This window comes from Sus scrofa, chromosome 14 (assembly GCF_000003025.6).
Source record: "Sus scrofa isolate TJ Tabasco breed Duroc chromosome 14, Sscrofa11.1, whole genome shotgun sequence".
Classification (NCBI taxonomy): domain Eukaryota; kingdom Metazoa; phylum Chordata; class Mammalia; order Artiodactyla; family Suidae; genus Sus; species Sus scrofa.
Window position 1 is genome coordinate 107,507,908 of NC_010456.5, and position 214,805 is coordinate 107,722,712.

A 214,805-nucleotide genomic window follows, 5' to 3' on the forward strand; every position below is an offset into this window, starting at 1 on the left:
CATATTATTCTAAAGCATGGGCAGGACGACTACAAGCATTTAAGCAGTTTGGTGCCGCACAACTCATAATATATGTGCAAGGACCCCTGGAGTTGTATAGTATGTAACAGCCCTAGTTCTGAGTATTATTTATTACCATTTATTCAACCATTCTCCTACCAATGAGAGTGTCTTTTGATGCACTTGGTCAAAGTGTTGTTTAGTTTTTCATACCCTTGCTGTTTTCCTAGGATTAATGCTATCACTTAGAGAGGACTATTGCAGTTTCACCTATAATTATGGGTTTGTCTGTTTCTTCTTTTAGTTCTGTCAGGTTTTGCTTCATGTGTTTTGAAACGCTGCTGTTAGATACACACAGATTTAGAACTTAGGTCTTCTTAATGAATTAACCCTTTTATCATTGTGCAGTGTTCCTCTTTATCCTTAGCAGTTTCCTTTGCTCTGAAGTCTATTTTTGTCTGATGTTTATATAGCCACTCCAGCTTTCTTTAGATTAGTGTTCACCTGTATATTTATATATGCAGGTAATTTATAATGTATTTGTATATACCAAGTAATGTATATTTTCATCTTTTTATTTTTAACGTATCTATATAATGATGCTTAAAGAGAGTTTCTTAGCATGCAGTTGGGTTATGTTTTCTTTTTTTAATGCCCTCCAACAATGTCTTTTTTAAATGGTATATTTATACTATTTATACCTAATATAATTACTTATGTTTGCAATTAGGTATACCATTTTATTATTTGTCTTCCATTTGTTCCCTCTGTTTTTGTTCCCCTGTTTTCTCTTTCCTATACTGTTAGGTTATATGAATACTTCTTAGTATTTCATTTTAATATATCTATCATATTTTTTACTATATTTTCCATATGTACTTTTAACGGTTTCTTTGGGGATTATACTATATATACTTAACCTTTCATAGTCTAATCAGAATCTATTTTTTACCACTTTAAGTGATTGTAGAACTGTTACCACCATTTATATTTCTTTCCCCTTCTGCCTTTATGCCATACGTATATTTAGTACAAAGAACTATCTCGTGCAATAATAAAGGCTGAGAGATCCCAAGATCTGCAGTCGGCAAGCTGGAGACCCGGAGAGCCGATGGTATAAGATCCAGTCTGAAAGCCACTGGACTCAAGACCCACAAAGTGCCAGTGTTTCTGTTTGAACCTGAAGGCTGAAAAAGATCTATGTCCCAGCTCATAAGCAGTAAGGCAGGAGAAGTTTCCTCTCATTCACAGGAGGGTCAGCTTTTTTATTGTATTCAAGCCTTCACCTGATTGAATGAGGGCCACCCACAAAGGCAGGTGTGATATTCTGATACAATAAGTATATATTTGATCTTTGTCCCAGTTCTTGACATAAGAGCTTCTAAAACCCATGGAATTTCCTGAGCGATAGGAGTGAGAGGAGTATCTTTTGATATTCATAAGCCCCTTTCAAGCATATACCTGAGTTTATGCCAATAAAGTAACTTTTGGTGGGCCCCTAGATAGCATCAGGATGGGGGCTGGAATCAACTGTGTATTTAGAGGGTTGAAACTCTCAGCCCTATTCCCTGACCTCTGTCAGGGAGGGGAGAGGTTGGGGCTTACATGGTCAATGACTCAATCAGCCATGCCATAAAACCCCCAAACAATAAAGTTCAGAGAGTTTCCAGGTTGGTGAACACATCAAGATGTAGAAGAGTGAGAAAGCGTGGAAGGCATGCCTGAGAGGGCAGGGTAGCTTCATGCCCTTCCCTGTACCTTGCTCTGTGCACCTTTTTCACCTGGCTTTATAATAAGCCAGTAATGATAAGTAAAGAGTTTTCCTGAGTTCTGTGAGCACATTATCAAACCTGAGGTGAGGGTCGTGGGAAACCTTGATTTTGAGCTGGTCAATCAGAAAGTAGTACAGGAGATTCGTGTCTCAAGTCCAGGTAGTCTTGCGGGACCGAGCCCTTAACTTTTGGAATCTGATATTAATTGCAGGTAAATTGTGTCAGAATTGAATTGAATTGTAGGACACTCAGTAGGTAGAGAGTTAGTAAATTGGTCAGTGTGAGGAAAAACTCCCACAATTTAGTGTCAGAAATGTTGCAAATAAAAACAGATTCTAGTAGGAGAGAGCAATATGCTTTAATCAGTCTGCAGATTCAAATGTTTATCTCATCCAAAAACACCCTTACAGTTACACTCAGAATAATGTTTGACCAAATGTCTAAGCACCTGATGCACCAGTCAGCTGACACATAGAATTAACCATCACAATCATCTTACTCAGAAGTAGAACGTTATCATACAGCATTTTATTTTATTTTGTCCTTTTTTTTTTTTTTGTCGTTTCTGGAGCCTCACCCACAGCACATGGAGGTTCCCAGGCTAGGGGTCTAATCAGAGCTGTAGCTGCCGGCCTACACCAGAGCCACAGCAATGCCAGATCCTACACCACAGCTCATGGCAACGCCAGATCCTTAACCCACTTAGCAAGGCCAGGGATCGAAGCTGCAACCTCATGGTTCCTAGTCGGATTCATTAACCACTGAGCCATGATGGGAACTCCTATACAGCATTATAAAATTTGAATACTTTCTTGTAGATCACGGATTATAAATGTCTACGTATACTGGCTTTAAAAAAAAATAGCTTTAACATCCTGCATTATTTTCAAGTGGTTTTGAAATGTGATGTAGGAATTCTTCCATATCAAGCTCATAACAGGTGTGATTTACCTTCTTAGGACCACTCCAACTACTAGGTGGTGAATATTTTGGAGAAGGATAGGAGTGGTGGTAATAAAACAAGAAATTATTGTACCAGTCCAAGTAATAGATAATGGTGACTTGGGCCAGGATGTTGAGAATGGACATGAATAGCAGTTGTAGTGAGCCGAATAGTGCCCCCCACAACATGTGTGTCTACACAAAACCTGAGAATGTGATCTTATTTGGAAACAGGGTCTTTGCAGATATAGTTATTTAAGATGAGGTTATACTGGTAGCGTAGGCCCTAAACCCAATGAGTGGTGTCCTTATAATAAGAGGAGAGGACACAGACAGAGAGGAAGGCCATGTGAGAAGGGAGGCAGAGAGGTTGGAGTGATGCAGCTACAAGCCAAGGATTGCTTGGAGCCACCAAGAGATGACAGGGAAAGGAAAGGAAGGATTCTTCAGAGGAGCTTACTGACTGCCGGATTTCAAACTTCTTACCTCCAGATCTGCGAGAGAATAAATTTCTGTTGTTTTGAGTCACTCGGTTTGTGGGAAAATAATACAGTAGTAGACCAACATATATTTGTTAGGAAGAAATGCCAGATTTTCATTGGAAATGATTAATTTAACTTCAATTGGGTGAAATATGGAAGACTGAACACAGAATGTACCCCTACTCCCTCTCAAGTGGACCACAGCAGTAAATAAAGGCTTGGAAACTGGAAAGTAGAGAAATGCATGGTAACCAATTCACCAGACCAAAGAAAGCTGAAAATAAAGTGACTTCCGATTCAGGGATGTTGGTACTGCTGGAAATCAACAAGAGCCTCAGAAAGACTCAGGACCTGGACACTTCAAAGATGGTAGAGGTAGAAATGTGATGTGACTTGAAAATAGGAGGAGTAGGGGAATTCCCATTGTGGCTCAGGGGGTTAAGAACCTGACTAGGATCCATGAGGATTCGGGTTCGATCCCTGGCCTTGATCAGTGGTGTAAAGGATCCGGCATTGCCGTGAGCTGTGGTGTAGGTTGCAGATGAGGCTTGGATCCCATGTAGCCATGGCTGTGGTGTAGGCTGTCAGCTGCAGCTCTGATTCGACCTCTAGCCTGGGAACTTCCATATACCATAGGTGAGGCCCTAAACAAAATAAAAATAAATTGAAATAAATTTTCAAAAAAAAAAAAAGGAAATAGGATTAGTTAACAGCTTTTCAAAGGAATAGCTTAACCATAATACTGCTTCCTCATCCTTTGTAACCAGGCAACCAATACCTACCAATACCACAAAACTGGAATTTTATCTTTTAAAGAGGTTTAACTATGGAGAAGGGCGTTATCCACTGAGATCAGAGAGATTATGTGAAAGTCTGTATGCTGTACTATATGGTGAAGACAGCCTTTTAAGCTGCTCCTCCATGTAGCCTCCAAACATTATCGGCCAGTTTTATATCACTTCTCTGTGCCCTCGGCAGAAAATTAGAGGGTTCTGCTTTAAGGAAATGACCTATCCAGGAGAAAAAATTTAGGGTGGGGGATCCCAATCTAGAGACTATTGGGAACCCCTAGATGCTTACTGTAAGCCTGCCATTCAATAAGCTCTATTCATGTACATACATGCTAATAACCTTTTAAAAACTTCACTTGTAAATTTGAACTGACAGCCAAAGATCACCACATATCTGAAAAAACTCACTAATATGTGAATCAAAGATTAAAATAAGTAAAAGAAGCCATGATGAAACAGAGACAGTGAATATAGAGAGAAGAACAATTTATTTAAAAGAAAATATTAACATCCTTAGAATAATAAGAGAAAATATTGTATCTACAATCCAAGAACAGGATGCTATGTTTTTGTTTTTGTTTTTTTTTTAAATCTAGAACATGAAAGAGCTGTTGGGAAATTGTTAAAAAATTTAAAATCCAACCAAAAAAATCCAAAAGAAGAATTTGGATTGAAAATTGTGGGACTTTCCAAAAAGAACAAAAGGACAAAGAAAGGGATAATAGGCAAGCAAAAATAAGAAATTTAGATCAGCTTAGGGGAGCCAAGATCTGACTGAGTTCCAGAAAGTGAGAAATGAGAAAATGGAAGAGAGCAAACTATTTTAAAAAACTCCAGGAAATCTCCAGAATTGAAGTTTCTAAGTCTCAGAATAAAACACCCCACTGAATGTCCAGAACAATGAATGAAAAATTACCCACACCAAAGTAAACTGTAAAGTCACTGTAAAGTCAGAGCACTGAGGACATAGAGGAATCCAGATAGAATAGGTTTTAGGTTTCATGTAGCGTAACAAGAAGCAGAACAGCTTCAGATTTCCCAATAACAATGCTGGAAGTTAGAAGACATTGCAGCATGACTTGAAAAATTATGAAAGGAAATGGTTTCCAGGTTAGAATTTCATACTTAACCAAACATCCATGTGCGAGAGTAGATTAAAGATATTTTCAGTTAGGGAGTTCCCTTGTGGCAGGGTGGATTAAGGATCTGGTGTTATGGAGTTCCCGTCATGGTGCAGTGGTTAGCGAATCCGACTAGGAACCATGAGGTTGCGGGTTCGGTCCCTGCCCTTGCTCAGTGGGTTAACGATCCGGCATTGCCGTGAGCTGTGGTGTAGGTTGCAGACGCGGCTCGGATCCCGCGTTGCTGTGGCTCTGGCGTAGGCCAGTGGCTACAGCTGCGATTCGACCCCTAGCCTGGGAACCTCCATATGCTGCGGGAGCGGCCCAAAGAAATAGCAAAAAGACAAAAAAAAAAAAAAAAAATCTGGTGTTGTCATTGCAGTGACTTGGGTAGCTGCTGTGGCGAGTGTTTGATTCCTGGCCCAGAAACTTCCACAAGCTGCAGGCACAGCCAAAAAAAAAAAAAAAAGATATTTTTATATATAAAAGTTCTTGAAGATTTGCCTCCCAGGCACCCTTTCTCAGAAAGCTATAGAAGTATATAGTCCAAGGATAAGAAGAACATAGAATCCTAACCCTAACCCTAACCCCAACCCTAACCCTAACCCTAGAAAGGGATCTAACCCAAGATAGGCAGAACCCATCACCACTGGAGCTGAAGGGTCAGGGCAGATGAGTCCAGGAGAATAAATTATCTGGGAGGCTTGACTTTTTTGAATGTTGAATGGATCCATTTTACAGAGCTATTGAACAATGTAGGAAACCTAGATATAGACTTGAAGAAAGCTAAGCAAAAAAAAAAAAATCAGGTAAATAAAAAAGGAAAATAATAATTATAGCACACTATATTCATGTACTCCTAAGAATGAAAACAACTGAAAATGGATATAATCAAAATGTGTTAAAATTATATATTAGGGAGATGGAAGAAGGAGGAAATGTGTGTGTGAAAGGTAATGTAAAGCACCTAAATCTTTATTTTCCAGGAAAATAAATAAATCTACCTAAAATGACAAATCAAAATCATAATATACACATGTTTTGAAAGATAGCAGACACTGAGAAATAGCTGAAAGGAACTCAAAGTTCACATCTTTGAAATGGGATTTGGAAATGGGAATGGAGTGGAACCAAGAGACTGTTGTTTTTTGTTATATGCTTTTTAGCAATATTTGACTACTTAATGGGTACATGCAAATTTCCTTGATATGCTTTATTTGTTCTTACTGAAGTATAGCTGATTTACAACAGTATATTAATTTCAAATATAAAACATATTGATTCAATATCTTATAGGTTATACTCCATTTAAAGTTACTATGAAATATTGACTATATTCCCTGTACTGTACAATATGTCAATGTAGGTTATTTATTTTATGTATATTAGTTTGTACCTCTTAATCTTCTACCTCTGTTTTGCTCCTCCCCCTTCCCTCTCCCTATGGGTAACCAGTTTTTATCTGTATCTGTGAGAGTGTTTCTGTTTTCTTATATTCCTTTGTGCTTTGACTTTTAGATTCCACGTGTAAGTAATAAGTATTTGTCTTTCTCTGTCTGACTTATTTCACAAAGCATAATACCATCCAGGTTCACCCATGTTGTAACAAGTTTTCATTCTTTTTTATGGTTGAATAGTGTTCCATTGTATAGATACATTGCATTTTCTTTATCCATTCATTTGTTGATGGACACTTAGGTTGCTTCCATATCTTGGCAGTCGTAAATAATGGTGGTATGAACATTGAGGTGCATGTATCTTCTCAAATTAGTGTTTTCATTTTCTTTGGATATATACCCAGGATAAGAACTGTTGGATCATACAGGCCTACCTCAAGAACCAAGAAAAGTCTCAACCATAGTTTCCATTGTGGCACAGTGGTAATGAACCCAACTAGTATCCTTTAGGACATGGGTTTGATCCCTGGTCCTGCTCAGTGGGTTAAGTACCCGGTGTTGCTGTGAGCCTCGGTGTAGGTCACAGATGCAGCTTGGATCTGACGTTGCTATGGCTGTGGCATAAGCCAGCAGCTGCAGCTCCAATTCATTCCCTAGCCTGAGAATTCCATATGCCATAGTTGCAGCCCTAAAAATAAAAAACAAAAGAAAAAGAAAAGAAAAAGAAAAATCTCAACCTAATCTACCATCTAAAGGATTAGAAAAAGAAGAACGAACAAAGCCAAAGTCAGCAGAAGGAAGGAAATAAGAAAGATAATGAGGAAATAAATAAAATAGAGACCAAAAAAAGATTAATGAAAACAAAAACTTAAAAAAAAAAGATAAAATTGATCAGCTTTAGCCCCAGTTAGCAAGGATAAAAAAAGATTGGACTGAAATAAATAAAAAATGAAAGAGGAGAAATTACAAATTGTATCACAGAGATAAAAAAATCAAAACAGAATACTATGAATAGTTATATGCCAATAAATTGGAGTAACCTGGAAGAAATGGATAAAGTTCAAGAAATACTCTTCCAAGACTGAATCAGAACGAAATAGACAATCTGAACACTACTAGTGAAATAAAGTTAGTAATAAAAAAAAAAAAACAAAACAAAACTTCCAGCAAACAGGAGTTCCCATCGTGTCTCAGTGGAAATGAATCTGACTAGCATCCATGACGACACAGGTTTGATCCCTGGCCTTGTTAAGCGGGTTAAGGATCCGTCGTTACCCTGAGCTGTGGTGCTAAGTCGCAGATGTGGCTGAGATCCTGAGTTGCTGTGGCTGCGGTGTAGGCCAGTAGCTGAACCTCAGATTCTACCCCTAGCCTGAGAAACTTCATATGCCACAGAACCTTCATATGGTCCTAAAAAGACAAAACAAAACAAAAAACAACTTCCAGCAAACAAAAGTCCAGTACCAGATCGCTTCATAGGGAGGATTCTACTGAACATATATTGAAGAACTAACACCCTTCCTAAACTATTCCAAAAATTGAAGAGGGAAACTCCCAAATTCATTCTATGAGGCCACCATTATCCTGATACCAAAATCAAGGATACCAGAAGCAAAGAAAATTACAGGCAAATATCTCTGATGATTATAAATGCAAAAATCCTCAACAAAATATTAGCAAACCAAAATCAATAAGAATATATATATTTAAAATGATTATAAATATGTACTTGTTGCCATTTTGCTGCTTGGATTTGGTTTCTGGTGGTTTTTTTAGTTCTTCTCTGTCCTTCTTCTTTTAGTTTATTCCTGTGTAGTTTCTCCAGTGGTATGTTTGTATTCTTTTCTCTCCAGTTTTTGTAGATTTGTTGTAGGTTTTGGATTTGTAGTTATCATGGAGTTCATATATGCTGACCTATATATCTACTTACTTTAAAATGATATTCATTTAAGTTCAGACATAAAGATCTACTTTTTTTTACTGCCCTCCCCCCATTTTGTATTTTTAATGTCATATTTTATACTTTCCTATTTATCCCTTATCTATTTATTGTGATTATAACTGATTTTACAATTTGTGTTTTTAATCTTTATACTAGCTTATTTAAGTGGCTGATCCACTGTCTTTAGTGTACATTTGCCTTTACGAGTGGGATTTTTTTCCTTTCCTATTAACTTCTTCTTGTAGCTTTTTCTTTTCTTTAGAGAAGCTCCTTATATTTCTTCTAGGATTGGTTTAGTATTGATGAACTCTTAGTTTTGGTTGTCTGAGAAGTGCTTTCTCTCCCCTTTAATTCTGAATGATAATCTTGCTGGGTAGATTATTGTGAGCTGTGGGTTTTTTCCTTTCAGTATTTTAAGTATATCATGCCACACCCTTCTGGTTTGCAGAGTTTCTGCAGAAAATCAGTTTATAGACTTATGGGGATTCCCTTGTATATGACTCTTTGTTTTTCTCTTTCTGCCTTTAGAATTTTTTTTTTATTTTTAACTCTTGCCATTTTAATTATTATATGTCTTTGTGTGAGTCTCTGGGTTCATCTTGTGTGGGGACTCCCTGTGCTTCCTGGACCTAGATATATGTTTCCCTCTTTGGGTTCAGGAATTTTTCAGCCATAATTATATCAAATAATTTTTCTACCCTTTTCTCTCCCTTCTCCTTCTGCGAGCCCTATTATAATGCAAGTGTTAGTACACTTGTTATTGTCCTTAGAGGCCCCTTAAACTGCTCACATCTTTTTAAAATTTGTTTTCTTTTTCCTGTTCTGATTGGGTGATTTTACCTTCACTTGTCTTCAGGGTTACTTATTGTTCTTCTGTATCACCTAGTCTGCTCTTAATTCCTTTTAGTGTGTTTTTTCATTTCAGCTATTTTATTTCTCAGTTCTGATTTGTTCTTTTTATATTTGTAGTTTCTTGTTAAAATTCTGTGTTCCTTTATTCTTTTCCCTAGTTCAGTTAGCATTTTTATTACTAATGCTTTGAACTCTTTATCTGGTAAGTAATTTATCTCTGTTTCATTAATTGTTTTCTCAGATTTTCTTCTTGTTCTCTCATTTGGAACAAATTCCTCTGTCTTCTCATTTTTGCTTAGCTTTCTCTGTCTTGATGAAATTAGGAATAGTTGCCTATTCCAGTTTGAAAGTTGTCCCTGTATGGGAGCATTCCTCTGCACTCTACATGTGTCAATGCATGTGTTGATTTGGTGGGAGAGCTGGATCTAAAGTGAGCATGGGTCATGTCCTTCCCCAGAGTATGCTGGCAGCTATCACTTGGTGGGAGGTGGAGCCGGAGATGGAGGGGATAGAGCCTGAGCCATGTGGGTGTAAGTCAGGGCACCTATCCTCAGTGGCTGTCAGAGCCCTATTGGGGCAATGGTGCTCCCAAGGTGCTAGAACAGAAGCCTTGAGTGTTGGTTTGGAGCTGGTTCTGTTCCCTCTAAGTGTGCACTCTCCCCCATTCCAACAACTGCATCTTCACCCCAAAGAAGAGGAGCACTGGAGCAAGGGGGCAGGGCTAGAGTGGGCACCCAGTGCAGGCTGGGCTATGCACTGGGGTGATCCCAGCACACCAGTTGTAGCTCAAGACAGCTCCCACTGCCACTTCTACAAGAGCCAATAATGGCCACACTTGCCCAGTTCAGATGCAGCGTGGAGTCCAAGCTGACTCTGTGCCCTACAACTGCCCACTTTCTTTGGCACAGCAGGCTTCACTCTTGTGGGGAGCTGCACTGGGGGTGGAGGTGTGCTGGAACGGTGCTTGGTACAGGCTAGGGTCCCTGCTGGGGTGGTCATGGGGTGGTAATGGGGCAGTTTCAGTATGCTTCCTCCACGTTTTGCAGGAGTAAACAAACATGTACATACTTTTCAGGAGCAGAATCTAGGTTTCTTACACCAGGTTTCTTACCAGTGTTAATCTCAGTGGTTTTCAAACCAGCTAAGGGGACTGCGAGGCTAGGGAGCTCAATATGTGGTTCAAACTGTTTACTCCCCAGGGAGGATTGCTGAGCCCTCCTCTTCTGTGTCCCCTCCTAAGGGCTCAGATCCTGACCTGATCACTTCTCTTCCCTTCCTACCTGACTCTTTGTGGCTCTTTCTTTACAGCCTTGTTTGTACAAGAGTCTGCCAGTCTCCAGTTGTTTTCAGTGAGAATTGCTCCCCATGTAGATGTATTTTTGATGTTCTCATGGGGGAGGTATGCTCCACCATCTTAATCTCGAGCCACGTTGATATGCTTTAAATTAAAAACTTTTACAACTGGATAATAATCAGAGCTTTATGGGGAATGTTGGGCCTCTTTCCCTACAGAGTACTTTGTAAAATGTGAATGGCAAGAGTAAAGAAGCTAAAATGTTGCAGTCAGAAGCAATCTCAGTCATCATTCAGTTCACTTTATATGTGAGGTAAGAGGTGACCTACCTAAGGCCACTCCACTAAGAAGGAACAAATCAAGAACCAAGAACCAGAGCTTCTGGCTTCAATTCAAGTCCTTTGCATCCAGCAGAATATGATATAGCCATTGAAAGGAATTCTGGATGTTCTGTTATGGAATGTTCACCAGAATATATTGTATGACAAATCTAGGAACACAAGAGTGTAATGTGTTGCCATTTATGACAAAGTAGGGCAAGGAGATTATCTACAAATGCTTATAAATATCTGGATTTCCCTGGAAGGGTACAAAGGCAAATAGTAATAATGCTGCCTCTAGGTAAAACTGGGATCAAGGGAGGGACGGAGACTTGCTAGTCACGGTATATGGTCTTCTACTGTTTGACTGTTCTACCTTTTGCATGCATTCATTTGAATAATGAGTGGATTGTTTAAACAGTTTAAAATCATAGCTTTTCACCGCCTAAAATTCAGTGAGTTACAAAAACTCTGCAGACTCTGGTCCCACTCTCATCTGTTGCCAAACCCATCTTGTGCCTTATGCTGCAGGCACACCGGGGTCCCTACAGTTTCCTTACTCTGTTCATGATGTAGAAGTTCTGCCTTTTTAACTTCTATCCTCTCATTCTTTTACTGATCACTGCCTTCAGACTTCCTATCTCCTCTTCACTCCGGGCATATGCTGTCCTCCATGTTCATTCCAAACATGGCTTCTCCTTAGGGCTTTTGCATTTACAGTTCCCTCTACCTGGAACACTCAGCTTCAAGATATCTGCAGGCTTCCTAACCTCCCTTAGGACTTTGCATACCCTACCTTATCATAAAACAGTGTCCACTCACTGTCACTTTCTATTCTTTTTTGTTTATTTTTCTTCACAGCACTTGTCACCATGTGGCTTTGTTGTTGTTGCTGTTCACTTATTGTATTCCTCTCAGCATTAGAATATAAATTCTGTATGTTCTACATAGAGAGCAGACTTTATCTAGGAATTAAGAAAATACCTAATTGTGTCCAGCTTACCCTAATGAAGTTGATGAAGAAATACAACAGACCTGAATTTTGCATTTTAGGTACTTTATGGTCTAAGACACATTGGGAACTTACATCTGTTCTCTCTCATGCATATGCACGCACGTGCATGCACACACACACACACACACACACACATACTCAAATGAATAAACATTCCAGCCCTTTCATCATAAGAGGCAAGTCCAGAAAATAGAATGATTTCTGAACAAGTATGTCCCAGTGAATAACATCTTCAAAGGAGAAACCGTGAGACAGCCTACTTATTAAACTGATGATTACAGTCTGTAACTCATTTATGTGAAAGGTTCTTTAAACAAGCCCTGGACATGTAACTTATTGGGAAGCCAAATTATTGTCATAAAGTTGCTTAGTGCACATGAATTGGAACCTGAGGAGGTAGGTACTATTTAAATGACATTATAAATGACATGGAGATTTAGCCTGTTGTGGCCATCTCCTCTCTAGGGGACTAAGATAGGCCAAGGCAGCCTCTCCCCAGATGATGCTGGGCTAGACTGGGTTCTGCCAACTTCTGCTTCGGAGTTTTCCTTGTCTTGCCATTGGTTCCTGTAGCCCTGCTCTCCTGAGCATAAGCATTGTGTCACAGAGCTCACATACATATTTGTAGCTATTCTTCAAGTATGCAAAGATGTCATTGCGATAACTAAAACCCAGATTCATGCAACATACATTCATCACTTAATAGTAGATCATTATCATGCATCTTTTGGGACAAAGATTCTAGGTAAAAGGGTTAGGGTTCCATGATTTATTTTTCGGTATTTAAAGCGGTTGATCTACCTTCTCAGAAGTGATCACTGTCCCAGGATGATCATCTACTTCTGTTGTGATATTCCACTAAACAGGTTAAGATACAATTGATTAGATTTCTGTTAATCACATTTCAGGTCTTACACCACCTTAATTGATGTTGGAGTGTTTCCAGTTTGTTGTTTCCTGATTTAAGACCACAGATGGTTAATTACATCTACTACACATTTGACAGGTTACTAAAGGTAATCTTAACTCCCTTCATTTGAAGCTCTTGGGAATCTTTAAAGCAAAGGAAATGAGATTAATTAGGTTTCTAGAAGAAGGAACAGGTTTGAGGTGGAACTTAGGTTTCTAGAAGAAGGAACAGGTTTTGAGGTGGAACTTAGGTTTCTAGAAGAAGGAATAGGTTTTGAGGTGGAACTTAGGTTTCTAGAAGAAGGAACAGGTTTGAGGTGGAACTTAGGTTTCTAGAAGAAGGAACAGGTTTGAGGTGGAACTTAGGTTTCTGGAAGAAGGAATAGGTTTTGAGGTGGAACTTAGCAGAATTTCACAGAGAAAGTGCTTTAGGAGAGGAAGAAACGGGTAAAGCCCTTATGTCGGGAATGATAACCTCACAGAGTAGCCCCTCGGATGTATGAGGCTAAGATGAGGCCAATTCAATCCATGCTGAGAAGGATTTTAAATGCCAAACTGAGGCATTGGAACTTTCCTTCTTGGGCATCAGGGAGCCATCGAAGGTTCTCAGCAGGTGAGAAGCATGACCAGATTGGCCAACGGAAGGATGATCAGCATTATAATTTCTCCGGCGCTCTCTTCCGACCTCTGCCCGCACCTCAGGTCGGCTTCAAGGTAGGTGGTGTTGGTGCTCTGAGGCAAAGCGAAGCGCCGGGCGGCGCACGGCCGGCGGGGGATGCGACCCCGGCGGGTTGGGGCCCTCACGCCGCCGCCGGGCGCTGCACCTGGGCCCGGCCCGGCCGCCGATTGGACGGCTCCAGATGACCCGGCTGTATCGCGAGACGAGATTGGCAGCGGCGGGGCCTCATGTGCCCCCGAGCTGGCTTTGTACGCGGAGCCGCCTGCCGGTCCTTTAACAATGGGCGGCGCGAGCGCCCCGGCGCTAGGCCGGAGCTGAGGCCGGCGCATTGCGGCTGACTGTCCGCAGCATGAGCGGGGCCGGCGTCCCCCGCACGCCGGCGGGGCTGGGCCTGTGAGGGCCGCGGTTCCAGGTAAGAGAGGCCGCCGTGGGAACTGGCAGACCTGGGCTGGCGACGGGGCAGCGGACCCACCCGGCCCGGCCTTTTGTTCGTCTTTCTGGGGCCGTGCGATCCCGTGCGCAGCTCCGGATGAGGCGGCGGCGGCGGCCTGGATGCGCTCTGGGCCCGGCCGGGCCGCGGGAAGCTGCAGCGGGCACCCGGAGCCGGGCGGTCGTTCGTCTCCGGGCTTCTCGGCGGGAGGTTTTCACCTCGGAGGGTCTGTGACTGGTGTCGAGTCTCCACTTCTCTGGGCCCGCCCGAGAATTCGAACCCCGGACGCTGGGAGCCCGAAGCCCGGCCTCCCGTCCAGTTTTCACGAGCATGCGCCCGGGCCCGCGCCTTGGGAACTCCGGCTCAAGGGGGTCCGCTTTTACCCGGCACCCGGTCCGGCAGTTCTCAGAACCAGCCAGCTCTGTGACCGGGTAGCTCGGCCTTCCGTGAGGCGTCAGGGCATTGGTTTGGATCTGTGCTCCTTTCAGAACGAGTCAGGTGAAGATGAACAGGCGCCCAGGGTGGCCTGAGGTCACACCCCACAGGGAGGGGGCGCGGAGGGTCGAGTGAAGGGAGCTGGCCGTGACCGTGTCTGGGGTGTGCCTTACAGACTGAAGTTGCCGCGTCCGGCCAGGCGCCGCCGGGGTCCCATGGAGCTGGAGGGGCAGTGGTGGCGGGGACAGCTGGCTGCCGATATCCATCAAGCTCTTCGGTACAAGGTAACCCCTATGCCTCGACCTTTGCATGCGATGTCTTAGGCCAGTTAGTATGAATCTCAGCCCCACAGTCAGGGTCTGCAACCACTAGTTTCCAGACGAGAAAAGGCGAGTTTGCTTATTTACTCAAGGTTAATGAACTTCTTGGCTTCTTCCCTCGGTTGTATCAGAAGAACCTGCAACTTAAATGGGGAGGGGGGTGGGGCGTGATCGTTAGAAGAGGGAAAGTGTGAAGGGACAGTCTGCTCGTCTTGTTTCCAGGTGGAACAAGGATTTGATACTGTATTTTAAGAGGTGTGTGTTGTGTTTTTATTGGGCAGAGCAGCCCTCCTTTATTCTGTAGTTGCTGTTGCATGCAACTGTCTGTTATGTCACATTTGTACAAAAATAAATTCCCCAGCCTTTCCACTAACTTGCTGTGAGACTTTGGACAAGTTAATTTTCTGTTTCAGTTTACTCATCTGTAAAATGATTAATAATAGAACGTGCTTTATGGACGATTAAATGAGGCTGAATGAGGTAATACTGTACATGTGCTCAAAACAGTGCTTGGCATATAGTAAACACTTTAAAGTGATAACTTGTTATTCTGTGCCTCTTAAATCACAAGATTTGGGGGTGTTCAAAAACTTAAGATAGGAGTTAGCTGCTCCTTCAGCTAATATCAAAGTCACAGGGTAGACCTAGTGTATATAAAAGATATTGGAGAGAAAATACAGTTTTCTGGCACAAGGCAAAGTCTGTTTATTGTTACTCCTAAGAAAGTTTTACTCTATGTCACATCTCAGTGTAATGTGTCAGCTCTAAATCTTTGATAACCAGAAGAAAGACCAGATCCAAAAGTAACTCTAGCTTAACTAAATTCCACCATGGATAGAAGAGCCATTCATTACATATAGAAAATGGGAAAGAAGCAAAACAGCTGACCCTTTAATAAAAAGTCTGCTACTTGGAGTTGAGAAATCCTGGGGTGATAATGAACTTGTGTCTTGACTTTTTTTAAAAACCAGGTTAAGTAGATTAGAAAACCTAATTTTGACTTACATTGTTACAGTTGTTACCCTTTTCTAAAGCTTGAGATTTCTAAGTGCTGCTAATTGATTCTGAAATTCAGTCCCTTAGACACACAAAACACACCTCAACCCTTAGACTCTTAGGTTGTTTGTACCACAGAAAAGTCTCAACCATTGAATGGTTCTCTGGAACGTTAAGAAGAGAGTTGCAGAGGTTTTCCTCTTTGAAAATTGTCCAAATACTTTTGTGGGGTTTTTTGTTTCTTTGTTTTTTGGGGTTTTTTTTCAGATGTGGTCTTTCAGTTTTAAATATTCTCATATTCTAAGTGTCAGCTCTTTATGCCTCTGGTATGTGGTGAAATTAACATTTGATATTAATGATGCGTATGTTTTTTAATGACATGAAACTTAAGATTTTTCTTGGTGATTTCCACTTTTTTTGATTCTTAAATTTTGTTTAGTTTTCATCCTGAATTAATTCAGTTTGATTACCTGTATCAGTTGAGGTTGGAAGTGGTTTTTTTTTCCAGCAGATTTGTTGAATGTTTTTGTGTATTGGACTTTGGGAATGGGTCCAAGGAATAAGACACAAACTGTACTAACGTTACATGCAAACTGTCAGAGGATGAGATAGCTCAGGGTCTGAAAGAATGCAACTGGAAGTTGTCTTGGATCACATACAGGATGCTACCATGGGTTGTCTTTATTTTAAGTATTGTGTAAGCCACATTCGTGTGGTTTAACACAATGTCCACACTTTATAAAGGATTTGTTAGTCAGTAAAACTTGAACCTGTGGAACTGGAGAGACCACTGTTTATAGTACACTGAAATCACAGAAAGTTAAAATAAACTTTTCTCATTGAGAATACATATTGATTCCAGGCTATAGATTAGGTGATTTAGTTGGGTAGTCACATGCTTATTTATTTATCCAATAGAGTTGCATGCCTACAATTTGCAAGGTGCTATGTGAAGTGTTAAGAGTGGTAACAGTAAATGAGATAGACATGATCTCTGCCTTTATGGAGTCTAATCTCATATAATTCAGAGCACCTGAATTTTGGGTAGTTGCCATTCGGGCACAATGGAAAGTGTTCTATGTTTAGACTCAAGGTTTGTGAAGGAATAATTGGTGACCAGCATTGCATCTAGTAGGGAAGAGTAAAAATTACAACAAATGAAAATCCTCTTCAACCCCAAATGCCAGCTGTACTATTTTTTGTAAAATACAGTTACCTCCCACCCCCCACCAAAACAACAAAAACAAAACAAAAACTCAGCCCTACAAAGCAGCTGTCCGCTTATACCCTGTGTCTTCTTCTCTTTCCTCTCATTGTTTTGCTATATATACTGGTGTCTTAGGATGCTTGGGGAAGTATTTTCAGGAGCCTTTATGACAGATGGGAACAATGCTAACTTTGTGAGAAACCTCAAGAAAATATATCACAGAGTTGTGAGTATTCCTTTTATGTCTTTATTTCCATCCTGTCTGGACAGTTAACCCATCCTGGAAAGGAGATGCATTGGGGTGATGAGCTAATAAGGACCTGAGACTGGAATAGAGATGGCATGTTTGGGTCCTTCTGTGCTTTGGTCCTGTGGGATCCTCGAAGCAGATGGGAATGAGTGGTTAATTCTAGGCAATCAGGAATAGACATTAGAAAAAAATTCATAAGTTTAGAGAAACATAGGTAATTTTCTCATGTGTATAACTGCAGTACCTGGACCAAGAGAGCTAAATCTGACAACCATATGATAAGCCGTTGTGCTTTATCATTTAAAATAATATGAATAGAATGTATTGGACACTTCGTTATAACAAAAATCTCCTAGTGATGGCCCTTGGAGTTCTTTCCTTTGTTTTGTCTTCATTTAGCAAAGTTAACATAATTAAAAATACAGCCCATCAGTGTTTTCCAGCTATGTTTCCCAGTGAGTCTTTGAGCCCTCCTTCAGGCCTCTTACAGAAAGCCTACCCTGACTGTTTTTTTCCCAACATCTCAGCACCTGAGCTGGTTAGATCTCCCTCCCTCTATTACTATATTATATTCTAACAAGCTCTATATTTTGGTTCACCTGCTAGAGAGAGGCTTAAAACTATTTTCCAGCTTTTACCTCTGCAGTTAGCACAGTGTCTACTACAAGGGAGATGCTCAATAAATGTCACACGATGACAGCAAAGAAAGGTGAAGTTTGGAATGGTAACTCATTCACACCGTTGTAGAGTTCCATGGAGATGGTAAAGGAGAAAAGAAAAATTGTAGGGGCAGCACAAGAAATCAACATGTTCCCTTTATTTGGAGAAATCAGTATTTCTTTCCAAAGAGTTGGGCAAGCCAGAGCTAATTTTTTTTTTCTTCAGTAACATTTGTTGATGCTTTTCTCATTTATGCAAAAATTAGAAACATTGCAAAGACAACATAAAATGACCCATTAGCCTATCTCTCAAGTAACTCATGTTAATATATTTTTAATTGATAAATTGTATTTAATTGATAAATTTCTTAAATTAAGTGATACATAATATGGTTTTTAAAATTTCTGGATAGTATCAAGTTTAAAATGACCTTTCTCCAACCCTCACTATTCCCCAATTCCCTAAGATTACTAGCATTATTGGTTTTTTTTTTTTTTTCTGGAAAAGATACCCAATAAGTATATCTACAAAATAATTTTTTTTGTTGATACAAGAGATCACAATATATATTTACTGTTCTGTACCTTCTTCCCACCCCAAGCTTACTCAGTTTATCAAAATTTTCCGTATCAACACATATAGTTCTAGTGCCCTTTATTTTAAAATCCACATTGAACTGATGTCTCATAAATTTAGTCAATCATTCAGTTTCCTCTTGATAGACATCAAGGTTTTTTGGGGTTTTTTCTTTTTTGTAAATTACACCTTTTGAGATAATGGTAGGTTTGCATGCAATTATAAGAAATGATAGTTTGAGATCCTGTATACCCTCTACCGAGTTCCCCTCCGTGGTAACATTTTGCAAAACTATAGTACAATTATCATAACCAGGATAGTATTGACATTGCTACAGTCAAGATGTAGAACATCTTCTGTACATTAATCACAAGGATTACCCTTGTAATTAATCTCATGTTACCCTTTTATAGGCACATCACCTTTCCTCTCATCCTCATGCTTCCTTGACCTCTGGCAAATACTAATCTGTTCTTTATAATTTTATCACTTCAATAATGTTACATAAACAATTATATATTATGTGGTCTTTTGGGATTGGCTTTATCCACTCAAAGTAACTCTCTGGAGACCCATTCAGATTTTTGACATTAAGCTTTTTTGTTCCACCATTGTGCTATGACAAATTGTGCTGCAAAGGACCTCCTTATATGTAAGATAAATTCCTTGGCTTAGTGTCGCTAGGTTAAAAGGTATCTGCAATCTGCATTTTCAATAATTTGTATTACCTAATTGCCCTCCAAAAGTTTATATCAATTGTCACCCTGACCAATAATATATGAGAGTTCCTATATCCACTCTTGATAGCATAAGCAAAAATTAATAAAATATAATCTGGTAGGTGAAAAACTAGATAGCCATTCCTCAGTATCCATGGGGAATTTTGTTCCAGGATCCCTATGGATATCGAAATCTGAGTATGCTCAAGTCCCTTATATAAAAGGGAGTAGCATTTGCATATATCCTACACACATCTTCCCATATACTTTAAGTCATCTCTAGATGATTTCATCACCCACGTTTTAGCATGTATTAGAATTTCATTCGTTTTTAAGGGTGAATAATATTCTATTGTATTATATACTGTATTTTGTTTATCCATTCATTTGTTAATGGACATGGGTTATTTCCACTTTTTGTTTATTGTGGATAATGCTGCTGTGAACATGGGTGTACAAATATCTGTTTGAGTACCTGTGTTAACTTCTTTTGGATATATACCTAAAAGTGGAACTGCTAGGTCATATAGTAATTCTACACTTAATTTTTTGGGGGAATTGAAATACTGTAGTTCCAAGTAGCTCCACAATTTAATATTCCTACCAGTACATAAGGGTTCCAATTTCTCTATAGCCTTGTTAACACTTGTTAGTTTCTGTTTTCAGGTGTGTGGTTTTGTTTGTTGGTTTACTTTTTTGGGGCTGCACTTGGGGCATATGGAAGTTCGCAGGCTAAGGCTCGAATTGGAGCTGCAGCTGCTGACCTGTGCCACAGCAACACAGGATCTGAGCCATGTCTTTGACCTACACCACAAGTCAGGGTGATGCCAGATCCTTCACCCATTGAGAAGGCCAGGAATCGAACCTGCATCCTCATGGATACTAGTTGGATTTGTTTCCGCTGTGCCACAGTGCGAACTCCCTTCAGGTGTTTGTTTTTGAAGGTTTTTTTTTTTTTGGCAATAGCAGTCCTAATTGGTATGAAATGGTATCTCATAAAGGTTTTGATTTGCATTTCCCTAATGATTAGTGATATTGAGCATCTTTATATGTGCTTGTTGGCCATTTGTATATCTAAGTCCTTTACCCATTTTTTAATCTAGTTTGTTTTTTGTTGTTGAGTTATATTTATATAATCTGAAAATTAATACTTTTCCAGATAGATGATTTGCAAATATTTTCTCCCATTCTATGGGTTGCCTTTTTACCGTTTTGATACTGTCTTTTTTTTTTTTTTCCCCCACCTGTGCTTTTGGGGTCATATCCTTGTTACTTCCTTCCATTGTGTGATACCTGTTGGGTTTAGTGTGGTATTATGCTGAGCTCATAAAACGAATTTAGAACCCTTCTATTTTCTCTGTGTTCTAGAAATAATAGGATAGAAATTTTCTTTTTGCGTATGTGTGTCTTTTTTTTTAGGGCTGCACCTGTGGCATATGGAAGTTCCCAGGATAGGGGTTTAATCGGAGCTGTGGCCGCTGGCCTATACCACAGCTCACAGTAATTTGGGACCTTTAACCCACTGAGCGAGGCCAAGGATCAAACTCACCTCCTTAGAGATACTAGCCAATTTCGTTACCGCTGAGACACAATAAGAATGCCCTAGAAATTTTCTAATTAAAAAAAAAAAAAAGTGAGTTGGAGTTCCTGTTGTGGCTCAGCAGTTATCGAGCTGAGGACCATGAGGACTAGCATCCATGAGGACTCAGGTTTGATCCCTGGCCTCTCTCAGTGGGTTAAGGATCTGGTGTTGTGGCAAGCTGTGGTGTAGGTTGGTAGCTACAGCTTTGATTCAGCCCCTAGCCTGGGAACATCCATATGCCATGGGTGTGGCCCTAAAAAGACAAAAAGACCAAAACCAAAACAAAAAACACCCAAAAGTGAGTTCAGTAATTTCGAGATTGAATAGTGATGACAGGAAAAATATTAGGTACATGAAAGGATGACGGCAAAGGGAGAGATTATAACACTGCTAAAAGAAACATGATTAGAAGATACTAGTGGATGAATACTAGTCTCTACCTTCCATATACCTTCAAGAATAATACAGTATACATTATACAAGGAGCATATCCATTATGTGTTACCTTCTAATCAAAAGCTTTGAGTTTCTTGTAGAGCGTGTGTACGTATGGTATGGTTGGTATTTTGGTAATAACGTTTTCCTGAAAGCACCTAGTAGGGAAAATAGGATTCTTATGTTTAAAATATTAATAGAATACATCTATTCCATAATGCAAGAAACACCTATAACTGGTTTTGTCAGATGTGGTTAAAAATAAGGGAAAAAGTTCAGTTTTAAATTTTAAATGCCATTCATTATATCCTTCCACTAACTTTTTCATTTTTGTATTTCACTCTAGAAAAAAGTGTGTCTTAGGCACTTGTAACATTAATACATTGGGGAAAAGCATTGTCTTTGCATTGTGGGGATAATTCTTCTGCAGGCTTTGTTAGACTTAATATTATTCCTCTTGATTTAGGAGCTGAAGTTGCCTTCCTACAAAGGCCAGTCCCCTCAACTAAGTCTCAGAAGGTATTTTGCTGACCTGATTGCCATTGTGAGCAATCGTTTCACACTATGCCCTTCTGCCCGACATCTTGCCGTCTATTTGCTGGACCTGTTTATGGATCGGTATGACATCTCTATCCAGCAGCTGCATTTAGTTGCACTTTCCTGTCTGCTTCTAGCAAGTAAGTAGGAATCTGATCTACATGACTGGAAAATTCCATTGTTTATAATAAAATAAGTTAATGTAGGACTCAGTGAAATATAACCAATTTCCCTTTATTCCAGTTTACTAGTATCAGAAAGTTTATGTTGAAAGTGCTTCTGGAGTTCCCGTCGTGGCTCAGTGGTTAACGAATCCGACTAGGAACCATGAGGTTGCAGGTTCGATCCCTGGCCTTGCTTAGTGGGTTAAGGATCTGGTGTTGCAGTTGCCGTGAGCTGTGGTGTAGGTCTCAGACGCGGCTCAGATCCCGTGTTGCTGTGGCTCTGGCGTAGTCTGGCGGCTACAGCTCCGATTGGACCCCTGACCTGGGAACCTCCATGTGCCACGGGAGCGGCCCTAGAAAAGGCAAAAAGACCAAAAAAAAAGAAGTGCTTCTTGGCATGGTAATTCTTAACCAGACATTAAAAAGTGGTTCTGGAGTCTTTTAAAAACATGTATACCTGAGCCCTATATTCTGAAGATTGTGATACAGATGTCTAGACCACTCCAGATCTACTGATTGAGTATACACATCATGGGGCCTGGGTATTTTTTAACTTTTTTAAAGTTCCAGAGGTGATTCTAATGTACCTTTCTAATTGAGAACCATTGCTTTAAAGCAGTGGTTCTCAACCAAGAGCAGTTGTGCCCCACGGGGGATACTTGGCAATGTATGGAGACAGTTTTGGTTGTTGTCACAACCTGGAAACTCAACAAGTGCAATGCACAGGGCAGCCCTGCACAACAAAGAATTATCTAGCTCATGGGGTTCCTGCTGTGGTGCAGGGAGTTAAGGATCCAGTGTTGTCTCTGCAGTGGCTCACGTCGCTGCTGAGGCACCAGTTTGCTCCCTGGCCCAGTGCAGCAGGTTAAGGATCCAGCATTGCTGCAGCTATGGCATAAGTCACAGTGGCAGCTTGGATTCAGTCCCTGGCCCAGGAACTTCAGTATGCTGAGGGTATGGACCAAAAAAAAAAAAAAGAGTTATCTAGCACAAATTGTCAGTGGAGTTTAGGCTGAGAAACTCTGCCTAAAAGGTGCCATACTCTTGTGTTGTTAGAATTCCTTCTACTAACTATGTAATGAGTTGGCTTAATGAACTGAAGTTCACATGCAACTGCTACAAATGGGAAAAAGTTTGGTTTTGCAATAGGCACAACTCCATAGTAAGCTGTAAGGTGGAATCTAATAATGGGTCTTTTGGTGCCTCTTTCTCTTAACATCTTCCTATAATGCATTTCATTGTTTGTACCCTGACTAAAGAGAAAGAGGGTGAGTAAAGGCATTGAAACAGAAATTTTTCTGCTTTTAGTAATGTGAAAAGATGGTATTGAAGTTGAATGCATTATGTAGTTTTTAATTATTCATGTCATTATGATAGAAATTTAAGTCCCACTTAAAGTAGCATGTAGAAATATTGACTGCCTTCACCTCTAACCCCCACTTGAGAGTTTGGAATTCAATGTGGCTGCTGCTTAAGGAACATTCCCCCTCTACCCTGCCACCAGGGTTCTTTCTAAAACAGCTTTAAGCTTTGACTGCAAGTAAACCTAAAACCAAATGCAGGCCTTTGTGGTATCATTTATGATGTTAATCTCTTCCCAGATTTTCTTTCCTGTCCTTCTTTTTCCTTTGATTTGATGACCTCCACTCCTTATTTTATCTCTTTTAAAGTCTTTTTTGTAAGTTATTTCAAATCCTTTGTTGGACTAGACCAACTATAAACACAGACCCAGTGACAACTTTCCGCTGCCTGTGGGTTGAAGTGGAAACTCCTTAATGTAACAGTTAGAACCTTTCATCTGGACCCAGCCACCTTTATAGTCATGTCTTCCAACTTTGTCCTCATGTATCTTGAGCCAAATTGTTATGGAATACTCTCTTTCCTGAATATCTATATTCCTCCTTTAATCTATTGTCCTCTAAGATCCGGATACCTGCTCCTCTCCCCACCACCCTGTGGCATTCCTAAAGCCCAGTACCATTGTTGTCGCAGTTGGGGAGGTTTATGTGTCTGTATTGCTACAGGATGTTCTCCCTGCGCACAGAATCTGTTTCCATATCCTTGCAGCCAGCCCAGCATTATATTTTACACACACTAACAATAATATCGTAATAAATGTTCTATCAAATAAGTATAAGTGAATTCACTTTTTACTTTTATTTAATTCCAGTAGCAAGTTTTCAGAATGTGCCAGTTACGTATTATAATTATTCTCAATTGACAGTTATTTGATTTGGCAAACACTGATACAGCAGTAAGTGTGCCCAGGTAGTGTTCTAAGTGCTTTAGACACTATCAACTCATTTAATCCTATTGGATAAGTACATTTATAATTAACCTTTAACCTTTAATTAAGGTTTCATCCTCATAAGCAATCATGTGTACAATTCTGGATATGTTTCATCACTAGCTGTGAAGCCCTTTGTAGTTTAATAGTTTGTGTAGGATTGGAGAAACCCATGCTTGACATATCAGATGTGAAAACCCACATAGAATGGCTTCCTATAGAATGTTAGTTTATTATAGTTCAGTCTATAGTAGAGAGATACTGGAAATCAGACATGCAGGTTAGGGTATTTTACAAATTTGAGATCATTAATGAAAAATCATTTTTTGCCTGATGTGGCCATCACTGTCCTTTTACCAAGTCCCACCTGGTCTATGCCTGTGGACTGTGAAATTATGAATGATGTATATAATAAGTTCATAGACTGACTTACATTTTGACTAAAATTTACTTACTAGTAATTTACTAGATGACTTGGGGGTTTAAAAACTAGATACTCATAAACTACATGTCACTACCAGAGTTCACTGAGGTCTCTAGTTGAATAATCTCATAACTCTGGCTACCCATGCACTGGTGTCAGGTGTCTGCAATTTCCACAGTTTGGAGAAAGGATACTTTATCTGTGCACCATCTTAGGTTGGTTGAAATCGAGTTTTCAGTTGTTCTTATTTTAAAATTATCTATTACTGTTAGTTGAAGGTCATGATCAGTTTATTGAAGATTATTTGATTTAATCTACTTTTGGCTCATTTTCTAGGAACTAGGTTTCAGGATTTGTATTTGCCCAGTTCAAATGTGAATTGCTTTATCACCTATTACTGAAAGAGTCAGATACCTCCTCCCTTTGTTCTACTGATCCCACCCCTTTTTCCCTGAGAGAGAATTGCTTATACATTGTTCAGTACACTGGAGAGTGGGAAAGTGTGAGATAGGTATCCTCCAGCATCCCATTCCTCCCAACTAGGCGGTGGTCAAAAGAGCTGAAGCTTTCAGCCCTACACTAGGGTCAGGAATCAAAAAGGTTGGCCCGGGGTAGTCCACTGTGGTCTCTCCTCCATGCAGTCTCACTTTACTACAACAGAAGGGCTTAGGTGGCACCTAGTTTGGTGGCCTGTTTTCAGTATCTAATGTCTGTCTTAAATTTGTGGAGTTCACTGTAGTGTTTCTTACATTCTTACACTCTTATCTTCCTACATTGGGATTCCAATGTCAGCTCTCCAATTAGTTATCATAAACCTTCTTCTAATAATGCTTCTCTCCTCACAGAATGATTGAACTCTGGATATCCCCCTCCCAGCTGCTCCCTGCTTTAGGGTAGGCAGCCTGTTGTATAAAAGTGAAGAACAGCTTACAGCTGACAGGGCTGGGTGACAGCTGTATTTCAGTTATTAAATAGGTTGGAAGACTGTTAGTAGTTTGGCTAAAAATGGAGCACAGCTTACAAGTTCCAGGTACTGATGCATATTCAGCTGCCTGAGTGTGTACAGTGTTAGAGGTAGGAAGAAAAAGTCTACAAATTTGGGAGAGGTATGTAGTGTTTTAGAGTGGGAATTACAGGAAATCTATATAAATGTAGATGAATTCAACAGTGTGAATTTCAGCACTTCTTCGGTCTGAGATTACTTCTATAAAATAAGAGACACCTTTCAAAGTTGTAAAAATAAAAGACACCTTTCAAAGTTGTTGTTGATCAGGTGGGGTCAACATTTAAAACAACATATGGGAGTTCCCATCGTGGTGCAGCAGAAACGAATCTGACCAGGAACCATGAGGTTGCGGGTTCAATCCCTGGCCTCCTTTGCTCAGTGGGTTAAGGATCCAGCGTTGCCTGGTGTAGCTCGCAGCCATGGCTCAGATCTGGCGTGGCTGTGGCTGTGGCATAACACACTGTTAACCGTGTGGCAGAAATAGCTCTGATTAGACCCCTAGCCTGGGAACCTCCATATGCCTCAGGTGCGGCCCTGAAAAGACGAAAAAACACATGTGAAATTGAAATATAAAAGTTAGCATCGTAATGATTAATTCCTCCATAAGTGTTTTGTAATCTTTAGTCTGGCTCCCTAGCCCTAAATGTTTTTGCTCATTCCAGAAAAGACTCTGATTTATCCTGGGAAATTCTCAAATTTCAACACTTTATGACATGTATATCCTGGCTTCCTCTGGCTTCTGTGATCAGCATTGAATTTATAGAGAGCATAGAAACAGAACATGAGGTTTTTGATAATTTGCTCAAGGTATTGTGTAACCTAAGAAAAGACCTTTGAGTCAAGATGAAGCCAAAAGTGAGATAACAGGCTTTTAATAGTAAAAGTCTGTGACAAGTGCTTGTTTCTCCTTGCTCACCAAAGCTTTTTACTGTTTGATGGGTGAAAAATTATATTTCAAAGATGGTTTTACTTACATCTCACTTTTTTAGTGAGATTAGAACCTTTTTTTTCCTATGAATTCTCTCTTTTGGTTCCTTACCAATTTTTCTATTAAATTGATATTCTTATAAATTTGTGAGAGTTCTTAGTAAATATTAAGGATGACTTTTTTTCCTATTCAGTAATAAAAGACTAGGATGTGGGTTGGCAGAGCTCAAAGCGACATCTGATCCATGCCCTACAACCACATACCATTCACTGCTGCCTTTGAAAATGTGCTGGTTTCTGTGGCTGATCTGAGTATTTCCTATAAAGGAAAGACAACCTGATGTTTTGTTTCTGTCGCCCCTAATTCTTTATTTACTGGGAAGCAGATGTGGATTTCCTGTGCCCTTATTTTCCTGTTTGGGGCCTTTATCAATATAATCACATGGCTTCTGGTATTTCCTTTCAATTGAAGAAACTGATCTTTGTGATGTGTGTGTGGTATTACGGATAAGTAGATTTAAAATAGTCATGCACATAGCATTCAACACAATAAAAACTAGATATGAATGCAGGTACTCATTCACACTGTCACACATTTTGGAATTCTTTAATATGCTTGTGTCTGAATATTTGCGTCACTATATATAATGCAAAGTTTCAGAAAAACTTAAACCTGAATTAAAATCCCAAATTATGTTATTTATGCAGTATACAGGTTATTTTTAACTTTGCAAACCAAGATGCAAAGGCTTTCACACTTGTAATAGCCAGGCACTTTATAAATATAGAAACCCCATGGATGCTTAATAATATAGAAGTCTATCTATTCTGGTATTTGTTGACCGCATATTAACTGGTTCAGTACTTAGGTCTAGAAGCACACATTTGGGAATTTAAACATAAATCTTCCTTTTGGCTTCCACTTTTTGTTTGGCTCAACCTAACTGACCTTAAATGAATTGGCCCGCTTTGCTACCTTGGTTTCTTGAGCTGTGAAATTAGTCATATACAATTTTGTTTTCTGTGTTGAGAGTTTCAAGGAGATAATATGAAATATTCTTGATCCTTGTATTAAATAGTGAATTGTGGTATATTAATTTCTTCAAAGGAACCTCAAGTATGATATAAATAAACCCATTAATTTTTAAATATTCCTTTGAAGTATACTGTCAGTATTGCTGCTGCTACACAAATAGCAGAGTGCTTTGAAAGCTTTAATGAGTCATCCAGAGGGACCAAACTACAATTCCTAGGTCATTCTCCTGAAAAATTCCATTTGTTATACTGAGAACATTGAGTTCTCCTATATCTGTATGAAGTGGTGATGCTGGATGACTCATTAAAACAACTTTAATGCTTTCAGCTGTGCTAATAAATACCATTGCAAACCTTGTGAAATTCATTTTATGTGATTCCAATTGGGAAGGACCTTCTAGACAAATCTGGATTATGTGAGTTTTTTGGGTCGACGCATACATGCAACAATATTTAGTTAAGAGTGGTTTAAATCCACAGAAGTTCAAATTTCTGGAGCAGGAGTGAAATTCTAAACTCCTCTGGGCCTAGGCTCTTCTTAAAGTCATGAGCTTAGGGTCTCTTAGCCTAGGAGACAAAACCTTCTTCCCTAGTTCCCTAAGCAAAGACCAGGGTGGTTAGCAGTGCTTTTTCCCCAGCTCCTAAGGCAGGCTGATTGGAACAAGCCTCCCTGGCTTCAATACACCAAACATCTGGGCTGTGATTCTGGCCACTACTGTGTGTTGTTGTAACTTCGGTGTGTGGGGTAAACCCATTCCTCCTGGAAGAGAAACTTCACAGGGAAACTTGTTTGGTTTCCTCTGACTTAGGAGTCTTTAAAGCTCTTCTACAAAAAAAGGTTTTTAAATGGATAAAATAAAGTGTTAACTATTTCAATATATGTAGTTTCTTTGGAAATCTTATCAAAGTAGCATAACAAATTTTTACATAGTAATATATAACATATTCTAACAACTGTAATTTTGAACAAGTATAAATGTAAAAGCTATTATATAAAATCTACAATAATTACAACATAACATGACTACTTTATACCATAATATAAAGTAGAACAAAATGCTTGGAGGTAGAAAGCTTCAATTTCCTTCTTCTGTGGACTAATATGGAACAAAGACCCAAAGACACTTGAAGACAACTCTGGTTCTATTGCTACACTTGGAAAATCATAATGATACTTGATTTTTAATTTTCTCCAGCCAGAAATTTTAGAAATACCTAAAATGAATGATTTATATATAGGAAAATGCTTGCTTGGAAATTAAAATATGGAGATGTACATATTCTATAGAAAAAGCATTTGGGGGCTAGAGAGGGAGGGCATTTTATTCCTCAGCTATACATATGGATGAGTATTTCCTGAAAAGAAATTAATGCCTTCAAACAATGAATTTGAGCCAGCAGGTCTTACTCCTGTTCTGCTTTAAGGGAATATAAAAGTAGTTATAAAATATCCTCCCCCTTTTTTTCTTTTTTAATGATTTTTATTTTTTCCATTATAGCTGGTTTACAGTGTTCTGTCAGTTTTCTCCTATACAGCAGGGTGATCCAGTCACACATACACTATACATTCCTTGTTCTCACGTTATCATTCTCCATCCTAAGTGACTAGATATAATTCCTAGTACTATACAGCAGGCTCTCATTGCTTATCCATTCCAAAGGCAAAAGTTTGCATCTGTTAACCCCAAATTCCCAGTCTATCCCACTCCCCGCCCCCCCGCCACCCTTGGCAACCACAAGTCTGTTCTCCATGTCCATGATTTTCTTTTCTGTGGAAAGGTTCATTTGTGCCATATTTTAGATTCCAGATATAAGTGATGTCATATGGTATTTTTCTCTTTCTGACTGACTTCACTTAGTATGAGAGTCTCTAGTTCCATCCATGTTGCTGCAAATGGCATTATTTTGTTCTTTTTTATGGCTTAGTAGTGTTCCATTGTGTAGATATACCACATCTTCTTAATCCATTCATCTGTCAGTGGACATTTAGGTTGTTTCCATGTCTTGGCTATTGTGAACAGTGCTGCAGTGAACATGTGGGTGCATGTGTCTTTTTCAAGGAAAGCTTTGTCCAAATATATGCCCAAGAGTGGGATTGCTGGATCATATGGTAGTTCTATATTTAGTTTCCTAAGGTACATACTGTTTTCCACAGTGGTTGTACCAATTTACACTCCCACCAACAGAGCAGGAGGGTTCCCTTTTCTCCACACCCTTTCCAGCATTTGTTATTTGTGGACTTATTAATGATGGCCATTCTGACTGGTGTGAGGTGGTACTTCATAGTTTTGATTTGCATTTCTCTAATAATCAGTGATGTTGAGCATTTTTTCATGTGCTTGTTGGCCATCTGTATATCTTCTTTGGAGAAATGTCTATTCAAGTCTTTTGCCCATTTTTCAGTTGGGTTGTTGGCTTTTTTGCTGTTGAATTGTATAAGTTGTTGGTATATTTTAGAGTCCTCCCCCTTTTTTTCATAACAGACTTGGATGGGTTTTTGCTTTGAATTTAGAAGAGGAGTAATAGAGATTTTTGTATAATAAGAACGCTCATGTTAGATATTCACTCTTTTTTTTTTTCGTCTAATCTGTATCTCTCTGGAATTGTGATTATGCTGAAAATACGCTGAAACACTTGAAGCTTAGCTATTTTTTGATTTCAGATAACTCTGACATTAAACTCTTTAAACTTTCTTCTGTTCTAAAATAACTTTATTCTACCAATTAGCACTTGCCCCCCCAAAAGAAATTTCCTGAAAAGATACAGCTGGTGAAATATGAGGGAATTAGTTTTCACTGGCACACAGGACCATTTTCATTACAAAATAGGACATAGATCAAAATGTTTACATGTTCCATTTTTTTTAGAGGATGGTGAAGGGTGGGGGAACAGAGGCACTGGGAAAGGAAACATGAAAATATGAAAACCACAGAGTTCTGGTACAATTGTATCTGCCCAAAGTAGAGGAAAGAATGTTTTGGGGTCTAAATCTTTGCATTAAAACAACAGATCCCAGTTAAGTGACTAGACTTATAATGATCACCTGCTTAACATTTTTCTCTTTCTTGCTCTTATTTCCCCTTTGCTTATAAGGTAAATTTGAAGAAAAAGAAGATAGTGTGCCTAAGCTGGAGCAGCTCAACAGCCTGGGCTGTATGACTAATATGAATCTAGTATTAACAAAACAAAATTTGCTGCATATGGAACTATTATTACTAGAAACCTTTCAGTGGAACCTCTGCCTTCCAACAGCTGCCCATTTCATTGAGTATTATCTCTCCGAAGCAGTACATGAAACAGATCTCCATGATGGCTGGCCAATGATTTGCTTGGAAAAAACTAAACTCTACATGGCCAAGTATGCAGATTACTTCCTGGAAGTATCTTTGCAAGGTGAGTCGTTGTGGATGCCAGTAAGTGCCTTGTAGGCTTGTGACTCATGTATTCTGTTGCTTAGGTTCATTTTTGATGTCTCCACAGATTATGCCTTTCTAAATTATGCACCTTCTTTAGTAGCTGCAGCTTGTGTGGCTTCTTCAAGGATTATACTTCGTCTTTCTCCAACATGGCCTACAAGACTGCATCGTCTTACTGCTTACTCCTGGGATTTCTTAGTGCAGTGCATTGAACGGCTATTGATGTAAGCAACTTTGTTTTTGGGTTTGTAATTTCTTATTAACATTCTTCATGTATAAGGGGCCCTGGGAACAATTTCTCCAAGTCCCAGCACTTTTAGGATACTTGCTCTGACAGCTTCCTGCTACCATGAGCAGGCCCCTGTATGAGCAGTATTCAGTGAAAGGGGACTTCCTTTTGGCTGTTACCCAGGTAGAGGTTGTCATTGCTAGTATGAATCTGGTACATAATAAAGAAAGGAGCTGTTCTTGTGTGGGCCTATAATAAGTCTGAGATCATCCAGGCAAATCTAGGCCCCATTCCCCATTTCCCCATCTTTGAATTGTGGGGCCAACCAGGATGTCACCAAAGTCACAGTCATATTTAAGTGCTTATTGTGAACAGTAGCTCCCAACCTGAAAATAGTCCTCAGAGTCACCAGCAGTCAGTTCCCAAGGTTTGTATCAAGGGAAGGCGTTCTTAGAAGGGGAAGAGAGAGATTTTTCTGTTGTTGAGATTATAGTTGCAGTGAGTGCTACCCAGGCAATCCAAGGAATCAGCTGTTAAGGATTTGGGGGTGATGCACGACTTTCTTGTTTCTCAAGTAACATTATTGACAGTTTCCTTTCTCTCCATGGTGTAGCGCTCATGATAATGATGTGAAAGAAGCAAACAAACAGAGAGGACAGGCAGGACCTCAGCCAGCACAACTAAGTGTATTCCAGACAGCCTCCCAGCCCTCTCGGGCAGTTCACTTTCAGCAACCTCAGTATCTCCATCAGACTCATCAGACCTCACTGCAGTATCGCCATCCTGTATCAGAACAACCAAGCTGTCAGCAGATTGTATCTACCACACACACCTCATCTTACACACTACAGACATGTCCTGCTGGCTTTCAAACTAGTGTTCAGGGCCTTGGGCACGTGCAGACTGGTGTTGGGATGTCACTGGCAATACCAGTAGAAGTTAAGCCCTGTCTGAATGTTTCTTATAACCGGAGTTATCAGATAAATGAACATTACCCTTGCATTACTCCATGCTTTGAAAGGTGATTTTGTCTATGGCCATACCACCCTGAATACGCCTGATCTCGTCTGAAAGGTAATTTTATGAGAAGGTAAGACCTGACCGAGACTGTTTGTGACTTCAAATTCCGGGGCAAACTTTTTGTAAACTTCTCTTCAAAAGGAAAGGGATCCAAATTGCATCAGAACTCTTCAGATACCAGCACCAGGAAGACTGTCCCTTCCAACACACCATGAATATCTAGGAGGACTAAGCTAACACTGCAAACACTTCAACAGTGTGTATGTCAAATCCTGTTAAATCCCTATCTGACACAAATTTTAAAGCCTCAACTGACGGTCCAAATATTTCAGAAATATTCAATGCAACAGAAAATTTGGACAGACTCCAATTTGCTGTTTCAAGATTTGATCTGTGGTAGACTCTGGGCCTAATGCTGGCTTATATGTCAGAGACTAGTGTTTATCTGTGGACTTGCCAAACAGTCTTTTTATGAAGGAAAGTTACAGTATTAATTTTTGAAGAGATCCTCTTTTTTTATTCTGCAGTTTTGAGTTATATTTTTGATCTACAAATGAATTTTTGATTAAGTTTAAAGTCATGAATTGTGCTATACCAGTCTGTGCAGTTAAAAAAAAATTTTTTTTTAGATATTCTCTATAATGTACTATAACAGTTAGTATAGGTATCTGGATTTATGTATTAAAATTAAGGGTGGAGTAGATCTCTTAAAATCATGGTCATAAATATTTGTTGTTTTTTCCCTAAGCAGTCAACCTCAAATCTTTAGAATTAAAACACATTTAACTCAGGGAATTTGTACTACTTGGAAACACAACTGTAATGCAACATGCTTTGGGAATGTTATAGTCTGAACTACCTTAACAACAGGTTAAAATACTCCTGCTAGAATGTGTTTTCAAAGGAGAACATAATTGTAGCCTAAAATGAATGAAGTGGTGGTTCCTATCATTCATAATACATACATAGATTTTGCATTTCTCAGTGCAATCAGTGGCTTATACTCAGACTTGATATTACTCTAAAGTTTTTTTCAAGGGAAGACATAACCATAAAATGTCAGTACTAGAATAAAGTCCTGTAAGTTTATTTTGAAGTGGAACGTGGCCAGGGTAGTTCTCAGGTTGTGCTAGAGCAGCACTTTGTTACATGGAAGATAGGTTTTAGAGGCAACCTTTGAATCCAACTAGTCGTTGTAAGCAGGCAAAGGTGACTTCATTAGATTGGCCCCAGAACTACCCTGGGATACTTCACTGTACTGGTAATGAGTGAAAAAAGCAATAAGTTGTTACAGCAAGGGCAATTTTGGGGTAAAGAGTTTGGAGGGAATAAACTGAAAAAGTAAAAAACAAAAAAAAATCATTGTAATAACTGAAACTGTATACATTGTGCTCTTATCTGTGGGAGAAGAGAGGTTTTGGTGGAGGGAAGCTTTCTGATTTAAAAAATTAGTAAGGTGTGTCTTTTTGTTTGTGTTTTTTTAAAGATAGCACTTGAATAGAAGGGAAACTGCCTGGCAGGTATGTGACTGCCACAATATGCATTGAAGACAAACTTCTTATAAAGATGTTGTGGGTATGCAGCAGGAGTGTCAGTTATCAAGCCAATGGCTTTTATTAGGAAGGGAAGGGATTCAGTGTAGTGATGGATGGATCCAGATGGCTCCAGTAGACGGATGTGGGTGGGTGGCTTCTGCCAGCATGAATTCTTAGAGGATCTCCTTTCCTTAAAAGAAAGGTTACTTTTATAATTAGAGTACATAGGGCATGATGTGGATTTATTAGCCTGGTAGATAAAATGCAAAACCACTCAGGTAAGAACACTCACAGTAGTTTTCAAGCATGAAAAATGTTTTCTGCAAGTATCATCACTTTCTCTATAGAAGGCTGCTAATTAGATTTTGGTAGTTCTTACCTCAAGAGAACTTGAATTATTTGGGGGAAAGTGGGTTCAAAAGAGAATATATCTTTCACATTCACATTCAGAACTTAGCAACCTGGAGTCAAATTTTCAGTATTTTAACTACCTCAATAATACTATGAATGTAAGATATTGGGATAGAGATCCCAACTTGAAACAACAACTGGTGCCTATGGTAATTTAATGTCTTGTCAAATGCTTTTACTGACTGGTTTAAATGTCATTCTTGTTATAGAAGAATATGCCTTTTAAAAAGCTTATAATAACACTTTCCCAGTTTATATTTAAAAAAGCTAAAGAACACTGGATTAATTTTTTTTGGGGGGGTAGAATAAAATAAATAATTGGTTCCTATTGCTGCATACCCAGAGTGGGATGGGATGGGGTGGTTGGAGAACCAGAACTATTTTTAAAACATTAGGTTTCAATATAAACACAACTCACAACTGCTAGCTTTGGGGGAAGGGTGGGGGGAGTTGTGTGGGTTTTGTTTTGTTTAATTTATTGATTAGTCTTTAAGGTAGGTTTTTGTTTTTGTTTTTTGAGATTACCGGACCATCATTAAATGTGTACTGTGAAGAAATTAATGGTATGTGTAACGGGCTTTACCAAAGTCCATTAAACACTACTCAAGTACAGACTGCAAACCAAAATGTATCTGTGTTAAGACATTAATTGCAAATAGCGAGTATGGTGCTAAAGTCTACACCAATGGAGTTAGATGAGTGCTATGCACTTAATTTTAAAATAAAACTAGTTTTCAGTAAAATGGTATTGGTGTTTTGTTTTAAATATAAGTTTGATGTACATTTGCAGCTTCATTAAGCCATGTCATCATGTGAGTTAGACTTTGAATCATTTACACCAACTAAGTAAAAGCCATCTGGGTGGAGAATATAACCATAGTGGTGGGAAACATTTGTCCATTCATTACGTCTTCCACACTGAGCACCAAAGCTCACAAAAGTATATTCGACATTGCCTTCTTGGCCTCTTGAGCTTAAAGTCAATTGTTAGTATGTTAGCAATTGCAGCTTATAATTTATTAAACAATAATGCAAGCTGCAGAAAATGTGAAGTCTAATCTCAAAAGTAGGGACACAAAATAGTCAAGGGTGTCAGAGGGAACAGGGTCAGCAATGAGTGACAATGGTCTGTTCACTTAAGTATAAATATCATTTGCTACTTAAAATTTAGCAGATAAAATTTGAAGAGTAAAAATTTTAAAGGTTTGTATACAAGGGTTAGGAATACCCCTTAAAATTAGTATTTTTAAATTAGTTTTATATATTGCCACATGCCAGAGTTTAGCAACAGCCCTCAGGAGAATTGGTTAATATATATGTCATTCTTTAAGGTTGAATTTAAGAAAGAGGCATTCCAAACTTTACATTGAGGTGATTCTGAGCTCCATGTGATATGTTTATATTTATCAATAACTAGCGTTTTTAATAAGCACATAGTGATAGACTTACCTCCCTGGCCTCAAGTAGCATACATTTAGCTTGACAGGACTGGCACATCTGAAACAGAATGGTTACATTCCAGAACTGAGTTTAAAATTATATGAAGGGATCACTCAACTTTGATTTTATTTTCTGATTTTTTTATTTTTTTCTTTTTGCCTGTGCCATGGCATGTGGATGTTCCCAGGCCAGAGATCAAACCTTTGTGACAGCAGACCTGAGCCTCAGCAGTGACAACGCCACATCCTTAACCTGCTGAGCCATAAGAGGAACTCAACCTTCATTTGAAAATCTTTTATATTAAAACAAAAAAATTGACAAGTAGTCAGTTGAAAGCATCAAGACTAGGCTCCTACTTCCTATGAGAAGGATACCTGCTACCCTACCCCTAACCCCACTGCCCCTTTTTTTTCCAATTAAAATTCTTCATAGCTTTTTTTTTTTTTAGAGCAGTTTTGGGTTCACAGCAAAACTGAGAGGAAGGTACAGAGATTTCTCCCTGCCCCTACACATGTACAACCTTCCCCATTATTAACATACCCCACCAGAGTGATACATTTGTTACAAGTGATGAACTTACACTGAGACATAGTCACCATAGTCTACATATGGTTCACTCTCGGTGGTGTGCATTCTCTACCACCATTATAAATGTATAAAGATGTAATGGCATACTACTGTAAATGTATAACGGCATCTATCCATTATGTATTTTCAGAGTTAAAAGTCCTCTGTGCTCTACCTATTCATCCTTCTCCACTCCCACCCCTACCTGCCGGCAACCACTGATCTTTTATAGGCCATTTATTAATCAGGTTGGTTGTGGAATATTCTGGAGAATGAATAGTCCTTTATTAGATGTATTTTGCAAATATTTTTCCCCAGTCTGTGACTTGTCTTCTCAGTCTCTTGACATTGTCTTTTGCAGAGCAGAAATTTTTAATTTTAATGAAGTCTAGCTTATCAATCTAACATTACTTAGAGACAAGAATGACAGATATTGGAAGTCTAGCTAAATTAATAGAGAATTGAGGGTACTGTACAATCAAGGCATTACAAATGTAAATAACTGGGAACAAAAATATGAACCTTCCCAATTTCAAAAGAAATGCAGAAAACAAAGCAAGCAGTCTATATAGTAAAATATTTTTAAAAGGTATAAGTACGTATGACAAAATAATATGAGACAACTAAGACCAAATACATCAAATTAATAAATGAACTAGAGAAAAAGAATATCTGTGGACCAAATAACCTTGCAACAATATTAGGTAAAAACTACAGAATGTACAAGAAAAAATAAAAGCACAGGTAGTATGAAACTAATTCACCTTAGTCCATGAGAGACCAGTAATTTAAAAAATAAGATACAGAAAATCTTAATAACATATTACAGTAGATTTAATTGACATCTAAGAAGAAACTCAGAGGGGAAAGGGTATAGACCTGGCATAACTAAGATGGATGGATAACAAAGGACACTAGCAAGGATCAAAAGAAGAGAAGGTTTTAGGAGTTCTCTCATGGCTCAGTGGTTAACGAACCTGACTAGCATCCATGAGGATGCAGGTTCGATCCCTGGCCTTGCTCAGCGGGTTAGGATCCAGCATTGCTGTGAGCTGTGTAGGTCGCAGACATGCCTTGGATCGGTGTTGCTGTGGCATAGGCCAGCAGCTACAGCTCCAATTGGACCCCTAGCCTGGGAACTTCTATATGCTTTGTGTGAGGCCCTAAAAAGACAAAAAAAAAAAAAAAAAAAAAAAAAAAAAAAAGACACGAACAGCAAAATCTCACAGTCTTCCACAGAGGCCTTAGACAATTGAGACTGCTTTCTTTTTTTTGACTCATCTAGGTGCCTAAGATCATAATACCTTGACTGGCCTCTTTGCTGTGTGCCAGTTAATCTGCAGCTCACCCCCCCCAAAAACAAAATCCATGGTCTGCAAAGTGCAAAAAAAAAATTCCCATTTTTGCCTTCACTAGATGAAATTAATCCTTTACTGGGTTTTCCTTGTGCACAAGTAAATAGTGTACTAATAATTAACTACATCTAAGTTTTCATTGATAATATTAAGCTCTAATGTGAACTTGCACAAAGAAATTATCAATCCACAAAGAAAATCAATTGCAAAAAGAATTATTGTAGAAAACATATTCTCTTGAAAGTGCAATGCACAAAAAATACATAATAAGACCCCTTCCAAAACAATCTCAAAGAATTCTTGGATTAAATAAGAAATCCAAGCCGAAGCATCAGAGTATCTAGAAAATCACTGTCATGAAAATACATACCAGGAACTCCAGAAAAAAGCTAAAACAGTACACAGAGGAAAATTAACATCCAATTGAAAAACTATGAGAAATAACAAACCAAACAAAAACAGAAGAAATAAGATAAAAGCATAAATTAATGAATTATAAAAGAAAAAGAAACTGATAACATACATGCATGCAATACAGCCAGACAAAAGAAAGAGTTTAAAAATTAGGAGGTAAAATCAGCACTATTTGCAAATACGATTGTACACCTAAAAACGCCAAGATGATCAACTGAAAAACTATTACAGAGAACAAGCGAATTGAGTCTGGATACATAATTAAAATAGTTTTCGAAGTTCCTGTCGTGGCGCAGAGGAAATGAATCTGAGTAGGAATCCTGAAGTTCCAGGTTCGATCCCTGGCCTTGATCAGTGGGTTAAGGATCCAGCGTTGTTCTGAGCTGTGATGTAGGTTGAAGATGCAGCTTGGATCTGGCATGGCTGTGCCTGTGAGGTAGGCCAGCAGCTGTAGCTCCGATTAGACCTCTAGCCTGGGAACCTCCATATGCCGCAGGCATGGCCCTAAAGAGACAAAAAGACAAAACAAAAAAAGAATTACCAGGAGAATTCTTAAAAAGGATAATGAAAGAGCTCTCTGACATATTAAAATACATAATAAACTGCAATAAATAAAACATGATACTGGCAGACGACTTGACAGATAATTCAATGAAACAGAATAGAAATCCTCAAAATAAGCCAAAATATATATGGAATTTAATATGTGATAAAGGTGGCACCTCAAGTCAGTAGAGGAAAACATGGATTATTCAATAAACTGAGTTGCATCAATGCGTAGCCTCCTGGAAGAAAAAATTGATCCCCATCTCAAAAATAAAAATAAGTAATCATGGCAATAACATTTAATTATACAAATTTATTATTTATTTTAGGGCTGCACCCATGGCATATGGAGGTTCCCAGGCTAGGGGTCAAATCGGGGCTACAACTGCTGCCCTACACCACAGCCACAGTAACCACAGATCCGAGGCACGTCTTCAACCTACACCACAGCTCAGCTCGCGGCAACGGCAGATCCTTAACCCACTGAGCAAGGGGTCAGATTCGTTTCCGCTGAGCCACAATGGGAACTTTAACTATATAAATTTAAATGTTTTTCTGCATGGCAAAAATCAACATAATCAAAGTTGAAAGACAAATAATCTCATGGGTTTAAGTATCTGCAACTAACCTCTAGGCAAAGGCTAATTTTCTTAACATACAAAGAGGTAAAGATATGAATAGGTAGATTCCAGAAAGAGTAATACAAATATCTCTAAAGAAAAGATGTTTTAACCTAATTTGTAAATTTGATGACAGTGTTGGGGGGTAGGCATTATCCTATATCATTTACAGAAGTGTCTGATTAAATCAAATTCCATGAAAGGCAATTTGGCAATTTGTATCAAAACTACAAATACAAAAATATTTTAATCCAGTAAAATTCCACTTCTAAGAATTTATCCTACCAGTAGTTACATGTGAAATGCTCTAGGCACAAATTACTTATTTTACTATTGTCGATAAGAGCAAAAGACTAAAACAACCTAAATATTCATCAAAGACAATTTTGCTATTACAATGGCACTTAAAAGAATAAAGTACTTCTCTATATAAACTGATGTGGACAATCTCTAAGATATATCAAAGAGTGTAGAGTATGCTACCATTATAATGTATGCTAGCATTACAATGCTTACAAGATCACATGACGTGTCTGTTTATTAATTTTTTTTTCTGATTGGTTAACATAGAAAATTTAGAGAACGCAAAATATAAAAAGCAAAATGGCAAAAAAATAATCTCCTTTTGGTATCCTTCCTGTATACACATAATTCTGGCTGCATAATGGATATGTAATTTTGTATTCTACTTTTTGTATTTCACAATATATCAGCAATGATTTTTATAAGATTAAAATACAGTATATCCAAACGGATTTTAGGAGGATTGTTGGTACTAAATGATGTGAACACAATATATTTCAATCATTTCCCAATGTTCTGAATCAAAAAATGTTCTAAGAATTCCTTTGTAGTGCAATGGGTTAAGGGGTCTGGCATTGTCACTGCAGCAGCTCGGGTGACTGCTGTGGCACGGGTTCAATACCTGACCCGGGAACTTCCATGTGTCGCAGGTGTGGCCAAAAATAAAAATGTTCTAATGAACGTGTATTTTACCATTCCCAACAATGGTTATAATTATCGAGTTTTTTCATCTTTGTAAATATAACAGATGAAAATATCTCATTTTTGTTTTTATTAGCAGTTCCTTTTTGGCCACACCTGTGGCACACGGAAATTCCTGGATCCGTAAAGATCAAATCCACACCACAGCAATAACCTGAGCCACAGCAGTGACAGTGGCAGATCTTAACCTACTAGGCACCAGGAAAATCCTGTATTGGCATTTCTTAAGTTCTGAGTGTAGCTGACCATCTTTGAATAAGTTTAGTGGCCACTTCGATGAAATGCCCATTGATCCCTTTGCCAGTATCTCTTTGCTTGTAGTCTTGTTTAAAAAAGCATTTCCTATAGCCAGGAATAAGTTTGTTAGCTATATTACCTGTCCCAAATATGTTTACCGGTTAAAATTTTCTTTTAACCTTGGTTATAGTGCTAGGGGCACATCTTCCTATCCAAGAGTAAGATATACCTATGTATTAAAATCTTCATTGATGGTTCTCAGTACAATTTTGAAGTTTTCTACATACAAATCCTACACATTTCTTGTTATATTTACTTCTGTGTATCTTACCTTTAAAAAAAATTATCAGTTATGAATGGGAATCAAGAACCTACATTTTTAAAAGACAATGTCGAGGATTCTAGTGTTGATAGTCTTGAGACTGTAGTTTGAGAAACTATGCCTCATATAATGCAGAAACAAGGCACTTTTGCTGTACATCCATTTTCTTTCCTAGAGGTTCCCAAGACAGCAGGTGACATCTTTTGTCACAGAAGGCTACCTCAGGGTAGAAGGGCATGGCTAGGTGGCATGTGCTGCAGATTGCAGCTGTGTCCTTGTACCGTCTGCTGATTATTCCTGTACCTACCTCCTCTCCTAGATATTAGGTTACGGGACTAGTATCATGACCAGGAAGGGTGATAACCACGGCTAATGAGCACCCATGTTTCTAAGACTTTGGAAAAGTTTCCCTTGTATCTGGATGAGTACCCTGACAACAGACACTAAGTCAAAGACCTTGAATAAGGTTCAGCCTATCACGAAATTCTTTGGAGACAAGTAACCAAAGCTCCATTTACTCAAATTGTTACCACTGTTAATTAAAAAAAAACAAAAAAACAAAAAAACAAAAAAAAACAAAAACAACCCTCAGGTGCTGTGAAGACAAGCATTTAGGGGAGGAATACCTAAAGCAAAGTATTTAAAATAATCATACCTATTTATTTTGAATTTTTATTCACCAGCAGGGTAGGAAAAGTCTATGCTGACACTGTATTCACCAAAGCATTGTTATCACCAGAAAAGGAATTAACCTCAGAATCTGATGCAGAACTTTGGAAGCTTAAGGAAAACAGAACATCACAAAAGAAGTCTGAAATGGCAATAGTCTAAAGATTTTGGGGGAGTTCCCATTGTGGTGCAGTGAAAACAAATCCAACTAGTACCCATGAGGTTGCGGGTTCAATCCCTGGCCTCGATCAGTGGGTTAAGGATCCGGTGTTGCCATGAGCTGTGGTGTAGGTCTCAGATGGCTTGGATCCCACATTGCTGTGGCTCTGGCGTAGGCCAGCGGCCACAGCTCCGACTGGACCCCTAGCCTGGGTACCCCTATAAAGCCAAAATGAAGAAAGAAAGAAAGGGAGAGAAAGAAAGAGAGAAAGAAAGATTTTTCAAATGTTGCTTTTTGTCAATACTAACAATTTTGATAGACAGTACTGAAGATGCCTTGGATTTAAAATCTGGTTTCTCTCACTGTAACTTAACAATCCATGAGACACCTTCTCAAGCAGGTAGATGTGACTAAGCTCAGTGCCTAGTTTAATTCAGGAGCCTATTCTAGGATGCAGAGAATATCTGGACGGGGTGTAGATTAAAAGTATATTCCAGAGTTCCTGTTGTGGCTCAGTGGGTTAAGAACCTGACTATTATTCAAGAAGATGAGGGTTCAATCCCTGGCCTCGTTCAGTGGGTTAAGGATCCAGTGTTGCTGCAAGCTGCAGAGTAGGTTGTAGATGTGGCTGGGATCCCGTGTTGCTGTGGCATAGGCTGGCTGCTGCAGCTCCGATTTGACCCCAGCCTGGGAACTTCCATATGTTGAAGGTTCAGCCCTAAAAAAAAAAAAAAAAAGTGTAGAGAGTTCCCATTGTGGTTCAGTGGAAATGAATCTGACTAGAATCCATGAGGATGCAGGCTGATCCCTGGTCTCACCCAGCAGGTAGGGGATCCAGCATTGCCATGAGCCACGTCTCAGATTCTGCATTGCTGTGGCTGTGGCTGGCAGCTATAGCTCTAAAAAGCAAAAAAAAAAAGGGGGGGGATATTACACAGAATGTATTACCTACCCCAACACCCATGCTCTCATTCAACAACAAAACAACAGTTTTTTCTTTCTTTTTCTTTTTAGGGCTACACCCATGGCATATGGAAGTTACAAGGCTAGGGGTAGAATCAGAGCTGCAGCTGCTGGCCATAGCCATAGCCACAGCCACAGCCACAGCCACAGCTGTGGGATCTGAGCCGTGTCTTCAATCCACACCACAGCTCGTGGCAACACCGGATCCTTGACCCACTGAGCGAGTCCAGGGCTTGAACCCACATCTTTATGGATACTAGTAAGGTTCATTACTGCTGAGCCACAAGGGCAACTCTGCAAACCCCAATTTTCAACTGGGCACAAATGGTCACTTAGTCTAACTTGCTAGCCTCCATTTCAGTTAGGTATAGCTCAGCAACTAAGTTTCAGCCAACTAAATATAAGTGGCAGCACTCTTTGAGACTTCCAGAAAGTCTCCTTTAAAAGAGAAGGGGGAGATGCCCAAGGCCACCTAATCAGTAAGCGGTGGAGCTGGAACTCAGATTCCTATGTGACTCCACTGCACCCTAAGGGTATAGCAAAATCTCGTGAACCATCTAGAGCAGAGATGGGCAAGCTTAGGCCTGCAAGCTAGGAAGAGTTTTTACTTTTTTAAATGGTTGAAAAGAAAATCTAAAGAAGAATATTATATGGCACTATTAGGGCCCATAAGAAAAGTTTCATTGGAACACAGCCACATATCTTCATTTACATACTGTCTATGGCTGCTTCCACAGTGAGCAAGCCGAATGGTTGTGACAAAATTTCTATTATCTGGCCCTTTACAAAAACAAGTTTACTGATCCCTGACCTAGAGAAAGGGAAGTGGTACAGTGCAAGCAGGGTGTGTGGCTGAGAAGGGACAGTGCAACTCTGGTGGCCATTCTAGAAGTCCAAGTGGGCTAGCAGATGAAGTATCAAGCAAGCCTAGCAAGTCTCAGTTGCTCACAAATATTTGTTCACAAAAAAGATGTAAGTATGGCCAAGAAGTACATAAGAATATCCTTCAGCATCCTCAGTATCAAAGAAATGCAAATTAAAACCACAGTGAGATGCTACTACACATCCACTAAAATGGCCATAATTAAAATGACCAAGTACTGGTGAGAATGTGAAGCAAAAGGATCTCTCAGACATTGCTGGTGGAAACGTAAAAGGATACAACCACTCTGGGAAACAGTCTTATAAATTCAAGCATCCATTTACCATGTGACCCAGCCATTCCACCCCTAGGTATTTACCCAAGAGAAATGAAAAACATATGTCCAAACAAAGGATAACCAAAAACTGGAAACAACCCAAATGTCCATCGATAGGTGAAGGCAGGCAAATTGTGCTGTATCCATACAACAGAATAATACCCAGCAATAAAAACAAACTACAGATACATAAACAATATGGATGAATCTTAAAGATGTGATGCTGAATGAAAGAAGCCAGACCCCAAAGAGAACATACTGATAATTCTGTTTGTTTAAAACTCTAAGAAAGACAAATTTATTTCACACTGATAGAGAGCCTCATCTCATGAGTGTTACTCTCAGTAGTTGCCTGGGCAGGTACTTGGGTGCAGAGTGGACTGAGTGGGAAGGGACACAACAAAACATTTTAGGGTAAAATTAATGTCCTACACTTGACTGTGGTGGTGGTTACACATGTGTATATAGTTATCTAAACTTACTGAATGTGGGCATTTTATCATATGTAAATTATACTTTAATAAATCTGATTTTTTAAAAAGGGCGCCCACTTCTTTGGAACTCAATAATGGGGAGGCACTACTACTATATATGGCTGTGAATCCATGCAGCCAGAAGACATCCAAAAAAGATGGGAGAACAAAGACAAAAAGGTCATCTGACGGATGGAGATTTTTCTGAGCCTACAACTTTTCTGACAAAGTCATCCTCATAGGCTCCTTGCCATGGGGCTTGTCTATTTGACCAGGGAAGACCCAGATTTTGTCCTAAATCAAAAGTTACATAGCTCCTAGAAGTGAGGCCTTTAATACTTGAACCGCTGGATTTCTTTTTTTCTCTTTTTTAGGGCCACATATGTGGTACATGGAACTCCCTAGGCTGGGTTGAATTGGAGCTGCAGCTGCAGGCCTATGCCACAGTCACAGCAACTCAGGATCCAAGGCACATCTGCAACCTACACCACAGCTCACGACAACACCGGATACCTAACCCACTGAGCAAGGCCAAGGATCAAACCTGCAACCTCATGGATACTAGTCGGGTTCATTACCACTGAGCCACCAGGGCAACTTCTGGATTTCTTTAAACTAAATAAAAATTACTAATACCCTCTTATTCAGTTCCTCTAAAGGCACCACCAATCAGCAGGTTGCCCACTTGGATTCTTTATCTGGCATAACTAACACTCCCTTTAAATGTTTCTATTGAATATAAAATGGCAGATATCATAAAAGAAGTATATTTCCTAACACTAAAAATGAAGTCAGTTGGAGAGTTCCTGTCATGGCTCAGTGGTTAACGAACCCAACTAGTACCTATGAGGATGTGGGTTCGATCCCTGGCATTGTTCAGTGGGTTAAGGATCCAGCTTTGCTGTGAGCTGTGGTGTAGGTCTCAGACACGGCTCAGATCTTGTGTTGCTGTGGCTGTGGCGTAGACCAGCAGCTGCAGCTCTGATTCAACCCCTAGCCTGGGAACTTCCATGTGCCACAGATGCGGCCCTAAAAAAGGACAAAAAAAAAAAAAAAATGAAGTCAGTTCATTTGATCTAAGTCCCTGTGGGAAACTTGGTGCACTAAGGTAACTGGACATAATTAGTTGGAAGTTCACGATGTAGTTGCTGGTAATTAAGTTTGGTTTAGTCTCAGCTAAATTACAGTGGTCCTCCTTCCTTATAAGAAACACACTAGCTGCTCAAAAGGAAAAGAGGAACTAACGTTCTAGCCAATCTGAGACTTAGGGACAAATTTCAATAAAATCAGCACCTGAATTTCCCTTATGGATAAAATTTGGACAATGATGGCCATCAAAGTTATACAGAGGTGGGAGTTCCCGTCGTGGCGCAGTGGTTAACAAATCCAACTAGGAACCATGAGGTTGCGGGTTCGATCCTTGGCCTTGCTCAGTGGGTTAAGGATCTGGCGTTGCTGTGAGCTGTGGTGTAGGTCACAGATGTGGCTCAGATCCCGCGTTGCCATGGTTCTGGCGTAGGCCGGCAGCAAAAAAAGCTCCGATTAGACCTCTAGCCTGGGAACCTCCATATGCCGAGGGAGCGGCCCTAGAAAAGGCAAAAAGACAAAAAAAAAAAGTTATACGGGGATGGAATCAGAATGGTCTATACTGGGCATGGCTAGATTTGGAACAGACAATGCATTCAGAATAACAGGAAGCTTGGAGCAATACCCAAGAGATTAGCAGTGTCAAAGGAGCCAGGCAGGCATTTAGGTAACAAAATTATCTGTATTTGCAAACCTTTCCAGAGCAGGGAGAGGAAAGGCCACTTTATTTTGCCTCTCAATTGTGTTAGAATTTAAAAAAATTAAAAACAGTTTCAAATACAATTAAGATTAATATCTGAGAGAAATTACAATAGAATATGATGACTCTAGTCCTAAGACAATGAGACAGGCAAGGAAAACATCTTCAAAGAAGGTACTTCGGATAATGAGAACAATAAAGAAATTCATATCTGACCTGGGTTCTTTGAGCTAATTGTGCAATTCCAGGATAAAGGTTGGGACTCTGATTAGTGATCTGTGGTGGGAGATAGGAAAGAGGCCCAATGTAAGACCTTTCAGAAGACTCACACAATTGCAGAGGAGAATGGAACTTAAAATGCTACAGGTTGAATATATTTAGCCAAGATTACAACTGAATGAGAGTTTTAGCTCCTGAGACAAGTCCTCAAAACAAGTCAAAAAATGAAGAATTAGTTGATAAACAAAAGAGGTTATGGCAACAGACACTGTCAGAGCAGAAACCTCAACAGTAGTGTCAGAGATCACTTCAAAGGAGCAAATGCAAAACTTGAAAGAAGTCAAATAAATTTGTACAATGTTACGAATTATGGGAGAAACAGTTCTGTAGCAATTAAAAGCACAGGCTTTAAAGTGAATCAAAACTTAGGTTCTAACCCAAATTCCATTATTTATCAGATGTCTAACTTCAGACAAATTACTTACTATCTTTGAGCCTGGATTTTGGAACAAAAATAAAATTTCAGCTAATTATACCAACTCACTTGGTACTACAATTTATGAATGTCCTAAACCAATTAACATGAAATAATTGCACACTTTAAAGACTCAGTCAGATGTAAAAATAGTAAATGTCCTGTTATTCAAAGCTTTCTGGTGGCACTCAAACATAACAAACAGAAAATGTGCTGAGGAAGACAAAGAGCCTTGCCCTGCAATTTTATCATAGGTATCTTCTTTTAGGAATCATCTAAATTTGCATTTGGATTAGAGATGAGTACAGTTACAGAAGGGATGGAGGTAAAGGAATCACAAATAATAATAAATGAATGTTCCATTACCCCATCTAAACAAGCTAAATAATCTCGAGCTTGATTATAAAAATTAGTTTTACTCTTTTTTTTTTTTTTTTTTTTTGGTCTTTTTGCTATTTCTTGGGCCGCTCCTGCAGCATATGGAGGTTCCCAGGCTAGGGGTCGAATTGGAGCTGTAGCTGCCAGCCTACGCCAGAACCACAGCAACTCGGGACCCGAGCCACGTCTGCAACCTACACCACAGCTCACGGCAACGCCGGATCGTTAACCCACTGAGCAAGGGCAGGGACCGAACCCGCAACCTCATGGTTCCTAGTCGGATTCGTTAACCACTGCGCCATGACGGGAACTCCTAGTTTTACTCTTAAAATCAGAAATAGTTTTCAATTTGGAGGATGATTCTTTTTTTTTTTTTTTTCCTTGTCTTTTCTAGGGCTGGCAGCATACGGAGGTTCCCAGGCTAGGAGTCGAATCAGAGCTATAGCTGCCAGTCACACCACAGCCACAGCCACTCGGGATCTGAGCCATGTCTGTGACCTACACCACAGCCAGATCTTTAACCCACTGAGCGAAGCCAGGGATCAAACCCGCTATCTCATGGTTCCTAGTCGGATTCCTTCAGATTCTCTTCCACTGAGCCACGACAGGAACTCCATGGAGGCTTATTCTTAAAGATCCAAGACTCAATTTTCTCAAACATGAGGCTTTAGTTCAATGTATCTAACAGACTTCAAGGAGGAACTGACCTATGTCCCAGGGCACAGTCTTCCATAACTTTTAAAAAGCATATATAAGTGTGTACATATATTTGACCTCTCATCAATAAATTTTATTGATAAACTGCCCTAACTCAGAGATAGGTAGGTATGTGGGGTTTTTTAAGTTTTATTGAAGTATATAGTTGACTTACAAGGTTGTGACAACAAAGTTATTCAGCTATACATATATACACATCTATTCTCCTTCAGATTCTCTTCCTACATAGATTATCACAGGACACTGGGTAGAGTTCTCTGTGCTATATTTTTTAACCTGTAAGTATTTCACTGCCAAAAGGAATAATCTAAATTCAGTTTCTTCTAAACTATTAGCAAAACTTACATCCAGTCTAATTCAGTATCTACATTCAAAACCAATTGCCAAGTACAATCAATATCTCTTAAATTTCCATCAACACTCGCCTGGTCTGAGCTACCATCACTTCATGCTTGGAAGACAGGGGTTCTCGTCTGCATTGTGCCCCACTCTACTCCTTTCTTCAATCATACCTAAGATCTCAAAACTCAAATCTGACCTCATGCCTTATCTCCTCCTCACTCTTCCCTACAGCCACCCAATCTTTCTTCTAGTACCTCTTCTTGGCACGTTCTCTCCTATAACAAATCCTTTACACATTTGAGCCCTTTTGTCTGGGAACACTTTCCTTTCCTCCTCACCTAGTTAACATTAGTCACTCTTCATGTTTCAGCTTGAGCATCATTTTAAGAAGAGTTCTCTAACATAGTCAAATTCTATTTTTACAGACTCTCATAGAACCTTATACATTTCTTCCTAGTACCTGTTAAACTGCATTTTTATATGTTTGTGATTGTCTGGTTACTGGTGATCTATTATACTAAACCATAAGCTTTATGAGCAGGGGTTTCATCTTTTTTTTTTTTTTTTTTTGTCTTTTGTCTTTTTGTTGTTGTTGTTGTTGTTGCTATTTCTTGGGCCGCTCCTGCGGCATATGGAGGTTCCCAGGCTAGGGGTTGAATCGGAGCTGTAGCCACCGGCCTACGCCAGAGCCACAGCAACGCGGGATCCGAGCCGCGTCTGCAACCTACACCATAGCTCACGGCAACACCGGATCGTTAACCCACTGAGCAAGGGCAGGGACCGAACCTGCAACCTCATGGTTCCTAGTCGGATTCGTTAACCACTGCGCCACGACGGGAACTCCGGTTTCATCTATTTTTACTCATCATTAATTATATGCCCAGCATTGAACACAACAGAGGATGCTTGATATATATATTTGTTGGATGAAAAAAAAAATTGGCAAACATTTTATTTCATACAATAGCTCCAAAAGAAACATGAATTTTACCATTTCCCCCTGTTTTCAGCGATCAAAACAAAACAAAACTCAATATGCAATCTTTGGCTAAAAGATTCTTTTTAAAAACATGTAAGGAGAAGATAGAGCTGGATCTTCTCAGCACCACCCACTTTGGAGGGTGGTGGCAGAGTCTGGATGGCATAAAGAGATAGTGCCCAGAATGCATATATTCTATTACTTGTGGCCACAAGATATCAACACCAGGACCATTTCCTTCTCTTGTCACTACAATTAACATAATCGAGTGAGGAATTACTCAGCCTACTCTCTGACCCCCTTTTCTGAAGCTGAGATCTTATTCATCATCTGAACCCTACTAAAAGCTAGAATCCTATACAACCTAACCTCAAAGTAGTGATACCAGTTCTATTACTTCAGTTTATCCTTTTTAAAGGATGGGTTAAGTCTCTTTCTGAATTCCATTCTTATAACACCAGTCAAGGTATATGGGAGTTGGGGTTGAGGAAGAGGGAGACAGGAGCTTGTCCACAGAGGTTAGGATGGAAGAACTGGTTTAATCATGTCACCTTAGGAAAAGTTTCCCACAATGGCAAAATCTCTCTTCTGGGAAAAACTGTCTTCATTTTTACTCTCCACAGGGCTTTTTTTTTTTTTTTTTTTTTTTTTTTTTTGTATTTAAGCTTCTTAAGTAAGGTTTTTAAAAACATGTTTTTGTAAAAGCTCCTACGAATGTATTCTGGAGGCTCTGAGGCAAGGTCTCAATCTAGAATGATAAACAGGCACTAGCAGACATGAAACCCTTGAAAATGTATGCTAAAATTTGAGTGTATGTCTATGAGTTTATATTTCTGGAGAAAGGTTATGTCAGATTCTCAGTTTCCAGTGTCTAACACAGTGCCTGGCATATAATAGATGCTTAATAAATATATGAATGAGAGAATGAATGAATGAGATTCCCTGAAAGACACTGAGAAAGAATGTCCAGATAAATAAGTTATCTAATACCAGGAAACAGTGGTGTCAGAGAAGCCAAGGAAGAAGAGTGGTTAAACTGTCGTATATTAAAGAGAGGTCAAGTCAGACAATGTCTGAAAAGTACCCAGTGGATTTAGAAACAAAGTGGTGGTTGGAGACCTTTAAAACTGGTGGTTTCAGTTGAGGTAAAATACTGTGGTTAATTGAAGAATAAATAGGAGTACAAAGTAAGGAACAACACGTAGAGGCAACTTCTTCATGAACCGTGTCTGAGAAGGGGAAGCAAGAAAAGGGACTGGAGAAGGATGAGTTTCTAGAAGTTTTTATTTTTTTGTCTGATAGAAGAGACTTGAGACTACCTAAATGCCAACGGAAGGAGCCACAGATAAGCAAAGAGGCAAAGACTCTAAGGAGCAGAACTGGGAAGGGATCCAGAGCCATGGACCAGAAGAGGGTCATCTTTTCCATTGTGAAAGGAAAAACAAAGAATGGGTATCAATGAAGTAAATTTGAAGGTTTGGTGGCACTACTTTGAGAAATAGTCCATCTCATGCTTTCTATCTTCTCTGAGAAAATGGGAGGTAAAATAGTACATTGAGAATGATGGAGTGCAAGGGTTTTCAGACACAAGGGGGAAGGAAGATCTTAAGTGAGCAGAAGTAAAATAACTCCTATGAGAGTTCTCCCGTGGCACAGCAGGGGCTTGGGTTGCTGCTGTGGCATGGGTTCAATCTCTAGCCCGGGATTCAATCCACATGTCACAGGTGTAGCCAAAAAATAATATTAAATTAAAAAATAAAAGAAATCTTATGGAGAATGGGAAATAGGGAAGAATTACCAGGCAAAGTCATGAACATAAAAGTAAGGCTACTAGTTTTCTAAAATGTGTGATTTTTCTCTAGGAAGTCTTTTAAGCAGAAAGGGGTTTCTAAGAAAAATCCCAACTCACTAGAGGCTACCTTCTCTCTTGAGGTTGAGTGACTTAAATTCAGGTTCAAAATCATTATAGAAATATCACTGATGTGAGTACTATATACAGAAAGTATGGTGGATCTGAGATTGAAGGTAAGAAGTTATTGGTAGTATTTTAAATATGTAGAAAATAAAAGTTTGCCTTTTGATGCACCTAAGGATGACAATGGGAAAGGATTTTTGTACAAGGAAACAAAAAACATTGTCAGAAAAAAGCCCTAGAGGAGTTCTCATCATGGCTCAGTGGTAATAAACCCAACTAGTATCCATGAGGATGCAGGTTCAATCCCTGGCCTCACTCAGTGGGTTAAGGATCCAGCATTCCTGTGAGCTGTGGTGCAGGTCTCAGACATGGCTCCAATCGAGCATTGCTGTAGTTGTGTAGGCTGGCAACTACAGTTCTGATTTGACCCCTAGCCTGGGAACTTCCATATACCACAGGTGAGGCCCTAAAAAGCAAAAAACAAAACAAAACAAAATAAAACAAAAAGTCAAAGTCTTTGCTGAATGAATGAAAATGACATGAACACAAAGGGTCAGAAAGTCATAGTATGCGCATGTATAAAGATCACAACTGGGGAGTAAGGAAGCCAATGACACATACTGACCCCAGCTGAAGCTATTGGTGGGAAAAGATCACAGATAAAAGCCTGCTCAATATCTTGCAATGCTTAGGAGCGTCTATTATAGTGACGAACTGTCCTATCCTATGTTAACACTGTCCCCATCGAGAAACACAGCCACCGAGTTGTTTAGAGTCCTTCCTCAATGAGCCTTGCTCTTCAAGGTATCACAGCTCTATGAAGCCCCTTCTCCTCTTTTAATATGCTCTCCAGGTTTGGGGAAGAATCACTGGTGTCTCTCTCTACCCTGTGCATATTTTCATCACAGTATGGATTATCCTTATGTGTTTAAACATCATTCTCACATAGGTAGTGCCAGGGCTGTGGCAAGGTGTAGTCATCTTTTCATGTCTATCTCTTAACCCTGTGTAAGCACTTCAAATATTATTTGTTAAACATGAGACTTCTCACAGTCACCACATTAGAAGGCAGAGAATAAAAAGAATATTCTTCCAATTAATGGGGCATCAAGCATTTAAGCAATTGACTATAAAGAATGATTTTCTAGGAACTCCCACTGCGGCTCAGGAGGTTAAGAACCTCACAAAATCTCCATGAGAATGTGATTTTGCTCCCTGGCCTTGCTCAATGGGTTAAGGATCTGGTGTTGCTATCAACTGCAGCTAAGGCTGCAGATGCAGCTCAGATTTTGCTTTGCTATGGCTGCGGCACAGGCCTGCAGCTACAGCTCTGATTCGACCCCTAGCCTGGGAACGTCCATATGCCAAAGGTGCAGCCATAAAAAGAAAAAAAAAAGAAGATTTTCTAATAAAGATTAGAAAGGAAATGCAATATTTCTTCACCAAATTGTAGCATAACATTTATGAATACTCCATATTGAAAGAAGTCATGGCTGAGATCTCAAAGGAAAAAAAGTAGGATCTGAGGAATAAAGTTGTTAGAGAATTTGTAAAATCCTTTACCTTCAATACACCAAAAACAATGATGTCTTAAGTTAGCAATATTCCATCTCTAAAAACTTTTAAAGAATTTACTTGCCCTAGAGATGAAGTGCAATGCTTATTAATTCACAATTGCTGAAGGTAAATAATATGAGAGGGTTTTAAATTCTTGTTTCTAGTCCTCCTTTCAAGTGTCCCATGCCTTTTTGATTTTATTATTTTGAGTTACTGAGAGTCTCTCCAAATGTCAACATTTCTAAATTATCTATATTTACTATAAATTCTTAAACATATGAAAAAAACCACACAAAACAAAGTGAACATTTCCTAGGATTTCGGCCTAGATGAAATTCACAGTTGGCAGGGTAAGGGGAGAAGCTTACTGTGATTTACTTATAGGGAATCAGAAAGGTGGAGAAAAAAGATGTGGAAATAATAGACATTTTAAAGAAAAAATTTTTGAAATGGGTACAAAGCAATCATTAGTTATTTAAGAAATTAGTTAGTGAAGTCAAAAAACATATTTGCTCCAAATTTAATGATAAAGATCACTCCTCCTTGGAGAAATCATCAAACTGTTAGAGGAATAAGCCTTTAATCAATAAGCATAAAGTTTTTTGAAACACCTCAAAAAATGAATTATTTTATTTGGACTCATAAAATAACTTCCTGTGGGCCCCTGAGCTTATTTGTCTTTGGACCTGGGTATTCAGGAAAAGTATACATTGATACAGTCTGTGCAAGAAATTAAGTACTAAGAGATGTAAACACTATTCCCTCTTCATTATTACATAGGCAAGCAACTTATAAAGGAATAAAAACTTTGCACTTTCTGTGAAAAAAAGGTCCTGAGAAAAGCAAACTGATGGTAGAAATTCAAAGAGTTACTGGTTAACGTTTATTCAGTTATAACATGCTATAATGTGGTAGAGTTTTAGTGACAGAAATTTTGGGAGCTAAGTAAATGACTTAACCTCTACTTAGAAGCACTAGTATTTAGTCTTTAAAAGTTAGGCATACATGGAGTTCCCGTCGTAGCGCAGTGGTTAACGAATCCGACTAGGAACCATGAGGTTGCGGGTTCGGTCCCTGCCCTTGCTCAGTGGGTTAACGATCCGGCGTTGCTGTGAGCTGTGGTGTAGGTTGCAGACGCGGCTCGGATCCAGCGTTGCTGTGGCTCTGGCGTAGGCCGGTGGCTGCAGCTCCGATTCAACCCCTAGCCTGGGAACCTCCATATGCCGTGGGAGCGGCCCAAGAAATAGCAAAAAAAAAAAGACAAAAATAAAATAAAATAAAAGTTAGGCATACAAGCACATAGGCTTTCCAGAATTCTGTGAGGAAAATTATAACTACAGTCATATTTAAGAATTGAAAAGATTTTGAACATTCTGGATCTACCCTTCATGAGTGTAAAATAATTGCATCTCATGTTTAGAAAGACCATTGTGTTGCTTGAGGGTAAGATACTGTTTGCTGATTTTCCCACATCCCTTTCACGATACCTCACATCTTGTTGGCTTTTCTGGCTACAGCATAACACTTAGCTGATCACCTCCAGAGAAATGTCTCTATAACTCTATAGTAATTCCTGTGTCCTCTTCCTGGTTCTAACTGAAAGTACAGACCTCATAAGACACACCATAAATATGGTTGGGATAATTTCTTTAGTTTCATTATTTTACACTTGCCTACCCCAAAACTTAAAACACTTTTTCTGCCCATTTGCATAGTTTCAAAATATCTTGCAATTATAGTTATTTTCATCATTCATAACTCAGACACACTTGTACATTTGGAAAATACTATGCTTAATCACCTCCAGAACACTCATAAAAATGTAATGAGATTTCAAAATAACATTTTCCAACTTTTATTAAAATGATTCCTCTATGATATCTTGTTAAAAAGTCTCTATGTCCACATTTCAATTTTCAACATCCTCTTCAAGGAATAAAATGTACTCCACATTTGATGACAATCAACAACAGTGAGCAGGAAAGATGTTTGGAAAGAATCACCACTGTTTTTTAACAGTGCATTTATGCATTCAAAAAAATGCTAGCAAAATATTTTTGCACTGTTGATACTATTATATGTTATATTCAAGTCAAATACAATTTTTAAAAAAGTTGTGTTTGTAATATGAAGTGAAGATTTGCTTAATTCATTCAGCAAACACTTATTGAACATTTACTACAGGCAAGGTACTGGGGATTCAGAGGTGAAAAAACCAGGCATGGTTATTACTTTTCCATTATCAAGAAGTTTAAGCTTTACCTTGAATCATTTACATTAAAAATACATAGATTAGCAGTAAAGTGTTATAAAGTCACAGATGTCATAGGGTTGTTGTTGAAAAGTAGCTCAGAGATCACCTACTGCCTGTCATCTATTCCAAGACACATATTATTTTACATTTTGACATCTCTCAAATTGGTCACAGCTTACAGTGTGGTCAGACCAGGCGGCAGTAGCATTATCGCTGCCTGCATATGTGCACCGAAACTTATGGAATGAGTGTCGGGGGCATGGAAGAAAATCTGGCAGATAATGGTGAAGGCGCTCTTTTAAGGATTTTTTGACGATTCATGATTCAATAAAATGTAATAGTTCAAAGTGTTCATCTGTGGCAGCAGAGGAAAATGAAATGCAGAGAGGTTAAATGACTTGCCCTAATTCACAAAACAGGGTAGGTAGGACTTGTGTCCAGATCTGAGTCCATTCTCATTCTTCTACCTAAGCCTGCAGTTAATGGAAGGAAAGGCTCTAGAATACAGCTCTAATTTTGGGACCAGGGGCAAGGATCTTAATCCCTCTTTGCCTTGTTCATACGTCTGTGAAAGAGCAAGTTTAAGCAACCTAATTCATGATATTACTGTAAGTATTAAGTGAGATAATGTACATACAGGACTTAACACAGTGCTCCAAAAAAGTTAACTATTTGAGATGTAACTTTACATTTGGTAGGAAATAATTTAAAGTGATCATAAATTATCCCACAAATATTGCTCGCTATATGAACCCTGCATTTAGTTATTTGAATAAAATACCGGAAAACTAGACTGCTCAAATGTTTGAAATGATTAGCATAATAAAAATTTCCACCTTAAAAATGCTTTGTCCAGGTCCATATGGTACTGTGCCAAGAACCCAGTAGACCTACCTGCAAGAAACCATATGACAGGTAAGAATCTACCCTCTATCCATCAGTATCAAATTACTAAGTACTCCAATGTGTAAAAAGGCAGTTATAAACACAAACTCAAATAACACATAAACAAGGGAAAATATTTAAACTGTATAAATATATAATTCCTTTTTGGCTTCTTTAAAATTACAACTGTATATATTAATACATTTGGAGACATGATTCGTCTAGAAGAGTGCAAGTAATAACCGTTCATGATTTACATATTACTTTATACATTATAAAGCACTTCCTCAGCCATTATCAACTACTGCTTTGCACATATAATTATAAAAGCAAATCCCAGGTGCTTTCTAATGTCATTTTATTTTCTGTTCAAACAATTGGAATATTCTGAGAAGAGGGTAAATATCTACATTTTTTAAAGACTTTCTAGGTCAGCTCTTCCAATTTTGGGAGCTTATGTGAAAATCCAAATTATAACACATTATGTAGAATCGACCTGCTTTAAATATTAGTTTCCATATGTTTGTTTCTATAAAAATAGTAATATTCCATATGGGTATTACACATCATCAGATCATTACATATTTCAGTCAAATAAAAATGATTTCATCTGAGTTTTCTTGCTTTTGTCTTTGCCAGAGCTTGCGGCAGGTGGAAGTTCTTCAGCCAGGGGGCCACAGTAGTGACCCAAGCCACTGCAGTGACAACGCCACATTCTTAGCCAATTCCCCGTGCCACAAGAGAACTCAAGTGAGATTTTTTTAATCCAACATATATACAGTTAAGCACTTAAGAAGTAATTTTAACTACTAGGAAATGTTAATAAACTCACATTTGTTCTGTTCCACCCGATGGCAAAACCTATAGGACACCCTGAAAGAGAACTAACTCAAATTAATATATCTGTAACTAGAATCAGTGTATTTTCATAAGCTTCTGACAATTAAAACATCATCGTGAGGTATAACTCTGGCGTTTTCGTGTTTCATGACAACTGCTCAGCAGCAAGGCTCAACAATTTTCTGAGTATTGGATATATTGGCCCATTTCCTCATATCAGTTATTTTAAAAGAATGCTTTGGTAAAATCTCACAAGCTGTAGCAGTTTATCCAAGTTTAAGTCTTAAAAGAAAACCACCACACGACTCAACATGAGAACTTTCCCTATTAATTCTGAAACTTAAAACCATTAGTTTGCTTGCATTTGGGATTAAAAAAAAAAATCACATACTGCAATATGCATATCCTAGATTTGTCAAGGATCAAAGTCTACTGTGGGGTGAAGTTGGGTCGGCAGTGAAGAGGCCAACAGCCTACTCTGAGCGCCCCCTCGGTGAAGAGCATCGCGGCCTCTAGGGACCGGACTTGAGTGGGGGCGGTAGCCGGGACTACATTCAGTCTGGCTCCCCCAGTCTGGACGCCTCGGAGTCCCCAGCGCGGCTCCGCATCTCTCGGTTCTAGCCTCCGGTCAACCTTTTCTTCCCGGACCAGCCATCGCACTGACCACTGGACTCCTGGGCAGCGCAGAGTGACCGGAACAAAAACCCGGCACGTAAGGGACGCCCCACCCTGCCAAGAGGAGCGTCTCCTCTGGAAAAACTTGGCGGCAAGTTAACAGGAATCGCGGAGGCGCAGATTCTAAAACCACGTGGGACACCCTGCCGCCCAGTTCTCTCATCCTTTGTCTTTTGACAGATCTCCCTGAAGCCCCAAAGTCTGAGAGCTGCCTGAGCAACTCTAGCCTCGATCTCCACTGCGGAGGCTCACTGATAGCAGCCATGATAACTGCATCCGGGTATTTCGAGGAGCCGCGCGCAGGTTTTCCCGGAAGTGGCGCAAGCGCTGAGGGATCGCGTTAGGCTGGGAGGGACTAAAGTGAAGAGACGGCCGGAAGCGGGTGCGGTAGGGAAGCAGCCAGTGGCGGGGAAAGGCTTGGGGACTTTGAGACAGCCAACTCTTTACCGTATATTTTACGTGTCTGGCATTGTGCTTAACACCAGTATTGCCATACCGCTTAATCCCTTCTTCAACAGCAGTCCCAGGAGAAAGAAATACTATCATTTCTACTTTATATTGGGGGAAACAGAGGCTTGGAGAAAGCAAGTGATTTAAGTTCACAGAGCTAGTATTTGGTGGAGCTGCTCTAACCCTGTCAGTTTGGCTGCAGAACCTGTGCTTTAAACCTCCCCCGTGGTGCTTCCGTTTAGAAAAGTTCAAACCCCTGGTGCTTGTCATCCTGGTAAGCCACTTCTGCAAGGGCTGTTCGCCTTCAGTGAAGCATCCTGTTGCCCTAGAAGTGGGGCCAAGTCACAGCCATTGTGCACTTCACCGTGGACACAAGGCTGAACGTGTGCCCTGGTCACCATAACTAAACTGCAGGCCTGGGATTTCTCTTGGTCTCTTATCCCTTAACCCTTAGCTTGCAGGGTTCTTTCTCCCTGTCCTCATAGTGCAGGTTAGCTGAGGAAACTGGTCCTGGCTATTCAGCTCCAGAGATATTTTGACTCCTGTCAGGCACCTGTAAATTCAGGACAGCTGGAGGTTACCATCATCGGATAAAGTCTGGCCTTAATACAGGGCTGACAATGGTTATCTTGGACTTCCCGCCAAATCAACAGTGTTTCTTCTGGTTTCCATTTCTTTAAAATATGACTGAGAATCAACCCTTTGATCTTATGTCTACATTAAATAACAGAGTGTGAATAGTCACTAAGGAAATATTTTTGTAAAAAACAAATTATGCATAGAAAAAAGCACTACAAGGAGTTCCCGTTGTGGCTCAGCAAAAACAAATCCGACTAGTATCCATGAGGATGCAGGTTTGATCCCTGGTCTTGCTCAGTGGGTTAAGGATTTGGCATTGTCTTGAGCTGTGGTGTGTGTCACAGACGCAGCTTGGATCTGGCCTTGCTGTGGAATAGGCTGGCAGCTGTAGCTCTGATTAGACCCCTAGATTGGGAACTTCCATATGCCACAGGTGTGGCCCTAAAAAAGGCAAAGAAAAAAAAAAAAAAAAAAGAAAAAGCACTGCAGATACATCAGATTTAACAGTGATAATATTTGAGGAGTGGCCATTGAATCCTTTCATTCATATTCTTCTATTTTCTATACCTGCTATAATATCTTTTTAATATAGACAAATGAATTGACTATGTTAAAACCTTTTAATTGCCTATTATAATAAGATTAAAATATGTTGTCATGTTTTGACAAGTCATTGTCTTTGGTGCAAGTCATATAGGGGTAACCTGTTTACTTGGAAGAGCATTGAGGTTTTGGTAGGGTATTGTTAAAATGCAGTTTAGGTCAACAATCCTCACAGGAAAAATGAAGCAAATGAGTAAAAATTAATGTTTTTCATTTTTTTTTTCTTTTTAGGGACGCATCTGCTGCATATGGAAGTCCCCAGGCTAGTGGTTGAATTAGAGCTGCAGCTACTGGCCTACACCGCAATCAGGGCAACACAAGATGCTTAACTCAGTGAGGCCAGGGATTGAACCTGTATCCTCATGGATTCTAGTCAGGTTCGTTACTGCTGAGCCACAGTGGGAACTCCCTGTTTTCCATGAACTTTTGTATAAAAATATGCTACAATCAGAAGTTTTTCTTCTAAAGAATAAAGAGGGGAGGAGCATTTGAGATATTTGAATTCTGGAGAACGAGTATAGAAAGCTATTTTTATTTTGCCTCCTTTGAGATAAACTTTAATCAGTTTATCTTTTTCAGACTGTGCAAGATAAAGATTTCATTCTCTCTCTCTCCCTATATTCCACTTCCCACTATTGCCTTTTAGTGACTTTTCAAGCAGTGGTTAAACAAGAAATATGGTGAAAAGATATAAGAGAAAAATGAGAAGGGATCAGGGGAAGAAGAAAAGATAGAGGAATAGAGGGAGATGCTGATATTGGCATTGAGGTTACTTTGGAATTCCAAGATGGCATGTAGCGACGATTCATCCAAGTCCTGGCACAAGCCCAACTGCCCAGCTAAAGGTAGAGTCACATATACAGTATCCCCTCTCACATACTCAGTATCCACAATAATAACCCTGGCCCAAACTTTACCTTTATACTCGCACAAACTAAACATATATTTTAAGAAAACTTGGAGTCAGTAAACAACAAAGAAATGTAAAGTAAAATCTCTTTGTTTTTCCTGGTGGTTCCTCTTACCATATCATTCATTCATCCCATGATTAATAGCCTAACTAAATATTGAGCTAGAAGTTTTGCCTGCAGCATTACAATGCAACAATTGTCAAACACCAAGGTGAGGTGCTGACGAGATGCATGTTTTTGAAGGAAATATCTTTATATTAGTCTGTGAAGATGGAATTAAATGTGCAAGAATTTTATTAGAGGAAACACTTGTGAGAATGAGGAGGAAACCAGAGGAGGCTGGGAGAGCCATCAGACTGTGGTGCAAGTGTGAAACTGAGTGAAGGAGAGAGGGAGGGAAGGTTGGTGGAAGTGTCCTAGACATCTACACAGTCTAAGGAAGATTTAGCAAGGCTGTTGGGAATCCTTAATCCAAAATCACTATCAGAGCAGTCCTCCTAGGAAGAGCCTGCCTTCTTCTCTGTGCTACACTCAGTCATGGAGTAGCCCATGAGAAACTTGGATCTTGGTGCAAATGTGGCAGAAGCTGGGGGTTTTGGTCAGTTTTGCTCCCTGTATTTGGCAACCAGAACCCAAGAACTGGTTTTTCAATTACTGAAACTTTTCACCAGTTTCAGGCTTGCAAGAAGATTTTGAAAGAGATGAGTTCATGAGGAGGAGTTTTGAAGAGAGCCTTTATTTTGCTTTCCCACACCCCTTCAAGTCTGGTGAGTGAGGCTTCATTGGCACTACTTAGAGAATGTGATGTATGTCCCCTGGGTTTTGAGAAGTACAATAGTGTCTGATACATATCTGGAAAATACTAAGGGAAGGAGAAATGGGTCAGTGAGAAGTTTTGGCAGGGGAGTAAAGGAGAGTTGCTGTATTGGGATCACTCCCATCGGGGCAAATGATGTTTGAGTGTTTCTCATGCACCAGATGTGAGTCACATGTGAGAAGGAGAGAGCTGGCTTGGAGCCTTTTTGACTCTTTCCCAAGGGTATTGCCTGGGAGAGAGATGGGACTCCAAAAGAGAGAATCTGTGTGGTTATATTATTAGAAAATCTCGAGTTGTAAGTGGAAAAGTAACTGGAACAGTAACTGGGGTAATAGAATGCATCAGCTGTCTAGGGTGACCAGCTTGTCCAGGTTTGTCTGGAACTCTCTCTGCTTTAGTATCCAAAATCTTGAGTCCCAGGAACCCCTCAATCCCAGGCAATTCAGGATGATTTGTTGTTGTACATGTCACAGGAGTTGCAGTCAAGGACACCCCAGCAGGGAGCCTCTGAGAACCCACAAAATCACCCATGAGAGTGAGAGTCAAGCTGAAATATCAAGCAGATCCAGACTATGTGAAGCCAGTTTATGACCATGTCAGTGTTAAAGTAGATTTTATCAGAGGACAATTGGAAAATGATACCAAAGCAGATTCTCCACACTATGATTTTGGAGTGTGTATTAGTTTTCTGAGGCTTCCGTAACAAAATGCCACAGACTAGCTTAAACCACAGGTGCCTTGAACCACAAAAAATTTTCTCCTCGTTCTAGAGACCGGAAGTTCAGGAACAAGGTTCTGGCTAATCCCTTTCTGGTGAGAACTCTCTTCCTGGCTTGCAGGTAGTTGCCTTCCTGCTGTGTCCTCACATGGGCTTTCCTTGATATGTGTGTGTGTCTGTGTAGAAAGAGAGGTATGTCTCTGATAAGGACACTAATCCTATAGGATCAGGACCTTACCCTTATTACCTTATTTTACTTTAATGACTTCCTCATGGTGAGAGGCCTCATCTTCAGGTACAACTATACTGGAGGTTAGAGATTCAACCTAAAAATTTTAGGGGAACACAAACATGTAATTCATAGCAGTATGGCTTGAAACATAGAGATACCTTTTTTTAGTGGAGAACATAAAAATGTCAGGTCTGTTCTATGCCTCACATCCTTATGGAGAAGATATGCTTTAGTGTGTCTTTATCTTTTTCTGAACAAAAGTAAACATTTTATTGTATTTGGAGGTCATTTGTGACACTTTTAGAGCTCTTCAGACATTATTTTAATCTTGTCAAGGTAAAGCTGGACCCACCCAGAGGACAGTTTTCTTCTGTCTTGCAGAGCAGACAAAGTCACAAACCAATGCTAACACTACCACCCATGGAGAAACCCACAAGAGACTGTATGTACAATGATCAGGACTTGGGCCACACAAGGATTTAGCAAACATTAGGACTGTTCTGTGTCATGCTGCTTATATTTATGAAATTTGACATTTTAAAAAAGTTACATAGGATTGGTTAATCAGAGAGTATATCTGAACTGAAGTAGTTGTAAGACACTAGGTCCAAAGGCCAGTACATTAAGAATGAAATGCTGTAGTCACTTCTTGGCCTTTTGACTAAAATCAAGTCCAATATGAGATGTGCCAGAGAGAGAAAAGGCTGTCTTTGTCCATAGATGGATGTGGGATATCCATAACATTCATTTTGAACCCCTCTAGGAGGCCTAGCTGTTTTATTTTTAAGTCCTTGAGGGTTTTAGTAGTTGGAACTAGTTCAGCTGTGAACACAGTGTAGCAGAAGGCTCTAAAATAAAAGTTATTTAAACATGACATACATTTTTTTTTCTTTCATGAAATCAGTTTGGGATTAGTATGGTGATTCATGGGGTGAAGATTCCAGGCTTCTGCTCTCTTGTTGCCCACATTGTGTGGCTTTAATTTTCCAAAGTCATCTCATTGTCCAAGATGCCTGCTAGAGCTCTGGCCATTCCAGTGAACAGGAGGGACAGAGGAATTAGAAGAAAACACACTTCTTCCACTTAAGGACAATTGCCAAAAGTTGTACACAAGTTTCTGCAAGAGAGGCTGGGAAAGGTAATGCTTTTTTAAAAAAGTAAGCCAGTGACTAGCTAGAAAATTGGGGATTCTGTTACTCTAGAACAGAGGTCAACAAACTATGCCCCACAGGTCAGCACCTGTTGTTTATAAATACAATTTTATTGGAATATAGACCTGCCCACTTTATCTGTTGTCTATGGCCATGTTTTTAAAGAGCTTTATTAACATGTAATTCATATACCAGACAGTTCATTCATTTAAAGTGTACAATTCAGTGGCTTTTAGTATATTCACAGAATCTTGCATCTAGCACCACAATCAATTTATAACATTTGCATTACCATGAAGTGAAACTCCACACCCCTTACCCATTTTCTCTAAATCTCCCATCTTCCATTTCTCCCAAGACCTAGACCACAACTCATCTACTTTCTGTCTCTTTAGATTTGTCTATTCTAGACTTTTCATATAAATGGAATCATAAATATGTAGTCCTTTGTGACTGGCTTCTTCCATTTAGCATAATGTTTTCAAGGTTCATCGCAATTGTAGCATGTATTAGTACTTCATTTTTTGTGTGCGGCCAAATAATATTCCATTGTATGAATATACTACATATTGTTTGTCCATTCATCAGTTGAGAAAAGTTAGGTTGTATCCACATTTTGGCTATTGTGAATAAACCATCTATAAACATTCATCTATAAGTTTTTGTGCTGACATATGTTTTCATTTCTCTTGGGTAAATATCTAAGAGTGAAATTGCTGAGTGGTATGGTAACCCTGTGTTTATTTGAGGAACAGCTGGATTATTTTCCAAAGTGGCTATACCATCTTACATTCCCATCCATCAGCAGTATATGAAAGTTTTGGTTTCTCCACAGCCTCATTATGTTTATTATCTTTTTTATTATACTCGTCCTAGTAGTTGTGAAATTATATCTCATTGTGGCTTTGGTTTGCATTTCTCTAACAATGAAAGATGTTAAGCATCTTTTCTTGAGCTTATTGGTGATTTGTATATTTTCTTTGGAGAAATGTCCATACAGATCCTTTCTCCATTTTTCAATTGGGTTATATGTAATTTTTAAATTGAATTTTAATAATTCTTTATATATTATAATTTTCTTATCAGAAATGTAATTTTCAAATATTTTCTTCCATTCTGCTGGTTTTTTTAAAGTTTCTTTTTGGTGCCCTTTTAATCATAAAGGTTTGTAATCTTGAAAGTTCCCTGTGGCTCAGAGTTAATGAGCCCAACTAGTATCCATGAGGATGCAGGTTCGACCCCTGGCCTCGCTCAGTGGGTTAAGGATCTGGCGTTGCTGTGAGCTGTGGTGTAGGTTGCAGACATGGTTTGGATCCCACAAGGCCGTGACTGTGGTGTAGGCTGGCAACTGAAGCTCCAATTCAACCCCTAGCCAGGGAACTTCATATGCCACAGTTGCGGCTCTTTAAAAAAAAAGAAGTTTGTAATTTTGATGATGATCAGTTTAACTGTTTTTCCTTTTGTTGCCTGTGCTTTTGATATTGTCTGTGACTACTTTTGTGCTACAATAGCAGAGTTGAGGGTACTTGTGACAGAGATCGATATAGTCCTATGACCATATAGCAAACCTAAAATATTCATTCTCTGGCTCTTTTAGAAAAAAATTGCCAACTCTTGCTCTAGAAATAGAGGGAACTGCAAGCAGTCTGTTGTGAGGAGTATATCTTAACTGTGTGAAATCTTTTCTAAAGCATCCAAGTAGAGTAAATAATATGCTAAATATCAAGTATCTCTTTTCACTTTCTAATAAAAATTCCTGTTTTGCTTCATAGCTGTTGAAAGGATGCCAAACACTGCAAAGATTGTAGGTCTTCTCTAGTGTCTTCTGCCAGAACTTTTAATCTTCTTTAGTTTTGATAGAATCATTGTCTTTACCACGATAACTATACAGAGAGATGAATGAACTAATTAGTATCAGAGTAGCATATTATCATTTCTGCTTACATAAGCACAACATCTGAAGAGCCCAAGGTCAAGGTTAAAAGGATCACACTGAATATTGGGAATGACTCTTGGGCTTATTGAACTAGAGCTGATTAGAGAGATGTTTGGATTTGAGTAAATGTCTCCTAACACATGGACATATAGTTTTAAATAAGCAAGCCAGTAAACAAAGAAAAACAGATATCAGCAGCAAAGGGAGAAAACCCTATTGTTATTCCAGTTGTCCTTAAGGTTGTCTCTATGCCTCTACCATCTGAGATTTGCTGATGTGAGCAAATAAATCCTTTTTATTTACTAGTTTGCTTTGGATTTCTGATATTTGCAACTATAGGAGCTCCAATTAATACAGAATTGAACCTGCTAAAACAGTTGTGCAGTCATGGTATTTTTTTCATGCTATCAAGAGATGGCTTCATTCAGAAATAAGTATCTGAAAAGTACAATAAGCTGTTTAATAGCAACTGTTATAGAAATAAATAGCAGCTACCAATATCTATTTTCTCCTGTTCCTCCTGAGCATGCAGCCAATTTTTCCCAACTCCTTTTGTTTCTAGATAGGGTCATCAGTCACCAGTTAAATGTGGGAAGAAGTAATGTGTGTCATTTTTAGGTTCTAATGATTAAGAGTAGGTGTTGGCCTCTTTATTTCCTCCTACTTGTCTTTTTCTGAAGTCCAGATGTGGAGAACTTGGAGGACTCTGAGCCGCTTGGGGGAGGTGTAGTCCCTAGATACAAGAAACCTGGGTCCCTGGGTGTCTGCCTGGAATGGAACCCCTCCCCTTGTCTGTTAACCCACATTGAACTGGCACATGAGAAAGCAATACTTCTTTATTCCGTTAAGGCGCTGAAATAATACAAACAAACCAGCAGTCAGTCTACTCTAATACCTTAGCAGCTTTTTTTTTTTTTTTTTTTTTTTTTTGTCTTTTCTGGGCCGCACTAGTGGCATATGGAGGTTCCCAGGCTAGGGGTTCAGTTGGAGCTACAGCTGCCAGCCTGCGCCAGAGCCACAGCAGTGCCAGATCCAAGCCAAGTCTGCTCATGCCAACCACTGATCCTCAACCCTCTGAGCGAGGCCAGGAATCAAACCAGCAACTCCATGGTTCCTAGTCGGATTTGTTTCTGCTGCGCCATGACAGGAATTCCTAATACCTCAGCAGCTTTAAAACACTCCCTTTTGGGGTTTTTTAATTAAAGTATAATTGATTTACAATGTTTCTTTAATTTCCATTGTACAGAAAAGTGACCCAGTCATATACAGTTCCCTGTGCTGTAAAGTAGGACTCCATTGCCCATCCATTCCCAGTGTACCAGTTTGCATCCACCAACCCCAAACTCTCTGTCCGTTCTACTCCCTCCCTGCTAGAAACTGCAAGTCTGCTTCCCTGATCATGAACTGTCTCTGTTTTGTAGATAGGGTCATTTTTGCCATATTTTAGGTTCCACATATAAGTGATATTGTATGGTATTTGTCTTTCTCTTTCTGACTTCCTTCACTTAGTATGAGACACTCTAGTTCCAGCCATGTTGCTGCAAATGGCACTATTTTGTCCTTTTTTTATGGCTGAACGGTATTCCATTGTATATATGTACCACATCTTCTTAGTCCATTCATCTGTCAATGGACATAGAGGTTGTTTCCATGTCTTAGCTTTTTTGAATAGTTCTGCAATGAACATAAGGATGCATGTATCTTTTTGAATTGTAGTTTTGTCCAGATACATGCCCAGGGGTGGGATTGCTGGATCATATGGTAGTTCTATATTTAGTTTTCTGAGGTACCTCTAAAGTTTTTCCAATACTGGTTGTACTCCCTTAAGGGTTTTGATGGAACTGATTTATTTGGGCAAAAATATTATGTAAAGATATCAACCATCTAAATAAATGTGAATAAGATTTAACCAAGGTTTATGAGAAACAATATAGTACTATAGGTGTTGGCAGTTCCTATTCAGAGTTACATACCAGTTCCCAATTTGTAGAGGGGTTCTACAAATTGGGAACTGATATATTCCCAAGCAATGTTAAAGGTGAAACTGCATGAACTTAGAGACATAGATGATCTAGGAGACAGTTACCCTGATGACAATGTGAAAGTTTTCACTGTGGATGTCCATCACTGGAATCTTGCATTGTTTACATTGTTCTAAATGTATTCTGGGGAATTCCCTGGTGGCTCAGTGGGTTAAAGATCCAGCATTGTCACTGCTGTGGCTGGGGTCACTGCTGTAGCATGTTCAGTTCTTCATGTTGTGGATGTGACCAAACAAACAAACATATTCTGTTGAGGCAAGAGAACTCAAGAGCACCAATCTGAATGCCACATATGTGCTTCTTTGCAAACCATTCCCCTCTAATTCCTCCTCTACCTAGGATGAGCAGAGACGTGTATAGGCTTTATGGCTAGTTCTGTGAAGTCTTGGTTGAAGCTGAAGGGGCAGCTTTTTTTATCTAGTGCTTAGCCACCATCACCAGCTCTAGACTCAGTAGCAGAAGCATCACAGTGAGACAGAGTGAAATTGACATGCAAAGAGAAATCCAAAATAAAAGATTGGTGGAAAAAGATCTGAGAATATTTATATCTCTGATTCTGGGAGTTTCTAAGACCCAGTAATATTCTCGTCCTTTCAATAGTTGTGTGTTTAATAATAATCCTTCCTTTCATTACAAAGGCTATCATACCTTAGTATTTTTCAAATAAATTTATCTTTTTCAAACTAGTTTGTTTGTTTAAAACTAGAAGAAAGGCTCAATGCAAACACAGTTGTTGCAAAACCAAACCAAAAAACTGTTATGCAAGAAGTGGAGGATTTCTCTTTCCACCTTAGTATTCTCATTATACTAAGTTAACTACTCTTAACGTATTTGCTTAGTATCTCCCCACATTTTTTCTGGACATATTGCACATGTGAAATCAAATCACCTTATAACTTGCTTATATTTACATTTCACTCTTTTACTTAGCAATCTATTGTGGAATTGTTTTCTACATTAAGATACATATATTTCATCTTTTTAATAGGTATGTAATATTCTATTGTATGGTTGTGCCTCCCATTTATTTAATTTCCTATTGATGGATAGTCAAAGGATGTTCATGATTTCATAGTATTGCAAAGCAAAGATATAAAATTCATTCATTTATTAATTCAGCGAAAATTTATTGTGCCTGTACTGAATGCCAGGCACTTTTCTAGATAAGGTAATTTCTGGAATTTCTATTCATGGGAGGGGAATAAATAAATAAGAGAACAGGTAAATATGAGCTAAATTATTTCACCTAGTGATAAGTTTGGTGAAGACAATGCAACATGGAGATCTGAAAGAGAGTGAAGAGTGTGAATATAGAACTTCTGAGATTGAAGATCTGGGCCATTTTTTCCACAGTTGACATTTGACCTTAATCCTGAGTGATACAAAGCAAGCAGCCCTGTGAGATCACTGCAGAGGGAACAGCAAAAGCAAAGATCCTCAGGCAGTAACAACTTGGGAGTTCAGAGGAAAAGAAATGAGGCCAGTGTATCAGTTAATGTTCTCAGTAATAAAGTAGAGATCAATGTAACAGTTTAAGGAGAAAAGGAATCTATTGGAAAATACTTGGCAGCTCATAGAATCTTTGGGATTACCAGAGAACCCATCTTGGAGATAGACTCACCAAGACAAATCCCCCAAATCCCACCGCAGAACTGCTTTAGTGGGGATGTCACTGCTGTGACCTCTGGTTATAGACAGTGGCTTGCACTAATGACATTACTGCTTCTACTGATTCTGAAATTTCCATGTGCCTGCCACCATTTCCGTCCCCCACTGCCATGATTTGCAACACCAATTTCTTTTTTTCTTTCTTTTTTTTGGTCTTTTTTTGCCATTTCTTGGGCCATTCCCGTGGCATTTGGAGGTTCCCAGGCTAGGGGCCATATTGGAGCTGTAGCCACCAGCCTACACCAGAGCCACAGCAACGCGGGATCTGAGCCGCATCTGCAACCTTCACCACAGTTCACGGCAACGCCGGATCCCTAACCCACTGAGCAAGGCCAGGGATCGAACCTGCAACCTCATGGCTCCTAGTCGGATTCGTTAACCACTGAGCCACGACAGGAACTCCAGCAACACCAATTTCTAATTTAAAACCTGTAGAAGTTACTCACTCATGTAGATCCTAAATGTGTATCTTTGCACATTTGTGCTGCTATTTCTGTAGACTAAATTCTTTGAAGAACTGCTGGTTTAAAGGGAAGCACATCTAAATTTTTGATAGGTACTGCTAAATTACCCATCCCTAAAATGTTGTAGTGATTTATACTCCTACGAACTGTTTATGAGTATGCTAGTTTCCTCAGAGCCTTTTAAATTCTATATTTTAGAGTAATTTTGTAAATCTGGACCCACCTGGACTAATCCTGGCTCCATGACTTAGTAATTGTGTGTCATTGGTCAAATTAGTTCATTCTCTGGTTTTCATTTACCTTGCAGATATGACGAAATAATGACCATGTTGCTGAGACTTTTAGTTGTCCCTTGATATCCATTTTCTCCTTCTACATTTGTAGAATCCCAATTTTTAGTTCTATCCATAGCTGTACAGGTTCAATACTAATTTACTAGTTTCCTTAAGTTATAGCCAGCATCAACACCTATAGAATGGGTATCAGCTGTTTGTAGCAATATCCTGGAGGTAATAGGGACTCACTTTTAAAAGAAATGCATCACATTCTTTATGGTACAGGAGATGACACTGGTTAGAAAAACTCAGATGTTTATGCCTTGAGTTTAAGTGATTGAGAACAGACTCTGGATGTGAAGAAAAGTTTAAAATACCTTGAATGATTTATTTTGCTGACAAATTCCTTTTTATATATGCTCAGAAGTTATATAAATTTCATGTTTAAGTATATCAGAAAGTTATATTTTAGGACATAAAAAAATTCTAAGTGAAAGCATTGTCACAATTAGGTGTGTTTTTTATATTCTTAGAGTCAATAAGAAATAAAGATTAATGTTCTCAAATATCCATTCTTGCCTTCTTCTATAGTAATAGGACTCTCAAATTTAGTGGGGCACAGGGCTGCCAAAAATATTCATACTCCTAACAATTAGGTCATGTGACTTAGTTCTGGCCAATGAAACATGAGCAGAAATGTATGTGAACCTCAAGTCATGCTCTTAAAAGGAAAAGATGTGCCAGTTCCTTCTTCTCCCTTCCTTGCTAATGGGAATCAAGATACAGTAGTGAGTCACCTTGGGCCATAAACCAAGTGCTTTTATTTGAGTAAAAGTCCTTTATCAGATAGGTGTTTTGCAAAAAGTTTCTCCCAGACCGTGGCTTGTCATTTCATTCTCTTGACAGTGTATTTCACAAAGCAAAAGTTTAACTTTAATGAAGTCCAACTTATCAATCTTTTTCTTTCATAGGTCATGCCTTTGGTGTTGAATCTAAAAAGTCATTGCTAAACCCAATGCCACCTACATTTCTTCCTGTGTTATCTTCCGTAATTATTACAGTTTTGCACTTTACATTTAGATCTGTGATCCATTTTCAGTTATAAGCTATGAAAGGGGCAAATCTAAGTCTAGATTTTTCTTCCTCTCTTCCTTCTCTCTCTTTTCTTTCCTTCCTTCCCTCCTTCCTTCCTTTTTCTTTCTTTCCCTCCTTCCATGTGAATGTCCAGTATTCCAGCATCATTTGTTGAAAGACTGCCTTTCTCTGTTGAAGTGCCTTGGCTCTCTTATCAATAATCACTTCAGTATATCTGTGTGTATTTACTTCTGGGCTCTGTGTTCTGTTACACTTATCCATTTGTCTGTTTTAAACCAGTATTACACTGTCTTTATTACTGTACCTTTACAGTAAGTCTTGAAGTCAGGTCATGTCAGTCTTTCTGCTTTGTTTTTCCTCTTCAGTATTTTAACTATTTTGGGTCTTTTGACTTTCCAGGAAAATTTGAGTTTGTTGATATTCTCAAAATAACTGGCTGGGGTTTTTATTTCAATTACATTGAATCTGTATATTAGGCTGGGAATGTTTGGTTGAGAAGATGTTTATTTATTTGGCTGAGAAGACCAAATATCTCAATAATATCATCTTCTTATCCATTAAGTGGACTATCTCTGCATTTACTTAGATCTTATATTTATTTCATTAGGTTTTTTAAGTTTTCCTCATATAGATCTTATATACGTGTTGTTCAGTATATTTCTAGGTACTTCATTTTGGGTGCTAAAGTAAATAGTATTTTGTTTTTAATTTCAAATTTAATTGTTCATTGTTAAAATACAAAAAGAAATTTACTTTTGTATTATTAATGTTGTATCCTGAAACCTTGCTATAATCACTTATCAGTTCTAGGTTTTTTTAATCAATTATTTGGGATTTTCTACTTAGATAACTTTGTCATTTCAGCTGAATTGTTGCTCTTTTTTTCTAGCAGCATTTAAGGGTTTTTTTTTTATCCTCCTTCTCTTCCACCTTTTCCTCCTCCTCCTCCCCTCCACTCCCTCTTCTCCTTCCTCTTCCCCTTCCTCTCTTCTTCTTCCTCTCCTCCTGCTCCTTCTTCGTGTGTGTGTGTGTGTGTGTGTGTGTGTGTGTGTGTGTGTGTGTGTGTGTGTATTCCTCAGTTTAGTCATACTGTCTCTAGGTATAGCTGTTTTTTAATTTTATTTTACTTCGTTGGATTTCCTGAATCTGAAGATTTGTGTCTTTTCATCAATTATAGACATTTTTAGTAGATATTTCTTCAGATATTGCCTTTCCTACATTTTTTCTCATTCTTTTCTTCTGAAACTCTGATTAGACCTTTGCTGAAGTTCTCTCTTCCTTATATCTTGGGTTTGTTTCATTGTTCTTATCTCTCTGACAGGGCTGCATTCAGAAAATATCTTCAGATTTATCTTCCATTTCACCACTCATTTCTTCATGAGTTTCCAATACATAGTTTAATACAATTCTTGAGCTTTAATTTTTAATTGATATATTTTCATTTTCTGGAAATTCCACCTGGTACTTTATAAATATCTCTGGTCAGTTTTGAAAAGCTCTTAGCTATTTTTCCTGAGGGAATTTGTCAGTTTTTAGCATAGATAAATATCTTCATAACAGAAAGAATCAGTTCCACTAGGCTGAAGAGACAAACAACTAGAACTTGAGGGACAAATTCCACAGCAGAGAGAATCAAAATTTGCAGGCCATCTCCCTTCAAGATAGTTGCCAATTACAAAACTTTATATGTACAGGATGACATTCCAAGAAATCCGGTACAAGTAAGCATATTTGAGGCTAAAGAGCTTAACAGAAATCTAGTAGTTTTAGGGTGCTAGGGAGACAGAGGATAGACCTAAACATTTGCAAAAGTAGAGAACTGTAAATTCTGTGAACTTTTAGGAGAGATCACAGAAAAGCATAACCTAGGAATAAGAGAAAAATGTAAATCACTTTTAACAAAGCCTAAACCAAGTCTAGATAGGATTAAGATGATCTATTATATCCTCCTTATCTGCCAGAAGAAAACGTAACTGGATCAGGAAAGAGATAACATTATTCAAAACCTTTACATTTTTAATACGCTATGTCTGGCATCCAGTAAAAATTATGAAGCATGCTATAAAAAGTTCCAAATTACCAAAATTCAGATTTAGAACAGATGGTAGAAATACCCCTACTGGTAATTCACATATTGTCATTATCAGACAGAGAATTAAAAATAACAATGATTAAAATAGTCAAGCAAATGGAAGAAAATATGGAGAAATTTAATGACACTTGGATGACACTGATGTAGGACTGAAAAAAAATGATAACTAAAGTTAAGAATAAGTTGGTGGGTTTAATAGGAGATTTAACAAATCAAGACAGGATAAATTACTTAGCAAACATGCATAGAAAGCATCAAGATTAAAGCACAGAGAGAAAAGAATGAAAAATATGTAACACAGATATCAATGTATATAGCATATGGTGAAGTGTTCTAACGCATGTATAAATCTCAGAAAAGGAAGAGAGGAAAGAATACTAACAATATTTGAGGACATATTGGCTGAGATTTTTTTTTTTCCAAAACTGACAAAAGGTATCAAAATACAGATTTGAGAAGCTCTAAGAATCCTAACTAGGATAATTACAAAGAATATCATACCTAGGATTACCATAGCCAAAGACCCTCCTCCACACACCCTAAAAGATATCATAAAAGCAAGCTAAGAAAAATGAAATTTTGCTTTCAGAGGAGTATCAATATTACCAACACATGACTTTTCAATAGAATTTTTGGAAGCCAGAAGCCAGATCAACATCTTTAAACTGTAGAAAAAACTTCATAAAGCTAGAATTCTATAACCAGCAAAAATATCCTTCAAAAATAAAGCAAACTAAGAACATTCTCAGACAGAAAGAAAAAATTAAAGAGCTGAGAGAATGTATTTCCAGTAGACTTTCACTAGAAGAAATACAAAAAGGAGTTGTTTAGAGAGAAGAAAAATGATCCCAGATGGAAGTACAAAAATGCATAAAGGAATAAATAGTGCTGGGAAGGGTAAATATATGGCTATATAGAAGTGAGTATTGACTTTATAACACTAATTCCTTGGAGATAAAATATATACATAGAACCAAATATATGACAACAATAGGACAGATTGGGAGAGCAAATAATATTATATGTGTCAAGTTCTTTCATAGTTTGTGAAGAGAGAAATATGCTAATTTCAGAGACTCCAGGATGTCAAAATGCATAAAGTAATCTCTGTGGCAAACACCAAATGACTAAAATCTGTGTAATCAAGAAATAATAAAGGGAAAATAAAATAGTAAAAATACATAAGTCATCTAAAAAAAGTATTAGTAAATGAATTAGTAAATGTAAGGTAAGTCGGAAAAAAATATCAAGAAGGAGCTACAGAGAGGCAAAAGAGTGCAAATGTATAGACTAGTGTAAAAAACATAGCGAATAAAGTGAAAAGATGTCAAGTATCATCTAATATATTTGTAATTGGAATACCAAGAGAGGGAAGAGAGAGAATGGGACAGAACCAATGTTTAGCGAGATAACGGCTAAGACTTTTCCCAAACTGAAAAGTGATCCCCAGCCTCCATGATAGTAGCCTCAGTGATTTTTACCTCCTGGTATTCTCCTCCCAAATGTAGTTTCCATGCACATTCTATAGAGCTAATCTATATAACCAATAAGAGATTGTGGAACTTCCAAGGTTATGTCATAAAAGACATTGCACCTTCTCTCTTGTTCTCTCAGATTACTTTATCGGGGAAGCTAACTGCCATCTCATAAGGACATTTAAGGAGCCCTATGGAGAGATCCATTGGCAAGGAATAGAGGTTCACTAACTTGGCAGATGTAAGCTCGCTGAGAAACAGACCTTCTAGGCCCAGTTAAACTTTCAGATAACTACATTCCTGACTGACATGTATATTCAACCTCATGAAAGACCCTGAGTCAGAACCACCAACCCTAACCACTTCCAGATTCCTCACCCACATATGAACTGTATGGGCTAATGCATGTTGATTGTCTTATGCCACTAAGTTTGAGGTAATTTGCTATGTAGCAACAAACAACAAATATTGGTTTTTGAGGCCTGGCTTCAGAACTAGGCAGCCAGTGGATTAGAAGTTCCAGTCACCCAATCCTTGTGTTAAATTGATTGTCTAGAGTTGTCTCGCAGAACTCAGGGAAACATTTATGTTTACCAGTTTCTCAAAGGATACGATAAGGGATACAGATAAGCAGTCAAATGAAGAGATACATAGAGTGAGGTCTGAGAGAGGCCCATAATGCTGCAGCTTCTGTCCCCATGGAGTTGGGTTAGTGTCACAATACTGGTGTGGATTTGTTTGCCAACCTTGGAGCTCCCCAAACCCTGTATTAGGATTTTATAGAGCATTCCTCATGTAGGCTTGATCAATTATTAACCCCATTTCTAGCTCCTCCCCCCTCTCTGGAGGATGAAGGGTGGGATTGAAAACTCCAAACTTCCAATCATAATTTGGTCTTTCTGGTTACCAATCCTAATCTAGAAGCCCACTCACAGTCACCTCAGTAGAAAAAGATGTTTCTAGTGTTCTTATCGCTTAGGAATTCACAAGGGCTTTAGGAGCCCTGTGTCAGGGACAGGGTCAAAGACAAATATTAGAACAAGAGATGCTCCTAGTGTTCTTATCACTTAGGAAATTACAAGAGTTCCAGGAGCTCTGTGCCAGAAACTGAAAGCAGACACCAATATGTATTTTCTATTATCTCACAGTAACTCAAGGGGAAAAGATCCCAGATGGTGGAGCCAAGAAATATGGAGAATCATTCTTGTGCAAGAGTAAGAATGAATTCCTATCAAGGAACTTCTAAACTTTGTCCAGTCAGGCTTCAGAATTGCTGCGAACCATGTATTTTGCCTGTTTCTTCCCTTTTGAACAAGAACATCTATAGCAGTTACCCTGTACTTTTACAAACCATTCTGTGTTTGGTGTGAAAGGGGCAGATAACTTGTCTCTTTAGTTCACATGCCTTTAGATTAAGAGAAACAATACTCAAGGAGCAAGAAGACTCATGGATACCTAGCCCTGACATGGTTATAAAATTTTGAAATTTGAACTCATGCTTTTGTAAAAGGATCAAGATGGCAAAGGGACAAGAGGTCCTGCTCAGCTTCTCCCATGAACACATCCAAAACACACATCTATATGTAGAACAATTTGAACAGAACATCTACTGAACACTGGCAGAAGAACTTAAACCTCCAAAAAGGGCAAGAAATTCTCTACACAAGTGGGTAGAACAAAAGAAAAAAATGAACTCATGCTGTAATGGAATGACTCTTTGAGGGTGAGTGTGTTTTGCATATGAAAGGGAGAGAGGGTAGAATGGGGTAGTCAACCACCAAGATGGCCTCTGGTCATTCTAGTCTCTCAGTGTAGTGTTAACATATTTGTGCAGCCCATTCCTGTACTGAATACAGTTGGCCTCTTTAACTAACAGGATTTTGTGGAATTGAGGGAGTGTGACTTCCGACACTGTCATAAAAGACAATGTGGCTGTCATCTTATGTTCTCTTGCATCATTTACTAAATAGAAAAATGGGAAGAAACTTAGGCACTACACAGAGGAGAATCCAACTAGCCATATATAGGAAGATGCTTAACCTCATTATTAGGTAGTAGAATACAAATCTAACCACAGTGTCAAGTATATTGTGTACATGTAGAACCATTACTATCTTCATATATTGCTAGTGAGAATACAAATCAATGTAATCACTTTAGAGATGATTTGACCATATATGCTAAAAATAAATATACACAATCATATGATCTACCAGGGCCACTTCTAGATAAATACCCATAGAGCTAGTGGATGATTTTGTTTTGCTTTTGGCACTTTCTTTTACTATTTAATTAGAGTTACTGGAGTTTTCTCATTTTTTCTTCTGACATAATCTCCTTTGTTCTGGTTTCCATGTCTCCCTCTTTCTTGGTTTACCTCCTTAGTTTAGTGAAGTATTTATTATCTTTAGGGGAAAGAGTGTAAGAGATGTGAATTTTGGAGAATTCCCTTTCTGAGAATGTCTTGATTCTACTCTCATGTTCAATTGAAAGTTTGACTGGTTGTAGAATCTTATGTTGTAAAAAAATTGGCAGATATTTAGAATTTGGAAGTATTCAGTTTTTTCTAGCCATGTCATTTGTGTTGTTGAGAAACCTAACATTTATTTACAATCTTTTGAATGTGATCTACTTTATCTTTTTTAAAGATTTTAGGCTTTTTTTTTTTTTTTTTTTTTTTTAGCCACCCTGTGGCATATGGAGTTCCGGGGCCAGGGATCAGATCTGAGCCTCAGTCGTGACCTAAGCCACAGCTGTAGCAGTGCTGGATCCTTAACCCACTGTACTTAGGCCAGGGATGGAGCCTTCGTCCCAGTTCTCCCAAGACGCTGCCTATCCCATTGTGCCACAGTGGGAATCCGATTTTAGGCTTTTTATATCTTGACTTTAAAAAAAATTTTATGATGATATATCTTGGTGTAGTCATTTTGGTGGGTGTTTGATGAATAATTTCAATGTAGAAATTCATGTCCTTCAGTTCTGGGATATTTTCTCATAATTTTTACTTAGTGATTTCTTCTCATTTCTCTTTTCTCATTTTTTGGAACTCCTATTAACTGGATGTTAAATTTTAACTTTGTAATATTTTTCATTTTATAATTCTGAATTTTTTTTTCTATTTTGAGGAGACAGTTTTTTTAGTTTTATCTTCAAAACTATTTATTAAATATTTAAGAGCGTACTTTAAATTTTCAAGAGTGCTTTCGTGGCCTCAGGATATTCCTTTCTCATAGTATATTCTGCCCTTCTTCCACAGATACCTATCTTATCTTGGGATTTTGTAGTGCTTTTGTTTTGTTTTGCTTTCTTCTACTTGCTGCATCAACTCTCTTTCTTCAGTTACTTTTTCTGTTTTTAATTTTTTTTGAAAAAAGTAGTCTATATTTATGGAGCCTTTTCTTAAATTCTGCCATTCTTTGGTTTCCTGAAGTTTATATTTAAAGATGAGGCACCTCACATTGATTGGATTGCTTATCGACTAGTGGGCTTTATTGTGGAGTCTTGGAGTTTTATATTGAAAGACCCTAAGTGTCAATCTCTATGAATATTTTTCTTTATTTCTCATTTCACTGTATGGGGAAAAGGCAGGGTGTAATTTCAGTCTACATATGAGCATTTTTTTTCATTTAAATCAGTTGAATCTCCACCCTTTGTTGTAAGGACCAGTTCCTTTTGCATATCTCTGGTTTCTTCCTTTTGAGGTACATTGGCCATGTTGGTAATAGGATCAATTAAAGTGAAGACCTATGGGCTATGAAGATATTTCTCACTTTCAGTTGATTAAGTCAGTAAATGCAAAACTGACTCTCAGGATAATATCTCTGTTTTATGCTGTGGTTTCTCCCACTGTTATGAAATCAATGAAATGAGTATCCTGGTGGCTCAGTGGATTAAGGATCTGGTCACTGCTGCATTATGTATATGTACCACATCTTCTAAATCCAGTCATCTGTTGATGAACATTTAAGTTGTTTTCATGTAACAGGACAGTTCTTTTTTATTTTTTATTTATTTTTCGTCTTTCTGTCTTTTATAGGGCTGCACTTGTGGCACATGGAGGTTCCCAGGCTAGGGTCTAATCGGAGCTGCTGAGCCTTCACCTCAGCAATGTGAGATCTGAGCCAAATATGCAACCTACACTACAGCTCACGGCAATGCTGGATCCTTAACCCACTGAGCAATGCCAGGGATTGAATCCACATCCTCATGGATCCTAGTTGGGTTTGTTAACTGCTGAGCCACGACAGGAACTCCAAGACAGTTCTTAATATCATCAAACATTCTCAATCTTCAAATTTCCAATTGTCTCAGACATGTCTTAAATGTGTTTTGTCTTTTTGTTTGAATCAGGATCTAAATAACTAACTTCCACATGTAGCAGTTGAATGACATGCATTTTAGATCTCTTTTAATCTATGTGTTTCCCTTCCACCTCTTTTTTTCCTGCGATTTTTTTGTTTTGTTGAGAAAACAAGTCATTTGTCCTGTGCAGTTTCCTAAAGCTGATAGCTGATTTTATCCCACAGTGTAGTTTAATATGTTCTTCTATATTTCCTGTGAATTGCTAAGATTATTTAGTACTCTTCTGTTCTTCCATAATTTCTGGTTTTCTCTCTCCCTTCTTTTGAAATTAGCAAATGCCCAACATCTTTAATTGCAACCCAAAAGTTATTCATCCTTCCTCCTTGCTAGTTAACTACTATTTTTTTTTTTTTCAGGTGGCAGTTTGCCCATTCCTGGGATGTAAGTCTCATGATTGATTTAAATCAACCACAACAATCCTGTTTTCCCTTTCCATTTCCTTTGTTCTAGGGGAAAGTAGTAAGGAGAAGTTTATTGGAATAGGTTTTTATCCCTGATAAAATAAGATAGGAAAGTTTGCTTCCGTCTTTTAATATTGCTACACTTTTTTTCTTAATGATTTTTTGGTTTTGCTTTATATACTCTCTTTCCTTATCATTTTATTCTTAGCATGTTTATTTTAAATTATTAGTTTTTCTGTTAAAATTATTCTTCTTAGATAGTATATATTGTTTGGTTTGATATCTTTCTGTTAATTTGTCTTTCCACTTGTCTTGGGAGCTTGTACTCCCCTTTCAGGTAATGTAGATGTGGGTCAGGTTGAAAACCAGGCCCTATTTAGCATGTGCCCATTAGTGTGTGTCCCTTGGTGTGAGAGTTTAAGGAGAGAGGAATAAAAGAACCCCAGAGCCAAGAAACCAAGTACCACAAAGGCACTGCTGATCATTCTTGCCAGTCTCCTTATCCCATCACATCATGAGCAACTATTTCCTTTTTTGTTGATTATCCCCAATTCCCAATAATAACTCTTCCTTCTGGAAGTTCCCTCTGGTGCAGCAGATTAAAGATCTGGAGTTGTCACTGCAGTGGCTTGGGTTGCTGTGGTGTAGGTTTGATCTGTGGCCCAGGAACTTCCACATGCCATAGGCTTGGCTAAAAAAAAAAAAAGAAAAAGAAAAAGTTACTGTTTCTACATTCTTTCTTCCCATTAAAGAACTGCTTAGTTTCTCTGAGCAAGAGCAAGATAGGTCAAACATTTCTGAGATTATTTGCTCTTAACAGGTAAGATTTCCAGCACTTTACCATCATCATTAGTGATCATACAATTAGAGTTCAAACTGGGACACTTTTGACTGAAAGAGTGAAAACTAGAGGAAGTAGGTATTAATCAGGTCTTTCTAGGGCAGACTGCGTTGTATGGTCCGTCTATTCAACATTTTTAAGCTTTGGCTCTGAGGGCGAGGGCAGGTCTTTGTATCCCCTGGCCCCTAGTAGGCATTCCAAAATGATTAATGAACTCTGGGTCATTCTTGTAATTTATACTGTAATAATAAGATTTATCTCCTCCATCTCTCTGAGGCCTTCTGAATCTATTCTCATACCAATTCTAGCTGTGATTTTGTGTACCTTCATATTCATCTACATGTTTTCCTCTGTTTTGAACTTCCAATTGAAATCTTTCCATAAATATCTATAAGGTTTTAGAATAAATCTTTTCCTCCTTCTTTGCACTTAATTCTTTCTTCTTGGACAAATTATGCTCTTCCTATTTCTGTATTATACTCTGAAATCCTTTTCCATCTTAGCTCTCCAGGTTTGCCTCACCACCTTGAAGTTTTCTAATATCATCAGGAACAAAGCATGTAAAGCTAAATGAAATGAGTTATTGGTTCTTTTAAATTTCATAATTGTTTCTGATTTATTCCATCAGACATTCCAGGACATACTTTAAGGACCTGTTCTCTAACACTCCCTACTTCAAATGACATGAACATCAGTATTAACACAATTTCAAGACTTCTGGGGCATCATATATAGCAGTATGAAGGCATATGCTTATTTAAAAGAAGTAAAAAATCTGGGCTTGGGGTTTTATTTTTTTTGGAGGAAGGAGTTAGAGAAATTTGCAGGTGCATGTAACTTGGAAATTTTAGCATAATGAGCCAAATAATCTTATCTTACAAGTTCTTAATGTAATTTAGTGATATTAACATGGTACACTGTCACTGGTCTCACAGAAGTTAGGTTTACTCTTAAAAAAAAAACTTTTTACAAAACGTCAGATTAATTTAGGGTAGTATTTAATCTCCAGCAACAACAGAAAGCAAGCAAGAAAGAGGAAAACACTATACTTGAATTCTTTTAAAACTTTAAATAATGAAATGTATTCATATAAGAGTATACAAACTTCCTGTGTGTATATATAAACACACACAAGATTTGGTCTTAAAATAAATATATTTAACTAGCATTCCATTCCTTATTATTTTTCTAAGGCCTTGAGTTAACTATGCCATCTGTTCTCTTGCCTTCAGAATACAGAGATTCTTAGAATTTGATATAACTGGGGATGGGGAGAGGAGTCCTAAAATATTTATGTAAGGCCAATATAATTTATACTAGTTTAACATTTTTTCATGGTTGAATATACTATCCACGGAAAGATTTAAGGAAGAGGGACTATATCTTTAATAAAAACTAAATAAAAATAGCAGCACATCCAAAATCTTGGTCATCTAGGAAGTCTGAGATGTAAGGAAACTGGCAAGGATGCTTACCCTAAAAAATTCCTTATCACCTGTCATAGTGTCTGAAATCCCACCTCTAATTATTCTACTGAATCTTAAAATCTTTCAGATATTCAGGAATATCCCATGGCACTGGTTACTCCACGAGGGATGGATGATGTCTTATCACTAGCACAGTTTCTGGCTCTTAATAAGTGTTCAAGAAAATATCTGCTGAATAAATATTAAATAACAAACATTGCAGAGGACATTGGGAAGGATGATAACTTGAAGCTCACGTTCAACTAACATTTGTTTGACAGGTTGAAAGAGTAACCAACCTATAATTTCTAAACCAAGACATGTGACCACTTAAGCTAGATCACCCAGACTTTTGGTATCTCTATTTTTCCTATTCTAGTTGCACTTGATTATATTTTGGAGGTGGATCTGGACTTGAGAGATCAGCAAAAGGAGAGAATTATTTTAAAGAGGATTATTTTCCAAATTAATATCATTTAATTATTTAATTATGATCATAGCAGTTTTTTTATAATGTTGATATATCCAAATATGACTAAAAAGCATGCTTACATTTTTATAAATGCATATATAAGCTAGTTCTAACTTTATTATGGTATGGTGTTATTTATGAATCAAAGGTGTGAATCCCTAGAGTGAAATGTAATTTCCACTTATATATTAACTATCTTTGTGGGATACAAAATACTCTAGAAACCTTTCTTAAGTTATGTTTCGATATTCTCTTCTTTGTATGCTTTCTCTTTAACTACCCTCTTTCATTCCCTTTTTCTATGCTAACCTTAATGTCCTAAAAAAGGGTAAGAGAATGGCTGGAGGTTGTGTGATACAGATGGAAAAACAAGGTTTGGATTGCTATAAACACCCTCTAATTCTTTCATAACACATATGCAGGTTTGCAAGATTTTGTAGGTGAGTGTGGAGTGTTAAGAATGAAGCTGTAATGTGTGTAGTGCAGAGGAGAGGGATGAAATTTCTTAATGTGAAAAACAAGAATTACATTAAAACACAAAGCAGCTCTGTCCATGTTCCCAGTTATCTTGGCTATTAAAAATAATTCTATCCTCTGCCCTCTGTGGTGAGTCCATTGTCTCACATGCATGGAAACGAAGACTGGAGAGAGAACGATCATGTTTAATGCAAAATAAAATCCATTTTGTAAACACATTCCTATTCTATACTGAAATAACTTTTGGTATTTGTGGAAGATTTCTCCTTGTACGTTTTATACAGGCATACAAGTACAAGCTATATGAGCATATCTAGTGCGTACTACTGCTCATTTGCTTTTTCCAGGAGGAATTGTGTAGAGCAGGAGACAGTGATAAGAAAATTCTATAAAGGCAAAAATGAGGATTCCTCAGTGAACTTTTAATTAAAGGATGGAGAAAATCTTGTGTATGGTTATATGCTGACATTTTCAAAAGCATACTCTAAGACAAAAAATTTTATGATAAACATCTTTAAGGTTTTTTTTTTCAATCACAAACGGCATATATACTTCCTAAGAACAAATGGAACATTAAAAAAATATAAAACAAAAAATCGATCATAGTCCCACTTTTAATAGTTTGGCACCTCCCTCCACTCGTTTTTTTTTGTTGTTTTTTGGCTTTAGTTTCCACCGTAACAACCCCCAACCCCTCACAAGGAAAGTAATTTATGTAGAAGAGTGAGGTCAGTTAATAGGTTTAATCTCAGAAATCCTCTAAAAGCTAGAAGAGCCATACTGGCCCCTGGGGGAAACCTAATCATAGTAATTGACCTCTTTGTCCAGCCCTGTATATGATGTGGGGAAGGATTCTTTTTGATGCGGATGAGAGCCTCCTTTGTTGGAACGATAGTTTTTAGATCAATTATTAAATATGTACATGTTTGTAGTTCAATATGTCTTCCAGAGCTGCAAGTGGCAGCTTCCTTCCTTGACATGGGCTGTAATGGCTGCTAAACCCTGCGTGTAAAGGGCGAGGGGTGGGGGAGACGCCATTTGCAAAGCCGGAAATGATTAAAATCTCAGGGTTGAGACCATTCCCAGTCAGCAAGGGTTTGCCAAGAGCACAGTTCCTGCTTCTGGTGTCTTCTCTGAAGAGCATAGAGTGGAAGTGTGTCTCCCATTCCATTGGCAGTACGCTCCCTCCAGCTGCCGGTGAGCCAAGGGGGAGAGCGAGTCACTGGCGTGGCGGGCACCAGAGAAGCGCGCTAATGTGAGAGGTCAGCGGCAAGCCCAGTTTAGTGGCCTAGTCTCACCAGGGTGAGGCGCGGACCCTGCCGGCCTCCGTCCTCTTCCGCTCGCCTCAGGTGCGGCACGGATCACTCCGCCGCAGCGAGCGCTCCCGGTAGCGCTGCGATCGGCTTTTCGGCAATACCCGGATGGAAGCGTAATGGCCGCCATCAGGGACTCGCGGGCAATGGGGACCACGACAGGTATTCCCCGTGAGCGGGGCCGCCCAGACCTGATAGGAATGTCGGGACGTCTACAAAGCCAGTCAGGGGGCAAAAGGCGAGTTTGTGGGGGCGGCCGGGTGCCCTGAACTCGCTCAGGGCTCCGCCTCTTGTGATAGGAAGCGCCTGTTAAATAGTCCCGGCCATTCAGCGCTTCCGCCTAACTTGTCGCAAAGTTTTTCTAGAGAAGTCGGTCCTTTTACTCGGCGCTCTTGCAGGCTGCTAGAGCTAACCTTCTGCTTATTAGCCCGGGCTTGCATTACGTCGGGGGTTTTCGAGCTCCGCACTCTTCCACAGTCTTGGTGCGGGAGCGGGAGCGCGGCGCAGTGTGCCTCCGCGCGTCCGAGGGGCAGCCGAAGCCCAGAGGAAGGGGCGGATCGGGCGCGGTGTTTGGGACGGAGCGGGGCGCGCGGCGCTCGAAGCACCCACTCGGCGTTCCGGGGCTGGTGGAGACTGCTTGCGCACCCCTCAGACCGCACCCCTCAAGCTGTAGGTTCGCAGGCCCACGGCAGCCCGACTCGACGGCGTCCCCATTGTGGGTCCAGTCTGTGGTCTTTGGAGGTCTTTTTTTTTTTTTTGCAGATATGTTCAGCTCTCTGGCGCGCGCTCTCTTCCCCAGAGTTGGCCGAGGGCGCTCTTCCGTGCAGACCCCAACCACACCCAGTGGCAGATGGGTTTCTTTTTAACTGGCTTTCTTACTTGTAGGGTCCATTTTAAGTCTGTTCTTAACATGATGTCCTCATTGTCAAGTAGACAGTCTATTTCTAGATGGCTGTGGTAATTGAAAATATATAGGGTGAATATATATGAGGTAAAATGTTATAACTCTTTAAGTAGACCAATGAAATAGATATGGTAGCATTAAGGTTCCGAATGCAAAAGTTAAGGTTCAGTTTTCTTTTTAGGTTTAAATTTGGGGGCATGTAGTGTCTGTGAGCTATTTTAGCGAAAACATTTGTTGAGAATGTTTGGATATCAAAACTTAACCCTAGAAAAATAAAATTAAGTCAATGTTTAAAGAATCCATGATAATGTTGAACTTTGTACGGCTGTCACAATGATGAAACATGCCACCAAACTGTACATCTGGATAGGAATTTCATTAACTTTGAGCGTCTATGTTGGTCCTAGTTTACTGATACGGTTGAATTGGTTTTTTTTATGCAGGAAGGAATCTGATTTGAGTGTACTCTAAAGTATTGTCCTCAAGTTGAAGAGATAGAAACCACTTAAATTGATGGAGTGAAATATCCTAACATTTTTCAGAGTTTAACTGCAAATCAAATGAGTTCATTATCTTTTAGCAAAACTGTGTTTTCCTGAAATTCATGAAGACATTGCATTGTATTAACATTTTCAAGGTGTTATCGTTTCATGACAACGATGAACATAGGAGACCATGTTGATTTTTGTTAAAATTGTCATAAATGAGTCCCAGATCTAGAAAATTAACGAAAGGTTGGGAGGGATAAAATGTAGGTATCTAATAACCTGTTTGGTACACCGAAATTTTTCCTTATTGTTGCTGCAAAAGTGAGTATAAATACCAATTTAAAACGTTTCGTCTTTTTTTGAAGGGTGAAAGGACAGCAACACGATGAACATCTACTGTGCACATTGATAATGTATGAGCTTTTAAATGCTTGAGATTTTTATCATCACACTTCAAATCCTCTCCTATTCTCTCTGATAATAGTATAGTATATAGTGATCCCCAAAGTTTTTATATCTTGAAACATTCCATAGGGGATTTGTTTTAACTTAAGTATAAAGGTTGGCTTTAAAATATACTTTAAAAATTCCCTTTTAATGTACTTTTATCATTTGCTTTTCTGTTTGTAATTGTTCTTGTTGAAGCATTGCGTGCTCTAGATCATGTAATACAACTTTTTTTTTTTTTTTTTTTTAACGATAAGAGACTTGCATCTTGCCCAGTTTCCTTCAGTTACTTTATTAAAAGTGTTTTGGCAGAGTGCTATAAGCAAAAGAAAAGAGTTGAAGTTGAAATTTTTCTTAATTATCTTATCCCAGGTGTAGGCTATGAATGTTTCAGTTCTGTATGGGATATTTGCTTCACGTGGTAAGCAGTTTTCATGGAATGTTAGCTATTAAGAGGTAGCATTGTCATGGTGGGATATCTGGGTTGGAATCAGATCTAGATTCTAGCTCTGGCTTTGTGAGTTTGGACAAGACTCAGTCTATCTTGTAATAAGTGAAGAAATTGAATTAGGTTGATTCTAACCTCTCTTCTAAGTTTTTAGTTTTGCACCCTTTGTAAATTTATGACATCACTGGGTGTCAAGGATAGGTTGTCGAAGTGGAGAGAGGTTTTTTTTTCTTCAAAAGTTATACAAATACATTGACTATGAAGCATAATTGAATCAAAAGTTTAAAAAATGTTTTACTGACAGTTTTTGCAGTTAAAGTTTTAAAATCTTGGTCTTCATTTCCAGATGTCATCTCTTCTTTTGATCTCTGTTCCTGATTGTGGCTTTGTCCAAGCGTTAAATTGTGTGCCTTTTGTTCCTTGAAGAAAGAGGTATGGTGAAGATCAAAGTGCTTTAGTATATAGTCTATTAAGTAGTGATCTGTTTCAATATTAGACTTAATGTATACATGAATTTTCCTAAGTTATAGTTTTATCTCTGGCCTGAGTAAAATAAAATATATGAGTTTTCATTTTAATGTAAGCAAAAGATAGTTTTTTTGTTTCATAGTTTATGTTTTCCTTCTAAATATAAAGATGGCACAGTTTATATTTCATAATTTTTTTTGTTTGTTTGTCTTTTATCTTTTCAGGGCTGTACGTGAGGCATATGGAGGTTCCCAGGCTAGGGATCTAATTGGAGCTACAACTGCCAGCCTATGCCAGAGCCACAGCAACACCAGATCCAAGCCTCATCTGTAACCTACATACACCACAGCTCATGGCAACGCCAGATCCTTAACCCACTGAGTGAGGCCAGGGATCAAACCCGCAACTTCATGGTTCCTAGTCGGATTTGTTTCTGCTGCACCACGATGGGAACTTCTGTGTTTCATAATTTATGTTATCATTCTTCTAAATATAAAGATGGCATTAAGGGTACCTGAGTAATGAATGATGGAGGTAAATATGGTAGGAAGATGTTCTGAAGCTGTGTAAGTGGTCAGAAAGTGTTTCTCTTTTGCTCTAGTAAGCTCATGTAGTGTACCTAAAGAAAAATTATCTAACGTATATTCGTATTGCGATTAATAATATCTAATTCTGAGTCAGAAATGGGACTTAGGAATCACTATAGAGTTATGACTGGTTTCCTGCAAACGGTCATCTGAATATCGTGGTGTGGACAAAAAGAAGGAAAAGTACCTGCCAACAAGTCTGTGGTATAATGAGGAAGGTTTTGTACTCAGTGGAAAATATTGTACCTTTGTGCAAAAACATGACTTTTCTACCTTTGAAAGACATGCTTGTGTTGGATAATTTCTGGAATAGCACAGTATCATATAATTCCCCTCACCAAATGTATACCCCTAAATATAACCCAAAATTAGGAATAAGATTATGTATGTAACTACTAACATAACCAAGTTAGACTGTATCACCAGCTTATATTATTTAATAATCATAACTATGTTCTATGAACTTTACTAGCAAATGGATTTTTTTTTAGGCCATTTTTCACAGACATAATTTTTAAAATTTTAAAGTAGAGGGCAACAAAGCTGAGTTGAGGTACCAGGTTGACATTTATTTCATTTACCAGCATCATTTCTTCCTATATAATATTTGTTTGCTCTCTTACCGTAAGAGATTCACATGGGTACTGTGTTGCTCCTGAATAAAGTAAATTCTGAGTGTTGAGAGTTTTCCTATGTTTGAGCCAAACTACTCAGAAAAAGTAATGTGATAAACAGTGAAATCTTCAAATATAATGAAGTAAATTAGAGGCTGCTATATGGTGATTGACCAGAATGATTTGGTTATTCCAGCTTAAAAATTGTGGGAAAAATCTGAGTAAAATTGTAGAATCATGATTGGTGTGATTGCATGAAACAAGTATCAGAATATTGGAATGACTTGAAGCTTAGGAAAATTCATTTGGTTTCACATGGGTCTTACTTCAAGAAATGGTGATAGCTGAAAACAAATACTTTATAGGATTTCAGTTTATTTCAAAATATGTTAAAATCTTTACCAATTCCTAATTAAAATTGAGATGTTGGAAGTTGGCTCTTTCTTGTTACTTAGCTAGATCCATTGACCTTTACAGTAAAACCCTAAGGACAGCTCTCTCTCCACAATGTGAATTAGGTCAAATGATACAAACAAATAGAACAAAGACAAGAAGGAAACCCATCGACCTGTTGTAAGTGGTTATTTTGTGGAGAAGGAGATAGTAGGGAGAGATTATGGCTGCTTTTGTGCTCTGCGTTTTACAGATTTTTTTATAGCGATATATTTTAAAAACATAATGGAAGTTGTTTTGTTTGTTGGTGGGTTTTTTTGCTTTTTAGGGCCACACCCACTGCACATGTAGGTTCCCAGGCTAGGGGTCGAATTGGAGCTATAGCGTCAGGCCTATGCCACAGCTACAGCAATGCCAGATCCTTAACCCACTGATCGAGGCTAGAGATCGAACCTGCATCCTCATGGATGCTAATAGGGTTGGTTAACCACTGAACCATAATGGGAACTCCTTACTTCTCCATTTTTAAGTGATCTCTTAGTATGGTGCAAAACCATGTCTCCTCCCTAGAGATAAAGCCAGTTCAAAACTGAGGTAGCAATAGTTACAAAAACATTTAAAAAGAGATAGGAGTGAAATCAGAGTAATAAATTTATTACTCATAGAATATTTGTATTTGTTTCTGTTTTTTCTCTTTTGGTTGCACCCACACTATGTGCAAGTTCCTTGGCCAGGGATTGAATCCAAGTTGGCAGTTGCTATCTATGCCACAACTGTGGTAATGCTGGCCCTTAACCCACTGTGTGAGCCGGGGATCAAACCCACACTGCCACAGAGACAATGTCAGATCATTAACCCATTACCATAGCGGGAACTCCCTAGAATATTTGTTTTGAACTCTTGATATTAGGAATGATGTGGATTAGGTTAATGTGACCTTCTCTCATTAAATGGTGCGGTTTCCTAGGTCTTTCTTTATGGCCAGTTATCTGGTCCTCAACTCAAAATGTTACCAGGGTTGGCAAACATTTGCTGAAAATGACCAGGTAGTATATATTTTAGGCTTTGTGGGCCATATCGTTTCTGTTGCACCTACCAGCTGCTCTGCAACATCAGAGTAGCCATAGACAATGTGTAAATGAATGAATGTGGCTGTGTTCCAATGAAAATTTACAAAAACAAGCAGCAGGCCAGAATTGGCCCACAGGCTATTGGCTATAGTTTGCCAACCCCTATCGTAGACTTAATGAGGCTTTTCATTGCATAACCTCTCACAGTAACATCTGCCCACCTGCTGACATCTTTTCCCTCTGGTCTAGTAACTATAGGTGAATTATCTTTGTTAGCTCTTCCACTTGTTCAGTAGATTGCATTCCTTCTCACCTACTGAAGGACATTGCTACTGCATTTCCTTCTCTACTTCAACATTAATTTTAGTATTTTTGTTGAATCATTTTTATAAGCATGCAATCATACTGTAATTTATCCTACCTTAAACAAACAAAACAAAAATAATTCACTTCAGCTCCTCTATCTGTTGGTCCTTTGTAGTAAAACTCCTTAAAAGACTTGTCTGTACTACATTTCTGCTTCTCTTTCCATTTTCTCTTAAGTTCATGCTTGTGAGCCTTTCTCCTCTATAACTTCACTGAAACCATTCTAACCAGTGTCACCAGCACTTGACAACTCCAGTGGTCAATTCTCAGTCCATACCTGACTTGACAGAGTTGATCATTCCGATTCTGGGACCACTTTGTGCTTTGAGGATCCCACTCTCCTAATTTACCTTCATTCTCACTGGTCACTCCTTTCAGTCACACCAGCTCTTCCCTTCTTTTTCCTTTAAATGTTACAGTATCTCAAGGCTCAGGCCTTGGACCTTTCTCTCTTTTTTTCTTGCCCCTTGATGATTTCCATTCATTTCTGTATACAAAATACATACACACATGTATATACACACAAATTGTATCTTATACCTAAACCTCTGCATTCTGTATTCAGTTACACATTCTATATTTCTACTTGGATTTATGTCAACTAGACATCTCAGATTTTACAGGCCAAAAGTGAACTCTTGATATGTTTTCCAAACATACTGCTCCCACATCATCTTTTCTTAGTAAACAACAACTCATTTCTTTAGTTGGTGAGATCAAAACTTCCACAGTTATCTTTGACATGTTTCTTTCTCTCATAGACCAGGTTTAGTCTCTCAGCAAATCTTATAGGCTGTGCAAAGGATATTCAGAGTCTCACCATGCATCATTGTCTCTACCAAGCCATCTTCTCTTACCTGCATATTTGTGGTAAATAAATCTCTAAAGCAGGTGTTCTTCTTGCTTCCACTTCTCCTTCCCTGTCAAATACTGTATACTTAACATAGCAGCCAAAGTGATCTATTTTTATTTTATTTTTTTGTCTTTTTGCCATTTCTTGGGCCGCTCCCGTGGAGATTCCCAGGCTAGGGGTTGAATTGGAGCTGTAGCCGCTGGCCTACACCACAGCCACAGCAATGCAGAATCCGAGCCACGTCTCCAACCTACACCACAGCTCACGGCAATGCCGGATCCTTAACCCACTGAGCAAGGCCAGGGATCGAACCTGCAACATCATGGTTCCTAGTCGGATTTGTTAACCACTGAGCCACGACAGGAACTCCCAAAGTGATCTTTTTAAAAAACAATTCAGCTCATGTTCTCTTCCCTACCCAAAATGCTGTAGCAGCTCTCCTCATTACGTCCTGTTGCTCTCCCTCTGGTGCTTTCTGTTCCCGTCATACTGACTGTCCTCTCGCTAGTCCCTGGACATGTTAGGCATACTCCCCACTCAGGGTGTTGGCACTTACTGTTTCTTTTCTTGAGGCTCTCTGCCTCCACTCAACGTCTTAGCTCAAATAAGACCTTTTCCAGTTAGATGTCCCTGGCTTTTTTTAAAATTGGAACTCTGGTTCTGCCTATTCTTCACTACTTTATATTTCCCCATAGCACTTGTCACCTTTGACTATATTATATAATTTACTTACTTGGTTATCTAAAAACCAGTATAGTGGAGTTCCCGTCGTGGCGCAGTGGTTAACGAATCCGACTAGGAACCATGAGGTTGCGGGTTCGGTCCCTGCCCTTGCTCAGTGGGTTAAGGATCTGGCGTTGCCGTGAGCTGTGGTGTAGGTTGCAGATGCGGCTTGGATCCCGCGTTGCTGTGGCTCTGGTGTAGGCCTGTGACTACAGCTGGGACTCGACCCCTAGCCTGGGAACCTCCATATGCCGCGGGAGTGGCCCAAAGAAATAGCAAAAAGACAAAAAAATAAAAATAAAAATAAAAACCAGTATAGTGTTAGCTCCATGAGGGGAGGGATTTTTGTCTTTTGTGTTCATTGTTGTATTCCCATTATTTAGAACAAAGACTGACATGTATTTGGTTCAGAGGAAAAAAGTGTTATAAGAAAGAAATACAGGGGGCTAAAATGGAGAACATTTTTCTTTTTCTTTCTTTTTTTTTTTTAAATGTCTGCACCCATGGCATCTGGAAGTTTCCAGGCCAGGGACTGTATCCTAGCCACAGCTGTAACCTATGCCATGGCAACACTGGATCCTTTAACCCACTGTGCCAGCACAGGGATCGAACCTATGCCTCTGCAACGACCTGAGCTGTTGAAGTCAGATCCTTTTTTTTTTTTTTTTGTCTTTTGTCTTTTTAGGGCCGCATCCGTGCCATATGGAGGTTCCCAGGCTAGGGGTCCAATCAGAGCTATAGCCACCAGCTTATGCCACAGCCACAGCAACGCCAGATCTGAGCCGCCTCTGTGACCTACACCACAGCTCACTGCCACGCCGGATCCTTAACCCACTGAGCAAGGCCAGAGATCGAACCTACAACCTCATGGTTCCTAGTCTGACTCGTTTCCACTGTGCCACGACGGGAATTCATAAAGTCAGATGCTTAACCCACTGTATCACAGCAGGATCTTTGAGAACATTTTTTTTTTGTGGGTTTGGGATACCCTCTCTGAGATGGTGACATTTGAGCTGCCTTGAAGATAAGAAGGGTTTAGCCATGTGAGGAATGGGAGAAAGAACACTTCAAGAAGGGAGTAGCAGGGGCAAGACCTGAGCTAGGAAAGGGGTATTTGAGGAACTGAGAGACTATATATGGTAGCTTGTTGAAGTATATTTACAGATGGGGAGAATGTCACAAGATGAAGTGAAGAGAGAGGTCCAGGACCAGATGTCACTGTTCCTTGCAAGCCTTGGCCAAGAGATTTTAAGGAGTTAATGTAATCTATCTTATATTAAGATCATTTTTGCTCCTGTGTGTAGAATGGCTTCAGAGAACGGTGATGGGCAAGGAGGAAGCATGAATACCAGTTAGGAAGCCTTTTTTTAAAAACAGCCACACCTGTGGCATGTAGCAGTCCCCAGACTAGGGCTCAAATCAGACCTGCAGCTGCTGGCCTTCGCCACAGCCATAGCAATGACGGATCTGAGCTGCATCTGTGACCTACGCCACAGCTCACGGCAACCCTGGTTTCTTAACCCACTGAGCAAGGTCAGGGATCGAACCGGCATCCTCATGGGTCCTATTTGGGTTCATGCGCTGAGCCACAGTGGGAACTCCCAACACCATTATTTTAATTAAAATCAAGATGATCGTGGACTGTCACTGGGGATGAAGAGAAGAATTTGAGATGTATTTTGGAGATAGAAGTAACAAGATTTGCCATTGATTAATATAGGGAGTAAGAGGAAGGACTGGAGAATGATGCCGTGACTTCTGGATTGAATAACTGGGTGGACTGTGGTGTCCACCAAGTACAGATTTCCCCCGCTATTTGAAAGTAGAGTGTTCTCATGAAATCTTTTGTAAGCTGAAATGGTATAAAGAAGTAATTGCCTTAGGATGCATCCTGCTAACGGATACACGGGTGCTCACAGACATATTTCGAAGGTATGGCAGCTTGACACTTTGATGAGGAGAAGCTGGGAAAGAAGCTTGGTAGAGCCACTCCCTGCTTGGGGTGCACACTGCTTCTAGTGGTTAGCTAGGAAACGCTAAGTGCTGTTTTTGCTTTTTGTGTATTTTCATAAAAGTGAGGATCCTCTTTGGATTTCGTTTGGTTAGTAAAAACAGATACAAATATAGGACTTTCATAAAAGTGAAATGGTATAAAGTGAACTTTCAAAAAGTGGGATAGGTTGGAGTTCCCTGGTGGCTCAGTAGGTTAAGGATCTGGCAATATCGCTACTGTGGTGCTGGTTTGATCCCTGGCCCTGGAATTTTTGCATGTTGACATAGGCCAAAAAAAGGATACTTTTTTGATAGGGAATGAATTTTTTTTTTTAACTTTTTTTTGGGTCTTTTTAGGGCTGCACCCTCAGCATATGGAGGTTCCCAGGCTAGGGGTCAAATTGGAGCTATAGCCACTGGCCTATGCCACAGCCACAGCCACGCCAGATCCAAGCCATATCTGTGACTTACAACCATAGCCCATGGCAATGCCAGATCCTTAACCCACTGAGCAAGGCCAGGGATAGAACCTCTGTCCTCATGGTTACTTGTCAGATTCGTTTCTGCTGAGCCGTGACGAACTCCAGAATTTTTTTTCTGTCCCTAGAGACAAGTGTTTTATAGAGCCAGAGAAAAATTGAGCAGTGTATATTATGTTGGGAAGCTGAAGGGAAATGGACTACATGTTGATACATCTTCTCCCAGTCAAGTAGCATTAAATTTTTGATTCTCCCTGCATCCATGAGTGCCTATATGTGTGTGTGAGTGTGTGTGTGTATTTTTTTTTTTTTTTTTTTTGGCTTTTTAGGGCTGCACCTGTGGCACATAGAAGTTCCTGGGCTAGGGGTTGAATTGGAGCTGAAGCTGCCAGCCACAGCAACGTGGGATCTGAGGCACACCTGTAACCTACACCACAGCTCAGGGCAATGCCAGATCCTTAACCCACTGAGCAAGGCCAGGGGTCAAACCTGCATCGTTATGGATACTGGCTGGGTTTGTTAACCTCTGAGCCACGACAGGAACTCCAGGTTCCAAGATTTTAAGTAAAATTTACTTATTTTTTCTTAAATCACTGCCACAGCAAAATGACAGAAGATGAACAAGAGATAAACATAATTTTTCTCCTTCTCATACTAAATTCAGTGGTCTTTATTTCACTTTGGACAGGTTAGTTCTGGTTTTTCTCTTTAATTCCTCTATATTAAAGATTGGGCTAAGTTCCTGTGTGGCACATCAGGTAAAGGATTCAGCATTGCTGCAGCTGTGGCACAGATTGCAGCCGTGGCACGGTTTGATCCTTGGCCCTGGAGCTTCCACATGCTGAGAGTGCAGCCAAAAAAAAAAAAAAAGTGATGTGTGTGTGTATGTGTGTTTTAAATCAGATACTTTGCAGCAAAAACATTTATGTGATCTGTACCATTTGCTGTAAAATGATTTAATCTGAAATCATAGGAAGTCAGATATTTGAGTAGAAAATAAAAGAATAAATGAATTAAGAATGTGTAAATTCCTTGTGTACCCAGTCTTGGATTCATGAGGGATAAGTGAGAAATATGAAATAGTACTTGTCTTTAAGAAGCTTTTAAGTTATCTCAGCAGGTAAAACTTAAAAGTGAAATAATACTAACTATAAAATAGTTTGTAATAAAGTGATGAGCAGTGGCTGTCCTTTAACTGAGTATTCAGAGAAGGGAGAGATTAGTGTGTGTTGCAGAAGATTTTATGTCCCTAAAGAAGATAGAATTAGAAGAGAAGCTTGACCGGAATAAGAGAGAGAAGGGGATGACAAGCCTTGTGAAAGGAAACATGATGAGCAAAGGTAAATAAAGGTGTATGTGTAGGGAAGCAGAAAACATCTTAACTGTTAGGCACTGTGGATGTATGCAGTGAGCAGTCAGAGTTTCATAGAATAATAAAAAATAAAATTTGTCGGAGCCAGGAATTGATTGTATGTTTACATTTTAATTTTAAACTTCTTCATAATTGTATACCAGTGTCACCAACCTATCTGAATGGTATGTGGCTCACATGTATGCTAGCATTTTGAACATTTCTAAATCCATACTTGAACACATTTTCATACTTAACTTTTTAGTTCTTTTTTCTGTGTTTAAGTTGGTTATTAGGCCACAATGATTTGAAGGGATCTGGCTTTCAATATAGATTTCTACAAAATGTATTTTGTGCTTGTTTAATGATAGACATTAGTTCCTGGGGTAAACTTTAAAAATTTTAAACAACTACCAAAAAATTAATCTCAGAATGTTCCAAGTCGTGAAAAGACAATAGTTGTTATTTTGAAGGCAATAAAATAGGTTCTGCTTTCAAAATTAGAGTTTTCGTATTTTTGTGTTTGTTCTTGGTTTCTTTTAGGCAGAACCTTATGTTTTTTAGTAAGCTTTTCCTGCTGCCTGCTGCTCTGTTCTATCTCCAGTTGTATGTTCATATGACTATTTTGCATTCAGTTATCTGCAGGAAAAAATTGGATGACTCAAGGAATACAATAGTTATAAAAAATAATGACTAATTATATTAGTTTTCCTCACTGTAATGTGACAAATTACAGAGCTACATGCTGAGTCACAAAGAAGGCTAAACTCAACTCAGAGTTTTTTAGTTTTTTGCTTAATGTTTAAGCAACTAGACTGCTGTGAGTAGCACATAGATTCTTCCTTTTTATACCTTTTCACCAAAGCCAAAGGCTGTAGAATGTTTTTACTTTTTAATCTGGTGTAGAAAGCAAACAAAACTCTCTAGGCATGGCACCTTTTGATTCACTCTAAGTCTTTATCCTTGACATTTTACTTGCAAATCAACCTTAAAAAAAATTTGTACCTACCATGATTCTTAATGAATGCTAATACTGCCAGTTCTCTGGTTCCTCACTTTTTATTTGGATTGTTACTTAGTCCTTATAGTTTTCTCACTTATATTTTTGCTCTCTTTCTCCAGTATATCTTGCTTTCTAGTAGCATAAATAGTTTTGAAAATACGGCTTTTGTAATTCTCTCTGCTCATGAACTAACAAGAATGGCTCCTTGTTAACCTTTCAAGTTCAAATTTGTCCTCTAGTCTTCTTACTTAACCTTCAAATTATACATTCTCTCTGTGATCTAGATCCTACAGTTCTTCCAGTGTTTCTTTTTTGTTTTTCTGGTCTAAATAACCTTTGTTTCTTTCCTACATGTATAAGTCCCAATACTCTTTTAAAGGATCATCACAAAACCTACTTTTCTGTGAAGTAAGCAACTGATCTATTAACTTAATGTTTTAAGAGCCTTTGCTTATAAGTTATAAAATTAGTTTAAGCTATGCAAGCAGCTGCCTATATAGGCAGGCCTCAGTAAAGCCTTGTATAGTGACATTGTCCTCTTGGTTTCAATCAAGGTTCTTAGGCGCTCTGATGATTCTTTTCCTGTTGTTGCTTTGGTTTGGTGGTGGTATTTTTTTCTTTTTTGTTTATTTGTTTTGCTGTGCCACACTGTCGTTCCTTAAAAAAAATTAACCTGTTATCCATAGTTTGGAGGGTATCTTTTTATAGATTTGTGTACAAACATGTATTTATAGGATCTTTCCTACTGACATAAAAATTAGAATCTTTCCTACTAATTAAAAAGTATATTACATGCCTTAATCTGCAGCTTCCTTTTTTGAAAACTAAAAAGAAATTCACAATAACATTTTTCTAAGTCAATTCAGTACATACACCTCTTTGTTTATAATGTTTTCATGTGGATATTCTTTAATTTACTTAATCATTTTCCTATTCATTGTCATTTAGGTTCTGATATATATCTATATGTTGTACTTTTATTTCTGTAGGGTAGATTGTTAAAAGTAAGGTTTATGGGAGCATACTTAGAAAATGTGATTTTTTTCCTAAGAAAACATAAATTGAGGAATTCCTGTTGTGGCACAGTGGTTAACAAATCCGACTAGGAACCATGAGGTTGCGGGTTCGATCCCTGGCCTCGCTCAGTGGATTAAGGATCTGGTGTTGCCGTGAGCTGTGGTGCAGGTTGCAGACGCGGCTCAGATCCCACATTGCTGTGGCTCTGGTGTAGGCCAACGACTACAGCTCCAATTCGACCCCTAGCCTGGGAATCTCCATATGCCTCGAGAGCAGCCCAAGAAATGCCAAAAAGGAAAAAAAAAACAAAAACATAAATTGATGAAAGTGACTCAAGCAGTAGAAAACCTGAAATCTTGGAAATGGGTCATATAGAAGAACTTGCAGAGATGGTAATGTCTGAAATTTAAAGAGGTACCGGGCCCATACGGTGTGTTAGCTTAGTCTTGTAATTTTAAAGAGTGGGTAAGTCTCATGTTGACTGAACTATTCCAGAGCAGATGAAATGATGGAAGGTACCCCAATTTATTGTACAAATACTCCATAATATCAATACCAAAAAAGAGAACCATGAGAGCACCAAAAAAGAAAATAAAAATAAATTTTGTCATATCAAAAGCAGTACTTTATTAAAGAATAATATGCTTAAATAATGCAAAAATAGTTCAACATTATACTTGCTCTGTATTTCTTTGTGTAGTACATAGAAAAAAAATTAAATTTAGATTGATATTATGGTTTTTACTATTTCTTTTAACAATGTACCAAGATCAAGAGTCATTATTACTTGACTACTACTTGTTTTCTGTATAAATTATGTACAACTTTTTTTTTTCTTTTTAAGGCTGCACTCCCGGATATGGAAACTTCCAGACTAGGGGTTGAATCGGAGCTACAGCTGCTTGCCTATGCCACAGCCACAGCAACGCAGGATCTGAGCCACAACTGAGACCTAGGCTGCAGCTCACAGCAACGCTGGTCCCTTAACCCACTGAGTGAGGCCAGGGATTGAACCCACATCCTCATGGATACCAGTTAGGTTTGGTTCCTCTGAACCACAACAAGAACTCCACAACTTTTTATTTGTATAACAACGGTGCGTACATAGCTGCTATTCTGGTGGTGCCAACTCCCTTTTTTTTTAGGTAACCTCATGGCTCTCAAATTAATTGTTAAATTAAAAATTTTTTTCTCTTCATGGAATTAACTTACGAAGTATAGTGACATCTAATAGCATAATTCTTCATTCTCTGAGTATTGTGCTTGTCATTGTCTTTGTAGCCATTACAGTCTTTTTTTCAGTGGTATGATTGGATATCTGTGTGTTAATTAAAGAGGAGTGCAACATTGAATGATACCCATTTTGTTTTAATTTCTTCTTCACCTTTATTGTCACTGTTAATTTTGTACTGGTATCAGGTTTACTATTTTGAGTTTGTTCAGGAAAAACTCAGTTGGTTTACCACAAAGTTACTTACTTTTGAGAATTTCAAAAGTTTCATGGCTTCATGCCACTTTTTGATAAAGTTTCATAATAGTGTGGTCTAGGGACAAAGAGATTGTCATTCTTGTTACATCCAAATACAAGCTGTTTGCCTGTGCTGTGATGGGGAGTTATGCCAGTATGCAGGCCATGGTAATCCAAGGACAATATTTTAAGAAACACAGACCTAAGAATAATCAGTTGTTACTGTAAGCATTTTTATGTGTGTATTCTTGACTTCTTATTGATAGCTTATAGCGTTCATGTGTCTGTTTATCCATCTATTCTCTATCTCTTGAGAATTGAACAAATTAAATCCTAATAATCCTGTTATTTTCTCTTTCTCACTTAATATGTCTTGGATTATATTCCTATTAATAAATATGGATTTACAGTTGTTTTTAAAATTGAATAATATTCCATTGAATAGAATTTATTTATTTTGTCTTTTTGCCATTTCTTGGGCTGCTCCTGTGGCATAGGGAGGTTCCCAGGCTAGGGGTCGAATCGGAGCTGTAGCCGCCAGCCTATGCCACAGCCACAGCAACTCGGGATCTGAGCTGAGTCTGCAACCTACACCACAGCTCACGGCAACACCGGATTCCTAACCCACTGAGCAAGGCCAGGGATCGAACCCGCAATCTCATGGTTCCTAGTCGGATTCGTTAACCACTGCGCCATGACGGGAACTCCTAGAAATTATTTATTGATGGACTTTTACTTATTTTTAGTTTTGTGATTTTGTAAACACTGCTCCTATGAAGATCTCTGATTATACCTTTAGGGTAGATTTCTAGAAGGGAATCAGGTTATGTACTTCCTTCCCAGGCATATATGTGGATATAGATATGTTTGTATTTATGTTTATATTATTTTATAAAAATTACCATATTTTTTTCAAACTTTTGTTTATGAAGGTTGTGGCAGCTTATGTTCCCATCTAAGGATTATTATCATAGTGCCTTTATTACTAAAAAACGAAATTTTAAAAGGACGTAAAAATACAAGCCCAAAGTTTTGCTAGATTCAACAGACACAAACTTAACACTGCAAAATTGCCATTACAGTTTCTAAATGCTTACTCTCAGTTTCTGTACAAATTTTGTCATGGACTGGTGACAAATGTTTAATGAACCATCAGCAGACTACATTTTCAGTAGTACTGTTTTAGTCTAGAAGCCCACAGTGGCATGGGATGGGGTTTGTGTCTCATATGTATATGGTCTTTTAATCATCTTGTTTTGGTATGGTACCCACTCTCTCAGCTGTGTCTGGTGTCCTGTATTTCAGAGGTTCTTTCTGTTTTACTTTTTACAGAGAATAAACCTCCAGACTTCTGCTGTGATGAGGGACCAGCACTTCACCTAGCATGATGGAGTGGGGAAGAGAATCTTAGCATTAACCAAAACCTAAGCAGCTTTCTCTGAATTTCTCTTTATTTTAGCTTCCCTCCTTCCTTGTTCCCATTTCAGAGTTACTTGGTGCTACCAGTTCTTAAGTCTTTTGACGATTCAGAGCGTAAAATGGGTTACTTCTTAGTTTTCCCTGCTCTCTGCCTAGGATTGTTTTAGGTCTGTAAGGTCATTTTACTACTTACGTATCTGCTTTCCAACGTCTGCTGTTGTCACCTCTTCTGTTTCCCATTGTTAATTTCTTTTTAAGGGCTTCTTGTATACTTGCTATTTTGTAAATGTTCCCCTTCAGTCTTTTCTGCTTTCTTAACTGTATTGCAAAATATTTACATTTACTGCTCTTTTATAGATTTTATTGTTGACAGATATTTCTCCTATATAACATTTCTCTCTCTCTCTCTCTTTTTTTTTTTTTTTTTTTTTTTTTTTGTCTTTTGAAGGCCGCACCCCGCAGCATATGGAGGTTCCCAGGCTAGGGGTCTAATTGGAGCTACAGCTGCTGGCCTACGCCACAGTAACAGCAACGCCAGATCCAAGCCACATCTGCGACCTACAGCACAGGTCACGGCAACGCCGGATCCTTAAACCACTGAGCGAGGCCAGGGATTGAACCTGCAACCTCATGGTTCCTAATCAGATTTGTTTCTGCTCTGCCACAATGGGAACTCCTATATAACATTATTTCTTTTTTAGTTCTTTTTTTCTGACTGAAATTTGATTTTTGTTCAAGTATTTACTTAAAACTATTTTTCTAGAAAAAGTACAGATGTAGTTTATCCTCTGAATCATTATGTATCTAAAATTGTGTTTTTCCCTCACATATGAGAGTTTTCCTGGTATGGAATTAATTCTTGGGTTATTTCATTGACTTCTAAACTCAAACATTTTATTAGGATAAGTTGTAGATACTGAGTTTTATATTTTTCTGATAAACTTGACTGGCATTTGAGTAGCCTGTGATTTTTAAAATTGAAGTCTTTTTTTTTTTTTTTTTTTTTTTTTTGGTCTTTTTGCCTTTTCTAGGGCGGCTCCCATGGCATATGGAGGTTCCCAGGCTAGGGGTCGAATTGGAGCTGTAGCCGCCGGCCTACGCCAGAGCCACAGCAGCTCGGGATCTGAGCCGCGTCTGCAACCTGCACCACAGCTCACGACAACACCAGATCCTTAACCTACTGAGCGAGGCCAGGGATCGAACCCGCAACCTCATGGTTCCTAGTCGGATTCGTTAACCACTGACCACTACGGGAACTCCTAAAATTCACGACTTAAAAAAAAAACTCGATGTAATTTTTTTCTCTTGTTTTGAAAATCATTTCTTTCCCATCTATTTTGTTCTTTCTTTCATGGTGGTATGTTTACATTTTTTTCTCAGTATAGTAGCTCAGGCCTTACTGAGATTCCCAATTATGACTTGATTTTTTTTTTAGGTTTCCTTTTTCATGTGGTAATTCATTGTAGTTACTGTTTTTTACTGCTGGTTGGGAGGATGGGTAAGAGGGTCTTTGAGTGTTCAGATTATTTTCCTTTTACTGAGCTGCTGCATCTAGTGATGTTTCTGCCTGGTTATTTTTTTTGATGACATTGGGAGTTGAGATGTATTGTTAGAGAATAAAGATGTTCTCAGTTTTTTTGGTTAGATGGAGCAGGGAAAATTAATGTAATTTTTTCTGACAGCTTAGAGATACTAATTTATTTATGTAGAGAGAGGACAGAACTCTTAAATAGAAGATAGCATGGATTTAGGAAGATATATTTTTGTTCAGAAATGATTTCCTCTTTATATCTCTCCTGACAGCTGGTGCTAGCAACCCCCAACTCTGTCTGGTCTCTGGACCCAGCTCAAAGCTCTGGATTTGATATCTTCCCATACCTCAGCCCGAGCCTTCTGTCACTTCAGAGGGCTTTCACACAAGCTCCCTCTCAAGCCCTCACTTCTCTCCCAAGGTATGTTTAGGGAGTGGGTGGAATTGTTATTTCTTTTCTTAGGGCATAATAGATAGATGCTCATTGAATATCGGTTGAATGAGTGTCCCTTCCCATGCTTCCCCTTTAAAAGTGGTGCTTGGTAGTGGGTCAGCATTTGTTTTCACTCCCCTCTCTCTGGACTTTTTCCTTCCAAACACCTTGTGGCATGTGTACGGAATGTGTTGGTTTCTTGCCTTTTTGTAGGCTTTTTTTAAATTACATTTTTTAGTTTATGTTTTACTGAGCCATTGGAAGAGGGAAAAAATCGAATGGCTTGAGTTGTTATCTTGATGCAGTAAACTCTCAGATTAACTTTAAAAGGCCAGTCATACTTTAAACGAATGGTATTATTTTAAGGCTTGATGAGTTGTTGGTCAAGTCTTATAAAATAATAGTTCATATATAGAAGGCAGTAATTTAATTAGGAGGGAGATTTAAAATCAGTAATCCTTGTTGGTGGGTTAGAGGTTGGTCTGTAGTGAGAAGAGCATTAGCTAATAGGTTAGAAGATTAAAATTATAATAACGTTTCTTTCCTTTTTTTAATGTTATCTGAGATACAGTATGCAACACAATTTTTTCCCGTAAGTAGCAACCCTAGTGTAATTTGCTACCAGGTATTATGTTTGCTTGCTTCCACGTAAAACAGGTTGAGCATAGTTGAAGAGAAAAGAGATTCTCAGAACTTAAAATTTGAGGGCAAATAAACCCCACACATTTAAAATATACAGACTTTCCTAATACTGTATTATACAACATGCTGTACATTAAATATAAAAATAATGACATTCAGTGTTAATTAGCAGTTATCAAACTTAAGCTAGGTGGATTTCTAAATAAGGTAGTCCCCCTTTTCAGCATTGTTTTGTCTGTGAGAAAAGGGCATACAAATTAATGGGGACTGTGTTCTTGAATCTTTCCATTACACTTATCAAAATGCATCACGTTTATAGTTGGTATTTTTTTGATGTTAGTTGACTGAGTTATTTAAATGACATTTTACTGGTTGTCAAACTTGAGATATGTGTTTTCTTATACGAAAAATTTTAAATTACATAGGGTTTTGAAATAGAGTTGATGATTTAGGAATATCAAAATCTAATTTTTTAGCATTACACATAGATTATTGGAAACATGTATAAGAAGCAGTTCACCATTTGTAATGAAACCTATGATACTGTCTTCTCTTGATTATGTACAGAAAAGCTTGGCTATGGATAGTCCAGAATGATTGCAATATGGTATCCCAGCAAATGTGATTATTACTTGATTTGCTTAAAAAGTTCCACATGTTTGAACCCCACCCTCAGATTGTGGTATGGTGAAAACTCCATAGGTGATTATGATGCTTGTCACTATTGAGAATGTGCTACTCTGTAGAGAATCTTCAGTTGGTTTGGAGTATCTGCCAGGTATCATTGAACTTTTTTCTAGCTGTTTATTACTTTTCTTATTTTTGAAGAAAAGTTTTTACATTTAGCTTTAAATAATACAGTAAAACAGTTAATATTTTTTACTGTATTAGGCATAGTATGTAAAAATATTCATTATCAGGTTGGTGCATATATATATATACACACACACACTCACATATACATACACATATATATATATTTAAATATTTAAAAAATATTGAAGGTCTTTTTCAGACCTAACCGTAAGTTTTAAGATTGAGCTCTTAATGGTAATGTAAAGTAATGTAACTTTTACTTATATACCCTCAATAAAGGATTTTAAGACAGTGAAGTTCCTAGTTAATTAGATTAATTGAAATTTAGAACTGAGACCTTTGGATAGACATTATTGATAAAGCTTAATGTGATTTACATTGAATTTTTTTAGCTTACCTAATTATGTCTGTTAGTCACATACATAGGTAAGACCATGAAAGTAAAAAAATATAATTCTTCTAATATACTGTTTGATATTTTTGCTACTGAACCTTCTACTCATATTCCATTCTCAGCAGTGTATTGTCACATCTTACTCTACTATTTTCTGTTCCTCTACACCTTGAATCATAGTGTCTCATACATGGTAATCACATACAGTAATGGTGGTAGCTACAGTTTATATAGTACTTTACAGGATGCGGTTATGTATGTTTTCTCATTTAATCTTCACAACAACCTTGTGAAAGAGGTAGAAAAAGTACTAATTTTTAATTTTTTTTCCCATTTTATAGATGAAGAAACAAATGCAGAGATTGAGACTTGACTAGAATAACACAAACCAGTAAGTGTTTGAATTAATGGAGGCACATGGTAATGGATACATTCTCATCTGCCAAGGGCTTTCCTAGCTGCTATCTATCTGCCTGAGTTCTAGGGACCAAATAAGCCAAATAGCCAAAATGGTAGGGAACCCAGAAGGTAGTAGATAGAGTTAAGAGTATCCCAGGGAAATGTGCTACTCCTTTTAATTTCTTCTTTTCTTTTTGTCAGTAATGATAAAGTTGAGAGAGCAGGTAATGTTTATTTTAAACATAAATAGGTGATGAAATGTTTATTTTAAACGTAAATATCCCTGAGGCATGAGGGAAGTATAAAATCTGCAGAGAAGTCTGTTGAAATTCTCACAAGGTAATAGTGTCAGTTAAGCAACTGAGGAAGTTAATGGTATATGTATATTATTAGAACCATGTACATAAGTGGAACTTAATATAAGGCTCTCATTTAGATTTTTAAAATCCTGTTTAAAAACTGTAGTATGAACTTAATATAAAAATCTTAGAGCTTAAGGGTGCTTATCCAGTTGTGGCTTTCTTTAGATGAGGAAACTGAGGTGCAGAGAATTCAAAGCTTGCCCAGTGTCACAGAGCAGAGCTGGACGTAAACTTGTATTTCCTGAGATGCAGATCAGTGTTATTTTCTACTTCAGATTATTGCTTCTTGGTAAGCTGTCCTTAAGATATTTAACAGGTTTTTATATCTTGCATTTATTTGATCAACATTTTTCCTTTGTGTCAAAATGAACTGAAAATGTGAAATTTACTCATACTTCTGTGATGAAAATTTCAGTTCTTTGTTTGATTTTAGGTGAGTTAATGTGGGAAAAATCCTGGTATTTTGAAGATGTCTCGGCACAGTATTGTTTCCTGTTCAAATTACAAGTAACTTCAAGAGTTTTCAGGAAAAAAAGAAATTGGGATTTTTTTGGGTTAAATCATGCCATCTGAACAGAAACATTTATTTTTTGATGAAAAGCAGAATACTTTAAAAAAAGATTATGATGTGAAAAATGAGATAGTTGATACTGTCAGATCAGTACTTAAGCCAAAAATTTCAGAAAGTCATTTTCATTATGAACTAAAAAATGTGAAAATTGTTTTGCCCAGGATAAATATTCCAAATGAAGTTCTGTTGAAACATGAAGTTGACAAATACAGAAAATTATTTCAGCATAAACCACAGACTGCAAGAAAATCTATCAGTATAAAGACTGTAAACTGTATAGAGGAGTGTGTGTTGCTCCATAAGTCTGAGAGAGTCGAAGAAGGTATAAAAATGTCTGCAAAAATACTCAATTTCAACTGTTTAAAGTGCCGAGATAGCACTCGATATAGCCCAAATGATTTGCAGAAACACTTTCAAATGTGGCACCATGGTGAATTACCTTCATATCCTTGTGAAATGTGCAGTTTTTCAGCAAATGACTTCCAGGTATTTAAACAACACAGACGAACCCATAGAATCACTTTAGTAAAGTGTGATATTTGTAACAATGAGAATTTATATACTTTATTAGACTTGACGAAGCATTTTTCATCCACACATTGTGTAAATGGTAATTTTCAATGTGAAAAGTGTGAATTTTCTACCCAGGATGTTGGTACATTTGTTCAGCACATTCATAGACATAATGAAGTCCTTTATAAATGTGATAAATGCCATTATATATGTTTAACCAAAGGAGAGCTTCAGAAGCACCTTCATATTCATTCTGGTACGTTTCCCTTCACTTGTCAATATTGTAGCTATGGTGCCACCAGGAGAGAGCACCTTATAAGACATGTTATAACTTTGCACAAAGAACATTTATATGCAAAAGAAAAACTGGAAAAAGACAAATATGAAAAGAGGATGGCAAAGACTTCAACAGGACTTAAGTTGATACTGAAAAGATACAAAATAGGTGCATCAAGGAAGACATTCTGGAAACGTAAGAAAATCAACAATGGCAGTGACAGAAGTATAGAAAAAAACACTCAAGTGCTTAAAAAAGTGAACAAAACACAGGCTAAATCTGAAGACCAGAGCCGTCTTGTTCAAGAACATATAAATGAAGAAAAGGACGAAAGACTATACTGTGAGAATAATGATAAACCTGCTGAGTCAGAGTCAGAAAAGCCAACTCTTCTGTCTACTGGACAGTGTAACAGAGCTGAAGAGGGATCAAATTCTACTACAGGTTTCTTGAAGACTGCCCTTCAAGGACCTACAGTGTTAATGGTAAAAAATAATAGAATAACAATTCCTGCTAACTACAGTGCTAAATTTATGGGTTTTAAGATGGTGGATGGAAAACAACATATTGTAATAAAATTGTTGCCTACCAGTAAACAGAATTTATATTTACCAGGCTCACAGTCAGGTGCCACAAGGCACAGTACTGCAAATTTGCAGCCTCAGACTTTGGACACCACTGCATTTTTAACAGGAGTAACAACGGAGTTAAATGATACCATTTATATGAAGGCATCTACTCCATTTTCATGTTCATCTCCTATACGTTCAGGGAAAGTAACTTCAGAAAAAGAAGTGGCTTTGCTATCTCAAACAAGTAATATGCTTCCAACAATGGATGATGAAAAAAGTGTATCTTCTTTGCCAACAACATCAGAATTGATTACAGCATCAGTGAATTTAACCACAAAAGTGGAAACAAGAGATAATGTTGACTTATGGGGAAGTCATATTGCTCAGTGTCACCCTGAGGTATCAGGTACTGCCATTAAAAGTCCAGATAAAGTTACCTGTACTGTCAAACCAAATCCATACAGCAGTGGAGATATGCATAACTATTGCATTAATTATGTCAACTCTGAGTTACCTGTTGAATCTTCGAACCAAGGATCATTACCTTTTCATAATTACTCGAAAGTTAATAATTCTAATAAACGTCGTCGGTTTTCAGGAACAGCAACATGTGAAAACCCTCAAAAAGAATCTTCATTAAGCAAGACAGTTGTTCAACAACCAATAAGCGAGTCAGTTTTATCACTAGTGAGGAAGGAGAGCTCAAATCCAGATAGCCTGTTAGCATCTATTAGTCTTTTAAATACTAAAGATGGAACTTTAAAAACACAAGCTGAAATGGAAGAACAGTGTGTTTTAGAAAAAGGACAAAACATTGATGGACAGAACCTGTACACTAATGAAAATCAAAATTTAGAGAGCTTGACTGAAAAACCTAAATGGGATGACATCTCTAGTGATGAGTCACCGATGATGCCTAGAATCACATCTGTTTTCTCTCTCCAGAGCCAACAGGCATCAGAATTTTTGCCCCCTGAAGTAAACCAGTTACTTCAAGAAGTATTAAAAGCAAAACCTGATGTGAAACAAGACTCTAGCAACACTCCAAGTAAAGACCTGAGACTTCATTGCGACCAGTCATTTCAGAAACACGAGAGAGAAGATAAAATAGTCGAATGTTCAAAAGACTTGAAAGGACAAGGCCTCTTCCCAGTTCCATCCTGTAGTATGGGGATTAATGGACCTACAAACGATCCAAATTTAAAATGTGGTGGAAAAGAAAAACAAATGCTGTCAATGTCACAAGATGTGAGAGATTCAGAGAAGACGCCTAGAATTTCTGGGTTTGGCACATTACTTAAGACACAGTCAGATGCAATAATTACACAGCAGCTTGTAAAAGACAAACTGCGAGCCACTACACAAAATTTAGGTTCTTTATATATGCAGAGTCCACTTCTAAATTCAGAGCCAAAAAAGGCTTTATTTGTTCAGACTCCAAGAGGCTTTTTTGTTCCATTGCACATTGCTAACAAGCCTGGATTACATGCTTCAGGAAAACCACTTCCTTTGGTTAATACACAAGGTGTTCCTGCTTCTCTTCTCTTAAACAAGAAACCTGGGATGATCTTAACATTTAATAACGGGAAACTTGAAGGTGTTTCTGCTGTCAAAACTGAGAGTGCTCAAGCTTGTGGAACTACAACTAAAGAGCCTTGCAGACCACCTATTTTAAAGGTAGAACCAAGCAGTAATTGTCTGACCCCTGCACTTTGTTCCAGCATTGGCAGCTGTTTGAGCATGAAAAGTAGCTCAGAAAATACCCTGTCATTAAAAGGTCCTTACATTATTAAAACGCCAGCAAGTTCCTCAGTGAAAGCTGTTCCTACCCCTAATACAGTATCTGAGCATCAGGGCACTAAGTTGAATATCTCAGATTCAGTAAAACAGCAGAACAAAATTTTCCCAAAACCACCTCTTTACACCCTTTTGCCTGATGGCAAACAAGCTGTTTTTTTAAAGTGTGTGATGCCAAATAAGACTGAGCTGCTTAAGCCTAAATTAGTCCAAAATAGTACTTATTATAAAAATATACAGCCAAAGAAACCTGAAGGAACACCACAAAAAATATTGCTGAAAATTTTTAACCCTGTTTTAAATGTGACTGCTGCTAATAATCTGTCAGTAAGCAACTCTGCATCCTCTGCATCCTCATCGCAGAAAGATAATGTACCATCTCATCCAGCTACAGGAGGAGAGCAGAAAGAGCCAGAATCTTCTAGAGATGCCTTACCCTTCTTACTAGATGATATGATGCCAGCAAATGAAATTGTGATAACTTCTACTGCAACATGCCCAGAATCTTCTGAGGAACCAGTATGTATCACTGACCATTCAGAAGCCAGGGTATTAAGACGTAAAACTAATTGTACAATTGAGAGATGCGTCAATAAGAAAAAGACTTTGAAAAAAAATTTTTCAAGAATAAAAACTCATTTAAGGAGTAAAGATTCTGAAACTGCCTTTGTATCTAGAAACAGAAACTGTAAACGAAAGTGTAGAGATAGTTACCAAGAACCTCCAAGAAAAAAAGCATTGCACAGAAAGTGTAAAGAAAAAGCAAAGCCTGAAGATATCAGTGAATCATTTGGATATAGCAAACCTAGGCTTTCAAAAGATTCAGTCAGAACTTTGCGGCTTTTCCCCTTTAGTTCCAAACAACTTGTGAAATGTCCTAGGAGAAACCAACCAGTGGTAGTTTTGAATCATCCTGATGCAGATGCACCAGAAGTAGTAAATGTAATGAAAACTATTGCTAAATTTAATGGACGTGTACTTAAGGTTTCATTGTCAAAAAGAACTATCAATGCTTTACTGAAACCAGTTTGTTGTAACTCTTCTAAAACAATTTGTGATGATTTCCCCAAGAGGCACAAAACATTTAAACCTGTTAGTTCTGTGAAAGAAAGATTTGTGCTAAAATTAACTCTCAAAAAAACAAGCAAAAACAATTATCAGATTGTGAAAACTACCTCTGAAAACGTTTTGAAAGCTAAATTTAACTGTTGGTTTTGTGGTCGAGTATTTGACAATCAGGATACTTGGGCTGGTCATGGGCAGAGACATTTAATGGAAGCTACTCGTGATTGGAATATGTTAGAATAATTTACCATAATTACCAAGGAGAAGAAGAGTAATTACCTTAGAAGAAAATAGTGGGTTGAATTACTAATGCAGACACTTTTACTTCAACATAGTACTTGAAATTAAACATTTAAAAGTTGCTTATGTTTCCATGGAAGAACGCAAGTTTTAGTGTGATAATTGAAAATGCTGTCGGTGCACATGTAAGTTTTGAAAGAAACCTAATCAGCACAGATGGACCTTGATTTAATTTTTAAAAAATGTGTTCTTGGGAAGTTAGGGCTAAAGAAAATTTTGATAAAACTGTTTTCCCAGTTTAGTTCTTTAGTGACTCTTGATAGAGGGTAATGTCTGACAGCCCCATTCCCTCTTTCCGTCCACCAGCCTTATGAATTTGGTAAGTATAGCTCCTCTGAGAGCTCTTTCACTGTGGAACTGAAGGAGTTTCTCATCATTTATGAAGATACACTAGGAGAACTTGGGTAAAGAACTTACTCCACATCTGCAAAACATAGTTGTTTTGAAGGTAATTAGGCTCCTTTTAGAGTACCTTTAACTCACTACAGTTACACCTCATATTGATGAGTTTTTGACAAGTAGATATTTTTTCCTGGTAAGCTGTGTCCCATATCAGTGATGGAAACACCCTCCAAGATAATTTTCTTTTTCCAAGTGGCTGTCAAGCATCACAGTAGATGGGCAGCCTTGAGAGGAGAATTAAACTTTCTTGGTCTGATTTGAAGTCCATTTAAAGAACTTGAACATTTTTTCTGAATTTGATTATATATTCTCCAGCGATTCCCTTGCATAGGACTATGCTTGTTTGGTTTAAATTGTTTGTCTCCATGAACCAAATGGCCAGTTTTTTTCTTGGTTGCCATCCCTTTAAAAAGAGTGAAACACAGAAGCACTTCCAAGGGAATGGCTTTTCTTGAAAATTAAAAATTATTCCTCAGAAACGATATTTTGAAGCAAGATTAACAAAGCAGATCATACTTTTGTGTTTATTATTAGTGTTTGAACATGTCCACATTGGGACAAATCATTTTTGTTAGCAACTTTTCAGTATGACTGACAACCCAAAGCAGATTATTTACTGATTGTTTGCAGTTGGAAATGAAGAAGCATTAATATTGGACTGAGTGGCAGTGCATAAAACTTCAGGACAGATTCTGAAGGGACGCGCCCAACAGGTAGCATTTTAAAATGGCTATTTTCACGACAGCAGAATCATTGATTTAAACTTTTCAGTTTGTAAGTTTGGATCAAATTTTGTTGGATCATTGGATAATGGAGTTCTTGTGTTAAAAATTATATACCATATAATTTTTGTTACTTGGTTACTACAAGTGTTATGACATTTTCATTGATTGAAAGAAAACTTCAGGGCTTCTTTTCTGTATATAACAAGGAATTTAAACCTGTACATATTTTTGTACCTTTCAGTTATGTAAATTTTGCACAGAAATTTTTTTGACATAAAAAGTTTATTTTCTTTCAATTTAGTTCTGTGCATGCACTAATAAAACTTGCTGTTTAATTTAAAAGGAATATATAAGACTTTACCCATGTTATTTTTTTGGTTTTTATTTCAGATGTACAATTTTTTTTTTTTTTGGGTAAATTCAGTTTTCAGGGATTGAACACTATTGTTAGCAAGTGCCTAAAAGATGTGAAACAGTTTACATATGTTGACTGTAACATTAGGTCCCAGATGGGCCCTCTCCCCCTATAGTTTTATTTTAAAGAAAGCCATACATAGATGCTTCAAGCTATCTTGCTATGCACATTATACATGTACTGTTTTTGTGCAGTTTGTCTACTTTCTTAGAAGTGAAGTATTTTTTGTATAAAATCTGTTACAATTGTGTTTCTTAAATTGAGCCTAAGAATGGAGTTGATTGGAAATATACAGTATATATTAATAATGTATATGGTGTTTAAAGACTGGTAAGCATTGTTAATTTCTGTAATGAACGTTTTCTTCAATTAAATTTCTCTTAAGTTTCTGTTTACACAATAATTTTTTAATGTGCTAAAATCAAATGGGAATTTTATTCTAATGGGAAATACTGAGATTTCAGGTTTTTGGTTTTTTTTTAATGCTAGTGAACAATGCAAAATAAAGTGGGCTTTTTTCCCAAAAAAAATTATAGGTGAAATTTTGAAATTTTGTTTGAGAAGAATAGTATTTATTATAATTTAACTATGCTGATAAGAAAAGCCACACAGAAGCTTACTTTCTTTAGTACCCTAAGGACAGTGAAGCAAATGCTCTGTTATGGTTAGATCTGTTATGATGCGTCACCTTCTGTGAATAGAGGAGAGAGAGAAGGAACTCTCTTGACAGTGTTTGCAGCACTATAAAAATACATTCCAGAATTATCATAACATTGAAAAAATATCTAATGTTGAGATAAACATGCCTTTTGCCTTAAGGTTTTAAAAGCTGTTTTAAAAAGCTTCATGCCCCAGATACTCTAGTTGGTACCTTTTATGAATTCTTTTTTTAAACTTAGGTAATTCTTAAGGAGGTAAGCCTGCTTGAAGCCTCTTTACTGCCAGAGCAGAAAATCCGAAAATAAAACCCTCTATCCTTTCCTTCTGGCCAAAACTGAGCTAAAGATGGCTTTCCAAGATATGTTCATTAGTTTGAGGTTCTTATTACAACTGGAAGAGTTAATTTTATCTTTGCAATCTAACTTCAAGTCGGTAATTTGTTTCCTATTTGTTTTTTTTCTGTATGTCCTATTTTTTTCTCCTATCTGTCTGTCTCCATTGAAATGAGCCTTACTATTTGTCATTCACTTAAAATAATAGTTTAACTTTCAAAGAGTTTTCCTTATCTTACAAAGCATTCAGCATGGATTGAAATGTATTAGTTTTTATGAAGAGTTTTGTTTTCATTAAGGGGTCAGCAAGATATTTCATCAAAGGATCAGACAAACAACTTAGGCTTTGTAGGCCATTTAGTCTCTGTCATAACTACTTAACTATGACTGTGGCAGAAGTGGCCAAAAACAACACATGAATGAGTAGGCGTATATTTTAATAAAACTTTGTTAAAAATTGTCAGTGGGCCAAATTTGGCCCACACCAAATGGTTTACTAACTCTTACTCTCTGTCAAAAATCTGACCTTAGACTGGGATTTTTGTTAACAGCAGAAGTTTGGTGGCTTTTTTTTTTGTTGTTTGTTTGTAATAGACACCAGCTTTATAAAAGTTACAAGTATAAAAACTAAAATATGTGTGTGTATATATGTAGTCACCAATGTAGATGTATTTGTTTAAAAGTGAAATGAATGTAAACCTAATGAAAATAATTAATGGGTAAAGTATAGATAGGTCTTATGTGTGCTAAGGGTAATGCAGCTTATGGAGAGATTAAAGATGAGATCAATCAATTACTGTGAAAATTTATATCCAGATTAGATGAGAAGTCGATACTAGTTGTTCTAGTGATATGAAATCATTGGTGAGAAAAAGTAATAGCAGTTCTTTAAGGATGGGGATGGGGTTTTGGGAATGGAGGTGAGCCAAAACCAGAATATTGTATTAATTCCATGCTCACTACTGATTTTTTCTTTTTAGTAAGTGATTCCTTTTCACCAATGACATCCGCTTACTTAGAGTAATCCCACTTGTGTTGAGGTATTGGCTCTGTTCCTTGCCACTGCAATTTGTTATTAGAGTCTTTGTTTTCAGCAAAGTGCCTTGGAGATCTCATCTGATGAAACTTGCTGGGGGATATTAAGAGTGTGGCATTTGCAGAATTTCCCTATAATGGAGAGTTTAAATAGCTTAGTTGATTTTAGTGGTCATTGCAAGTCTTCCTTGAATTATTTTTTTGACTATACCTCTTTCTAAATTGGCTTCTATTAAGTTTAATATATCGTAAATTATGGCAGTGTAAACTTGAGAATGTAGGAAGAATGTTAATGTACGTCAGTTTTGAAAATCATGATTTTAGTTGATAGAAGAATGCACTTACTAAGAAATATTCATTCCTAGTAGAGACATTCTTAGTATGTTAAGAGAAGAATTCTTCTTCCTTAATACTTTTAGAGTCCTTCAACCAAAAATGAAGATCGTGTTTAGGTTGCAGCTCAAATTGCCTCTTTCAATTAAGTAGTGAAACATAGCTGCCTGCTGTCACTGGTTATTCATAAGCTATTGCTAATGTAAAAGGGTAGGAAGACAAAACGAAAACTTGAGAAGAGAGCAAAATACTATTTGCAAATGACTTTACTTCAATATTTGGAAAATCCAAAGAGGTACACTGAGAAATACTTAGCTTTCTGGACACTTAACAATAATCATTTGGGAAGCAATAAAGTAATAAAAATTGTGTGAAGCTGCCAAAAACCACAAAACCTAACTGAGAGAATTACAGTGTTTGAGTGTAAGAGCAAATATACCCTTATTTGGTAGATCCCATTTTCCATGTCTGTGTCCTACAGAATGCTTATATTGAAAAGATGGTGGCAGCTGAGTAGTGGTGCCCAGTGCCTAACTCCCAATACCTGCAGTATAACGAGAATCAGGACAGGGAAGCTACAAAATAGTGCAACCTTTGCTACACATTTTTGTTGCAAGAGACCTTGCTGCTCTGGTGGGATTGACAGCCAAGTGGCAGCTTGCATCTCTCTTGGCTTTGTAAGGCAGAAGAGCTATTGTATGTTCAGTAGCTGGTGATCATTGGCACATCCTGCTCTCCCTGGTTCTGGGCTGTAGAAGAACTGTACTGGGAGGTGGCAGCAGATTCTCCTGTCCCTTCCCCTAACCACCAACATAGCTGTTCCACAGGGAGGATTCAGGGGGCATTCAATGAAGAGCCAGTTTGCCAACACTCCCCCACCCCACAACCAGCTCTGTAGCACAAAGGCACAGATACTCTTGTTAAAGAGAGGTTTGGAGTGAACTTCAAAGACTTGCTAACATGCTGTCCTTTACAAGGGGCTGGACTTTATCTGGATCAGACAGGAGCAATTTATACCCTATAGTACTGTTGAAAACAATAGATCAGAGAGAGAAAAAAAAAAGGTTGATAAAACCACAGGCATCCTTCGTGATCAGAAAGAATGTGTGCATGCTCAAGGCTGCAGCCACATAGGAGCAACCCTGACTGAATGTAGGGCAAAACTTGTAAACTCCCTAAAGGATAAAAGCAGTCTCAAAGTCACACACAAATCCGAAGGTAAAGGATGTAAACATCACTGATTCACAGGGCTTAAGCACAACCTCTGATCAGTCAATCAGTGGCTGATCACTAAATGGCGCTGACTTGGAAGCGACCCGTAAGATGTCAGGCTTAAAAATGGGGAAACAAGTTGAGCAGTGACATCAGAGAAGGTGTACTGTGAGGGGGAAATAAACTTGATAAATTAGTTCTGCCAAGTTACAAAAATCCAGAGTTGGGGAGGAGATCCTACAATATGTTACCTAAAATGTCTGGTTTTCAACATAAGGTTATGAGACATTCCAAGCAACAGAGAAGTGTGACATTGAGAAAAAGGCAGCAGATACTGAGGGGTATCAGATACAGGATAAATGTTAATCAACTAAAGGAAACCAGATTTAAAGAATTAAAGTATACTGACAATGTCTTATCAAATGGAAAATATAAATAAGATTTGAAATTACCAAAAAAAAAAAAAAAAAAACGGTGAAAATTCTTGGAAAGTGCAATAACCAAGGTGAAAATTTTACTAAAGAGGCTAAATGGTAGATTTGAACTGGCAGAAGAATCAGCAAACCTGAAGACAGATTGATAGAGATTGTGAAATCTGAAGCACAGACAGAAAAAAAATGAAAAAGTCTTCCTCACACCACATACACAGAAATTAACTCAAGATGGATTATAAACCTACATATAAGCAAAAACTATAAAACTTGTAGAAGTAAATATTTAGACCATTGTTTAGGTAAAGCCCTAGATATGTTGCCAAAATCACAAATGAAAAATAAAAAAAGATACATAGAATTTTTTTTAGAAGAGATTGTAAATTTGATCTATTTCACCTGGTTTGGATTAACACCAATGTAATTTCAATAATAAAATATATAGCTTCATTTCTCCATCCCCATGTTGTTATTGTCCCAAATTATATATTTATAAATTGTGTGCCCATCGGTGCAGGTTTATAATGACTGCTTTATGCATTTGTCTTTTAAATTAGAAAGGGAAAAAGTGACAAATATTTTTTGGTCTTTTATATTTACCTCTGCTGGTGTTTACATTTATCAGTTCTGTATTTCTTTGTGTCAAATTGAGTAGAATTACTTTTTAGTGTCCTTTAAATCTGAAGAACTTTTTTTGGTAGGTCAGGTATGCTGGCAGTGTTTATCTGAATATGTCTTTAATTTTTTCTTCCTTTTTGAAGAATGGTTTTGCCGAATATAGAATTCTTGGTTGGCAGTCTTTTCTATGCAGAACTTTGCCTATGTCATTTCACTACCATCTGATTTCCATGGTTTCTGACAAGAAGTCAGTTGATAATTTTACTGAGGATCCTTTGCATATGATGAGTCATTTCTCTCTTGCCACTTTCAAGATTCTCTCCTTCGATAGTTTATGGTATAGCTGGTATGCACATTTTTTGAAGTTCTTGATGCTTTGTGGGTTGGTAGACTATGCTTTTCATCAAATTTGGGAAGTTTTTGTTTATTATTTCTTCAAACATTCATTCTGATGCTTTCTTTTTCTTCTCTGCCGAGACTCACATATTTTATATGCTGTTATGCTTGATATTGTCCCACAGGTTTCTCAGGCTCTGTTCATTTCTCTTCACTTTTTTGTCTTTCTGTTCCTTAGTCTGGAAATATCAATTGACTTATCTTCTAAGCCAATGGATTCTTTCTTCTGCCCATTCAAATCAGTTGCTGAGCCCCTCTGGTGATTTTTTTAATTTACTTTTCAACTCTGTAATTGTAAGTTCTAGTATTAAAAGTTCTTTTCATAACTTCTGTTTATTTATAGTCTTTATTTGGTTGAGGCAGCTTTTACTTTTCTTTCTTTCTTTCTTCCTTCCTTTCTTTCTTTTTTTTTTTTTTTTTTTTTTTTCCTTTTTTTGGGCCACACCTGCAGTGTCTGGAGATTCCCAGGCTAGGGGTCAAATCAGGGCCACAGCTACTGGCCCATGCTACAGCCACAGCAGTGCCAAATCTGAGCTGATTCCACAACCTACACCACAGCTCATGGCAACACTAGATTGTTAACCCACTGAACGAGGCCAGGGATGGAACCCACATCCTCATGGATACTAGTTGGATTCGTTTCCACTGAGCCGCAGGGAAACTCCTCTTTCATTCTTTAAGTATTATTTTCTTCAGCTATTTGAACAGATTTAAAATAGCTAAGTTAAAATCTTGCTTTTTTTTTTTTTTTTTTTTTTTTAATCTTTTTGCTATTTCTTTGGGCCGCTCCTGTGGCATATGGAGGTTCCCAGGCTAGGGGTCTAATCGGAGCTGTAGCTGCCAGCCTATGCCAGAGCCACAGCAACGTGGGATCCGAGTCGCGTCTGCAACCTACATCACAGCTCATGGCAACGCTGGATCGTTAACCCACTGAGCAAGGGCAGGGACCGAACCCGCAACCTCATGGTTCCTAGTCGGATTCGTTAACCACTGCACCACGACGGGAACTCCAAATCTTGCTTTTTTTATGTGTATGTGGGCAATACTTTCCTCTTTCTTTGCAGGCCTTATAATTTTTTTGTTGTGATCAGGACATTTAAAATATTGTGATGTGGCAACTCTAAAAATCAGACTCTTTACCTTCCGTCACCTACCCTCCGGGGTTTGTTGTCATTTCTGCTTGGTGTAGTTATTGTTTATTTAGTAATTTCTAAACTAATTTTGTAAAGTCTGTATTCCTTGTTTTGTGTGGCCACTAAAGTCTCTGTTATGTCAATGTAATGGTCAGCTGATGATTGGACAGAATTTTTTGAATACTTGGAATGAAAAAAAATCTTTGCCAAGGGACTCTTTGTGTTTTTGTGGTAAACCTTCACTTAGGCAGTTTATAACTATGCTTTACCCATCACTTCTTACTTCAGCAGAGGCTCCAGATCAGATATGAGAGCTTAGAGCTTTCTCAGGTCTTTACTTAGGGTACACATAGCCCTAGGCATGTGTATGGCTTTTTAGATTCCCAGGAGCGTGTTGTAGCTTTATAAAGCTCTTATGGCTTTTATCCCTAGCTTTCAGTCTGTTGCTTGCCTCAAATTTTATCTATCTTAGACAGCAGTGACTAAAACAGCTACTTGTCGATGTTTTCAGCATTGCCCCTAGGTAGCAGCTGTAGCTCTGGGTCAGCTTCATGTCAGGCAAAAGCCCAGTCTTATGGAAAGTCACCAGAGTGGTCAAAACAAATTACTTCTCTATGATTGAAGTCTGTTCTGTTCCCTCTGATATTAGGAATGGGGTTTTATTTTCAGGACTACTGCTAATGTCAAACTTAAAAGTGAAAGACTGACAACATTAAGATCAGGAACAAGAAAGATGTCCACTCTTACTGCTTCTATTAAACATCATATTGGTGGCAATTAGGCAAATAAAAGAAACAAAAGGCATCCAAATGGGAAAGGAATAATTTAAAATACCTTTTTTTTTTTTTTTTTTTCATTTTTGGCTGATAGGGAATTCTGGGCCAGGATTAGATCCAGGCCGCAGTTGCCCTCAAAGCCACAGCTGCAGCAACACCAGATCCTTAACCCGCTGTGCTGAGCTGGGGATCAAACCGGTGACCCAGTGCTTCCAAGATGCCGCCAATCCCAGTGTGCTACAGCAGAAACACCTAAAATACCTCTTTTTAGATGATATGACCTTGTGTATGGAAAATCCTAAAGATTCTACTAAAAAATACTTCTTTTAGTTAATAAGTGAGATCAGCAAGGGTGCAGAATACAAGATCAATAGAAAAATCACTCCCAGCACTAAATTTAATTAGCAGCAAGCAATCTTAAAAGGAAATTAAGGGGGAAAATTCCATTTACAATGGGATCTAACGGAATAAAATCCTTAGGAATAAATTTGACCAAAGCAATGCAAGACTTACACCGAAACTACAATTCACTGTTGAAAGAAGTTAAAGAGGACCTGAATAAATGTAGGGGCATCCCATACTTGTGCATTAGTGCACTTAATATTGTTAAGATGGTAGTCCTTCCCAAATTGATTCATAGGTTTGTTGAAATCCCTGTCAAAATTTCAGCTGCCATTTTGGAATTCCAGATTTTTTTTTTTTTTTTTTTTTTTTTACAAATTGACAACCTTGTTCTAAAAATTCATATGGAGATGCAAGATCCAAACTCATCAAAACTGTTTTGAAAAGAATAAAATTGGAAAACACACAGTTCCCCATTTAGAAACCTACCACAAAGCCACTGTAATCAAAACAATGTAGTACTGATATAAGAATAGACATACAGACTGATGGAACAGAACTGAGAGTCCAGAAATAAACTGACATGTTTGATGATCAATTAATTTACATGGAAAGAATAGTCTTTTAACATATGCTGCTAGGACAACTGGATAGCCACATTCAATAGAATGTTTTTGGATACCTTCCTCACACCAAGCATAAAAGATAACTCAGAATGGTTCGAAGACCTAAAAATCAGGTATAAAATGATAAAAATATTAGAAACAATAGATAAATTGGAATTCATCAAGATGAAAACATTTGTGTTTCAAAGAACTCAAGAAGTACAAAATGGGAGGAAACATTTTCAAATCATGTCTCTAACATGGGAATTGTATCCATAATACACAAAATGATTACAACTCAATAATAAAAAGCTCAATTAAAAAATGATCAAAGGATTTGGATAGACATTTTCCAAACAAGTTATACAAATAGCTGGTAACAATGTGAAAAGATGGTTAATACTTTTAGTCATTAGGGAAATACAAATCCATAGCATGATGGGATATTACCTCACACCCTATAGAATGGGTATAATAAAAAAGACAGACAATAACAAGTGCTAGTGAGTGTATCAAGAAACTGAAACTCGTACATTGTTGGTCAAAATGTAAAATGGCGTAGTCACTTTGGAAACAACTGGACTTTTCCTCAAACTTAAATGTCTTTGCCGTATGACAGCAATTCCACTTCTAGGTATATATCCCAAAGAAATGAAAAACATAATCCACTCAAAAACTTTGACAGTTGTTTATAGCAGTATTATCTATAATAGCCAAAAAATGGACACAACTCCAATGTCCATCTATTGGTGAATGAATAAACAAAATATGGTATATCTGTAATACACTATTCAGCAATGAAAAGAAATGGAAGTACTGATACTCTAACAGATGAAGCTTGAAAACAGTATGCTAAATGAAATAACTCAGTCACAAAGGACCACATATTGTATGATCTGGAATTCATGTGAAATGTCGAGTATGCAGGTCTACAGAGACAAAACAGATTAGGGGTTGACTAGGATGGGAGTTGGTGGACAGTGAAGTCTGCTTATGGGTATAGCGTTTCTTTTTGAAGTGAGAATGTTCTAAAATTGTGAAGGTTGCCCGACTCTGAATATAGTAAAACCCACTGAGTTATACAGTTTTAAGTGAGTTCATTTTATATTATGTGAATTCTATCTCAATAATGCCATTAAACTTGTCAACGAGTAAAATTTGGTTAGCTATTAGAAGGGGGAATTGAATGTTAAGGAATACTGAAATGGCAAATAAAGAAATCAGCTCCTATTTTTAGGACCAAGAGAGAATAACCAAGGAAGAAACTAAGCACTTAGAATGGAGCTCACCAAGCCCTAGTCTGAGATTGAGGAGGCTGTAGCTGCCACAGGGGCATGCAGCCTGCTGATAGCAAAGAAAATTTTTAGAGTACAGACCTGAGCTGGTTTGTGGGAATAGTCAATTCAGTGGCAGTGAAATTCATTAGAGGATGTTGGTCAGCTATAGCTGGTCTGCTATAAACAGACTGCTGAGAGTTAAAGAAATTTAGTGGAAGGTGCTGGCAGCTTTGAGCTGGTCCCCAGGTAGTTGTAGTCTGAGTGGGAGACAAACTCACTAGAGGACGTGGTCAAGCTGGAGCCTACTGGGTGGCTGAGAGAAATTCACTGTTGAGAACTGGTGAGCTAAAGCCCCTAAGCAGAATCTAGAGGGGGGTGAGGCTGCAGAAAAACTCAATTTAAGATGCTACAGGCCAGAAATGGTCTGCAAAAACTCACCTGCTAGGTGGCTGAGAAACTCACAGGACAGAGATTGTCACTGGGCTTCCCTAATCCACTACTGGGGAAAAAACTCACTGGAACCAGAAAGGGATATATAAATATAATGTACATACATATAAAACAGTACCCCTATTGGCACACATTCTGTCTCAATGTTCCTCTAGCCTTATCTACGGATCTCTGTGAATCGAAGCTCCCTGATTGGTATCTTGATCTTGCCAATTGTTATGGTAATTGATCCTCTCCCCCTCCAGCTTCTGATATTCAAGTGCTGAGAGCAGTGTCTCAGCGTCTAGACCATGAACCCTAGCTGCCATTAGCCCTGGCCAGCAGAACTGGTCTACCAGTGAACTTAGTGATGTTTTCTCCTTTCTTACCAGTGTATTTCTCATGGCTTTGGTGGTCACACTTGTCCTTTGGAACATGATTCTCTAGTGAGTCGTCTGCTCTCATGTAATATATCCACTCCAGCATACTCACTTCCCTGAGCCTTTTGATCCTCTCCTCCACTGTCTGCCATGGCAGTTCAGGCATTTCAGCCTTAATCGGTGAAGAGCATCACTTTTTCTAGACTTCCAGGAGCCACCTAATGAGTTTGCTTCATTTTGTAGGATCCTTACCAGAGTGTTAAATCATGTATCCTGAGACATGCCCTTAAGTTAATAAATTATTCCTTATCCAGTCTTATATTTTGGCTCCTTTGCTCAATTATTCTCCAAATATAGTTCCATGGTACTCCCTTAGCTCCTGCCAGTACATGGTGCTTAATTCTTCAGTCTCTTTCAAGATGTGTTCTTTTTCTCACTCAGCAGGCCTAGCACATCCATAGCTGACTCATGATGCAATTTAGCTTTAGTTATTGGCCTACCAGCTAGGACAGGAAGTTGGGGCATATCCTGAGGGGTATTTCTGTTGCCTTGCAGGAAAGAGGCCTCTACAATGTGTTCCCACACAGGCAGAATGCTTGTTCTTAATGAGAGGGTAGCTAATTCTATAGATTCTGTGGGTTCAGAGGAATCTGGGGAGCCAAATAATTGGTGGCATTCACCATCAATGATGTTTTTACCATCATTCATCACCAGATGTTCTGACCCCAACTGTCAGGGTCCCAGGTTTTCTGAACTAGAATTCTGCCCTTGGTATAACAGACTTGTCTTTGTTTAGCATTAAATTATCTTTGCAGCATAGTATTCTATTAAATCCTGGGTTTGGTATTTTTTCTTCTCTCCCATTACAGGAGATTAGCAATTGGGTCACTACTTTGGACCAGGGATGGTTCATGCCTCAAATACCCCCAAGATGGAGTCTTTCTTGTCTCTGGATGGTGAGTAATCTGGTTCAAAGACCTCATCTTACAGCCTGCTTTTTTGAACTATTAGTGGTACTAAATCCATCATTTGGGTTTTCTGGGGAAAAGATGCTGAGATGGAATTGGGAGTGCAAGAGGCTTATTGGACAGTAATGCCTGGGAAAGATTAAAGGGGAGGGAACAAGATTGAGAAGGAAAAGCTTTCCCACCATAATGCAGATCTGTTTCTGGTGAAAGAAAAGGATTTCAAGGTGGAAACAGGATTGGGTACAGAAAGCTTCAGATTGCCACATATCACTGTTAAGTCTGACAACCCAATGCATACTTTAGATCAAAGATTGTCTATTAGAGGAGTTCTATGCTGGGCAGAATTGTCCAGACTGAGGGCTGCTTAGGAAGAGCATAGGCTTGGCTCAAAACCCAAGGCAGATTCTGAGGGCACTAACAGCTAAAGGCTGTCAGATAATTGCATTCCTACAGCTGAATGCCAATATTTTTCCTAATGGGAGATTCTAACAGTGCACCTCCATGGCTTCCACATGATGGGGCAATATCAACTAGAGGGACATTCATGTAATTGGAGTCCCAGAAGGGGAAGAGAAGAAGAACAGAAAAAAATATTTGAAAAAAAAGTGATGATTGAAAATTTTTTGCTGAATTTGAAAACTATAAATCCAAAGATCCAAGAAGGAAGCTCAAGCAGGAAAAGCACAAAGAAAACCACACCAAGGGACATTATAATCACATTCTTATAACTACAAGTGATAAAGAGAAAAATTTTACAGTAGCCAGAGGAAAAAAAAGTATACATTATATACTGAGAATCAAAGATAAGAATTACCACAGATTTGCCATCAGAAACACTACAAGCCAGAAGAGTGGAATATCTTCAAGGTACTGAAGTCATCCCAGAATTCCTGAGAGTTTCATCAGTGTCCACTCTGCTGCCTTGTTCTGTGGGATGTTTCCCTGGGCTTTTAGTCTGCTTTTGCTCTCATCCCACTCTAAGCATCATATCATGTTTAGAGTCCATTTAATAGACATGCAGCTAAAAGACATTATAATTATATTTAATAAGCAAGGCTAACAACATAAATCATGGGTAAGAACTTCTAGAAAGTTCATATCTATAAACATCTCCCATGGTTGGGAATACTTACAAAAAGAACCATTACATCCCCCTTATCTGTACTTATAAATATCATACATTACCTGCATTTTATTTTCTACATGTTAAAATTTTAACCAAGACTTAACTGTCAAGCATTCACAGCAGAAGTCCTTGTTACGTTAGTGCACCAGGATCATTGTGGTGGCCTAAATTTCCAGCAGCTTTGTTTTATCCAAGAGTATCATTTTTCTTATTTTGAAAGTAGAGTGTTATTTTCTTACATGACTGAAAATACTTTACACTTGTTTCTTTTAAATAGAGACATTTATTTGGAGAATGTTAGTAGCATGATAACTCAGCCTCACCAGATATTACAGTTCATCAGATCAGTCAGTAGACAAGTCCATGTGAGGTTCTTATATGGAAATTCATGATCAACTCAACAGCTTCCTCATCTTCTGTTTTATTACTGGACGAGCAATAATCCAAAATATGAAGTTTTTGGACTTTTTCCTCGAAAGTAGAAATAGGGAAAGTGTCTGATGCAATGATGTTGACTTCCTTTTTTTTTTTAATCCTTTTTAATTTATGAAACTTTAACTGCATATTTCAGTCTTGTGGAATCTTTTGTGTTATTCTGACTGTCAATAAGAACCAGGGGACTGTGTTGATGATTCTTGATGATTTCAGCAACACTTCCAAAGTACTAGAGCAAGAAAATAGATGAATTATACATTGGCATTTATATTAACCATCAGCTTCATTTCTCCCATCTTCTCCCACTCTTCTCAGGTTAGTCAAAGTTCTAGGTCCCAGCTGACATTCTCTCCAAGGTCTAATTTATTTGAATGGCAGACCCTGGCCATTCAATAAGACTAGAAACAGAACTGACATCCTCAATTTGTATAACTAGTTAGGGAGAAATTAGTTCATTGAATGAATTAATGTTTGAATATTTTGTTTTTTACTTAGTGTCCAGTCTAAAACTGTCGGTGAATTTCTTTGCATTCTCTATAGACATTTTATGTTTATAAATCATAGATTATCTGTTTTGCTGCATATCTTAGATACAAGGACTGATGTAATAAATTCACCTTAGAGTTCAGTGTCAAGAGAATTATTTCCCAGATTTTTTGAATAAATAAAACTTTATAAACCCTCATATTTCGATTTTTGCCTTATTTCCCAGTAAGATTAGAGCTAAATCACTGCCTAATTAATAATGGAATTTCATGCTAGGGTCTTACTACACATATTTGTTTTTCTATATGTTAACTCCTATTATCTATGGATTTTAATTTAAGGTTATCACATTTTTTTTCTGAAAAATGATCAATGTTTTAAATGAAAAGTTAAACTAAATGTAACACAGACCATGAAATGAAATGCGTTGATTTTACAAATGTGCTGCAAGCTCACTATCATCAAATAAATGCATTTAGAGTTATTTTTTAAAAAGTGGTCATTGCTGTGCATCAGTGTCATATAATTTAGCAATTATCACCAACTAAATTTATTTTAATTTTTCATAAAAATATAAATATCCATAATAAAAATGTTTAAATGTCTTAATAGTTAATCACTTAGTTACTTTTTCAATCCGAACACAAATACTGACAAAAAGACCTCAAAATATCCACATGGTTGACATAATATAACCAGAGTTTTCATTTTCTGTTTTTGTTTTTTGTCTTTTGCTCTTTAGGGCTGCACCTGTGGCATATGGAGGTTTCCAGGCTAGGGGTCGAATTGGAGCTGTAGCCACTGGCCTATACCACAGCCATAGCAATGCAGGATCTGAGCTGCATCTGTGACCTACATCACAGCTCATGGCAATGTCATATCCTTAACCCACCGAGCAAGGCCAGGGATCAAACCCGCATCCTCATAGATACTAGTCAGGTTCATTAACCACTGAGCCATGATGGGAACTCCCCAAAGTTTTCGTTTTCAATTCAGATGTTCAGTATATGGAAGAAATAATCTTTTTAGAAAATTTTTATTCTTTTTTTTTTTTTTCCAGCTGCACCCATCGCATGCAGAATTTCCTGGGCCAGGGATCAAACCTGCACCACAGCAACAACCCATGCTTCTACAGTGACAATGCTGGATACTTAACCCCCTGCATCATGAGAGGACACCAGAAATAGTCTTTTTTTTCTTTTAATTTTTTATGGCCACACCCACAGCATATGGAAGTTCCTGGGCTAGGGGTTGAATTGAAGCTGCAGCGGCAGGCCTACACCATAGCCAGAAGAACGCTGGATCCAAGTTGCATCTGCGACCTACACCGTAGCTTGCAGCAATGCTGGATCCTCAACTCACTGAGTGAGGCCAAGGATCAAACCTGAATCCTCATGGATGCTGTGTCAGGTTCTTAACCTACTGAGCCACAATAGGAACGCCCAGAAACAGTCTTTTTATTATCTATAATTTAAGTAAGAATTTTATTTATTTATATATTTATTTATTTATTTATTTTGTCTTTTTGCCTTTTCTTGAGCCGCTCCCGTGGCGTATGGAGGTTCCCAGCATATAGAGGTTCACTGGCCTACTCCAGAGCCACAGCAACGCGGCATCCGAGCCACGTCTGCAACCTACACCACAGCTCACGGCAATGCTGGATCCTTAACCCACTGAGCAAGGCCAGGGACCAAACCCGCAACCTCATGGTTCCTAGTCGGATTCATTAACCACTGTGCCATGATGGGAACTCCATATAATTTATTTATTTATTTATTTTTATTGTTTTTGTTTTTTTGTCTTTTTGTGATTTCTTGGGCCGCTCCCGTGGCATATGGAGGTTCCCAGGCTAGGGATCTAATTGGAACTGTAGCCACCAGCCTACACCAGAGCCACAGCAACGCGGGTTCCAAGCCGTGTTTGCGACCTACACCACAGCTCACCGCAACGCCGGATGGTTAACCCACTGAGCAAGGGCAGGGATCGAACCTGCAACCTCAAGGTTCCTAGTTGGATTTGTTAACCACTGCGCTACGATGGGAACTCCATATAATTTAAGTAAGAATTTTAAAAGGACTCTGTCAGCACTTCCAGATGCAATTGTAATAATATATATTTATTTATCCAAAGGCTGTATGTTTGGAGAGTTAGGGTCAAGCTCTAATCTATTAATTCTGTGGTAGAAATGAAGATTCTTTAGGCCAAGAAGAATCACTGTTTACCAGAGTTTCCTCAGAGGACAAGGGCCTAAGAGCACTGCTGAGACCTCAAAATTTATCTGAGAGAATTTCAGGACTGCTAAAGAGGACAGCTCCCTCATCCACCCTTAATCCTTTTATAGAAGTACTGTACCCCAGTGGAGGCTTTAGATTGAAACTATCCATCCAGAGTCACTCTGTTCTACTAGGATCACCACCATCTCCTACCACTGATTATTGTTTAGGAGCATATTTTTAAAAAAATTTGTCAGATAAAGGTTTCAGTGAGAATGAAGGTTTTTGTGGCTAGGGAGAAGCAGACAGTTCTGTTAAAGTTTAGCCGGTATTAAATGATAATGCATTCTGTATTTTAAACCCAAGCTTGGTCTTAATCAGTGCTTTGTGTTTTCAGAATCAAGAGTTTTGCGTTTTCTAACTATCTGAGACTTTGTTAAAAGCAAAATAAAACTTCAAACTATAAAGCGCCTAGAAGAAAACATAGGGGAAAAGCTTATGGGATTGTATTTGGCAATGAGTTCTTGGATGTGACACCAAAAAGCACGAGCAACAAAATGAAAAAAAAAAGTAGATAAATAGGACTACATGAAAATTAAAAACTTCTGCAAAAATGCAACCTATGGAATGGGAGAAAATATTTGCAAATTATATATATGATAAGGAGTTAATATCTGGAATATATAAACAACTCATAATTTTGTAGTATAGTTTGAAGCCAGAGAGTATGATACCTCCAGATTTATTCTCCTTTCTCAAGATTGCTTTGGCTATTTGGCGTCTTTTGTGGTTCCATATAGATTTTAGAATTATCTGTTCTAGTTCTATGAAAAATGCATTGGCTATTTTGATGGAGATTGCAGTGAATCTGTAGATTGCTTTGGGTAGTGTGAACATATTAACACTATTAATTCTTCCAATCCATGAGCATGATATAGCTTTCCATTTATTTGTGTCATCTTCAATTTCTTTCATCAGTGTCTTAAAGTTTTCAGAGTACAGGTCTTTTTTCTCCTTGGGTAGATTTATTCCTAGGTATTTTTTTTTTGATGGAATTGTAAGTGGAATTGTCTTCTTAATTTCTCATCCTGATAGTTTGTGATTAGTATATAGAAATGCAACATATTTTTATCTATCTATTTGTATCTTGCTACAAATTTATTAGTTCTAACAGATTTTTGGTGGGGTCTTTAGGGCTTTCTATATGTAGTATCATGTGATCTACAAATAGTGACAGTTCTACTTTTTTTTTTTTTTTCTTTTTACAGCCGCACCTGTGGCATATGGAAGTTCCCAGGCTAGGGGTCAGATCAGAGCTGCAGCTGCCAGCCTTAGCCATAGCTATAGCAATGTGGGATCCTTAACCCACTGAGTGAGGCCAGGGATCAAATGTGCATCCTCATGGACACTATGCTGGGTTCTTTAACCTGCTGAGCCACAATGGGAACTCCAACAGTTTTACTTCTTTCCTTCCAATACAGATGCCTTTTATTTCACCTTCTTGTCTGATTGCTGTGGCTAAGACTTCCACTACTATGATGTATAAAAGTGGGTATCCTTGTCTTGTTCCTAATATTAGAGGAAAAGATTTCAGATTTTCACTGTTAAGTATTTCAAACCATACTACAAAGCCATAGTAATCCTGTACGGTTCTAGAACAAAGACAGACACACAGATCAATGGAACAGTATAGACAGCCCGGAAATACACCAACACTTATATGGTCAATTAATCTACAATAAAAAAGCAAGAATATACAAAGGGGAAAAGACAGTCTCTTTGATAAATGGTATTGGAAAAACTGGACAGATTCCTGTAAAAGAATAAAACTAGACCATTTGCTTATACCACATACAAAGAAATAAACTTAAAATGAACTAAAGTCTTAAATGTAAAGACCTGAAACCATAAAACTTAGATGAAAACATAGGCAGCACACTTTTTGACATTGTTCTTAACAATTTTTTTTATATATATATCTTCAGGCAAGGGCAACAGAAGCAAAAATTAAACAACTGGGATTATATAAAACTAAAAAGCTTTTGCTTAGTGAAGGAAACCATCAACAAAACAAAAAGGCAGCCTACTGAATGGGAGAAGATACTTGCATATAGTATGTCTGATAAGGGGATAATATCCAAAATATATATAGAACTCATTCAACTCAGTATCAAATAAACAATCTTATTTAAAAATGAGCAGAAGAGGAGTTCCTTCTGTGGCTCGGAGTTCCTGTTGTGGCTCAGTGATAATGAACCTGACTAGTATCCATGAGGATGCAGGTTCTATCCCTGGTCCCACTGAGTGGGTTAAGGATCTGGTGTTGCCATGAGCTGTGGTGTAGGTCACAGACACCACTTGGGTCCTGCATTACTGTGGCTGTGGTGTTGGCTTGTAGCTGCAGCTCTGCTTCTAACCCAGGCCTGGGACCTTCCATCTGCTATGGGTGTGGCCCTAAAAAGACCAAAAAAAAAAAAAAAAACCAGAGGACCCAAGTAGGCATTTTTCTAAAGAAGACATGCAGATGGCCAATAGACACATGAAATGATTCTTAACATCACTAATCATTAGGAAAATGCAAATCAAAATCACAATGAGATTTAAAAAAAAAAAATCTTGTTAGGGCTGCACCCACAGCATATGGAAGGGGTCGAATTGGAGCTACAGCTATTGACCTACACCACAGCTCATGGCAAGGCCAGATCCTTAACCCAATGAGGGAGGCCAGGGATGGAAACCATGACCTCATGGATAGTAGTCGGGTTTGTTACCGCTGAGCCATGAGGGGAACTCCCCACAATTAGGTATTATATCACACCTTCTGAATGGCTATTTCAAAAAGGCAAGAAACAACATGTTGGTAAGATGTGAAGAAAAGGGAACTCTTGTGTACTATTAGTGGGAATGTAAATTGGTGCAGCCACTATGGGAAACATTTTGGAGCTCCTCAAAAAATTAAAGATAGAGCTACCTTATGACCCAGACATCCCACATCTGGAATATATCCAAAAGAATTGAAAGCAGAGTATCAAAGAGATATTTGGTCAATTAACAAATCATTCATTTAATAAATACTTATCAAGCATCTTCGGAGGCCAGCCATTGTGCTGTGTGTCTCATACAGAGATGAACAAGACATAGTCTACTCCCTGGCCTCATCTAATGGAGAAGACAGACACTTTACCAATTATGAGGCTTTGTAACAATTCAGACACTTTCTAGCAAGCTCTGGATTTGGAATGGGTATAGTTCTTTCTGAAGGAGTACTGAAAATAGCTATTTCTTAACACAAACTTTTAAAATACTATTTTCATGGCTCAGATTGATCTTTTCCACTTTTTGCCCTCTCATGTCCTACAACTTTCATTCTACTGATTCACATTAAATAAATCATTTAAGACTGTGACATGGAGTTCCCATGGTGGCTCAATGGTTAACGAATCTGACTAGGAACCATGAGGTTGTGGGTTAAGGATCCGGCGTTGCTGTGAGCTGTGGTGTAGGTTGCAGATGTGGCTTGGATCCCACGTTGCTGTGGCTCTGGTGTAGGCTGGCAGCTACAGCTCTGATTAGACCCCTAGCCTGGGAACCTCCATATGCCACAGGTGTGTCCCTGGAAAAAAAAACAAAACAAAAAGACTGTGGCAAGTGTCATTCCTTTTCTGACCATTTATAGATTATTATTCTAGCTCATATTTCAGGGCTCACATATAGGAACAAGCTGGTGGAACAGAGATATGATAAGCCTTGAAGTTGACCCAGATTAAAGTGGAATTGATATTGATGTATGGTTAGTAGTCAAGAGCCATATAATGCTTTCTTTTTTCTTGCTGCAGGCCCCAAAGTTCATTCTGATCCAAGGGCTACAATCTAATGTTTCAACTCTAGTTTCTGTATTTCTTCCGGATTCTTCCCTGGTCATTCACCTTGGTACTTGAGTTAAGATCTTAGTTCTTGACTTAGGAGCTTTGGGCACTGACCTTGATTTTTATAACATCAATTCCATTTGACATTTAAACCTTGATTTCTGTGTCCCTCCTAAAGTACTGAATCAGATGGACCTCAATAAGTAACAGGATAGAAGGAGTAAGGTACAGTTTTACATCATACCAGCCTTTCCTCCTTCCTGTTCTCTCATAGATATACTGCCCATATGTAGTAGTTTATCTTGTACTCTATTTATGATAAGTGTGCACACCTTGGACCAGGTACTCTTGTATCCTTTCTTCTCATCTCTAGCACCCAATACAATATGGCATTGTGCTCAAAACAGAGTCATAGAGTTGGATTAGAAGAGAAATTACTGACCTCTTCACCGTTTTTCTTTCTGCCCAAAGCATACTGTTTTGTTGCTTCAATAAATCTCACAGGGATATTATATACTCGCTTATTAAAAAATACAACTAGTGTATATGGCTGTTTGGAATCATGGCCAGAGCTTTTCCGAATAAGAAATGATCCATCCTGTTTATTAAAAGAAAGAATAATTATGATTAGTGTTTCTTGTATTTCCATAGGTTAGAAATCAGTTGATGAAAGATACCTGTATTACATTCAAAAGGTAATTATTTAGCTATATGATTTTTATTATTGATTAGAACTTTTTTATTATTCTCTAAGAAAATACTTCAGTAAAATATATATAGAAAATTCTGAATAAGGTCAATGCTAGCTTTTTGATGCACTAAGTAAGACATTTTGTTTTTAGGATCTAGAAATGTGTGAAGCGACATATTAAGATCAAACCTAAAGGGCACTGTTGAACTAGTAACCATGTTCACAAGTTGCCTATGTCTGAAAAAAAAACCTATCAAACCATTTCCATTCAAAAGTACTATAAGAAGAAAGCAGACATTGGGAATCCAAACATTTCAGCTGATAAAAATTTTCTCTCCGGAGTTCCCATCGTGGCTCTGTGGTTAACAAATCTGACTAGGAACCATGAGGTTGTGGGTTCAATCCCTGGCCTTGCTCAGTGGGTTAAGGATCCCGCATTGCTGTGGCTCTGGTGTAGGCTGGCGGCTACAGCTCTGATTAGACCCCTAGCCTGGGAACCTCCATGTGCTGTGGGAGCGGCCCAAGAAAATGGCAAAAAGACCCCCCCAAAAAAAAATTCTCTCCAAAAACTTATGTTGAAGTAGGAAAAAAATTCCAAAATAAACTAAATATCTTATAAATATTCTGGAATCATAAATTCAAAAATTATGAACAAAAATGGACAAAAACAGGAAAAAATGCAATAAGTGTTGATCACACCATGGGAAGGAAATTGAAGAGGAAAACAAACCTATCTCAGAAATGAAGAAAGAATTACAAGATGCCCAAGGGACAATAGCCTTAAATGAAGACTTAATAAATGACTGAAGGAAGGCATTGAAACAACCAAGAAAGAGAAAAAGTTTTTTGGTTTTTGTTTTTAAGTACAGTAGGGTCAGTGTGGTAGTGTGGTTGGATTGAAAGAAAGACCAAAAAAAAACAAAAGGTCTAAAATGTATGTAATTTGAATCCTTAAAAAGATAATAAAACAGAAATACTCTTTAAGATTACAATTTAAGAAAATGTTTTAGAAATAAGAGAAAACTTAGATCTGCATATTGAAAGGGTTTCCATTTACCTGGAAACATTGACCTGGAAATTTATTCAGAGACCTAATCTGGTAAAAATGATAGACTTTTAAAAGAAAAAAATCTGCAGAGCCTTCCAATTAAAGTATCAACTTATGAATAAGGGAAAGAACATTAGCATCACAGTTCTCAAAAGCATTGTATGGAACAAGGCCATCCAGTGTGAAACAACACTTTTAAAAACTTAAGCCAAGGATTTTATATCCAGCCGAGATTTCCTCCACGTATCAAGCTATGAAAAACAGTTTTGAATGTGCAAGAAGAATTCAGGGAATAATTGGGAAGATAAAAGAGAAAGAACAATGACACTTTAATCTTGGATTGTGAAGCACCATCCTTCCTGAACATCTACTTTGGTAAGTTTCACCAAACAAAAAGATAAGTGAGGAAGCCAGCAACAGGACTGATGGAAAGCACTTAATATATTTCATTGCAGAGCTTGGACTAAAACAGGGGTGGCAGAAAACAGTATATTCTGACAAGGCAGGGTGCCAGTGGAAAAAAATGGGAGGATAAAAGAGAAAGAGAAAGAAAAATGGCACTTTAATCTTGAATTGTGTAAACTGTTCCTAGTGTTCCTATATGATTAGCTTAGACTCTCCCAACAATTTACTTCCAAGTACTTTTTGCCATCTTGATCCCAATCTTTTATCCCAAGCATTGATCCAAAATAGCCTGTTACTTCTCACTTCTGGATAGATCTCATGTAGCACCAAGCCTTACAGAAGTCTCTCCCAAAGCCTTCTTCTCTTCCACTATTTGGAGAACAGTGGAGACTATGGAACCATGTAATGAAAGTACAAACAGCAGTAAGATAGAGGAACAAAGAAAGAGGGAGGTGTTTGAAAGAGAAGAGGGGATAGCAGTTCCTCTTGAGTAATAAGTAAAGAAAAAAGATCCCTGCATCCATAATTGTTGCAATTATTTAATTAGCATATTATTGGGATGACAGCTGTGCCTATATAGGCTGAGGGCAGAATATGAGATTTTAAAATGGTCAGACCTTGTTTGATTTGTATAAAGCCTCTTCAGCTGACTTCCGATCGCAGGCACCAGCATACCATGGTTTACAGTGAACATCAGCTTCCTGTGAAATAGAGGGCATTGTTAAGCATAAGATGGTCCTTTGGTGACACTGAGCATTAGAAATGAAGTCCCATTTTACATTATCAAAAAGGCCTAACTACATTTGGGCCAGTAATCTGAAAATGAGTTTTATGCTTTTTTGATCAACCACGAAGATTATGTAATTGACTTTTCCTCCATTTGGGCTTAGGGGCTAGACTTAGTACTTGAACATAAGAACTAAATCCTGCTAGATTCCTAAACCATTTATTCCTTTCTCCTAAACAAGTTATAATCTCCCTTTCTATCGTGATCTTATTGTTGCTGTTTCATGGAGTGTTTTATAATTTCCAAAATGTTTTTACAAATACTGTCTTATTTGATTCTTGTAACTACTTTGAAGGCAAGATGAATACATGCTATCATCCCAGTTTTACTTTTGAGAAAGCTTAGAGAGACCTGTCCAAGGGCACACAGAGTCTTTTCTCTGTCTTTTTTTAAACTGTGCTGTTTTATGTGTTTTAATATCACATGCCTCCACAGATCTATTCTAAGAAAATTACATAGTTTAAATAGAATCTATGTGAGAGGAAGAACAATAAAACTACACACTTCTTTGCTAGCTTTGAAGAAACACCAGTTGTTATTTAGGGCATCCAGAATACAAATTGGCATAAATGGAGCAAGGTTTTAACAATTGGGAGAAAAATGTGTTCTGTATCCATCAGCAAATGACAACTCACAAATTGACTTAAAATAGAATTTGTTCCTAAGCTTCAACTCCAAAAACTCTCTTATAAGAAGAAATGCTTTTCTGCAGTTTATTGATAACAATGAGTTCACTTCATACCTGTTCTGATAAATTGGAATTAGATGGAAAGCTAGGTAATGGGCCATCCACGGTTGGGCTTCCCCCTTCTGGAAATCCTGAAAGGGATGTGAAAAATCAGTGGATCCTATTATATTTTAAGCAATTACTATGCCCATACCTCAACACTGTGCTGGGTGCTGCAAGGAACACACACACTGATAAAATCACACTTAAAAAAATCACACACACACACCAGAAAATCCTTAAGACCAATGGTCCTCAAAGTGTGGTCTGAGAAGCCTGGGAATGCCCAAGATTCTTTCAGAGGGGTTGCAAGTTCTTTTCTAAATACATCTCTGTGAAACCCAATTTTTCTCATGTACTCCAACCAGTGGAACATATTGCAACAGATTGAATGTAGAAGCAGATACGAGAATTCAGCTGTCTCTGTTACTCCAGGCATTAAAGAGATTTTTAAAATGTAAAACAATGCCACTCTTCCTACTCAATTTTTTGTTTGGGAAATATTGTTATTTTTTCATAAAAATATGTTATTTATATAAACATATAATGAGTTTAATATTTTTGAAATGGATTGATGTATTTTAAACGTTTTAATTAATACATTAAATATCATTAGGAAAAAAACACATAAACCAAAGTTCTTTGGGTATGCAATGATTTTAGGAGTGTTAGAATAGTCCCGGAATCAAAACAATTGAGAATTGCTGCATTAAGGATAAACTCCCTCAAGAGTTTTTGTTTTTATTTTTGTTTTTATTTGCCTTTTTAGAGCTGCACCCCTGGCATACAGAGGTTCCCAGGCTAGGGGTCTAATTGGAGCTGCAGCTGCCGTCCTACACCACAGCCACAGCAATGCAGGATCTGAGCCAAGTTTGTGACCTACATACACTACAGCTCATGGCAATTTTGGATCCTTAATCCACTGAATGAGGCTAGAGATCGAACTTGCGTCCTCGTGGTTACTAGTCAGGTTTGTTACTGCTGAGCCACAAGGGATACTCCCTTCAAGGGGTTTTCATTCTAAATGTGGAGACACATGAAGTGGAGTAATCATTTAGCTATGACATTCCTTCATTATTTTGTTCCTCTCGGTGATGAAGGCATTGGGAATATATAGCAGTCAACAAAACAGCAAAATGCCCTTCCCTCCTGGAGCTTAAATTTTAATGCAGTGAGATAAGCAATAAAGACATGTTTATATATATATATATATATATGAAATATGTTTATATATATATATGAAATATGTTTATATATATATTTAAATAGTCATAAGTGCAATGAAGAAAAACAGAGGGTCAGTGGCAAGTAGTGTGTTTAAATAGGCTAGTCAGGATGGCTTTAAGGAGTTGACACTTGGGTAAGATCTTTAAGGTAGAGAGGGAGGAGCTATGTGGATATCTCCGGAAAGAATGTTCCAGGTACAGATAAGAGTGAATTCAAGGGCCAGGCACATTTGAGGAATAGAGAGGGGGCCAGTGTGCCTGGAGTGCAGTGAGAAAAGGGGAAATGAATAAGGGATGAAGTCAGGAGGTAATGAAGGCACCAGGTTTGTTGGACCCAGTGGACATTTAGGATGACTCAAGCTTTAATGACCATGATATGGGAAGCTTTTCGGAGGATTTAAACAAAGTAATGTGACCTGCCTATCTTAACAAGCTCACTCTGGCTCTAAGGCTGTTAATAGAAGGGGGCAAGGGCAGAGAGACCAGTTCAGTGTTGCAAGCCCAGGCAGAAAATGATAGTGGCTTGGAGTTGATGGTGACAATGGAAGCAGCAAGAGTGATTGGGTTCCAACTGTATTTTGAAGGAACAGCTGGAAGGTGTGTGAAGAAAGCAAGCAAGGAGTCATGGGTGACTCTAAGGGTTTTGATCAGAGCAAGTAGAATCATCCTTTCTTAGGAGGGGAAATCTGCGGGAGTAACAGGCTTAGATGAACCAAGTGCTTCAGATGAAAGTGCCTTGGATGTTCCAAGGTGACAGCCACTGCCGTTAACAGGAGGGAGCAGTGAGAGCTTGGTGGTCCCAGCAAGCTTGGTTATGAAGGAAGGATGTGTCCCAGCAATTGGGGACAGTATTTCTGGGTGGGAGCAGCAAAAGAGGGCAGGTGGTCAGGCTCTCCCAAGGCACATAGCACAAGGTGGTTAGTGGTTTCCACAGTCAGTGAGGTTGGGAGAGGTCAAGACTGACAGTTTCTGATCCCTGAGTATGTAACAGTCCTGTTTCTACATCTTAGCTCATTTTGTCCACACATACACGCACCTCTGCTTTTTATGGGGGCAGCCATTGGAGCCCATTTTACAGATGAGGTTTTCCCCAGCCACCGCAGCCCTCGCTGCCTCTATTCCCCTGTCCCACCCCCTGCCACCTTGCTTTATTTTTATTATTTATTTGTCTTTTGTCTTTTTTAGGGCCACACCTGCTGCATGTGGAGGTTCCCAGGCTAGGGGTCTAATCGGAGCTGTTGCCACCGGCCTAAACCACAGCCACAGCAATGCCAGATCTGAGCCACGTCTGCAGCCTACACCATAGCTCACAGCAACGCGGGATCCTTAACCCACTGAACGAGGCCAGAGATGGATCCTGCAACCTCATGGTTTCTGGTTAGATTTGTTTCCGCTGTGCCACAGCAGGAACTCCTTGCTTTATTATTATTTTTTTTTATAGCACTGTAGAATTTACCTGATATTGTATGATTTACTTAGTTGTTTATTTTTCCTATCTCTTCCAGTGGAATAGAAGCTCCATAAGGGAAGGGACTCTTTCATTTGCTGCTGTATCCCTTGTGTCTAGAATAGTGACTGACACATGGGTACAGATGGTCGTTAAGTATTTGTTAACTGAAGGAATGACTTGGATTGTCATACAATAAAAGGTATAGTAAAGCTTTATGTAATAAAAAAAACTTTCTATAGCTATACCATTTCACTTTGTATTCAGAATTTTAGAAAATTTATATTTTGTTTCATTTATTTAATATGTATCAAAATTTCAATTAAGAGTTCCTGCTGTGGTGCAACGGGATTAGCTGCGTCTCTGGAGCACTGGGGCACAGGTTTGATCCCTGGCCCAACATAGTAGACTAAGAATCTGATATTGCTGCACCTTGTGGTATAGATCACAACCACAGCTCAAATCTGATCCCTGGCCCGGGAACTCCACATGCCATGGGGTGGCCATTAAACCTAAGAAACAGATTTATGTTTATATAAACACACTTTTTTTGGTATACAACGATTATTCTCTTTATTTAAATTTATCAAGTCTGGATTATTTTGGAATATTTTCCAAATAAGGTAGGGTTTTGTTTTGTGTTTTCTTTTTTTCCCTACATTGAGTAGAAAGCAAATCAACATTTGGACAGTTATGTTCTGTGAACCTGACTTCATATCTTTTTAGAGTATTATTTGCCTTGGGAAAATTATCCAGAATTTGCCAGATCTTCTCTTCAGGATATCTTGGTAAATATGTTTTATGATTATTAAAACATATTTTAGATTTAATTTAAATAACTATAATTTCTTGAACACCATCTAGATAGCAAGTACATGTTCTTTGACTTTATCATCTTATCTTGAAAATAGTTGTATTGATTTGGGGGGGGAAATTAAATAAATAAAAGATGACTAGTATGACCAGTAAAATATTCAATCAGCATGAAAAAAGAAAAGAGTAAAAAATACCAAATCTATTTACTTTTCAAAACAGCTCTATGAAATAAATATTCTTGGCCCCACTTTACAGATGAGGAAGTAAACTAGAGAGGCTAGGAAGACTGTGCAGCTGAAAGAGGCAGTGCTACTCTGGAACCCTGGGTGGCTCAGACATGAAGATCCAGCCTTAGCCAATACCTGATACTGTGCTCCATGCCTTCATTGTACTTACTTGGCAGAGGAATGGGTTTTTGATGGATTGGTCTGAAAGGAAGAATTTCAGATTAATTAAAGGGCAAAGCAGAAGATATGTTTTACTTCTTGTTTGCATCAACATGAATGATTGATAAAATATATCTAAAGCTAGAAGAGGCACCAAAACCTTCAAGATAAGAAAAATTCTTTAGGTTTTTAAAAGGAGGAATCTTGTCCAGTGTTAGATTTTAGTTAAATCCAATAATTAACCCCAATGTTAGGTAAGCCTTTGTGATTCTAAGCAGTTCTTTTAAAGTCGTTACCCACTTAAACACTTTTAAAATTTAATTATGAAGCAATGAAAAATCAGATGTTTACCCAACACTACAAGGTCAGTGTCCCTGTGCATTGTAAAAATGCAGGCATTAAGGAAACTTATTTTTAAAGGGAAGGATGCTTACTTCTGGGCAGGAGGAAACACTGGTGACTGCATATTTTCTTGCCTGTGACTAGATCCTCGGTGGCGTTCGGCAGGTATAGGTCTTTCTGCATTAAGAAAAGTATCATTTTAGAATTCGAGTGCAATGCCTGTCCTTATGCCCAAACTCAGCAACATCAACTGAGAAGAACCAGATTTTGGTCCCATGAGCATGTCCTTCACCAGGATGTCATTCCTTTGTGACCTGTCAATCTAGTGGTGTGTCTATAAGACCAGGCCTCCTAGTGGTGTAACAAGCATACCCTACCACCTCTGCATTCACTCCTGGCAATGTACAAACACAGAGATGGAACCTGTGGCTCCTGGAGCTTTAAGTGTGTGATTATAGGTGAGAACCAGGAGATAAGCACATTTTAGACACCCCTGCTTTCTGTGTGGCCTCCACACAGGTGTTACAACACTTTGGTGTGTCTTCGTTAGTCATAAGGTGTGGCACAAGTAATTTCTTACTGGTAAGAGGTAAAATATCAGAGTTGCGAATGATGTACTCTTGCAGAAACTTCTTGAGCAAATTCAAGGTTATCCCTATAATACTGATAAATCTCATTTGCATTTCACTATGTTTTCCTGAGTAAGAGAGGAAGGGGTGAGGGTACAGTTAGTACACAGGGAAATGGACATAACCTGAAACCTAAGAAGTGAAGCTCATAGTGAAGCCCATATGCTGAACCACTAATAAATGCAAATGTAAATTATTGTAATGTTTTATTCTTCCTCACATTTGGTCTAGGGTGTGTTAAAATCTGGACATATCCAAAAGTATGTCTCCTGCATGGAAGAAGGGTTGAAAATTATTAATCTCCATTATGAGAACCAAAAGAAAAGTAATAAAAACTTTAGAGGGTCAAATAAATGATAAGATAGACTTCAGGGTTTCTCATGACACAAATTCAGAAGCTTGAACCTCTGAAGGTTGTGTTTCAAGTTTGTGGCAAGTTACTTCAAGCTACCATGTGAGATGTTTTGTTCATGACTTTACTACTCGGTAATTTCAGGAGAAACAGTGAACCATTAGGCCCCTGTGGTCTGATGAGCTTTGGCCACACCTGCTTTTGCCCATGTCCTCCAGGGGGCTTCCTTTCTAGGCCAGAGGAGGCTGCTTGCCCGCTTTGGGTTTGGATGCCCATTGCCTTTGCTTTTGAAATGAGAAAATGAGAGGGGACATGCCATACTTCTGCAATGGGAGCCCCTTGGGAATGAGGACACCGGAGTTGCATGAGGCATGCCACGAGCACTTTCTCTTCTGCTTTTGGAAGCTCTTGAAGCCATGCAGTTTGCATAGGGTTGTACTTATTTCCTGCAGAGGCTCACCCTAAGGCTCCACTATCACTCCAAGCTCCCTGTTCAACATGCATGGAAAACTATAAGGAATGGAAGGACAGCAAGGCAACAGTATCAAAAGAAAGGCAGAAGAAAGCAAGACAGCAGGAAAGGAGTGGTACCTCAGAAACAGCCTGGGGGAAAGATATGGAAAACAATGTAAAAAATCCATAAGAGCAGTCAAAGCAGACAGGTGAGCTGTGATCCAGTCAGAAAATGTCTATCATCCATCATCAGACCAGGTGTGCCCATTTTAATTTAACTCAGGCAAACAGTGAGCTTTTAAGATTATCTTCAAGTGTAGGTGCAGGACTTTAACTTCTATATAGCATTTTAAGTGTTGAAATTATAGACGTGTCTCACTTCTTTCTGTTTTTTTTCCCCAATACTTTTCAAATAATTTTTTTTCCCAAAGGAAAAGTTCTAATAAAAAGTATATGTAATATTTTTAGGTTATGATAAAACAAAGGAAGGGAAGCAATTGAAGATATACTAAGAAGATAGGTGTTTGAACTCAGGAAACTATTTTCAAAACTTAGCACCAGAACTTGTTCTGACAGATTTTTTTAAAAATTTCATTATCTTAACTAAGCTATTAGTTACAATATTTGTGAATGGCTCTAAATAAGTCTTCATACCTGTGTAAGGCTATGGCACTGTTTCTGGCAAGTCATATCTGTCTACAAATAGGCAGGTTTGGGGCGTATAGACAGTAGCCGGCCCCAAAGATGCAGGCCCAGTAAGTTCAGGTCATGATCAACTTTGCTACTCACTACTCATGGCAGAGTAAAGGCTGTTTTGTTTAGAAAACTGTTGTATATTTAAAATTGCCTTATAAATAATGAAAGAAATTTAAAAAATACATGTGTATATAAGTATGTTATCAGAGTAACTTTGGAGGACATGCTCATCCATCAGAATAATATAGATTTACCTTCACAAACACTTGAGGCATTCTGTTGAGAGGCAACTGGAGTCTATAAAAAATAAGGCAAGGATCTTCAATGCAGTGGTATACGGAAATAAAAGTCAAAGCAATATCATTAAAATAAATATTTGGGGGAGCATTTCTTTGGTGTATTCTTTCAACCACAAGAATAACAGTTAAAAACACATAGTCCCCAAGCTTTGCATTAAGTGACAATAGACTGGAAGTGTGTCAGGGAGGGAGCAGTGTTGTCTTGGTGTGGGGACCTCCCCACTGTGTCAGCAGGGTTGGCGGATACCATGACCCCCAGCAGCAGCTGTGGAAATGGGGCATCTGGCTTTGGTCTCAGGGCCCTACCATCTCCGTGTTTGTAAGTGATTATAAATGTCAAGCTACAGTGTGAGTACCAGGTCAAGGTGGGCTTCCTCAAATAGTGAGTGGACTGGCCCAGGTTCCTTGTGTTCCAGCCAGAATCTGAGCATAGTCAGGCCTGTGTGAATGCCTAATACACAGTTGTCAATCATTAGCTCCCAGGCCAGTGGGTGAGAAGCAGACACAGGGCCTCCTATGGAGAAGGCTGAGGTCATGCGGGGCAGGGAGTCTGGCCTCTGCAGCTACTCGCATTGAGTGAAGCCACCAGGGTCAGTGAGGATGAGACCTTCCCCTGCAGCATCTTCCCTGCCTAATAGAAGATTCCAAGTTTGTCTTGGACTGTCTGGGCAGCAGCAGGAATACTGTGTTCACTTTGGCTGGGAGCATTGTCAACTTTAAATAAATGGATAAGAATAAACATTGCAGGGAAACATGAAACATTTAAATACAAAACTAACTTACTGTCTTCAGTTGCATAGCTGGTTTTTTCCTGGGGGATAAAAAGAGATTGGCTTTGTTAAAACACAACAAAGATAAAGAGGAGCCGACTACTTATCATTTTACTCTCAAATTTAAGCTAGAATAATGAAAGTGATATGGCTGTGTAGGAAGACCATCCCTGAAGGGCAGAGAGGAATGGAAGTAGGATTTAGCCACAATCCTCCAAAGCCTCAGATAGGGGCCGCTAACAGATGGACAAGGGGTTAACAAGGATAAACAGGAGTGCCAGTTGCCAGGGAGTCTGGATAACTGAGCTCTTGTTCCAGTTCTGTTACTAATTACTCTGTGACCTCAGGTCTCTTTCTCTCGGCTGTGAGGGCCAGTCTGAGCTTTAATTTCCTCATCTGTGAAACAAGGACCAGAATCCGTGTTTTCAAAGTGTGTATGCAGAACCCTCTCTTCCCTCAGTGGCACCCAAGGGCTCCTGTCTGGGGAGGGAGGGGGAAGATGTGAGGTTTGACCTCCCCATGCCAGGTCACTATTCTCTCCTAGATGTCTGCCTAGAATTTCATTCCAAACAGATAAACAAGACCGACCTATACAAGTTTGAAAGCTACTGTGATCTGTGGTCCTGAAGGTGCTTGCCTGAGCTAACTTGGTGGCTTGTCTTAGTTCAGTACAGATTGGACTCTAATATTGCTAAGGTTTTATAATTCTCTTCTGTGTTTATTTTAAATACCGCCTGATTGTCTGTCTCTGTCTCTTTGTCTTGCTTTGTTTTGGCTGAGAGTTGGAAGATTGGGGAAAGAATACTAACAATTCCCAAGTGCTTCTAAGATGCTTAGCACTGGGTTAGACTCTTCACATAAACCTCACAGTGTCCTTTTAAAATGGGTATTTTTATTACACTTTAGAGATTAGGAGACCAAGTAACTTGCTCCAAGCGATAAAGCTGAGCCAATAGAGAAATACGCCAAGTTTTGCTAATAAACTCCTGAAATTAAGAATTTCTTTGTTTTACCCAGAGGCAGAATTAAGACTATAACCATGCAGGCCAGCTTTGGACAGATTTAAGTGTGCCTTTAAAATAACCCGTTGAGGGAGTTCCCGTCGTGGTGCAGTGGTTAACGAATCTGACTAGGAGCCATGAGGTTGCGGGGGTTTGATCCCTGGCCTTGCTCAGTGGGTTAAGGGTCCGGTGTTGCCGTGACTTGTGGTGTAGGTCACAGATGTGGCTCGGATCCTGCGTTGCTGTGGCTGTGGCGTAGGCCAGTGGCTACAGCTCCCCTAGCCTGGGAGCCTCCATATGCCCCGGATGGCCCTAGAAAAGACAAAAAAAAAAAAAAAAAAAAGACTAAATAAATAAATAAAATAACCTGTTGAGCTAATATGAAAGCATGGGGTCACTGTTTGTAATAGTAACACGTTGCAGTACTCACCCGACAGTTTCAAAGCTTTCCCATGGTCAATGAGAAAGAATGGCTCTCTCACCTTCATTTTGAAAGGAACCTTGGGAGTGTGGCTTTGATTGAACACCCAATACCTGCTGCTCAGTGTGTACATTTGTTTATCAATCATTAACTACTTGAAAAGAAGCTGAGGAGTAGAAAGTAGGGTTGAAACCTGCTAATGGGTCTCAGAATTCTTCAGATGCTGGAGCTCCTCTCTTGTGGGACACAAGTCAATGAGCTTGAGATTTAACTAAAAGTTTATGGGAGGAAAAACTGCTAGTTTTTGATGTCAGCAGAGACAGCCCTAGTCCACCTTGAAGCATGCCATGGGTGTGGAGAAGAGCAGGGCAGTAGGGTGTCATTTCCATACCCTTCAGGAACACACCTATTGTAACATTAGGCCCACCTGCCTCTGAGCTTGAGCAGGTGTGCTTTTCTGGGTGGAAACAGCTGAAAAACACCCCCCTCTCACCCCCAGATTTTCAGGCAGGATTCTTTGTGGATTCCAGACAGGAATGGAGCAGTGATGGAGACCAGCCGCTCAAATCACAGAGCTGCTTCTCTGCAACTGGCACTCACCCGGCCCTGGGCAGTGGGGACGGCGCAGCCGGTGATGAAGTTGACTTAGAGTCCCAGGCCCCACTGCTTCGACCTGCACAGACATATACACAGGTCAGTCCTAGTCCTGAATGACATATACACAGGTCAGTCCTAGTCCTGAATGCGGGGATGATGGTCATAAGGATGATGAAACCCATGGTGGGGAGGGGGGATGAGCTGGCCTTTCTAGCAGGCTCAGAAATACACACACTTTTTTTGTTACTTTCAGTTAAGTATATATAGGTAGTTACATTGAAGCTTTTTGAGGAAAACCTGTAGGAAAGGTGATGAAACCGTGCATCTAAAATGCCAATTTATAAGGTCAGAATTACGATGTTAATTAGAAACGCCATCTTAACATTGCTAAATGACCTCCTCCTTTTCTCCGTAGGACAAATTCAGAGCCCCTTGATTCTGTGGTCTGAGTGATAGCCCACAAGTGTTCCTGTGGGAGGGAGCAGCCATGTACACTGCACAAACGTGCACACCAGAGGTGCCTAGGGACAGGGAGGTACAGACGCACCACTTCTGATCACACCTGTGGATACTGCTCATTCCTACACAGCTCATGCACCTAACCCCACATTTGGGGGACCTTTTTTATTCACCTCTGACTTCTCAGGGCCTCTGCCCATTGCACAGATAGACAGATTGAGACAAGCGGCAAGCTACTGCCCAAATCTCATCTTCTGAAGTCATAGAAGGGACTGAGGGACTTGTCCACTATTTCCCCTTCCCCTACCTAAAAATAGAAGTCAGACCATGGTTAGGAGAGAGGAAGGTGAGAGATAGACGGAGATGTGCTACTGGGATGGGGAGCAAGCCTGGGAGGGGAGAGGTTGGAAGCGAAGTCACTTCCGCTTATGTCTCCAGCTGCCTCCCCTCTGGCTGATGCTCACCTGCCTGGACATTACCACTCAGTGAGACAAAGCTCTCTATTGAATTAAACTGAACAGAATAAATATTTTAATTAAGAACCTACTGCATTTAGAAAACCTCAATTCCTAATGGACATAAAGGGGATACTCTGTAAATACAGAGTATTTATACTGATGGACTTGCCCTCAGTGGATTGTATTGTTTTAGTTTGCAGGATAAAGCGTAGACGTAAGCATTGAGATAATAAGCTATTACCAAGAACGACTCAGAAACTGGTATATGAAAAGCACTTGGAGTCACTATGTTAGGGGCTGTGGAAGAGCTGAAGACGTAGGCAGAGGCCCCCGCCCTCCCAGGATTTATAACAAGAGAAGACATATGCACCCCCGCACCACCTCATCTGACAGGACCACCTATTCCAAACATAAAAAAGGGGAAAAGGCATTGAACAGTTTTAAACACAGAGATCATAAAGTTCATTCTCATGGGCTTTACTGGAAGAGGCCTTCAGGCTCTCACTCAAAGCCCATCTACTCTTTGTCTACAAATGGTCTTTACATGGGGCTAACTTCCATAAGCACTCAGGGATGGCAACTGGTAAAGAAAGGAATGAGCCCTGGCCCCAGTGTAACTTCTACTGAGACGTTACCTGACCCAGATATGATTTTATTTTATTTTTTTTTTATTTTATTATTTTTTTGTCTTTTGTTGTTGTTATTGTTGTTGTTGTTGTTGCTATTTCTTGGGCCGCTGTGAACTCCCCAGATGTGATTTTAAAAAGCATTTGGGGAGTTCCCGTCGTGGCGCAGTGGTTAACGAATCCGACTAGGAACCATGAGGTTGCGGGTTCGGTCCCTGCCCTTGCTCAGTGGGTTAACGATCCGGCGTTGCCGTGAGCTGTGGTGTAGGTTGCAGACGCGGGTGGGATCCTGCGTTGCTGTGGCTCTGGCGTAGGCTGGTGGCTACAGCTCCGATTCAACCCCTAGCCTGGGAACCTCCATATGCCGTGGGAGCGGCCCAAGAAATAGCAACAACAACAACAACAACAACGACAAAAAATAAAAAAAAAAAAAAAAAGAAATGTAACTCTTAAAAAAATAAAAAATAAAAAAAAAAAATAAAAAGCATTTGGGGGGCATTCCCGTTGTGGCGCAGCAGAAACGAATCTGACTTGTAACCGTGAGGTTGCAGGTTCTATCCCTGGCTTTGCTCAGTGGGTTAAGGATCCAGCGTTGCTGTGAACTATGGTGCGGCCAGTAGCTGCATCTCCGACTGGACCCCTAGGCCGGAAACCACCATGTGCCGCAGGTGCGGCCCTAAAATGCAAAAAAAAAAAAAAGAGGGCATTTTGAAAAAGAGACAAATTTGCAGTTTTTAACATTTCTTGTGACGATAAATCGAAATGTTATCCGAATATGTTACTATGATGTCTTTCATTAGGTATGGTATCAAGTTGATATTGTTCTTCAAATTCTGGATACTTAAGATCAATACTGTGAAAGTACCCTTGGCTACTCATAGATGTTGATGTGACGTTTCAGGGAAGAGAAAAAAAAAAAAACTTGTCTGAAAAATAAGGAAGTAGAAAGAAGGTCTAAGTTAGAATTTCCTCCCAGGGGTTCCTCTCCTTAAAAGCCAAGGGCTTGCTTGGCCTGGGCATGTTATTGTTGTCATATCTACTGCCTGCTTTCTCTGCTAAGCTTCCCTTTCCTTCATATCTCCAAACAGTTGGCCAACGTCTTCCTTTCCCCTTCCCTCCTCGTAAATAACTTCTGCTGTCAGAGGAGAGGGCAGGGGCACGCCTGCTGTCCTCTGTGCTGGTGGAGTTCAGTACAAGTGCTGGTCTTGCATCAGGAAGACAGGGTTCTAGTCATTTCTCTGCCACCAAACTGGCTGCGTGGGCTCTTAGAAGCCACCAGGACTCAGTTTTCCCCTCTGGGAAGCAGGGACACTTCTGCCCGTGTTACCTAATTCAGAGTCGTCGTGGTCGGGTAATAGAGTAACTTTGAATATGTAAAAGAACTAGAAAAATATAAAATAATGTTGTCAGAAAGCGATTGATAGTATTTGAGGGTCAAAAACATTGTGCTCAGTGAAGGCAATCAGATGGAAAAGACTACATGTTGTATGACTTCATCTATATGAATGTTGGGAAAAGGCCTCTCTGTAACAACAGGAAGTAGCTCAGCGTTGCGCTGGGGCTGAGGGTGGGAACAGCAGTGACCACAAATGAGCACAAAAGCTCTTTGGGAGTTGGGGGGCGGGGAGCATGGAGAGTTTCTAAACTGTATTGTAGTGCTGGTTACAAAACTCTGTAAGTTCAGTGACTTACCAAAAAACATTGAATTCTGCATGTAGAATGAGGGAGGTTTAGGATATATAAATGATAACTCATAAAGGATCTCAGGAAAGAGGATTAATGCTATTTTCATTTGATCGTCTTGCTACCAACCACTGCAGCATCTGTAGGTGCTGGGCACTGTGCAGGGTCCTTCACATGTGCTACCTCTAAACCACATATAACGTCACAGGGAGCAAACCGAGGCTCAGAGGGGTTAAGGGCAGGGCTGAGGTTGGCAAACAAGGCCATTTGAGTTGAAAGTCCAGGCTGACACTTTCCTTCCCAGTCATTATGTCATCATGTTACTTTGAGGCATGATTTGACACATCAGATTCACTTGCTGCTTCCTTCTTATGTGGGGAAAGATTAGCAAAACACAGGAAGAGAGAGAAGGACTCTTCGTAGGCTGCTGCCCTTCTCTGCCATCCTGGCTGAAATCAGACCCAGCGGCATGGCTAGGGTAGGATGACCTAGTATCCTCCTCACTGCCAGGATCATTGCTTCCTGGGAAAGCCAGATTCTTGGTTGGAAGCATTTGGGAGGGAGAAACTGGAAGGCGACAGAGGGAGATGTGTCCAAAAGCATAATAAAGAAAAAATCAACTTTGTTTTGATTATATTGAGCAAAATATTATGTTAATGTTTGATTTAACAGCACAGCCCTTGCACAAGCTGGTGCTTACCAAAGTTTCTCAACTAGGAAAACAATTTACCCTTAGTTTTTCCTTCTACCGCATATATTTTTGCATCATCCTCTTTTCAGTTTTACATACAGTGTTGGTAAGTTTCCTTACTCTTAATGATCCCGGTGTTGGCCTTGGAGGTCCTTGGGATTTAATTCTCTTTTACCTGTTATAGACACCCTGTTATCTTAGTGGGGCTTGCATACTAGCTGAAGCATTCCGTACTCTCATGCATTGCACGAACTCTCACAAAATATATAAAGAGGTTTAACAACTATAATTGGGGCTATAGGTAACATTCAACTTACATATTAGCAAGGAATTTTGAATTCCAAAACTCCTCCTTTATGTTAGGAAATAAGGAGGTGGAATACTTTAAAAACGCTCTTTACCTAGAGGAAGCTCAGAAATGCATGCCCTGTCTACCCTCTTTGACAAAAGCTGCAAATCAGAGGTTGCACCACCTTCTTCTAAATGCTCATTTAGAAGTAAATCACAATAAGCTTCAGTCTTTCAGTTTGTTTAGACCAGTGCTTCTTAACTGGGAGTGATTTTGTCCTCCTCCCCCAAGGACGTTAGTCAGTGACTAGAGACATCTTTGCCCATCACTACCTGGGCAGGGGGTGCTACTGGCATCTAGTGGACAGAGGCCAGGGATGCTGCTAAACAGCCTGCAATGCACTGGACTTGGGGGACTCAGTTGCTTTCTCAAACAACTGACCCATCTACCATTTCATCACCTGCTCTGAGCCAGGTCCTGTCTGGGTCCTGAAGAGACAACTATGGGCAAGACATGGAGCTGAGAGTCTTATAGGAAAGACAGAGAGACCTTGGGAAGGATCAGGGGGTGAACGGGGAGTGCAGGGTACTATAGGGGTGTACACCAAGGGGATCTAGCCCTCTGTGGGGTCAGGAAAGGCCTCCCAAGCCATTGATATTAAGGCAATGTCTTCAAGGGGCGTGCAACATACTTAGGGAGAGTAGACTGAGACCCAGAGCAGTTAGAGAATAGGTATGGGCTGAGTATAGGTAGGTGACACTTATGGCAAAGGAGAGCTCTCTGAGGCATGTAGGAGGCTTCCTGGCAGGCGGGGAGTGGGGGGCCTTGAAGGATGGGTAGGATTTGGTGTCATAAAAGTGAGAACACAGACAAATACCAAAAGGCAGGACCCATGAAAAATAGGCTGATTGGAGTACTAGCTGTATTTTAGGAAGAAGAGGTTCATGTAAGGCAAGAAGAGCATTTTAAGATGCAACTACCAAAGAGCATTAAACTATTATTCTAAAGGAGGGTATAATCTTTCATTTATCCATTTCAATGAAAAGTTTCTATTCTAGTAATAACAGCCCTTCTCCTGAGTTACCATGTATTGAGTCTCCATTTCATTTGGGACCAGAGCAACCTCATCATGACGTTTTAGGTTGGTGACATTTGTTCCTAGAAGTTAAGTTGAGCTGGATAAGATGGCTCTGACCTCTACTCCCTAAGTATAAAGAGCCTGCAGGTTCTGAAAGGGAGGAAAAATAAGAACTTGTGAAGAGGGTGAGCAATTGCCCAGAAAATGAGCCCGGGAGAAGAGTTTTAAAAAATACTTGGAGTTCCCGTCATGGCACAGTGGAAACGAATCTGACGAGGAACCATGAGGTTGCAGGTTGGGTCCCTGGCCTTGCTCAGTGGGTTAAGGATCTAGCATTGCCATGAGCTGTGGTGTAGGTTGTAGACACAGCTCGGATCTAGCATTGCTGTGGTTCTGGTGTAAGCCAGCAGCAACAGCTCCGATTGGACCCCTAGCCTGGGAGCCTCCATGTGCCACAGGTGTGGCCCTAAAAAGACAAAAGACAAAAAAATAAAATTAAATAAATAAATAAATAAATACTCTTTCATTTTCTCTCAAGGAGCATATCCCTGAAAGCAGAGGTCAGTCTCCCAGTCTTGGTGTTCAGCCTTCGGGTCTGAGAGAAGGGGAAATGTGTGTGTGTGTGTGTGTGTGTGTGTGTGTGTGTGTGTGTGTGTTGGGTTCAGGGTGGGGCCGAGAAGGAGTGGAACACTGCAGAGGAGGCTCCTGTACCTCTCCGTGCTGTAATAGGGTGGGATACAGGCACCACCCAGCACTGTGGGCCTCTGTCTTAGGTTTGCCAAACCCTATAGGAAAGACCTAGGAACCACACAGTTTTCACCAGATTTGAGTATGAATGACATGGTAAAAACTAACTTTGTAATGGGATGCAGCTGGCAACATTTGGAGGGGATCAGAAGCTCATCTCTGTGACTGAGGAGATAGCCTAAGGGCAAGGGTGTGACTAGTGGACTCTCTAAGACAGAAGGTATGAAGGAATAAAGGACAGAAAGCCTGGTTGTGGTGCGGGCAACTAAAATGGAAGAGCAAATTCAGGGAAAGCAATAGCAGGACTGGGAAAGAACACAGGCACTCTGAGACGTGTAGCCTGGAGGCTGACATGTAAAGAGGAAAAGGGATGCCCAAAGGTAACGGTGATGGTTGCACTGAACTTGAGGCAGAGGGAAGGTCAAGGTGTTCTGAAAAGGAATCAGTTCAAAGTTGGACACTGGAGAGTTATCAGCTAAGACCAGAGAAGTGAAGCCAGAATGGATAAACTTGAAAGAAGTGAAAAGTAATACTCTTTACTGACCACGTATTGTGCACTGCATTAAGAATTTCTCATTCCCAATTTCAGAATTCTCCAGTTTCCGAGCACAAGCTATTATCTCTATTTACAGATGAGGAAATGTGCTTGGAGAGGTGAAGTACAGACCCACATGGTACAGCTGGTAGCTGGGAGCACTGGGTTTCCATCCCAGGTCTGCCCAGCTCAGAACCCAAGCTCTTAACCCCCATAATATTCTGAAAGAAGAGCAGAGGACTGAGGCTGAACCATGCAGACACCCTCAGTCAGGGGAGAGGAGGAGGAGCCAGCAAAATGCCCAGAGAGGTAGGATGAAAACCAGGATTTGTCTAATAGAGGCGCAGGGGCATGGGGATGGGAGCCCCCTCACATAGGTGCCCCTAGACAGTGGGTGAGCATGAGGAGAAGACCTCTGTTACCATTTGTTAAGAAATTTGGAAATAAAAGGGATTATTTCTTAATATTTGCTTTAAGTTGTTTACCTTATTTAGAATAGGTTAACCTCTTCCCCACGTAGTCATTTCACAATAAAAAAACAAAAACAAAACCACCAAATCATCATATACTCTACCTGAAGCTGTCCCTGGAGGAGAGGCTGGCTTTGAGGAGTTATTTGGCTTGGTTGATCTATTCACCATGGGAGCTGAAACACACAATCATGTAAATTTTATATATATTTAAATTACATATATGTGTATCATATATGTATATACAATATATATGATACTGAGGGTGATTCACAGTTGTGGAAAAATGCATTTGTAGAAGTAATGGGTCAGAGAATTTGCAAAGAATGGGAGACACACTTATTAAGCCTGCAAGCCATTAAAAAAAGCCTTCTCAGAAGAAAAAACATTTTTAGAATGAATATAATAACGATTAAAGTGAATCCTGGTTTGGAATTTCATTTGCCGAACTGGGGATCTAGGAGATAAAAGCGTTTGTTTTTTAGCAGAGGATGTGTATTGAACTAAGAGTAAAGGGACCAAATTATCAGTCCCACCCTCTCTGCCACACAAAACACATACCATTTCTCTTGGATTTTGTAGGACTCTTTGGAGTGGGGGTGGAGGTGTTTAATTTATATTTATTGTTTCATGGTTGTGGGTGCATTCAGGAATTCTGGTGGGTCTGGAAGCTTTTGGTGATATTTAGGGAGTGCAAGAGAGGGTTGCCATGATGGCAGCATAAAAACTAAGTACTGCTCCCTTGGACTCAGGTTTATCAGATGAGTAATGTTACTTGAAGAGGCAGCATTTATGCAGGATTATGTTCTCCATAGCGACTATATCCAGAGTAATCATATCCTGTTCCATGTCTCATCTGAGGGTATGTGGCACTGGCTTTTTAAGATAATTTGTTTGTAACTATATTTGTTATTTTGTGAAGGATTTACAAGGTTTCTCATGAGATAGCATCAAATTTTAAAGAATTAGACTGCAGAGCCTATTTTACTCTCATTTTTTTCAGTCCTCTGCAGAAATTGTTCCTAGGTGCAGTATTTGTAAGGTCAACATGGTGGTTCATGACACTGAGTATTAGGTTTTATGAGAAATCCATTCTAAGTGAGGAGCTGAAGAAAAGAACCTGCGTGCTTTTATAATTTGAGAAGGGAGTATTAAATCATGGAAGGGGATGGAGGATGAAGGGTAAGGCTATAAAACACAGAGATGGTTGCTCAGTGTGCCCTCTGCTTGACCAGCCAAAGAAGGGAAACGCTGTAGCTACAGAGGAGAGAGGCCTGGCCACCATCATTTCTGAGCCCCTAAGTGCTTGCTACCAAATAGCCTTGTATGCCTCTATTCACTGCTAGAAGTTTTCAGATGCTTAAAACTATAAACTCTTGCCTTTTTCAGATGGGGGTGAACTGTCTTCTGTGGGATGAATATAGTTTTCATCTTCATCTTCCACAGGGACCACATAATCAGCCTAAAAGTAATGCAGAAATGAATGAGAATGTTGTATATTCATAGTTAACTGCATAAGAAGGAGTGATATTTAAAAAATCTTTATTGAGATATAATTCATATGCCATTAAATTCCCCTATGTACAGTGACTTGGTGATTTGTAGCATATTCACAGAGTGTGCAACCATCACCACAATCTATCTTTAGAATATATTTATCACCCCAAAAAGGAACCCTGCACCCATCAGCCACTCTCACCATCTCCTCCTCTGACCTAGTCACTCGCTAACCTTCTTTCTGTCTGTAAGATTTGCCCATTCTGGACGTTGTGTAAAAATAGAATAATACAGTGTTACAATATGTGGTCTTCTGTGACTTCTTTCACTTAGCATAGTAATTTCAAGGTTCAACCACATTGTAGTATATATCACTCCTTTTATGGACAAATCATAGTCCACTGTATGACTATACCACATTTTATTTATCCATTCATCAGTAGATGGACATTTGGGCTGTTTCTACTTTTTGGTTATTATGAATAATGTTGCTGTGTTCATCTACACAGGTTTTTCTTGGGAATACACCTACTGGTGGAATTGCTGGGTCATGTTGTAGCTCTGTGTTTAGTAGTTTAAGGAACTGCTAAATTGTTTTCCAAAGTGGCTGTACTATTTTTCATTTCCACTAGCAATGTATGAGGGTTCCAATTTCCCCACATTACCAATACTTGTTATTATGTCTTTTGGTTATAGGCATCCTTGCAGGTGTGAAGTGATATCTAATTGTAATTTCAATTTGCATTTCCCTAATGGTTAATAATGTTAAGCATCTTTTTGTCTGCTTATTGGCTATCTGTATATCTTTTTTGGAGAAAAGTCTATTCAACTCCTTTGCTACTTTAATTGCTGTCTTTGTTTATTATTGGATTATAAGAGTTCTTTAAATGTTCTAGATGTATCTTTTATCAGATAAATAATTTGCATGGATTATTTCTCCCATTCTATAGGTTGTCCTTTTATTTTCTTTGTGTTGTCATTTGTAGCACCAAAGTTTTACATTTTAAAGTCCATTTTATCTGTTTTTTCTTTTGTTGTTTGTACTTTCGGTATTGTATCTAAGAAACCATTGTCTCTCCCAAGGCCATAAAGATTTATACATATGTTTTCTTCCAAGAACTTTATAGTTTTAGCCCTTATACTTAGATCTATGATCCATTTTTATTTAATTTTTTATATACGGTGTAAGACAGGGATCCAATTTCATTCTTTTCATGTGGATATACAATTGCCCTATCACCATTTGTTTAAAATCAATTTTTTTCCCATTGAATTGTCTTGGCACTTTTGTCTATAATCAATTGACTGCAACTATAGGGAGGAAGTGATTTTAAAAGAGGCAAATAAAGTAACCAGATCTCAAAAGTGGTTTTTATAACTTGCCTTGGTAGGTTTTCAAGATGGGTACTGGGAGAAACAAAACAAACAAACAAACAACAACAGAAAAACACTTACTGAGCACTAATTGCCAAGTGCTCTTCTAAATACATGTATAATCTCACTTAATACTTGTAATAACCCAATAATTTAGGTACCACCAGCAGCTCCATTTTAAGATAAAGAAAATTGAAGAAATTCAGGCACAGAGAAGTTAACTACCTTGCTCAACGTTCACAGTAAAAAGTGATAGAGCTGATTAAGTTCAAGATTTGAGTGCCTGTTCTCTAATCCACTACATTCTGGTACTTTCCTTCCTCCCTCTTCTCTTTCTGTCTTATTTCTATACTCTCTTCATTTAAGTGCCATTTCTCATCTCTTTCTTCACCTCCCAACCTGGCTAAGAGGCACCAGATGGTTCTATTCCCACAACATCTCAATTCTCAGTTGCATTCAGAGACCATCCAATCAAAGGAGATGAGGCTTTGAAATCAGACAGACTTGGGGAGAAGCCCTTGCTTGGCTCCTTCCTGGTTGTATGACCTGGGTTAAGTTGCTGAATCATTAGGAGGCTTCCCAGATTTTGCCAATCAGAGAAGACCACTTGTTCCTCTGTGACACAGGGAACCTGGTTCTCACCTCTGCTATGTTGCTAGCCTCATTGTATTAGACCATGAACTCCTAAAGGGTTCTTCCTTGTCTGTACTTGTGTTTCCTGAGCAGTCAAAACCTTACTGAGTTGAACTGAAATTTACCCATTTGCTAAGGCTGGGAAGAGGCTGCCCTGGCAGTATTGCATAATGTTGGTGTTGAATGGTGGCAGCCTCCCTGCAGGACCCTTTTGGCTCTATGGGTTTGCCCCTCTGGTTTAGCATGTAGCCTGAGAGATACGTTCCAGGGGCTAGTTCCATGAGAGGAGAGGCTGCATGTCCAGGGAGCTGTGAGCATCCTCTCAAAACCTGTAGTCAACAAAACCCTCAAGCACCTTCTAGCTGAACACAGAACATTGGTATAGGCATGCAGGAATAGTACCCAGATACAGGGAATTTGGAAGCACCATGCCCCCACCAAAACTTTCCTAACCCTATGACCTCAGAATTTATTCCTTCCTCTCATTTCTTCATTTTGCATTTGTTTTTCTATAGTATTTCATTACAGTAGAAGATGGTTGTCCTGCAAGGTCTAGAATCTGACCTGTTCAAAGTAATGATACTTTTGAAGTTGAGAAATTTTTAGTTCAAAAGAGCAGTGATAAGGAAAAAAAAAAAAAAAAGACTTGGGGAGTTCCCATTATGACTCAGTAGGTTAAGGACCTGATGTAATCTCCATGAGGATGCGGGTTGGATCTCTGGCCTCGCTCAGTGGGTTAAGGATCTGACTTTGCCATGAGCTGTGGTATAGGTCACAGATGCAGCTTGGATCCAGTGTTGCTGTGGGTGTGGGGTAGGCTGGCAGTTGCAGCTCCAATTTGACCCCTAGCCTAGGAACTTCCATATGCCGCAGGTGTGGCTGTAAAAAGAAAAGACTTGGTCCATTCCCCACAAATTCTGGTTGTAGTTCTCTCCCTCTCCTCACCTTCTCTCTCCTCATTACAGGATTTAAGGAGAAAGAATAGATAATGTATATTTCCAACAATTCAGTTCAATTGTGGTTCATTATGATAAAGTTGTTGCCTGTCAAACTAAGCAAATGATCCAGAACCATCATAATTTGTATCCAATGAGTTTATCTTCCCATTGCAGCAGTGTTTTAATATATACCCCATTATCCCATGTTCACTTCACAAAAACCTGGCTATAGTTACAGGAATAATTTGTCTTTTTGAAACCAGGCATATTATTCCACGAATACAGCCTATATACTGTTAGAAATCCTTCAGGTTTTATGATGGCATGATTAAAAAGTAAATAGGTGATTATTTTGAAAACAGTCTTAGATCAGCTCCAGTGTTTAGGTGTTCAGTACTGAGATACCTGCTATAGGTATTTACATGTTTGCCTTCCTCTGGACTTTAGATATGAAAAATAGGAGTGCCAAGTATTCATCTTATTTTTGCTTTCCCGTTTTCCTATACCCCATTGTGTATCAGGTCATTTAAATGAACTATTAAATGCCCACATGAGTTTCTTCCTTAATACATGCAACTCATGGGAGCATTTAATAATTTTGCATATATTATTTTACCTACCTATTAAGTTAGGCATACTTATGCTCATTTTATGAGACTGACGCGATGCCTGCCGCGCTAAGAGGGCAGACTTTATCCTCATTTTACAATTGAGGAATTTTAGAGACGTTGAGTCATCTGTCCAAGGTCACATAAAACCAAGACTGATGCCTTGCAAGGATAGGTACGAGGTCTGCTTTGGGAACCAGTGAAGCCCTAGCACATTTGTGTTGAATGAAGAGCTGGTCTCCCCTCAGTGGATGTGGGAGAAGTGGTACACAGTAGCTGTTTAGTATGAGGACTCCAGCATCTCATTATCTGGGTGCAAGTGATCTCGTTTATCTCTGTGATCTTGAACAGGTTTTTCAACCCCTTTTGCACCTCATCTGTACCATGTCCTCATCTGTAATGGGGATGATAATAGCACATGCTTCATTGGGTTGCTGCGAAGATTTAAGGAGATAATACATACAGAGTGCTCAGAGCACCAGCTGATACACAGCGCTCGTCAAGTGTTAGCCCCTCTCATTATAGCACAGATGCTCCTTCCTCCCACCCCAACTTTCTGGTCAGCCTATATCCCTATATTTTACCTGTAGCCGTATGGCAGAGCTAAACATTTTTATTTATGCTTATATTTGTCTTCTTCTTTTCCTATCTAGTGGCTCAGCCAGATCTTAATGTTGGCCTCTTTTTTCTTTTTTAACCTCTTTCTTATCTTGACTGTCCATCTGCCCATTCCAGAACATACCTCCTCCAGACTTCTCCTTTTCCCACTGGTTCAGACTTGCTGAGCTGTTCCCACAAGGCGGCTGCTAGCAAAACTCAGCCTCTCCCCACTGGGGCCCACCCCCAGTATTCACAGAAATGGAGAGCCTCGCATAAGCCCCAGTTTTCATTTGTATTCTGTGTCTGAATTGATATCTTCCTGAGGATTTGCCCCAAACTGAAAGAATTCACAGTGAGACCCTAACAGAAGGACTCCCTACCGTGTCCCATGCTCAGGTTCTCCCTGCCACCCCATTCTCACCCTCAAAGGGCAGAAGTCCCTCTTGGACTGACAGACTGAGGATTGACAAATCACACGTGTTTTCAGTCTGCTGACTTCCTGACTTAAACTATCCCTAGAATGGGCATCATAACTCAGATGCTTACAGGGGCAGGGTGTGTGCATGTCTTATATGAACGAAGGCGACAATGACACATGGAAACAGGGGCCAAGGATTCACAGCAGAGCTGGAGGGTTGCCATGAGGCTCAGCTGCTTTGAGGCCATGGCTGGCCAAGTGTTGACAGGCCCTTGGTTTTCAGGAAAAACTAAAAAGGGGATTTTATAAAGAATCTAGAATTGGGAGTTCCCGTCATGGTGCAGTGGTTAACGAATCCGACTAGAAACCATGAGGTTGCGGGTTCGGTCCCTGCACTTGCTTAGTGGGTTAACGATCCGGCGTTGCCGTGAGCTGTGGTGTAGGTTGCAGACTCGGCTCGGATCCCGCGTTGCTGTGGCTCTGGCGTAGGCCAGTGGCTATAGCTCCGATTCGACCCCTAGCCTGGGAACCTCCATATGCCACGGGAGTGGTCCAAAGAAATAGCAAAAAGACAAAAAAAAAAAAAAAAAAGAATCTAGAATTGGAAGTTCCCGTCGCAGCTCTGCAGTTAACGAATGCAACTAGAATCCACGAGAATGTGGGTTCAATCTCTGGCCTTGTTCAGTGGGTTAAGGATCTGGAGTTGCCGTGAGCTGTGGTGTAGGTAGCAGACGAGGCTCAGATCCCATGTTGCTGTGGCTGTGACGTAGGCCGGCAGCTACAGCTCTGATTGGAACCCAAGCCTGGGAACCTCCATATGCCATGGGTGTGGCCCTAACCCTAAAAAGATTAAAAAAAAAAAAAGAGTCAGTAATTGGTAGAAAGAAAGGAATCCAATATATATGATACATGGATTCCTTTTACGTGTGAGATGCTGTATTTAGTGATATATATATATTCTTTTATTAAATCTTTAAGATAACCTGAAGAGATGAAAAGCTGAGGCTCAGAGAGGTTATCAGACTTGCCTAAAGTCACACAGCTAGTGGGGGTCAAAGCAGGAATTTGAGCCTACATGCTGCCTCTAATTTTATTTTATTTTTATTTTTATTATTTATTTATTTATTTATTTATTTTGCTTATACTAAGGTGAGAATGAAGGTCATTTCATGACATGTTCATTAGGGTATAGGTTTTATCATCTACAGGCATTTAGAAACTTGTTACTTCTTCGAGAAGTGCCATAAGATTATGTCTGGTGATGGTTAAGAGTCGCTTTTAACATTATTCTCTTTCTCAGTCTGTTGCATTTGTAGAGTTGTTCTAATGGCTAAGCTTGAGAGCTTGTCTTTGACTTTATCAAGTACATCTGGGAGCCATAACATATCAGGCTTTATCAGCCTTTCCTATGATAGTCTGAATGAGTTTACCTGTTTGTTTTTAAATTGGAACAATTCCATAGGATACAAGACATGAAAATCTAGGTGCTGACAGAAGGGAGAGTAATGAGATAAACCTGGAGCTGGGTCCCAGACAATCAGCAGAGGTGGTCCCTGGATGCCAGGGGCTGGGAAGAGGAAATGAGAAGCAAGGCTGCTTCAGGGAAGTGAGTGGTCAGCTCCTCCTCAGGTTGTGCAGGGTCTCCCTACAAGCAGGGGGTCTCCATTTTATGTCCCACTGCACCCCTCTGCATCTTAGAGGAGGAGGGCAAAGGATCAGAGAGAAAAGAAGGTGGGGGAGAGAGACAATGAGGCAGGACAGGGAGAGAAGCAAAGGAGAATAAAGATAGAGAGGAAAGAGATTCATAGGCAACTGAGGGAAGAGAAAGGGGATAATTAGAGGGGGCACAGATCCAATATGGATATTATATCATATGTCTCTAGCAAATGAAAGTGTTTACAAGAAGACCATATATGCCATTTTTAGTGACAACATCCTTTCAGGGAGCAGTGAGGGGGCAGGGTGGGGAGTGCTGGCCCTGAGAGCAGGGTCTGGAGGAAGGAAGACACGCCTGAGGCCAAGCTGTCCTGCCCCTCCCCGTATCCGGTCCCTGCATCCTGCCTTCCAGTTGGTCCAGCCAGCCTTCCAGACGGATTTACTTTACCTCATCCTCCAGGAGGTCTTTGGGTTTGGGTGGGACTTGAGGTTTTGGCAGAGAGGTTGGGGCCGGCAGAGTGGCTGCGGCCGGCAGAGCGACCAGCCTCGCTTTTGCTGAAGGCCAGCTGGGTTTACTGGGCAGGGTCTTGCTGAAGGGCGGAGACTGCCTCTGGCTTGATCGATTGTCTTGAGAGGAACAACAACAATAACAACAAAGCATAAGATGAAAGCGTTCTGGATCATTCCCTGGGTGGAAGCCACCGAGATCTAGAAAGTATAAAACCGCTGGTATTTATGTAACCAACAATTATTAATTGAGGCATTCCTTTAAAGAATAAACTATGTTAGGCAAAAATTTCAACTGCCCATTGCCTTACATTATAAAACCCAGAAGATCATTCTCATCAAAATCATTGTCCCAGGGAGTTTTGGAGACCCACAGACCCAGGAGAGCTATCAGCCCAAGCAGCCTGAGCACTCTGCTAACAGAGCAGACCATGACCTTGGCAATGAGGGAGTCAGAGGGGGGTGGTACTCCTCCATGGTTCACTTTGCTTCACAAAGCCATAAGGGCAGTGGTTCTCCATCCTGCTTACACATGGGAACCACCTGGGAGCTTTAAAAAATGCCAAGGCCCCACCCCAGACATGCAGTTAGAACTTCTGGGGAGGGACTTGGCATTCTGGGTTTTAAAAATTCAAAGATGTATTCAGGGTTGCAGCTGCTCATCCGGATAAACTCACACATTCCTCCCCTCAAGGATTTCCTCAAAACATGGACAAGCCATGAGTTTCCCCTGGTTCAGGACTGTCCTCAACAAGTATCAGAGAAGGAGTCCAGGCTCTAAGGGGGCCTGAGTTCAGTCCCCTGCTCTGCCACTCACCAGCTGCGCTCGTTTGGGCTGCTTCTTCATTCTATGACCTCTCTGGGACTCATATTCCTCATTTTTAAAATGAGGATTGTACTGTTCACCTCCAAGAGTGATTGTAGGGATAAGAAAGAAAGCAGCAAAGGCAGAAGGAGCTCCGTTCTGGCAGAGCTGCTGCCTAACAAATAGAACTAACCTTACCTGGGTAATGTCATGGAAAGCTTAGGCAACAGGGGGTCTATGCAGTTCAATTCTGTAGGAAGATCTTAGCACAGGCATAACCTGGTGGGCTCCCTGTCCTGGAACCCGCTCAGGCACTTACACTGACTTTCCGCTACTTCCTCCTGCCACAGCCAGCCCCTAGCTTGATGGCAGCTGCTTGTCATGCTGTGCTCCAGCCCTCAGTCCACGTTTCTGCCTTGCTGAAGGTGTATGGTTTACTTCACATTTGGTACCTCCTTGGAAGCCTCTTTCTGGTGGTGTGGATATGATCAGGCACCTGGTCATCTGCTTTGCTATTCCTGTCCATTTTTGTAGTTTTATGGCAGCTTGTGGAGTTTACTGAGCTTTCTTAATATAAGATTTAAGCCTGGAGTTCCTGTCATGGCTCAGTGGTTAATGAATCCGAGTAGGAACCATGAGGTCAAGAGTTCGATCCCTGGCCTTGCTCAGTAGGTTAAGGATCCAGCATTGACGTGAGCTGTGGTGTAGGTTGCAGACGTGGCTCAGATCCTACGTTGCTGTGGGTCTGGCGTAGGTCGCTGGCTACAGCTCTGATTCGACCCCTAGCCTGGGAACCTGCACATTCTGCAGGAGTGGCCCAAGGAATGGCAAAAAGACCAAAAAAAGACAAAAAAAAAAAAAAAAAGATTTAAGCCTATCAGAAGGACCAAAACACAGATGACAGGCTTTGAAGAGTGTGACCTGGAGTGAGCCACTTACCCACTCTGAATGGCAGTTTCCTGGTCTATAAAATGGGCCTGACATAGCCCCTTCCTTCCCAGGGTGGTTGCAATGATTGAACGAGGTCACACACTTGGTGGTGGGTGGAGCAGAGTGCAGACCAGCACGGGCTTTGGAGGCTGAGAGGTCCGGCTTGCATCCCAGCTCTGCCACTTATAAAACCTTGGCCCAATTAGTTCACACTCTGAGCCTCACTTTCTTCCTCCATGACTATGGCGAAGGTGAAATAGGCCACGACTGTAAAACCCTAAGTTGTAAACTGTAAAAAGCCTGGGGATATGACTGTCTTGCTTGCTGCTTAGCATGGCTCTGGTCCAATATATGAGTTGTGGCATGAAACAGGGGGCAGTGCCTGGTGTCCTGTAAGGAGGCAGCTAACGGCAGGGATATAGGGATAATGGACACCAAACCCTTTACATGTAGGGATGCTCCGTATGACTGCTAGCACCAGGGTGATCACCATGGACACACCCCTTCCTCTCCTTTGCTGAACTCAGTTACCTCTTAGAATGGAACACAGACTTCTTCTGGGGGTGGGGGGCATTGAAAGCCACAGGTTTAGAGGCCACAGCTAAACTGGTCCATTTCATCCATGAGGCTATTCCAGGCTTAGAGCTCTTTACCCCCTCTCCCATCCCACACACCCTGTTACAAATCTACAATCTGTACAGCCTTCCGGGGTCAGGGTGGGGTAGGGATGGAGGAAGGACAGTCATTAGCCAACACTGGAATCCTTGAAGGTCATCCTAATTCTATACAGACATCTAGAGAGAAATTCCGGAATCCTGTGTTCAGGAAGCCGGAAAAGCAGGGACTAATCTCAGGGTTCCTTTCTCCTGGGACTGTCAGGACTTGGGGCAGGGTAGGGCGGGAGCCACCTCAGGCTGTGCCTGTTTTATCTTTTGCCTGTTTTCAGCATCTCTGATTTAGGAAGGACACCCTTCCCATCTCCCAAGATGGGTGAGCTTTCCAGTGGGGGCCCAGTACCTGCAGTGACCAGATGAGCCCCATGGAGGTGGTGAGAGTGGGAGCTGCTGGCCATTCTGCAACCTCAGCCTGCCCTGCTCTCTGCTGCCTTGAAGGTCGAGCACCCAAGGTCTGGGGGCGACTCACCTACGTACTCCCCTCTGGTGAAGGGCAGGGCCGGGTGAACTGTCCGTGTCTCCTGTTCAGCGGGCGGCGGCTCATAGCTGTCATCCCCGGCCTCCTCAGCCGGCAGCACATACATCTCAGAGTCTGAGTGCTCGTCTGGATTTTCGTAATCGCTGTCCTGCAAGTACAAACACCATATTCAGTGCCCAATGTGTGTTTAGGGGGCCAGAGCTGCTCCCTCACAGAGGGACAAGAAAGCAAAGTTTGGAGGGGCTGGCTAACCAGGATTGGGCAGCTGTTAGCAACAGCTATGGGTTTGAAGCAGGACTTTTTTTTGTTTTGTTTTGTTTTTTTTAGGGCCACACCCACGGCATATGGAAGTTCCCAGGCTAGAGGTCAAATTGGAGCTATAGCTGCTGGCCTATGCCACAGCCACAACGATGCCAGATCCGAGCCCCATCTGTGACCTGTACCACAGCTCACAGCAATGCCATATCCTTAACCCACTGATCAAGGCCAGGGATTGAACCCACAACCTCATGGTTCCTAGTCAGATGTGTTTCTGCTGAGCCACAATGGAAACTCCTGAAGCAGGGCTTTTTAGCCTCTAAAATGGACTACTATCCTGGGGAACATGTGGACCATTTAACTTTGAGAGTGGCTGAACTCTGGGAGTTTCTGTCATGGCTCAGTGGTTAACGAACCCGACTAGTATCCATGAGGATGCGGGTTCAATCCCTGGCCTTGCTCAGTGGGTTAAGGATCCGGAATTGCCAAATCCCTGGCCTTGCTCAGTGGGTTAAGGATCCGGAATTGCTGTGAGCTGTGATGTCAATCACAGACGTGGCTCAGATCTGGTGTTACTGTGGCTGTGGTGTAGTCCGGCAGCTACAGCTCCGATTCAACCCCTAGCCTGGGAACCTCCATATGCCATGGGTGCAGCCCTAATAGAAAAAAAAAAAAAAAAAAAAAAGGTGGCTGAAATCTGTATGTCAGATAAAATATATCTTAAGAAGACAAAGGAAGGACCCAATAAAATAGAATAACCAAATAGGTTTTATTACTCATGAAGGGTGATAGTTGAGGAAAATGTAAGTTTAATAAGACGATCAGGGGATGCTCAGGAATAAGGACACCTTTGTAGAGATGTGGGTTTTTTTTGTTTGTTTTAAACAGAATGGGGAAGCTGCGAGGATTAAGACTTCAAACTGACTCAGAGTCCATTCTCTTTCTGTTTTTTTTTTAATAGGAATTTTAAGTCCATATTGAAAATAAGTTGACCTAAAGTTCAAACAGTTCACAAAGATGAATGTCTTCCCTGCTGCTCAGTTCCTCTCTCAGAGGTAGAGTTACTAGCTTCTTGTGCATTTTGTTCAGAAATAATCTATATGTGTAGCACACATACATATATTCATGTGGAGGAAATATTTAATTAGGACTTAAGGGGTCCTCTGACCTCTGTGCCCACTGCCCCCACACATTGCCTGACACGACGCCGGATCCATATATGATTTACCAATGAATCTATGAGGCACCTGCCTTTTGGCCTGTCTCCTTTCACTAGCAATTGATGCGAGGATAGTGTTTCCTTCATTGCTGCCTCCTCCAGGCCTGGGACAGGACCAGCACGTGATAGGAGCTCAGGATGTTTGGAGAATGAAGGAATCAATGAGTGAGCACTGTGCTTTGCTTGTCAGTCTGTAGGGAGATGGGGGAGAGGAGAAGAAAGGAAAAGGGTGAAGAGTGGGATAAGGAAAGAGAAAGGAGGCTGGAAGGAGAGCTTTTCCTGAGGGGGCTGGAGGGGCAGTGGGCGAGAGACCAAAAGGAGGAAGGAGCCCAAGGGAGGGTGCTTGTCCTTCTCCTAGAGTGGGGGAGGCAGGAAGGGACAGGGACAGGGGAGGTAAGAAAATTTCCCCAAACCCCTATGTCAGAAATAGAAGATGGGAGCTTAAAATCCTTCCTGAATATGAATATAAAATTAGCTGAATAAAATAATATTGTAGTAACAGCTGTTATTACAACTAATATTTCTATGCAAGGCATACCTCATTGACCCCTCACCACACTCATTTGAGATGGTTTTGGTTTTTTTTTTTTTTTCTTCTTAGGGCTGCACCCGAGACATGTGCAGGTTCCCAGCCTAGGGGTTGAATCGGACCTACAGCTGTCAGCCTACACCACAGCCACAGCAACGCAGGATCTGAGCTGCGTCTGCAGCCTACACCACAGCTCACAGCAGTGCTGGGTCATTAACCCACTGAGCAAGGCCAGGGATGGATCCCGCAACCTCATGGTTCCTAGTCAGATTTGTTTCCACTGCACCACATGGGATCTCTGAGGTGGGTTTTTTAAAATCCCATTTTACTGTTGAGGAAACCAAGCCATAGACAAGTTGACTAATTTGAGTTTGCGATTTGTGCTCTGGAGAAGCCAATTACGATTCCCAGGCAGGGGGTCTGGGAAGCGGAGTGTGAGTGAAAGGGTGGGCCAGGGAGAGGCCTCACAGGGCAAGAGCCTGGCTTCCCAAGCCAGATACCCTCCTCATCCAGGCCAAGGACCCTGTCACCGTTGTTGTGACATCTCAGGGAGACATCACTACGAGTGCTGAGAAGCAGTTGGTTTAATAGAAACTCCTGCAAGTGAAGGAATCAGCGGGCACCCAGACACATGTGCCTGACTGGGGGATGGTTGGGGCATCCCACTCTGTTTCAGTTCATGGAGCAGGGATGAGACTCCCTAGACTTTGCTACTGTAGGCTGGGGATCAGTGTGCATCCTGGAGAGGACTCTGGAGTCCTGGCAGCCCCTCAGGCACAGCAGCCTGACTAAGAGGATCAGGGTGGCAGAGTTGGCGGAGGTGGCAGAGAGGGTAAAGGATGAGAGACACTACATCTGCTGTTCCTGGAAGCTGTCCTCCAGCACTGGGTTGCCTACCAGGCTGTGTCCCCATGAGGACCGGACTGAAACTGTATATCCAGGACCCACCATGGGACCTGCTACAGGGCAGGTGCACACCCAACATCCATGGAGTGAATTCATGCACTGAGCTGCTGCCCCAGCCTCTGAAGGGACTGAGGAGGAGGGAATGGGTGCTCAGTAAGTGCCGATCTGGCCCTTCATTTGGAAAGTCTTTTCTGTAGGAGATATACTATAAGCCCCTCCTACTCCACGCACAATAAAATGTGTTGAATGCCTTTTCATCAAGAGAATTAAAAGGGAATCTTTCAAACTTTTGAGAATTTTAAAAAATCTTCCCCCCAAATTATTCTAAATGATGACAACAAAATGTTTTCATTCATTCATTCAGTACTTGAGCAAGTGCAATACAATACTTTGGACAATCTGATGGAAACTCTGAAGAAGGGAATATGTAACTAGACAAAAACCTCAAATTGTCTATCATTCGTTTAAGCAATTAAGTGCTTGACTCTCAGCACAGTCCTTGGCCTCGCAGAACTTATTATATTTTAACAGGACAGACCAACAACAAATAATGAATAATAAATAGTAAGTAGGTCATCAGACAGATAAAATAGGTATTCCTCTGATAGTTGCCCTGAAGGGAATGATTGGGGTCCTGAGAGAGCAATGGAAGAAGGGGTTCTGCCTGGGTGGGGGTTCCAGAAAGGCTTTCCTGATGAGAAGGGGACACTTAAGCCAAGTCTGAAGTACAAGAAGAGGCCGACCAAGTGAAAGAGGATAGGGGCACTCTTTGGCTTCTCTCTTCCCTTCTTCCATCACCTGCCCAAGGACCATGAGTCTAAAATCACTGAGCCAGGGACCTTGGTCTTTAATAGGAACTGAGGGCAGGCCTGTGAGCCTGGGCTGTGATGAGCAGAGCCCTGCTGAGGGGGTGTGGGGAAGGCCAGCAGGTCTGTAGGGGATGGATTTCATCAGACCTGGAGGCTTTAGCAACAAGCCTGATTTCATCCTATGTACAAAGAGAATTATGATTACCTAATTAGAATAAGGTAAATAATAAGATAAATGTTCATACAATCCTTATTGTAGCTGGTATCTTCACTTTGGTTGTTTGACTTTGGGACACAAGTCATTCTTCCCTATCCAGGATGATTTTGTGTTTTCTAAGTCCCAGCCATGTGCTTTTTTTATCCAGCCAGTAAGTTCAGTGTTTTTGGCTGCCTGCTTTGCTTTTTAAAGCTTTGCTTCATATGCAGCCCAGGGCATGCTGCCAGCAGGGGGCGCAGCTGCAGTGCTTCTGAGGGACCAGTGCTGTGAGGAACTCTAAGTGACCCACAGAGAGGCCACCTCATCCCTTCTTTTTAAAAATCCTTTCTCTAAAGTTGAAAAGGGAGGAACTCCCATTTCCTAATACTCTGAATAAACCCCAGGTGGTGCTCCAGGGCGCACTCTGAATAAAACTCCAGGTAGTGCACACAGTGTGGAGCCGGGCCCAGGCTCAATTCTGGGCACTGGACAGAGGTCCTGGGTTCTTATGCTACTGAGTAACTAGTGTTGGTCAGGAAGTCATTGTCATGGCCTTGGCCTCAGTTTCTTATGGGGTATGTGTTTGTGTGGAGGCCCCCTGGGATCCCTTCCAGATATAAAAAGCACAGATTGGAGCAGACTGACATTCTGTGTGAATTTAATACGTGAAGAATAATCATCGTGAAGAAAAATTCTTAGGGTGTCTTGGCCCTCTAAGTCCAGCCCAAAAGAGAAGTGGCTATTTGGTTGCAGAGCCACCTTGAAGAGATTTACAATTAATTCTGACATACCACTCCCGATGGCATCATGGTCAGGTCCCTCCCTCTCCATTTGTGGCCCCCAGAGTCTGTTCACAGGCTCTTGGTCACAGTAAGCACTTTGGGTTTTGAAAACCTGATTCTGAGATCTGAGAGCCTGGGTTTGAATTTTGGAACTGCACGTCACTTAAACTCTCCAGGCTGTGGTTTCTTCACCTGTAAAACGGGCAGGCCTGATGCTTAAATTGTGACAACTAATACCGACCATGACCTTCAAAAGTGGCCCAGAAACACCCCTGATGTGGGAGGCATTCGCTCTTTAGTTGTTGGTTTGTTTAGGCCTCCTAGCAGGGACCAAACAGTGATGGAGTATGGGGGAATTCAGGGCAGAGGCATTTGCCAACTGATTTGGAGGTATTTCAACATATTAACATCTGTTTTGGCTGTGCTGGGGAGTACTCTGAAGACCAGGGGAAAATGGGGTAAGACTGCCTACTTACAGGGCTGTGGTGAGGGTTATACGAGGTAATGAGTCTAAAGCCCTTAGCTTGGCACATAGAGGTGCTTGCCCAAGTCAGCCCTGGGACGTTATTGCTGCCTAGTCTACAGGTGGCCCTTCCAGACCAGCCATATCCCCTCTGTGATGTGCCCTTGACCACCAGCATGTCGAGGCCTTGGGAGAAATGGTACCCTCCTAGTCCCAGGAACAAGTACTTACAAAGTCATCTGACCACTGCTCCTCTTCGTCAGCTGGGCTCTCTGAAATGGCATGTGGGAAAGAGAATGCACAAGCTTAGAGCTCAGCTTTACTGCTCCACCCTGTCCACAAATACCCCACACCCCCCTTCCCTCCCCTTGGGCTTCCTGCTCCCATCTACTAGGCCTTGAACAGTTATTACAGTCATCTCGGGTTCACTTACTTTCAAATCCTTTTGTTAAAAAAAAAAAAAAGTCAGTTCTCAGTGTATTGAGAATTAAGTCCCACTGGGGCAGAGGAATAGTGCATCTGACCCTTATATGTCTTTGTCTAGGGACCCTTTGGCACCTTGGAGTAGCAATCCATACTGTGTTGCTTTCAAGGATTTCTTGGAATCAGCAGGTGGATGGTGTAGTAGGAAGAGCTGGACAGAGTCAGATAGACCTAAATTCTCATCTAGGCTCCATTCCCAACTAGTTGGAGCATAGGTAAGAACATCTAATATCTCTGGGCCTCAGTTTGCAGATCTATAAAATAAAATAAAATTCCAAATCTATAAAAGAGAATAACTTCTATGATTCTGTCTAGCTTTAACATTACCTTTTTTATTAAAAATTTATTTTATCTAGTGCTTTACTACATGCCAGGCAACATTACCAGAGCTTTGGATTCACATAGCTCTCTCAAAAACCTTATGAGGAAATTGGGGCATAAAGAATATAAAGCAGATAGTAAATGGTAAAGCCAGGAGTTGAGCCCTGCAGGTTGACTGATTTCCAAGAGCAAGCTCTGATCCACAGCACCACGCTGCTTTGCTGTCCTTGAGGTTCACGGTGCAGGCACTGTCCTAGGCTCCTCAGGGGGTATAAAAATGAATGTTACAGGTCTTAAAGTCACTTTTGATCTTGAAGAATAAAATAGCTCTAGATCATGACAGCCAAGAAGACCACTTGATCCTCTTTCTCCAAAACTCATTTAGAGTATGAGAAGCTTCACATCAATCCCATCACATAAACTGACCTTGGAGGCTAAATATAATTCTCTCCGTTCTGAGGGAGATCTACCAGACACAGGTTCAGATAGCAGAGTGGCTCTGATGACTGCGCCATAGAGGATCCCAGCTCCCTGCACTGAGCCGCCACTGCTAGAAGGCCTGGTGGATGTCCCCTGAATCCCCCAGAACTTCAATAGAACTTTAACTTGCCATTTCTATCTCCTGCCTGCCACAGCAGACCACTGACTCCAGCTCCAGGGGAGTGCCACAGAGGCACCAGGAAAAGAATTGTGGAGCTGAGGTGGGGATAGGAAAGAGGTCTTTGGATCAGAGTGGACATACTTTGGATCAGCAATGGCAGCAACAGTGCCCTCTTATGGGAAAAACATATAAACAGTAAGCACTAAGAAGGAGCTTCATTCTCCAAGTCAAGTCTCTGGACCCTCGTAGGTGCTGCTGGCACTGCGATGTCCCACGTACCTCATTCTACTCTGTGCTGTGACTAAGTCATCTGTGTCTCTCTGTATTGAAAAGCAAGACCTTTTTAATTTATCTTTGGACCTGGATGGCATTTGCATCTGTAATCCATGCACTAATAAAAGGATAAACCAATAAATGACTTGAATGAGTGAAATGAGGATAATAACATAGATTCCATTATTGAATACTTCCCATGTGCTGGATGCCAGGGGAAGTGTTATAAATATTTCTTCATTTATCCTCAAAACAGTACTATGTGGTAGGTGCCATTATTATCTCTATTATTCCTCTTACAGTTGAGGAAACTGGGCCTAAGAGAGGTTGTAACATCCGTCTGAGGCACACAGCTGGTGACCGTGAGGGCTGGATCACAGGCCAGGCTGTGTTGCCGCCTTCAACCAAAATCTCATGTGAACTGCCTGGCCCTGCACTGAGCATCAAATAAAACCAAGCATGGCCCAGTGCAGGCCCTGTGATACATGAAGGTAGAAAAGAGAGAAAAGCACCATGTGGTAAAGGTTATTGGATTAGCATCCTTCCCCAGCCCCTCAGCTCCATTCATCTTTGGCCCCACAGGCAGCTCACAGCATCACACTCAAAGAGTCACAACCTAACAAGCCATTGCCCAGACTGAAAAGCACAATGATCCGAAGTACTAGATCCAAGTAGTGGGTGGTTTTCCAGCATCTCAGAGAGCCTTCCGAAGTGTATAGGTAGTTGTTTGTTTTATTTATTTATTTATTTACTTACTTACTTACTTATTTTTATTTTGGCTGCATCCATGGCATGTGGAAGTTTCTGGGCCAGGGATCAAACCCCAGCCACTACAGTAACAATGCCACAACCTTAACCTGTTGTACCGCAAGGGAGCTCCTGGATAATGGTTTTAGAACCACGTTCCCTGGGTTCCAGTCCTGGCATTGCTCTTTACTACCTGCTTGGCAGTGAACCAGGACTCTAATTGTTTAAAGCTCAATTTCCTCATCTGTAAAACAAGGATAAGAAAGTGCCCACCTCATGTTTGTATGAGAATCAAGTAATGTAATACATACGAAGTGCTTTGCCAAGCCTGTCACACAAAGTACTGTGTTATGTTGCTCATTCTTGTCTGGGGTATTGGCAATGTCTTAATAAACCCTCAAAATAACACCAATTCTATTTCATTCTAATGGCAACTCTGCAGCATGGCTACCGCAAAGCAATGGATCCAAGAAAGCTTCCAGTGTAGTGAGTAAGATTTTCAGGAGGGTAAGTTCAAGTTGAATATGGGCCAGCTGGTATAGGATTACACACCCCTGCCAGGAAGCTGAGATGCTAGTTGGGCCTCCTTGTCAGGAAAGCCTTACTTGCTGTGTTGTGTACATGGTTTGGGGTTTATACACTATTTACTGTGTCATAGTCCCATGCCACACATCCTCCCCTTGCCACTCCCAGGCTTTGAGATCATGTGGCCCTCCCAAGCCTGAGGGCACAACCCCTTGCATCATGAGACACATGAGAATGGCCAGAATGTCTCCCACGCCAGCACTTGCTCCAGACCAAGAAATGCAGGGTTTTGAGCTTGGGCTCTGGGGTCAGGCTGCCTTGCTCAAAATCTTGATTCTGTCATCTGCTAGCAGTGTGACCTTAGGCAAATTACTTAACCTCTGTGCTTCAGTTTTCTCATCGCTAAAATGGACATTATTAGTAGTACCTGTACCATAGGGTTTTGAGAGAATGAAAAGGAAATAACTTGTGGAAAGTACTTAGAATTGTACTTTATGTAGAGTAAAAGCCCAATGAATGATGACTATTACTATTAATTTACTTTCTCTTTAATTCTCATAATAACCTAAAAGATAGGTATTCTTATCTCTAGATCTGGAATTAGAGGCTCAGGAAAGTTACAAAACTTTTCTAGGTTTGAGAATCTGGAAAAGAGTGGGTATGTATATATGTATAACTAAATCACTTTGTAGTACAGCAGAACTTATCACAACATTGTAAATAAACTATACTTTAATAAAACTTTAAAAAATGCAAGAAAAAAAAACTTTTCTAGGCTCAGTGCTTGCAGGGCAAAACCAGGATTCCTACACAGGCCTAAAGGACCCCAAAGCCCAAGATCTTCTCACCAAGCCCGCCTCTATGATGGAAATAAAAGACCTAGAGTCTAGAGAAGCAGTCATGTATCAGACTGAAGGTAATACGGGCTGGTGTAAAGGTTCCTGATGGATGTCCCAGCACCTGGAATTATGACCAGTGAGGGCTGCCAGGTTCCATGAGGCTGGGTGCCTAAGGTATGATTGAACTGGGCCTTGAAGGACAAGCAGGACTTGGGCGAGAGAATGAAGATGAAGAAGGGTGTCTTCCTTATCCCCTAAGATGGGCTTGTGTGTTGGTCCCAGCTTAGCCAATGGATGGAAGGAGGCATCCATGAGGCACAGAGAATGGATGAGCTACACTGGAGAGTCACAGGGAAATATGCCAACAGGTGAACAAAGCTAGATTCATTGACAGCCAAGGGGATGCTCCAGCCCCATGGGGCACTACAGACTCAGTGACAAGCTGGAGATGGGGAGGCTGATGAGGATGGTGTCTGAATAATCCAGGTGTGAAGAGACAGAGGCTGCACCAGACTGGGGGGATTGGGAAAGGGAAGGGATGGCTGGAAGGTCTGTAAAGGACTGTGTTGAGAGCTGATGGGAAGGGGCGAAGGAGAGGCTGTGAAGTCAGCCTCTTGATCCAGGGTCATCAGGAGTACCGGAGACCCTGGCGCAGATCTGGTGGCATCCAGCCATGGGCATTGAGGGGCGTATTCCATATCTACGTGTCGACACAGCCTTAGCCTAGGTCCTGCTTCCACTCTAGAAGCTGTGCTCTAGGCCACTGGGCCCTCCACATTTCTCCTCTTGCAGAGCTAGTGGTGGGATGCAAGGAACCAGTAGGAAGACTGGCAGGACACAGGAAGAAGAGAAGGAAGGAGGGTGGTCTAGCTGTGGTGGTGGGGACAGACACAAGGGAGGAACAGAAAGCAGAACTACACAGGTTGTGGGGAGGCAATGAGTGGACAGTCCCACTGGGTATACTGGAGAGGAGAGAGAGATGTGACCATGTGGGGAGCTGAGGCCAAGGCCGAATCCAGGCTGGCTGGGGAAGGTGATTTACAACTAAATACTTAACATCTTAGAAATTCCCTTAGTCTGTTCATTCATCCAGCCCAGTTAATGAGGGGAGTGTGCAGACAAGGGGGACACAGTCCTTGCTTAGTCATCAGCTGGCTATGTGGCCTCGGGCAGCCACAGTGCCTTTCTGGTCTCCAGTTATTCCTAACATAAGAAACTTGGTTTGGGTGATCCTTCAGGACTTTCTAGGTTTTAAAATGTGTCCAAGTTTCATTCTTCTATTTTTATTTCCATCAGGCAGGACTGATGTTGAATATAGCTCTCCCCATGTCAGCTTTGCTGGTATCACCAGTTAGAGGATCACCAGGGAGACAAAAAATCAAGTAAAGGCTGACTTCACGAGGATGGGGGTAAAAGCAGGTTATAATTCACTCTTTTGTACACAAAGAGTTGTTATGCATGCTCTGTGCTTCTGTGGTGGCTGTTTTACCCAGGAATCCTGCTCAAGTACCTTCCTTTCCCCTGAGTTCTCTCCCCTTTATCATGGCTCTGATCTCCCTGCAGGACATCAGTGGTGGGAGGAGAAGGTGGACCTCCTGGGGACATAACAATAGCCCTGGATATCAGGGCCCTAGGTTACAAGGAGAGAGGCCATGGTCAGTTCTGACCTCTCAGGGGTTGCAGAGTGACCAGTGGAGCTTCTGCAATGACCCCAGAAGACTCTGGGATCACCATGACTGATCTCCCCTGCCTCCCTCCTTCCTTCTTGAGCCAGACCTCAGATTCAAAGATACAGGAGGCTCTTCAGCTCTGGAAGCTCAGGAAGCAGAGCTAGGTCTGAGGCTTTCAGAAATAAAAAGAAGAAATGGGGAGTTCCCATTGTGGGTCAGCAGAAATGAACCCGACTAGTATCCCTGAGGATGCAGGTTCGATCCTTGGCCTTGCTCAGTGGATTAAGGATCTGATGTTGCCGTGAGCTGTGGTATAGGTCCCAGATGCGGCTCGGATCCCTTGTTGCTGTGGCTGTGGTATAGGCCAGCAGCTATAGCTCCAATTTGACCCCTAACCTGGGAACTTACATATGCTACACCTGTGGCCCTAAAAAAAAATAATAATTAAAAATCAAAAGAAGAAATGCCAAGAAATGACCCAGCTTGGGTCAGAGGGAGGAACAGTGGAATGGGAGCCTGGAGTGGGTTTTCCTTTTAGTGGCAGCAGTAACCTTGGGCAGATCACTTAATATTCCTGAGATTCATTTTCCTCTTTTGTAAAACCAAGACAGCCATTTCTATATAATGTTCCAATGGGAGATTAACTGAGCTAATGCTGGTAAGGAGCTTAGCATAATGCCCAGGATGGAGTAAATACCCAACATATTTTGGATATCTTACCTTCCCACAGCAATGCCAACTGCGCAGGAAGGATATAGTCTGCTCAGTGGACCAGGAGGTCCCTATGAGCAATGTTCCCTCCTCAGAGCCCAAGTAGGGTTGTGGGGTCTAAAGTGAAAGCAGCAGTTTGCACACTGGCCTGACCTGCATTTGTAGGAGTTCCAGGCTCCATTCTTTGTCCTTCCAGACTCTAACTAGAGGAGGGACTGTGGTGACTCTTCTGCTGACCTCTGGGAGGTACTGGCCTTTTCCATCCTCTGCTCTCTGAAGGTTAGCATCACCAAGGTCAACACACTCTCTGGCTTGGCTTAAAAGGTTTGGAAGCAAAGCCATTTGCTTCTGGGACTGGAAAGAGGACATAATTCCAGTGTCCAGAGGAGGGAAACAGGTGGGGCTGCTTCAGGAGGCTTGGGTGGACCAAATCTGTACAGGCCTCCAGGGAGCACCTGGAAGTCCTCCTGGACTCTGGAGGTCTGGTGGGCTACAGTCTCCAAGCACTGGGGCCTCCGAGGTCCTTGAAGACTCCCTAGGTTCAGGAGGAACTGTCAGGGCTGGTTTCTGAGGCCCCAGGCTCGCAGCTGTGAAGGAACTCTAGAGCTCAAAGGAAGTGGCTGGAAATACTCCTGGGACTTGAATTGCGGAGGAAGGGCAGGGAGTATCAAGGGGGTTAGTAACTGCAGGCAATGATGGTGGTTTTGCCAAAAGAACCTTTTCCAGGGATTGAGTGTAAAAGTGAGGTAACTAGTAAGGCCCTATTGGTCGTATGACACAATAGGATGAATTTTAAAGATTCTGGAACTTCAATAGATTTGTCTTTCAACTTAAGAGAATCAATAAGGACAGGGCTGGTGGTTTATAGCAGGGTTTCTCAAATTCAATATTCATTCAAATCCCTTGGAGTTCTTGATAAAATGCAAATTCTGACCCAGTAGTTCTAGGGTGGAGCAGAGATTTTGCATTTCTAACACACTCCCAACTGATGCTAATGCTGTCAGGTTAGGAATTACACTTCAAGTAGCAAAGACTTAGAAGACCTGGTTGGGCCATTTGTGTGCTTGGACCTTTGTGTGCTCCAAGAGAGACTAAGTATGAATGAACTGATATCAAGACTATTTGCTGGGGGTTGGAGGGTTTCAGGTAAGAGAGCAGGTGTCTGAGGTCAAAAAGGGAATACTTTTGAGCATCAAGGAGGTTGGAAGAGGCAAATTCCTAAATCCACCAAAGGTTAGGAGAGGCTTGCTTCATCACTGGGCTCTGGGCTCCCAAGACTTGTGTTTCTGCCAGAGTGTAGAGTGTTAGCTTGGCTGGGAGCCTAACAGATCCTACTGGTTCAGTCCGCCATGATATAGATAAGGACATTGCCCAAGGTTACACAGCCAGTTAGTGGCTAGGCCTTGAAGGACCTTGTAGGCAGGCTTGGTGGTTTGCAGTTCCTTGTGTTGATGTAGAGCCTTGAAAATATTTAAGCAAAAGTACTTTAGAACTATTTTCTGGTGGAGGTTAGGAAGGCTCCATGCAATTAGGAATTTAGGAGACAACTAGAGGCATCTGTACTGGGACAAGCAAGAAATGACCAGAGTCTGAGCAGTAGCTATGTAAATAGAGAAGGGCAAAAAATATCTGAGAGACACTGAAAAGAAAGAAATAAGATTCAGAGATTAATTGTTTTGTAGAGGTTGAAGGAAGAGGAGGAATCAAGGCTGGTCTTCAGCATGTGTGGGTTGGGCAAAGGGTGACTAAAACATGAATACTACCTGTCTTTTTCCCAAGTAAAAAGTAGAGGAAGGAGTTCCTGTCGTGGCACAGTGGTTAATGAATCCGACTATGAACCTTGAGGTTGCGGGTTCGATCCCCAGCCTTGCTCAGTGGGTTAACAATCCAGTGTTGCCGTGAGCTGTGGTGTAGGTTGCAGACGTGGCTTGGATCCCACATTGCTGTGGCTCTGGTGTAGGCCAGTGGCTACAGCTCCAATTCGACCCCTAGCCTGGGGACCTCCATATGCCATGGGAGCGGCCCATGCAATGGCAAAAGGACAAAAAAAAAAAGTAGAGGAAAAGGGGGCTTGGGGAGGGGAGGAGCTAGGAGACAGTTGAGAATGAAGGTGCCATCAGGAGATGTTCACCCTGAAGTCAGGCAGATTGAATTGCATCTGAGCTCCTAATGTTTGTGTCCAGGATCTCCAGTGCTGTTGAGTCATCTACAAACTGACAAATGTTCTTGCTAATTCCCTAGGATTCAAATTGAATGTCATCTTCTCAGAGAGACCTTCTCTGACCACTTAGGTTTTTCCCTCATCCCATACTGATTCCTTATCACTCCATCTGCCATGTTCCTTCAGAGCAGTTACCATTTTGGGTAATTTGTACTTACCTCTTTGCATTCTGATTTATTATCTGACTCTCCGTGAGTCATTAGGCATTTCAAGGTTAAGGACTATATTTTGTTCCCCATTACATATCTAGCACAGTGAGTATCAAACAGGACACACTTGTGTAATATTTGTTGAGTGAATCAAAGAGTGTGTGGTATAGCTGCAATACCCGGAGATGTCTATTCTAGAGAAGAAGCCATTCAGTTGACCCAATTTCTTAATTCTATCCCTCTGTTGCACAGAACAACTCTATTTACACTTTACTTAACATTAAAAAATTTGACTATATGGCCACAGAACAGACTTAGGAAGCCACAAGGAAATGAATTGCATCTATATCCCTCCAGGGCTGTCTCTTCCTGACTCTGCAGATAGGCTTGGGAGGGCATCACAGGAGGTGTCCAAGCAGAAAGTTGGCCTCATTTGTGTTGTGTGGTGGTGGAGGTACTTTAAGCATTGGATTAGATGTTAGACTGTATGACCTCTGGGGCTCCTTTCAAACCTGAGTCTCCATGATTCCCTATCTTCCAGTCAAATTTTTGGGTACTTAAGAGATGCAGACTTCTATTTTCTTTTTTACAACGTGGAGGGGAAAATGTATTTGTTCTCATTAACTTTTGTTTAAGTAGATTTTAGACAGGATTGGGTGCATTCGGGGTGGTACAGCCATAGACAAAGTAAGTAGATTTCAAAGGTTGGGATAGGATCTTTATATTTTAGCTCCAAATTCCAAAGGAATCCACTGGTCAACTGTCTGGACTTGCTGACTGATTGGCAATGTGAGGTCAATAAATATGCTGTGACCTAGTGAGTTCTGGAAGGTGGTCCAGCGGATCAGTGACCAGACTTGGTATGCTGGTCAGCATTTCTCAGTATGATAAGATTCCATCAAACCCAAGAGGAACTCAACTATCTGATTTAATGCTGTCTTGATCAGTGGGAGAAAAAAAAATCATCATCCTTTAACGTTGTGATTTGGTTTTAGCTGTTGCCCTGTAGTGGAAGAGTCTTTATCAATGTCTATAGCCCTGTGGTTTTCACTGAGGGCTCTAAAGGTCTGTCTATATCCAGGACCTCTTTATATTGAAGCCAGTAGAAAGAGATTTTAGACCTATACTCTCAATGCATCTGTTCCAGAAAAGGAAAATGAGGTGGAAAATGTTAGCTTACTACTGCCATAAATGCTAACAATCTCAAGACTAACTCCTCTTTCCTGACAGAGTTGATCCTAGTTAGAATGGGGTTGCAGGGCTAAAATTTGGAGAGGATTGAGCATATGCCATCAAGAATTTATTCCATCCCCCCCTCAACTGATCCTCAAGTATATTTTTCTAGGAAGCCTTCCCTTCCCCACTCCCTCCACATTCTCCACCTCAGATTAGATTAGATATTGTTGCTATGTACTTCCATAGAACTGGTGCTTCCCTATCACACTGAATCATAATTGTTTTTAACATCATCTGTCTTCCCTTCTAGACTAAGAACTCCGAATATGGAAATTTTATCTTATTTTTACTGTATTCCTACCTAAGACACTGTATGTGCCTGGCACGTGGAAATTGCTTAAACATATTTGATAGGTAGATAAGTAAACGAATGGATTGAAGGACAGCTACATCCCCATTATAGTCAAATGCCTCATAGATTTGGTCATTCTTAAAATTAGGATGGGCTTTTTTTGTTTGTTTGTTTTCAGATGGGTAGAAAAGTGTTCCCTTTTCAATAAGTAACATTAGACTATTTGAGGGTCCAAGTATTTTAGGAATACTCTTACCTGAGGCATAATCCCTTCGAGGAACACTTGGAGGTGCTTTGACTTTCAGCCTGTAGGTAGCAAATTAGGCAGATGGTCAGTGGGTAGGACAACTGTTGTCAAGGCCCATAATATAAATATATAGAGATGCTGGATAAATAACTAATAGAATAATGGCTTTTTTTGGACCCATCACATGCAAGACTAAATGTATTGTAAACTCAGAGAAACTGTTAGTCAGAGGTTTCCCACTTCTCCCCATTTCCCCAGTGCACAGTGTGGCTATGACTTGGCAAAGGTGAAGTTGGGAGGTGAAGGGCTCTGAGAGGTTAGAATACTAGTAAGGGTTAGAATACTAGTTAAGGGTTAGAATACTAGTAAGGATTAGAATACTAGTAAGGGCTCAAGGAAGGCAAATGTTGATTGGTTGATAGGAAGGTTAGAGAAGATGGAACTCTATTTTTTTTTCTCTTTCTTTCTTTCTTTTGGGGCCTAACCCATGGCATATGGAAGTTCCCAGGCTAGGGGTTGAATCAGAGCTGTAACTACTGGCCTACGCCACAGCCACAGCAACACCAGATCTGAGCCGCGTCTGCGACCTACACCACAGTTCATGGCAATGCTGGATCCCTAACCCACTGAGTGAGGCCAGGGATCGAACCTGTATCCTCATGGATACTAGTTGGGTTCATTTCCACTAAGCCACCACAGGAACTCCTCATCAACTCTATTTTTTAAAAAAATTTAATAAACACTTTAATAATAGGAAACAATTAGCTATAATCAGCATTTTAGTTATAGGTTGGACAGAAATTATTTTTGTACTATTGAAAAAAAAGGTCAGATAAGTGAGCAGTGAGTGTCTCCAAGTTGGGGACTATGATTTTTAGATTAGAAGTTGAACCGTTTCAAACACTCTCAAAACTACTATCTTTATGCACATATGAAATGTTCTGAATATTCACAGTGCTTCCTTACTCATTAAAAGGAGAAAATGAAAATTATATTTGAAAAATAGATCCCAGTTTTTAGGCTTTTTATAAGTTCTGACACCACTTCCTTTTCCATTACTTGAAAATGTGTAAGGTTTATATATAATTATTTTAATAATAGTTACCGTTTTACCTAATAATGATTTGCTTAGTGAAATTTAAAATGTATACAAATATAACCTATACAAAACCCTGCAGCCTTCATTTACTAAAATATCACATCTCTTTATAGATGCAGCCTATAAGGTAACTATTACATACAAAATGTATTTCATTTTTTTGGAAAAAATGAAATTCAGAAATTCATTTGTTTAAGTGCAAAAACATATAAATATAGTTCTTATAAACGAGAACTATAATGTTGCAAATATAATAATAGTTATATTTGCCTAGAAATTCTGCTTTTTATTTCCGTGAAGTCTCTCCAATCTATTATTTCATTCAATTCTCAGCAAGCCAGCAGGACAAGCTGGGAAGATGCTGTCATTAGACCTATAATGAGGTCCAGAAAGAGAGATTGTCCAAGGTGATGCAGAAAAGCAAAACAAAAACAAAACTGAATCTGGTGCCAGGTCTGATCATGGAACAGTAAGATTTCAAAAAACACAAACCAACTATTACTCATTATTGCCATCATTTCAAAAAACAAAGAAAGAGTATTTTAATACCCCTGAATGTGTAAAAGTCATCATCTCAGAATAAAAGACAGATTCAAGAAAGGCCTGTTGGTCACTGAACACCGACCAGGAATAAGAGGTGTGGTTTGGGGCTCACTGAGCAGCCAGCAGCTGCATGCCAACCCCCAACACTTCAAGGTCCTTATTTTCGCATTCGGCCGTGAACCAGTGACAACTCTGTCACGCTTTTGTGTTAGGAAACCAGTGTGCTCAACTGTGCTTCCTCCTTTCAAGGTGGCACCTGTTGCCTGGTTACAAGTGAGAGCTTAACTGTGGGGCACTAGACCCAGAGGGCCATTGACTTCACCCAGGATACAAGCTCTGAAGAAAACATGGCTTGTCAAGTAAAAGTGCATTTGAGGATACTAGGCAGAGTGAAACTGAAATTATCTGGAAAATTTGAGCTCCATGGCTGCTATAAGCATAGAATAGAGAGACAGTTTATGCAAAGACTTCATATTATTGAGAAAAATGGTGTATTTGAGATTGACAACTGTGGGATAATTCATCTAGAATTGCTAGTGATTAAAACAGTGACTAGCAGCGTTCCCTCATTTCAATGAGATTCTCTAGGCATCAGAAATAAGAAATGAAAATGATCACACACCTTTCCCAGTCATGGACCAAAATACGAAGACAAATTCAAGTTCTGTATGAAATGAGCACTACCTCACAAGCAGAAGGCTATTTTAACTATTTTATGGTAATCAGTTATACGTATTGAAACTTGTTTCCATTTTAACGCCTAAAAACACTATACAAGGGATTTCTTACTCTTAAGTTTAGCAAAGACCAAAAAGAAGAAGAAGGGTGGGGAGGGGAGGGGGGAGGAGGAGAAGAAAATATATTGTTCCAAAAGCACCGGGAAATGAACTTTTATCCACTACTGATTGTACAAAATTTTGGGACAGCAGTTTGGTAATATCGATCACAATTTCAAGGGTATAAATCCTTCCACTCAGCAACTACAAATTTCAATTCAGGAGTTTAGCTTTCTGGTATACTCAAAGTCTGCAAAGAATATTTATTGAGCTATTATTTGTGACAGGTAAACTGAAGGAAATGGTCACAAAATTTTGATAGACATTATCAAATTGGCCTCTAAAAATGTACATTCCAACTCCCACTCCCATGCTTATTTACTATTTTTTATTGGCCACGCCTGTGGCATATGGAAGTTCCCAGCCCAGGGATCAAACCCGCACCACAGCAGTGACCCAAGCCACAGGAGTGACAATGCTGGATCTTTAACCCACTGCACCAGAAGAGAACTACCCCTAATCATCCCACTTTAAAAGATGTTCACCAATATATAGCTGGTTAAATGAATGATAATACATTTATGGCAGACTATTAATTATCTGTTTAAAAGATACATGGATATATATACCACTCACTCATGCGGTGTCCATTTCTGAGGAGTGGGTTAGGGTGGTGACAAGAGAAAGTGAGAGATTTTGACTTATGACAATTTTGAACTCTGAATTTTTTCCTGGTTAATCTGAATTACTTTCATAAAAACAAAACCAAAAAAGCCTTAAACAAAAACTTGGCAGAATACCATTTCCCCTTTCCTCTTGACTTAGATTTTTTTTTTTTTTTTGTCTTTTAAGGGCCACACCCATGGCATATGGAAGTTCCCAGGCTAGGGGTTGAATCAGAGCTGCAGCTACTAGCCTACACCACAGCCACAGCAACATGGGATCCAAGCCACATCTGCGACCTACACCATATCTCACGGCAATGCCAGATCCTTAACCCACTGAGCAAGGCCAGGGGTCGATCCTTCATCCTCATGGATGCTAGTCAGATTTGTTTCTGTGGAGCCACAACAGGAACTGCTTGACTTAGATTTTGAGTGGCAAATGCAGATGTTTACAAGGTACAATTTCTATTCTTAAAAAAACAAACCACCTAGAGACTTTTTTTTTTTTGTATGCAGGAAGATTTGCAGTTCTAACATTCCCTCTCTAAGTGCCAATTGAAAATACCATTTTAAGGCCATAATTGAAAAAGAAGAAATCAAAACATGGAAGACAGTTGTGGCAACCTGAAGAAGTCAGGCTGTGTTCTTGCAGTTTCTCTTTTGGCCCTTGGGTAAGTGGTTAAAGAAGCTGATTGTCCTGTTTCTATAAACATATTTTTTGATGTTTGCCAAGCACCTTGAATGGCATAGCTCGCCTTTCCTTCAGCAAGAGGGAAAAGCAAGCTGCCTAACCAGCGCCCCTTCACTCACCATGTTTCCTGAATGTGGATCTGACAACCAGGACTCTAGCCACAAGTAAGGAAGGGTCACATGCTAAAGAGGTTGCAATTCCCCACTGGGGTAACAGGGAACTTTGTTTCCTTCCACTTAGCACAGGCTGACATAAGATGTTATTCACCTGAATAAGTGCTCACATAGTGCTGTGGTGTCTAACTTACTTTTTGATCTTGTTCATTATTCCACCTTCATTGTTCTTCATGTCATGAACTATTTTTTGAAGCTGCCTGTAAGAAATGAAAGTAAACAGAAAATATTAATAATTAGGTTGATTTTTTGGAGTTCCTGTTGTGGTGCAGCAGAAACGATTCTGACTAGTAACCATGAGGTTGCAGGTTTGATCCCTGGCCTCGCTCAGTAGGTTAAGGATCCAGCGTTGCCATGAGCTGTGGTGTAGGTCTCAGACGCTGCTCGGATTGCTGTGGCTGTGGCATAGGCTGGCAGCTATAGTTCTGATTTGACCCCGAGCCTAGGAACCGTCATATGCCGCGGGTGCCACCCTAAAAAGCAAAAAAACAAAAAAACAACCCAAAAATTAGGTTGATTTTTTAAAAAAAACTTCTATCCTTTTTGAGTACAAAAGTAGAAAAAAAAAACATACAATAAAACCCCCAAACAGCATGAGTTATATTGTATTTAATTAAGATGACTATTACTTGAGCAAAGAGAAAATGTGACGGATTCTATAAGGAGTGTGGTCATTGGGCCATGCCCCTTGCCACTGATCTGGTCAGGCTTAGGCTGTAGAAGGAATTATGATCCTGAGATCTGTCTGTTCTGAGGAGGCAAGTGCGGCAAAAGCCTTCAGATCTCTCATAAGCCTCCCTGTTCATCACTCCTTGTCCTTGGAGCATCCACATTGCAAACACGGAACTACCTTGAAGGACGCAGTGTAGACTGAAATCAGGCCCAAGATTTTTGTTGTCGTTGTTAACTTTACTAAGTAGAATCTGGGAAAACTGTCACCTAAAAGTTGTACATACACAGAAGCCATAAAGAAAATGATGAATGAATCTGATTGCATAAATACTTGGAACTTCTGCAGAACAAAAAAGTAATATGCACAAAATTAAAAAATATATGACGTACTGGAAGAAATACTCACAATACCTAATAATAATAATAATAATATAATAATAATGACTATGTTTTGGTTAACAAAGAAATTTTACAACTAAGTAATAAAGTTGAACAATTCAATAGAAAAATGAGCAAAGTTATAAACACAGAGCTAACAGAAAAAAATACCCTTTTTTTTTTTTTTTTGGTGGAGTTCCCATCGTGGTGCAGTAGTAACAAATCAGGCTAGGAACCGTGAGGTTGCGATCCCTCTCCTTGTCAGTGGGTTAAGGATCCAGCGTTGCCTTGAGCTGTGGGTCACAGATGAGGCTCAGATCCTGCATTGCTGTGGCTGTGGTATAGGCCAGCCGCTACAGCTCCAATTTGACCCCTAGCCTGGGAACCTCCATATGCCATGGGTGCAGCCCTGAAAAAGAAAAAAAAAAAATGGCCAACAGACCAATGAAAAGTAATTTAACATCACCTACATTTAAAGAATCTAAATGGGAACAACAAGATGATGTCGTATTCTGCCTACCAGCCTGGCAAAACTTAGTGTAATAATCCCCAGGGTTGGCAAGGGTGTGAGAATACAGATATTCTTGGGAATGTAAATGATTACAATCAATGTCTGTCAATATTTAAAACTGCCATCCATGCCTTTTGACCTGGAAATTCCATTGCTAGGAATTTACCTTAACGAGCATAGTCACAAACTGTACAAATACATACATAGCAGCATGTTTATTCTAGAATTACACGTAATAATCCTAAACTTTCCTGCCTCTCCCACTTAAACAACCTAAATGCCCATTTATCATTAAAAGGGAACTAGTTAAATAAATATTGATAAAGCAATAAACAGAATACCATGGACTTTGAAAAAATACCTCTCTATTGCTGATATGTGAATATACCCAAGAGATATCATTGTGTAAAATGAAAATGAAGGATGAGGAGAAAAAAGAAGCAAGGCAAATTCAGAGTATGCATATGATTTTTTTGTATGCAAAAAAGACATATATATATATGCATGTGCATTGGTATGTGCATAACTTTTTAGAAGAATATGCAAGAAGTTGTTAAATGGTTGTTTTCAAAGCCAGCTGTAATTAGAAAAATGTACAAATTAGAAAAAATGTTAGCGTGTAGGACCATGTTTTGTTTTCTTCATAATAATTATTTAACTTAAACTATATCTAAAAAAATTTCACGTGGTTCTGCCTTGAAAGAGTGATGTATTTGAATTTACCTTTCAGGCAAGTCTTGCCTTTATTCTGAGAAAACCATTTGATTGGTCCTTTATTTAATGAAATTGAAAGCTTGTATAGAGCCATTGTTTTTGGAGAAAATGGATTTTTTTCCATTAAAAAATGCAGAATTCTCTGATTCTGAGAGCTGGGCCTTCTGTTAGCCAATATGAATTAGTGGTACACAAGCTTAGCATGAGTCTCGGAAACCCTATTGATTGGAATTGGAATCTGGGAGAACTGTTTGGGGCTTTGCTGCAAAGCTTTTTGGTGAAGCGATGGAGCAGTTAAGAGGACGAGAAGACAGACAGCTTGTCAGAGGAACTCCACCTGGCCTGGCCAGTTGGCGTCCTCCATTAGGTGTTAACTCCAGGCAGACTCTTCTATGCTGATGTTCTGCTATAGCTATTTCTGGAGGGCCGTCGGGCATCAAGGAGGTGGTGGGATATTTGCTGCGTAGGGATAGACATTGCTGCCTTCAAGCATCTTGGAGGCTGTCAAACCAGAAATGGGAACTTAGCCTGGGGATTTGGGGGAGCTCTTTTCCTTTCTCAGTCTAATGACTTTTAGGACCTGAAGACCTGAAGAACACAGACACACCTGAGGAGGTCTCAACGGTGGGGAGCTGGAGGGATGAGGAGGTGGCCCTGAACCTGAGACTGGGTCTGAGCCTCTGCTCTGAGAAGGGCCATCCACGGGGCCATTACTAGCCTTTTTTTTTTTTTAATTTAATGATTTTTATTTTCTCCATTATAGTTGGTTTACAGTGTTCTGTCCATTTCTACCGTACAGCAAAGTGACCCAGTCACACATATATATACATTCTTTTTCTCACATTATCCTCCCTCATGTTCCATCTTTAGTTGCTAGATATAGTTCCCTGTGCTATGCAGCAGGATCTCATTTCTTATCCACTCCAAATGCAATCACTAGCCATTTTCAATGAGATAATTTCTCTTCGCTGTGCCTGAGTCTTCAGTAGTATCCTGTCAGGAGTTGCCATCCAGCCTCGGCCTGTCTGTGGGGAAGAGTGTGTTCCATTGGCATGGAGGGTGGACCGCAGAGGGAGGGCAGGCTGGAGGGTGGTATAGAATGATGAGAGAAACTTCTTTCAGGACATCCTTAAGGCTGCATCTTGGGTAACTGTGTACATAACTGGGGGGCCCAAGTTCGGATATGAGAAGATCCATACCCAGTCACAGTTTGGGTAACAAAGGAAATGAGACCACATTTTAAATCGCCAGTTAGGAAAGCTGGGCATATTGATTCCATACATGTGAGAGCCCAGCAAAGTACCAGGCTTGGCAGCAGAGAAAAAAGGATGGATGAGAGAAAAGAGGACCACCTGGCCCATCAGAGACACACAGAGGGTCCCTTGAGCTGGACTCTTGAGTTGCCTCAGAACCGTACAGTATTCTAGAATATATTCACATACATGCCATGCAAACCCTGCTCCCCTTTACCTGAGGAACTGTAGAGACTCTGAGATAGAGGAGTAAGGGAAAATGAAAGGAGGTCTAGGGGTAGAGAAGAAGAGAGGTTGAAATGGATGGATTGGGAGGAAACGGTATGAAGTGGAGAGCAGAGGGCACCTCTGGTTTTAAGCTGACTGTAACTGAGTGGAATGTCTTTAGCCCATGTTAATGCCTAATGGGTTGAAGGGCAGAATGAGCCAGACTGAAGGATCCTGTTTGAGGTTTGTCAATAGTGGGACACAGCCAGAGTAAGAGGGAGCCAGAGGCTGATTTGCAGAAGTGACTTTGCTGTAGGCATAGATAAACAGAAATTAAATCTGTTTATTGCAAAAGCATTTGATGTAATTTTGTCATTTGTTTGGCTTGGTATGTGGTGCATTTCTTAATTATAGATTAGTAAAATAATTACAATCTGTAAGTTTAGTAAATTGTTGAATTGTTAAACTATATGTTTTTTGTCTAAAATTTTTCTCCTCCCTCTGCATCTTGTTAACACAAATCCTGACTTCCATAGCCATCACACTGCCAGACTTGGGTGATAGCTGCCAAACTTTAGGTTACCTAGTATAACTCAGTGTCCCCCAAACCAAGAAGATGTGTTCATTTTATCAATTCTTCAGACACTGTGCAAGGCACAGTTTTTGCTGCCCTCTAGCATCGTCTGCTCCGTTTTGGAGCACTTTTTTTTTTCCCTTCTACTACAACATAAAACATATGCAATAGCAAAGAAATGTGCAACTGAACTATTCCAGGAGAGGGTGCTGAACATCAGTGGTTTCACTGTGATAAGTTTGTGTGTAGGTGAAAACAGGTAAGGCATAAAGTAGCTTCACTCTGATTATCCCTTCCAGAGATAATCCTTCCATGGTGGGGAGAAAGATAATAGGATCATAATGTTCTGATTTTTTAATGTCGTGAAGAGACAGCCATGTTTATGACAAAATAAAACCAAGAACAAAGCTTATCTAACATACATTTTAAAACAATATCAATACATAATTTTAAAGCAGTATAGCACTGTGGCATTTAAAAATAGTGAGCCAAATCTGCTTGGCCTCGTTTGTCTGCCCTTGAAAAAAATAAAAAATAAAAATAGTCAGCGGGTCATATTATTATAATTATTATTCCCTGTATAAGCCAAGTCAAATCTCATATTCTCCTCTTTTTGCCCTTGTTTTATGTTTTTTCAAGCTTTGAGTTCATTTTTTAAAATTTAGTTATTTAACAACACACTGTCATTATGTGTGACCCTGACTGAGCCTAGTTCTCAACAAATTCAGATCCCACGATGTCCTGAGAGAAGGCACATCATCATTTGAAAGTTATTGTCTGTTTTTTGCCTTCAAAGAAGCGGCTTGCTTTGGAACCTGATAGACCAGTGATTCTCATACTAAATTGCATCAGAATCACCTGGAGGTCCTTTGAAACCCCGAGTTTCACTACACCCCCGGAGTTTTTGATTGGGTGGGTCTGTGGTGGGGTTGGAGAATTTGCATTTCTAACAAGTTCCCAGGTGGTGCTGACTCTACTGGTCAGGAGCACAACTGTGGTGCATCATACCTTTTTCCATTGTGGGCCTTTTAGTTGTGCCAAAAAAAGTAAATACCTGCTTGGGGAAAATCAAAATCCCCACTAACCCAAGTGCGAAGTTTCAGACAGAGACGCTGAGTGGCCACTTTGCTTATCCAATGTAGACGTGTGCTTTCCTAGACTGTTGCTTCTTTATGGGACTTGATTTTTCTCTGTATGGATTTAGACTACCTGGTACCTGTATATTTTTATTTATCTTACAGTCATGCACTTTTTTCCTGAGCTACAGTTTGCTGCAGCTGCTGAGTGGAGAGGAAGAGGCTAGAGGAAGGATGGGCCCCTCATATTGTGCAGTAACCGAGAAGCAGCCAGACCTGCTCTGAGCAGAGCACCAGGGCGGGGATTTTGCCATTCCGAATACGGTGCTCCAAAACGGAACAGCACAGAATGTGGTGATATTGGGACTAAGGTATGACCATAGCCCTGTCTGAGAGGGATGGGCTGTCCTCATTGTCCCTCATCCTGCAAAGACCCCAGTCCAGAAACTGGAAGTGAGGAAAATGAGGATGTGGTAGGCAGGTCTTGGGCTCTGGTACCGGGATGTTTCCTGTTGTCTTCCTGGGACTCCTGGTTGCTGGTCCCTGCGCTCCAGGTTGAGTCAACCTTAGGAAGAATTCCCATAGTGCAGAGGTGAGCGAACATTTGAAGTGGTCTCTGGCTGGGAGCAGCGCAGGGAGAACCTCAAGAAGAGCCCAGGACACCCTGTGAAGCCTTGTCTAGTAGCAAATATGGACCATTCTTTGTGTTGTATTCCCTTCCACTATTTCTCAAATGTCAGTGAAGTATAATCATGCAATCCTAACTCTGTTAGGATTGTGGGGAAATAAAGAGAGGGTCTGTGGCCAAAGGTGGGAGAAGCCCAAGAAATCCAGATGGAACCTAGAGGATGCTGTCTGCACCAGAACAGCTCTAAGAAGCCTGGTGAAGGGCTCTGGAGAAAATCAAGAGCCAGAGTGGGGTTGAGGAGGTCCAAGCAGCCCTGGGACTCGCTTCCTCTGTGGCAGAAGGTCTGTTAGAGTGGAATAGGGCTACAATAATTTCAAAGGCAAGAGATGACCATTTTTCTTTTTCTTTTTTTTTTTTTTTTTCATTTCTTTCATGGAGCCATAGGTAAGTAGTGGTTGGTCGCATAGGTTGTACGGTTTAAAATTTCTGATGATTTCTGCTTAAAAACGTAATATATGCTCAGTAAAAGAATCCAATCTGAAAAGGCTACATAGTATATGATTCCAACTGGAACCTGGAAAAAGTAAAACCATGGAGACAGTGACAAGATCAGTGGCTGTCAGGAGTTTGGAAGGAAGGGAGGATGAATAGGTGGAACAGGAGAATTTTAGGACAGGGAAACTATTTTGTATGATGCTGTAATGGCAGTTCTATGCAGTAGCTGCTCATTGTATCAGAATCTAGAAACAGTACCTAAAATGTCCCTCTTAATTCCATCCCCTCCTTTTAGCATTTAATTGAACATCCTTCCAAGTTTTTACTGCACATGTATAATATGTATAGATTTTACACAATTAAGATCACACTTGACATTCTGTAATCTGCATTTTCCACTTATATCTTGAACATTTTCCTAAGTGAGCACCATCCTTAGGTTTTATCTGCTTAGCCACCTAGTCTTTATCTGTACCTTTCTTCCCCCTGCAAAAGGGAGGGTCTTTGATTAGCTGAACCGCTGTCTCGCTGTCCTGGATGGGCATGACAGGAAGCAGTGTAATCTAAGGCCCTCCTTTCTTGAGGGTAGGGAGTGAAGGTCAGACCAGACCCGAGGAGACCTGGAGAAGTGAGTGCTGTTGGGCGCAGGAGTGAGTGCTAAAGGATTTGCTTCTGGGAACCTTGGATCAGGGGGTTAGGCTTGAGGGACAGGAGGGAACAGAAAATCCCAGGTTCCTTCCTGTACCTTCAAACCCTAATCACCCTCTGAAACAATGTTTTCTAGAGTGTGGTCTAAAGACCACCTAACTCTAGTATCTATGAAATGCAGTTGGTATTAGCTGCCTTGCAGGGTTGCTGTAAAAATGATAGATAATAGCTGTAAACTGCCTGCCCACACAGGCATCCTCAGTCCATAGCAATGGCTCTTTTTGTGGAAGACCTGGGGGCTGGATTAGACCTGAAACAACACAGATCAGTGCTGTTTGCTGGAGACATAAAGGGGGAACATTTCCACTTGGGAGAGTTCCTCCAGACCAGAAGGTGCTCCAGAATTGCATTTGGTTGTGGTTTTGTTGTTGTTGTTGCTGTGGGGTTTTTTGGTGGTGGCAGGGAGGGTGGCTGGGAACGTTCCCCAACCTACCTGGTGGATTGGCACCAAACTGTGGGACAATCTTCTGACCTCAATTCTGCATGAGACTGAGGGTATTTATGTGCTCTGATATCGAGTGCCATTTTAGTCTCTAGCCTACAGCAGTACTCTTTGTAGATATTAAAAAATATGTATATATTTGGGGTTCTTAACAGTGTCTTTAATACTAACAAATATAGTCACCTGTCTCCAAGTATAAGGAGAGAGCTTTTTCTTTTTTCTTTTTCGGCTGTGCCAAGGCATATGGAGGTCCCAGGCCAGGGATCAGATCCAAGCTGCAGTTGTGACCTAAGCTGCAGCTGCAGCAGTGCTGTGTTGGGCTGGGGATCGAACCTGCAACCCAGTGCTCCTAAGACACTTCTTTTTTTTTTTTTGTCTTTTTTGCCATTTCTTGGGCTGCTCCCGCGGAGGTTCCCCGGCTAGGGGTCGAATCGGAGCTGCAGCCACCGGCCTACGCCACAGCCATGGGATCTGAGCTGCGTCTGCAACATATACCACTGCTCACAGCAACGCCAGATGGTTAACCCACTGAACAAGGCCAGGGATCGAACCCGCAACCTCTTGGTTCCTAGTCGGATTCGTTAACCACTGCGCCACAATGGGAACTCCCTGTCAACACTTCTGATCCCATTGCACCACAGTGGGAATTCCAGGAGAGAGCATTTTAATCAACACTAAGTTTAGTACAAGTAAAAATGATGTGCCAAGAAATAAGAAAAATTCAGATTGCTGAGCCCTAAACCATACCAATGGAATGAAAATCCCCAGGTGAGGCCCAGAAATCTTCATTTTAGCAAACTTCCTGGGCTGGTTAATTCTTATGCACACAGAAGGCTAAGAACACATTTTCAAGGACCAGGGCAGGTTTATCTCCTTCTAGGCCAGGCTTAATTGTAAAAAAAAAAAAAAGAGCGGGCTTGCCAACTTCCAGATTATCTTCCCACCTGCCCTCTCTTGCCTGAAATATCTTTACCAACCAGTCTTTCTCTTTATGCCATTAATGGGGTGCCAAAGTCTTACCCAGACTCTGTCCCCCAGGAGAGGAACACACTGGCAAACTGGCATTTTAGTCAGTGGTGTGAGGTCTCCTTTCAACAGGGGAAAAGAGCAGAAAGAATGAGCTTGTCCCTTCACCTGTGCTTGGATCAATATAAGTCCAGCACAATACTTCTTATCTGCCTGCATCCTGTTCCCAGGCAGCCTAGCATCAGAGCACAGATTTTGACTCCAGGAGCCCAGCCTTCCTTAATAAGTATTCCCTGAATTGAAGTTAAGGGCTTTCATCAATGAGCAGTCTCTGTACCTCTTCTCCTTCTTGAAAGAAAAGTTAGAAGTGCTCTTGCCAGTGTGAGTAGAGTCACTCCTGGAGCTTTTGATAATCCTCATACCTAGGCCTCCCCCAAAGTGATTCCAATGTAAGGCCAAGACTGAGAACCACTGGCAGCAGCATCAAGGTAGGAGACCTTTGGAGTTCTGTCGTGGCACAGAGGAAACAAATCCGACTAGGAACCATGTGCTTGCGGGTTCGGTCCCTGGCCTCGCTCATGGGTTAAGGATCCAGCGTTGCTGTGAGTTGTGGTGTAGGTCGCAGAAAAAAAAAAAAAAGTAGAAGACCTTTGTAGAGACTACAGGGAAGACTCTGGTTCAGAGAGCACAAGTTGGAGAGGAATCCGCAGATGCTGACTGCTCTTCGGAAAGGCGCCTGCAGGCTGAGAACAGCTCCACGTGTGTGGAGCGACAGTACAAGACATGGAAGGGATGGCCTGGTGGGACACAGAGCTCCACCGGGGCAGAGGGGGCACTGAAGGCAGCTGCTTATGGCCAGATCATCAAAGAACAGTCCAAGAAAATCTGTGTATTATGAGATATTTTTCTAATAATTTTTCTTAAATACAGGAGAGGATTTAAAAGACTGTTTCATCTGCAAGAAGTGCTTTTTTTTCCCCTTTTTTTTAGGGCCTCATCTACAGCATATGGAGGTTCCCAGGCTAGGGGTCCAATCAGAGCTGTAGCCACCAGCCTATGCCACAGCCACAGCAACACCAGATCTGAGCTGTGTGTGCGACCTACACCACAGCTCACGGCAATGCCAGGTCCTTAACCCACTGAGCGAGGCCAGGGATTGAACCCGCAACCTCATGGTTCCTAGTCAGATTCATTTCCCCTGCGCCATGACGTGAACTCCAAGAAGTACTTTTTTTAGTAGGAAAAAAAATCAGAGAACATCTTTGCTTTTCCTTTAGCTACTTAGTGCACTCACAGAGAATCATGAAAAGGCAGGGTTTAGTGTATTTTTTTTCCTCTCTGTTTTTTTCCAGAAGGGGTAGAATGTAAAGCCATGTTAACCGGAGAAAAATCCCTATTTAATCTGGATTTAGGAATGCTTTAAAGAGGGTTTCATATTCAAGCAACTCTTTTGAAAACAAAGAGAGTAGGCAAATCCTTCCTCCTCCTTCATTCCCATATCTTATCCACTTCTGGAGTTTCATCCTTTCAGTATCCACAGGGATGGTCCTTCTCCTGCAATCTTGGCTTCTCTCCCAAGCCTACAGCTCCCCTCCACACCAGGAAAGGCAGCATACCTCTCCAGTCCATGCTCTGAAGGTTTGTTGGGCCCTGTGCAGCTAATGTTCCTAAAACTCAGCTTTCATCAGGCCTCTCCTTCCTCAAGGCCCTGCAGCAGCTCCCCGGTGTCTGTTGAATCAAGTGGGGCTTTCTGTCTTGGCTGAGAATGATTCATTCTCATTCTGAGCTCCCAGAACTTCCCCAGTGACTAGAATTATCTTCATCTACTTGGTTGGGTACCCATCCATCTGTGTGCGCCTCGCAACTGGCCTGGTATCACCAACTTATATGTTTCTAAGATCAATTTGGAGTAGAAATTTCTGTATTTTTCTTGGTGTATATAGAGGCAAAGAAAACACCCAGTCTCAAATATTTTGTGCTATGAATGGATTTTTTTAAATGTAATAATGATCATCGCTCGGTCTGCTAATTCTTTAGCTGACTTCCTCCTTTTCCAGGAGTTTAAATGATCTCACATTATCGACTCTGGATTTCTTTTGAAGATGCTACTAATCATTTTATAGTATATTTTATTTTTGTTCTTCAATTTTGATAAGAAATCTGGTGTTCCTGGATCTTCAGGCTTGAAATTTCTAAGCCTTTTCTCCCCTTAACTTTTTCCTCTCTCTGACTATTCATCTCCTATTACCAGCTATGTCAGTTCATCTTTAGATGAATCTTATCCATCTCTGTACCCACCTGTTCACTCTCCCAGCTGCAGCCATTGTAGTCTCATGGACAGGGGACTATGCCAGTAGCCTCCCATCTTGTCTCCCTACCTTCAGTCTCTCCCTTCCCCAAGTTCATTTTCTTAAATTGCTCCTTTTGTCATGTCACTCTACTCATGACTAGTCTTCGATGTCTCCCTATTTCTTGCAGGATAAAGTATAAAATCATTAGCTTGGCATTCAAAGGCCTTCAATATCTGGATTCAACCAAACTCTTTAGACATTTAGACATAATTAAACCTTCTGTTATGAACCCACAATTGTTCTCATTTCATCCCACCAGCCCAATGCCCAGTTCAAGATCAGCCCTTTCCAGATCATTTCTTGGGCACAGGAAGGGAGGCCATTTAGAGAAAGAGCTCTGGATTGGGAGTCCAGAGAAGCAGATTCTACTCTAGCCTCTGAAGCTTCCTGGCTGTGCAAATCTGAGCAATTCTTTTTGTTTGTTTGTTTCTGTTTTTGTTTTTGTTTTTCGCTTTTTAGGGCCACACTTGCAGCATATGGGGGTTCCCAGGCTAGGGGTCCAGTCAGAGCTACAGTGCTGGCCTATGCCACAGCCACAGCAACTCGGGATCCTTAACCCACTGAGCAAGGCCAGGGATTGAACCTGCAACCTCATGGTTCCTAGTTGGATTCGTTTCTGCTGCACCACGACGGGAACTCCCCCCAAATCTGAGCAATTCTTGTCCTCACTCAACACTTCATTTTCTCCTATAAAACGAGAATACTAGATTATGTGGACTTTCAGGTATTTCACAGCTCTAAATTTTATTTATACGGATACTGAATTCATAGCAGTCGGGCAGGGCTACTTATTAGTCATTTAATCTCCAGTGTTAATAGCAACTTTTAAACTGCTATTTGGTTTATACGACATCTTTTGCATTTTATGTCTTCAACTGGTTTTTTGGTCCTAAAATGAAAACAGTTTTGTTTGTTCAGTTTATAAAAAAGTTATACAAGCTAATCATATAATATAGACAGGTAGCAAGTGAAAATTACTCATAATTCTTTGCTGGGAACAGGAAGCATCAGGGAGCTGTGAGAACCCTAAGAATGGAGTGACTGCTTTGAGGTTTTAAGATGAAGGGACCTGGGAACTGGATCCTGATGCGGAGATAGAAATTCAGTCAGCAAAAGAGTGAGAAACAGCAGCTAGGCAGCGGAAACAGCAATGGCAAAGGCTCAAAGGAAATCGGAATCTAGTGAGAAGCTAAGAGTAGTAGGATTGGGGGTATAGGGGAAAGGGTGTGGTCAAAGATAAGGTTGGGTGGGAGGGAGACAAAGGGTCAAGGGCCTTATTAGTCAGACCAAGGAGATGGGATCTGTAGGCAGTGGCACCTCTTTACACAGAGGTGTGTTGTGATTAGGATGGAAGAATGGAGAAGGGCCTGGGCATGGCAACACAGGTGGCTGAGAGACCAGTAGGAGGACTCTGACTCAAGTTCACAGCATTGGGATTCCCCGAATAGTGGGATAATATTAGGAGTGCCCTTCAGGGCCTCAGCCGGACAGAGGAAAGAATCAATGGCCCCAAAGCCAACAGCTCTCAAAGAGGCGTTGCTAGAACACAGTGCCGTGCCAGCCGTATTCGGGTTTGAGGCAAAATAACTCAGCAGCCCTGGTTCCATCTTCATTTAAAATGTCAATATTTTGTTCATCATGGAATTTTTGACATTCATTTTGATTTTAAAATATTACATAAAATATTATTTATCTTGATTTACTCACTTGGGGGGCTCCCCCTTAAAGTTTGATGTTACTTGTTTTGTATAAGATATGTCTTATTTACCCCACAAATATTCAGCGGGTGCAGAATGAGCAGGGCACATTCGGATCCACAGCTGCCCTCAACACAAGTCCCTCCGCTGGCAATGCAGGAGAGGGGTCCCTTCTGCCGTTGCATCACACAACAGAAACCTCTAACCTATGTCAGACCAGGGGACAGAGAGAGAAACAGGAAGGATTCTTGAATTCACAAAAAAATGCCTTCCTTTTAGATAATTTCTGTTTCAAAGTTGAAGTCTCTGGCCACTGACCATCATTTTGAAACAGAATGCCACTTTTTAGTGACTCTTCTGTTATTTGTATGCAGCAGACCTTGTTCTATCACCAGCTTCCCTCCTCTGTCCTTTCTGCAGCCTCTTCTAGTTCTGGCCCAGCTTCCTCCTCCTCCATTTCCTCCAGGCCAGCCTTCCTGTGGCATCATTGGTGTTATATTTAGATTTGCAAATTCAGCAGCCAAAGCCGCTTCCTTCTGGAGAACAAGCCCACAGTGGAGCTGGCACAGAAGTTTTGGCAGCCCCTTCCTTGGCATAATAAGCCAAGAAGCCTCCCCAGAGTGGGGTAGCTCCCCCAACCCTATTCACAGATGCAGATATGAGGCCCCAGGGATCACAGTGCTGGTCTCAGACCACACAGCTCTGAAACCCCAACTCCTAATTTTGCCTGTCATCAAGGCAGTCACAGAATTTTGGTGGTGATTAAACCGTTAAGAATATCCTGGGTCGCATTAACTGTTGTGGCACAGAGGAAACGAATCCAGCTAGGAACCGTGAGGTTGCAGGTTCAATCCTTGGCCTCCATCAGTGGGATAAGGATCCAGCGTTGCCGTGAGCTGTGGTGTAGGTTGCAGACTCGGCTCGGATCTGGTGTTTCTGTGGCTGTGGCATAGGCTGGCAGCTGTAGCTCCGATTTGACCCCTAGCCTGGGAACCTTTATATGCCGCAGGTACAGCCCTAAAAAGAAAAAGAAAGGGAAAAAAAAAAAAAAAAAAAAAAAAAGACTACCCCGGGCCAACTCATCTGAGAAGGGAGGACACTGAATTGCAGAGCAATGTTGCCATCGCCCCAAGATCCATTAGTGAGGCTTCTCCCCATTCTTCCCCTCACACCTTGCACCTTCCCTTTCCACCCATGGTCTGAGTCTCCTCCTGCAAGAGGGCCAGCTTTTCCATGGCCGGGATGGTACCTTCCAACGTCTTATGCCACAGCCCAGAGCCATGGTTACAGTCCAAGCTCAGGGAGCCAGGCTGGTGGTCAGACTCAGATAATCAATGGCTCTTCACAACAGTGAAGGCCAGCACATGTTATGTACCAGGTACTTCACATGCAGTATCTCATTTAACCCTCACAACCTTCTGAGGTGGGTCCTGTTATTATCCCCCTTGTAAAGAGCGTGATGAAAAATAACCACATGACGTTGCATTTATGATTGTAACCAGTGTTAAGTATACAGTCTGTAGTGTATTCACATCACGTTGTATAGTCACATTGCTGTGATTATCCCAATTCTTGTAGTGAAATTGACTTCTCTGGTCAGAGAAGTCATTTGCCTCAGGTCCAAGACCTAGTTAACCACAGAGCTGGGATTTGAGATCGGGACGTCTGACCCCAGAACCCGTGCTCTCAGCCACGCCTGGATGACATGTGCTGACTTGTCTTCACCGTGTGCCTTTGGGGGCAACTTCCTCTCTGTTCCTGGAGAAGACTTCCAATCCCTCTACCAGCTGTGTGGTTTTTACTGGGGACATGGGTGCCCCCACTGCTGTCCTGCTACTGATCCCCAAGGTCTGACTTGTTGCTAAAGGGTTGCATGGGCTCTTAGGGGCCTGTTGCAGTCTTTAAAGAGAGGCAGAGAAAAAAGAGGAAGGGAAAGACAGCAGGAGGAGGGGGGAAAGAGAAGGCGGCTGGAAGGAATGTGCAGGGACTCTCTGGGGTCCAGAGTGAGCTCAGTAGATGGCTGAGCTCAGCTGCGAGGAGACCTGGGCACCTGTCCCCATGCGCCCTTCTCATCATCCTAGTCAGAAAGGCCACCGGAGAGAGTCCTGGAGTGGAGGGCCTGTGGGCACCTTCCACGTGCGCATCTTGCGGCCTGGGTTGTCCTGCTAACCGCCTATTAACCAGAGAAAGTAATTTGCAAGTTTCTCCAGACGCTCTACCATTTCTTTCTTTCTTTCTTTCTTTCTTTCTTTCCTACTGAGACCTGCAAATATTTTGTGGTAGTCTTTGGCATGTCTGAACTGCTGACCTGGGTTCTAAGCAGACAGAAATTGAGCTGACGAGGCACCACCAGGAGCAAGGATGATCCTACTAATACCCTGAATCCTTTCCCCAAAAATCCTGGTAAAAATCTTGACCCTGTCAGAGGCAGGTGGGACATACAGCCCTGATACCAGTGAGATGAGGGGGAGCTAGGTTATACTAGCTGTAAAAAGTTCCTCAAAGATTTGCCCCTTGATTGACAGCGGAAATTGTCAGGCTGACCCCCCTCTCTGATTTTAGGGACCTGTAGGGTGGCAGCCCTTTCCTTCTTCTTGCTGGTCCTTGTTCTGGCACACCCACACATCAGGGAGGGGTTGCAGTTAAGGGAAATGGTTTCCTAAAACCTATGAAAGCAGGTTCGAAAAGCAAAAGAGTTAAAGGAGCCTCTTAAGTTTGGAAGAGCCCCCAGAGGTCCTGTTACATGTGCTCTGATTGGCTCGTTGTTCTAACTTGGCGCTGACAGCTAAGGGTTTTGCCATTTTTACAGTCTCTCTCTACTGGCATGAAAATTATTCCAGGAAACTGATGATTCTCAAATTTGTAAGACCAAACAAGTCATTCTAATCATTTTTAGAAAACTCTGAAAGTGTAATTCTAGAAAAGGAATATTTTAAGAATTTAACCTTAACAGGGGAAAAAATGAGCCTTGGCTATGTCAACATAATGCAGTATAATGCTGTCACCCACTTGTCTGGGCATTCATTTCACAGAGTAAGGAGTGATTTTGAGGAATGATATTTCTGATAGGTTGAAAAAATTTTGATTTAGTTAAGCTCATTTCATTGGAATCTGAGTGAAAAAAAAAAAAAGGTAGAGACTATCCCATGTAGGGATTGAGGTGGAGGAAAGCATTGTTTTAGGTGTTTACCATCCAGAAATGTTTATCAATAATACATTTTAAAAGAAGCGTTGAGGAGTTCCCTTGTGGCGGAGTGGGTTAAGGATCTGGCATCATCACTGCATTGACTTTAGTCACTCCTATGGTGGGGGTTTGATCCCTGACCTGGGAACTTTCACATGCCACAGGTGTGGCCAAAATAATAAAGTAAAAATCTTGGAAATAGTATCTAATTGGTCAAACAAAAATATGGTCATGGGTCTCCAAGATATATTTTATGGTTCATATGGAAAATAAGTTATTTATTTTCTTATTGTGGCAAAACACACATAAAGTAAAAGTCATCATTCAACCATTTCAAAGTGTTCAATTCAGTGGCATTTAGTAAATGTATAATGTTGTACAACCATCACTATCTAGTTGAACATTTCATCACCCCAAAAAGCCTCATACCCATTAAGTAGCAGTTAGCAATTTTTATTTTATTTTATTTTTTTGGTCCTTTGTCTTTCTTTTTAGGGCCACACCTGCAGCATATGGAGGTTCTCAGGCTAGGGGTCGAATCGAAGCTACAGCTGCTGGCCTACACCACAGCAACAGCAACTCAGGATCCAATCTGTGTCTGTGACCTACACCACAGCTCCCAACAATGCCGAATTCTTAACCCACTGAGCGAGGCCAGGGATTGAACCCACAACCTCATGGTTACTAGTCGGGTTTTTTAACCACTGAGCGATGACGGGAACTCCAAGCAATTTTTAAAAATTGAAGTGTAGTTGATTTACAGTGTGGTTAGTTTCATGTGGACAGCACAGTGATCCAGTTTATATATATTCATACCTATAGTATATATATATACACACACATATATATATTCCTTTTCATATTCTTTTTCATGATGGTTTATTGAAGAATACTGTATATAGTTCCCTATGCTAGAAAGTAGGTCCTTGTTCTTTACCTGTTTTGTATATAGTAGTGTGTATATATGTTAATCCCAAACTCCTAATGTATCCCCCACCACCGTGTGTCATTAGCAATTTTTTTTTTTTTTTTTTTTGGTCTTTTTACCTTTTCCTGAGCCGTTCCCATGGCATATGGAAGTTCCCAGGCTAGGGGTCTAAGTGGAGCTGTAGCCACCAGCCTACACCACAGCCACAGCAACTCGGGATCCAAGCCGTGTCTGTGACCCACACCACAGCTCATGGCAATGCCAGATCCTTAACCCACTGAGCAAGGCCAGGGATCAAACCCGCAGCCTCATGGTTCATAGTTGGATTCATCAACCACTGCTCCACGATGGGAACTCCATCATTAGCAATTTTAAAGCAGATTCCACCCCCCCCTCCAATTTACTTTTGAGGCACATGAATAGCTTTTGTTTTCGTCATGTTCAGAGTTGTTTTCAGAATTCATTAGGTGAATTAGGCCCAGTCATCTGGGTTGGGCAACTGTGATAATCTGTGGATGTGGTGATAACATGAAATCAAAAGTTTTCCCATTGTAGAAAGAGGACTTTGGCCCTGAACAGGTTGTAAAGACACCTTAAAAAGCAAAATAATCACATTATTATTTTGATAATAGGTAGAGGTAGAGGGTTCAGTTTTCCAGTGATTTGGTATTATATCTACCCTTTTTCTTTATGAAATCACATTTTTTTATGTTTATTTTGATTCTAGTGTAGTTATTTGCACTAAAAATGACTGTTTCCTGCCTGTCCAGGATTGAGCATGGTCTTTAATATGCTTTACATGCTTAAAGGGTTATTCACCCTGCACCTTTTTACACTTCGAGCCAAATGAAGTTGTAAACAACAACAGCAAATTCAATGAGGGAGGATAATTCTTTCTACCTTTGAGCTCAACTGTCTAATCCTCTGGTCTGAGCACCCTGCGTCACAGCTTCCCCACTGGGAACTCCCTTTACTTAGGTGTGGTCTCCCTCCTCTGCCCTTTGCCTCCTTATCACCACTCGCCTGAACAATGTTCCCTTCTGTCAACTAGAGTCTGCAGATTGAGCCCCCTCTGGGTGGGAGACAGAAGAGCAGAGCTTTCTGCCCATTTGGCCTGAATGGTTAGATTCCCACCTGGGTATTAGTGACAGATAAGGGCTTAAGGCCTTAACCTGTGATACTTAGTGATGGTTCATTGTGGTTGCCAAAGTGAAGGGGGAGGGAGTGGGATGGACCGGGAATTTGGGGTTAATAGATGCAAACTGTTGCCTTTGGAATGGATAAGCAATGAGATTCTGCTGTGTAGCACTGGGAGCTATATCTAGTCACTTAGGATGGAGCATGATAATGTGAGAAAAAAGAATGTGTGTGTGTGTGTGTGTGTGACTGGGTCACCTTGCTGTACAGTAGAAAATTGACAGAACACTGTCAACCAGCTATAATGGAAAAAAAAGAAAATCATTTGAAATCTTAAAAAATAATAATAATAAAATGAAGTTTCCTCTAAAAAAAATTTTTTTTTGAACCAGCCTTCTGAGAAGCTATATTACCCCACGAGGATGCCTCTCTAATGAAACAATTTGAGGCAACAGGGGAGCCCAGGCCGGGAGGGATTTCTGGGAAGGGGACATTCACCAAACTCTTATTTTCTATTTAGTATATTTACTGTTACAACACCCCTATTATGTTACATATTAATATTCCCACTTTCCAGGTGAAAAAGCTGATGCTGAAAAGGATTAAGAGACCTCCTCAAAGACCATGAGCTACTGAATACAGAAAAAGTATTCAAACCTAGGTCTGCCTGATTCCAAAGTTCATTTTCTTCCCAGCACAGCAAAAACACCTTTCTGGGACTCTTTTTTTTTTCTGGGACATTTTTAAAATTATACCACATGGTCCTGTATGCTTAGTTTACTCGTAAGACCAACTCTGCTCCTTTTAATTATAACTCACTCTCCCATGACATGAACTATTGTGGGAGCATTCTTTGAAAAATATATAGTATTAGTAGGTACCAAACATGCCTGCGTCAGTGTGAAATTCAAGTTTGGACTTAGAAACATGTAATAGCCTGAAATACTGGCAGCAAAATTCTGTAGGGCCTCACTGGTGTTTCTGACTAGTAAACTAGCTGCGTTTTAGTTTTTTTAAAAATCCAGGGAAAATGTAGAACACAGACTAAGTGAGAATGTTTTATTGGCCAGTAAATGACACGGGGTGGGGGTGGTGACAAAGGCCCTCCTCATAGGCAGACATGGAGGTGTCGTTCTAGACTGGGCCTTGCTGGTGTGAGCCTGGAGAGGTAACTGCATGTCTCTGGGCCTCTTACCTGAGGGGCTAGAGAGATGACCTCTCCATCTTACTTGCCAAGTAAAGCTCTCTGATTTGGGGGCTGGGGAAGAGAGGGAGAGAGGCTTCTCCATTGAAGTTTGTGTCTCCTACACACAGGGGGAGCAGACTCAGCCAAGGTGGCTCGTGGAACCTGTGGCCAGCTCTGGCTACATAATTTCTGGGGCCCAGTGAAAATCCAAATGAGTCCCCTCCTTCAGAATTATTCAAGATCTCAAGATAGCAAAAGAAGAGCATTAAACCAAGCAAGGGACCCAGTGCAACCGTGTAGCACATGCCTGGAAACACAGTGGCTTCTGCTGCGTGTTCCCTACACTGTGAGGAGGGTTGAAATCTGGTGGAGATCCAGGGACTCCAGCTACCCTGCTAGGAGGCTGGGACACCTCTGGGGTAACGAGTTCCTGTCCCAACAGTGAGGGGCCGCTCATCAAGGAGATGATAAGCAGCATGTCCCTTAAGCTGGCTTCCGTGCCTTGATGTGGAAATGCGCACTGAAGTAGCCATGCTGGACTGAGGGATTACAGCCTGTTTGGGAGCCTAGACCTTAGTGTTGTGAAAAGTTGTGAAAACGCCCCAGTGGAAAACCAGCAGCTGGTGGATGCCCTTTCAGAAGGGAAGTGGGGCAGGTCTGGTTGGAGAAGATGAGTCAAACAAGAGGAGCAGCGGCTGGGGCGAGGAGCTGTTTGGGAGCAGACAGCCCTCAGCTGTGGAGCGAGGTACAGGCGTGGGAAGGAAGACAAGCTTACCCATCCAGAGGTGTAGCACTGAGGATGGGAACACAGGAGCCAGCAAGGGAGCTCAGCTCACAGCAGGAGGTGTGGCCCCCTGAGAAAGGGTTTTTACTGCAGGCCAGGCAATCCCTACTCCATCAGAGCCTAGCACGAAAGCTGTTTCCCTGCAATGCGCAGCCTTGAGGTTGGTGGGACCTGGAAGACAGCATGCCAGGGGCACGATTCAGGCCACAGCTCCCTTGACCTGGAGGCAGGACTTGAATGGGGGCTGGAATTCCACCCGATCCACAGGTGGGGCCCATTTCTAGAGCAATAGGTGTGCCATCCTCTTAACCTCTGTGTGCTTGGTCCCTGGAGGATTAGGAATCCCAGTGTGGAATGAGAAAACTGAAGCTGTGTCTCTAAGAGCTTAGACATCAATGCCTAAGAGAGCAAACAGAGATGCAAGATCACTTAAAGAAGCAGCCCCAGGTCAGTGGGGCCATTTAAAGGGACCTGACAGATCCAAATCACAAAGCAGGAGACACAGTGTGTCTGATGGGGAGACAGTGGCAGACCCTATGACTGCTACCCTGCAGAATTGGAGTCTGATTGACTTTTTATCCCAATTCTATGGGTTTCCACTCAGGGTTTGCCCAATCTACTTAGCGAGGTCAAAACAGACTATTCCAAAATGACCTGTCTCGAAATCTTTTCCTACTTTCTTTTCTCTGCCCAGGAGAAAACAACATATATTTCAGTGGTGCTTGTAGTTCCTGGGATCTAGTTTAACATAAAAAAAAAATTGGGGGGGCCACACCCGTGGCATTTGGAAGTTCCCAGGCCAGGGATCAAATCTGAACTGCAGTGGTGCCCCACACCACAGCTGCAACCTACACCACAGCTGCGGCAGCACTGGATCCTTAATCCACTGTGCCACAGCAAGAATTCCTACACTAAATTAAATAAAAAAGACAAAAAACATCTCACTTAAATACAGACCCAGAGTTCCCACTGTGGTGTAGGGAGTTATAGATCTGGTGGTGTCTCTGCAGTGGCGAGGGTTTGATCCCTGGTCCAGTGCAGTGGGTTAAGGATTGGGCTTGCTGCAGCTGTGGTATAGGTTGAAGCTGTGGATCAATCCAGTCCCTGGCCTGGCAACTTCCATATGCCATGGGTGAGGCCAAATAATAATAATAATAATAATAATAATAATAATAATAATAATAATAATAAAAGAAAGAAAAGAAACACAAGGCTTCAGTACTTCTAGCCTTTCCCCTTGCTAACCCTTGACTCAGGTCAGCCCAGACAAGGGAAAATCATTCTGACAAGCAGAGGCCACATCAGTTGCAAAGATATGTTCTCAACTTATACGTTCTAAACCTTAAATATACACTGTCACTGTAAGAACATTCAAATGAATCTGTGCTTCTTGTTCTAGAATTCAGAACAGAATTCATTTCACTTGGTCTGAATCAAAGTGCAGTACTATTGACATTTTGGGCCAGATAATACTTTGCTGTAAGGATTGCTCTGTACAGTTCAGGATTTTTAGCAGCACCCCTGGCATCTACCTCCTAGGTGCCAGAAGCGTCCCCTCCCCAAGTGTGACAGTCAGATGTCCCCTGGAGGGTAAAATCATCCCTAGTGGAGAACCAACTTAAATGATGCAGCTATGTCTTGGGGAGGGCAAGGGAAGAAAATGTATATAGGTTTATTTAAAAGCTTGTAGTGCAGTGGGTTAAAGATCTGGTGCTGTCACTGCAGCAGCTCAGGTCCGATCCCTGGCCTGGGATTTCTGCATGCTATGGGAGTAGCAAAAAAAAAAAAAAAAAAAAAAAAAAAAAGGCCAAAGAAAGCTATCCATTGTTTCAATTTCTCTGTAACAAGCTATCATTTAATTTCTTTTTCTTTCAATTCATGTTCTCTCATAAGCTTAGGTTCCTTGATGTCATTGCATGAAAGCAATAGTAAGATTCTCTTTGAAAATGCTCCAAACAAGTGAATTCTTCACAGAACAGATGAAGTTAATCATCTACAGGGGAAAACCAAGAGATCATAAATATGCGCCTGAAGCATTTTGGTACCAGCCCAGTCTCCTCCCCTCAAGCGATGTAAGAGGTAGGGTGGAATGTAATTGTGGTTCAGCTCTTGGAAAACTAATTAATTATATCATAGCCCATTTGGAAGCAGATTGCATAAAAAGGAGGGAATTGTTCAGCCACAGCACACATTGCTCAGGTGAGGGCTGGATCCAGGAGAGAGGGTGCCTTGAATATGTGCTCTCTGGTTTAGAGTTTTCCTGGTGTCTTGAGTTTTCTTAGCCGATGAGCCTGAAATCCAAAAAACACTAAGCAAATTTCTAAGATGGCTTCCACGTAGCTTGCCCTTGAGAAGAAAGAGACCTTGTCTGAGTATTCCATTCTTTGGACACAAGATAGCCCAGTCGAGCAGATTCTCAGCTGACATAATGCAGGTAGGCGGTGTGAAGAAAACAGGAAATCAGATTTCCCTCTCTTATCTCTACCCTTAGATGCTGTGCCTCCTCTTTGCCCACCCACATCAGCACTGGCCTCTGATCTAAGCTTATAAAGAATGAGAAGAGAGATGCCCCAGACACACATGTATTCAGGAGTTGCTCTATTCACAGTTAGCCCTTGGGGTAGCTTCCTGCTCTGCTTGCCATGCCCATTAAAGGGGTTGGATCTATTACTATGAACAGGAAGAGAGATAACAAGTGGTCCCTCATAATAAGTGGGATGAAGTACTGATTGTTGTGTTTACTTTTTATTGACTTGTTCTCTTGACCATGTGATAAACATCATTCTGGCACTTTAGCCCATGTCTTTACAACAAGCCTGTAAGAAGGCATCTGAGTCTTATTTGACAGGTGAGGAAACACGCTTAGAGATCCTGAGTGACTTCCTTGGGTCCCCTAACTGGTAATTGACAATTGGAATCCTGCCCTTTGGGGGCACCAATTGCTTTGTCCTAAATACATCATAACTACCTTCTAGATGATGCATCTACATGCTGTCTAGATGAATCCTCTGACCCCAGTATTTAGAGTTGGACAACCTTTCAAAGCAATAAAAAGAGTTTGAAAATATTTTGAATACTGTCTCGAATAAGGTGATAATTCCATCAGGAAATATTTCTCCAGTGTCATGGGATAAAATGGTAGCCTGAGAGGATGTAATATATATCAAGCATGGTATTCATGCGTAAGGCTGACACAGCATCACAGCTGAGAGGGAGTCTGGGGATTGTCGATCCAAACGCCTCATTTTGTAGCCAGGAGACACAGGGCCAATGAGGACCTGTCCAAGATGGTGTGATAGAAAAGGGAGGAAAAGAACACAACTGGAAGCATCATGAAAGAAAGACTTCAAGGTGTGGTAGGTGGGTGGAAGCACAGAGAGAAGGATGAATCAGACTTAGGGTTGATGATGACACCATTGACCAAAACAGGGAGGACCAACCAAGAGGCAGCTAGTGGCAGAAAGGTGAGAAGAAAACACATTTGTTTCTAAAGAATTGAACTTGCAAAGTCAAGTAACTGGAAACTCCAGCTGAAGATTCCAGGACCTGAGAAGAAAAGTCATGTCCCAGAATCTGTTAGGATCTCTGGGTGAGAGCCCCACCTGTGAGACCCAGACACCCATGACAGGGCTCTGTCATGCTCAACAGTTTTTAGTCACTTAGGTTAAGGCGGAGAAGGGAAGGGATATTTGTCACGTCTACAGCCAATGCAAAGCAAAATGTCACAGATGTCAGAATCAACAGGTAAAGAAGCCAAAATAGCCGAAAAGAAGAACTGAAACTGGTATGAAATTTTATCAAGGATCAATGTAAAGCACTGTGTTTATGTTCAGAAAATCAGTTGCACACCTACAGAATTAATAATAATAATGTTATTAAATAACCACTTTTTTAATCTAATAGTTACTATGTGCCAGGACCACTATGAGTCATTTGCTTCACAAAATAATTTATCCAACCCTTACAATAGCCCTATGGGATGGGTACTCTTGTTTCCTCTATCCTTCCAGCTGAAGAAGCTGGGACCAGGGAAATTAAGCAAACGTTCCTAAAGTCACACGTATGTTAGTTTGACTGAGAAACACCATACTCTTCAACCAATTAGACGAGGATTAGGGAGACTTGAGTTGACCACACCTGTGTCAAGGACTTTTTCCATTTGTAAAAACAATTTGTGTTTGTTGGGGACTACAAAGAAAAATATACAAGCATTGACAATGAGTCAATTGGGAGGTTATTTAAAATATAAAAGCATACCATTTCCTTTACAAACTAGTTTTACCAATTTGAAAGGAATATAGTCAGTGTGATTCAGGATTGTAAATGTTGAAATGTTTACCTCAAAGTATAATGTTTTTATGAATAGGAATACTTATACTTACTTTGGAAGTGAGAACTCGGGTCTGAGCTGTGTCTCATAAAATCCAGGGAAAATCATGGCTTAAAATCAACTGAAAGGCCCTAAGTGTTTTTGGATTCCCAACAGAGACTGACTTCTGGTAGTGCCTTAAGGGGAGGGGAAAAAACCCCAGAATCTATGCTCACACATTTCTGTGGTCACATACAACTTAGCCACTTCGCCTTTCTCAATTCTTCTGCAGTAGAAACTCTCAGGCTGACTACTCATCCCCAACTGTCCATCTGGTGGTGGGGGGAGGGTGTCTATTTGGGGACCTTCTCTTTCTCGTTCGTTTTGAAAATCACTTGTTCCCTTCCCTCCTTTTCTTGGTTAACTCTGCTTTCTCTCTCTCCTGGTCACTCCTTCTGCCTCTAGTCTCTTTTCAGCCCTGGGAACATAGCCCCTAGATCAGGGTCAACCCTTTTATCCTTGCCTGCCTCGATGGACACTCACTATCATTCTATTTTTATGGCTAAGAATTTAAGCAAATTCTCATGTAAACTTTGATAAACCCAAGAGTATGAACATAGCTCTTCACTTATCTGTCATCTAATGCCAAATAATTGCACAGTTAGGCCACCTTCCAGTTGGGACAGAAGCTACAAACCACCAGGATCAGGTATTTAATTTACCTATTCCTCGCCATCCTATCTAATTACAGAAGAGACTTAATATAGCACCTCAAGTTCATTGTGTTTACAATTTCACTTCTTTGAAAAGTTCCACGTCGACAGTGGACATTTTACCAAAACAGGCCAATTCTGTAAAAACAACTTAGTAACCAAGTGGGAAAAAGTTACTTCTGCCCGAGCAAATGAATGTAGTATATGATTATCCACAATACAATTTTGGTTTTCTACCCTCTAATCTATGGTTGTTTATCGCCTATCAACCACTCTGTGACAAAGCTGGACTTTGTCCCTGAAGGAGGGATCATAAAGTGATTTAGGTTCTATTGCCTTTCTTTATTGAAATTCCCATCTGGATTTCCTGAACGAGGTTCCAAGACTTAGTATAGCCCTACGTTATGGAATATCTCTGAAAAAGACCTTCTAAATCCTCTTGCTCATTTGAAAGAAACCCTAATATCCATGCCTCTTTGGTTTCTTTGGCATGTCTTTCCAACCTCTCCTTCCCTCTCCCTTCTCACTGCCATGCTCCACGTCTAGGTCTGCAAAACTAGAGGCCTGGGCTATTTAACTGCCCCTCTTCCACTGAGCATCCCTGTCTTCAGGCACCCCACCACCACCCCGCCAACCCTGCCAGGCCATCTTGCCAACCTCCCTTAAGCCTGTTGGCATGACATCTGCAACAGTGTCAGCTGTTCTCTATGGGTACAGCCTTCACTGTCCTTTGTAATCTGGCCCCACCCTACACGTCCAACCTTGTCAGGACCTTCTGGTCCCACACGCCTACTCCATGGCCCCGTCAGGCAGAAACCTCTCCTCATCATCCTACATGTGGTCTGTATACAAGTTCAGGTCCAAGCCTCAGCTTCTGTATTTCCTCCTTCCCAGCACAGAATGCTTTCTCTCCAGTTCTCCAGCTTCTTTTATCTTACCGGTCTCTCAAAACCTAGTTCTTTATTTTGTTTTACTGAGGTAACATTGGTTTATAATATAACTTTCATGTTTACACCATTGTATTTCTACTTCTGTGTGTATACCACAGCACGCTCGCCACCAAAAGTTTAGTTTCCATCCTCACCACACAGTTGACCTCCTTTACCCATTTTAACCCCTACTTCCACCCCTTCCCCTCTGGTAACCACCCTTCTGTTCTCAATAGCTGCATGTTTGTTTTTATTTGGTTTGATTTGTTCATTTATTTTGACCAAGCCTAGCTCTTGAAGCATCTTCTCTGTCAACATCTTTCCAGCAACTCCAATTCCCTTCTTATACTCATTTAGTCAGTTACTACTTCCACTGCTTTACCTGCCCCCCTGCCATGACAGCACACAGTGTGAGACCAAGGGTAAAACTGAGGAAGCTTCTGGTCTCTGTCAGTGCAGATCGTACAACAGCTTCTACCTACACACCCTGAAAGGCCTGAGCGCCACCATGCTGCTTCCTGGTTCCAGTTTCTTTCAAACGCTCATTTCCCAGGCACCTTCCGGGGATGTGACCAATATTCTAACTGTGAAGGGCTGTCCCTCTGCCATTTCCAGACTCATTTCTCTTAAATTTTGTCTCAAGAGCTCGAATGCTCTAGCTCCTTATCATGTGCGATAACTTCCTTGCTACACGTGTCCCATCACCATGAAAACTGAAGCTCAAGTGGTAGCTGGAATATAAAACACGCATTGAACCTTTAAAAGGTCCAGTCTCCAAAAGCCATGATGTTATTACAATAAGACGAAAAGAAGATCTTCAAAATCAAAATTTGGGAAGTCTTTTATTCCATAGCTCAGAGGAGTTTCTTGATTTCTTGCCCCCTGGGTCACTTCGGGTTCATTCTTTCTAAATGGCTTTTTATAGATAATAGTTCCACTGACAAGAAGACACTGGAATCTAATCTGGATCTAATCTCCCCAAAGTACTTGTGATATACAGCCACAAAATAAATAAGAGACAGTACAGCTGCGATGAATACAAATTACTGTAACAATCCTTAACATTAAATAGTAATCCACAATGAAATATTTGAGTACTCAAATCAGACAAACCTTTCCTTAGAAAAGCTTATTGTATTCAGACTCTTCAAGCTGGCCATTGGTAGCCCTTGGCTTTTCTTTTTTTATTGTCTCTTCAGAGCATTACACTTTAATCCATCACTGGCAAAAGACACTAGAATAAGCCAACTCGTTCCCACAGATTTCTTCAAAAATGCAGTCCACTTCCCTATATCCACTGACAGCCTACTGCCTCAGAACTAGCAAAGCATTCCAGGATTTCAGTATTTCTGAGATGTAGTAAGATCACTGGAAAAAAAGGAGAAGAAGGAGGAAAAGTATTGAATGGCGAAAATCTTACCTCAGCTTCTGGCTGGCGGGGACAGTTATTTTATTAAGCTTGTCCATTCTTTTTGGTAATTATACAAGCTACGAATCACCGTCCAGTGGTAATGTCAGTGGTCCTTGGCGCTCTTTGGGAGTAGCATGGTAAGCCCTTGATCGCAAGGGTCCCAGTCACTTGAGACTGATTTCTGAGAGTGCAGCCTGCTGGCACACACCCCTGCACTAGGGAGAAGTAAAACTTGCTCGAGCACATAGTCAAGTTTCATGTTTCTACATAATCATGTGATCTGGGTAGCCAGCCAGCCAGGCTGATTACTCCACGTTGTGTAAACTTTAATAGTGAAACCTATTGGACATGCAAATGTCTCTCCAGCTGCTTTCTTTTATAACCAGATTTGTAACCAGGCCAGGGCAAACTGCTGGCTGGTCACTACTTCCTGTTGTCCTGAACACATGGAGTCCTTGTTTTCAGCAGGTGTCATTCTGTCTCCTTCCTGGGCTCAAGGAAAAGCAAAAAAGTCTATCCCATCTGAAGATCTCGTTGGGACTTTCTGTTCATTTGCATAAAGTCACGGATAAGCTTTTCCACAGAAAGGACCATTATATGAAAACGGCATTTTTTGGCACAGTTTCTCTTTGCTCCTCTCCCCCAAATGTTTTAAAATAAATAGCAAGATGACAGTGACACCGTGGTAACAGTTTACTTCAAGAGTTAGAATTCCCTTTTCCTGAAGATCTATGTAAAGTGGGAAGGACACTGCTTTAGGCAAGGTCATTAGGGGTAGGAACAGATAGGAGATGTGGCAAAGGGGAGACGCTCTTCACTGTGCAATGTGGCCTCCTTATCAGGTTGATCGTGTCAGGAGCTGTGCTGACAGCCAGATGCTTTCAAACAAAATCAAGATGTATCCAAAAGTCAGCTGACAACAAACCTAACAATCTCCCAAGTATGTAATTCTGACATCAGGCCATTTGGAAGTCCCCTGAAAAGTAGGGTGTCACTCTCCTCACTGCCTTTGTCCCCTCCTGCCCTCATACACTGCTCCCTTTCATCCCCTCATCAGACCCAGGGGTGTGCCAGACTTGGAAGTAGTAGTGGGTATTCCACGCACAGCCAGAGGGAACCACACCTGCAGGGGCTGAACCCTCCAAAGAGGTCCTCTTCCTGCTTGGAAGACTTGACAGTTCCTTTTACCTCTTCTGTTTTTTTGTTTGTTTGTTTTTTGCTTTTTCTAGGGCTGCTTCCCACAGCCCATGGAGGTTCCCAGGCTAAGGGTCGAATTGAAGCTGTAGCCACCAGCCTAAGCCAGAGCCACAGCAATGCAGGATCCGAGCCACATCTGCAACCTACACCACAGCTCATGGCAACGCCGGATCCTTCACCCACTGAGCAAGGCCAGGGATCGAACCCGCAACCTCATGGTTCTTAGTCAGATTTGTTAACCACTGAGCCACAATGGGAACTCCCCTTTCACCTCTTCTGAAAACTTCTGACTTGTGTGTCATTTAGAGAGCAGAAGGCATTTTAGGGTCAGAGAGGAAGAAAATGAGAAAGACAGTTCCTTTTATACCTGGACACATTTCCCTGTTGCCAGCAGGAATGCCCTGCTCCCCTTTGTGAAGTGGCACACACTTCCCACATGTGTCTGGGTGAGCAGCCTTCTCCTGGGTCTGAGGAACACACAGGACAGAGTAGAGGGCTCCCAGTTACCTCTCCTGTTACAGACCCAAGGTCTGGCTGAAGAAGGTCTGGGAGAGGAAGAGACAAAAGGAGAGAGCTGGAGGAAAAGGAGGAGGGGAAGGAAAAAAGAGGAGGAGGCAGAAGGTGGGAGGCAGCAGGTAATGGCAGAGGTGAATGTGGTAGATGGATTTCTACCACTATCCATCCAAATGTGGGCCTACTTCACAAAGGCGAGCAGAGCATTCCTGCTGGATTTCGTTTCTCCTGTACCTCTTCTTTGTACAAACAGAGGTTCTATATTTGTCCAGGTAAATCTTGATTATCCACAGTCATGTACTGCCTCCAAATTTCTAGCTCAACCAGATGTTCAGGAGCAGAATCATCAGGGCTGTTGAAGGGTGGGGCCCTTCTGCTTGGCCAAGCCACTGAACTGGCCAGGCCAGCAAAAGAGAAGATCATCTTTCATGAGAAAAATGTAAGCACTTGGCTCTTCCAGTTGTTTATTCTCCCCAAACAAGTAGCTCAGTTTTCTTGCAATGTATCTGGAAAGAATTACATCCTTCCCTCCAGTTCTTAACTGAAAGGAACTAGTAGACCAGGGTGGTGAAGGCACAGAGAAAGTCATCAGGATTAGGAAAATCAAGCTCCGGTGAATGGGATGATAATCAGCTTGTTCCTTCTAAATTATTGTAAAGGGCACCCCATCGGCCCCTTGACTTTTCTTTCAACCAACAGCTCTGTTCAGCACCTGGGCTGGCAACTGATTTCCCCAGAGAAAAAGAGCAAGGGCCACAGTTACACTTCTGCTTTTTCTTTTTACAGCCACTTGTCTTTCTTCTTTTTACTGTATCTAGTCTGACATGATAAAAATGAGAGTCTGCTTTTCCAGACTGGACATTTTACCCCATGTGGTAGGTAGCATAATAGCCATGATATCACCACTGCTCTGCAGCTGTAACCAGCTTCCCAAGAAGGTCAGTGCAGGCAATGGAAAGTGAGGACTAAACCACGTCTTAACTGATGACTCGTAAAAGGAATGAGACCACCCAACATGGTTTCCACAGCACGTGGCAATCAGCCTACCATGACAAACACTCAGTCATGATCTACATGGCACAGCGAACATGAAGATTAATTACTAGTTTAACAGATAAAAAATGGATAATTCCAACTGTAAAGAAAATTTCTAACTCCTATATACTGCTGATAAAAATATTTTCTAAATAGCTTGGTATTACCTAATACATTTGAGGACATATATACCTGTGACCCAGCATAAGATCATGACATAGTGCTACGACAGAAGACTAAAAATATACTATGTACACCAAGATCATGTGCATGAATTGTCTCTGAAGCACCATTTCTAATAGAAAATAAAACAACACTGGGAACAACCCAATTGCCCACTCACAGGAAAATGAGTAAATTAATTATGGCATATGCATGCAGTAAAGTACCATTCAATAGTGAAAATGAGTGAACTACAATTGATCAGTAAGGATAAATAACAAAAATAATCTGAGCAATAAAGGCAGGTTAAAGAAGATCACATACCATGATTCCAGTTATATTAAGGTTGAAGATATGTAAGACTAATTTATTATTTAGGCCACACATATATGTCTAAATAATAGACATACACAGTTAGTTTATGTCTAAATAATACATATATGGTCAAACCAAGGGAGAGAATGATAACATAAAATTCAGGTGAATGGTTACCAGGGAAGGGGATTGGAATAAGGGGTACACAGGACTTCAAAGGCATTGGTAGGGTCCTATTTCAAAAGTTGAGTGATGGGTATATAGGTACCTATTGTAAGTATGAAATATTTTTAAAAGTTGGAGTTCCCGTCATGGCACAGCAGAAACGAACCCAACTAGGAACCATGAAGTTGCAGGTTTGATCCCTGGCCTCACTCAGTGGGTTAAGGATCCAGTATTGCTGTGAGCTATGGTGTAGGTCGAAGGTGCTGCTCAGATCTGATGTTGCTGTGGCTGTGGCATAGGCCAGCAGCTGTAGCTCCGATTGGGTCCCTAGCCTGGGAACTTCCATATGCTACAGGTGCAGCCTTAAAAATAAATAAATAAATAAATATTTTAAAAAATATATAAAATAAGATCTAGGCTAAGCTATGGTGCAAAGCCAGAACAGCGTGCCTAAGTCTCAGTTATCTCTTTGAAATGATGAGGCTTGAGAAAGAAAAAAAAAAAAAGACATTATACTAAAGTTTGGGGATGAGATCCAACCAGCTCTGATTTCTCTTGGGCTCTTTTCCTTGCATCCATTAATGACAACCAACAACAACACGCTTATTGAATGCTTCTCATGTTCCTGTACCATGACAGCATTCATTTTACATGTGAAAAAACTAATTCATAGGGAGGTTAAGTAACTGGCCCACAGTTATACCCATGTTAGATCAACTTTAGACCTGGAATTCAAACAGAAGCCTGTTCCCATAGTCTAAGTAGTAGTCACAGGGCTTTGCCATCACAGGCGAGATCTGTGATGTAGCAGAGGGCCCTGCCCTGATACCAACTTAACCATGACTTTGAGTGAATTACTTAATTTCCCTGACCCCAACTTCTCATATTTAGAGGATGAGAAAGGGGATTCAAGGAGGGCTCAGGCTCCTTCTTACGTGGCTTCTGGACACTGGCACAGAAACTGAATTCCACTAATGGAAACACTCACAGCTTCCAGAAGAGAAGCCTTTGATAGTCTATGCTAGATTGCTTCCCAAAGTGAGGCTAGGTGGTTGTGGCAGTTTACAGAGTCTTGGAAGTAGTCCAAGTCCTCACTGAAACTGGAAGGTTAGCCACAGTTCACCCTCTCTGCTCTGCCACCCACCTGCTGATGTCTTTTCCCCTGCCAGGCAGGGCTGGTTTAGGCAAATTGCCAAAGGAAGTAGGCAAGGTGTGGCATTGCTAACATGCACTGTGGCTCTATGGGTCTAATCATAACCATTCCCATGAAGGTCCCTTGTTATCATTCGTAATGTGAAGTCTGCACCTCAGAAAGGTGACATCACTTTCCTTAGGCCACCCATTCTTTCTGATCCCTGAACCGGGACCCTTTAACTCTCAGACCATTCACTCCCTTTTCCTCTGTGCTGGCCCCCTTTCTTGGGGGTGGAGGTGGGGAGTCTGTCCTGCAGGAACAGCAGCCCTGGCAGCTTTCTGACACATGCAGGCCAAAGTAGCAGGAGTTTGCTGTTGGTCAGGCCCATGCCTGGTTGGCTGGCCAGTGCCAGTTAAGGGCCCAGATGGAGAAAGGTTTGTGAGGAAGTAGGGAGCCTCGGTACGCCACTGGAGGAAAATAGCAGAAGAGGCCAGGGAAAGGGCAAGAGAGAACAGGAAGTGAGGCAGATGCTGGTAGTGGTCTGTTCTTCTTTGTGGGGCCAGGACAGGAAGGGAGGAAGAAGGAAGGAGAGAAGACATCTGTGACTTGAACAAATGGGCAAAGGCTCTTTGAAGCTCAAGGCTTCACTTTCTGTGAAACAAATCAGTTCCCTATTTTATCTGTTCAGTAAACTCAATATTCTGTATAGCACATTGGCCTGGAGTGCAGTATCCATATTATAAGGAGAAGAACTTAAAAGAAAATGGCCCAAGGATGGGTCCAAGTCCCTGGCTGGTAAGAATATCACAGTAGCCTATTGTCAGGAAGACAACTCCTGGCCTTTATGTCATCTTCACCTCCTCCCTTGTCTTCAGCCCTCAGAGCCAGGGCCAACATTTTCCACCCTCGCCCTTCTCTCACTCCCTGCCTGGGTCCTCACCTGGGTCACCACGGCTCAGCCTCCTGCTTCTTCTCTGTAGCTAGATCCATGCCCACTCTCATTCCCAGGCCATGTTCCTAACTTCTGACCCTTCTTAAGGATTCCAGAGGCTTTTCCTTTCTTCTAGAACCAGGTATGAGTGTCATTCATGGCTCTGTCACTGAGTCTCACCCTTGGGGTCATCATATTCCTCACTAATTCCCAGGCTTTGATCAGACTGGTTCTCTGACCATTCTCCTCATCAGTCACATGGCCCAGCCACCAGCCAGAAACAGCCCTCCAAAGACAGGGTGGGAAGCAGAGACATGGGGTCCTAGACAGTTGGGGCCATGATGAAGCCAGAGAGCAGGCAAGGGTGGAGAGGCAGAGTTCTCTGTCTAAGGAATGTGAGTGTCAGAGAAGTAGAGAGCCAAGATAAGGCTCACAGCTTCGGGGCTTGAAGTCCTAGAAGCCAGGAGAAGCCCTTTATAGCAGATGCTGTGGCTGCTGATTGTGGCTTTGTTTCCTTTTATCTGGTGAAGCTTGGCTAGTCTCCTGGTTTTCCTACCCAGGCCATCCATCTGGATTCAGAGGGCCCCCAGCAAAAGCAGACTTGAACAAATGGGGAGACAGTTCATGTTCTTGGGTAGAATGACTCAATGTCATGAATGCCATTATCTCCAATTTAACGTATAAGTTTATACAAGGTGCCAGTAAAACTAGCAATAAGATTGTCTCCTCCAACCACACCAGAGACAAGTTGATTCTAAAGTTCCTCTATAGATTAAAACAAGCATGAATTGCCAAGAAACCTCTGACAAAGAAAATCAAAGAAGTGGAAAGAGATAGACCTCTCAGATTTAAAACACACTGTGAGGACCCACTTAAAAAAACAGCACGGTATTTCTGTATGACCAGTGGAAAAAAAGAGAAAGTGCAAACTGAAACTGAAGGATACAAGGAGATGAAATGTTATGAATGTGGCACATCTAATGGGAGAAAGATAGACTTTTTAATAAGCTGGGCAATTGCAAAGCCACTGAGGAAAAGACAAAACTTAGATTCATACCTCAAACCATTCAATAGAAGAAAACTCCCATTGGATCAGAGATCTAACTGTAAAAGTGAAGCCATACCTGTACTAGAAGAAAACACATTTAAGTTTCTTTATAATCCTATTTATGACTTAAAATACAGAAGAAAATCAAAGAAAAGATGGTCAATTTAACTAGAAAAACATGAAGAACTTTTTCATGGCAAAAAAAAAAAAACACATTATAAACAACATCAAAAGACAGAGGACAAGTTGGGAGTAAAGAGTTGCATCATGTATCACAGATAAAATCATCTCCATAATGGACAAAGACCTCCTGAAAATTGAGATGCAAAAAAGAAAACTAGATAAAAAATGCGCAAAACCCATGACCATGAAAAGTGGTCCTTAAATGAATGAAAAGATGCTCAATCTCCTATTAAAAGAAAGATGGTAATATATGCTGTTCTTCTCTATGCTGAAGAATGTGCATGTGTGCGTGTGTGTGTGTGCATTCATGTATCAGATTAGCAGAAATCTGAAAGTCTTATGATAGGATGCTTTTAGGAAAAAGGCACTCTTTGCTTACAACATGTAAGGGGAATTGGCAGTATCTAACACAATACATGAATTGACCTCGTAACCTAGCAATGTCACTTCTAGGACCCTCTCCTGAAGGTACACTTTCACATGCATACACACACAGCATCTGTAGAGAGTTATTTATTGCAATTTTATTTGCATCAGCCAAAATTAGAAAAACCTAAATGCTTTTCAGTAGGGGACTGGTTGAATAAATTTTAGTTCATCCTTATAACAGAGTTCTGTGCAACCATAAAAATGGTTTGACCTCCAGGATATGGTAAGTGAAACAGACAAGGTCAGGACAATGTAAGTCACATTTAAAAAACAGGAAGATAGAGGAAACACACACACTTATTGTCAAAACAAATGTAAACCCTGGAATACATCATAAACTAATACAAATAGTCACCTATAGGAGGCAGAAGGGAGCTGGAAATAGAGCAGAAGTGATAGGGATGTAGATTGAGTCTGGATCTCTCTTTTCATAGTTTTGACTTTTAAACTAGGTACTGGTTT

The 214,805-nt window shown here is 40.3% G+C and overlaps 3 protein-coding genes and 1 long non-coding RNA gene across 27 annotated transcripts; 2 read left to right on the forward strand and 2 right to left on the reverse strand.

Annotated features, from left to right (window-relative positions):
* Window positions 10,756–34,860, forward strand: CCNJ (cyclin J). 7 transcript variants are annotated; one of them, XM_021072646.1, is made up of 7 exons: window positions 11,912–13,185; window positions 13,224–13,551; window positions 14,557–14,665; window positions 21,593–21,803; window positions 30,600–30,899; window positions 30,987–31,146; window positions 31,765–33,787. In XM_021072646.1, the coding sequence occupies exons 2-7, from the start codon at window positions 13,460–13,462 to the stop codon at window positions 32,174–32,176; spliced, it is 1,284 nt and encodes a 427-aa protein (XP_020928305.1). In that variant the 5' UTR covers window positions 11,912–13,185; window positions 13,224–13,459; the 3' UTR covers window positions 32,177–33,787. The 7 variants fall into 7 exon arrangements, with proteins under 7 accessions (XP_013839098.1, XP_020928307.1, XP_020928305.1 ...); XM_021072647.1 differs by having other exon boundaries at window positions 11,912–13,069; window positions 13,186–13,551; XM_021072648.1 differs by having other exon boundaries at window positions 11,893–13,551; window positions 31,020–31,146; window positions 31,765–34,860.
* LOC110256636 lies at window positions 34,617–56,955 on the reverse strand. Of its 3 annotated transcripts, none has more exons than XR_002338419.1 (3): window positions 56,427–56,562; window positions 55,546–55,603; window positions 34,617–35,614 (listed from the first exon to the last, which is right to left on the reverse strand). It is a non-coding gene; the product is annotated as an uncharacterized LOC110256636 (long non-coding RNA). The 3 variants fall into 3 exon arrangements; XR_002338418.1 differs by lacking the exon at window positions 34,617–35,614 and adding an exon at window positions 38,340–38,397; XR_002338420.1 differs by lacking the exon at window positions 34,617–35,614 and adding an exon at window positions 56,826–56,955 and having other exon boundaries at window positions 53,681–55,603; window positions 56,427–56,467.
* On the forward strand, window positions 82,173–126,010 carry ZNF518A (zinc finger protein 518A). 16 transcript variants are annotated; one of them, XM_013983631.2, is made up of 6 exons: window positions 82,916–83,111; window positions 84,707–84,754; window positions 85,583–85,668; window positions 100,843–100,991; window positions 103,197–103,246; window positions 104,050–110,783. In XM_013983631.2, the coding sequence occupies exon 6, from the start codon at window positions 104,179–104,181 to the stop codon at window positions 108,652–108,654; it is 4,476 nt and encodes a 1,491-aa protein (XP_013839085.1). In that variant the 5' UTR covers window positions 82,916–83,111; window positions 84,707–84,754; window positions 85,583–85,668; window positions 100,843–100,991; window positions 103,197–103,246; window positions 104,050–104,178; the 3' UTR covers window positions 108,655–110,783. The 16 variants fall into 16 exon arrangements, 15 of the variants coding, with proteins under 15 accessions (XP_013839092.1, XP_013839085.1, XP_013839088.1 ...); XM_013983635.2 differs by lacking the exon at window positions 82,916–83,111 and adding an exon at window positions 83,196–83,664; XM_013983632.2 differs by lacking the exon at window positions 82,916–83,111 and adding an exon at window positions 83,196–83,618.
* BLNK (B-cell linker) lies at window positions 122,570–207,514 on the reverse strand. The gene is made up of 17 exons (XM_001928233.5): window positions 207,240–207,514; window positions 180,112–180,177; window positions 176,040–176,089; window positions 165,947–165,987; window positions 160,545–160,701; window positions 157,608–157,786; window positions 150,816–150,897; window positions 149,540–149,611; window positions 142,403–142,475; window positions 140,394–140,421; window positions 139,566–139,608; window positions 137,274–137,358; window positions 136,850–136,881; window positions 132,980–133,056; window positions 132,068–132,151; window positions 129,749–129,904; window positions 122,570–122,970 (listed from the first exon to the last, which is right to left on the reverse strand). The coding sequence occupies exons 1-17, from the start codon at window positions 207,284–207,286 to the stop codon at window positions 122,851–122,853; spliced, it is 1,392 nt and encodes a 463-aa protein (XP_001928268.1). The 5' UTR covers window positions 207,287–207,514; the 3' UTR covers window positions 122,570–122,850.

Excerpts from the sequence above, each read along its gene's own strand:
- CCNJ (XM_021072646.1), top strand. The coding sequence starts at position 13,460 with ATGACCAGATTGGCCAACGGAAGGATGATCAGCATTATAATTTCTCCG. Across the intron at positions 14,666-21,592 it reads ATCAAGCTCTTCGGTACAAG|GAGCTGAAGTTGCCTTCCTA; the intron begins GTAACCCCTATG and ends CTCTTGATTTAG. Across the intron at positions 31,147-31,764 it reads TGCATTGAACGGCTATTGAT|CGCTCATGATAATGATGTGA; the intron begins GTAAGCAACTTT and ends TCCATGGTGTAG.
- ZNF518A (XM_013983638.2), top strand. The coding sequence starts at position 104,179 with ATGCCATCTGAACAGAAACATTTATTTTTTGATGAAAAGCAGAATACT.
- BLNK (XM_001928233.5), bottom strand. The coding sequence starts at position 207,286 with ATGGACAAGCTTAATAAAATAACTGTCCCCGCCAGCCAGAAGCTGAG. Across the intron at positions 140,422-142,402 it reads TCCCCACTGCCCAGGGCCGG|GAAAAAACCAGCTATGCAAC; the intron begins GTGAGTGCCAGT and ends TTTATCCCCCAG. Across the intron at positions 122,971-129,748 it reads GAAAGAAAAACGGTGAAGAG|TACTTTGGAAGTGTTGCTGA; the intron begins GTCAGTAATTTC and ends TTCTTGCTCTAG.